The sequence below is a fragment of the Mobula birostris genome, chromosome 24 (genome assembly GCF_030028105.1).
Source record: "Mobula birostris isolate sMobBir1 chromosome 24, sMobBir1.hap1, whole genome shotgun sequence".
NCBI classification, from domain to species: domain Eukaryota; kingdom Metazoa; phylum Chordata; class Chondrichthyes; order Myliobatiformes; family Myliobatidae; genus Mobula; species Mobula birostris.
Genome location: NC_092393.1, coordinates 42584064 through 42827856, shown reverse-complemented (window position 1 = coordinate 42827856; position 243793 = coordinate 42584064). Strand labels below are relative to the sequence as shown.

The 243793-nt window shown below is 40.4% G+C and overlaps 2 protein-coding genes across 5 annotated transcripts; both read left to right on the top strand.

Annotated features, from left to right (window-relative positions):
- Positions 1–1100: 1100 nt before the first annotated feature.
- tbc1d16 (TBC1 domain family, member 16) lies at positions 1101–127297 on the top strand. 4 transcript variants are annotated; one of them, XM_072242706.1, is made up of 12 exons: positions 1101–1370; positions 41095–41303; positions 65376–66015; positions 72562–72771; positions 76341–76488; positions 82283–82447; positions 88272–88420; positions 96475–96609; positions 97233–97419; positions 98260–98439; positions 101228–101374; positions 113475–127297. In XM_072242706.1, the coding sequence occupies exons 2-12, from the start codon at positions 41132–41134 to the stop codon at positions 113712–113714; spliced, it is 2373 nt and encodes a 790-aa protein (XP_072098807.1). In that variant the 5' UTR covers positions 1101–1370; positions 41095–41131; the 3' UTR covers positions 113715–127297. The 4 variants fall into 4 exon arrangements, with proteins under 4 accessions (XP_072098807.1, XP_072098806.1, XP_072098808.1 ...); XM_072242705.1 differs by having other exon boundaries at positions 1101–1700; XM_072242707.1 differs by having other exon boundaries at positions 1101–1745; positions 65376–65481.
- A 41039-nt stretch (positions 127298–168336) lies between these two features.
- Positions 168337–175991, top strand: cbx4 (chromobox homolog 4 (Pc class homolog, Drosophila)). The gene is made up of 5 exons (XM_072242731.1): positions 168337–169205; positions 169317–169360; positions 169706–169771; positions 172316–172382; positions 173761–175991. Exons 1-5 carry the CDS (start codon positions 169137–169139, stop codon positions 175144–175146), a joined length of 1632 nt encoding a protein of 543 aa, XP_072098832.1. The 5' UTR covers positions 168337–169136; the 3' UTR covers positions 175147–175991.
- The last annotated feature ends 67802 nt before the right edge of the window (positions 175992–243793 follow it).

Sequence of the window (243793 nt, the reverse complement as noted above, 5' to 3'; positions counted from 1 at the left end):
AGATTGCTTAAGTTCTGTGTTTTCCAGATTCTGGATTTCTTTCCCTGAACCTAAGGTAATTTCTTGTTCATTATGACACTTCTTAGAGCCCACTGCTTTGTTCAACCCAGTTGTCATTTATTCTGATAAAATTGTGGCAGAGTGTCAGGTTTTTTTCCAAATAATTTCTCCCAAGAAGTGTGAAGTGCCATAATGGGCAAAAAATGTTAGATTTAGTTCAAGCTGAAATGGAAGTAATATACAAACTTTGTAAATCTGCATTTTCTGTTTTGCAAATGTCTACTTTTTTTGATAATAGCGTGAACATGAACATATGCAAGGAGATAAGGAGTGAGCAAGCCACACAAAATGCTGGAGAAACTCAGCAAAGCAGGCAGGATCTATGAAGGAAAGATTTTAGCCTTGAGTGCCAACTTTCTGCACTATTCCCATAGCTATTGTCCATTAATAGCCAAAATCTATATATTTGTTTCTTCCGTATACTCAGCAACTGAGGCTGCTTGGTAGAGATTTCTACAGATACATTCTCTGGTTGAAGAAGTGCTTTTGCATATTTGGAAAAGCAAACTAGACTGCATCACTAATCATATTCAACTTAGAAGAGTAAACATATATTACAAATGATAAAAATATCTCCAATGAGCTGACATAAAATTGATGCTTTTACATTTCCCAGTGCCAGTACTGAGTGTATGCCAAAATGTGACTGATTTCAACTTTCAAATGAGACGTTAATCTATGTTTACTGTTTTGAAGAAAAGCAGTTGTGTTATTCAAAATATTTTTACCAATATTTATTTGCTCAATTACCATCACAAGAAGCTGATCTTTCGGTCAATATCAGCAGCAGCTTGTGGGACCTTGTATGGACGAATTCACTACCATATTTTCTACTGTATGACACGTTAAAAAATTACTTCGTTAACTGTGAAGCACTTTTGGACGTCCTGATGTCGAAAAGCGCTTGGTTTATTATGCCTGATCCGAAACGAGTGCTTTGGACGTAGTGCAGACCACTCCGACATGTTCCCCGTTGCTAGGAGACGCAGGCAAGCGTCTTCGGCCGACCTGATCACGTGGTGTCTGGACTGTGCCACGATTTGGATATCGGGGTGGTGGTATTCGGTACACCGGCGGTGGAAGGAAGCGAGCGGCGTCTGGACGCCAGCTAAGTGGTCGACGGATATATAAACCTTCCTGCTTCGGAGGCTGATTGCACAGAGAGGAATGATACTCTGCACCTGCAGTACCGGCGATATGTGAGCGTTCGGTTTCCCCTCCTGTCATCGTGTCCGGGCCCGTCGCTGCAGGCTGGAGGGTTTTCCTGGCGTTGGCCCGTCGCCGTGGCTTTGCGCCCTCCCTGTCGGAAAGTGAGTTATGTTTCAGGCATGGCTGCACGGAGGCTGCTCTAATGCAGTCAAACAGCTGTGAAGTGGCGGTCGTTGCGGCTTCCAGCTAAGACACGGACTTTACGCTGAGCAGTCATAGGCCCTGAGTGGGGCCTGTGTTATTCCAAGTCTCAGTGGTGGGTTCGGTTCTCCTGCCTTTCGACCAAACAACGGCCTTTGGCGTACACTGAACCGGAACTTGTTCCTGCTCTGTCAGTGTTTCTTCAGGGATCAACGTGTCGTAGTATAGTAGGAACAGGTTGGAAAGCAGCAGAGTGTTGAGTGCGTTTGTGTGCAGTTTAGTCTTACAAGGTATGCCGAATCAGTGGGGCAAAGATCTCACTGGGCTTTAAGAGGGTAAGAACTTTTATTTCTTGTATTAATTTGTTTGCTTCATTTTAGTATTTACGATCCTTCCCGGCTGAGTACATTGGGCGGTGGACATTTAGGACACTGCTGTCACCTCAAGTAATGATATTGGCCAATAGGCTGGCAGACTGTAAATCTGGTTTTTCTAAGTCAGTGGGGAATAAAATTATGCATTTGAAAGAAAAAGGAGAACTGCTACTTTTGGAAGTCTACTGGGTATACTTTCTCATGGTTTCAATTTCCACCAAAATGCCATTCTGCCGTTGTTAGTTGACCGTAGTCTGAAGAATGGTGTCCTTGGGTTATGTGAATTATATATTGAGCGGCGGGGCAGTAAACTTTAGCAAGTGTGTATGTGATACGTGAATTGGAATTAGTCAGGTTCAAGATGGTCACACTTTGTGGAGTTGTGTGAGACATAACTTGAGTAAGTGGGAAGAAGACCATTGAGTTATGTTCTGGTGGTGAATACGCTAAATGTTTATGAGGATTTGGTATCTGAATATCACCTCAGGATAAATATGAAACACTGAGCATTTATAGAAAGTTACTTAATGAATAAAATCAAGATTCTTAAGGAAATAAGATCAGAAGTGCGGGTAAAGCTGGATATTGGCATCATAAAAATATGCCAGATTCGTGTATAAGGTAGTCATTAAGAGAAGAGATGAAGTTGAATGTGTCGTCTTTCTCTTGAAGAAAAATCAGTTAGCATAATTGATGGTCCTTTGTGAGGACTTCAGAACTAAGGGACAAAGTGTCTGAATTAGAGGTTCTGAATACAAGAATAAAATGAGAAAGTTCTTCTCTGAAGTCTGTAAATCACTGTTCCAGAGAAATGTGAATGCTTAGTCAAGGTCTCAAAATGAGATACGATTTGGAATGAAATTATAGATTTGTTCGCCTTGCAGGAAGTTGATTGATGGTGGAGGCTGTGGAGTTGATTGCATTCAAAACAGAAGTTTGTAGATTTCTGGGGACATGAAGAACCGAGGCAAGGGAGAAATAGGCAGGAAAATGCTAGAGAGTTAGAAATTCTGACATAACCTTGTTTAACAGCAGAGTGGACTCAAAGGGCTTCATGGCTTTTTATGTAGAATAGGTATATTGAATATGATGGTAAATATTTAGGACTATACAAGGGTCAAGCATTCTGGGCATCAGGGAGGAAAATTGAATTGAGGTCAAAGATCAGATTAGTCACAATAGTATGAAATGGTGGGGTTCAGGGCTTATATCAGCTCCCCTTGTGTTCTAGCAACAGGGTAAAGTTAATTTCATTGAAGTAAGTATGTATATGTTACCATATACTTCCTTGAGATTCATTTTCTTGCAGGTTTTTACAGAAAAGTAAAGAAATAAAATAGAATTTATGGAAAACTATACAAAAGTAAAGACTGACAAACAAGCAATGTGCAAAAGAAGACAACTTGTGCAAATAAAAAAATGAAAATAATACTGAGAAGATGAGTTGTAGAGTCCTTGAAAATGAGTCTATAGGTTGCAGAATCAGTTGGGAGTTTTGGTGAGTGAAGTTGTCCATGCTGGCTCGGGAGCCTGATGGTTGAAGGTTAAAACTGTACCTGAACCTGATTGTGTGGGAACCTCCTGACCAATGGTAGTAGCGAAGAGAGCATGGCCTGAGTGGTGGGGTCCTTGATGATGGATGCTGCTTTCTTGTATCAGCACTCCTAGTAAGTGTGCTATATGGTGGGGAGGGCTTTGCCTGTGATGGATTGTGCTGTGTTCATCAATCTCAGTAGACATTTACATTCCTGGAAATTGCTGTTTCCATACCAGGCCATAATGCAACCATTTAAGATGCCCTCCACGGTGCATCTATAGAAGTTTATCAAAGCTTTCTGTGACATGCCAAATCTATGCAAACTTCTAAGGAAATAAAGATGCTGTCATGTCCTCTTTTTGTTAATACTGACATGTTTGTCCCAGGACAGCTCCTCTGATATGATAACGCCAAGGTTTTTAAAGCTACCGACCCTCCCCACCTCTGATCCCCCGATGAGAACTGGCTTGTGGGCCTTCGGTTTCTTCCTCCTATAGTTAATCCTTACCCATTTTGTTTTTCTGTCACCGAGTGAGAGATTGTTGCTGTAGCACCATTCAACCAGATTTTCAATCTCCCTCCTAAATGCTGGTTTGTTAGCACCTTTGATTCAGCCAACAGCAATGGTGTCATCAGCAAACTTAAATATAACATAAGGTATAAACGGAGGGTATTTATTATGGGATGAAATGTGAAGCCATTGTCAAAACTGTAGTTGATGCTGGGCAGGACGATGTAAAATCAAAGGTTTGTAAACTCCACATGAAGAAACAATAGGCGAGATATCACAATGAAAGACTTCTTGCAGCCAATGAAGTAATAATACCTAATAACAATGATTACTTTATTTATAGATCTCTTTTCATACAAATGATGTAGTTTAAAGTGCTTTACAATGGTTTAAAAATACTAACATGAAAATAAAAGAGAAAGATTTTAGTTAAATGCAAGGTTAAAAAAACAGGTTTTAAGCTGGTATTTAAAAGTGTCTATATAGCTTTAGGTATTGAATTCCACAGTATAGGAGCATAGTTCAAAAAAGCTGACTTGTCAATTATCTTTTGAAGGAGATCATTTAAATTTAAGAGACCGGCTGAAGAATCATTGAGAGCTCAAACAGGATTATAAAACAAAAACGATTATGTGATGTATTCTGGTCCTAGACTGTTCAGAGCTTTAAAATCAAGCAAGGGAACTTTAAAATCTACAGGAAGCCAATGCTGTATAGCAGCATTGGGAGTGATATGTTCCTTCATCCTGGTTTTGGTTGAAAGTCAAGCAGTGGCGTTCTGAGTGAATTGAAGTTTGTCAATAGATTGCTTTGGAAGGCCATTTAAAAAGTGCATTTCAGTAATCTAGTCGATTCAAGTTAAAGGTCTGAATTTATTTTTCAGCATCATTACATGACAGAAACAGACATACTTTTGCAATATTTCATAAGTGTAGAAATGCTTTCAGTATGTGGAATTTAACATTCAAATCTGAATCAAAGATAATACCCAGTCATGTTACTTCTGATTTTACAAAGGGAGCCAAATTCCCAAGTTTATCAAAAAGTTTATCTCTTTTGGCTTTGGGACCAGCCAGAAGTATTTCAGTTTTATCTTTGTTTAGTTTTAGGAAATTATTGCTCATCTATTTGTTTATTGCAGCCAATCAGAAGTCAGAGAAGATGGGGTGTTATCATCATTAGATTCAGCCGAGATGGACAGTTGTGTGTCATCTGCATAACTGTGGGAATGAAGTTTATGCTCTTCAATGATGTCTCCTAAAGGGATATATATATAAAGAAGAAGAGTAGGTGACTTAGACAGTTTCCCTGAGCAACACCAAAAGGTACATCATATCTCTGAGAAAATTGGTCTCCAAGACAGACAAAAAGATCTCCAAGATATATAAACAAAACAAATTGAGAGCACTACCAGAGAGACCAACTCAGTTCTCAAGGCGATCTAGGAGAATATTATGGTCTATTCTGTTGAGGGAAGCATTTAGATTTAGAAGAATTACAACTGAGACGATGGTCACTGATAATTTTGGTAAGGGCCATCTCCATGTTGTGGTCTGCTCTAAAACCTGAGTGAAACTTTTCTAGTCACGAGGAATTCTGCAGATGCTGGAAGTTCAAGCAACACACATCAAATTTGCTGGTGAACACAGCAGGCCAGGCAGCATCTCTAGCAAGAGGTGCAGTCAACGTTTTGGGCTGAGACCCTTCGTCAGGACTAACTGAAGGAAGAGCTAGTAAGAGATTTGAAAGGGGGAGGGGGAGATCCAAAACGATAGGAGAAGAGAGGAGGGGGTGGGATGGAGCCAAGAGCTGGACAGGTGATTGGCAAAAGGGATATGAGAGGATCATGGGACAAGAGGCACAGGGAGAAAGAAAAGGGGGAGGGGGGAAAAACCCAGGGGATGGGCAAGGGGTATAGTGAGATGGTCAGAGGGAGAAAAAGGAGAGAGAGAGAAAGAATGTGTGTATATAAATAAATAACGGATGGGGTACGAGGGGGAGGTGGGGCATTAGCGGAAGTTAGAGAAGTCAATGTTCATGCCACCTGTTTGGAGGCTACCCAGACGGAATATAAGGTATTGTTCCTCCAACCTGAGTGTAGCTTCATCTTTACAGTAGAGGAGGCCGTGGATAGACATATCAGAATGGGAATGGGATGTGGAATTAAAATGTGTGGCCATTGGGAGATCCTGCTTTCTCTGGCGGACAGAGTGCAGGTGTTCAGGTGTTCGGCTGGGGTGATATACTGCGTCCGGTGCTCTCGATGTGGCCTTCTATACATTGGCAGTCCTTCCAGGTGAGGCGACACTTCACCTGTGAGTCAGCTGGGGTGATATACTGTGTCCGGTGGTCCTGATGTGGCCTTCTATATGTTGGCGAGACCCGATGCAGACTGGGAGATCGTTTTGCTGAACACCTACGCTCTGTCCGCCAGAGAAAGCAGGATCTCCCAGTGGCCACACATTTTAATTCCACATCCCATTCCCATTCTGATATGTCTATCCACAGCCTCCTCTAATGTAAAGATGAAGCCACACTCAGGTTGGAGAAACAACACTTTATATTCCGACTGGGTAGCCTCCAACCTGATGGCATGAACATTGACTTCTCTAACTTCCGCTAATGCCCCACCTCCCCCTCGTACCCCATCCGTTATTTATTTATATACACACATTCTTTCTCTCTCTCTCCTTTTCCTCCCTCTGTCTCTCTGACTATACTCCTTGCCCATCCTCTGGGTTTCCCCCTCCTCCCCCTTTTCCTTCTCCCTGAGCCTCCTGTCCCATGATCCTCTCATATCCCTTTTGCCAATCACCTGTCCAGATCTTGGCTCCATCCCTCCCCCTCCTGCCTTCTCCTATCATTTTGGATCTCCCCCTTCCCCTTCCACTTTCAAATCTCTTACTAGCTCTTCCTTCAGTTAGTCCTGAAGAAGGGTCTCAGCCCGAAACGTTGACTGCACCTCTTGCTAGAGATGCTGCCTGGCCTGCTGTGTTCACCAGCAAATTTGATGTGTGTTGCCTGAAACATTTCTAGAATGTTGTTCTCATTCAGTAAGTTTTGAGTTGGTTGAAAGTTACTTTCTCCAGAATCTTGTCCAGGAAGGGAAGATTTGATATAGGCCTATAGTTAGTTCGTACCTCACTGTCAAGATTTAGCTTTTCAAGTAGGGGTTTTGACAGCCACAGTTTTGAAGGCATCTGGGGGAAAAGCTGAAGTACTTTTGAAAAATGGGTTAATTTGTAATGTAGAAACATGAACAAAGTGCAATATTCCATGTTTTAAATGATTGGCTAAGGGATAAACTTTATTCCATTATCCTGGATAGTGCAAATTACCCTTCGTTGAATCATGCCAACGAACCATTTAAGCCTCTGAAACAGGAACTACAGTTGTAACATACTTAAAAGGGACAGCTGGAAGCAGTTAGCAGGTCAGGCAGCATTTATGGAAAGAGAAACAGGTCACATTTCAGGTCCAGGTTCGTTCAGAACCTCCAGCGTTTTCTATTTTTATTTTAGGTTTCCAGCAACTGTCATTTTATATTCTCAGTCTTATCATGTTATCTGAAAGGCAGACAGACTGTTGAAAGTTACAACTCCAAATCATAATTGTCACATATCACACATCTACAAGTGCAAGGATTTCAGCTAGGCCTTGCAATATTTTGTCCAGGCTAAAGAATGGAAGGATGTGGGTGAGGAGGACCGTTATTCACAAGCTAGTGAATACTCTCAAATCATCGTGGAGACTATGAATTCTGTATGTGTGTGTTTTTTTTGAATGAGAATATATTGCTTTAAGTTTTTCGTGGAGAGGGAAGAATTGAGATTGCTTTTCTAAAGAATGGTGCTTGGGTTGGTAGAACAGTAAGTCTAGGGAGGGAAAAGCTGTAGCTACATCCATGATTGGTAGCGGAAGAGGCTTGATTTCAGTTAGTACAGTGTCATACCATGTATTCAAATACATTTTTTTAAATCTTCGGCACTTCAACACAGCTTTTTTCTCCCCAGAGATTGTACCTTTATGGCTATTTCAAAAATTTTCAATTTTATTAACATTATCTTGTTTTGAGTCCTCTCCCCCCCCCCCCCCCCCTGCCCGGGGTGTGAGATATTTTTTTACTCCTTCAACCTGGCATTGACCTTGTGTGTGTAAGACAGGGTTTGGGAGTGTTTCAGGATGCAGAAGTTTTGCAGGATATTAAAAGTAAATAAACTTTATGAAGTGACTTTGGAAAAAAGGTGTGGTTAGGTTGAATCATATAAACCAGAGCATGAGCATCCACCTGTTCAGGTTGCCAAATCTAAAACATGGACATTGTCTTGGGATAAGAGGTCAACCATTTATAATGGACATAAAAGGAAATTCCTTCACTCAGATAAATACTCAATTTCTCAGAGCATTGGATACTTGTTGACCATCTTCAAGGCTATGATTAGTAAATTTTTAAACATCAAGGGCATCGTGAGTTTTGATTATTAGGCAGGGAGGCGAAATGGATACCAAGGATACTAAATAATAAACCAGTATAGTGATATTCAGTTTTATTTGCTTAAGAAGATAAATAACTAATTCATTAATTCCTCATTTGAAAATACAATTTTGCTTAAAACCAAAAATAATTTGGTGCTTTGTTTAATGTCGACAAATTTACTTCTGTTCTGAACAAGAAGGAAATACATCAATGACATTTCATACGCATGTCTATTGATCATATTGCAAATTCTGTAAATTGCAGAACAAAGTTAAGGAACCTCTTACATGGTATGTACAGAATGGTGGCATTTGGCTAGCTATAATTAAAGTTCAAAATTGCTTTTTTATTGTTTGCCTATGAATATGTAAGCTGCCTAATAAATTTTTGTTGATTTATGTGTTCTTGTTCTGTATACATTTGTGCTTTATGATTTTAGTAGTGTTAAAGAACTTATCATTGGTTCCAATGTATAAGCATGTGTAGTGGGCACCTGATGGTTTTACATTTTTGAGATCAGGGAGAAGAAGAATTTCAGAGTTGTGTATTTTGATAATAAATGAACCATTCAATAGATGAGGACTCCAGTTATTTGCAGAAAATGTACGTTACCTTCTAGAAACACTAAACTTTGGGAATATTATATGCTCTTACCTTTGGAGTGTTTGGTTTAGGATTTGAGAACCTGTGATGCACATGATGATTTATTCTATTCTAAAAGACCTTTGTTGCACTGTTTTTAATTTTTTTGTGGCATGTCCTGCAGTTTGAGATGCCACTTTAAACTTAAACGTGATTGAATGTATGTAGCAGACAATAACTGCAATTCTTACCTCAAATTTTAACACAGTAATTTTTTTACAATAAATGTTGATTATAATGCAGTTTGTAATGTCAGGTGTAGATTCTGCTTGCATTGCTGACCTATCATTTTTATCATTGTTGCTATAGCAGCAGCTGTCTGCTTAATCCTGTGAGGGCTGTATTGCTGGTTTTGCAAAATGGCAAATAGAACAAGGCTTGAAGTTATTTTGTATGTTTTTTTTGTAATTATTTGGTGCATGGTAACTTACTAAATGGGTTTTCAATTCAGTTTAAATGAAGCCCTATTCAACCCCTTGTGAACTCACTAAATGTGGGGACCATGAGGTAGGCTTGTTAAGTGAGGGGTATGTGACAAAGGAATATGTGAACCTCTACAGAGGGATAAACAAGCTATGATTAAATATAGTCATGACTCATTGTAACATATTTTAAGGGCGATATCATGAGGTTTATGAACATTAGATGACAGCAACAGCAGGACGCCAGAGAGCACAAATTAATATGCCCTCTCAATGGGAAGCTTTCTGTTTTGCTAGATTTTTCACTGCACTTAACAGACACCCCCTCCCCTTCACAATTGAATTTTGAGCCTCTGAAATGAAAACTTGTACGTTTTAGGATGGGTACAATGGTCCAGTGTTGGCGAGTAGTTGGATGAGAGCTTTTGTTTGCATAAGTCTCAGTCCTATGGTTCTTGGCAATAGAATTTTTCTCTTGGCAGCATCAAAGTTTTGGTGTCTAAAATCAGCATTATTTCTGCCAATGGCTGCTTTAACATGAGTTTACATTTACCCTGGGGCCACAAACGCAAGCTGTAAATCCATCTGTAATCCAATCTGTATCTTTTTAGCTTATTTTGGGGAGAACACAGTAATAGCCTTTTCATTAAACAGCAAAATAACCCTATTTCCTCCATACAGTCCATAGACCTGCGGAACCAAGCTCATGCTTATTTAGATTGTAAGCAGATAACACTTAGCTCTTTGCCATTACTTATTAGTCATAAGAGTAACTTGGTACAACTATGGCATGTGTTGTTACTATTGATGCACAGTTCTAAAATTTGACTGCAATTAAGTGCAACACATTTACAAATAATATAGTTTCCCCTTTAGTCCCCCTTACTAAAATCGAGGCAAGAAGACTGCAACTAGCGGGGCACTGTCTATGCCACCCTGAGCTACCTGCCAGCCTAGTCATCATACGGGAGGATGAACCCTGGGCGCCCTCCCAAGACTATAGTCAACACGCTCCTAGAAGACAGCGGCGTGGCTGATGTAGATGAACCGAACACACTGATGAGGGAGAGGGAGAAGTGGAGAGTCTGTCTTCATGCCCGACGCCGGCCTCCTAGGCCTGAGTCGACGTCGTAGTAGTAGTACTATGCTATTACATGTGTATATTTTAAGGAACCTTGTGCTGTCATGGAAATGTTACAGGAATGGCTTTGGTGGAAGTGGCTTAATGACAGTGTGGTTGCTTGGCACTAGTTTTTTTGATACTTTGTCAGAATGCAGACTAACTAGCCAGACCGGTATATATTGCCCAGCCATAACTGCTCTTGGGAGTGATTGTGAACCACTATATTGAACTGCTGCTGACCTCTGCTGAAGGCATATGTACATGGCTATTGTGTAGTGAAGTGTAGGATTTAAATCCAGCGACTGGGGAATGTCAGGTGCAGGTTTTGGCACAGAGAGTTGTCGGTGCGTGGAACATGCTGCCAGGGGTGGTGGTAGAGGCAGATACGTTAGGGACACTTAAAGAGACTCTAAGCAGGGAACATGAATGAAACAAAATTTGATGGCTTTGTGGGAGGCAAGTGACCTTGGAGTAGGTTAACAGGTTGGCATAACATTGTGGGCTGAAGGGCCTGTACTGTGCTGTGCTGTACAGTATGTTCTGTTCAACAAATTTTCTAGTGAAGAGGGAATATTGAGATGTTTGAATTCTCATGCCTCCATTACTCTTGCCTTACATTGTCTTCATTTGGCTTGAGAGGTACTGTCGAATAACTGCAATTTGTAGATAATACAAACTGCAGCCAGAAATATGTTAATAGTGGAGGAAGTTAAGTGGGCTTTCTCCTGGGTGATGTTGAGCTCTGTGAGTGTTGTTAGAGATGCATTTATGTAGGTTAGTGAAGAGCATTTAATCATGCTCCTGACTTCCACCTTTTGCGGAGTGAAAATCCCTGATGTGTGCTGGTGATTAACTTGCTAGAGGAAACCCAGCCTCTGACCTGCTTTTGAACTGGCAATATTTATGTGGCTCATCTAGGTAATGGTGATGCACGGAATGATCACAGGTCGAGAGTTGATGGTAGAATGCCAATGAAAGTCAAGTATAGATGGTTACCCTCTGTCTTGTTAGAAATGGTCATTGTGAAACTCCTTTGTGAGACAAATGTTATTTCCGTAAATATTTCCCAGTTGTTGGTGCACGTAGATATTTTCTGAGGAGTTGTGAATGAATTGAACATTATGCAGCGATTGGCAAGCATTCCCACTTTGATGAATGGTTATTGAGATGGGAAATTGGTTCCCTTTCCCTGCCCATGGATGTTGTGTGATTGTTAAATATTCCCAGCATTTTCCACAGGGATCATTCTCTACATGACTCCCTTGTCCACATGGTCCTTCCCACTTACTCCCTCCTGGCACTTATCCCTGCAAATAGGAAAAGTGCTCCACTTGACCCTACACCTCCACCATCACCACCATTCAGGACCCCAAACAGTCCTTCCAGGTGAGGCGACACTTCATCTGTGAATCTTTTGGGGTCATCCACTATATCCAGACCTCCTGGTGCAGCCTCCTCTACATCGATGAGACACAGTGTAAATTGGGGGACAGCTTCATCTGCCACAAAAAGCATAATTTCCCAGTGGCCCACACAAAATGCTGGAGGAGCTCAGCAGGCCAGGCAGCATCTATGGAAAAATTACAGCTGACATTTTGGGCTGAAACTCTTCAGCAGGACTGGAGGGAAAAAAAAAGCTGAGGAGAGAGAAACGCCAGGTGATAGTTGAAACCTGGAGGGGGAAGGATGAAGTAAAGAGCTGGGAAGTTGATTGAAAGAAAGAAAAAGTGGGGAGGAGCACCAGAGGGAAGTGATGGGCAGGCAAGGAGATGAGGTGAGAGAGGGAAATGGGGATTGGAAATGGTGGAGGAGTGGGGGGTGGTGGTGGGGGGGTGACATTACTGGAAGTTTGAGAAATCGATGTTCATGCCATCAGGTTGGAGGCTACCCAAAGGGAAATTAAGGTGTTGTTCCTCCAACCTCAGTGTGGCCTCATGGCCTCATCACGACAGTGGAGGAGGCCATGGATCGACATATTGGAATGAAACGGGAAGTGGAATTAAAATGTGTGGCTTGTGGGAGATCCGGCTTTTTCTGGCAGATGGAGCGTAGGTGCTCGGCAAAGCAGTCTCGCAGTCTACATCGGGTCTCACTGGTGTACAAGAGGCCACACCGGGAGTGCTGAACACAGTATATGGCCCCCAACAGACTTGCTGGTGAAGTGTCACCTCACCTGGAAGGACTGTTTGGGGCCCTGAATGGTAATGAGGGAGGTGGTGTAGGGGCAGGTATAGCACTTGTTCCGCTTGCAAGAATAAGTGCCAGGAGGGACAAATGGACAAGGGCGTCACGTAGAGAGCAATCCCTGTGGAAAGCAGAAAGTGGGCGGGAGGGAAAGATGTACTTGGTGGGGGGGATCCCGTTGGAGGTGGACTCCCTTGTCCATTCATCCCTCCCCACTGCTCTCCCTCCTGGCACTTATCCTTGCAAGTGGAACAAGTACTATACCTGCCCCTACACCAGCTCCCTCACCACCATTCAGGGCCCCAAATAGTCCTTCGCCTGTGAGTCTGTTGGGGTTATTTACTGTGTCTTGTGCTCCTGGTTTGGCCTCCTGTTTATTGGTGAGACTGAGTGTAAATTAAGAGACTGCTTCATGGAGCATCTACACGCTGTCTGCCAGTACAAGCGAATTTCCCGGTGGCCACACATTTTAATTCTATTTCCCGTTCCCATTCCGATATGACTATCCATGGCCTCCTCCACTGTCGGGATGAGGCCACACTTGGGTTGTAGGAACAACACCTTATATTCCATTTGGGTAGCCCCCAACCTGATGGCATGAACATCGATTTCTCAAACTTCCGGTAATGTTCTCCCCACCCCCCTCCTCACCATTTCCCATTCTCTCTTCTCCCTCTCACCTTATCTCCTTGCCTGCCCATCGCCTCCCTCTGGTACTCCCCCCTGCCCTTTTCTTTCTTCCACGACCTTCTGTCTCTTTCACCAGTCGACTTCCCAGTGCTTTACTCTTTACTCCTCCCCTATCAGAATCCTCCTCCTTCATCCCGCTTTACCATTTCCGCCTAAGACCTTCCAGCTTCTCACTTCATCTCCTTTTCTCCACCCATCCCATTTCATCTGCCACCTTGTGCTCCTTTCCTAGTCCCCACCTTATTCTGGCCTTTGTCCCCTTCTTTTCCAGTCCTATTTAGGGTCTTGGCCCAAAACGTCAGTTATTTGTTTCTCTCCGTAGATGCTGATTGCCCTGCTGAGTTACTCCAGCATTTGTGTGGTGCCAAGCATTCTCTGTTTGTTTTTCCCCATTTCTAATCCAATGATGGAAGGAGGTTCATTGAAGTAGCTGAAAATTGTTGGGTAGAGAACACTTCTTTGGAAGAGGCATGTTGAAATCTTGGGATGATTGGTTGTCAACAATAACTGTTTATTCTTTGCAAGATGTGATTTCACAAAAATTGACATATCTGCCCTTTGCTCATTGACTCACTTTAACTAAGGTTGTTTAGTAGAGGACTGGGTCAAAAATGCACTGATGTCAATAAATGATTTTTCACTTCTTCAGCATTTTGTAATGTGGTTTGGAGTCAGGCTGTTCTGATGAGACCGAAACTGAGCGGGGAGAACATGTTATTAACCAAAGTGTCACTTAATGATACTACATCTTCTCTCTGTTTGCTCAGGATTATGAGTAGACTGTGCAATAATTAACTTAATTTGATTTTTATGAACAAGACATACGATTTTTCATATTGCTCATTGACGCTAGTATTCAAATTGTTTTGGAGCAGCTTGGTTTGAGGTGTAGCTAATTCTGAAGTGGAAGTCCTTAGTTCAGTTACTAAGGTATTGTCAGGTACCATAGCCTTTTCTGTTTTCAGTACTCATAGCTGTTTCTTGATATCACATTATAGTGAATCAGATTGGCTGAAGGCTGACCTTTGTGGAAATTTCAGGAAGAAGTCAAGATGGATCAGCCAGTCATCATTTCTGGCAAAACACGGTTGCAAATGCTTCAGTCTTGTCTTTGATGTTCATTTGTTGAGATGTGCAATTGTTGAGAATGGAAAATATACTTCTGTTATCTGTCCAACCAGATTTGATAGCTGTGCAGAGTTTGACTTGATCCATTGGATGAGAGGTCAATAGGGTCAATTTATTGCATGTTGTTTTTGCTGTTTAGCATATGTACCCACATTAACACCCTACTTTTAGATTTGCTGACTGCTGTTCCCGGCATACTCTGATGGAGCTAGGTTTGATTTCCTGACTTGATTGTGCTGAAAGATTAACCCCATGTTCCGCTTGATAAACCACTCTGATGTCATTCTGATGAATAAGCCCTTGATCTTGGAACTAACCTGCATTTTTTTCCCGGAAAGTACTTTGCAGTCCTTTGTAGGTCTACATACTGATATTTGCATTTGAGGATTCTACTCTGGACTGGAGGATATTGAATGAATTCTACAGGAATTATCCCACCTGTGATGCAATAAGAATTTGGAGTAAGATAGCATTGTGATTAAGTTATTGAACTATCGTCCAGATCTCTCTAGGTTTGTTATCAATCCAGGTACATGAACTCAAATCCTATCTTGGAAACTCGGAATTTAGATTCATTAGTCAACAAATTTTAGAAAGAAAAGTATTCTGCCTCAGTAATGTTATGAAAGTAATCATGTAGCTATCTGATTGTTGTACAAAATGGTCTTCATTAATGGCCTTTAGGGAAAGAAGTGTGCTGTAGTTAACTGATCTGGAATATTTACGTACAGTATTTGCACCAGCGTGGCTGTGTTTCGGCACTTTTAAGGATGGTCTATAAATGGCAGCAATACCAACGATGTATATTTCAAGAATAACTAAATAAGAAAGAATCTATTGCTGTGAAAATACTTCTTTTAAGCCCTCTTCCCTCTCCCCTTTATGCATGCATACTGCTTCTTTGTTGTCATCATTAGTTAGTACATTTTTCTTCCGACATCTATTTGAATTAATTTGGAAAGAAGGCATTGTATTAAACTTTGAATGAATTTATTTTTTTATTTTCAGAGATTATTTATTCAATGTTGGCATAGTAATGCTATGCCTTCTGCTTTGCTGGTGCATATTTAAATGTCTAGCTGAGAAGAAGGTGAGAGAATGGCCATTGTTCTGAAGTGCTTTATAAGGCTAAATTTCGTAATCTGTGATTAATAATTTTACAGACTGAATTTTGACTTTTTAAAGACTTCTGTGCCACGAATATGTTTTACGAATATGTAAATAATGCTATTACAAATAACATAATCACATAACTACATGGTTATCAGGTGTCATTGTGTATCCTTTGTGTTCTTTACCTCTTCTGAATGGACTGGAACAGATTCCTCTTTGCTCAGCTGAAACAAATTTCATGGGCAGGTCACCAATAACAGAAGGTATAGTGCAGGTTGTTCTGTATTGTTGGACACAGAGGAAAGATGTAAACAATTATTCACATGGTAATTAATGGAGTTACTCCGCAGGTCTGACGGTATCATGTGCGAGAGGGAGAGACCTTTTATCAAACTTTAATTCTCTTTTTTTTTCTCTCCACAGATGCTGCTTGACCTGCTGACTATCCCCAGAATTTTCTTTCTTTACTTCTGACTTCCAGCATTAAAATTCTTTGCTTGACAATTCTTCATATCCAGACCCACTAATTAATCTTTACAGGGAAGATGGGAGCATTGGAATATTTAGTTGCAGTGGTCCTGTGTCATTCAACAAGTGTAGTAAATAGACTATATAAACTGGCTGAAAAGTAATGTCCAGTGAGCAGATTGGTATTGACTTAAATTCCACTCTTGCTATCTGTCTAGTTTGGACAATAGAGATTCAAGAGATTGCAGATGCCGTAATCTGGAGCAAAAAAAAAACAAAATGTTAGAACAACTCATTGGGTTGGGCAGCTTCTATGCAGGTAAAGAAATAGTTTAAAAATTCAAAAGTCAAAGTAAGTTTATTATCAAAGTACATCTATGTCACCATATACAACCCTGAGATTCATTTGTCTTGTCATTTACAGTAAATACAAGAAACTCTAAAATCAATAAAAGACTGCACCCAATGTGATGGACAAACAATCAATCTGCAAATGATGACAAACCGTGCAAATACAAAAAGAAAGAAAAAAATGAACTGCTGCAGGTGTTTCTCAGAGGAGCAGGCTATTTACAACTGAGACCATTCAAGTAGTTAAGAGGAGAAAGACATGCATGAAATGGTCATTAGAAGTAAACACATTCATAATGTGTGTATGTTATCGAATAATAGAACTTGAGACTGCCATGACAGCACACGGGGACAAATTTCATCAACAGTTTATAGTGCAACATTCTTTCATGCAAGTAAATGCATAATGAATAGCAGATCAATGTAGTGATAATAAAAAAGCTTAATCCCTCTAGAGATGTAAAACCAAATAAAGCAAAGTAGCACAAGAGCTAGAAAGAGGCCAATGTAAAGACCACAATAATGCTATACAAGGAAATAATGAAAATGTCATCCCCTGAAATACTGATGAAAATAAATTACTTCAAAAACTGCTTCACAACCTGACCCTAATAGCAACAACACAGGTGTTGAGTCTTGGCAGAATGAGCTTACAGACAAAATTATCCTAACATTTAACACCACACTCTAAGAATACATGGGCTCTGACCCAACAAAAAGACCCTACATATCAAAACAAAGCACATCATTAAAATTTGTAAAAATTGTTAATTATTTGGAATATGTAGGAAAGCTTGAAACATTTGAAGAACGGCACGCAATAACATACTATGTGGCATTAACGGCAGTGCAGTGCAATGGCTCCAAAATAGAGGCGCTCATTAATAGAAACCCCAAACTGAGTAATGAACTGAGAACACACTGAAATGGCAGAAAAGATTAAGAAACAAAATTGAAACCTTTAGAACAGAAATAATGGAGTATAAAATCGATAACCCGAGCAAGAAAGTTAAAAGAAAATCTAATGAAATATAAGGTCCACACAAGATATGATCAACCTAACAAAAGCATTGTAGAATTTATGGATACACTAAAACAAAATGTCACCAACCCGAACACAGAATTACCAACAGACATAATGAACTTTTCGTGTAATATCTGGTCAAACAGGGAGCAAGTTGGATTAGAGAGGAAAAAAGTGCACTCACAAATTGAAGTCATACAAGCACCTGAAGTAAAGCTAAAACAATTAATTCAAATAGTAGAACTATTTTCTGAAAATGTAAACATGAACTTTGGACTAGATAAGTGCAGAAGATTAAGCATAAAGAAAGGTGCAGTAGAGCTAGTAGAATATGAAACAGAGCAGCAGCATACAATACAATCGGTGGATAAATAAGAAAGGTAAGTACGTGGGATATCAGTGAGCAAAGAAAATAGATCATTGTGTGATAAAGGGAAAATGTTTGACAGAATTTACTTCAAGGCTTAAGAAAATCTGCCAAACAGCACGAGAGTAAAAATATAACAATGGCAATAACACTTTTGCTGTACCCATATTAATGTACTCTTCTGGCATAATATCTTGGTCTGAAATTCATCTGGAAAATTTACTAAGAAAAATAACTGAAATGACAAATTTTAGAAAGCACTATGTACACTCAGACGGATTTAGATTAGCACTATCTAGGACAGAAGAAAGAAGAGGAACAACAGACATAAAAAAAATTACACAGCAGTCAGATAAAACTTCCAAGGATATATTTTCATCAATGAAGACAGGATTCAACACTCCTTGTGAGTACATGCAATTCTGTTGAGTGCCATCAAGTTGCTGTCGACTCATGTAGTTGTCCATACGGTTTCCATGAGAAGATTATGAAGTAGATTGCCACGCCTTTCTTCCGTGCAGATATTGCCACTACACCATTAGCCGGCCCTGTTAAGGAAGTGCACACCACTAAACTTAAATGAAAGCACGACCCAGAAAAATGAAGAAATTAGCACTACAAAAAGAAAGCTAACCAATGGATGACATCCCCATGATCTGAAAAGACTAGATGTTGACAATGAAGTGTTGAATTCTTGGCTCAGAGTTGGAGCCTCTTACCTGAAACAGGTTGCTTGTGGCAATACAGGACTGGGTGATTAGTACAAAAGATGCCAAACATGCACAATAAAAGACAGGCAAATTCAAAATGATAAATGCAGAATGCAGAAAATGCCAAGAGAACCCAGAAACAATCCAACACGTTACAGAATCCTGTAACAGTTTAACTCAATCTGATTACTTATACAGGCACAATTAAGTGGCAAACATCATTCGCCAAAATCTTGCTATAAAATGCAAACTAATAAAAGACACCATACCTTACTATAAATACAAGCCTGATCCAGTTTTAGTCCTACAAATTATATTACAACTGATCCATTATTATATACAGGACAATCAGTAACAACTGTCAGGATATAAGATAATACTACAAGATAAATAATCAAGAACAATATACATATAGTCATTCCAAATACATCTAACATACAGAAATCAATATTAGATTATGAGAACACTCAGTCCTCTTTTTATTGTCATTTAGAAATGTATACATGCATTAAGAAATGATACAATGTTTCTCCGGAGTGATATCACAGAAAACAGGACAAACCAAAGACTAACACTGACAGAACCACACAATTATATCATATAGTTACAGCAGTGCAAGGCAATACGATAATTTGATGAAGAACAAACCATGGCCAACCACAGCCGACACTGAGTCCATCAGTCTGAAAACTTTGAGCTTCCGACCAGCCTCTCCGATACAGCCTCCCGAGTAAAGTAAAAACACCAGAAATGTGCTGAGTTAAAAGAGGAAATTAAAAGACTATGAAGCATGTCCCAATAGTAATATCTACAACTGGTATCATCTCAAGCTGACTATACAATAGCATTAAATAATTAGGCCTACAAAGCAATATTTATGCAAATTTCCAGAAAGCCACAACAGTAAATGCCGCTAGAATAGTTCTAAAGCTCCTGGTAATTGAGAAGTGTGTGTGTGCTTGGGTCTGCCTGTACCTGAGGTTTTACCAGATAGGGCTGAGGAAAAATATAATTTAAAAAAAGTAATTAATAAATATTCAGAACATGAGGTGAAAAATCCTTGAAGATGAGTCTATAGGTTGTGGGAACAGTTCAATGATGGAGTGAATGAAGTTATCCCCTCTGGATCAAGAGCTTGATGTTGAGGGGTAACAACTTCCTGAACCTGGTTTTGTGGTCCTGAGACTCCTGAATCTCCTTCCTGATGGAAGCAGCGAGAAGGGAGCATAGCCTGGATGGTGGGGGTCATTGATAATGGATGCTGCTTTCCTCCGGCAGCATTCCGTGTAGGTGTGCTTGGTGGTGTGGAGGCCTCATCATTGATGGACTGGGCCATAGCCACAACTTTTTATAGGGTTTTCCGTCCAAGGGCATTGAAGTTTCCATACCAGGCCATGATGTAGTTAGTCAATGTGCTCTCCACCACACATCTATAGATGTTTGTAAAAGTATTAGATGAAACACTGAATTTTCACAAACTTCTAAAAAAGTAGAGGTGCTGCCATGCTTTCTTTGTAATGGCACTTGTGTGCTGGACCCAGGAAATTATAACACAGAGGAATTTAAAGTTGTTGACCATCCCCACCTCTGATTCCCCCAATAAGGACTGTGGTTTTCTCCTCCTGAAGTCAATAATCAGCTCCTTGGTCTTGCTGACATTGAGTAAGAGGTTGTTGTGGCATCACTCAATCATATTTACAATCTCCCTCCTACGTGCTGATTTGTCACCACCCTTGATTTGGCTGGCTAACACCAATGGTGTCTTCAGCAAACTTAAATATGGCATTGGAGCTGCGCTTAGCCTCACACTCATAAGCATAAAGCAAGTAGAGCAGGGGGCTCAACACATAGCCTTATGTTGCAACTGTGCTGTTGGAGTTTGTAGAAGAAATGTGCCAGTCCGAACTGACTGGGATCTGCAAGTGAGAAAATTGAGGATCCATTTGCACTAAGAGGTATTGAGGCTTATGTCTTGAAGCTTATTGATTAGTTTTGAAGGGATGATAGTATTGAATGCTGAGCTGCAGTCAGCGAAAAGCTTCCGAATCTATGCACCTTTGCAGTCCAGATGTTCTAAGGTTGAGTGAAGAGCCAATGAAATGGCATCTGCTGTTGACCTGTTGCAACGGTAGGCAGATTGGAGTAATCAAAGTCACTTTTCAGGCAAGAGTTGATATGTTTCATCTCCAACCTCTCAAAGCACTGCAGATGTATTACTGGATGATAGTCATTGAGACAGGTTGCCATGTTCTACTTACGCAGCAGAATAATTGAAGTCTAAGTGAAGCAGGTGGGTACCTCAGATTGCCACAGTGAGAAGTTAAAGATATCGGTGAACACTTAGCTAGTTGATCAGCACAGGGCAGGTCTTTACTACTTGACCAGCTATCCTGTCTGGGCTGAATGCTTTCCCTGGATTCATCAGAGGCTGTGGGAATTCATGAAAGGGTCTCCATGTTTTGATGGTCAAAGTGAGCATAAAAGGCATTGAGTTAATCTGGGTGCGAAGCCTTGTCACCTATGTTGCTTGCTTTAACTTTGTAGTAGGTGATAATATTCAAGCCCTGTCACTGCTGTTGAGCATCATTCAGTAATTCAAGTTTGATCCAGAATTTTACACATGAGATGGCTTTCCGGAGATTGTATCTCTTGAATTTAACTTGGTTACCAGACCTGTATGCCACTAATCTGGCCTTCAGCAGATTGCCAATTTCTTGGTTCATCCAGGGCTTCTGGTTAGGGATGACTCTGAATGATTTTGTGAAGACCCACTCGTCTACAACTGTTTTTATAAAGACCATGACAGCTGTGGTGTATTTGTTCAGATCCTCTAAATCCTTGAATATGGTCCAGTCCACTGACTCGAAGCTATCCCATATCTGCTCCTCTGACTCCTGCAATCACCTCTTTGTTGTCCTTATCTTTGGAGCCTTACTCTTTGACCTCTGTATTCAGGTAGGAGGAGGATAGCTAAGTGATCAGATTTCCCAAAATGTGGTCTATGCATGCAATGGTAGGTATTCTTAATTGTAGTATAGCAGTGTCGAATGTGTTTGGACCCCTGGTGCTGCAGGTGATATGTTAAGATAATTAAGCAGGGATTTCTTCAAACAAGCCTGATTTAAGTCCTGGCATTGGTTTGAATAGTGCTGGGGGTAGGCAGTTTCTTTTTTTGCTGATGGTGGCAATCAGTACCTTGAGTACCTGCTTAATGTTGGCCTTTGGAAGTCTCTAAACTGCAGTCAGGATCACAGAGGAGGACTCTCTTGGTAAATGGAATGGTTGGCACTTAATCATTAGATGTTCCAGGTTGGGGGAACAAGAGTACAACAAGACTGCTGCATCTGAGCACCACAAAGAGTTTATCATGAAACACAGTCCTCCACCTTTTCCTTATCCAAATCAGCAGTCTGGTCCATCCTGTGTATCAAGAAGTCCTTGTGGCTGATTGTTGAATCTGGCGTGTCCAGAATGAGTCATGTCTCTGTGAAACACAGGAAGCAGCAAATCCTCACTTCCCTCCAAGACAGCTCTAGATCTTGCCCTTAGGTCCTCAATCTAGTTCTTCGGTGACTGTACGTTTGCTTACAAGATGCCGGGTAGAGGAAGTTTCATACCCTGGCATTTTAGACTGGCTTGAAGTGCTCCTCTCTTTTGGCCATGGCGATATCCCTTTGTTTGCTTAAAGGTGACATAATTATATGCTCGAGAATTAAATCTGCAGAGTCTTCCAGAAGATTGTGAAATCGCTGGTTTGTTAATTCAAAAATACATTACTTAAAAGGAAATTACAGACCGTAGATTGCTGTAAGAATAGTTCAGAACAAGAATATTTTGAAGTATAGTAAATTGCTTGCAACACGTCGCTGTATTTCACCACATCCATCTTTCAGGTTAAGACCTACATTAGGACTGTTCTGGTAAATTCTTGGCCCAAAATGTTAACTAGCCCTTTGCCTCCACATATACTGCCTGACCTGCTATGTCCCTCTAGCAGCTTGGTTTTTGTTTTATGTTCCAGAATTGCAGTGACGGCTCAAGTGCCTCAATGCATGTCTGTACTTGCATTGAGAGTACTGAAAAATCAACAACAAAAGGTTTGTCAGTTAGTCAATGGGACTCTAGTTTGTGCTCGAACAACTGGTTCTGTTCTGGACATCGGAGCTACCCAAAGGTTTCATGTTAACGAAGATTCTGTATCTGATTGATGCCGAGATGTGAACTAAACTTTGCTTCCACAATCAAGCAGTCAAAAGGTGATTGATAAGGTACATTTTTGAAGAATGTGGAGCCTGACATGGTGGTGGGGTAATCCTATAAAAGTATGCTGGAGTTCATCATTTCTCATAAAACAGGTGAAAATGAGAAAGTGTTTGGGCTAGGGTCCAGTTTGGTTTTTACATTTGTTTTTTTTTTCATGGTAGTTTGGTTTTCTTTATGCTTGCTTATACTGTATGTTTGTCTGTAAAATGTTAGTAACTTGTGGTTTATTTGGTTCTTCCCCTCTGCCATCTGATTTCTAAATAGATATTGAACCCGTGAACCCTACCTCCCTTTTTTTTATTATTTCTGTTTTGGCACCGCTATTTTTAATTTAAGTATTTAATGTGCATATATACTTACTGTAATACATTTATTTTTTCTCTATATTTATCATGTATTGCATTATACTGCTGCTGCTAAGTTAACAAATTTCACGACATATGCCGGTGATATTAAACCTGATTCTGATTCCAGTTCTATACTTTAGTAGTTTGTTTGTCTGTATTGTTGAAGTGTGACTCAGTCAGTATCTGCTAACAGGTTTCTTATCTAGACTAGATCGGACTGGTTTGTAGTATGAAAGAAAAGTATGTCCTCCAGTTCCTTTGTTACTTCTTGTCTTGCTTGCTGGTACAGGCTGACCCTATCTGACCAGTACTCTGATGAGGGTCATGGCCTGACACACAACTGTTTATTCCCCTTCATAGATGCTGCCTGGACTTCTGAGTTCCTCCAGCATATTGTGGGTCTTGCTCTTAAAAAAAGTGGCTGTAACCATAAGATCTGCACATCATTCTTGACTTCTGAAGAACCATCTGAATAACATCATCTCCAGATTGAACAAAAGGATAGATGGAAATTGAACAAATGGGATAAGGATCTTTCAGACTGTGTCATATTGAGGTGAATTTGAGGGTCTGAAAATTGAGCTTAAACTCAATAGCTAGTATGATTTCAATGAAGTAATGTAATATGTTGAAGAGATTCACTTGCTACATACAGAATTTATATCTGAAAACATGCTTTATTTAAAGTACAATTTGAATTCAGTCTTTGAAGTATTTCCTTGGTAGTTCTTTGCTTACCTTAATTTAATAATAAATAGCATTACATTTAAATCAAGCTAATTATTTTCTTAATAGCCACTTAGTATAACAGGCACTAGCCACACTGGTCACGCATCTCAAAAACAGTAGTGCAGTTTTAAAAATTATTAGTTAGGTTGTTGTTTCGGAGGAATGAGTTGCCTAAAATGCAATAAAGCCTTCTTTCTAATTGATGTAAGTTGGCATATCTAGTTACTTTTGATGAGAACTACAGTAAAGCAGCTGAGCTTATCATAATACTTGGGTTAACATTGTGTACAATCCCTCCCCCTCCTGACTTCTCCTATCATTTCGGATCTCCCCCTCCCCCTCCCACTTTCAAATCTCTCACTAGCTCTTCTTTCAGTTAGTCCTGATGAAGGGTCTCGGCCCGAAACGTCGACTGTACCTCTTCCTAGAGATGCTGCCTGGCCTGCTGCGTTCACCAGCAACTTTTATGGGTGTTGCCAAAAACAGCTTATTGGTATCATGAGGACATTTGATTGTCTTCAGTTAATATAGAATCTATTTCCTTATGCATGAGCTCCCCATCAATAATCATTTCACTGATAAGGTTGCGTGCTTAGTCCCATTCTCATTTTACTACACACACATTGCTGTGTGGCTAAGCACAGTTCCAGTACTATGTACAAGTTTGACGACAGCAGTGTTGTTGAATGTATTGCAATTGATAGAAACGTGGAAATCTACAGCATATTACAGCCCTTTGGCCCACAGTGTTGTGCCGACCATGTAACCTACTCTAGAAACTGCCTAGAATTTCCCTACTGCATAGCCCTCTATTTTTCTAAGCTCCATGTACCTATCTAAGAGTCTCTTAAAAGACCCTATTGTATCTACAAAGACCCTATCGGACTCTATTGATGATAGGATACTTGGGCGAGTGGTGCAACAACAACTTCTTGCTCAACATTAGTAAAACTAAAGAGCTGATTGTTGACTTCAGGAAAGAGAAGGAGGGTGAAAGTATTATGCAAAATTACTAATTGATTGAGTAGAGGATCAATGAGCAATTCTTTTAAAAAGTCTAAAAACTTCTGGCATTTTGAGTTTGGTAATTGATTATACAGTGCCTTAAAAAAGTATTCAGCCCCCAATCCTTTGTTCACATAAATGAGTATTACAACCAGGGTTTTTGATCAATTTAACTGAAGTTTTATTTGTAAACCACATGCTCATTTTTTCATGGTTCAGCCCAAAAAATGGGAAATTGTAAAGCATGAAAAACTAAAAATTCAAAACCTGAAATGTCAGCAGTTCAAAAGTATTCATCCTTTTGCTCAGTACTTAGTTGAACCGTCTCTCACAGCTATTACAGCCAGTAGTCTTTTTAGATAAATCTCTATTAGCTCTGCACAATGTGATGGAGCAAGACTTTCCCATTTCTTCTTTCAAAATTGCTTGAACTGTGCCAGGTTAGTTGGGGAGCATTCACCTTCCCATCAATCCTGACCTGATTTCCAGTCCTGCTGCTGAAAAGCATCTGCATAACATGATGCTACTTCCACCACACTTTACAAGAGGTAATGTGTTACCTGGCTGATGTGCAGTATTAGATTTACTCCACACCTACTGCTTAGTGTTGAGGCCAAAAAGTTACACTTTAGTCTCATCGGATCGCAAGATCTTCTTCCACATCTTTACATTATCTTCAGAGTGATGCTTTGCAAAGTTTGTACAGGAGAGGATATGATTTTTTTAGTGGTATATGTGACATAAATCTAATCTGCACATCAGCCAGATAACACCATCCCTACTGTAAAGCATTATGGGGGTTGCTTTTACTGGCCATGGCCAAGGCCAAGGTAGCAGAAGATGTCAGAATGTCTTTTCCCACTGATTCGTTCAAAACATTTGTACATGAATCCTGGGAATAATATTCAAAAGTTTGAGCACCAGTAGGTAATTCAACTCATCTGCAAAGATATATGGAATTGTGAGTAATATTGCAATACAGGTGAATCAGAATCAGGGTCATTTTCACTGACGTATGTCATGAAGTTTGTTGTTTGTCTTGCAGGACAGTGCAAAACATAAAAATTATTACAAGTTCCAATAAGAAATAACTAAATGAAGAGTGCAAAAGAGGAATGGTGAATTAATGTTCATGGTTCGTGGATCATTCAGAATTTGATGGCAGATGGGAAGAAGCTGTTCCTAAAGCATTGAGTGTGCTGAGGCTTTCAATGGTAGCAATGAGAAGAGGGCATGTCCTGGGTGATGAAGGTCCTTAATGATGGATGCTGCTTTTCTGAGGTGCCGCCTTTTGAAGATGTCCTCATTGGTGGGGAGACCCGCGCTGATTGAACTTCCCTCTGCAGCCTCTTTCAGTGCTGTGCCTTGGAACATGCATACCAGTCTATAATGTAACTAGTCAAAATGGGGAAAAAAACATGCATTTGAGAACTAGGCAGTATTGATTTCCAGGGAATGCAAAAAGGCAATTGTTTAAGTGGTTATTCAAGTTTCCTTTAGACATACAAGTTAGCAAGACAAGGGGTCAGTTAATAAACTTCATTTCATTAAAATTGTGGTTTTCCAAGATTTTCAGTCTAAAACAGTTTTCAAAGTTTCTTTAAATTATTTTTTTGTCTGATTTAAAAAAAATCTGAATCTTTAGTAACGCATTGGAGATCTGTCACGATGTGTTAATCTGCTGACTAATGCAGCATGTCTTGCAGCATGTCTTGCAGCGTCAGTTCATTCTTCTTTGTTTCAAATGAAAGAACTCTTTATTGAGACAAAGATGTCAGATTGTTAGTATTTCTTCTACCCTGTCTCCATGGTATTATTTATTTCCTGTGGGGTTCTTATACAAAGATGGAAAGCTATTTAACCTGTTTATAATATCCTAGTCAAGTTGGCTATTATCCTCTGAACATACTGTATGCTTGCCACATGTTACTCCCCTTTTAAGATTCATTTAATTTCTTTATGTCAAGCTGTAATCTCCTTGTTTCTGTTCTGCAGGCTTTTACTTTGTTATTGTCTTCTTTCCTACTGTAAACTATTGCTGCAAATATTCATGCCTCGCCTATACTGTATAATCTTTATTGCTGGATCAACTTGTTAGACAATGCTACTGGCCTCAAGTAAATATGTTGGGACTTGTACAATAGGGAAGTTATAGTATAATGTTGGGATTTTTTTGTGGTTGGTTTACAACTCCTAAAGAATCTTCTGTTTTAGCCAGCATTGGCTCCTTTGCTGTTGAAGCTATGTTCTCAGTTCTGTATGAGTTTGCACTGAATGCATGGAAAAAAAAGAAACATTATTTCTAAGCTAACTGAATAGTGTTATTGCTGCAGGTCGCCCTTTTTGTTTGAGAAATTATGATAGTTGAGCAAACTGGTCATAAGTAAGGGGTAACTCGAACGGGAAACTAGAGATTGTGGAAATCTAAAACAAAATGTTCAGCAGGCTAAGCAGCATGACTAGGGAAGGAAGCTGAGATGTTTTCCACGTCATTAAGCATTAATTGGTACCAAACAATGTCAGAAAGTCTCCAGGTTGTGATAGGGTTCACTTTCTGAGAACTGCTCATGAACTGTTCAGAAGTCAGAAATGTTCAAAAACGGTTGTGATGGGAGAATAAACAAGCTCAGGTGAGTAGCTGAGCTGACTTCACAGACACAGTGACTGAGTCTGCATTGCATTCCCAATTTACTTGACTCCCTCCGGCACAAGATCAGAGTTGGGAGGAGGGTGGTGTCGGGAGATATGGTGTGTGGAAGTGCCCTGTTCCCACTCAGTAGAAGATACCTCAAACAGCCAGCAAATCTATCCTCATCTGCCCCACTGGTCTCCCAAATGCTTGTTTGTGTGTATGGAATGTCCATTAGTCAGGTGTTTGTAACCTGGGGAGGAGCTGTTAAGTGCTTTAAATTGCAGGGAGAGGCAGGGGTGGAGAGAATTCAGGGATTGTCTTTGACAGACAATCCCTCAGTCCTCTGCAGACAAAGGTTGCCAAGGTAACATTTTCTTTTTTAAAAAAGAACTAGCATTTGGAGACAAAGTAATGAAACAAAATGAAAAAAGAGAGGTAGCACATTTTGTGGAGAGAAAAGAGTGGATTTCTGAAATTGTCGTATTTAGTATTAAGTGCTGAGGCCTTCAACATACCTAGACCAATGATGGGGTACTGTTCCTCAAACCTGTGATAGGCATTGTTGGAGTAATGTAGGCTGTAGGTCAGAGTCAGTTGGCAATTTAAAGTGGCAAGTGAATGCAAATAATGTCTGTGGCAAGTTTACAAACAGCTTTTGTCAGCAGATTTGAGGACTCAGGATCCATAGGCTCTACCTTCCAGTTGAGGCTGTGCTCTCATGGTCATAGATAGTCGTACTGTGTAGAAGAAACAGGATCTCAGCCACCATGTTCATGCTAATCTTTTTGCCCGTCCACACTAATCCCATTTGCCTGTATTTGGATCCTCTCTGCTATGCTTTATCTTTTAAATATCTGTTTAAAGACTTTTTAATTGTAGTAATTGTATCTGATTCTTCTACCATCTCTGGCAATGTATTGTCTGTAGCCAATTGAACCAATGACCATGGACAAAGCTGTCCAATCCAAGCAGTATTCTTGTGAATCTCCTCTGCACTCTCTGGCATAATTGCATCCTTTCTATAAAGTGCCAACCAGAACTACACACAATGTTCACAATGTGGTCTCTAACCAGTTATTTCGTAAGGTTGCAGTGTTATGTTCCAACTTTTATATTTCTATGCCCTGTACCATGAAAGCAAGCATGTCAAACACCACCCTTCACCAGCTTTAGATCTGTATTGCCACTTTCACAGAACTGTAGACTTTGATCCCAAGGTCTGTCTTTTCATCCCTATTCCTTAGTGCCCTACCATTTATGATTTCTGTCCCACCCCGACCTAGAATCATCTCATACTACTTGGGATTAAATTACTTTTCGTCTGATCTAAATCAAGCTTCCGCAATTTGTTTCTTTTTTTACTTTTGAATTCAGCAGCTAGTTTGTTACCTCAGTAGCTCTGATCTCTGTATTACAATTGTTCCTTTTGTTCTCATCACACTTCCCTCTCTGCAATTTAACATGCTTGCTTTTTTAAGTTATCAGTTCTACTGAAGGGTTTGTGACCCAAAATGTCAACTGTTGCTCTTTGTTGTTTCACTGGTTGAGTGCTTTCATAATTTTCCTTTTCTATTATTATAAGTGAGAAATGTACTCTCTGTGGAGGATGTTTCATTTGGTGCAAAAGGAAGGACAGGCTAAATCAGAAAGAACATGAGAAACTTAAATGATGTCGAAGTGCATGGATTGCTATTCTTAAATATGGGTTAAAGTTGTACTTGTGTTTATTGCACTTTATAATTTGAAAGGTACTATCATCCTATTGAGAAATTTCTCTTCGGTGATGTCCATATCCCTAAATTTTGCCATGTCCTGTATAGAATATTAAAGGGCATATTGCTCTTTGCCTTATTACAAAAAAAATCTTATCTTTAGCATCTTAACTATCTCTCATTTGTTCCTATGTTTACTTCACAAAATATTTAGCTTTTAACTTTTCCCTGTCAACCAATTGGGAAAATATATGAATTTATACTTTGTGATGTGCAACCATGGTATAATTTTGTCTCCCAATTGTAAGTTTTTTTTTCTAAATCTCATTTACCTTTCCTGCTGACCATTGTGATATTTTCAGATTGCATTTCTTGTACTTAAATTTTATTCTTTTCTTCAGGATCTGCACTTTTCAGTGTACCTACATAGCCATTCCAATTTACTGAGTAGTGCTACTCCAGCCTGCTGAATGATAAATGCCAAGATTTGGTTATATGCTGTATACTTTGTGGATATTATCTCTTAAAACACACATTCCGTTGTCTAAGTCAGTTGATTACTGTAACTTGATTCGTTTTTATAGAATCTTTTGATACTTCTATGAAAGGAACACACACTTGTGCATTTGCTGTTATGATCCTGAAATCTCAAGGTATTAATTAAGCAATTATTTTTGTTGGTGTTATTTTTATACAGGCCAAAAGAGCATCATAGAATACAACAAAATCCAGAAATTTGATTTGGTGATCATAGCTGATTTAAAATGTTGTCTAAAACATCCAGAAACATTTCCTGCATTTTGAAGTTTAATGGTACCTTTACACTTATCAGAAAAAAACACTTGCAATATTTCAAGTGTTAGTACTTAAAATTGCATCTATTAATTTAGCCACCGGAAAAATTTCTATTGTCTTGTTCAAAGCAAATTTATTATCAAACTGTATATATGTCATCATATACAACCATGAGATGCATTTTCTTGCTGGCATACTCAGTAAATCTGAGAATTATAATAGAATCAATGAAAGACCGCACCAACAGGACGGACAAACACCCAATGTGCACGAGACAACAAACTGCAAAAACAAATAGAAAGAAAAAATGAAATAATAATATTAATCAAAACTAGGTAATAAGTGCTGAGGGCATGAGTGAAAGAATCCTTGAAAGTGAGTCCATAGGTTGTGGGAACAGTTCAGTGATGGGATGAATGAAATTGAGTAAAGTCTTTGTCTCGCCTAGTTAATAGGCCACATTATTGACCAGCGATAAATGTTAGCTAATTACTGTACCAGTTTATTAGCAAGATGAGTTGGTTGATCTCACTTCAAATATGAGGTTAATATTATGCAGCCACCTTAAATTGTAATTTTAAATGGAAAAATTCAATATGCTTAAACTGTTATTCAGACTTTGTCATTTTTTAAATTGAGGCTCTTAAGACAATACGATCATACATTTCACAAGCTCCTGCTTTGTTGTTCTCAACAAATAACACTATTTTACGTTTAAAGAATTAAACATTCATACATTAAGAGATTAGTTTTATTTATCACATGAACTTTGAAATGTGTTGATCACATCAATGGCCAACACTGTCTGAGGATGTCCTGGGGGCAGCCCGGAAGTGTCACCATGCTTCCAGCATCAGTGTAGCACGTCACCAACTTACTAACCTGTACGCCTTTGAAATGTGGGAGGAAACCAGTGTTTCCAGAGGAAACTCACGGTCATGGGGAGAATGTACAAACTCCTTACAGACACACTGGGAATTGAACCTAATTACTGGTGCTATAAAGCTAACTGCTATTTTAGTTGATGCAGGCTTGTCATGTAAACTATATTCTCCTGCCATAATAGATGATCAACCCTTCAGGGCTCCAGGAATTCAGGGCATCCTGTTACTGGTACACGCCTAAACTTTATTACCATCAAGGGTGAGGAAATTTTCATTGGTGCATGTTATTACACAGAGTAGTTTTATTTTATTATTGGGTTTTTTTTGAATTACAGAACAGATGCTGTATTTTAATGTGTATCTTATATTTAAACCTTGCAATTTTATCTTTTGTGCAAAGAAGCTTTACCCCTGCAAATAGATTCTCATGTGAAGAGTAGATTCCAGAGGTTCTTCAATTGGCAATATTTAGGATTTGTATGCAAGGTCTTTGACCTCCCAATTTTCTCTATTAGAACAACTCCAGCTTCTCTATGCTATCTACATAGTTAAGATTACTGTTGAAAAATTCTGCAATGCTGAAAGTCTCAAACTAAAATAAAATGGTCCAAGTATTAAGGACGGCAAACAGCAGCTGTTGAAAGAGAAACTGTCAACATTTCAGGTGGAAGACCCTTTGGTAGGACTAGGAAAGAAAGAAAACAAACTAGTTTTAAATTGCAGAGTGCACAGAGGACGAAGGAAATATCTTTCTTGGGTTATAGCTAAGGTTGTTTAAGAGATAAGATGTTGTTGAATTTATTAGTCTGATAGCTTTCCAAGGAGAAAGAGCAAGAGAGATTGAATGCTGACAAAAGGAAAGCTATTTGAAAGACTCAACCCCAGGATCATACTGCTAAATCTTCCCTGCACTCTCCATGCCTTCACATTCTTCCCAAAATTCATTGCCGAGAACTATAATCCTCTTACAAGCTTATTCCCTGAGCCCATGTGCAGTTTGATATAGAGTCAATAATGAACAGTTGTGGGGGAAATTAGTTCTGAATTATGTAACATTCGTACCAGCACTGGGGAAAGAGGGAACTATTTCACTGAGACTGGCACATCGTACTGATATCAGTGTGCCAAAAAAAACAATAACTTGGGCTGTAAATAACACTTTCAACAAATTTATAAATTTAGTAGTTGAAAATAAAGGACAAAGCAGTCTTTCTTGCAAGTAGTAACTTGGGTCATGATGTTCAGAGTCTGTCAAGGAGGAACAGTCCATACAAACTAAACCTAGACATTGATTCAGAGAAAAATAAGGTTCAAAACTCAGAATCAGAATCAGGTTTATTATCACCGGCACGTAATGTGAAATTTGTTAACTTAGCAGCAGCAGCAGCAGTTCAATGCAATACATAATATAGAAGAGAAAAAAAACACCAATAATAATAAATATATTGCAGTATACATATATTGAATAAATTTTTAAAACGTTCAAAAAACTGAAATACTGCATATTAAAAAAAGTGAGGTGGTGTCCAAGGGTTCAATGTCCATTTAGGAATCAGATAGCGGAGGGGAAGAAGCTGTTCCTGAATTGTTGAGTGGTGCATTCAGGCGTCTGTACCTCCTACCTGATGGTAACAGTGAGAAAAGGGCATGTCCTGGGTCCTGGAGATCCTTAATAATGGACGCTGCCTTTCTGAGACACTTCTCCCTAAAGATGTCCTGGGTACTTTGTAGGCTAGTATCCAAGATGGAGCTGACTAGAATTACAACCCTCTGCAGCTTCTTTCAGTCCTATACAATAGGCCCCCACCTCCATACCAAACAGTGATGCAGCCTGTCAGAATGCTCTCCACGGTACATCTATAGAAGTTTTTGAGTGTATTTGTTGACATGCCAAATCTCTTCAAACTCCTAATAAAGTATAGCTGCTGACTTGCCTTCTTTATAACTATATTGATATGTTGGGACCAGGTTAGATCCTCAGAGATCTTGACACCCAGGAACTTGAAACTGCTCACCCTCTCCACTTCTGATTCCTCTATGAGGATTGGTATGTGTTCCTTCATCATACCCTGTGGATTGTGAAGTCCACAATCAGCTCTTTCATCTTACTGACGTTGAGTGCCAGGTTGTTGCTGAGGCACACTCCACTAGATTATGATCTTCTAGTTAGGAAGTCGAGAATCCAGTTGCAGATGGAGGTACAGAGACCTGAAGCTTCTTTTGCTGAATGCAGGTGGAAGTAGTGAACAGGTTTAATGAAGTAATGGCCCTGATAAATAGGTATCATCTCATCATTACAAAGTCATATTTGCAAATATTTCTGGATATTTTAAGAAAAGATAGGCAAAATTGCCGATGGAATAACTGATTTAAGATATGGGGTGAAAGTGGTGATGAAAGATCTTGGCTCAGAAAGTCAAAAAGAAGAATCAATTTAGATGGAGCTTCGGAAAATGGTGGTTGGATTTTCTTTAGGGAGTCTTCTCAGGACAGCAGGCTGACTTTGTGGAATACTGCTGGGACCCCGGTTATTTATAATCCAGGTTCACAGTTTTGGCCAGGGAACAAAATATCATCAACAAACTTTAGAAGTATGATACTGAACAGCAAAGAATGTGAAGGGGCTTTAGGGGGCCATCGTCATTCTGAATGGCTGAAGGGTGGAGGAGTCAGGTGGAATCCTGGAAGATGGAATATTACATGGAAAATTGTGAGATCATTCACTTTTCTGCACAAAATAGAAAAGCAAAATGTTTTTTAAATGATGAGGAATTGCATAATCACAAACGAGAAAATCTGCAGATGCTGGAAATCCGAGCAAAACACAGAAAATGCTAGAGGATCTCAGCAGGCTAGGCAGCATCTGTGGAAAGAAGTACAGTTGACGCTTCGGGCCGAAACCCTTCAGCAGAACTGGAGAAAAACAAATAGATGCTGCCTGGCCTGCTGAGTTCCACCAGCATTTTGTAGGAATTATCTAATGTTGATGTTCAGGAGTCCAGCGTGCATATATGCAAGCCGTTCAAAGTCAGCATTTAGTTGAAAAATGTAAATTAGAAAGATGCTGCCTTTTATCAGTGGATTTGTATACAGGAGTAAGGAAGTCATTCACATTTATGTCAAGTCTTGATGAAACCACAGCTGGAGTACTGCACACAGATTTAGCTTCTTTGCCTACGAAAAGTTGTACTTACCATAGAGGAAGTTTAGAAAAGACTCACTGGAGTAGTTCCAGGAGTGGTCCATTTACTCAGTGAGGAGAGATTGAATAGATTAGGTCTGTATTCATTTGAGTTTAGAAACCAAGAGATTTAATTAACTTAATTAACTTAAGTTTTGTGGTGGTTGACAGATTGGAGGAGCTCAGAATATTTTTAGAATAAAGAGTAGTATATTAGTTGAAAATTTTCTTTAAACAGGAAGTGGTGTAACTTTGGAAATCTCATCCCAGAAGGACTGTAGGAGTTCAGTCATTGAGTTCATTCTGAACAGAAATTGATAAATTTCTGAATGCATTTGGTACTGGAATGCGTGGCAACACTTGCAGGCTGCCTCCAGCACATCGTTGGGTGTACTGGTTGTTATCACAAATGATACGTTTCACTGTATATTTCTATGTACATGCAATAAATAAATCGGAATCTGAATGTAAGTTACACAGAGGTAAAAGATCAGCTAAGATCTTAGTGCATGGCTGAGCAGCTACAAGTGGTTGGATACTGTTTAGAGTAAGTGAGAAATAAGGAGAAAATAGATTAAAAGATTAGTGGGTCACAAATCCACGACCTATTGCACCGCACACAAAATACTGGAGGAGCTCAGCAGGCCAGGCAGCAACTATGGTAAAGAGTAAACAGTCGACGTTTGGGGCCGAGAGCCTTCTCCAGTTCTGAAGAAGGGTGTCAGCACAAAATGTTGACTGTTACTCTTTTCCTTAGATGTTGTCTGACTTGCTGAGTTCCTTTAGCATTTTGTGTGTGTTGCTTTGGATTTCCAGCATCTGCAGACTTTCTCATGTCCATGTTCTATTGATCTGTTTCTGAGCATTTAGATGGAGATGGTTATAGACAGTGGATGTGCTGATTGTCATTGTTTAAAATTCTGCAAATTCTGGTAAAATTATCACATACACTGGAATTTCAGAAAAGTGAGAAAGAGAAAACTAGCCCTTAACCTGTCATCGGCTTTAGGGCTGGAGTTTGTTAAACTATAAGACAAGGGAGCAGAATTAGGTCATTTGGCCCTTTGAGTCTGCTCTGCCATTCCATCATGGCTGACTTATTATCCTTCTCAACCCAGTTTTCCTGCCTTCTCCTCATAAACTTTGACACGCTTACTAATCAAGAACCTATGAACCTCCACTTTAAATACAGCCAGTGTTATTAAGGAAATGATGAAATGACAGTCAGAAAGTAATAATAGGATTGGGCAGAATTAACATGAATTTCTGGAAAGGAAATTATATTTGACAGATCTTTTGAAATTTTTTTTTGAGATTTTGGTTAGCAGAATATATAGGATGAACTGGTTGATGTGATATATTTGGATTTTCTGAAGGCCTTTTAGGTGCCATGTGAGATTTCTAAATAAAATTAGATCATGTGCCAACCATTGTAAAACAGTGGTATTATCGGTTAACAGGCAGCAAACAACGTAGGGATCATTGCTCATTTTGAGGTTGAGATGTTTGGTGACCAGTGGTCTGCTGCAGGGATCTATGTAGAAAGCAAAACTGCTCACATGTACTATCAATGCTTTGGATAATAGGAACAAGTGCAATATATCCAAGTCTCTAACAAGAACTAAACCCGTGTAGGCTATGAAGACAAGCATTGAGGTACTAACAACTTAGATGAATAGGCAAAGGCATGCCAAATGGAATATCATGTGGAAATCATAGTTCAAAGTAAATGTATTATCAAAGTACAATATATAGCAGCATATAATACAATGAGATTTGTTTTCTTATGGGCATTCACAGTAAATACAAAGGAACATTGGAAGAGCAAAGGAGAATTGGAGCAGATTTGTAAGGAGATAGCAGATGTTTGTAGTATGCACAAGGTTGTGATTGTGAGAGATTTTAATTTTCCACACATAGACTGGGAAGCCCGTTCTGTAAAAGGGCTGGATGGTTTGGAGTTTGTAAAATGTGTGCAGGATAGTTTTTTGCAGCAATACATAACAGGTACGAACTAGAGAAGGGGCAAGGTAGGTCAGGTGATGGAGGTATGTGTTGGGGAGCACTTCGGGTCCAGTGATCACAATGTCATTAGTTTCAATATAATTATGGAGAAGGATAGGACTGGACCCAGGGTTGAGATTTTTGATTGGAGAAAGGCTAACTTTGAGGAGATGTGAAAGGATTTAGAAGGAGTGGATTGGGACAATTTGTTTTATGGGAAGGATGTAATACAGAAATGGAGGTCATTCAAAGTTGAAATTTTGAGGGTACAGAATCTTTATTGTCCTGTTAGGTTGAAAGGAAAGGTTAAAAGTTTGAGAGAGCCATGGTTTTCAAGGGATATTGGAAACTTGGTTCAGAAAAAGAGAGATATCTACAATAAATATAGAAAGCATGGAGTAAATGAGGTGCTCAAGGAATATAAAGAATGTAAAAAGAATCTTAAAGAGATTAGAAAAGCTAAAAGAAGATATGAGGTTGCTTTGGCAAGTAAGGTGAAAATAAATCCAAAGGGTTTCTACAGTTATATTAATAGCAAAAGGATAGTGAGGGGTAAAATTGGTCCCTTAGAGAATCAGAGTGGATGGCTATGTGCGGAGCCAAAAGAGATGGGGGAGATTTTGAACAATTTCTTTTCTTCGTTATTCACTAAGGAGAAGGATATTGAATTGTGTAAGGTAAGGGAAACAAGTAGGGTAGTTATGGAAACTATGATGGTTAAAGAAGAGAAAGTACTGGTGCTTTTAAGGAATATAAAAGTGGATAAGTCTCCGGGTCCTGACAGGAAATTCCCTAGGACCTTGAGGGAAGTTAGTGTAGAAATAGCAAGGCCTCTGACAGAAATATTTCAAATGTCATTAGAAACGGGGATGGTGCTAGAGGATTGGCGTATTGCTCATGTGGTTCCATTGTTTAAAAAGTGTTCTGAGAGTAAACCAAGCAGTTATCAGCTTGTGAGTTTGACGTCAGTGGTGGGTAAATTGATGGAAAGTATTCTTAGAGATGGTATGAATAATTATCTGGATAGACAGGGTCTGATTAGGAACGGTCAACATGGATTTGTGCGTGGAAGGTCATGTTTGACAAATCTTATTGAATTTTTTGAAGAGGTTACTAGGAAAATTGACGAGGGTAAAGCGGTGGATGTTGTCTGTATGGACTTCAGTAAGGCCTTTGACAAGGTTCCACACAGAAGGTTAGTTAGGAAGGTTCAATCATTAGGTATTAATATTGAAGTAGTAAAATGGATTCAACAGTGGCTGATGGGAGATGCCAGAGAGTAGTGGTGGATAACTGTTCGTCAGGTTGGAGGCCGGTGACCAGTTGTGAGCCTCAGGGATCTGTACTAGGTCCAATGTTGTTTGTCATATACATTAATGATCTGGATGATGGGTTGGTAAATTGGATTAGTAAATATGCAGATGATACTAAGATAGGTAAACACAAACAGGTGCTCCCAGGCCTCCTCTACATCGGTGAAGCTCAACGCAGATTGGGGGACCGCTTCGTCGAGCACCTCCGCTCCGTCCGCCAAAACAGACAGGATCTCCCAGTAGCCACCCACTTCAACTCTGCCTCCCACTCCGATTCAGATATGTCCATACATGGCCTCCTCTACTGCCATGATGAGGCTAAACTCAGGTTGGAGGAGCAACACCTCGTATATCGTCTAGGTAGTCTCCAGCCCCTTGGTATGAACATAGAATTCTCCAACTTCTGGTAATTCCCTCCCCCTCCCTTCCCCTATCCCTATGTCACTCTGCCCCCTCCCCCAGCTGCCTATCGCCTCCCTCATGGTTCCGCCTCCTACTACCCATTGTGTTTCCCCTATTCTTTCTTCACCTTTCCTGCCTATCACCTCCCTGCCTCCCCTCACCCACCCCTTTATCTTTCCTCTTACTGGTTTTTCACCTGGAACCTACCAGCCTTCTCCTTCCCACCCTCCCCCACCTTCTTTATAGGGCCTCTGCCCCTTCCCTCTTCAGTCCTGTTGAAGGATTCCGGCCCGAAACATCGACCGACCTTTTCCACGGATGCTGCCCAACCTGCTGAGTTCCTCCAGCGTGTTGTGAGTGATAGTAACAACACGCGGTGGCATTGTGGATAATGAAGTAGGTTTTCAAAGCTTGCAGAGAGATTTGGGCCAGTTAGAAGAGTGGGCTGAAAGATGGCAGATGGAGTTTAATGCTGATGAGTGTGAGGTGCTACATTTTGGTAGGTCTAATCAAAATAGGACATACATGGTAAGTGGTAGGGCGGCATTGAGGAATGCAGTAGAACAGAGAGATCTAGGAATAATGGTGCATAGTTCCCTGAAGGTGGAATCTCATGTGGATAGGGTGGTGAAGAAAGCTTTTGGTATGCTGGCCTTTATAAATCAGAGCATTGAGTATAGGAGTTGGGATGTAATGTTAAAATTGTACAAGGCATTGGTGAGGCCAAATTTGGAGTATTGTGTACAGTTCTGGTCTCTGAATTATAGGAAAGATGTCAATAAAATAGAGAGAGTACAGAGGAGATTTACTAGAATGTTACCTGGGTTTCAGCACCTAAGTTACAGAGAAAGGTTGAACAAGTTAGGTCTTTATTCTTTGGAGCGTAGAAGGTTGAGGGGGGACTTGATAGAGGTATTTAAAATTATGAGGGGGATAGATAGAGTTGACGTGGATAGGCTTTTTTCCATTGAGAGTAGGGGAGATTCAAACAAGAGGACATGAGTTGAGAGTTAAGGGGCAAAAGTTTAGGGGTAACATGAAGGGGAACTTCTTTACTCGGAGAGCGGTAGCTGTGTGGAACGAGCTTCCAGTAAAAGTGGTAGAGGCAGCTTCGATTTTGTCATTTAAAAAAAAATTGGATAGGTATATGGACAGGAAAGGAATGGAGGGTTATGGGCTGAGTGCAGATAGATGGGACTAGGTGAGAGTAAGCATTCGGCACGGACTAGGAGGGCTGAGATGGCCTGTTTCCGTGCTGTAATTCTTATATGGTTATATAACATGATAGAATCAATGAAAAAGCACACACAACAAAGATGGACAAACAACCAAAGTGCAAAAGAACAACCAATATATTTCAACTAAATACCAATAGCGGAAGGGTTTTCAAAGGGACCTGGATGTCTGCAGAAGAGTCAGTGAAAAGTAATACTCAGTTCTACAAGCATTTAGGAAGGAAAATTTATATTTTTGCCTTGACAGTAAGATGAACTGAGTTGAAGAGTAGAGATATCTTAGTCCAATTATATATGACCTTGGTCAGAATGCTTTTGGAAGATCATATACAGGTCTTATCTCCCTACCAGTAATAAAGCTGTGCAGTGAAGGTCCTCCAGATCTAATCTTGGAGTTGCAGGTTTGTCATATGATGAAAGATTAAACAAGTTCTTAAGCTTAGAAGGAAGGGCAATGTATAAACTTCTTAACTGGCTGGTGTTGATGTTGTCCTGGATGAAATATGTAAAATTAGAGATCACCGGCTGAAAATAGGGAGATATTCCTTTAGGACACAAGTGAGTAGTAATTACTTCTTCCAGATGCTAGAGAATCCTTGGGTGAAATGGGATGAGTACAAGAATGTGGTGCTGAGGTAAAAGTTCAGTTACACTTTTATTAAATTCCAAAGCATATATGAGTGTCCAGATGATGACCATCTGTTGTTTCTGAAGTTCATATGTTCTAAGTTGCAGTAAATCCATTGTTCTTAATGGCTTGGTACAACTTCTTTATTTGTTTATTTAAAAAAACAGGAGGCTATTCCCCTTTATAACTTCTTTGCAACCTCCCATCACCTTCAGAAACTTCAGCATAGTTCCTCCAGATAAATGTTTTTATACCACTTTTGAAGTTTTGCCCAGCACAACCATGTCAATGGTTATGTTAAAGAAGTGGTCATAAGCCTGGAAAACACTGCTGTCTACATTCCACTTCCCTGAAAAAAAAACCTTATTGCATCAATTCTGTTTTATCTATAAGAGTCAACTCCATTTCTATTCTGCTACTACAGTGCAGACTTTAGTTCTGATAATGCCTTTATGTTACATTTTTTTACGCATCAGCCATTTGTTATCACAGAATTGACAGTTAAATAAGTTAAGCATGAGTTGCCATTAACAAGTCTTTTCTGACTTTGACTTTTCACAATGAAGGGATATTTAATTTTGCATTTTTTTTTTACCAGTCTCCTCGCTACCCAGGTTAAACTGTATGGTGAATTTATCCATAATACTTTGGGGAAAAGAATGAATGTAACATTGCAGTTCTGTGGGGCTATGCCACCAACACTTGTACCTTAACAAGAACATTATGGTCTTCTCTCAGCAATCAGCTAGGTTGCTTTTCATATGGACTTGAAGACTTATCCACTTGCAGATGATTTTTGTGATAGTTCCCCCTTAATCAAGTTTTAGCATAAAAAATCTCAACTGCTTTTTCTTTTCTGACTTTACTCCTCCTTCCTTGGTAGAGTGTAGTTCAAAATATTCATTCAGAATGCCTGGCATTGAATATGTGTCCTTTTGGTCTCAACTGGGCGCTCTGTTACCACCCATTTCCCTTAGGTATGCATGTAGAAGTCTTTTGGATTCTCTTTAGTGCTAGATCTGAAACTCTTTTGGCACGTCCTTTTTTTTTGGTTACTCTCTGATCTCTTTGCTCAGCATGATTTTAACTTTATTATCATCTGGCAAACATAACATTCCCACTTCCTCTGTTATACCTTACTGTTTCTTGTTCGGGGGGGCTTTGGCCTTGGCTGACCTTTCATTCTCCCTCTTGGGCTCTGCCTTGGGAATGTGCCTGCACTGTACCTGAACCATCTTCACTTGGAATGATCTTGATGAGAGACGAGGGTTGAGAATGTACGGGAGAAGTAGTGGGACAAGGGGCGATCTGATTGCAAGGGCTGTGCAGGTACTTACAGAATGCAAAAGGTGGAAGAATCGACTTAATAGTGGATTCATTGGGAGACAAGTTTTCATAAGCATATTTTTAAAGTTGAATTTGTTTTATTCTAGAGTGAAGAAATCAGATGATGGAAAGATATTCCTGGAGATGTCTCTGGGTCAGCTACTACGACGGGCTTCCTCCAAAGCCTCTGATCTCCTGACCTTTAATCAGACAAGTGGATCTTCCAGAATTCTTGATGGTGAAATTATTTACTCCAAGAACAATGTCTGTGTTCATCCTTCAGACGTGCTGCGAGTTCTTGGAGAACATCACCCAGGTATGGAGCTCAACTTTCTGTGCTTCTGTTTTGAGATGTATTTGATGTTTCTAAGTTTCAATCAAATTGGAATGTAGAACTATAAATGATAACATTTGCTATTAATCCAGTCGATGTACAAGTTATGCTTGTGTTGGATAGTACAGTTTGTTTTTGTTTGATTTTAGAGGCTAATTGGCAACCATATATTGTAATTCTTCAAAACCTGAATAAACCCAGGCAAGATGTAGAAAGATGCATAATTATTGATTTTAAAAACCGGAGGCTACCATTATGCCCCTCTTATGTATCTTTCCTGCTGTCATCTCAAAATCCGCACTAACAGAGCATTCTGTTCTGATAACCCTGAAGAGGTTCTGACCTAGAGGGGGATTCAAAGAAGAATAGGTCATCTTGGATATCGATTTCTTTGTAAATGAAAATTGCTTAAATCAAACTTCATTCTAATATAAACATTTGTTCAATATTACCAGTTGCACAAACTTTCATGTTAAATTCTGTGCATTTTTGCAAATAATGTTGTTAATAACCATTAATCTCACTTCCAGATCATTGGTTTACAAAAAAGTGTAATTTTTTTCACTGATCAGTTAAGAGCAAGAAGAAATAAAGTTTAATTCAAGCATTATAAAATATTGATTTTTCAGCTTCCACTATTTTAAGCTGAATTATATTGAGCATTTTCTGTCAGTTTACTTTGCTAACTTTAAACCAATTTAAAGAAGTTCAAATGGTGATACTAGACTGCAGGTACTGAAATCTGGAGCAAAACCAAGCAAAGGAATGGTGGAGGCAAAGGGATAGTTGAAGATTTGTGTCAGGATCTAGTATCAGGACTGAAAGTGTAGAGGAAGATGAACAGTTTATAGAAATGAGAAGGAAGGTTGAATGAGTTGAGGGTGTATGACGGATGCTGGAACCAGAGTAGGGGTGGGGAAAGGAGCTGGGAAAGCTGAACAAGGGACAAAAAAGACAAAAAACAGGTAGATAGGTATGTGGATAACAAGCAGATGGAACCATCGGGGGGGGGAGAGTCAAGAATCTTGGTAACTAGGTGGCTGTGGGTAATACAAAAGGTAAACAGTAAGAGAGAGAAACTGGGTGGATTAGTGGGAGCAGGAAAAGTACAGGCGAGGTATGAAAAATTTATACCTTTTGGGCTGTAGGCTACCCAAGCGAAATAAGAGTGTTGTTCTTGAAGTTTGCATTAGGCTTCACTTTGGCAGCTTGTATCATCTCATATTCCTTGTAGATAATCTAACTGCTCTGTCTGCAATGACCAGTTTGAGATTTTAGTTCCACATCATTTGACTCCCATTCCCATTCCCACAGTGACTTATCTATCCTCAGCCTTCTCCATAGGTGTGGTGAGGCCAAATGCAAACTAGAAGAACAGTACCACATTTTTTTCCTTTATTATTTCCACCTATCACTTTCAAGCTTGAACAATATCCCATTCCTCTCATTTCACAACCATCCTTCCTTCTCTTGCATCCCACCCATCACCCACCAGCTTCTGTCTCACACTTCCTCTCAATTTTGTATATTGGCTATTTTCTCTTTACACTCCTCAGTGCTGATGCAGGGTCTCAATCTGCTGAGTTCTCCCAGAATTTTTCATTTGTTTTAAACTACATCATTGTCCACTAAGAGATGTTTCTCCTTGTGCTACAATTTTTTTTTAGTTTTGTTTCTGAGAACTTACAGCAGACCTTGTCTATTTATAGTCATGGTATGTATTAAATCTATACTGTATGTTTTTAATAATGGATGCTTCCATATCATTTTTAACTTCTGCGTTTTCTTGCTGCAGATGTAAAATCTCAGATAAGCTGTGTAATGAAATTGTATTTCATGTAATTTAATATTTAGTATCATTTCATTGGAGTATTTTAAAGCATTTGGCACTTTTGGCCAGTTCTTTAAAAGCAGACTGTTGTGTGGTTATAAGGGAGGTGACTATTAGGGAATAAAACATTTCATAATTCCTGAAAATTCCATAGATGTGCTAATTTATTGGATTTTGAATTATCTCTACATCAACATCTATTTAAGATCCCTCACTTTCACTCTTTTCTATTAGTTAATGTGCCACTTTTTTCAGAAAACTGCATAATGGCTTATGTGTGTTTGTAACTTTATAATTTGGAAAGATAAAGTTGCTTGTAAGGAAAGCAGGGAAAGGTTTGTAGTGACCATTAGAATCTATTATATATTTGAATTATTGCAGTAAGTCATAGACTTCTATTTTATTTGAGCATATTATATAAAGTTTAAATATATTGATGAAAATAGCCTTTGCATATTGATAACGTCCCTTTGCTTCTGAACTTGTTGGTTTACTTTTGATAATGGAAATTGCAGTGCCCTCTAGTGTTAAAGCCATTAAATGTGGTTTGCTGAAATAAAAGGATGAGCAAGATAATGAGTTAAAACTGCACATGATATCTATCCATCAGAACTAGGAAGATAGACAAATAAATTGATCACTGGCATAAAATATTTAATAAGTATCTTATTTTTGAAAATAATTTTGAAGATGTCAGAATTGCTTTTGATTCAATCTTTGTAATTTTTTGGTATCTCCTAACAATAAATATGTTAGCAACTGTTACATGGATTTTTATTGAAATGTTACATTAGTATTTACTGCAACTGTGTATTTTATAAGGTTGCAGATTCCTTTGAAAGAGAGATAAATTAAGTTCTACAATGGACATTACCACATCCCTTTTCCAGTTCTAACAAGAAAAGGGATATAGTAATCCCTTTGACCTGAAATTCTGTCTCTCTAGAGATTTTGGCAGAGCTGCTGATTGTTTAAAGCAATTTCTGTTTTTATTTCAGATTACTATTTTCTGCAGTGGGTTATGCAAATTAATGATGTAAGGAAGTGATTGGAAATGGCCAAGATCTCAGAAATAGAATGTATGAGCTAGAAAAGCTGAAGAGTAGTATGAATGTATATTAAAGTTTATATGAATAACTTTATACATAAAGGACGAACGTGCTACAAAATTTAGGATATATTCTATGCTTGGTGTGTCAAAAAGCTTGTTCTTAATTTTACACTATTTCTGACTATGAAGTTCCAATTGTTTAAAATTTTGCTTGTGTATGTAAATCAGTAATATAAAATTATTAAACTCCTAATCATATTAGGAATCAAAGATTTTGACTAGACTCCTATTCCATTGGATAAAGTTCTGTTGGCCCTTGCAATCAAGAAAACAGTACACAGGAGAGCCTTAAGTACAAGACTGTTGACTGAAACAAATTTAATAAATGAATTTAACAGTTTAATTGCTGAATTAAAGATTTCTCATTTTGAAGAAGGCTATCCCATGAATAAAGCTAAGGACAAATAAATACAGAATGCAAGATTCTCCCACAAGACCCCCATAGATGACTTTAATATTTGTGGTCACAAGGCTCACAATGAACTTGGAGTTTTGTTACCAAGGCCATTTCATGAAGTGGAACAGTCTTCAGATTGTGGCTGTGCCAGGGGCAACATAAGTAGGATGATTTAGCAGATGAATACATGGATGAGGAATTGGTACAGGAGGCAGGGTTTCAGATTTCTAGATCATTGGGATTTCTTCTGGAGCACGTATGACTTGTACGAAAAGGGTTACACCCAGAACCTGAGAAGGACAAGTATCCTTGTGGGTAGCTTTACTAGAGCTGTTAGGGAGAGTTTAAACTAAATTGCAAGAGATAGGAACCAGAGTAAGAGGGCTGAGGATGAGGCAGTTGGTATACAAATATATGCAGTGTGTCGTGAGACTGAGGAGGGCCAGACAGATGATAGGGCAAAATTGCAATCAGTGGGATGAGTTGAAGTGGGAGTAACATGGGAGCAGAATTGAAAAGGGTGATGAATACAAGACTGACGGTGTTATATGTGAATGTACACAATATATGGAATAAGGTAGCTGATATTTTTGTGCAGTTAGAAATTGGCAGGTATGACATTGTGGACATCACTGAGTAGTGGCTAAAAGAAGATCATAGTTGGGAGCTTAACATCCAAAGGTAAATATTGTATCAATAAGATAGGTATTGTATCAATAAGATAGGTGGTGTGGTTCTGTTGGTACAAAGTTAAATCAAATCCTTAGAAAGAAGTGATGGAGAATCAGAAGATGTAGAATCCTTGTGGGTAGAGTTAAGAAACTTCAAGGGTAAAAGGATCCTGATGGAAGTTGATGTGGGGTACAAATTACAACAGAAGATAGAAAAGGCATATAAAAAGGGCAATGTTACAATAGTCATGGGGGATTCCAATATGCAAGTAGATTGCGAAAATCAGGTTGGTGCTGGATCCCAAGAGAGGGAATTTGTAGAATGCCTATGAGATGGCTTTTTAGAGCAACTTGTGATTGAGCCCAAGGAGAAAATAACTTCTGGCTTGGGTGTTGAGTAATGAACCAGATTTAAATGTCTGTCTTTACTCTGGAGTACATCTTCAGTATGCCATAAATTTGTGAGTGCCAGGGCAGAAGTGAATGTAGTTGATTTTACTAAGGAGAAGGTGCTTGAGAAGCTGAAAGTTCTGAAGGTAGGTAAGTCACCTGGACCAGATGTATTGCACCCCAGGTTTCTGAAAGAGGTAGCTGAAGAGATTGTGGAAGTATTAGTAATGACCTTTCAAAAGTAAGTAGATACTGGAATGGTTCTGGAGGACTGGAAAATTGCAAATGGCACTCCACTTTTTAAGAAGGGAGGGAGGCGGAAAGAAGGAAATTATAGGCTGTTTGCCTGACCTCTGTGTTTGTGAAAATGTTGGAGTCCATTATTAACAATGAGGTTTCAGGGTACTTGAAGGCCAAAGTCAGCATGCTGTCCTTAAGGGAAAATTTTGCCTGACAAATATATTGGAATTCTTTGAGGAAATAAAAAGCAGGATAGACAAAGTAGAGTCAGTGGACGTTGTTTACTTGAATTCTCAGAAGATACCGCCCATGAAGCTGCTGAACAAGATGAGAGCCTATGGTATTACTGGAAAGATACTGTCATGGATAGAAGATTAGCTGACTGGCAGGAGGCAAAGAATGAGAATAAAGGGGTCCTTTTCTGGTTGATGTTCTACAAGGGTTGGTGTTGGGACATTTTCTTTTCATGTCGTAGGAAATTATTTTGGATGATGGAATTGATGGCTTTGTGGCCAAGTTTAAGAGTGATGCTGAGATCAGTGGAGGGGCAGGTAGTTTTGAGGAAGCAGGTATTTGGCAGAAGGACTTAGACTTGGAGAATGGACAAAGAAGTGGCAGATGGAATATAGTGTAAGAAATTGTATGGTCGTGCACTTTGGTGGAAGGAATAAAGGCATAGAGTATTTTCAAAATGGCGAGCAAATTCAGAAATCAGTGGTGCAAAGGGACTTGGGAATCCTCAAGCAGGATTCCCTAAAAGTTAACTTGCAGGTTGAATCAGTGATAAGGAAGGCAAGTGCAATGTTAGCTTTCATTTTGAAAGAGCTAGAATATAAAAGCAAGGATATAGTGCTGAGGCTTTAAAGTATTTGTTGGCCCACACTTGGAATATTGTGAGCAGTTTTGGGCCTCTTATCTAAGAAAAGATATGTTGGCATTGGAAAGAGTCCAGTGGAAGTTCACAAGAATGATTCCAGGAATGAAAGGGTTTATATGTGAGAATCGTTTGATGGCTCTGGGCCAGTACTTGCTGGAGTTTAGAAAAATGAGGAGGGATTTTACTGAAACCTGTCAAATATTGAAAGATCTAGATAGAGTGGATGCTTCCTATACTGGGGAGCTCTTGCTATCAAAAAGATGTTTGGAAAAGTAGTCAATAATATGTTATACAAGAGACTGTAGATGCTGCAATCTAAAGCGTCAAACAATTTGCTGGAGGAGCTCAGCAGGTTAATCAGTGTGTATTTGGGGGGGTGGGGGGGAGCAAAGAATTGATTGTGATGCTGGGTCTTGACCCAAATGTTTATAATTCCTTTCCCACACAGATGCTGCTTGACCTACTAAGGTCCTTCAGTAGATTAATAATGATATCAATAATATCACTAGTGTAGAGCCAAAAGGACCTGATTTTAAGTGTATTTATGACCTCAGTTCAGTATCTTGGAGAACTTAGTGTTAAGTCAGGGCACAGCCAGAGAACAGTTTGAAATATCATCAGTGAAATCCAGCCAGTTTTTATAAACAGTCTTTGGCATACTCTCTAAGATCCTGTTATGCATTGGCCTTGAAATTTTGCTTGTTGATATTGTATGAAATTCCTTCATTTTTTAAAGAAATTCACTTATTTGAATAGTTTAAATTTTTAAAATGCACATAAAATTGAAGTGTGAAAATATTCAAGGTGGATAATTTCAGTGTTTTTTGGTAACTGCGTTTTTTTCCTAAATTGCATGGTGAATTGTGCAAATGTATTGGATGAGCTGCCTTTTATGATGGGTATATTCAAAATGCTTAAAATTTATTAACCAAAATAGATTACCCATGTTGAAAAATTTCATTTGAATACACACAAATCAACAACCACTGCATTTGACCAGAGGTGCTTTCTGTTGTATTAAAAAAAAGCGTTTTCATATTTCTGTCCCTTTTCATGTGTTAACCTTGGACACAACCCATTCTAAATAAAATAAAGTTTTTTCACGTTATGTTTTGGCTTATTAGAAATTCATCAAAGATAGCTGAATTGGCAAAAACTAACACACCAAACAGTGGAAATTTGAATATTTCAAACAGTTTAACATTGATAAAACATTAAAGATTTGAAGTCTGTGGTTGGAATAGTCACATTGAGGATGAAGTGAATTGAGTTATTTGAATTCACTTCTATTTCATGTTCTTACCAGGGTTTTGCTATTTTAAGTTTCATGATATATTTTTTAAAATACTTGTTTAAAAAATTGAAACTACAGTTTTCACAGTTCATTCTTTATAGTTGCATTTTGTCAATTATCATTTGTTATGAATGGTTCATGCAGGTTTTAACACAAATTTAAATTAAAATGTTTACAATAACAGACAGGCCCTCTACTGTGATTCTTCTCAGTAGGGCCCTTATAATGTCTCCAGAACAACCCAATAATCTTCGCTAGGAGATAGACAGGGGTGGAATTTCATCTGTCAAAGGTGGAAGGCTTTTTACAGACAGTTTTTAAATATCTCTGATATTTGGAAACGTTTTCAAACTATCTTAGTTTTTTTTAAAATACAAATTTAAAAAGTGAAGCTGAGTTAACTTTTCACTTCTAACCTTCTAGGGCCACAGTGATGCTCACTCAAAGGAATGGGTTACTGTTTCCATGCCATATTGATTGGCATAAGATAGAGAAGCAGATTTCCCAACATCATTGACTCCACTAACGAAGCAAAATGACAAATTATAGAATCAAAGAGCATTTCATGATGCAAATGGAGGCCATTTGCTTCATCGTGTTAATGCTGATTGAAAAAAAGCCTTCCTACCTAATTCGGCAGCTGGTTATTAACCAAACTGGTTATGGCTCTTCCAAGTAAATCCAAATACATAACTCTGAGAAGGGTTTCTTCCTCTGCCATTGTTTCAGGCAATATGTTGCAGACCTCTCCCCTACTGCCACCTGAGTCAATACAATTTTCCTCATCTCCCGTCCAGTCCTTAAACTGAATACTTGAAATCTCAGCATGCTGGTTTTGAACCCTTTGCTGAAGGAACTATGTCCATTCTGCTTTTATCTAAACCCCTCACACTTGTGTATATTTCAATTAAGTCTCCCCTCAATCCTTCCTATTTTAAATTAAACAGCCCTATTTTTCATATTTCATATTCAGCGTTACCTGATTGTAATATTTCAGCTGTCCCAGATTTTGTAAATTTGTGCACCCTCTTCAGACCAGTTATGTTCATCCTCTTATGTGATGTCAGAACTGCATTCAGTACTCAAGTTGTGGTCTCACAAATTTTATGTACACTTCTAGCATAACGTCCTTGCACTTAGCTTCAGTTAGGAAAGGAAATGCCTTCAACCATCCATTTTACTTACTATTAAGGATCTTTGCATATACACTTCCAGATCCTTCTTCCTTGGCACCACACAATATTCTCCTGTTTATATATTTATGTTCCTATGTCTTGTAGCACCTCTCAAAATGTATTACCTGCAAGATTATATTTCATTAGACAAATTTCTGCCCAATTGACCAGGCCATCTATATTTTCTTGCAGTCTAAAGTTTTTCTCCTGTGCTGCTCATATTTCAGCACCTGTCATTATTCACTATGCACATCCTGGAAAGATATGGGATAGTGTTGGTTGGATGCCCATGAGTGAAGTGATCACAGCAGAGCTTGTGTAGCAGTGCTTTGATAAGAATGAGCTGTCATTATAACCAGCTGCGTTGAGAAAGGGTTTTGGAGCGATGACCATACATGAGGGTTTGTCAATAGCAAATGCAAGTGCAAGATTGACAAACACATTAAGCACAAATTGTAAAGGAGCTAGTTGTGATCTTCATTGAGGACAAGTTTACCATTGTATTTTGGAGAACTATAACTCATAGTATCATTCATGATAAAGCTATCCTTTCAAAAGCACAAAAAGTACTCCAGAGAATGCTTGTGAAGATTAAGTAGACAACATAATGCTTCAGTGCTATCCAGGAGTTGATAGTCATAGTCATAGCCATAGCCATAGTCATACTTTATTGATCCCGGGGGAAATTGGTTTTCGTTACAGTTGCACCATAAATAATTAAATAGTAATAAAACTATAAATAGTTAAATAGTAATATGTAAATTATGCCAGGAAATAAGTCCAGGACCAGCCTATTGGCTCAGGGTGTCTGACCCTCCAAGGGAGGAGTTGTAAAGTTTGATGGCCACAGGCAGGAATGACTTCCTATGACGCTCTGTGTTACATTTCGGTGGAATGAGTCTCTGACTGAATGTACTGCTGTGCCCAACCAGTACATTATGTAGTGGATGGGAGGCATTGTCCAAGATGGCATGCAACTTGGACAGCATCCTCTTTTCAGACACCACCGTCAGAGAGTCCAGTTCCATCCCCACAACATCACTGACTTTACGAATGAGTTTGTTGATTCTGTTGGTGTCTGCTACGCTCAGCCTGCTGCCCCAGCACACAATAGCAAACATGATCGCACTGGCCACCACAGACTCGTAGAACATCCTCAGCATCGTCCGGCAGATGTTAAAGGACCTCAGTCTCCTCAGGAAATAGAGATGGCCTCAGTGTTCTTTGACCAGTCCAGTTTATTGTCAATTCGTATCCCCAGGTATTTGTAATTCTCCACCATGTCCACACTGACCCCCTGGATGGAAACAGGGGTCGCCGGTACCTTAGCTCTCCTCAGGCCTACCACAGGCTCCTTAGTCTTTTTCACATTAAGCTGCAGATAATTCTGCTCACACTACGTGACAAAGTTTCCTCCCATAGCCCTGTACTCAGCCTCATCTCCCTTGCTGATGCATCCAACTATGACAGAGTCATCAGAAAACTTCTGAAGATGACAAGATTCTGTGCAATAGTTGAAGTCCGAGGTGTAAATGGTGAAGAGAAAGGGAGACAAGACAGTCCCCTGTGGAGCCCCAGTGCTGCTGATCACTCTGTCGGACACACAGTGTTGCAAGTACACGTACTGTGGTCTGCCGGTCAGGTAATCAAGAATCCATGACACCAGGAAAGCATCCACCTGCATTGCTGTCAGCTTCTCCCCCAGCAGAGCAGGGCGGATGGTGTTGAACGCACTGGAAAAGTCAAAAAACATGACCCTCACAGTGCTCGCTGGCCTGGATAGGAGGAATTGATGTAAATAAGTCTGGCTGGAGATGAGATGCTGAAGATTCTAAGTTGGAAGTGATCATTGTGGTGAGATTCATTCCATTCTCTTAGTTATTCATACAGGCAATTGAGGATGCTACTAGAGAGGAAAACTCTGTGAATAAAGCAAGTGAGTCAGAAAGGATGGGAGGAGCCATAGTGTGAGGTTAAACTTGTACTCAGACCATATTTCCATATGAAATATGGATTGTGATTCGATTCTTCCAAACTTGTGAATGAATTGTGTGATTTTAAAAAAAAGCATCAATATGTTACATCTGTGTGTCCATGGTGTGAAATATTGATCAGCAACAATGGGGAGATTAGGGACAATTAGGGACAGCAGAGAAACAGGCCCTTTGTCCTATTTTCTCCATTACTTATTACCCATTACGCCACTGGCGTTGAGTGTAGCAATGAGGTCCTCCATCTCTGGGGTGGTGTTCACGGCTTCCTTCATCATGTCAGTCTTGGTTTACACTGTTGGTAGTCATGCAGGGCCCAGGTGGAGACTCTGGAATACCATCGCACTCAGATGTAGAAGGAATCTTCATTGCTGTTTTCTGTAAGAATTTTGTTTTACCAGTCAGGGTTGTTAGCCCTGAGCTGAACCCCCAAACCTGGAGGACCGGTGGATCACTATTAGTCTGGGCTCTACCTTTTGACCTGTTTGGCGTGGGTGACCCTTTCAAGAGCCAAAGAATAAAGCTCTGACTCCGGCTAACATAGCTCTCCAATTCATTGAGGCACACGAGCCTCCAAATCCCACAACAATGTTGTGCCCTCTTGGAGGATCTAGTCCATTCTGAACTATTAACCTGCCAAGTCCCATTGACCTGCACCTGGACCATAGCCCTCAATGCCCATCTCATCCATGTACCTTTCCAAATTTCTCTTACACGTTGAAACTGAGCCCAAATCCATCACTTCTGCTGGCAGCGTGTTCCACACTCTCACTACCCTGAGTGAATAAGTTCCCCCTCGTGTACCCCTTAAATAGTTTACCTTTCACCCTTAACCCATGACCTCTAGTTCTAGTCTCGCCCAACCTCGGAGAAAAAAGCCCACTTGCATTTACCTAACCTATACTCCTCGTATATGTAGTATACCTCTATCAAATCCCCCCTTCATTCTCCTACACTCCAGGCAAAAAAAAGTCCTAAACTATTCAACCTTTTTATATAACTCAGGTTCTCAAGTCCTGGCAATGTTGTTGTAAATGTTCTCCGCAATCTTTCAATCTTGTTGATATCTTTCCTGTAGGTAGGTGACGAGAACTGTAAACAATACTCCAAATTAAGCCTCAGCAACATTTTATATAATTTCTACGGTACTTCTCAGTGCCCTACTGCTCACTGTGTAAGTCCTACCCTCTTTTGTCCTTCCAAAATGTAACACCTCATTCTTGTCTGCATTAAATTCTATTTGCCATTTCATCCTGGCAGTCTACTACACCCCTAATCTTGGTGTCATCCGGAAGTTTGCTGGTCCAGTTTACCACATTATCATCCAGATCATTGATACAGATGTCAAACAGTGCTGATCCCTGCGGCATACCACTAGTCACAGGCCTCCAGTTAGAGAGGCAACCGTGTACTACCGCTCTCTGGCTTCTCCAGCAGAGCCAATGTCTAATTTAATTTACTACCCGATCCTGAATGCCAAGCAACTGAACCTTCTTGACCAACGTCCCATGAGGAATCTTGTCAAAGGCCTTGCTAAAGACCATGTAGACAACAATCACTGCCCTGCCTTCATCAACTTTCATGATAACATCAGCACAAAGCCATATTAACAATCCCTAAGCAGCCTCTTTCTATACAAATATTTATATAACTGATCCCTTAGAATACCTACAAAAGACTTACCCACTACTGGTGTCAGGCTTACTGCCCTATAATTTCCTGACTTATTTTTAGAGCTTTCTTAAACAACAGAACAACATTACCTCTACTCCAATTCTCTGACACCTCACCCATTGCTAAAGATGTTTTAAAAGTCTTTTCTCGGGCTCCTGCAGTCAGGCCTTGAGGATTTATTCACCCTAATTTGCCTCAAGACAGCAAACACCTTCTCGTCTATAATCTCTATATGGTTAATGATCTCAGTGCTGTTTTGCCTAACTTCTATAGATTCTGTCTGTCTCCTGAGTAAATACAGATGCAAAAAATCCATTTGTGTTCTCCCACATTTCTTTTGGCTCCATGCATAGATCACCGCTCTGATCTTCAAAAGGACCAAATTTTCCCCTTGCAGTCATTTTGCTCTTAATATATCTGTAGAAGCTCTTGAGATTCTCCTTCACCTTGTCTGCTAGAGCAATCTCATTACTTCCTTCAGCCCTCATTTCCTCCTTAAGTGTTCTCTTGCATTTCTTAGGAGAGCATAAGGCATAGAAGCAGAAATAGGCCATTCAGTGCATTGAATCTGCTCTGCCGTGCCATCATGGTTGATTTATTATCCCAATGAATCCCATTCCCCTGCCTCCTTCCTGTAACCTTTGACACCCTGACTATCCAAGAACCTATAAGCCTCTGCTTTAAGTACACTCAATGACTTGGCCTTCACAGTCATTTGTGGCAGTGAATTCCACAGATTCACTACACCATACCTTAAGGAATTCCTCCTCATCTATGTTCTAAATAGATGTCCCTCTATTCTGAAGCTGTCCCCTCTGGTCCTAGACTCTCCCACTATCCTCTCCACATCCAGTCTATCTGAACCCTTTAATATTCGCTGGCTTTCAATGAGGTCCTCCGTCATTCTTCTAAACTCTAGCGATCAAATGCTGCCCATATGTTAACCCTTTCATTCCCGAGTTCATTCTTGTGAACCTCCTCTGGACCCTCTCCAGTGCCAGCCCACTTTTTTTTAAATTGTTCGTTTGTTATGTGCCATGTCATATGATGACCATGATTGTTCACGGCAAATTTTTCTACAGAAGTGATTTGGCATTGCTGCCTTCTGGGCAGTGTCTTCACAAGGTAGTTGATCCCAGCCATTATCAATACTCTTCAGAGATTGTCTGCCTGGTGTCAGTGGGTCGCATAACCAGGACTTGTAATGTGCACCAGTTGCTCATACGACCATCCATCACTTGCTCCCATGGCTTTGTATTACCCTGATTGGGAGGGCTAAGCAGGTGGTACACCTTGCCCATGGGTGACCTGCAGGCTAGTGGAGGGAAGGAGCTCCCTACACCTCCTTTGGGAGAGACGTGCCTCTACCTCTCCGCCCCTTTTATTAAATAATGGGTCTAAAACTGCTTAAGATGCTCCGTGCAGTCTGACTAATGACTTATAAAGACTCAGCAGTACATCCTTGCTCTTATATTCTAGTCCTCTCAGAATGAATGCTAACATTGCATTTACCTTGGTTACCACAGATTCAAACTACAAGTTAAACTTTAAGGAATCTTGCACAAGGACTCCTCGTTCAGAAAATAGTCTGACTTTTTTTCCTTCTACCAAAATGCATGATCATACACTTTCCTGCGCTATATTCCATCTACATTTCTTTGCCCATTCTCCCAATCTGTCTCGGTCCTTCTGCAGACTCCCTGCTTTCCGAGCATTACCTGCCTCTCCATCTGTCTTCATATTGTCCGCAAACTTGACCACAAAGCCATTGTCCAAATTGTAGATATATAACATGAAAAGAAGTTCTCCCAACACCAACCCCTATGGAACATCACTAGTCACCAGCTGCCAACCAGAAAAGGCCCCCTTTATTCCCATTTTTTGCCTCCTGCCAGTCATCTAATCTTCCATACATGCTAGTACTTTTCCTGTAATGCCATAGACTGTTATCTTGTTAAGCAGCCTCATGTGCTTGTCAAGGGATTTCTGAAAATCGAAGTAAACAACATCCACTGACTCTTTGTCTATCCTGCTTGATAATTCCTCAAATAATTCTAACAGATTTGTCAGGGAAGATTTCCCTTTAAGGAACCCATGCTGACTGTGGCCTGTTTTATCATGTGCCTCCAAATACCCTGAAACCTCATCCTTAATAATGGACTCCAACATCTTCCCAACCACTGGCCTATAATTTCCTTTCTTCTGCCTCCCTCTTTTCTTAGAGAGTGGATTGCAATTTTCTAGTCCTCTGGAACCATTCCAGAATCTAGTTATTCTTGAAAGATCATAGCTAATGTCTCCACAATTTTGTCAGCTACCTCTTTCAGAACACTGGGGTGTAGTACATTTGGTCCAGGTGACTTATCTACCTTCAGACCTTTCAGATTCCCAAATACTTTCTTCTTAGTAACAGCAACAACACTCACTTCTGCCCCCTGACATTATCTAATTTTGTTCGTACTGCTAGTGCCTTCCACAGAGAAGACTGACACAAAATATTTATTAAGTTAGTCTGTCATTTCTTTGTCCCCCTTACTACTTCTCCAGTGTCATTTTCCAACCGTCCAATATCCACTCTGACCTCTCTTTTATTTTTTATATTTTTGAAAAAATCTTTTGACATCATATTTTATATTATTAGCTGGTATAACTTCATATTTCATGGTTTTTCTCATGGCCTTTTTAGTTGCCTCATGTTGGTTTGTAAGAGAGGGCATATAATACAGTAAAAATGAGTAGAAATCCTCGAACCTTCCACTCTTTTTTACTATATTACATGCCCTCTCTTTTATGCTGTTTTTGACTTCCCTTGTCAGCCACGGTTGCCTCATCTTCCCTTTAGAATACTACTTCATCTTTAGGATATATCTATTCTGTGCCTTCCATATTTCTCCCAGAAACTCTAGCTGTTGCTGTTCTGCTGTTACACCTGCTAGTGACCCCTTCTAATCAACTCTAGCCAGTTCCTCTCTGGTGTCTCTGTAATTCCCTTTACTCCACTGTAATACTGATACACCTGATCTTAGCATCTCCCTCACAAACTGCAGGATGAATTCTATCATACGATGATCAGTGTCTCCTAAGGGTTCCTTTACCTTAAGCTCCCTAATCAAATCTGATTTATTTCACAGCACTCAATCCAGAATTGCCATTCAGCTCAACCATAAGCTGTTCTAAAGAGCCATCTCGTATGCATTTTACCAATTCTCTCTCCTGAGATCCAGCACTAACCTGATTTTACCATTCTACCTGCATGTTGAAATCTTCATCACTATCATAGCAATGCCGTTTATCTCTTGTTGTAATTTGTATCCCACATCCCGGCTACTATTTGGAGGCCTGTATAAAACTCCTATCAGCGTCTATTTACTCTTACAATTTCTTGACTCTACTACAAGGATTCTACATCTTGAGATCTTATGTCACCTCTTTCTAAGGATTTGATTTCATTTTTTTTACCAGCAGAGCTACCCCACTCCCTCGCGTATCTGCTTGTCCTTTCCATATCCTTGGATGTTAAGCTCCCAACTATGATATTCTTTCAGCCACAACTCCGTGATGCTCACTCCATACCTGACTGACAATCTCTAGTTGCACTACAAGGTCATCTAACTTATTCCATATAATTTATGCATTGAAATATAACACCTACAGTCCTGTATTCATTAGCTTTTCACTTTTGCTCCAATATTACACTTCAACTCATCCCACTGATCAATTTTGCCCTATATTCTGCCTGTCTTTCCTCACTACACACTACATCTTCTTATACACCAACTGCCCATCCTTAGCCCTATCCTAGTTTCCATTCCCCTGCCAAATTAGTTTAAACCCTCCCCCACAACTGTAGCGAGCCTACCCATAAGGATAGTGGTTCCCCCTTGGGTTCAGGTGTAACTTGTCCTTTTTGTATACAGCATACCTTCTGAAGAAGAAACCCCAATAATCCATACATCTGAAACTCTGCCTCTACACAATTCCTCAGCCATGTATTGTACAGTGCCAATGTTCACCCCTGCAGTTTTTTTCATTGCCGCAGATCAGTGGTCAGATGCATGATCATTTCCTGGCTAGCTGACCAGGCTGTGCTTGCTCCCCTTGGAGATTGATTATTAAAAGTACTATCTGTACTATATTTTTCATTGTTAGGCTGTTAGTTTCTATGAAAAGTTTTGACTTTGATATATTCATGAAGCCGGATTTATCAGTATCTGTTTCCTTGTGTAAACTGTCCTTGAGCAGATTCCACAATGTTTATGAGCAGTAAACTTTACCTCAATCATTTTTCTTCTCTTTAACCATTTGGAGTCTGGGAGTGTAACACCAGAAGTGCAGAAGAGTGTTGAAGAACAGTTGCCAAATGTATAAATAGACATTTATGATACCAAATACCTACGACTGCAGTGAATTAAAAGAACAGTGAAGGTGATACCAGTATTAAACGTCATAGAAGGATGAGGTGATTCATCTGCATGATACCCCAGGTTAAAGGAATGATTAAGGAGGGAGGGAATCCCATTATGAGAAGAATCTGAGAGGGGAAACCTACCAGGTGTTTCATTGCAGTAGATTTGGAGGAGTATGTATCCAGATTTGCAAGGTGACGATGCTATGGTATTACAGTAAGAATTGAGGGGATTTAGTTAGTTCAAACAAATTTGGAAAGAACATTGCCAAAAGAATCTCAAGGACCTTTTGCTCAATTACATCATTTAGAGAAAGTTTTGTTTCTTTTTTTCTGCCTTTCAATTTTTAAGGATGGATATACTGTAACTTGTGTGCAGTGTTTCGTGAGCAATGATTGTGCCTTTAATCCTACCATCACTGAAAGGATTGTTTCAATTAGCCAACAGGATTTAGGGTTTGTAAAGTTGCAGAACAAGACTGTTTGAAAGAAAGCAACTGTAAGGGCTCTGACTGGCTTAACCAGCTGTTTCATGAATAAAAATCAATTTAAAATGCTGATTATTTCTAATACCTTGGGGAATGTATTAGAGCAATACTAAGACCAGTAGATCTCCCCAGCAGATGTGATAAGGCAATTGAGGGACAGCGCATATCTTATTTAAGTGCAGGTACAACACTGCACTCAACAAGTTGCAGTCCAACAATATGGAGTACTTTTAAAATTTAACATTCTTTGTTTCTGAATGACTTACTTGCTAATCAATCAAAAATAATGAAAAGTAATGAGCCTCTTCACAAAACAACTAATTTTAGGTTCTTTGCCACATTCAATGGTGAATGTAGATATGTTTAAGAATTACTAATGAGATAGGATTTTAATTTTTCTTTCTTGAAAATCCTTGATAAATTCAAATTCTGGAATAAGATATAAAAGTTTTGACAGATTGAGAAACAAAAACCAAGATGGATTTTAAGAGGATAAGTATCAATTTCAAATTGGCACTGCTCTCTTTGAGTAGGCTGACCATAACAGTGGGCTAGTTTCTGTATATTTCATCAGACTGTTGATGTTCTTTTTAAATAAGGTCATCAAAATTTTCTTGCTGACAAGTTAGTGATAAAAGATGATGAATTTACAAAACACTCTAACATGCCTTTCTTTTAGCCCAAAAGGGATTTACTGCAGTGTCATATAACTAATAACTGTCAGCTGCAATTCTTTTGGCAGCCATCTCACTTCTAGATCAAAAGTTAATCTGGAGGTTTTATGTACAAAACTATGAGCTGAATATTTCTGTGTAATACTGAAGAAGTGTTGCTATCAATGCAACACTTCTTTCAAAGATGGGACAAGCCTTTTCGGCTCTTGATTAAAGGACATAATTGAGTATGTGACACTCCGCAGATTACAGATGGTATACTTGTAGGCTCCCTGTGCTTACTGGCTGTTGCATGGTCATAAGGATCTTCTGTCTGGTGGGAACAAGATATGTCTGTATACCTTTAACTACCTCCACACTCTTCCCCCACCACCCTGTCGAGCTACAGCCAGGTTGGGTTGAGCTGAGCAGACTTACTCACTCACTGAGTCGGTAAGGCTGGTTGTTGGCTGTTCTTCCCGTGCCTGTCTTCTGTCTCATCTCAGCCGTTTCTGTAATCCTCTACCACACATTGGTTTTTATTCATTTCTGGCATGTGAGCAGTTTGGGTGATGGTCAGTTCTCAGGAACTGTGCCCTAGTCGCAACCGAGTGATTGAATTTTGAATAGCCGTGGAAATATCTTTGGTGTATTGGCTAAAATCTTTCCATCAATGAACTTAACCAAAACTAATTATCAGTATTTATCATTGGAGGAATCTCACTTTGTGCATACTAGCTCCTGTATTTCCAACATTAAAACAGTGACAATACATTAGAAATGTTTACTTTCACTTGCTAATCTAGTAAAAGTAATGAAAATCCTTTTGAAACATTTCATTCAAAAATAATTAAATTTGGATTTATTGTACTTGTTCTCTGGTCAGTGTGGACACCTTATGAGCTATTTAAGAGAGAGAAGTAATAGAAGACTCTATAAAGGCATGTTTTTTTCCATTATAATGGAACTCGGCATGGTAGCATTGGCAAAAGCTCAGTGTTTGCATGGGTCATTAAACTATATGGAGCAATCTTCTAGAATGCTGTTGTACACCAATGCATTGTTTATGTTATGAATAACTCCCTTCTTGGATATTGTTTTCATCTGTACTATTTCCCATACCTCCCCCACCTTTCCCATTTCTGAAGTGACTCCACTGGCACAAATTGATTTACATTTTGAAAACTTCTAGACAGCACTACAGAACTGTCTATACTGTTGCACTAACTGCCAGTACTGTATAAACTGTTATTTATAGATTTTTTTATTTTTTAGTTTGCATTCAGCCTGGATTTTTTCCTGCTTTTATTAGTGTTCGTCAAGATTGGTTGACTTGTCATTAAACTTCTCATCTTGTATAGTGTGTAGTCAAAGTAAATTTATTATCAAAGTATGTATATGTCACCTTTTACAACCCTGAGATTCATTTTCTTGTAGGCATTTACAGGAAAATAAAGATATAAAATTTATGGAACTCTTTGTAAACAAAGACTGACAAAAAAAATGCACAAACAAAGACAATTTGTGCAAATAAAGAACAAATAAATAATACAGAGAACATGAGTTGTAGAGTCCTTGACAGTAAGCCTGAAGATTGTGGAACCCTGGAACCCATTGGGGATGCACTACATCAATTAAACAACTAATTCATCCACTGATGTGATATATCCATCCACTGATTCATACAGCTCTACAGCTTTTCTGTTATTTGCAATCAACAAATTGCTTATTTTAGAGGAATGTTGCAGAGCTAATGCCACTTGTTAGCCAAATCTTAAAAGTGTATCTTTTAAAGAGGTAGATGATTTTGTTATTCCCTCTCAAACTGTAATCAACCATGGACTGTAGCTGTAATGAGTCTGCTTTGCTATCTGCCAGAAAATGGGTTTAACACTGAAATTGATCCCATCAGTTAAGGTTGTTAGCTGCTTGGCTAACTTCTGGAAACTCCACAAAATACTTGCTGGATGCCACAAACCGTGGAGCAGAGACTGTACAGTTGAAGCAAAGTATTGATTTTTCTGAAGTTCAGGTTGAAATTTATTGTCATCTGACTGGACATATAACAACCAAATGAAACAACATTCCTCCAGACCACGGTGTACCCACAAAACATATATCAAACACAGCACATAAACCAAGATATTACCACAAATAAGTTAACAAACTACAATTCAGGCTGTTGTTCTTGCACCATTTGACAAGCCTCTCTACTACTACTCTGGATGCCAAATCATCATTGTTGCTGATGAGCAAATGGTTGGTTTGCAGGTGCAGCAGGCTATCAAGAAGGCAAATGGAATGTTGACCTTCATTGCTAGAGTCATTGATTTTAAGAGCAGGGTGGTAATGCAACTGTACAGGGTACTGGTGTGGCCACACCTCAATAGGTTTCGATATGTACATTTAATGTCAGAGAAATGTATACAATATACATCCTGAAATTCTTTTTCTTTGCAAATATCCACGAAAACAGGAGTGCCCCAAAGAATGAATGACAGTTAAATGTTAGAACTCCAAAGCCCCCCGGTTCCTCCTCCCACGCATAAGCAATGACCCCCCCCCAACACCCAACCAGCAAAAAAACATCAGCACCCTCCACCAAGCACTCAAGCATGCAGCAAAACATCAATAAAGACACATACTTGCAGTACCCCAAAGACTACTCATTCACCCAGTATTCGACGTTACAGGCTCTCTCTCACCCTAATAAGAGAAAAAGAGATGTCTCCATTTCACAGCAAGAGGAGAGAAAAAAAAAACAACTCGCTGATTTATGGTGTTAAAAGTCTGTTGTGTCGCTTTTTCTGAGCTCTGTGCCCCAAAGAACTCAGGTCTCTGGGCACACAGCCAGCAGCCAGCTGGCTGCTTACGATCTTCTGTCTCCCACAATGCATCAGATGGCAGCACTGGCCTCGAGTCTGCCGGCCTCCAGAGTCATGAAAATCCAGCACCCCAAAGGCACGCTCGTCTTCCAGGCCGCATCCTTGGCATATCGAAAAGCAGCCAGTCGTAAGGCCCAGAGAGTGGATCCCATTTCCGCAAAGAAGCAAAGTCAGTGTGTAACTCCAGGTCAGGGTCTTCAAAAGAACCTTGAAAAGGAAAAAAAAAAGAGAAATCAAAGCTAGAAATAGAGCTGTTTCTGAAGATGCAAGCGAAGGAGCCGATTTTAGCTGCCACGTCCTCTGAAGCTCAGCTGGAGTACTGTGTGCAGTTCGGGTCTCCTTTCTTTGCTTTGGAGACGGTGCAGAGGAGGTTCACCAGGTGATGAGGGGGTTAGACTATGATGAGAGATTGAGTCGCCTAGGACTGTACTCGCCGGAATTCAGAAGAATGAGAGGCGATCTTATAGAAACATATAAAATTATGAAAGGGATAGATAAGATAGAGGCAAGAAAGTTGTTTCCACTGGTAGGTGAGACTAGAACTAGATGACATAGCCTGAAGGTTCAGGGGAGTAGATTTAGGACAGAGGTGAGGAGGAACTGCTTTTCCCAGAGTGTGCTGAACCTGTGGAATTCTCTGCCCAATGAAGCAGTGGAGGTTACCTCAGTAAATGCATTTAAGACCAAGTTTGGATAGATTTTTGCATGGTAGGGGAATTGAGGGTTATGGGGAAAAGGCAGGTAGGTGGAGATGAGTCCATGGCCAGATCAGCCATGATCTTACTGAATGGTGGAACGGGCTCAGCAGGCCAGATGGCGGACTCCTGCTCCTATTTTTTATGTTCTTATGAGGCCAACCACTGGAATATCATCAATGAACTTGCTGATGTGGTTTGAGGTGAATCTGGCAATGGAGTCATGAGTCAGTAGTGTGAACTGAGCACGTAGCCCTGGGAGGCACTGATGCTCATTGTGATGAAGCTTGAGATATGCCGGCCAGCTTTTATTGATTGGGGTCTTTCTGTTTAAAAAGTCCAAGATCCAGTTACAGAGAGGGGTGCTGAGTCCCATTGAGGACAGTTTAACACCATTACGCACCGAGCTGAATTTGATGAACAACATCCTTGTGTATGAGGCTTTATTTTCTAGGTGGGACAGGACAGAGTGGGGGCCAAGCCTATAGCATCATCCGTGGACCAGGACAGGAGAACAGTGTAAGACATAAATAAATTACTATACGTTAAATAAGAAATACGATCAAAACTGCAAAAGAGGAATAATGAGGTTGTGTTCATGGACCATTCAGAAATCATCAGATTTCTGAACAGTAACTCAAAGTTCAAAATAAAATTTATCATTAGAGTACATACATGTCAGCACATGCAACCCTGAGATGCTTTTTCCTGCAGGCATAATTAGCAAATCTATAAAACAGTAACTGTAAACAGGATCAACAACAAACTGTGCAAATACAAATATAAATAAATAGCAATAAATAATAAGAGCATGAAATAACAAGATAAAGAGTCCTTAAAGTGAGACTATTGGTCATGGGAACACCAGAAATAGAGTAAGTGTAGTTCAGAATCAGGTTTATTATCACCGGCAAGTGTTGTGAAATTTCTTAACTTAGCAGCAACAGTTCAATGCAATACATAATATAGAATGAATGAATAAATAAATAAATAACAGTATATGTATATTGAATAGATTAAAAATCGTGCAAAAACAAATAATATATATTTTAAAAGTGAGCTTGTGCTCATAGGCTCAATGTCAATTTAGTAATCGGATGGCAGAGGGGAAGAAGCTGTTCCTGAATCACTGAGTGTGTGGCTCCAGGCTTCTGTACCCTCCTACCTTATGGTAATAGTGAGAAAAGGGCACGTGCTGGAGGTCCTTAATAATGGACGCTGCCTTTCTGAGACACCGCTCCCTGAAGATGTCCTGGGTACTTAGTCGGCTCCATCTTGGGTACCAGCTTAGAAAACTTATGACCCTCTGCAGCTTCTTTTGGTCCTGTACAGTAGTTCCCCCATACCAGACAGTGATGCAGCCTGTCAGAATGGTACATCGATAGAAGTTTTTGAGTGTTTTTGTTGACATACCAAAACTCTTCAAACTCCTAATGACGTATAGTCACCGTCTTGACTTCTTTAGAGCTGCATCAATATGTTGGGACCAGGTTAGATCCTCAGAGATCTTGGCACCCAGAAATTTGAAACTGTTCACTGCCTCCACTTCTGATCCCTCTATGAGGATTGGTATGTGTTCCTTTGTCTTACCCTTCCTGAAGTCCACAATCAGCTCTTTCATTTTACTGATGTTGAGTGCCAGGTTGTTGCTACGGCACCACTCCACTAGTTGGCATATCTCATTCCTGTACGCCCTCTCGTCACCATCTGAAATTCTACCAACAATGGTTGTATCATCAGCAAATTTATAGATGGTATTTGAGCTATGCCTAGTCACACAGTCATGGGTATAGAGAGAGTAGAACAGTGGGCTAAGCACATACCCCTGAGGTGCACCAGTGTTGATCGTCAGCGAGGAGGAGTTATTATCACCAATCCATACAGATTGTGGTCGTCTGGTTAGGAAGTCGAGGATCCAATTGCAGAGGGAGGTACAGAGGCCCAGGTTCTGTAACTTCTCAATCAGGATTGTGGAAACAATGGTGTTAAATGCTGAACAGCATAGTCGATGAACAGCATCCTGTGTTTGTTTTGTCCATGTGGTCTAAGGCTGTGTGGAGAGCCATTGAGATTGTGTCTGCCGTTGACCTACTGTGGTGATAGGCAAATTGCAGTGGGTCCAGGTCCTTGCTGAGGCAGGAGTTCAGTCTAGTCATGACCAAGCTCTCAAAGCTTTTCATCACTGTAGATGTGAGTGCTACTGGGTGATAGTCATCCAGGCAGCTCACATTATTCGCCTTTTAACCCCTTTTGTTCAAGAGTCTGATGGTTGAGGGGTAGTAACTGTTCTTGAACCTGGTGGTGTGAGCCCTATTGCACTTGTACCTTCTACCTGATGGCAGAAGTGGGAAAAGAGCATGGCCTGGGTGGTGACAATTTTTGATGATGGATGCTGCTTTTCTACAGCAATGTTTCACATAGATATGCTCAATGGAAGAGAGGGCTTTACCTGTGATGTATTGGGCCGAATCCACTACCTTTTGTAAAAGTTATCAGTTAAAACCAAATAAAATCAATCATTGATTTAATAATGTTTTTTCAGGTTGGTATAGATTTTAGAATACTTCCATATTATTAAGGAGTTGCTAGAGAGAGTATAGTCAAGGTATACAGTGATGATTCCATCAGTTGGGATATTATGGTCATGAAAATGGTGGGCAAATTAACATGGTAGATCTGTGACAGGGATCAGGATCAGAATCGGGGACTATAAATATAAGATGGTCATTAATAAATCCAAATAGGATTTTGGGAATAGCTTCTCTACCTAGAAAATGATCATATAGGTAAGTGTACTGCAAGAAGGAACAGATGAGTTTAATAACTTAAATACATTTATGGAAAGCTAATTAAGTATGTGACAATTATAAGAACAAATGATTATGTGATTAGCTAAGATGAAAATTTGTTGTAAAAGGTTTTTTATGGAAAATAAACAGTGATGTGGCCCAATTCTGTGTTACAGAGTATGTATTTTTTAATATATCATGGGGAGAGAATTGGGAAGATTGTATCTTGTACAGAACAGAGTATTAAATGTTATATAAAAACATCTGTTTTTCTTTACTTCTGAGATATGGATATTAATTTTAAAGTTTGCATATGATTCATCTTCCTTTACTTGACAAGACAAATGTTATAGCTAAGTTAGGTTTGTTAATGCAGTACATATGGAAAGAATTTATTATAGATCAATAGCTTATGTCTTTGCATTTATAATTTCATTTAAAATATTTTATTTAGCTTCTCTTCTTCTTGTCCCCATCTTCATATCCAGGATACTTATGCATACACTTGGAAAAAGATGAATTACTGGGAACTACTCTTATTGTCACCTGGATCCCAAACACTCGTATCCAACGACAAGATGAGGAGGCTTTAAGGTATATCACTCCTGAGAGTTCTCCAGTACGAAAAGTACATCGTAGGAGATGCCGGCATGCACGTTCCACTGTTGTGCACCAACCTCAAAACAATATAACACAAAAACAAGCTTCGACTTCGCCAGAGGATGATGAGATTATAACTGTGTCACAGAACATAACTAACTCCATGTACATTGGTTCACCAGAGACACAGCAGAATGAATCACAGCATTCCCTCAGTTTGCACAGCACTCATGGACCATTGCTGCAAGTTCACAATGATTCGGAAAATACTTCAGAAATTGCTTCATCATTAACTTGCCGTGATGACCGAAAAGATCTGGAGGTTCCAGCACAATATCAGGATGAGGCTAATAATAAGTGGGAACAAGAACAGCATGAGGCAACGTATGATCTTACTGCCGATGATGTCAGCAGGGACAGCGTGATTGGGTCGGACTCTGACTCTTTCTCCTCTCCATTATGCCTCTCTCCAATTGCTGACCCATTGGCAGAGAGTAACAGATCTGTGTTTCTTGATGCAGAAAGCAGGTACTGTCACCAGGAATATCAAGTAACATTATTATAACAGCTTTAAATATCTTACTGAAGATTTTGTCTCAAGAAATAATGTCAAAGACATATTTCTTGATTCCAAAACAACTGAACTTACTTTTGGTCTATCTACTAGATGACACATGATTGAAGCAGGGCACAACATCATATATAATAAGTAAAAAGGATTGTATAAAGTGGTATAAAATCACAGTATTATTTCTGAAAGATATAATCAGATGGTTTCAATATTACCTTATCTGAAGATTAAGGAATAGCAGCATGTTTGGGGAAAACCAGGAAACTTAACAGTTAGGCCTTTGGATTGGTGCTTATAAGCAGAGAGAATATAAAGAAAATGGTTACACACAACTTTGCTTTGGGGTGAAAACATTTTGCTGAAAACCAGCTATCATTGGCTACCTTCCATTTCTTACCTACTTGCTGCCCCTCAATGTCAATTTCAATTTCACATGTTTGCTAAAACTACTCAGCTCTACCTTGACTAAACCTTTCGGTTCAATTCAGTTGTGACACTAATTTTCCTATATCCAGTCTTGGAAGAGATATAATTTAAGGGTACATGGACTGGGAGAATCGTAAGACATTACAGGAATGGGTGGAAATGGAAAATTGGTAGCCAAGTGGACCATACAAAGGATAATCCATGATCTTAGCTGAATGCCATAGAAGGCTGTAGGGATCATAGGGTCAGCTATTCTTAGAACACAAGAGTGAAAGCAGGAGTAGACCTTCTGGCCTGTCAGGCTTACTCCACCATTTAATAAGATCATGACTGATATTTCACCTTGGCACCACCTTCTATCACCAACCCAGATCTCTTTAAATCCCTTGAATCTAAAATCTATTGACCTTTGTCTTAAGTATACTTTGCAGTTACTCTGAAGTTACACACAAGCTGAACAGTCTACTTGGTCTTGAGCTGAGATTGCAGTCCCATTTCCACTCTGTTATCAGGTCTCTTGATAGTGTCTATTTCATAATGTTTACACCCTGTTCAATCCTTTTCACGCAGAAGTACCACTGTTATTTGTTCTCAAACTCCCCTTACCAGTCTGCTGTGCTTCAGCCCGTATACACTGGCCCTAATCATAAACTTACTGCTGTGCAGTTAAATGGCAAATGGGAATAGGAAGCTGCAAGAACTCCTGCATCCTCAGTGATGACGGGGCAAAGCACGTGAGTGCCAAAATGAAGCTGAAGCATTTGTGGCCACGTTGACCCAGAAGTGATCAGCAGACGATCCCACTGTTACAGAAGCCAGTCTTTGGCCAGTTTGATTTATTGCATGCTGAGAGTACCTGAAACTGCAAAAGCCATAGGACCAGGTAACATTCTAGCTGCAGTACTGGAGGCCCTTGTTCCAGAACTAGGTGTGTCTCTATTGAAGCTGTTCCAGTACAGCAACAACACCTGCATTTACCCAACAATATGAAAACATTCCCCATGAACATCATGTTCACAAATAGTCATAGTCATACTTTATTGATCCCAAGGGAAATTGGTTTTCATTACAGTTGCACCATAAATAATAAATAGTAATAGAACCATAAATAGTTAAATAATAATATGTAAATTATGCCAGTAAATTATGAAATAAGTCCAGGACCAGCCTATCGGCTCAGGGTGTCTGACCCTCCAAGGGAGGAGTTGTAAAGTTTGATGGCCACAGGCAGGAATGACTTCCTATGATGCCCTGTGTTGCATCTGGGAGGAATGAGTCTCTGGCTGAATGTACTCCTGTGCCCACCCAGTACATTATGTAGTGGATGGGAGACATTGACCAAGATGGCATGCAACTTAGACAGCATCCTCTTTTCAGACACCACCGTCAGAGAGTCCAGTTCCATCCCCACAACATCACTGGCCTTACAAATGAGTTTGTTGATTCTGTTGGTGTCTGCTACCCTCAGCCTGCTGCCCCAGCACACAACAGCAAACATGATAGCACTGGCCACCACAGACTCGTAAAGAGTAATTACTTCCAAAGTAATCTTCTCTCAGTCATCAGCTGATGATGGATTACCTGCTTGTTAATACCTAGCGTAGGTTTTGCCAGGACCACTTGGCTCCAGAACTCATCTCAGCCTTGGTTCAAATGTGGATCAAAGTGTTGCATTCCTAGAATAAATGTGAGAGAGACCAGCCATCTCTCTAGGACAGAATTTGATTGTATATTACATCAAGATTCCCTGATAAAACTCAAGTGAGATTGTATCAAGGCGCAACCCTTGAATGGGAGGTCACTTTCACACAATGGAAAATGGTTGTGGTTGCTGCTAGTAATTATCCCAGAGTCAATACATTAGGGACGGAATTCTTCAGGGCTACAGACTCAATGTGTTCAACTACTTCATCAATGATCTTCCTTCCATTACAAGGCCAGAGGTACAGGTGCTCACTGATGATTGTGCAATGTTCAATTCTATTCAAGCCTCCTTAACAAATGAAGCAATCTACTACTATATATAGCAAAATCCACAAAGCATTCAGGGATGGGCTGCTAAATGACAGGCAAAATAGACTCCACAAAGTACAGTGCATGAACAAGCCCTTTGTTTAATACAGCTCCAAGGTTCCTGGGACACCAGGATTGATTCTAACTTTGGGTCAGTCTGTGTGAAATTTGTACTTACTCCTCAGGACGAATTTTTTTTCTGGTTGCCCTCCTACATCTCAATGTGCTGGTAGACTAATTGGTGAATGTAAATTGTTCCCTGGTGCAATTAATTGGCAAAAGGAAAATCAGAAGGGGAAATTGCTGAGCATTTTGAGAGTGAATAAATTGCCAAGCTGCAGAGGGGAATTAGACTGATGCTCTGCTTGACCTGGCATGGACTTCGTAGGCTAAGTGGTACTGTAGTAAGTAAGTGATTATCAACAGATGGAGGTAAATAAAAATCCTTGACCATGGAATGATTGCTGGTACCAGAGGGGGTGGTTTGAGTATCTCAGAAACTGCTATCTCCTGGGATTTTCACACTTGACAGTCTCTAGAGTTTATACAAATGGTGTGAGACACAAATAAACATCCAGTGATTGGCTGTTTTGTGGATGAAAATGCCTTGTTAATGAGAGAGATCGGAAAATAATGGCTAGACTGGTTCAAACTGACAAGACGGTGACAGTAACTCAAATAACCAAGAATTACAACAGTGATGTGCTGAAAAGCATCTCAAAGTACAACACATCAAACCTTGAAGTGGATGGGCTACAGCAGAAGACCATGACATCCACTCAGCGGCCATTTTATTAGGTATAGAAGGTACCTAATAAAGTGGCCACTTGGTGTTTATTCAAGTATCTTTTTTCACTGGAAGCTTACAAAGCATATATTTCATTACTTGTCAACAGCATACTTAAAGAAATATTCCCAAGGTATCAAGAGAGAACTACTGAGGAAACTTCTCTGCTGTATGATTCCATCTGTTTATTAACAAGCTATTATGGGTTTTCTCATCACATGTGAAGGAAACTGTTATGTTGCACAACATACCCTTACTATTATTGAATTACCCTAAGGCAAAATTCTGGTGACAAAGCTTCCAATCTCAGATTGTGACTTTACAATGATAAACTGACAAGGCAATGTTGAAATTAGTGTACATCCTGGTTTCTGCAAATTTGTTTACAATAATTTAAACAATGAATACTGCTCTGAATATAGGAGGGAAATACCTTTTATATCTATATTATGTGATTGCCTAATGGTTGACAATTACTGAATTATAGTTTGAGAACTCTTAATCTTTCAGTTTCTCCCCCTTCCTATTCCCCCTTCCAAGTTATCTAGTAACCAATATGCACAAATTTTTCCAGAGTGACTTTGCTTGATTTTGTACTTGGCTTGTAAGAGCTATGTGGGGGCGGGGAGGAGAAAAAAGCCTTTTGTATAATATCCTGTAACTTCCATTCTGTATCTTTCACTTGTGATGACTCATGATCAGGAACTAGGCATGTGGCATTGTGTCGGTGAGCCAGTGTTGCAGTAAAATACAAAAAGTCGCAAGTTATCTGAAAATCAGCATATGTTTTTTACAGTAACCCATACTCTTGCTGATATTCTTTCATTTCATTGAATACTCATCCACACACTAGCCATATTTATACTAATTGAATATATACAGTATCCAGTCATGAATGAATACCATGAAATATTAAGCTGCTCATGCTCACTGCAGTCATGCATGGTAAACACTAACTTCTGTGGGTACTCCATTCTCAGTTTACTGTTGTATCAGTTTAATGTCCTTGGCAAAGCTTTGCATGCATAAATGTCTAGAACAAGCCTGCCCACATGGGCAAAAGAAAAAGTGCTTAACACTGGTTCTAAACAGCACCCAGTGTTCAGAAATAGACATTCAAAAGCTATTTAAAGAAAATTAGTTAAACTCTTTCAATTTCTTAGGATCTACTGTTTATTAACATTTGACTCAAAGTACTTTTTAAAATTGTAAAATGCTTAATATTTTTACCTGGTTGGCAAACATTATTTCCCATTGAAATGAATGGATTCATTGTTCCTGTGTCAGTTCTAGTACTTAGTCCTAAGGAATTGTAATGGGTTTTCAGAAGATCGCACTTGAGCAGCTCAATGTTCTTTTTAAGATTTGATTTGTGCCAAATGCAATCACTGCACCTTTTTTAGGTTAGAAATCTAGCTCCTATTAATACAAGGAATGTCATGATGAGTCTATGTTATTAAAATAGGTGGTGGTGTGGATGTTGAAGTTTAATTAAAACTTACAGAGAGCTGTTGATCAGCTAGATGTAGGCCAAGGATTGGCAAGTGGATTTCAATTCAGATAAATGTGAGGTATTGCATTTTGTGAGGTTAGACCAGGGTGGGACTTACACAGTGAATGGTAGGGCCCTTGAGACAGGGGAACAGAGGGTGCCTTCATCAGTCAGGACATTGAATATAGGAGTTGCGAAGTTATGCTGCAGTTAAATAAGATATTGGTGAGGAGTATTGTGTACAGTTTTGGTTACCTTGTTATAGGAAAGATTTTATTAAACTTGAAAGAATATAGAAAAGATTTCCCAGATGTTCCCTGGACCTTGGAGCCTGAGTTACATTGGGAGACGACATAGACTAGGACTTTATCCCCTGGAAGATTGAGGTACATAAGTTCATGAAGGGCATAGACAAGGTGAAGGCACATAGTCTTTTTCCCACGGTGAGGGTGCTGAAAACAAGAGGGCATATGTTTAAAATCAGAGGTGAGAAATTTCAAGGGCCATCATGGGCAACCTTTTCATGTAAAGGGTGGTGTGAATTTGTACTGAGCACTAGAAACCGTGGTTGAGCACGTTGGCAACATTTAAAAACCATCTAGATAAGTACATGGATAGGAGAGATTTAGAGGGCTATGAGCCAAACACAGGCAGATGGGACTAGCATGCTGGGCAACACAATCAGCATGGACATGCTGAGCTAAAGAATCTGTTTCAATGCTGTTTGACTCTATGACTCCTGTGTTAGAGCAGTCATGAAATGGCTGATGAAGAACAGCCAGTGAACTCCTGAACCAGAGTTTGTAGGGGAATTACAAACTCTGGCATTTAGAGCAAGAAAATTGCCACTCTGAAATTCCAAGATTTCTCAAAGTTCTAGTCCAATGAGAAAAGCTATGCAGATGCCCAAATATGTGAATCTTTCCTGCAGGAAGCTCAATTGCTGATCTCTTCTCTTCATTAGTGACCATATCAATGTAAGGAACTTAACGCATGATTTGCAGCAATGAGTAATTGCAGCAGCAGTCTTAAATTCTGTTTGCAAATTCTTTGACTTTATTTTCTTTACTAATTTTAAGGTAACCTATTGGAGCTTTGGGAGGGTGGTGGTGGGTGTTGGAGAGGCGGTTCACGTATTTATTATTATTCATTTTTTTTGCACCATATTTTAATAAACTTACTAATGTGTTGCACTGGAATGTTTTAGTGTGGAATATGAATGTTGGGTGTAACCTCTGATTCTACAATTCTACTTATAAACATGTCTTCAGATCAAACATAATTTTGTTTTGTTAGGGAAAAAATATTTTTGAGTGCATGTTCCTATAGGTTTTGGAGGTTTCATCTGTTTTAAGCTGCAAGTTATTAATAACTTGGTAAAGAGTTTTTACTAAATAGGACTGCTGCACCCATCATTGAAAGGGGTGATATTCATTTGAACCTGAGGAATGATGCTAGTCATCTAATAATATTCAATCTGTTTTGTTGAGATATAATATCTTTCAATGTACTCACTCTGGATGATTGAGATCTTCTTGGATTATTTTTTAATGAGGTTTGACCATAATAAGAATAACTGTTGAAATTATTAATTTTAATTAGTAGTATATAGATTACTGATAGCTAACTTGACTATTAGTTAAAATGCTTTGCATAAAGTAATTTTTGAATAGTAAATTTACAATAATTATTTTGCCTGTTGCTGTTTCTCAACTAAACACTGCAATTTTACTGAAGAAAATATTCTTTAATAATCACTTTTTCCCCTTTTTCCTCATTATACAGAGAGATGTGCGAAGAACATATGGCTCATTTGGCGAGCTCCATCTCAGACCACTCCTCTGATGCAGGGTACACTTTGCAGTTTTCTGAGAATTGCACACAACCGCATAACACAAAATGGGAAGAGCAGCAGAAGGTGTTGGCACTTGAGCAACTCTATGGTGTTTTTAGAGTTGATTTGAGCCAAATGCGATCACTGCGCCTTTTTTTCAGGTTAGAAATCTAGCTCCCATTAATATAAGGAATTTCTCCATTTATTATTTTTTTCTCTCTTTTTCTCCCATATGAATATTTCATCTCTAAAGAGAAGCTCAAAACAGTTTAACCAAAAGATGCTCTCTATAATCCTGTTTGGATTGTTACCTGGAATAACTCCAACATGCTCTGTGGGCCTAATTGGCAGTTCTGATAAGGAAGATACTACTGCCTGTGCTGCATGAAGGTGTGGTAAAGCCTGCATTTTGAAACCTATTGTAATGTATGTGTTATCATGTCATTAATAGATGCTGCTTGCTTAATCCTTCAGCTGTTGAAGTAGTACTAGGAGAATTGTTATGTTTGTTCCTTCATGTTAAATTGATCCAGAACTCATGCTGGCAGTTGATTCTTAATTCTTCTTTTGGAATAGATTGTATTCTTGTCAGTATTTATATTTAGAGATGCTTCCTTGAGATTAACAATAATGATAAATAATGACTTGGAATTTATTTTTTTCCATTGGAATAGATGCACTATATATGATTAGCTTTGTTTTGGAAATGGACCGCATCAGGAACAAAGAGTATTGTTTACTAAATACATGAATAAAAATCATTATCTTTTACTTAATGATTTCCCCTTCGATTGAACTCATTATATATGGAACCCTGTGACAGAACTCTGAAGACTTCCTTGTATGTGGGACAGACTTACTGGAATAACAATAATATAATTATTTAATTATTGTTTCATTTATATTTGTTAATGTCTTTATTTCCTATCATAAAAGAGAATCAGAATCTGATGCAATATGTGATACAAATGAATAATAAGTAAATAATTTTCACATTCTAAATTTTTATGACTGCACTTCGGGATTCATCAATTTCTTCTCTTTTATGTTTTCTAAAAAGAAAGGATAATTGACCTTCACTGGGCCTATTTTGGCTAAACAACAATTAAAAACAGATAATAATAATCAAAAGCAGACAGAGGCTATTTTATAACAATTTGTAACAGATGAATAAAGCCTGTACTCATTGAGAAGGGCTTCACTAAAGTTAGTAAAGTAGTTAATATACTTTCAATTTCTCATCTCTTTGAAGACCCAAAACAATATTGAAATTCATACAATGATATGCATTCTATTTAGCTGATAAATTCTGGGAGTTACCTGCCATTGAAAGTTAAGTTTTGCAGATACTACTTAGTAATTCATTACCACTTTAGAGTATTTTGTTGATGTATAAATTAAATCGGGCCATGTCCACATAGTTTACTACTTTTTGCCTAATGCATGAACTAAAAACAAGTAATTTTGAGTTTGTGATATCAGTGGAAATGAACCAACAGGATGCAGTTATTATCACTAAGGAGGCAGGGTGAAGGGTGTCACCCAAACTTGAGTGATTCACTGGTAATCTTTAGTAGAAACAGTTGCTCAGTTGGATACAGCTTATTTTCTACCATAACAAATTGAAATATCTTTGAGATGAAAATAATTAGAGTAATTGAAGTATTAATTCTTGTAATTATTTAATCATTTTAGGTGGAGTTAAATAAATCATTTAACCCAGAAATTGGGTATTGTAATACTAAAATATATATATTGATATGAATTTGACAATTGAATGATTTGGAAAAGGTTACTTTATGCAATTTTGATGTATTAAATGCCAGCTTGAGGAAATGTCAACTCTGGCTTTGAAGGAAAGCATTGATGTGTTTTTTTTAATTGCTTTCTTCCTTTATTCTTGTTTTGCTTACTTTGCATACCCCTTGTGACACTGGAATGCATTAACATCTAATTATAATGGTCTTCCTGCTGATGCACAAGATGATAAGAATATGAAAGTGGCCTTCTGATAACACCATAGTTCTATGGAATTACTGTCATGCTGTTTTATGAATTAATGCCATTCAGCACCTAGTGTTCTTTGTAGTTTTTAAAATGTACAAGTTCTGTATTTTCACAGTAAATAGTTTAGTTTATCTTTTCTGACCATGAGTGCTAAAAATAGTCTTCAGTTCCCCAAAGAACTTGCAGGAGTCCCAGTTATCTAGCAGCTTTGGCATTATGTTATTAGATGATGTACATTTCCTGCTTCATGTTAAATTCATACTTTTGGTTCATTGTGATTGCAAGTGATACTGCTTTCACTCTCTATTTTGGGGGATGGAAAAAGAAAGCATTTAAAATACAGCTTTTTATAGGAGAATTGAAAATCATAGTAAAATAGAGAATGAATAAGAAACAACCAAATACTTTATTCTAAAAATAAAGCATTTAATTATTCATTTAGTATAGTTACTATTTCAGTCTATGAGGGCTAAAAAATCGCAAAACAAAAGTGAATTCCTGAGATTTTATCTCCAACATAATACAAAAGTGACACCCATGTACGTTAATGAAACTGAAAGATCATATTTCATTTAAAGGAATATACTTAACTAAAATGCATAATGCACCATTTCAAATATTTCAAAGTCTCTGCAAATATCATCAACACTTTGCTTTAAATGTTCAGTAATTGTAGGAAAATGCATTTAAATGCTTTTTCATTTTAAAGTAGAAGTTTGGATTGCAACAGTCTCTGTAATTGCCTCTAGAGTGCAAATTTCATTTCTTCAAGTACATCATTAGTCTACTTGGTTTCATGTGACTGTGTTATAAAGAAAGTAAAGATTACATAGTATGCTTCTCAATCAATAAACACTTTCACTGCTCTGTCACTTTGTAGTTGGTACTTCAGAGTAGTTACCTATCTGAATACTGTAGAAGTAATGAAAGGAAAGGTTAGATTTCCTCTTAAGTATAGGAGTACCTGAATAACAAGACACTCTTAATGGATTGCAAAAACATTTTCCTGTAAAAGTGTTTCTTGAATAGTACAGCATTTTGCTAAGCTACTTATAATCCATTTGACAAAAACTGCATGTCAAACATTCTTCTCGCCCCGTTCGAGCTTTTCTTTGTATTATGTGTGATTATCTGAATTTCTTATGCACGACATTGTAGCAGTGTTGCCGATTTGGTTTATATCTTTGCACATTCAAATTCATTTTGTTCTGTATGAGATAGTATATTGAATATTATGATGCATAAGTAGTACATTTAAAAGCAGAAATACCTAGAAGCCTTCGGTCTTTAGGTCTTTGTAGATTGCACTTCTATAAAGTTTATAAGCCCAAATATTCGTGTTCAGCTTTCACCACCAGCATTCAGTGATATGCTGCACATTTCCAAGTTATTATACCGTATTTTGTTTTTCCAATAAATACAGAATTTTGTTTTATATCATACAATGTATTCTGCCAGTAGGACATTGGTTATCCAGCATAGAATTATACTTGAAAATATTATTTTGTTCTTAATGGATCTAAAGGCAATTCCCCTCCATAAATTTCCATCTTGTAAATTGTGAAGTCCGACTAGCTTCCACATCAGGTTTTGACATCTCAGTCCATTCAAATGATCATCTCTTAACTTAAAAATGAATGCACACACGTAGCTGAAGAGAAATCTAATAGAGGGAGTTACAGAAACTACGTAATATTATGTATCTTAAATGTATTTTTCTTAGTGATGAAGCATGCACGTGCGGACAACTTGTCATCGCGAGCCGAGAAAGCCAGTACAAGATCTTCCACTTCCACCGTGGTGGACTTGATAAACTCAGTGAAGTTTTTCAACAATGGAAATATTGCACTGAGACTCATCAAAAGGACCAGGTACATTATTAAATACAGCAGATTGAGCTTAGCACCATCCGAGACAGTCTGAGATAGTTTTGATACTTTTCCGGCTTCACAAGTTATTTACCACGTGTCACATTGTAATGTAAAAATGTGAAAATAGGTTCCAAACTAATTGTATTTAGATTACCATGATGCTTTCATAGTCAAGGATATTTTGCTATGGGAAAAAGTGCTTTTAAAGTTGCAAGAAAGGTTCTTTTATTTTCTTCTGTTTTAAATGTTTTTTTGATCTTTTAGAAATATTAGAAAGTCAGTTTTGTTAAGCTGAATTGCAGTACATTTTGGGATGCATGAGCATTTGGAAAAAATCAATTAGCAGTTTCTTTACAGCCAGCTTTTACACAAATTGGTAACAGACCATGATCAGTCAGTATATCTCTGGCAGTAATTGTTTTCAGAGCAGTTTGTCCTATACACAGTGACCCTTGTGAATGGACTGTGGGTGAAAAGGGGTCTGGTTTGTAAGGACAATGGGGATATTGTTGGCATTGAGATTCTTCCGAACTCAATTTCCCAGCCCCCACTCATTGTCCATTTTGAAACTGGAATGTGAAAATATAAATTAAGTATATTTATATTTGAGATACTTCCCAAGTCTCCTGTTCTGCAGATCATTCTTGAGACTCAGATATAGGTAATTAGATGTGAGTATTGACTTGCGATTTGCAACACAACAGAGAAAATTATAAAATTATCAATTCATGAAAATGTTCAACTGGTCAAACGGCATCCATTGAGGGAGGTTAATAATCTTTTATCAGAACTTGGGAAAGTTAGAAATCTAGTATGTAGGAGCAGGTAGGGAATGCAGAGATATAGACTGTGTGCTAGCAAATTGGATTAGTTACCATTAGCATCATGCTTGGCACAGACACTATGGCCTATTCATTTGCTATACAGTCTGTTTTCTAAATTTAGAGATTATTTTAATTTGTATTGTTACTAAAACCCTATGCACAATCCCATGCTTTTCACAGATTATTTTTTGATTAAATCATTTAATTTAACTTGGCTCATTTTAAAAAGGAAGATCTCCAAAGAGAAGATTCTTTTCAACATGAGCAGCAACAGCAAGGATCAATGCATAGGACAGATCATTATTTTAAACTCTGGGAATCTTGAAAATACTGACTTAATTTCCAACATATTGTGCACTTCTCCCTATTTTCATCATCCAGAGAAATGTAGTTACAGTGGGGGAGGATCATCAACCGGCAAGGGAGAAGCAAGAAGGAAATAATTTACTAGATGCTATTTTTTGCAGAAATAAGAGAGATACAATGCTCCTTCTGTTAAGAAAACCTCTGATTATTACTGAATGGAAATAAAAACTGAATAATGTGTTGGGCCCGTGTTTAAATGGTCTTTAATAGCCTGTGCTGTTAAAACTATTTGAAAACTGACTGCATCCATTCGACAAATTGATACTCATTTCTGATTTGAGAAGCTCTGTTATATTCACGTCTTTAATGCTCTCAAAATGTCCACGGGTCTGCAAGATAGTAATAGGATGCTTGAATTCTAATTAATTTCTTTTCAGCGCAGTTGGAATCCTAAACCTCTGCATCATTAGCATAAGTAACCACTAGATAGAATACAACTGCATTTAAGATCTGTCACTGGGGGCTCTGCTGCAGAGAGTCCTGAATAGGTCACAGCACAACTCAAACAGGCTCTACTTTCCTACACGGATGACATCAAACTGCATAGAATGCTTTACAGCCCAAAGACTACTTTTGGTTAACCTTTGAGTAGCATTCTTTTATACCCAGCCTCTGTGAAGTCCCTGTCAGAAAATATTGGAAATACTCAACAGGATTAAGCATATCAAGTGGTTAGAAAAAATATTCTAGATCTAGGCCAATGACATTTATTCAGAATTGGTAATAGTAACAAATATAACAATTGGAAATAATTAAGAAGATGTGTAGCTCGGGTGGTTGATGGCTGGGTTGAGTTGACCTCCAATCTTGGCAATTTACTTGCAAACATTTCATCACCATGCGAAGAGACATCGTCAGGTCGCTGTTGATTGTGATGTGTGCTGTGAATGCTTGGCCTTGATATAATTTTCCATTCAACTGATTCGATGTCATTTTGGAAACTCAATTGTGTTGTGGGGAAGAAATCTGGATCACTGATTGCCTGTGTGGTGAACTTCATGTGTTGTGGTCAGGAATTTTGCCTGCATTAGCTCATAAATGGGATGGAGATCAGCAGTTCAAATGACATCGAATCAGCTGATTGAAGAGTATATGAGAGTATATAAAAGGACACACCACAATCAACAGCGCACTGGCTGTATCTCCTTGCATGGTGACAAAATGTTTGCAATTAAATTGCCGAGATCAGAGAACAACTCAACCCAAGTATACAGCAACAGTATTTAAGTGCTGCAGAGGAAGGGAAGGAGAGCAAAAGAGGGAAAGATCTGATGGTGGAAGACAGCGTAGATGCCTGGCAAAAGGATAACATTGGTAGGAAAAAGACAATGGCAATGAGACCAATAAAGAACATAAGTTCAGGGTGTGTAAATGGATAGAAAAGAATGATTATTAACTGTTGTCATTAAATAGTTACTACTTACAATTATTGACCGTGTTGTTTGCAAGCTGACTTAATTGAAAAATCAGATCCTTTTTGCCCAGGCTCATGTTGGCACCGTTTGTAATGGTCTCGGTAACAAGACAGAAAGGTGCAGGCGAGATGGAGAGCTGAAGTGACAGATCACTCGAAAAATGGGGTTGTGTTTGTAGACTGAAGGGGATATTAAACGATGTGATCGCCCAAACTGTGCTTAGTCTCCCCATATGTTTTTGTGTACACTCCTGACTATAGAGTATAATGACATTATTTCTGCCCACCCTCTTGTGAGGATTCTCATCCGTTTTCCTAATTTTCCTTTGTCATCTGTTCTGACAAGATCATTTTTCTTACCGGTGCCTCTTAATTGAGGATTTGCTTCTACTGTGGTTTACTTTGAAGACAAGCATGTAAATATTTGAGGGTATTTTAAAGTTAACTGCATCATTTTGTATGTGGACCCCAGTCAAACAGGACATTTCAGAGGAAATGGTTTTGGAATAAATGCTTGTTTAGTTTGGCTAAAATGCTTAGCCGAAAACTGGATTGTTTTCCTGATGCTGATAAATCCTAGAGTCATTTTCACATTTTTGTAAGTGTAGGAAAGAAAATTTGGCTTTTTAGTCCCAAACACTGAATGAACGTGTTAGGCTCTTCAGTCAGGTTGGTAGGATTCACATTCACTACACAAGTGACAATCAGAAAACTTAGATTTAAAATTAGAACTTGCAGATATGGTGAAACAAAATAGCAATCACTTTCAAGGGGGCAAAGAAATTGGCGGGGAAGGTAGAAAAAAAGTTGTTTAACAAATTGAGAAACTTTTTATTGTCCCTATTTGTTAGTGTTTTATAGGTTGAAGTATATTTGTTGTGCTCATAGTCTGAATACAACATTCATACCAGAATAAGTTGAGGCATTTTATCAACACCAGGTCAAGGTATCTTGTTGACTTATCTATTCAAGAGTTTTCAAATTTTGCAGGAAATCCAGAATGTTTTCTTTAAAGAAAATGGAGTAAATATTGGAGCCAACAAATTCACCCATTAAATGTCAGTCCATATTGGCTTGTAGAAGGTGTACTTTTACACTGGAATTGATTAAAACAGTTTTTCTTTCCTTCCTTTCTCCACCTCTTTAAGCTGTTCTATCAAACAGCTTTAACAAACTGTGAAACCTCACCAAATGCCGATAACTAAGTTCACATTATTTAAGGCAGAGAGTTAGACTTGGGGCATCTTGGTTAGCTGTCTGATGCTATTGCTCTCTAATTTAATTTGCATTTTGCTAATTGATTTTAGGAGTGCAATCACTGAGTGTTAAAACACACCATATTAATTTAGTGTTTTGTGAAATCCCTTTGGCCTGAATTATAGCCTGGACCATCTGTGGCTTTATGGAGACCTATTTAAATACATTCTGTAAAAGTGTTTCCCTATTCCATTCCAGTTAAATGTATTAATGTTTGGACATTATGCTTTTTGTTAATCATGTATTAATTTCTAATTTGCCAGATCATTTGCTATGGTAGCCATGTTTTTTTTTGTTTGGTTCGAAGTAGCTGAGTGTACTTTAGGTTGGCAAGAGTTTGTAAATGGTGAATTCTCACCATCTCAGCTGTGCAGTTTATAGCTGAGGCCAAGTAGAGCCCTGGCATTTACTAGCAGGAAGGAAATGTGGGAACACCACCATACGAGACATTTCTACGCATCTTTCTTTTGAAAAATAGTGTGCAAATCAAGGCAATCTGCATCTTTTCAGTATCTTTTATGGTCAATTTGCTTGACCACTCCAGATTGCCAAAAAGCAGATATCTTACACGTGGAGCTCCAAGGGAGTACATGGAATTAGGGAGTCTGTGCTTTATATCAGTGACTGTCATAAAACTCAAGAAACAATGGAATGATCAGAGCATGGGTGGGTGCTAACTCTACCACTTTGCGCTGCAATCCGCAGGAATTAAAAATTAGTCTCCTAGATTATGCCGTGAACACCCCAGGAGATAAACTGTAAGATAATTAAATAAAAACTGATATATTTTCATTCTTTGAAATCTTTGATCAGCCAAAAATTTTGAGGAGTGAAAGGTCAATTGGAAGTAACATGATGAACTCTCATGACCATCACTTACCATGACCAACCAGAGTAAACAACACAAAAGTATCTATCCCTTCATCAGTCAAAGCTCACAGTACATTGTTAAAACAAGAAAGGAAGTGTGCTTTCTTTTGATCTAAATTCTCAGCTCCTTAATGCCCTTCCTTGTCGTGATGCCATGATTTGCCTGGAGGGACCAAAAGGAGTGATTGCTAAAATACTCAGTTATTGCATATTGTAAAGGATATTTAATAGATGTTCATAACAGAGCTTATCAGTATGAACTACATAGTTTGAATCCAGCAGACCAGGAAAGAAGTTAGTAAATTTGCTTGGCTGGTTGACTACCAAATGTACAACATGGAATTGATGATGCAAAAGTCAAACTAAGCTGATATGTTTCACAGATTTTTGATCTTTGAAGTGAAATTAACCTACTATTGAGAGCAAGGCTATCTTTGAGAATATTACATTGAAGGTTATATATAACTAAATCAGCTTGTTGATTTACCATTGACCTTATCTATTGGTGTTACCTTTAAGCCTTTAGGAGGGTGGGGAAAAAAGACACACTAATAGATAGCAACTTTTGCACATAGTTGTGACAGGTTTCACTGTGCTCATCAATCCTTACCATGTGATTGTATAGGGGCATTAAGAATCAGCTGCTTTACTGGAATCAAATTTGTTTGAACTGGTTGAAATTAGTACTGACTTAAAATAATTAACTTCCCAAATAAGGAATAAAATTAATTCACTCACCATAGAATTTGAATTGGAGCCTCAGAATCCACTAGTCAGTAGACCAGCTAAGAGCAGCAGCTTCTAACCTGATTGAATTTGTTAATGAAAGTAATATTTCTGATTTGTGCATCTTACTCTTATAGAGTAGTTCTATTGCAGTTTTGTTTAGTGTTGCGCACTTGCGGGCTGTCCCCAGCACATCCTTGGGTTGCGTTGATTGACGCGAATGACACATTTCACTGTATGTTTCAATGCACATCTGATAAATAAATGAATCTAGATATGCTTGTTGCAGAATGAAAACATTTTTTACACCTGTACACTAAACTCATATCGCCTCCAGGTGTCTGATGTAAAGGCTTGTATGCAGTTCTCAATAAAGCGCCCAAACCTTCCGTCAACTGAAACTCATCCTGAGGAAAACATGTATAAACGGTTGGATGTCACTATTTGGCTGAACCACCTGAATGAAATTGGCCAGATGGAAGAGGAATACAAACTCCGCAAGGTTTGTGAAAAGCTTAATAATTAAGTTTACTCATTGGGAAACACCTTTGGGCTATTAACGATGTCCCTGAAGTGCCTGTGTGATTTTGTTGGGATATCAACAAAGAAGCTGGATATGACCATCTTATTTCACACAGGAAAGGAGGAGGGAAAAACCCAAGCTGCTTATTACTTTCATAGAAATCAATTCTGTGGAAGCTTGGGCAGAGGCCAAGAGTTAATTTGAAAATGAATTGTAAAATGAGCTTAGACATCTCAACAAGATGAATTCAATACTAATCACAAGAAAACAAAATGCCTAGACAGTGTCAAATAGCTACTAGAAGTCCCTTAGAATGACATTTAGTGTTTTTCTGTACCTTTTGATTGATCTTTTGCCATTCCTTGTTCTATCCATGTTTGCTGGCTCTGCTCCTCCCCTCACCTTTTCCTTCCTCAATGGCACACTCCCTCCCGCTCTCTTTCTGCCTGCTCACTTCTGTCCCTGTTTCCAGCAGATTTTCTTCTGTCCTTGTTTTACCTGCCATGGGAAGAGCAAGGTATATACTGTAATCCAGGTGGCGAAGGGTAAAAATTCTGTCAAGTGAGAATGGGAAATCGAGGCTTACTGAGTTTGGACTTCCTGAGATGAGTCCCAGTGAGTTTATGGGGAGTGTGGGAAATGAAACCCCAGTGAGGTTAAAGGGGGTGCTTGTGATGGGTCCTGGTTAGTAAACGGTAAGAGAGCAGGACCCTAGCTTAACTTGTAACATTCACTGAAAACTAACTTACAGGTGTAACAGGCCCTTTCAAAGTCACATGGTATGTTAGCCATGGTTGTTGGAGTAGCTGACAATGAAGATCATATAGGGCCTATAGCGTGACTAGGAATATTCTGCATAAAAGCTTCTTCTTACCTTTTCACATTTGTTTTCTGTACACCTGAAGTCCAGATCATTAATGTATGTTCAGAAAATGGCCCTAGCACTGACCCTACCTCCCTTGGGACTCCTCTGTGCTCTTCCCAGTAGTCTGACAAATAACTTTCCACTATTACTCTTATTTCCTATTGCAAAGTCATACTTTAATTTTGACGTCAGGCCTATTTGCTCACTTCAGATGTAACTTTACCTTTTGCAAATCCATATGAACTTCATTTTCCTCATCAACAATCTGTTTCTCTTTAGTTATTTAAAAAAATTATTTCCAGTTAGTTGGACACAATTTGCCGTTAACAAAACTGGCTGTCTCAAACTGAAGCCAGACTTGTCAAGTGACTGCTAATTCCTTCCCTGTTATGGTTCAAAAACTTTCCACGCAATTAAAGTTAAACTGACAGATCTGTAGTAGCTGAGTTTATCCCTGTATTTTTTATATATAGGAGTGTAACATTTTCAATTTTCCAGACATGAAACATCACTACTGAATTTGGTATTCCGAAGATTACAATCAGGGCATCTGCACTTTCTTCCTTTCCTTAGAAATTTAGAGGGCATCCCATTTGGAAATATGGGATTCTTGAAATTTATTTTATTTGGCCTTTGTTAAAATACCTCATCTGGGCTGCTGATGAATGCATGAACATTGCAGCAAAATGATTATAATTTTTAATGCTAAAACTAAACAAGCAAATCACTTAGGGAATAATGGAGCAACCCATCAGTCTAACGTGTTTAGCACATTGTGTCCATGATTTAGAAAAAAAAATTGAATCTGAGCCATGAGTTGTATTTCTTCAGGCAGCTAACTGCTGAACTTGGCTTCAACATTGGACACAGTACTGAATGAGGTGCCTTGTCAAAAGGAAGCATGAAAATTTGGCTGTGTCTTATATCACAATCTAGCTCTAGCATATCGTACCAGCTGGCCACAGATGAGGATTGGCAGAGAAACCATGAAAAAGTCTGCAGTTTCCTACCCATCCTCTCACCCTGGGTCTGCTGAAGAGAATATTAAGTAGTTGAGGATCTTTTTTTAGAGAAAAAATGTACATCCTTTTTTTAATGTATCTGCATTTATTTTTGCTCTGTGCCATTTGGCTTTCTGTTGTCTTTTGAATGACTACCCCAGACAGGGAATGTGTTCCCTCAGATGCATTCAGCTGTAATTGCACCTTTTAATGTCAGTTTTATTGCAGTGAAGTTAGCATAAATCCACACCTGAATATTGGCAGTCAGTGATTCGTAATCTTAGCATTTATATGGAATAAGAATCAGAATACTGAAGAACATTTGTCAGTCTTATTATCATTGTTTTGCTATTGCAATTTCCAGTGTTCATATTTAACATCAGATTTGCCTATGCTATACTACCGTACTGAGCTCGCACTGCTATTATCCCAGCAGCATGTCTTCTATCCTGCTGGTCAGCAGAGTGGCTTACAGTGAGTTTGTTACACCTATCTCTGATTTCTAGCTGCAAAATGCCCCGGGATCATCCTCTAAATGAACCAGTAGTCATCCATGCAGAGAAAAAATATATTCTCTGAAAAGTCTGTGGTATTCGGAGCTCTGTTTTAAAATGTGTTTATTAATATGGGCCAGTTTATAGCAGGTATATAATACACACACACACATACTTTGTATTTATAATGGCTAGATTCTGAGATGTATGATTTTAAAATATAGTATTAATATTTGTTTATTTTCTGCTCATCCTTTATTTATTTTGGCTTTATTTAATCAATGCCTCAGTTAGAGATTTCTTTGCTCAAAGCCTAGTTTTTATCCCAGTTGCTAGTCCCTGCCCAGCTTCATTCACATGTGATAGTCATGATTCTGATTGGAATTTGAGAAGCAGTAAGTTTTCACAACTAGAGTTGGGGAGATTCTACACCAGCAGGAAGCAGATTAGTGATGACCTGCAGAAAATGTGTGGCCTGTGGAGTCTTGACAACAACACAGTGATGCTCTTGGCACAGCTGATAACCCAGCCAAGATTAGCAGGAAGAAGTGTATGTCCCATTTCTGAAGAAGGCAATATTTATCTGAAGAAATTCTTAAATGTAAATACAAATATTCACTGACAGCTGCAGTGTACTAATTTAGACATTGAATACCTTAGTATCTTTCTCAACTGTAGCTCTGACCAATTATTATGTATTGTAAAGATCAAATAACAGTAAAATAGTACTCTGCTTTATATTAGGCTGATTTTTAAAAGATTCTGTTAGTTTGGAACATATTTTTCTAAGAGGTGTAACTTGTGTTTTTAAATACTACACAAATTCTCCAATTGTTTCTGGCATGGTGGTATGATGGGGGGGGGTTGTTAATAAACGGGAAAATGTGTCTTAGTGGGAAATTTATTTAGTAATTAGATTATTTATTTAAAACAATTTTATTTCTGGGTTACTAATAGAGTTGCAGAAGTCAGTTGCATTAAGGGTGCAATCTGTTTTACCTCCTCAAATTGACCTCAAGTCCCCGCTGTGGTTGACTATTTCATGAACCTCAATGCCCTATACGATCATCCAACTAGATGAAAGTGCGTTTGCCAATTTAGTCTTTATTTATTTATGTCAAGAATTGCTACAATTACTTCCCATTCCACTTCTATATTGATATTCCTCATGTCCTTTGAGAAATAATTCTTGATCTCTTTTATTTCTTATTTCTATGCTATTGCCTTCAACTTTATCCAAAAAGAAGGGTTACATTTATGATTCTGGTATCTTCACTCCGACCATTCCTACCTTACCGAATGAGCTTTCCATAAGCTTTCTCTGTTTTTTGAAAATCCATGTGAATGGATGGAAAATTTGTGAGGACCAAAGCCACGGTCTTGTGCCTCGGTTACAAATTAAATTTCCTTGCCTGTGACGCAAATTCTCTTCATGGTATCTGAAACTGAATCAAACTATTCACAATCTTGAGTTCAATTTCATACTTTCTTCCAGTGCCTTCACTAAGCCCACCTCTTTTCAGAATTGACCAAATACTCTCCTGCCTCAGTTGATCTGTTACTAACATCCATATCCTTGTTACAGCAACTCTTGTCTAATTCAATGCACTTTTATCTGACCTTCCTCGTTCTTCATTCCATGAACTTGCTATCCAAAATTCCACTACCTGTGTCTTCACCAATCACATCTGTGCTTACTGACCTGTTTTGATCCTGGTTAAATGGAACCTCTATTTCGTTTCATTAAAATTCTGACTCTCATTGTCTAATTTCCCTGGTAGTTTTGTCCTTCTGTTTTACTGGAGCCTTGTACTCTTAGATCAATATAGATTTGGTGGGCCAAAGGATCCATTTTTGTGCTCTATATTTCTCTGTCCATCTATATCAATCCCATTTAGTCCATATCTTTCTAAGCCTTATCTACTTGTATGTCTCTCTAAATGTCTTTTAAATATAGTAATTGTAACTGTTTTCACTCTCTCCTCTGGTAGTGTGTTGCAGTGTAGTTTAAAAAAAACTTGCCCCTCAGATCACCTTTAATACTCCTTCCACTCACCTTAAACATGTGTTCTTTTGTTTTTGGTACTTAGATATTAGCCCATCTTCATTTACAGTCTCTTGAGAAACCCCAAATTTAATCCCTCTTCAGCTAGTGATTGTTTCTTCAGCTGCCAGCATTACATTCTCAAATTCTGTCCCTGAACATCTTCTCGTTTCCCTGTTTATTTATTTATTTCTCTAACCACGGTTTGATTATCTGCCTTAATACTTCCTCATAGCTCAATGTCAATATGTTGTTTGGTAGCACTCCTGTGAAGTGTTTGGGATGTTTTGCTGCATTAAAAGCATTATGTAAATGGAAGCTGTTAATCTAGGCTGACACTTGAGTGTAGTATTGAGCAAGTTATGCATAGCCATTTGGATGAGATGTTATTAGTCTGTTCAGGTATATGTAAAAGATCCATTAATTGAATTCTCACACAACTTATCAAGAGAGTTCATGAAGTGACTGGATATTTACCCCTTATCAGAGTGCATATTTAACTCATTGCTCTATTTAAATTAGCTGTATTGTTGAGATTCATAAGTGACCACACTTCAGTACTTGATTGTGACCTTTGAGATACTTCAATTATATATATTTTATTTATTCAGTTTTGTTTCCAGAATCTAGGTAGTTTGCAATATGATATCAAATGTGATGCGTAAAAACATATAGACAAGTACACCAGCTATTTTTCATACAAAACTCCTGCAACTAATGATAGGAATATAAAGTAAACAATAGAAATAAGAGTAGACCATACAGCCTTTGATCCTGTTTCACCATTCAATGTAATGCTGATACTCATTCACCACCTACCTAGTGTACAATTATACCAATTCTCTACTGTCGAAAAGGATAAACTTTCTCAAATGCCCTTCAAAGGACACCATCATCTTAAAAGCCAACCTTAGAAATCTCCATTAACTCCAAAGCCTGTAAATCCTTCTAAACAAAGAGATGGAATTTGCTTGCTGTTGTTGAAAACTAAATTCTGCCTGCCAGGAAATTTTGATTCCTATCAGCATGGTTGATTGGAATGCTCTAAGTTTGGTTGGTAAAATTCATGCTTGTAAGATTCCTTCAAAAACGATATTTCAACTGTGGGACACTATTGTCACATTCTTGATTAAAAAAAAATTGTCATGTGAACTTTAAAGATTTTCAGACTAAATGATTTTGTTAGTCATGGAAACTACTTTTAGGCTACATACAAAAATAATTAGAGTTGCATGCCTTTGCTACTGCTAATAGTCTATTGTTTGGGAAGAAGGTATTCTTGCTTATTCCTCCACAACAAATGTTAGTTCGTTATTTTAATGAAGGACTATTTGGTAAATAAAAATAGCTTATAGGTGTGGAAAGGAATCATGAGGACTTCTGTGTCTTTTTTTTAAAGGCAATATTTTTTGGTGGTATTGACCCTGCAATCCGTGGGGAGGTCTGGCCATTTCTGTTACAGTTTTACAGCTGTGAGTCAACGTCAGAAGAACGAGAAGCTCTCCGTATTCAGAAGCGTTTGGAATATGAGGAACTCGAGCAAAAGAGGTAATACTTCTTCAGAGCTTAAGAATTTTTTATTCCACTGCCATTACTTAAAATTCAGCTGTAATTTCCTGATATGTGGTAAATTTAAGAGTGGAGCCAGCAAGATGATGTTTAATTAGAGTAGTCAGTGCCTAAGTCGAACTTGTTTTAAGAACTTTGAAGAAAGAATAAATAGAATTTTAGAAAAGTATTTCAATGCAAAAGGGTAATTGGGAAGAAATAGTAATGGCCAAAAAGTAAGGAAACAATAAGTTTAGAGAATAGGTCAGAACAAAAAGAGAAAAAATGAACAACATAGGAAGTAATAACAAAATGCCTTTATAAAACGAAAGCCAGATTAATGAAAAGTAAGAGCATACTAGATTGACAATACTGTACAGCTATCTATGGACCATTAGCAATGTAATAATTTGGTAGTAACTAGTTGTGAAGAACAGCTGCAATAAAAATGATGGTAGAAAGGACAAGAATGCAAGTTCCATATAGTGGCCTTGCATACAGTTAATTAAGATTGAGGAAGCCAAGGTAAGCAAAATAGAGGAGCACAAGAGCAAGAAAGTTATTACAAAGCTTTATAAATTACTGGTTTGGAAACATCTGGATCATTATGCCTATTCCTACCCCCACATTTTATGAGAGATGTCAAAGCTTTGGAGAGGGTTTATTTGAGTGGAACTAAATTGATTCTAGGGATGGGGACGTCAGTTATATGGATAAACAGGAGAAACTGAGGTGGGGGTTGGAGTTCTTTTGGAACACTTGATTGAATCAGAATCAGGTTTATTATCACCAGCATGTGACATGAAATTTGCTAACAGCAGCAGTTCAGTACAATACATAATATAGAAGAGAAAATAAAATAAAAATAATAATATTAGTAATAAATAAATCAATTACAGTATGCGTATATTGAATAGATTAAAAATGTGCAAAAAACAGAAATACTGTATATTTAAAAAAGAGTGAGGTACTGTCCAAGGGTTCAATGTTCATTTAGGAATCGGATGGCAGAGGAGAAGAAGCTGTTCCTGAATCGCTGAGTTTATGCCTTCAGGCTTCTGTGCCTTCTACCTGATAGTATCTGTGAGAAAAGGGTGTGCCCTGGGTGCTGGAGGTCCTTAATAATGGATGCTGCCTTTCTGAGACACTGCTCCCTAAAGATGTCCTGGGTACTTTGTAGGCTAGTACCCAAGATGGAGCTGACTAGATTTACAACCCTCTGCAGCTTCTTTCAGTCCTTTGCAGTAGCCCCTCATACCAGACAGTGATGCAGCCTGTCAGAATGCTCTCCACAGTACATTTATAGAAGTATTTGAGTGTATCTGTTGACATGCCAAATCTCTTCAAACTCCTAATGAAGTATATTCGCTGTCTTGCCTTCTTTATAACTACATCGATATGTTGGGACAAGGTTAGATCCTCAGAGATCTTGACACCCAAGAACTTGAAGCTGCTCACTCTCTCCAATTCTGATCCCTCTATGAAGATTGGTATGTGTTCCTTTGTCTTACCCTTCCTGAAGTCCACAGTCAGCTCTTTCGTCTTACTGACACTGAGTGCCAGGATGTTGCTGCGGCACCACTCCACTAGTTAGCATATCTCATTCCTGTACGCCCTCTCATCAGCAGATCAGATTCTATCAACAATGGTTGTATTGTCAGCAAACTTATAGCTGGTATTTGAGCTATGTCTAGCCACACAGTCATGTGTATATAGAGAGTAGAGCAATGGGCTAAGCACACACTCCTGAGGTGCGCCAGTGTTGATCGTCAGCGAGGAGGATATGTTATCACCAATCCGCACAGGTTGTGGTCTTCTACTTAGGAAGTCAAGGATCCAGTTGCAGTGGGAGGTACAGAGGCCGAGGTTCTGCAGTTTCTCAGTCAGGATTGTGGGAATGATAGTATTAAATGCTGAGCTATAGTCGATGAACAACATCCTGACATGGGTGTTTGTGTTGTCCAGATGGTCTAAAGTCGTGTGAAGAGCCATTGAAATTGTGTCTGCCGTTGATCTATTGTGGCGATAGGCGTATTGCAGTGGGTGTTTAAGATCATGAAAGTTGTAGACAGAATTGATAGATAAAAACTGTTCTAGTGGCAAAAGCACCAAGGATTAGGGAACATAGAATAAAGGCAATTGAATGGAAGAAAATGACATGAAGCAGGCAACACACATGAAATGCTGGAGTAACTCAGCAAGCCAGGTAGCATCTGTGGAGAAGAGTACAGTCGATGTTTTGGGCCGAGACCCTTCAGCAAAACTGGAGAAAAATAGAAGGCCTGCTTAAAGGGTCTCGGCCCGAAACGTTGACTGTATTCTTTTCCATAAATGCAGCCTGGCCTGCTGAGTTCATCCAGCATTTTGTGTGTGTTGTTTGGATTTTCAGCATCTGCAGATCTTCTCTTGTGAATGACCTGAAGCATTTTTTTTACCTCAGTAATTGGAGTCTGAATTGCATGAGAGGGCACAGTAGAAGCATATTCGATTGTGGCTAGATAGAGCTGGATAATTATATGATTGTGATTGCAAGACCCTGTCGGACATTGGTAATGTAAAATACTGCAAGTCCGGTTCACTCGTTCATTGGAGAGACCAACGGTGGGGAATTGCATTGCCCTTTTTGTGGCAAGGACTAGATCTAGGCTAAGGCCCTTGGGTCGTCTGTGTCAGCTGACCAGGGGAGGAGATGCCAAACGGTGTGGGAGAGCCTCTGTGGGGCATACTGGAATCTGTACTAGGTTAGGCCTGTTCTCTCCCATCAGTGCTGCCCTCCAGTGTTCACACTGTGGAAAGGCAACTTAATTCTACAATTTTACAGGGACTTGGGCTATATATATTTTTTTTCTCTTTGAGAATGTATGCTTTTCTGAAATTGTAACTATATGTGCTATTTGTGCTCTGCACTGTGTGCTGTTGGTAATGTGTTTTGCACCTTGGCCCTGTTTCATTTGGCTGTATTCATGAGTGAATGATAATTAAACTTGAACTTGAAAGAATTTACACTGTTATGAGGAGGAAGTGGACTAGCTGGATTGTCCTTCCAGTGGGCTAATGTTGGCTTGTTGGGACAAATGGCATCCTTCCATGCAATAGCCATGAAGTAATGTGAATATCAGGAAATAAAATTAACAAGAATAAAAGGACACAAAACAATAAAAGAATTGAGATAATAAGGGATTGGACACTTAATAGCATATCACTAATTATCAATTAATGAAAATTAAAAGGGAAAAGCAACCTGACAAATTCCTGAAATGAGAGGTAAGGAGACATTACTGATGAGTCTTCAATCACAAACCTGGTGGAAATCATGTACAATAATTGGACAGTCTAAATCAAGAAGTTAATAGTGATCTGCAGAGCAAGTACTGTAATCATCGTGGTACTCTAATAATTAATATGTAGAACAAATCAGATTGGCAAAGATTGCATTCGGATGAGTTCATGGACAGTAGTCAGGACAATTTCTCAAAATAATATAATGTAGAACCAATTAAGGAACCACTTTTTAAACTCTGGTCACGTGTATTGATTCACAATTAAGTTATCACGGTAAGAGGATCTTCTGGAAAGAGCAATCATAACATGACAGTTACTTAGCCCTGAGAGCTTAGCTAGTTCTTACGAAAGCAGAGTTGCCTAAAGTAGACTAGCAAATGTTGCAAGATGAGTGGCTAATGAACATTGGATTGAATGACATGTCCCTTGAGCGGCAAAGTAGCAGCATGAAGCACATTTAAGAGATGAGCAGGAATTCCTTCTTTTGGAACATCATAATTATTTCAAATTCTTCATCCCAAAGACCTGATACGTTGAACAAAATTAATGCCAGAAGAGATAGACCTTTGTTCTTCATGGGGAACAGGTGGAAAAGTAAAGCTGATTGAAGATCAGATCAACCATGAACTATTTGAATGGTGGAATAAGCTGCAGTAGCAAATTGGTGAGCAGCCCAATCCTGTACCTATTTCACGTGATTTTGTAGCTTGCTCTTATGAAGGCAGAGTTGACCAAAGGAGACCAGCAAATATTGCAGGATGAGTGGCTGTTGGACATTGGATCAAATAATCTAACAGAAATAACATCTCTACCTTGCTGACAATCAGCATTAATGCACCTTAGTGATATGTGCTTAACCCACTGCTCTACTCTACACCCACGACTGTGCCATCTATAAATTTTGCTGACAACACAACTACTGTTGGCAAAATTTAAGATGGTGACGAGAGGGTGTACAGGAACAAGATGTATCAGCTAGTTAAGTGGTGTCGCAGCAACAATCTTGTACTCAATAAGACCAAAGAACTGAATGTGGACTTCAGAAAGGGTAAGATGAGGAAATACACACAGTCCTCATAGAGGGATCAGAAGTGGAAATAGTGAGCAATTTCAAGTTCATGCCTGTGAGGACCTAACCTGGATCCAACATATCGATGCAGCTATAAAGAATGCATGACAGTGGCTATAATTCATTAGGAGTTTATTTGGTATGTCACCAAAGACACTCAAGTTTCTACAGATGTAGCATGAAGAGCATTCTAACTGGCTGCATCACCATCTGGTATGGGGGTAGAGGGGATGCTACTGCACAGGATTGAGAGAACCTGTGGAGAGTTGTAAACTTAGTCAGCTCCACCATAGGCACTAGTCTCCATAGTATCCAGGACATCTTCAAGGAGCGATGCTTCAAAAAGGTGGTGTTCATCATTAAAGACCACCTTCACCCAGGTCATGCCTTGTTCTCATTGGCACAGAAACCTGAAGCCACACGCTCAATGATTCAGGAACAGCTTTTTCCTCTCTGCCATCTGATTACTGAATGGACACTTAACCCTTGGAACAATATCTCGCTTCTTTTTTAATTTCTATTTTTGCACTACTTAACCATAAGACATAGGAGTAGAAATTAGGCCATTTGACCCATTGAGTCTGCTCCACCACTCAAACATGGCTGATCCTTTTTTATTCTCCTCCTCAACTCTATTTCCCGATCTTCTCCCCATAATTCTGATGCCATGTCCAATCAAGAGCCTATCAATCTCTGCCTTAAATACATCCAACGACCTGGCCTCCACAGCTGCATGTGGTAACAAATTCATCACCCTCTGGCTAAAGAAATTTCTCTGCATCTCTGTTTTGAATGGACACCCCTCTATCCTGAGGCTGTGCTGTCTTGTCCTAGATTCTCCCACCATGGGAATCATCCTTTCCATATCTACTGTGTCTCACCAGTGCTTTATGAAGCCTCAACATCACGTCCCTGCTCTTGTATTCTAGACCTCGAAATGAATGCTAACATTGCATTTGCCTTCCTCACTACTGACTCAACCTGCAAGTTAACCTTTAGGGTGTTCTGCACATGGACTCCAAAGTCCCTTTGCATCTCAGATTTTGGACTTTCTCCCTGTTTAGAAAGTAGTCCTCACATTTATTTCTACTACCAAAGTGCATGACCATGCATTTTCCAACATTATATTTCATTTGCCACTTTCTTGCCCATTCTCCTAATCTGGCGAAGTCCTTCTGCATCCTACCTGTTTCCTCAACACTATCTGCCCCTCCACCAATCTTGGTATCGTCTGCAAATTTGGCAACAAAGCCATCCATTTCATCATCTAAATCAGTTATATACAGCATGAAAAGAAGTGGTCCCAACATCAACCCCTGCAGAACACCACTCGTCTCTGGCAGCCAACCAGACAAGGATGCTTTTATTCCCACTCGCTGCCTCCTTCCAATCAGCCAATACTCTTAACCATGTTGGTAACTTTCCTGTACTGTAATACCACAGGCTCTTAACTTGGTATGCAGTCTCATATGTGGCATCTTGTCAAAGGCTTATTTTAACTATTTTTTTAAAATTATATATAATATATTTCTGTGTGTGTGTGTAGGCATACTGTAATTCACAGTTTTTTCTATCATTATGTATTGCATTGTACTGCTGCCGCAAAGACAAATTTCATGACATATGCCGGTGATATTTAACTTGATTCTGATTTTATTGGAATAGAAGTGGGTATAAATGAACAAGAGAATGTTGGAATAAATAGTGTCAGAGGAAGAGAGGATGGTGAAGAAAACTTGGTATGCTGGCCTTCATCATCAGAGCACTGAGTCTAGAAGTTGAGACATTGCAGCCTTGCATGGAGTATCGGTCTGGTTTTGGTCCCCTGCTTTAGGAAAGCTGGCATTAAGCTGGAAAAAGTGCAGAAAAGATTTACAAGGATGTTGCCAGAGTTTGCAGGGATGTGTTATATGGAGAGATTGGGCAGCTAGGACTTTATTTCTTAGAGTACAGGAGACTGAGGGGTGACCTTATAGAGGTGTATAAAATCATAGGGGAAAGCAATAGGGTGAATGTACACATTCTGTGTCCTTGGGATGGGAAATCAAGAGAGCATAGGTTTTAAGCTGAGAGGGCTGACAATTTAGTAGGAACACAAGAGGGATGTTTTTCACACAGAAGGTGGTGTGTGTGTGTATGTGTATATATATATAGAAGAGAGAGAGTGACTGCCAGAGGAAGTGGTTGCAGCAGATAAAATAACAACATTTAGAAGATATTTGGATCAGTACATGGATGGCAAAGATTTCGAGGTCAAGCATGGGCTAATAGGACTAGCTTTGATGACATCTTGGTCAGCATGAAGAAGTTGAGCTAAGGGTCCTGTGCTGTATGACGGTATGACTACAAGATTACATTGAAAGAGAAAAAGGGGATATAAGGTCAAGGAAACAATAGTACATTAAAAAATGTTAACAATTCTGACATTTTCAACCCTTGTCCTGCATTGCAAATTTCAAAAAAATTTCCACTTTTATAACTTTTAATGCCAGTTAGAATGATTAACAGACTAACAATGATCAAACTATCAAAGGACATACATTGCTGCTTATTCATGCAAAATATCTGTATTGTGTCACTTAGATAATTATTATCAGTGGAAGAAAGAATCAGGGTCAGAGTAAATCCTAATAAATTTTACTAGTGTAACTAAGTGTAACCATGAGTGTTTTAGGAAATCAAAGTCATTAGAGAGTGAATGCTTGCTTTCATGTTGTTAGTAATCTTTAGAATAGTGCAAATATACTTTGCAGCTTGCATAAAACTGATAGTTTTTGCCATTATTTTTTTCTTTCTGCTGTACTTGATTTATTCTGTTTTTTTGGGATAGCCTTGTTAGAGCTTAAGAGAAGTGTGCCACATTGTGGTAAAGCTGGTTAGTCATCTGAAATTCATCTAAATTACAATGTCGTATACGTCATGAGGTTAAGAGTTTATATCCAAAGAGGAAATAAAAGGCAAATTAAAATAGATCTCCCAGTCGTCAGAGAAACCACAATGTTTATGCAAAGATATGATTCAAGATCATCTATAAGTGAGAGACCAAGAATAATTAAAAATTACAAAGAATAAATAAAAAATGTTTTTCATCCGTAGTTTTAAAATTAGCTTGAGCTTGATCTGAATCATTGTGTATACATGTTATTTTCAGTGTCTGCATTGAGTGTACTGTATGTGTGTTCTTCAGACAGTATACAGAAGGACACTTAATGACTTATAAGAAATATTTCAATTCAGGAAATGTTATCAACTGGAAAACATTTGCTGAAGATATTTAAAATTAATATTTGACAATTATAAATGTGCAAAATATCAAGCAGTAAAATACTGCTGGAGTAGTGTGGGGTTTCAAAGTGCAGTATTTAAGTAAGATTCACCTGCATGGCATAATTACCAATTTAAAAAAGAAAATTATTTGTTTTTACAATTAGCATGTATTAACCACATCAGTGCAAATCAAAACACAAGTAAAAACTGTTTTACTTATGGGTATTTAAAAAATTATTTTGACATATTAATTGAAAGACAGTGACAATTGTGATGCAGATATCTGCAGACCTGTTTGGTGATGGTTAGAGGTGGTCTAACAAATCATTCCAAATCTTGCTGCCAAATGGCAGTAGTTGGAGAACTGGATGATGAGGGAAAATGGGATGATGGCTGAATGTCATAAATTGAGATTTAAATTACTCCCCTGTTGCAGATTGTCGATGACTCCTGAAGAGCAGGAGGAATTTTGGCGAAAAGTTCAGTTTACTGTTGATAAAGATGTGGTTCGAACTGATCGATCCAAACAGTTCTTCAAAGGGGAAAACAACCCCAATGTGGAATTAATGAGGTAATTGTCTGTGTTTATGTATCTTGGCCAGACCGGAGAAAGGTGGCATTTTCATACAGGGAAACTCTAAAAAAGGAAATATTAAATATTCTCAAATTTAAAACTTGATGAACAATAGTTTTACAGGATGACAATTTTTAGCTCTGTTGCACATACTTTTAATTTAACATACTTTAATTTAGTGCTCTCTTTGTTGGCATAATGTTAACTGTTTTCAAAAAGTGTATTCACATGAAGTGGGTTGCAATGTTTCTGAAAAAGTTAATTTTTAAAAAGACCTGCTTCTGGTGAAGGGTATGCTCAACTATGAAGTCCTTAATCCTGCATATTTCCTTCCTTATGAAAATTGCTGACCAAAGAAAGCTACAACAGTTCGAGAGCAATGCCCCATCCCCTCCTCCACTGCCCTCCCCATCCCCTTGAAATTACCTTCATGCAAGGCTGAACAAGAAGAGCATTCCAATTTCAAAACAGTTTCTGTGTCTGGCATAGCTGGCAGCACTTGTCTTTGTGTTTTAAAGATTAAGGATTTTCAATTTTTAAACATACCAGAATTCTGGGATTCTTTTCCCTGAATAAACTCCTGAAATGAATCATGTCTATGCAACTGAATTTCTTCACAGGAGAATTTTGCTGAACTATGCAGTTTACAGCCCTGAGGTAGGGTACTCTCAGGGAATGTCAGATCTGGTGGCTCCAATCTTGTCAGAAGTCAGGGATGAATCCGACACATTTTGGTGTTTTGTTGGACTGATGCAAAATACAATTTTCATCAGCTCTCCGCGGGATGATGATATGGAGAAACAGTTGGTAAGTGCTGAATCAGATGGGAAAAGTGATTGGACTGGCAGTAAAGATGATTGATGAAGCTGAAGTAATTTTTGGAGGCATTTCTATTTCTTATCTAATCCATCAAATTCTGTTTAATACTTTACAGGATAATTAGCTGCAGCCTTAAAAATCATTTCCAATGCAGCACAGTTGGGAATAAGTCATATTTCAGTAAATACTGTTTTTATAAGTATTTACAGCCTACAGCCTGAGCAGGTTTTGTGATTTTCACAGCTGGGTTTGGCTGTATGCAGTAGAAAAACTTGAACAGCTAAATGGGCACAGTCATTGAAATTTAACTTTGTAATATTTACACCAGTAGTTTGGAAAGTATTTCAGTGATTCGTAAGAAACCATCCCCTTGTGTTGGTGTTCCTGTTGGCATGGAATCAACGAATCCTTCATGTAGCGCGCAAAATTTATCCAATTTAGAATACCAATGCACCCATTGCATTGTGTAGCGTAAATAGAGCATACTTCACAAGGCCATAAGACATAGGAGCAGAATCAGGCCATTCAGGCCATTGAGTCTCCTTCACTATTCCATCATGGCTTATATATTATTCCTCTCAACACCATTCTCCTGCCTTCTCTCTGTAATCTTTAATGCCCCGATTAATCAAGTAAATTATTATAAAGGTGTTCAATATGTATAAAAGATATCCTTAAGAATTTTCTTTCCTTAAGTCAAATATTCTTCCTTAACCTATTGATTATTTTAAACTTATCTTTAAGTTTAATATTATTAACTCTTATATGCATGCATGTAATTGATTTTTCTAAAAATATGGAGTTTTCATGGTACTTTTTGTTTTAAAGTTGTACCTAAGAGAGTTGCTGAGGTTGATGCACCCTCGTTTTTACCACCACTTGGTGTCCTTGGGTGAAGATGGGCTCCAGATGCTATTCTGTCATCGGTGGATTCTCCTCTGCTTTAAACGCGAGTTTCCTGAAACGGAGGCACTCCGCATTTGGGAGGCGTGCTGGGCTCATTATCAGGTTGGCATCCATTTTTTCTTAGGCCTATGTAAAGCCTAATAAGTCTGAAAAATACTGATTACAGGAAATTTAAAGAAATATCTATCCCAGCTGTAACATGCTAAGTTTTCATAACCCCAAGTCACCCCCAAATCCCTCTATTCTTCATATCACATCACATCACATAATATCCCCGCTTCAATATAATAATATCACAGTATATGTATTAGCAGTGATGGTGAAACTTGCCATTACAGCAAGAAGCTGATCATTTCTGAAATATGCAGAACATACATGGCAGCACAACAGTTGTTTTCCTCAGTTCCTTATTTGTTCACTGTTTAGATTGTCTTGCAATCATTTCCAGGGTTATCCTTCTAAAGCATTAATCTGTCAAGAGTTTAAGTTTGAGTTCTGGAGAGGGTGCAGACAGATTTACTAGGATGCCGGCTGAATTAGGGGGCATTATCTAGAATGAGAAATTGGACAAACTAAGTTTGGGTTTTGGAGAGCGTGCAGAACAGATTTACCAGGATGCTGCCTGGATTAGGGGGCATTATCTAGAATGAGAAATTGGACAAACTAAGTTTGGGTTTTGGAGAGAGTGCAGAACAGATTTACCAGGATGCTGCCTGGATTAGGGAGCATTATCTAGAAGGAGAGGTTTGACAGACTTGGATTGTTTTCTCTGGAGAGTCAGAGACTGAGGAGAAAACTGATGGTAACAAGATTATGGGAAACATGGAAAGGGTAGATAGTCTTATTTTCTGAAGATAGAAATGTCAAATACTAGAGGTCGTAGGTTTAAGATAAGAGAGCAAAGGTTTAAAGAAAATTTGAGAGGCAATGTTTTTTTATTTACTGACAGGAAGTGGCAAAAGCTGATACAATAGCAACATTTAAAAGGTATTTAGAAAGACACATGAACAGTGAATAGAGAGATGTGTTCCATGTGTAGGCAGATGTGATGAGTTTAATTTGAAATCATGGTTGGCTCAAACTTGATGGACCAAAGGGCCTGTTCCTGTGCTGTACTTTTCTGTGTTACAGAATATTCAAGAACTGTTTTCATTGCCCTTTAAGAGAGTTTCAGATTCCTGTAACCATCTGGGAGAAAGGTTAAAAGCATCAATTACTGCTTAACGATCTCTCTAGACATAAAAAAAATCTTATTTTTGGGATTCATACTTTACTCATTTTAATGATTTATCATTTTTAAATGTGTTTATTTGTGGTTCTTTGTGGAATGTGGATATTATTGGTAAGGGTGTCATTAATGTCTATTCCTAACTGCCCAAACTAGAGGCAATTCTAAATCACTTTTTGCTGTACAAGTGACACATCTGAAGTTACATGCAGAGCAAACTGAGTAATGATGACAGATTTCCTTCCTATAAAAACTATTGAACCAGATTGTTTTTTATGATGGTCCCTTAGTTTTGTGATTACTTGTGTTCCTGGGTCAGTACTTCAGGCCTCCAGGAAACAGAATACTATTGAACCCTCAAACAGAAACTGGTATTGGAAGAGGTGGAAGTAAATGCCAGAGATTTCTCAGAGTCACTAGATATTGTCATAAAAAGCAACCAACCACAATGCCCAGTCCCTACTTTTTAATCAAAAGATTACTGCTCAAAATGACTTGTGTTGTGAATTCTATCCACTGTTTTTCCATTCCTTTTTTTAATTAATGGGTTGACCAGAGTCCAAGGTACAGCAGCCAGAACAATTCTGACTTCAATCCCTGCTTTATCCTGTGATTTCTAATTTAAGTTTCCTTTTGGTGTTAAACCCATCTTGCTAGAACACCTCCTTCACAGCCACTGTGGCTATTCACTAAAGAGACTAAGTTCATTGAAGGTGCAATAGGACCTAGTCCTACAGCAGATGTTCTTGCTGTGCTGCTGGAATGATCGAATGCTGTATCAGCATGAGGTACTGGAAAACAAGACAGTGGATAGACTTCAGTTTGATTAAAAAAAATCTTGTTCAGAAAGTGTTCCAAAAAATGTGTGTGTACCCAAAGATATTAAAAGAGATGGTATAGTTTTACAAATAATATTTTTTCAGAGGTTTATATTGCTTGCCTTAGTATTCACTGATCTGCATCTGCAGTTCAATAAGTGTAACCCGACTAGCCTGTTTTTCTTATCATTGATCAATTCTGAGCTTCACAATCAAAAGTATGTCTATTTATTGAATTTAAATTAAAAATCTGAAGACTGCTAAGCATTCCCTGTAACATCTCTTGCACAGAGGTGGAGATATGAAATTTAAAATCTATCTTGATTAGAAAAACTGACTCTGTTCCACAGCCGGTGTTTTATTGATTATTTTAATATTATTCATAATATTCTTAAATATTATTTGTAGCTATATGTGTTGTGAGTTGTGTGTGAATTTTGGCACTGTGTTGTGCACCTTAGCCCCAGAGGAACTCAGTTTCATTTAGCTGCATTCATGTGTATGGTTGAATGACAGTTAAACTTGAATTTGAACTTGAAGTAAGCAGATAAAAGATATGCAACACAAAATCAAAAGAGAGAACAAGTATAAGCCTTATTATTTGTCAGTTTTATTCAAAGCCTAATGCTATCCCTAATTTCAGTCCTGAATGAATTTGGATTTTCATTTGGAGAACTGTAATGGGTGGAGGGGATGAAATGTAAGGAAGTGCTGTGAGAATTTCAGTTATTGCAGAGTCACTGCATATTGGTCCTGTTGATTTGATGTTTGAATTTCTGAATGATAACATCCATCCACAGTTTCTGTATGCTAGTAATATCATTTATGCATATGTGTTTCGCAGACTGACTACTTCCACCTGTTTGTTTGTGTGGCTATTGTTGTGATTTACGGGGATGATGTAATTGAACAACAGTTAGCGACAGACCAGATGCTGCTCCATTTTAGCAACCTGGCCATGCATATGAGTGGGGAGATCGTCCTAAGGAAGGTAGGAACTGGGAAAAATTCTTTTGTTCATAAATGTTAATAAATATTAATGTACAAAATGATAAATGTAGCAGATCTTAGTTAACTGTGACATATTGTTTAAAAATACATAAATTATTTCCATTTAATAAAAGGTGGTCATTAAGGGACTGATCAAAAATATTCTTAATACAGTGATGCACTGCTTGTTTGGTTTACTTTACAATGTAAATTCTTACCATCATCTGGTTTTGTGCAAAGAAATAACGTGACATTGCTTTGTTGGTAGTTCCCTATAATTGTTACCAAAATTCACAAGAATCTTTTTAATAATAGAATTCTTTATTTTAAGTCGGGCTTTCAGGCATTGCATCAATATGAACATAAGTGACATCTTGACATCTTGCCAAATTCTAGTATTCTGCTCCTTTATTGTGTGCAGAGATGTTGAATCAGAGAAGGACACCCTGCTTTAATTTTAAAATAACTTAAAAGCTAAATGAGCTTTTATTTGTAAGGTAATTTCGGCAGTGAAGAAAGTAACAGTTATTGAATTGGAATAATCAGATTTTAGTAAATTGAAGTGTTGTGGGCCGTCTGTTGAAATGGTTTGTTTATCTCTTTTTGATATAGTTACAGTATTCACAATGCATCCAAAGTGTAACTGTGTGTAACAACAGTAGTACTCTTAATACGGTCATGTGTTGCATCCATTCAAAGTCCATAAAATAAGTAAAACCAAAAGCATGCAATGCCACAAATTCCATTTTAACAAAAACGTTGATTTAGAGACACATTATCGAAACATCACGGAATCAGAATCTAAGACCTATACAGAATAAAAATGGACCCAGTGTCTCATCTTATCCATATTGATTATGATGCCTATCTATGCTAATCCCTTTTGTTTGCATTTAGCCCATATCCATCCACTCCTCTCCTATCCAAGTACCTGTTTGATTGTCTTTAAAGCATTCTCACTATTTCTCCTTCTACCACCTCCTCTAGTTCATTTGTGTATAACCAAAAAAAATCTTTTTTTTCTTATATATGAAATTGGGGGAAAAAGCTCCCACAGAAGAAAATGTGTGGAAAAACTTGCCCCTTAGATCTGTTTTAAATTTCCCTCATCTGGCTTAAACCCTCTGCCCTCTAGTTTTACATTCTCCTACCGTGAGAAAAAGTCTCTGACAACCTCAGCTATCTGTGCTGCTCATATATAAGGTTAACCCTCAGCCTCTGTTTTACTACAATGTAGCTTCTATTAATTATTCAAATTTTAAAAAAATAAAAGCTTTTCACTATTGCCAATCATCATCTTTTACCAATGTTGGAATCACTATAATGGTCAGCCAGTAACAGCATGGCTGTTTGTCTGTCAATGGTTAAAATGGGGTTTTCTTCTCATTGTGAAATATAAGCATTATTTTGGTCACTGAGGATTCTGGATAAGGAGAGGAGGAACTATAAAAGGGGAAAAATAATAAATTTTAAATTGTGAAGATAAAGTAATTCAGATAACAGGCTATTTTGTTTCATCATCACTTGATTCCCATATCCTTTGATTCCTTAAATATCTGAAAATTAATTTATCATGGCTTTTAATATACTACCTAGTTGAACATTCATAACTGTCTGGAGTTGAGTATTCACAGCCCACAGAGTAAAATGAAAGAATATTTTCCTTTTAGTCTTAAATGGGCAATTCATGTCTAGAGACTGGGACAAAAATATGTGGTTAGTGCTAAAGGTAGATCCATTGGCTCTTTTTGGGACCGCATTTCAGAACAAGAGTCTAATGCTCAGCTTCTATAGTGTCATGCATGAACAACAAGCTGCAAGGATAAACTTCTACCCCTGCGCCCTTTTCATGTGGAATCATACCTTAGACCTAGAGTCTATGATTTTGCCAGTGACATGTTTGCTGAAAGATGTATATTGTCGGAATGGAAGTAAATTGTTTAGCCCTTAAAGCCGGCCCTGTCACCCATTCAGGCCTGGTGGATCTGGACCGCAATTACATTTATTCATCTTTGTTGTATCTGTTGATGTTAATGCCTCACCAAAAAACACTCATCGACTTCCACTTTTGAAAGATTTAGTTCACTCAAAATCTACAGGCTTTTAGAGAAAGTGTTCCAGATTTCCACTGCCCTTACTCTGAGGAGGAGCAGTGGGAGTGGGAATATCCTGGGCTCAATTTTTAGTTTGCACTGTTTAGAATTCTGATACAAATTAAATTTAAATGAAATAAACTTAAAGAAGTGATTAAGACATTTCTTCCCATTTAGATGTGACATTTTTTCTACTTTGGCATTGGCAGTTTGAATGAAACAAACTTACATCAGCCCCGTATATTTCTATAAACCTTGAGGAACAAGAAAGTTGATAAATAAAGTTAAATCAAATGGGATTTCTTGTTTCTGTCACTAAGATAAAATAAAATAATAATTGTTGTTCTGGAGACATCCTTGATTGACGGTAAGGTGATGGGGTCCTAAGATTCAATTAGAGCTTTGTATCTAGGCATTGTTTTTGTAGCAGCCTGGATTTTCCACTCTTGTGCTTGCCAACCCCTCATTTGTCTCACATTTAAAGTGTGGAAAACTGCATACTGCCAAGTGCAAACGCAGAAAACCTCCAGCCAGCAATTTTATGATTGCTTTAGCTATTCATAGTAATAGTTTTGAACTGGATGTGGTTGCTCTGAAGAAATAGCTTTTTTTTAAATTACTAAAATATATACTGGCATATAAAATATAAGTAAAACTCTGCTTTATTGAAAACATGACATTTTTGGAGCAAAAGAGTTTTGTTTGTCAATGTTGTTTCATCATTAGAAAATCAAAATTAATCTTAGTACAGGGTTATTAATCTATTATATTGCCATATTGAATTTGTTTATCAGTTTTATCAGTAGATGACCATGAGATGCATCATTATGAAAAGGGAAAAATTTATAAAATTCTGTTGACTTGCACCACTGGTCATTGTTTTCTGTTGTCATACATCATAGTGGATGGTATTTGTTTACCTATTATGTTAAATAACTTAGAATTTTTCCTAGCAATTCTTATTCTTTCACCATGACAGTGCTGTTTAATAGTTCATCCAACCTAAAACTTTAAATTTGTCACAATCTATTTTTCCTACTTTAAGCGAGATTATGAGTTGTAGCAAAAGTGAATCAATATGTAACTCAAATTGTATAATTTGTTTTAATTTATTACAAATAAAAGTTCATTCATAGTGATTTGGTCAATGTGGGTAGCAAAAAAAATATAGCCAGGTGGGAGTACGGTAGTCAGGTCAATACTGTCATTCTTAAACACGAGGTTCTACAGATGCTGGAAATCTAGAGTAACACGCACAAAGTGCTGGAGGAATTCAGTAGGTCAGACAGCATCTATGGAAAGAAATGAACAATTGAAGTTTTGGACCAAGGCCCTTCATCAGAACTGGAAAGGATTGGGAAGAAGCCATAATAAAAAGATGGGGAAGGGGAAGAAGTACAAACTAGAAGGGCATCGGTAAAGCTAGATGGGTGGGGAAGGGGGGGGGGATGAATGGAGAAGCTAGGAGGTGGTGGGTAGAAAAGGTAAAGGGCTGGAAAAGAAGGAATTTGATAGAAATGAGAGTGGATCATAGGAGAACAGGAAGGAGAAGGGGCACCGGGGGAGATAATAGGTGAGGAGAAGAGGAGAGGTAAAAGGGGAACTAGAGTATGGGAATGGAAGAAGAGAGAAGGGGAAAGAAGGAAAATTTATCAGAAGCTAGAGAAATTGATGTTAATGCCAGCAGATGGAATAAGAAATATGCTTCTCCAACTTGACAGTGGCCTCATCATGACAGAAGAGGAGCCCATGAATTGACATGTCAGAACTTAAGAGTGTTTGTCATTCTTAAGCCCAGATACTTTACACATCTGGTTTCACATAACAAGGGGCATTTTGCAAGAGAATACACAAACTGAAGAAGAATTTTTAGAAGAGTAAAAATTCTTTATCCACTGGCAGTGTCCAAGAAGCCACAGATGGTAACAATGAGCTGGAAGGGAAGGAAATCAGTAAGGTCAACTTCCTGTTGAAGTATGGTATCAGACAGGGAGTTGGTGAATAAGATGGGCAGTTTTGGTTAATGATGACATTCCTCACACACTGATCATAATCTGAATGCATCCTTTGTGGCATCCCAAGGAAAAGAAAGGGATTTATCCAAGAAGGAATATAACTGGTTTAACAGGAAAAAAACAAGGCAGGAAAGAGGATTTGGGTAAATATTTGGTGAAGCTAAGAACTTGAGAAGACTTGTCCAGCTGGAGTACAAAAAGCTGAGGGTTCAGATGATAAAGGTCCCATTGATGTTACAGTGAATGAGCTAGTAGAACAATTGCCTTGCAGCTCCAACAACCCAGTTTGATACAGGTTTCCAGTGTTGTCTGTATGGAACTTGCTTATTCTCGCTATGACCAAATGGAATTCCTTGCAGTGTTCCGATTTCATTCCACAGTAAAAAATTAGCATTTTCATTGCTGAGCTGATCACCATAACTTGCCTCTAGTGTGTAGCTGAGTGGTAGAATCCCATCATGGGGTGATTTAAATAAAAGTAGTATCGGAGTAGTATAAATGGGTGCTTGATAACTGACAGAACTTGGTGGGCCAGAAGTCCTCTTTCTGTGCTCTATGACTATGATTAGTATGTGATCCTATGGTGAGAGGGAAAAGTACAGATTACAACAATGATTGGACATGGTGGAGATTGGTTAAAACAGGCGAGTAGACAGACACAGAATAAATCTTTCTTTCAAATAAACCTTGGAGTTGACAGTTTCATTCACTCAGTTTTTCCAAAATTCAAAACTTGCAGTAGTATGCAAAAATTTAAAGTTCAAAGCACATTTATTATCAAAGTATGTATACATTATACAATCTTAATATTCGTCTCCTTATAGCCACAAAACAAGAAACCCCAAAAAAAGCGAAGAATAAAGACTGACAAACACCCAATGTGCAGAGAGAGAGAAAAACAAATTGTACAACCAATAAAAGTAAGCAAATAGCATTTAGATTGAAAGTGAGTCCTCAGACACGAAGCCAGGAGCAGCCAGAGCAGGCCCACAGTCTCAGTTTAGCACGTTGCGGAGTGAACGCAGACATGAAGCCCGGAGCAGACCTACGGCCTCGGCCTCAGTGCAGTGAAGAGCGGAGTAAATGTTGCTGAGCAGCGAGCAGAACTGGCCCGACCCTGGCCTCTGGTCCTGACACACTGCCCTTTCAATCCACTTGGCCTGGTGTTTAAATCGCCCAAACATCAGGTTGTTCCTCACTCTTTAGATCTGGGCCCTGTTGCTCTGGACCTGGACCTCGCAGCCACGTTTCAGCCTGTCCCCAACCTTTCCAAATTGGCCCAGTGCTTAGATTGATCAAACCTCACTCTCGGTTGAGGTGGACAGGGCCCGAATCTGCCTCTCCTCCACTCTGACCCTTCTTCGCTCCACTCGCCCCAACTTCATCTCAAATATGCCTCAGCCTTGCACCGACTTCTCCTCAAGCATACCTCGACTTCGCACCTGCACACATTGACCCTCAGCTCAGCTCTACATTGTTTGCAGTGATAGTTCACCATAATTTTTTTCAGAAAAAGTGTTATTAATAAAGTATTTAGTTGTATTTCTTGTTTCGTTAACTTCCAGTAAGTTGTCTCTCATCCTCAGCAGTGCCATTTTAAACCAGCACACATAAAACACATCTTAAACTTAGGTACATATATATATATATAGCCTGGGTAACTTAAGAGTTTTGCATGGTACTGTATTTGTCAATATGGAGCAGAAAGCAAGCTTGTAAATCGGGCGAGAGCAGAGGATGTTAGGAATGGTAAGGGTTGAGCACCGTGGGAAGGGCATGGGACGGGTGGCAGGTTGCCAGGTGTGGGGGTTTAGTGCTGGTGCAGACACACCCAGCCCTCAGACACCAAGCAAGCTAATTTGATTCCAAACAATTGGTTTATTGATCATTATAGAATATCTCTCTGGTGCTTCCCTTTCCCTCCCTTCTCCCTTTCCCTTTTCCCGGCGATGATTCCCCTCTCCCTGCCTATGACTTTTGCACCATACTGTATTAATTTTAAATACTGCACTGTACTGCTGCTGCACAGTTCTAAATTCCCACAGGTATTTGAACCATGCCCTTTGCCAGTGTGTCATTCAATTATAATCATCAAAATCTACAGCATAGAAACAGACCTTCATCCTATCGAGTCCATTCCGACCGGATTTTCTGGTTAGTCCCCTCTACTTGCACCCAGATCAGAGTCCTCCAACACCAGACAACACCAGCTTACCTGCCATCACGGATATATATGAGGAAAAGTGCCAGAGAAAGGCCAGCAATATAATGATGAACCCTACCCCCCTGCTCACGGACTGTTTGTCCCACTTCCATCAGGGAGAAGGCTATATAGCATCTGTGCCAGGGGCAACAGACTCAAAAACAGTTACTCTCCCCAAGCGGTAAGGCTAATCAACAGCTTCACACCTACAACCACCACTGCTTTATCATTCCCTGTCATTCACCTTACAATACAGACACTCCTCTGCCCAGCGTCACCTTATGGACATACAATCAATCTCTACATATAGATAGATACCTTATGTATTTATATTTATTGTGGTTTTTTAATTATCATTGTGTTCTTGATCTTACTGAGTTTTTGTTTTGCTGCATCGAAGCTGGAGTAACAATTATCTAGCTCTTTACACTTGTGTACTAGAAATGATATTAACAATCTTAAATCTTGAAATTTCATCGAGAATCTTGAATCGCATCTACTAATTCTGCTCATTGCACATTCACAGCACCTACTGAGTGAAGAAGTTTCCCCTCAGATTCCTCTTAAATGTCCCACCTTTTACCCTTAACCTATGACCTCTAGTTCTAGTCTCATCAAACCTGAAGGAGGAAAAGCCTGCATACATTTTCCCTGTCTATACCCCTCATAATTTTAAATATCTCGATATATCCCTCATTTTCCTGTGGTCCAGGGAATAAAGTCCCAACCAATTCAGCCTTTCCCTACAACTCAGGTTCTCAAGTCCTGACAACATCCTTGTAAATTTTCTCTGCACTCTTTCTAGCTTATTGGTATCTTTCTTGTAGGTAGGTGACCAGAACTGCACACAATACTATAAATTCAGCTTCACCAACATCTTGTACAATTTAAACGTAATATCCCAACTCCTGTAATCAATAAAACAACAAATTCAGCAGATGCTAGAAATCCAGATTAACACACACAGACTTCTGGAGAAACACAGCAGGTCAGGCAGCATCTATGGAGAGAAATAAATGGTGGACATTTCGGGCTGAGATCTTTCATCTCTCCATAGATGCTGCGTGACCTGCTGAGTTTCACCAGCAGTTCATGTGTATCCTGTAATCAATGCCCTGATTTATGAAGACCAATTGCCAAAAGCTCTTTTTATAACCCTATCTACCTGTAATGCCGCTTTCATGGAATTATGGACCTTTACTCCCAGATCCTTTTGTTTTACAGCACACCTCAGAACTCTGCCGTTCACTGTGCAAGTCTTACCCTGGTTTGTCCTCTCAAAGTTAACAGCAACTGCTAAAATTTTAATTTAACTGTTCAACGTAATAATATTTTTAAATACCTAAATAATTAATTTACTTAAAATAATTATTAAACAAATAGTATTCTTATAGCAACAAATTGCCTTGAAATATTTTGTTTCAATTGTGCTAGAAGAGAGATATCAATCTAATGGTGAGGTGCAGCTGTCGGTAGATTGTTATTTCCTGCTGATTTCTCTACATGAGGAAGTAGCTCTTTGTGGTATTTCTGTATTTTTTTTTTGTTTACAATGTTTTGACTTACTCTTGTGTGGCAAGAATAAAAATAGTAAATGTACAAGCACCATGCTACTTCTTCTGTCATTTAATTTGTCCTGAATCATATTTAATGTAATAACAGCAGATAATGTAAGAATTATTGGTAACACTTGAACTAGTCAAACCAAATAAATGCACAATTTCTGAAGTATTATCTGACTTAGCTACTCAAGCACTTGTGAGTGTTTAAACAAATCTCATTCATCTCCGTTACTTGAACATTTCATATGCATTATTACAATCTTGGATAATACAATAATATTACAGGTGCCAGAGTTTGGTTGAGGGCTGTTGAACTTGTACTTGTCTCTCATGAAACAGGTTATTGGTTATGACAAGTTTGTTCACTATATTTTTACTACTCCTTCCTTGCCAGAGAAATGCATCTCTTTTTCTCCAGCAATGAAGTTGCCCAGGAGGATCAGTTTTTCACCCACTGGATTGCAGACTATGTTGTTTTCTTCTCAAGATTAGAGCAGAAGCTCTTGACCACATCAATAGGTTGCATGGTTGAAGTGTATGCACTGACAATAGTAGACTGTGTTATATTGAGGCAGGGATTATGAGACATTCACTGATCTCAATGAGATGCCAAAATAGCTCATTCTAAGTGGTAAATTTGGTTCCATAATGATAGCAGTTCATTTCGAGTTTGTCGCTCCAGAAAAGGGTGCACCACTACCCTGTTCCTCTTTTGCTCATTGTGCTACTCCAAGATGGCAATATCATTGTCAAAGCATCCAAGTTGTCTTACTTTGATGGAACATTGTTCAGATCTGTTACTGCTAGAGCTGTTCATGAGCATCCTAATGTTCCAGACCCCTAAAATTCACAATGAGGATTGAAAAAATGTCTTTAAGTCTAAGTGGTGGGACTCCGAAGACTTCTATGCTGCACAGTGAGTAAAACAAACAAACAAACACACACACAAACACACACACACACACACACACACACACACACACACACGCACACACACACGTAGACATGCCTATAAGCAAAACCACCCAACACATGCACACAAAACACACGTGCTTGCTCCATGTAATCAATCACAAATTCGAGAAAATCTGCTGGAAATCCAAAGGGGGGCACACAAAACACTGGAGGAACTCAGCATAAATATATATAGCATGTATAGAAAAGGGTAAACAGTCGATGTTTCGGGCCAAGACCCTCCTTTGGGACTCTATGTAATTTCCCTTATCTGCTGGCATTTGACTTGTTTCTCCTCCCGACTTTGTCCAACCCAGAATCTTCTGTCCTTCAGCTTCCCTCGCTTACGTACTTTTACCCATCCTTCCACAACTCTCCTCTACCCAACACTTACACTTCCTTCCTTTTCTCTGACACCCAGCGGTTTAAATTCCTTCTTCCTTCCTTTACTAGGCACCCATTTCCATCTTTTATTCTCTCTGAACAACAGGAATTCTGCAGATGCTGGAAATTCAAGCAACACACATCAAAGTTGCTGGTGAACGCAGCAGGCCAGGCAGCATCTCTAGGAAGAGGTACAGTCGACGTTACAGGCCGAGACCCTTCATCAGAACGTCGACTGCACCTCTTCCTAGAGATGCTGCCTGGCCTGCTGCGTTCACCAGCAACTTTGATGTGTGTTGCTTTTATTCTCTCTGTCCTACTCTCCATCCTCTAGGCATCTCCCTAGCCCATAGCCTGTGGCAGAAGTCATCTCAAGCCTGAGGAAAAAGCCCTGCACTATCACTGGTGACTTTCCCTCAGCAACTGTTGACGTGACATTGCTAGCATCTCAGCAGGCTTTGGGTACAGAACACAGCCTACCTAGTAATGTCCTAAAATGCTGCTATCACCATCGATGATTGTTGGACAGATAGTTGCTAAATTTCCACCATCATCTCCACCATCTCCACCAGGAATGTTGCTGCATAAAAACCAATGTTGAAGATATCAATGACACCATAACAAATGTTTTTCTCACAGTCTGGTGACCCTCACCCATCAAGATCTGCATAGTGTCCCAGTATCTTTGCAGCCCTGACGTTCATTTTAGTTGGTACTTTTGAAGTGACTCTTGGATTTTCTAGAGGAAAAAGTCCAGAACTAGTTTGGTGAAAGTGACAGGGAGTTCCAAGAACTAAATAACAAGAACTTGTAACAAGAAATTAACAACCTCCCCCCTTAGCTGACCTCACCTATCAACTGATGAAACATCTCAGCCCGAAACATTAACTGTTTATTTATTTTCATAAATGTTGCTGAGTTCCTCGGTATTTTGTACGTGTTGCTGTGGATTTTCAGCATCTACAGAATCTCATCTTTACCTATCACTTTCTAGCTTGTACTCCTTTCCCTCAACTTCTTATTCTGGATTCTTCCTCCTTCTTTTTCAATCCTGATGAAGAGTCCTGGTTTGAAATGTCATCTCTTTATTCCATTCCATAGATGCTGCCTGACCTGCTGAGTTCCTCCAGCATTTTGTGCGTGTTACAAATAACATGATGTTCTTGAATTAGAAACTGCACCACACTTTGAAAAACAAAGCATTCTATAGGCAACTGAAAGCCAAAGTCTGACAAAAAGAAAATTGTTCAAAGAATTGATGGGTGGAAAGAAAGTAGGAGGTCCAGCAGCTTGTTAATAACCGTATCATGCATAGAATCAAACTGCAGGCAAAATTCTGAATGCTTCCCCCCCCCATACCACAAAGAGACAAGAATACCATCTTTCAAGCTAACATCAGCATTGAGGGCCTAATTACACTCAGTTCGCTCAGATGGGCAAGCCACATCATTTACATACCCACACAAAAATTCCCAAACAATCAGCATGTCGCCTTCATGACACAGTCCATTATGGTACAATATTTTGTGTGACTAATATCTGCCAATACTTCTAACCATTTATGTTCTGTGCACATTTACAAAGCAAAAGATTAACTTCAGCTACATGTTTCATTTGGATCTAATATCATTTTAAGTATTTCTTAAAACAGTTCCAGGAGTTGGCAAACAAAATTAAAAGTAATTATGAGAAAGGCCTTTGGACAGTTTTCATTGTATGGCTTTAACTATGACAATGGACACCCTAGACACAGAACCAAATGACTTGTATTTTAATAATTTTTAATTAGGAGTGGGAAGAACATGAGTGCAAAGGAGATAAGGAGAAGTAAAGTGGGTGGCACTTAAAAGTCTAAAGTGAGTACTAGCTGTAGATTGAGGAAGATCTGGAGGCCAATTTTATATTCAAAACATTTGCAATTGACAATTGATCCTCAAGCTATTACCAGTTGCAGCCTGTTCATAAGGAATGATTTTTCAACCAATGCCTTTTTTTGTTTCTTGAATGATCCATTAATTTCAATGCACTGTATACAGGCTCTCTGTTGACTTTCATTGGAGATGGAAAATGTAACACTTTGGTGGTTTAATGAAGAAGCTTAAAAAAGAGAAACACAGCAATTTATGTAAATTTCCAATGCTACCTGTGAACGGCCATTAGTGAATTAACATCAGGGTTTTTTTCTATGCCAGTTTTAGTTTAGGCTCAATTTTAAACAAAATCAGGGAGAATACTATTTTTAGCTTGGCCACCAGGTGAATGCTATTTTAATAAAGATTCTCAGTGGCAGGCCACTGTGAAATGATCATAATCAAGATACCAAGCTCTTGACATCCTTGTGTAAACAGCAAAAAGAAAAAGAACATACTTTTTATTTATCTTAATAGCAAGGAGCTAAGCAGCTTGGCATATTTTAATGTTATCATGTGTTTACATTATTTTCCTTTATGAACTGGTTTAAATCTAAAATGCCTATATATTTGTAGAAACTGATGCTGCAAATATGTGAACAGTACAATCAGAGGTCAGTTAAATGACTTGTGTGCTGATGAAAGTGGGGGAATGTGGGATTCATCAAAGAGTAATGAATTCTATCGGGTTTAGCTTTGAGGGCAATCAGTTGATGAGGTGAATGAGTGGTGGTCGGGATGATTTGGGTTTAAACCATTCTCCTGTACCTCTATGGTCTAGCAAATTAGTTCCATTTTTGCAAATGTGTACAGGTTTTCTCCGGCCACTAGATGTACAAAGGGCCCAAGAGCAAGTGCTTAACAACTTTTGTATCAAAGTGGAATATATTTTAAAGTTATTTAATGAAATATTTAAGTGAGTGAAGTGTCATTCAAGCTTGTTGAGTTAATTTGAGATTGTTTTTTTTCCTTCTCTACAGGCTCGGAGTCTTTTGTACCAGTTTCGCCTCTTGCCCAGAATCCCCTGCAGCCTACATGATCTTTGTAAGCTGTGTGGCACAGGAATGTGGGACAGTGGATACATCCCAGCTGTGGAGTGCACATTGAATCACTTAGATTTTGACAGTTGTCCATATGGCGGGACATCTGCTACTCCATCTCCAAGATCAGCACAAGAAGGCAAAAAAGGAGCTAAAGATGTTTTCACATTCCTGAGATAATCATATTTTGTGCTGAAAACTCTAGTATGTTTTGAAGGATTGTTCAGGAAGTGGTTTACCTGAGAGAGGCTGAACCTGTGGTCTTAGTAACTGTAGTTTTTTGATAGCTGAGGGCTAGTGTTGGTATGCACCCTGATTGCAGGTAAGACTTGGGCATGTCTAGACTGATACCATTGAAAAGAAGGAGAGGTTTGCGTTTATGCAACACCTTTCCAGGAGCCTCAAAGTGCGTTACAGCCAGTGAAGTACTTCTGAATTGTAACGACTGCAGTAATGTAGAAAATGTAACAGGCAATTTTGGCGCTTGATAAAGGTAGATGAACTAGTTTGGTAAGATTTGTTGAAGGACAAAAATTGGCCAAGAAGGAGCATATGCCTGCTGGAAATTGTGCCACAGGATTTTCTGTGTCTACCTGAGAGTGTAGGTGAGGCTTTGGTTTCATCTGAAAGGTGAAACCTCCAACAGTACAGTATTTCCCATATACTGCGCTGTAATGTCACCATAAATTCTAATGTTCAATTCACTGAAGTGGGATCTAATCCCACAGTTGTTCCAGAAGACAGAATACTTAAAACTGTTTTACTAACTCCAGCTGCCTTGAAGTAGAGAAGCATTTCAGGGAAAGGGAGCTTGTTATAGCCCAATCACTTAAACATGTGAAGATACAGATGTCTTTATTGGGAATTCTTCTGTAGCCCCAAAGTACTATCCAAGTTGAATGATTGGGGAAGCATACTCTGGAACATTTATAATGTAATGCAGAATATACATCTGATTTTTGGAAGAAGATGTGAAGGTAAAAACATGAAATTTAATGGATGATTTGTATTAAGTGTAAGAATTCAGTGCTGATTTTAAACATTTTTTGAATTGTTGGCACCCAATTATCTGCAGTATTGAAAATAAATCTCAGTTAATCACATCCCTATCAATTAACTGTTCTATCTTAAAATATATTCCCAATTTCAGATATATAGCTAAATGCATTGCCTTTTCACATCTGCTTTTAAGCACATGTATAGTACTTTTGTGAAAAGCTGTGGATTGGTGAGTGCTGTGGGATTTCAGATTTTTATTGGCAAGATAAAGTTTCAATTGGGTTGCCATTGGGGAAAAGTAAAATAGTTCATTTATCAGTTTCTTCCTACTATTATGAAAACTAAATTAATGTTTTCAAGAAAGTTAATGTATAAATTAATGTTAAATTGCTGCACTTTCTTTTAACTATCAATAATTGTAAAAGAAATGTTAAGATCCGTTCTGGGCAATGGTTTACATCTTATGCAATAATCTTAGATGTGTTGGGGTTCTCTTAAATTATGGTCAGTACACTTAAGTGTCGTACTTTGATATACATACCATATAAAACTGGTTGTCAGTGAAACAGTAAGTGTAACTTGACAACTGTGGTCGTGTAACTTTCTGGTATCATTTTAGGGTTTTAAGATTACCTTCTAATTTATTTATTCATTCATTTTGATCTTTAAGCAGCATCAGCAATATATTTGCTTCATTAGAGATGAAATTGTACCCCCTTTGTAGCAACTTGTCTGAAGTAGCAACTTCAGACAAGCTTAATCCCATCACAGTAAATGATGGGGAGTACCAAGAACCCAATCAGGATTTTACCATTCTAGTAAATTTTGGCTGAGTGCTAGTTTTTTGTCACAAATGAAAACCCATTGAGGCAGCTGTCTTATGGCCAATTGTACAATTAGACAATGATAGAATGACAGCTATTTCTGAAGGTGGAAATTGTAGATTACTTGTCTTTGAAAGCACAATTTCTTCAATTTACTCTCTACTTTCAGTGGTATAAACTGTGAAATCCTCCTTAATCACTATTCTCTATATCTATGTTATTTTGCCCAACATTCAAAAGAAAATACAAATTATTTGCTAAATCCAGTAACCATAAATCATTGTTAGGTTAATTTATCTAAGCAAAAGCAATGTAGTGTATGAAAATGGGAAGGAATACAGAAAAAAATCTCCAAATAACATTCAAAGTTTTTTGTATATTCTTTAAATTTTTGGAAATTTTAGGCAAAATATTCAACTTGACTATTAACAATCAGTGGATGAAAGTGATAGAATATGGTACAGTTTAAAAGTCAGATGGCAGATAACTGGTTATCATGGAAATCTCAGAATTTTAATATATTTGTGCTCACCAATGTAGGTGAAGTTAATGTTTTAACCCTTTGGCTACATCCTAGATATCAGAAACCTTTTCTGAAGCACAGTGTATTTTCTTGTTCTCAAATAAAAAGACAGGAAATATTTAAGGGTTTCATGTATTAAGTTCAGAAAATTTGCATATTCCAAATAACAGATATCTCAAAAATACAAATTCGTACAGATCCTCCCAGTATTATGTTTTGGTGTTTTGGAGGTACTTTAAGTTCTTCAAGTTTAAGATGTGTCTGTGATTGCTGGTAATATAGTGTGGCTCAAAATAATAATAGGACGTATGGAAAGCTGGTCATAATAAATACCGTGAAGTGAACAATTTGTTGATTTTCCACCAACTTTTTCAGTTTGGATATAGCAGTCACATGATGTGTTGCAAAGCAGACATTGCTCCTAATTTCTGAACTGGTTTCTAAACCTGAAGATATAGTCTAGTTTTTTTTCAGGAATACAATATTGTGCTCCTGATGTTTTGTTTTCAGACGTAGCCATGCACTTCTCTATTTGTTGCCAAAATACGATTTCCTCACCAACAATGCTTTGAAGTTTGTTTTTCTTCATTTTGATTCCTATTTGATTAAATTGATAGTCTAAAGCATTTCTTTTGTATTCTAATGATTGACCACAGAACTGTAAAGCTGGTGTTAATTTCTCAAAATACGCAATTGAGTCATAGAGATTTACAACATGGAAACAGGACTCCCGCCCACCACTTCTATGCCAACCATCTTGCCTATCTACATTAATCCAATTTACCTGCATTAATTCTATATCCATATCTTGCTCATTCAAACACTTGTCAAAGTGCTGTCAAACATTGTTACTGTTCTTGCTTCCAGCACCTCCTTTGGCAGATACCAATTTCTCTTTGTGTGGAAAAGTTTACCCCTCAAAGCCATTTAAACTTCCTGTTTCTCACATTAAGCCTGTAGATTTTTTTTTGCAAAATACTCATTTTGATTATTAACAATCAGAGGATGGAAGAGATGGTGTATGGTACATTTTAAAGGTCATTCCAGATAATTGGAAATCTCAGAATTTTAATATATTTATGCTCACCAATGTGGGTGAAAGTAATGTTTTAGCCCTCTGACTACATCCTAAATGTCAGAAACTTTTCATGTCCAATCATGTCATTCATTGGCCTTCTTCACTGCAGGAAAATCAGACCTACCTCAAGCCCCTCAATTCAGCCAACACTTTGTGAATTTTCTGTACACACTCTCTAGGTTAATCATATCTTTCCTAGTTGTCACTTTCCCAGTTGTATCCTTGGACTACATTCTTCAAACCATCAATTTTGGTGTTATCTGCAAACATAGTGGTCATTAGTACACATGACAAACAACAGAGGATCCAGCATCAATACCAGCAGCACACCATTAGTCACAGGTCTCCAACCTGAAGAACATTCCTCTGCATTCTACCATTAGGACAATTTTGTAACTATTTAGCTAACTAACCTTGGATTGCATGGGTTCTAACATTCCAAGCCAGCCTATCACACAGGATCTTGTCAAAAGCCTTACGAAAGTCCAATAGACAATGTCTATCACCCTGTCTGTGTAGTCTGTGATGTGAGAGACGTGTTTTTCCCTCAGGCAAACCCATGCTGACCATCTCTAATCAGTCGTTGTCTTTCGAAATACAAATGCAGCCTGTCTGTCAGAATCCCTTTCACTAACTTTTCCACCACTAATATAAGGCTTATCAGCCTGTAGACTTCTTGAGGTTCAGTGCAATGTAGAAAATAGGTGATTGTCTATTGGCCAGGAAATGGAGACCAAGAATAAATGGGTTATTTTCAAGTTAACAGGTTTTTATGAATGGAATGCAACAAGAATCAATGGTTTCCATTGTATGTGATCTATTTTAATAGTTTAGCAAAGGAATAAAATATCATGTTTATAGGTTCGCTTAAAATAAAACATTTAAAAAACAATACTGAGTTATGAAAATGATGCAAAAGTTTGCAAAAGGGTATACTGTAGGTTAAGTGAGTGCACAAGAAGGAAGCAGATGAAATAAATATCAAAGGTTCTGCATAATGTTTGTACACAAAATGTACAATGTGCAGGTGGAGCTAACAATTAGTATATTGGGACTTTATCACAGAGATGTTGCAGACCATAAATTAGGAAATCTTGGTGCAATTGTACCGGATGTTGGTGAAACCTTATCTGATGAACCATGTGCAATTTTTCTTTCTATATCAGAGGCTAGATGTATTTGTTTAGAGGCAACACAGCAGAAATTCACCAGATTGTTTCACGGAAGCAGGTTATGCCCTATTTTGAGAACTTTGTGCAGGGTAATCCTACGCTCACTCGAGATAAAGCTAAGAGGTAATTTCACCGAGGTGGATTGACAAGATGGATGATGAGAAGCTGTTTCCTCTAAGAGTGAAAAGTGTCTTTTAAACCTAATATTCGAAATTCTGTATTCCGAGGAGATATGGATGCTCAGTCAATGATTCAGGGTTCAGGTTAAAATATTTCTGTATATCAGAATAATCAGGGTATATGTAAATAAAACGGGGCAATGGACTTGAGAAGTGATCCATTTAAGTGGCAGAATAGACTCAAGAAATTATACGGCTCCACTATTTCCTATATTCTTTGCACAGTTGTGCAGTGACCAGAACTGCACACAATACTTGAAGTGTGGCCTAACCAAAGTTTTATACAGCTGTAACAGGACCTTCCAATATTTACAGTCCTTGCTCTAAACAATGCAGGCAACCATGCCATATGCCTGCTTTACCGCCCTGTCCATTTGTGTTGCCTCTATCTGGAAGCCATGGACTTGCACACATTGACATGATGAGTTACAGACGTACTGATTCATTATGCCCTGATCTGGAATAAGGAAATTTTAAATAAATGTTCTCTAGTACTGACTTTTGAGGCCTCCAATTGACTGTTCTGATTTGTTTCCAATTTTAAAAAATGAGTGTTATGTAGCTGCAGAGATAAAAGCAATGATTAGTAATGGAAAGTAAAAGAGGAATAGAAACATTAATGTGCAGGCATTATATAAAATTATTCTGATTTCGAAAGGTCTACAGATGTACAGCTTTTAAACTGATGTATTCAAGAATCTTAATACCATTTTTATGATAATGTTTAAAAGCTGTTTTTGATCTACAAATTGTAGTCATTTTACGTTACATTACAATTCTTTTAATCACTAAGATCTTGCCTGGCAATTTAAACATTCCAAAGTGAAAATAACTTTACAAACTTCTTACATTTTGGCAAGAAGCTGATAGCAAATTATGTACAGAATTACAGCTTTACATCTTGTGGTTATTGTGTTGATAATCTTTCCCTATTACAGTGATGAACGAAGTGTCATGTCACATTCCATTCCTTAATTATTTTTGTTACCTGGCTTCATAATGAAATTTCAATAGTGTACAAAATATCCTCCAGCATCATATATTTTGAAGTCAGATAAAATGCACTTGTAAAGAGGAAGAAGTAGTAGAGAAAGTGTTTTATGGGACACTAATTAGGGAACTAAAAATAATTGTTTCTATTAATAATCATTGTGGATTTCTCAAAAGGAAAATGTATGGACCCCACCCAGTTATATTCTGTGCATTCTTTCAGTTGTCATACTCCTATCCAAATTGCTGTTCACACCCACTAATCTAAATAGCTCTCAGTGATCTCAGGAGGGAGATGGTGTTACAGAGCTGCTGTTTAATTCACCCAAGTCTCAGATTGTGTTTTTTTTTCCCCTCTCCCACTGGCATGAGCACAACTCTGAGTTAATTGTTGGTAAAATTTGGGATTAAATTTGATTTGCATTTACAGGAAAAGCATTATTTATTAGGTGGATATCCAAGTTATTAATTGTTAAGCGAGAATCCCACACACACTTTTGGATCATAATGGGCCTCTTGGAGAGAGTATTGAAGTGTACAACGTTACTGGATTTAAAGAGACTACCATGTCTCCATTTTCAAATATGTTTTTCAGGCAATGCAGCAGAACTAAATATTCATAGAAATTATGGTTCCTGACAGAAAAAGCAGGATTTGAATTTGAAATGTTCAACTCCTGTTTTGCCCACATCCACGATGTGTTTTACTCAATTTTATCACGTTCAAGTGGCAGCTCCAGATTTATTTCTCTAGGATGTTGGGGGGGGGGGCATTACATCAACACGGACACTGTCAGGGACAGGAACTTTGTTATATATGGAGACCGGCAAGAAATGAAGAAGGGCGAGGGATGGAGCTTTCTGGTGATGCATTGTTCTCCATGGATTTTGCCAGTGTTCTTAAAACACTAACGTATATTTTTAATTGCTTATCAGCAGAGCTTGCACACATTAGTGAAAGGATTTGTATTGCAGAAATGCATTTTGATCAAATCAAGTTGACTTTATTGCTTTGAATTGATCCAGGAACATGTTTAAGTAGTAGCTAATCATTTTGAAAGGTCACTGTTGGAATTGCAAAATAAGTAGTGATATACAATACTGTGTGAAAGTCTTAAGCACATCTGTATAGCTAGCGTGCTTAAGACTGTGGACAATATTGTATTTGACAACGTGGTGCGGAGAGTGAGTTTGTAAATCTGGCAGGAGCAAAGGATGTTGAGAATGGTGAGGGTGTAGCACCACGGGAGGGTTTTGGACAGGTGGCAGAGAAGAAATGCCGGGGCTGGGGTGGTGCGGGTACAGACATACCCGGCCCTGAGATACCAGCCAAGGCAATTTGATTCCAAATAATTGGTTTATTCATCATTTCAGAATTACTCTTTGGTGCTTCCTGCTCTCTCTCCTCTTGCTTCTCCTTTTCGCAACCATGATTCTCCTCTCCCTGCCCCCTTCCCGCCCTCATTCCACAAAGGAGACCCATATCAGAATCAATCTGACCCTCACTCACATATGTCATGATTTTTTTTGCTGCAGCAGTGCAGTGCAAAACAAAAAATTACTACAATACTGCACAAACATCTTCGGCACTCTAGCTATATATATAAAAAACTTTTGCACAGTACTGTAGATGTAGAAAATTATTTTTATTAAAGAAAAATGTTGTTCACATAAACCATAATGTGCAATCCTGCTCACTGGCTCGAAATATTTCATTTTGCTGCCTGTATTTATTTGCTTGATAGAAAAGTGTGGTCAATTATTTGTTTGCCAAATGCATTAGAGTGGACTGCAAGGAAGCTGGTGGTTTCACAAGTGGACACTGAAAATTTAGGGAAATGTGGCTGTTGATTCACAACATGTGTTGAGTTCGAACTATAAACAAAAGCAATTTTTTTATGCTCTAGACCATTTCTCAAACACCATTTTAATTACAGTAGGCGTGAGTTTCACTTCTCTAAAATTTCTTCTGATAATTTCTTTTAGGGCAAAGAATAATGTTTTTAAAATGATTTCCACACCAGCCACAGCACCTGTCCTCATATTAAAATCTAAGAAATGAAAATTGCAAACTATTATTTTAAATTCAATGTCTGTGCCCCTATATCTATCAGTTTTTAGGTTAGTGCACTGTAGTAATCTCATGAGAGACCCTCTTAAATTTGCTTGTTCTCGTGTATTTATTTTATGTCAGCTTAGCGTTAGTGGGGATAAATATTACCAACATGTTTTTGATAGTTTACCTACAATGATAAATGATTCTGCTATGATTATTTAATATGGAATTAATTAGCTCCACCAGTATGGTAAACACATTATCTCAGTACATTTTCCATTGAAGTTTAGTGCTTCAATCAACTACACACATTAAAATCATTACAATTTTTAAAGTTCTAAAAAAATTCTTATCAATCTGGCTTTAACTATTTCACTTTTTAATGCTTATTCAGCAATAGCTTGCCTACGGCTATCGGGATCAAATTGCCTTTTGGGCTTTATGAACAATTGTAACTTTTATGTTAGAAGTTGCACTATTTTACTAATTGTAATGTTCAAGATATGTTGCCTGCTTTGACAGCACTTTACTCTCTGTATAACTGCCTGTTGCTATTTTGATCAATATTACCAATGTTTTGAAATACTACAAAGGATAGTGATATAAATGAGTGAAGGATCTATTGGGCTTCTGTTTATTTAGTTTATCCTCCTTTTTCTAGAAATAAGCAGGGAGAACTTAGTTTTTGGATAATATTACTAAACGGTTGTGAGAATATCAGTCATCATAGTATTCACTGCAAATGGATGTCCAGTTACCATTGCACATGTCTAGTGCTGGTAGCCAAAGTTGAATTTCTCTCTTTTTAAGAAACTCTATATCTATAGTGCATGCCGTTCAGTTTTATTTCTGGTTCTGAAAACAATAAAAGGCAAAACAACAATTCCATATATCAGCTGATATGAAGCACAATAATTGAGGCTATGAAGAGAATCCAGAGAGGCCAGTGAATAGAGTTGTGTTAGAGATGTCTTGCTTCAATTATGTTGTGATCATCATCTTCGATAGTCCCTTGGGATCAGGGATAACTTAGTTCTGCTATTTTTTTTTTGTATTCTGTTGTGGCTAATGAGGCCAATGTGGAAACAGCTGAGTTTTCCTGAACCATGGCATCCACTCTTCCATGATGAACAGATCTCTAAACTGCATCATATCTATTACCTGCATCTCAGCTCTCAGTCCTTCTCCTGTATGGAATTCTCCTGGTCCATATCTTCCAACCCACCAACTTCTGCAATCAATCATTTCTGCCAGCTTCAACAAGGGTCCACAATTGGACACACATTTCCCTTCAATTCCATTTAATCGTTTTGAAGGGATCACTCAGTTCATGCCTCCCTGTCCCTTCCCCCACTCCTTACCATATGGCAGTTACTTTCCATGCAACCATAGGAAGTGCAAAGCCTGTCCCTTCACCTCTTCTTACCATTCAATTTTCCAAACAGGCGTTCTAGGTAAAGCAGTGATACACTTGCACTAACTCTGGTAGGGTAGTTGGGCATTTTAAGTTGATTAGGCTAGGGTTAAATCAGGGAAATTGCTGGGCAGTGTGGCTCAAAGAGCTGGAAGGGCCTATTCTGCACTGTATCTCAATAAATAAAATCCAATATACTGTATTTGCTGTTCACAATGTGGCCTTGTCAATATAGGGAGATCACTTTGCGGCGTCCCTGTACCTAATCCGCAGGAGTGATCCTGAGCTTCTGAGCCTCTGGCCATTTTAATAGCCCTCTCCGCTCTGAGCTTCCTCCCTCCAGCCTTCTGCACTGTCATTGCTGGGCCCGCCACAGGCTTAAAGTCAACACCTCATGGAACAGAACAGTACAGCTCAGTACAGCCCCTTCGGCCTATGATGCTGTGCTGACCTGTATCAACTTAGCTCTCTCTTTTGTCTGGCACATTGTAGATTGCGGGATTCAATATCAAATGCCAAATGTTAGATAATTCACTCCTTCTGTTTGTATCAGAATTGGTCATTATCTGCTATCATTTTACCTCCGGTTATCTTTTTTACACCACAAGAACATAAGACATAGGAGCCAAATTAGGCCATTCAGCCCATTGAGCCTGCTGTGTCATTCCATTATAGCTGATATATTTTCCCTCTCAACCCCCTTCTTCTGCCTCTGACGCCCTTACTAATCAAGAACTTATCAACCTGTGCTTTAAATATATCTAATGACTTGGCCTCGACAGCCATCTGTGGCAGTGAATTCTACAGAGTCACCATCCTCTGGTTAAAGAAATTCCTCATTTCTTTTCTAAAGAGACACCCTTCTATTCTGAGGCTATGCCCTCTAGCCCTGGACTTTCCCACTATTAGAAACATCTTCTCATCCACTCTACCCAATATTTGGTAGGCTTTAATTGGGTCACCCTCACTTTTCTTCCTTTACAATGCATGCCCTCATCTCATGATCTTACCATTGGAAACACCTCATACAGATAAAGAAGCTGAATCTTATCTTAACTCCCACATTAGATCAACAGACATACGTCAGAGATATTACCTCCTTCCACCCATCCCCTGCCCCATTTTTCCTGTTGTTTCTTCACTTTCAATGTTCTGATGAAGGGTCTGTGATCTGAAGCATTAACAGTTTTTCTTTTGTTTTGGTGTTGGTTTTGATTTATCATTGTCACATGTACCAAGATACAGTGAAAAGCTTATCTTACGTGTTGTTCATACAGATCAAATCATTACACAGTGCATTGAGCTAGATTAAGGTAAGACAATAACAATGCAGAACAAAATGTAAAAGCTATCAAAAGAGTGCAGTGCTGGTAAACAAAGTGCAAGATCATAACATGGTAGATTGTGAGGCAGGGTCCACCTTATCATGCAAGAGTCTGATAACAATGGGATAGAATCTGTCATTAAGTCCGGTGGTACATGCTTTTGTAAACTGCAGGATTTTTTAAAACATTCTTCAACAAATGGGTCAGGCAGGTAAGCAGGTTGTTTGTGAGGCACTCCTGCCACATCTCTGAGTGTTTCTGATGAGCTTGGAAGGATTTCAGTACCATTTCAGGTGCTGCTTCTCCAGTTTGACCGGTCATGGGCCAAGAGATTTACATGGCTCTGTGGGGATGTTCCATTTCTTCAAGCAAGCCATGAGCTGATCCTTCAGTCTATGTCCACTTGTTAATTTCTTTCCATGATAGCTAGGAAGAGACTATCTCTTTCTGGCATCTGATGCTGAGCATGCAAATAATGCAGCATGTGTACTCTAGCTATTTGACTGTAACTAGGTCCTCAGTATGGAATGTTGACGAGGTAGGGCATTGACATTGTCCTTGCAGTTAATTTAGAGGATTGTTCAAAGGAATGCTACTGATATTTTTCCAGGGCCATTAAATGTCTGCTATTCATTGTCTGGATCTCAGAACAGGCTTAGGTCGACTGAGGAAAAAGGAATTTTGAAGATTGAGACCTCAAACCTGCCACAAAACCCATGGTCCAGTTATAGAAGGTACTCGTGAGACCATCTCTGTAATATTGTGCACAAGTCTGGTCTAAACACCCAAGGAAGGGATATATGTAAGAGAATGCAGTTAACTGGATTGATTTTGGGATGGCGGGGAGGTTGTTGCTGAGCAAAGAGCAATTAGACATACTGTACTTCATCTGTATTCTCGTTAGAAGAGTGAGAGATGTTCATTTTGAAATATCTGTTTTCTGGGACTTTGTGGCTTAGATTCAGTGTGGATGGTATCTTGGCTGAAATTTTGACCAAGCATCTACAGTTTCAAGGTTAAAGATTGGCTTGTTGGTAGAACAATGGGTATTTATTTAACCAGATGTTGGTAAGTCTTTGGAATTTTCCAGTCAAGAGGACAATGCATGCTTGATCTCTCCACATATACATACTGAGAAGAGATTTGCAGATTTGAAGGGAATCAAGGGTTATGGGGCAGTCATGATACTAAATGGCTGAACAGGCACAAGGTTTCTATTAACACACATCAAAGTTGCTGGTGAACGCAGCAGGCCAGGCAGCATCTCTAGGAAGAGGTACAGGCGACGTTTCAGGCGCAGACCCTTCGTCAGGACTAACTGTTTCTACTTTTTGTTTCTATTTCTATTTCCTATATGGTCAAAATCTCAAGTGTTATTAAGATGAATTAATCTGAGTATCTTCATTTTGATTCAATCTAGGAGTATCGGTTGCTTATGCTTAAGCAAACTTGGCCTGTTTGTGGCTCAGTTTATTCTATTTTGTTTGCCCTGGAGATTCTTATTGTAAAAATAGAAAAATGAAACAGATTCTGCAGTGGGTGCTTCTTTCTGGCTGAATTGCAGAGTCAAAGCAAGATCTCAGGAGCAGTAAGTTTATGCTGAGAACAATTATGTTAGTTTCAACTCAAACTGGTTTGTTTGGTTCTCAAGCAACTGTATTATATAGTAAAGGAATTTCTGCTTACAACAGCAGAATATAGTGCAAAACACTGGTTAACCCAGCCTTTGTTCTGTGGTAAGCCAAGCCACATATTCTCAATAGTTTTCAGCACTGAATAGTTAGCAAAACTGTACTGAAACCTTTTTCACTGCATCTCTCCCAGCTTGCCTTTCTTGTATGATGAGGTGAATCAATGTAGCCAAATAAGGTGGTGTTTTTCTGCTCCTCCTCTGAGTCCTTTGTTGCCATACAAGGAATTGTTTCTCTCCATCTCTGCTCACATGTCGGTTCCCTTAGTTTACAACATTGTGCTTTTGTGATTATTGTGAAAACTGCCAGTTCCGCTGTGATACTGCTTCAGTTGTGACACACAGGTCATTATCATCATTAATCCTTATTCTTACAGTTTTTCTACCAACACGTGATGCACCAAATCTGGGAAAGTGGCATAGGGTGTATAATGGGGAAGTGTACTATTTTCAGAACTGTCATTCCTTAATATTGAGGAAAAACATGCATTATTCTTCATGGAATGCATTTGTAAATGCAATTGTCTGAGGGGAAACGGCAGATTAAAAGGAAAATGCAATATTTGAATATTGTGATGTGTTTAAATAGCTTAATAAAACCAATCAAAAATCTGCTGGTCTAGTTTTGCATACAATTATGCCAATCAGAGCGTTTGTGTGCTGAAATTTTGTGAACATTAGTTCTGCAGAAGTTTATATTCTGTTGAAAAAAGGAATGTTATCTGCGCAGTTTGTACATTTTTATTAATGTTCATTTGGATCTTAATGGAAAGCACAATTATGAAGCATTCTTACTAAGGTCACTAGTTTTTATTTGACTTAAGTTGAAAGCTGACAGATCATGAATATTTATTTCTGTAACATAGTTCAAGGAGTTCTGTAATTGCATTTTTAAATCCGAGGGAAGATTTTGCAGCTTTTTTACTATTCATATTTTATCCTATTTTTATCTCTACCAAGGATAAAACCTAAACAATGAAGATTTTTGTCAGCTTTCAGAAGTAGTTTTGTTCTCAACTGAAAATGTATACAAGTCCTCCCTACATTTAACATATTGAAGCAAATTGTGTTATACTGATTATGTTCTTTGATTTACACACAGGTGGGTTGCTCCTCAATGGTGGAGAGAGGGGAGTTATAAATCCTGAAATCTGGCAGTTTACCATATGCTTCCAATCATTTCAACCCCTTGGTTTCGCAAAGCTCTTAATTTCAAAGTGAAGGCATTTCTTTTCTACCACCCTTAATTAGATCATAACCAATTTCAATTATTTGGTAGTTTTGATTATTTTAATTTGTGTTAATTTGGAATGTGATGGCCAGCAGTAAGATTCTGGTTTGAGAAACACCTTTTAACCAAATCAGGGTTACTTTTAGGATTTTTAGAAAAATGTGTAGAAGCTTGCTCTTCAATCTCTTTAAACATGAAAAATTTCTTGTCTGATCTCAGGCGTTTTCATCTGAAGAACAAATGTGAATCTTAAATTGTTTGCTTTGGAAAATAAAGTTCAGAAAAATTCTGCTATCTGTTGGTGAGTTTTTTATTGTTCTGGTTAGTTCATTTATACTCCATTTAAAACATGTTTTAAAATCTTTTATTCAAGTTATAGTCATTTGTACAGATGTGTCAGGTTGTTCAACCTGATTAGGTCAATTTTTCAGAGAAATTTATGCCACACATAACCGCTTATTGTTCAGGCCAAAAAGTTCCACTTTACTCTCATCTGACCATAAGACCTACTTCCACATCTTTACACTATCTTCTAAATGATGCTCTGTAAGGTCTTTACAGGCAAGGATTTTTTTTTTTTTTTTAGCAGTATGTGTGGCGTAAATCTAATACTGAACGTCAGCCAGGTAACACCATCCCTACTGTAATCTATGGTGGAGGTAGCACCATGCTGTGGAGATGCTTTTCAGCAGCAGGGACTGGAAATCTGGTCAGGATTGATGGGAAGACGAATGCTGTTAAGTACAGAGAGATCCTGGATAAATATATGCTAGTCTGCTAGAAAGTTTAAAGTGGGGAAGAAGCTTGTTTTTCAGCAGGACAGTGACCCAAAGCACAATGCCAGAGCAACCATGGAGTGGCTTCAAATCAAGAAAACTGATGTCCTTGAGTGGCCCAGTCAGAGTCCTGACCTTAACCCGATCAAACAGCTCTGGAAAAACCTCAAGCTTGCTGTCCACCACTACTTCCCAATTAACCTGGCACAACTTGAGCAATTTTGCAAGGAGGAAGGAGCAAATCTTGCTCCATCATGTTGGGCAAAGCTAATAGACACTTATCCAAAAAGACTAATGGCTACAAAAGGTTGTTCAACTAAGTACTGAGTAAAGGGGGATGAATACTTCTAAACTGCTGATATTTCAGTTTTTCATGATTTAAAATTGTCCCTGTTTTGAAGACTCTACTTTGAAAATAGGACGATGTGATTAACAAATAAAGAAACCTCAGTTAAATTGATTGAAATCCCAGGTTGTAATACTCATTTCTGTGAACAAAGAGTTGGGGGCTGAATACTTTTTCAAGGCACTGTAATTGTGCATCTTGCAGTTCTCTTTTTCAGGTCCGTCACTTCATTCAGAGTTGAAGTTCTAAACAGTTTCCAGTCAGTCCTCTTGATTTCATTTGAGATCTGCTTTGTCAGGGTGAGGTGTGCAGCAGGTAGGTTTGTGAAGAGGTTGATCATCCTCTGCCATCTGATAACTTTGAACTGCAAAGTTCTGAAGCTGTGACCCAAGCACTGTACACTGTAAGGCCGACTGCCTTTGATTTGTTTTCCGGTAACATGATGCCACTGGTGCCCTGACTGGATTAGCGTCCTCCATAATTTAAATGTTTCCCATTCTTCCAGGGTGTACTGTTTGAACTAAATGTAACCTATTTTACTCAGGCAATATTGCCTGGCTTCTACTTTAGCTCTTTGAATTTGACCCCCATGTTGTTGTTTTGTATTTTGCTGAATCAGTTTTCATTCGGAAGCCCCAAGCAATGCTGATTGATTGGGATATTCCATTCAGCTCAATTTTTTCCCTAAATAACCATTCCCCACTAAGACTCTTTAACTAGATCCATAAGTGCACTTAGGGTGTCGATTTCTTAAACAATATGTTTGAAAACTTTTGGGATGCATAAAAAGACAATTGCCATTCTGTTAATTTGTGTGATGATAAGATGAGGGTTGGTCAGTCAGGACCTCTCCTCTAAAGTATGTTGACTGCAAATCATCAAGGTCATTTCCATTCTGTTAACACTCGAGAATAGGAAGTTTATTGCAATTCTTTTCGTCAGTTTTTGAAGCAGTTCTGGCACAATGTATACATGCACAAATGTGTTTTGTGTCGATACTAAACAATCGAATATCCCTGCCATCCACATTTACAGTTATGGTTAATTGTATATACTGTATACTTAAGCTCTTAAGTAAATTTACAATTTACACACTTTAACATTGCTTTTAATTACTGTGTTCTTTCTGGCGTTGTCATTTCCAGTTATCTACCTCACTGGAAGGTAACCCTCAATGACTTGTTCCTAAGTACATGGTAAAGACCAGAAAATTGTGTCAATTTTTCATAGGTTACAGCAGTGACCACACTTCTATCTTAAGTGTATTTAAAGATGTCGCCTGCACAGCTGCCTCTGGCTGAAGAAATTCCTCCTCACCTCCATTCTAAAATGAAACCCTTCTATTCTAAGTCTGTGTCCTCTGGTCTTAGACTCTCCCATCATAGGAAGCATCCTCTCCACATCAACTCTTATCAGGGCCTTTCACCAGTTGGTATGTTTCAATGAGGTCACCCCTCTTTCTTCTGAATTCTAGTGAATACAAGCCCAGAGCCATCAAATGCTTTTCATACGACAAGCCATTCAATCCTGGAATCGATTTTCTAAACCTCCTTTGAACCCTCTCTAGTTTCAGCACATCCTTTCTAAGATAAGGGGCCCAAACCTTCTCACAATACTCCAAGTGAGGCCTCACCAGTGCTTTATAAAGTTTCAACCCTACATCCTTGCTTTTATATCCTAGTCCTCTTCAAATGAATGCTAACATTGCATTTGCCTTCCTCACCACAGACTCAACCGGTAAATTAACCTTCAGGGAATCCTGCACAAGGACTCCAAAATCACTTTACGTCTCAGTTTTTTGTATTTTCTCTCCATTTAGAAAATAGTTAACCCTTTCATTTCATCTACCAAAGTGCATGACCATACACTTTCTGACACTATTCCATCTGCCATTTCTTTGCCCATTCTAATATGTCTTAGTACTTCTGTAGCCTCTCTACTTCCTCAAAAACTACCTGCCCCTCCACCTATCTTCATATCATCTGCAAACTTTACAACAAAGCCATCAATTCCATCATCCAAATCATTGACATATAATGTAAAAAGAATCAGTCCCAACGTAGACTCCTGTGGAAAACCACTAGTAGTCATTGGCAGCCAGTCAGAGAAGGTTCCCTTTATTCTCACTCTTTGCCTCCTGCCAATCAGCTATTGCTTTATCCATGCTCAAAACTTTTCTAATACCATGGGCTCATACCTTGTTAAGTGACCTCGTGTGGCATCTTTTCAAAGGCCTTCTGAAAATCCAAATACATGACATCAACCAATTCCCCTTTGTTTATCTTGCTTGTTACTTCAAAGAATTCCAGCAGATTAATGGTATCTTCACACATTTCATGCCCCCTGACACCTGGAACTTCCACCCTACTGCTAGTGTCTTCTACAGTGAAGACTGATGCAAAATACTTATTCATTTTGTCCATTATTTTGTTGTCCCCCATTATACTTCTCCTGCATCATTTTCCAGTGGTCCAATAAACACTCTCAACTCTCTTTTACATTTTATGTATCTGAAGAAATTTTTGGTATCCTCCTTAATATTACTGGCTAGCTTACTTTTGTATTCCATCTTTACCTTCTTAATGACTTCTCAGTCACCTTCTGGTGGTTTTTAATAGTTCCCAATCCTCTAACTTCCTACTGACCTTTGATCTATTATATGCCCTTTCTTTGGCTTTTATGTTGGCTTTGACTTCTCTTGTTAGCCACGATTGAGTCACCTTGCCTTTAGAATTCTCTCCCTAGTTCAGCCTCTCAAATTGCTTCCAGAAAGTCCAGCCATTGCTCCTCTGCAGTCAGCCCTGCCAGTGTTCTTTTCCAATCAGTTCCAGCCATATCCTCTCTCATGCCTCTTTAATTCCCTTTACTCCACTGTAATACTGATACATCTGACTTTAGCTTCTCCTTCTCAAACTTAAGGGTAAATAACCTTATTCCGTATATTGTGCACATCCACATACAATACCTTCAGTCCTGTATTCACCCTTTTCAATTTTGTTGCTTCCATGCTCAACCTTTTGATTCCTAACTTGCCAATATCTGCTTCCCCAACCTCTCCACTAACTGTTCTGGCACTCTGCTTCCCATTCCCTGCAGCTCTAGTCTAAACCCCACTGTGCAACATTAACAAACCTTCCTGCTAGGATATTTGTCCCCCTCCAGTTTAGGAGAAAACCATCCCTTCTGTACAGGTCCTTCCTCCCCTGGAAGAAAGACCAATGATCCAAAAATCTTATGCCCTCCCTATTACACCAACTCCTTAGCCGCGTATTAAACTGTATAATCTTCCTAGGTCTAGTCTCACTAGCATGTGGCACAGGTAGCAATCCTGAGATCACAACCCTGGAGGTGCTGGCTGATCCATTTTCCTCTCAGCCCCATTCTCCTGCCTTCACCCTGTAACCTTGCATGCCCTACCTAATCAAGAGCATATCAATCTCCACCTTAAATACACCCAATGACCTGACCTCCAGAGCTGCCTGTGGCACAGATTCACCACATTCTGGCTAAGGAAATTCCTTCTCATCTCCGTTCTAAATGGACATCTCTTCTGAGGTTGTACCCTCTGGTCCTAGACTCCCTCATCATAAGAAACATCCTCTCCACATCCGCTCTATCTAGGCCTTTCAACATTCAATGGGTTTCAATGAGATTCCCTCCTCATACTTGTAAATTCCAGCAAGTACAGGCCCATAGCCATCAATTGCTCCTCATACAATAAGCCTTTCATTCCTGGAATCATTCTCGAGAATCTCCTCTGAACCCCCTCCAATGTCAGCACATCCTTTCTTAAATAAGGGGCCCAGAACTGCTCACAATACTCCAAATGAGGCCTCACCGGTGCCTTATAAAGTCTCAACATTACATCCTTGCTTTTATATTATAGTTCTCTTGAAATGAATGCCATCATTGCATTTGCCTTCTTCACAATCTGCAAACGAGCCTTTAGGGAATCCTGCACCAGAGCTCCCAGGTCCCTCTGCTACTCGAATTTTTGAAATTTTTTGCTATTTAGAAAATAGTCTCTGCTTTTATTCCCCCACCAAAGTGCATGATAATACACATCCTGACATTATATTCCTCTTGCTACTCCTTTGCCCATTCTCTTAATCTCCAAGTCCTCCTCCAGCCTCCCTGCTTCCTCAACACTACCTACCTCATCCACCTATCTTCGTATCTTCTGCAAATTTGGCCACAAAGCCATCAATTGCATCATTCAAATCATTGACGTACAACATAAAAGGAAGCAATCCCAACATCGATCACTCCAGAACACCACTAGTCACTGGCAGCCAATGAGAAAAGGCTCTCCTTATTCCCACTCTTTGCCTCCTGCCAACCAGCCAATGCTCTATCCATGCTAGAATCTATCCTGTAATACCATGGGCTCTTGTTAAGCTGCCTTGTGCACGGCATCTTGTCAAAGGCCTTCTGAAAATCCAAGTACACAACATCCACAAATTCTTCTTTGTCGATCCTGCTTGTTATTTCTTCAGAGTTCCAACAGATTTGTCAGACAAGATTTTCCCATGCCATCTTGCTACTTTATCATGAGCCTCAAGATCTGAGAAACCACATCCTAAACAATCGACTCCAACATCTTCCCAACCACTGAGATCAGGCTAACTGACCTATAATTTCCTGTCTTCTGCCTCCTTCCCTTCTTGAAGAGTGGAGTGACATTTGCAATTTTCCAGTCCTCCGGTACTTCATCAGCATTGGAAATAATTTGGTTACATTTCCTAACAACCCAAGCTCTCTTGATCGCCAATAAAATCTTTTTAGAACATTTTATAACTTTAACTTTCATTTATTTATTTCCTTTAATGCATTTCATGAATTTGCATCATAAGTTATTGAACTAGTAAATAAGTAGGTGTTAGTGTGCTATAATGCTATGTCATGAATATGACACAAAGGATTTACCCTGACATTCTTGCTTCTGATTATACATAATGCTGGTTTGCCAGTTAGGGAATGTGTGCAAATTGTATGGTTTATGATGCCAACTGAACACCTGGGTTATATTGTAATAGTGAAAAACATCAGTTATAAACAATGATTTTTCAGTAAACCACTGTTTTCTTTCAACTGTTACTATTAATAAATAGGATTCTTCTAAACCCCTTTTCATGGTGCCCACCTTAATTTTACGTGGATGTTTCACTAATTGAGTTGCTAACCTCGCCATTAAGATTTAAGCATAAGCCCATAGAGTTCAGTACATTGTTCATACATGTTAATCTTTGTGGGCCAAAATTGTTGCAGGGAACTAATCTCCTTTCATGATTAGTAACAATATCCTTCATATGCGAAGTATTCAATTTGCATTTTAATGTGCATACTTTAAATGCAGATAGCCACAGATATTGTCAATCATGCAGTTTCCATGATGATGAACAGCATTTTGAGGACTGACCGGAACTGACCATGATCAGGCACTTAATTACTTTGGCTACAAGATCACCGGGGACAGTATTAAGCAATCCACTTCATTGCTACCCTAAACTTTCATTGCAGTCCAATGTCGCTCCATCATCTGTCGTGTGTGTGATGGTAGTAATGCTGAAGTTTTCACCCCCTTTCAAGTACAGTTTTGACTTGTAGCAGACAGAAAGACAGACTGTTTAGAGACAGGCTACTGTACTACCTGCCCACGATCTGCTCTTAGTATCACACATGACCTTTCATATTTTCCATTATCAGAAAGGTAGATCCTTACCATCATCAATTGTAATTAGAAAAAGAAATAAATGAAGAGCTTCCAGCAACAACTACCACCCGTGATTGATGTATTGACTCATAAACTTAATTACTTTGGCTGCATGATTATTGGAAGTTGTGCATGCTAGCTAATGGGATTCAGTTCCCTCTTTTCACAAAGCCAGGTGCAGTTAAAAAAAAATAGGCACATTTCCAAATGTATAGGAGAATCTCCATTTAGCAAAACCTATCTGCTTTATTTGCCTCTCAGAAGTTTACTGTAGTATGTTTTTGCAGCATTATCACCACCTCTCCCACATTTTCCTTTACTGTCAGATATGGGGTTAGTGTGGGCAAGTGGTACTGATGTCAGCCAGGATCTTATTGAACAGGAGCCAATTGACTTCAATCTGCTCTGATGAACAAAGAAAGAGAAACTGGGATCCTGATGGTAATACAGTTCTCATTGCCACACCTTTCGCTGATGATCCCCTTCTTTAACAATCAAAAAAGGTCAAGCAAATCAAATTGCAAAGTAAATTTTATTAACAAAGTTCACATATATCACCATTCACAAACCTGAGATTCATTTTCCTGTGTGCATACTCAGCAAATCTATAGAATTGTAGCTATTATCAGGATCAATGAAAGATCGACCAGAGTGCAGATGGCATCAAACTGTGCAAATGCAAATATAAATAAATAGTAATAAGTAACAAGAGCATGAGATAAGGAGTCTTTAAAAGTGAGATAATTTGTTGTGGGAACATTTTAATGATGGGGCAATGAGTGTGGTTATCCCCTTTTATTCAAGAGCCTGATGGTTGTATCTGTCCTTGAACGTGGTAGTACAATTGGATGTCTGCAAAGAAAAAGAATTTCAGGATGTATATTGTATACATTTCTCTGCTATTAAATCGAACTATTGAATGAGTCCTGAGGCCCCTGTATCTTCTACCTGATGGTAGCAGTGAGAAGAGAGCATGACCTGGTTGATGGGGAATCTCTGATGACCCCAGATATTAATATGCCAAGCAATATTATATATCCATTCAAGGCCAGCTACACTATCTAATAATATATACAAATCCCACAGTGGGGGTCTATGCCAGCATCCTCTGTTTAATGCAGCTAAGCCTTAGGGAACAGGACACCATCAACTTCGAGGTTGATTACACGATCTTCTCCTGCAAGAGAGGAAAGGGCGTTGGTGATTCTTGTGTAACATCAACGTGATCTGCCTCACATGGTTGAATAGCTAGAAGTGTGTGAAAGGGATGAAACATGTATGTGAAGGATGTAATGGTTTCTGTTACTAATGAGGTACAAGAACACCAGGTAGTCATGCCAATTACTGAGGCCTGTGGTGATGTGATCAAGTGGATACTGTGTGTGTGAGGTTCTGCCTTTGTTGTCGGAAGGCATTCTAGCTGCTAATGCTGTTATGAACCTTACATGTGCTGACGTTAAATTTGCAGCATGTCTTAATGGTGCAGAGCTGCACTTCCTGTCTGAATCTTCGGAAAGCTGCTTCATTTCTACTCAGGGCGACTTCTAATGAGCTTGGGGAAGAAGTGATGAGCTGCTCCTGGTCTGTGCCACAGTCCTTCCACAAATTTCTCTTAAGCAGCACTGTGACTTTTGGTGATAGCTGATCACCTTGTCAGGCGGTGCATGGAGGATGTGACGTAGTGATGGCTGATTTCACCTGACGTATGTGACTCCTGAAATAAAATGTGGTCAGGAATTTTAAATAGGAAAAAGATCAGGATTGATGGCTCCTAATGTTTGAATCCTTGTACAAGATGAATATAGAAACATAGAAATCTACAGTACGTTAAAAGCCCTTCGGCCCACAATGTTGTGCTGGCCATGTAACCTACTCCAGAAACTGCCTAGGATTTCCCTACAGCATAGCCCTCTATTTTTCTAAGCTCCATGTACTGTACCTATCTAAGAGTCTCTTAAAAGACCCTATTGTATCCACCTCTACCACCTTCGCTGGCAGTGTATTCCACGCACCCACCACTCTCTGTGTGGAAAAAACCTACCTCTGACATCCCCCTTGTACCTACTTCCAAGCACCTTAAAACTATGCCCCCTCATGTTAGCCTTTTCAGCCCTGGGGGAAAGCCTTTGACTATCCACACAATCAATGTCTCTCATCATCTTATACACCTCCATCAGCTCACCTCTCATCCTCTGTCGCTCCAAGGAGAAAAGGCCAAGTTCACTCAACCTATTCTCATAAGGCATGCTCTCCAATCCAACATCCTTGTAAATCTCCTCTGCACTCTCTCTATAGTATCCACATCCTTCCTGTAGTGAGGTGACCGGAATGAACACAGTACTCCAAGAGGGGTCTAACTAAGGTCTTATATAGATGTAACATTACCTCAATAGTGCCAAAAAATCAAGTGTACTAATCAACATTATTTGACATTGCATACCTGGAACTGATTACATTTCTGTCCCATAATGTCTAGTTATTTTGGTTATGGAATTTAAAATCTCATGTCTAGAAGCCAGATCAGTTCATAATTAGTGCACCACATTGGTTATTTAAGCATCTTGCAACACACATTGGATAGGTTATTAAACACTATAAAGAGTGTTACTTTTAAAAAAGGCATATAAGCTAGCATCTGAGATTCCAAAGCCATTGGAAAATTTGAAGAAAGCTACTTCAGCTATAAAATAGCTATGTTCACTCTGTGTCCACTTTATTAGGTATTAGGTAGAACCTGGTTTGGTCTTCTGCTGCTGTTGCCCATTACCTCAAGGTTCAAGTGTTGTGCGTTCAGAGATGCTCTTCTGCACACCACTGTTGTAATGCATTGTTATTTGAGTTACTGTTGCCTTTCTGTCAGCTTGAACCAGTCTGGCTATTCTCCTCTGACCTCTCTCATTAACAAGTCGTTTTCACTAACAGAACTACTGCTCACTGAATGTTTAGTTTTTGGTTTCTCACGCTATTCTCTGTAAACTCTGGAGACAGTTGTGAGTGAAAATCCCAGGAGATCAGTAGTTTCTGAGATAGTCAAACCACCCCATCTGGCACCAACAGTCATTTGAAGGTCAAATGGGGAACTTCTTCCCTATTCTTCCCCATTCTGATGTTTGGACTGAACAACAACTGAACTTCGTAATTGTGCCTGCATGGCTTCATGCATTGAGTCGCTGCTACATGATTCACTGATTAGATATTTGCATTAATGTGCAGGTGTACAGCTATAACTAATAAAATGGCCACTAAGTATATGTAATGAATAAATCATGTCTGATGATCGTGAATGAATATTCCTGAAGAGGTGATGAACATTGTTCAGAGCAATGTCTTGCTTTACTAATTATAGGGGCTTTCAAAAGGCATTTGATAAAATCCCTTAGATAAAACTGTTAGCTGAAATTGGAGCTGTTGCAAAACAAATTATTGATTTGTTTGTCAAAAAAACAAAAGTAAGAACAGTAAAAGGGTATGAAATTGGCAGAATATAATTTGTGGAAGCTTCAGCTACTCACTTTATTTCCAAATAATTTAGATAAGAGAACAGAAAGAAACGTATCCAAGAATTTGATGACTTAAAAGGAGTTGAAAACATTAAATTAGAAAGGGGTATCAATAAACTGAAAAGGAAAACAAAACTTTAGATTATAACTTTTAGCACAGGTAATTAATTGTGAGATCATCTGCTTTGGAACGAAAAAGGATAAGAGAAATTAATTTTGAAACTTAAGAATCCTCATATATAGATAGTTGAAATGTTGAACGTTATTAATAGTACTCATGATAATGGATACACTCATTTATATATAAACAATTGATGTACAAGGAGTTAGAAGTTTTCCAGCTACTGTCCTGGTTAGACCACACTTATGGGCCCCATGAAGAAGGAAGGTTGCATTGGCCCTGGAGGAAGTGTAATGTAGACTTAATGTAGTGTTACATGGAAAAGTCTTGGAAACTGGGATTATTTTTACAGGAATTTAAAGGGTTGTGAATTGACTCGATTGAAAATTTCAAGATACTACCTGGAACTATCTCCCAAATCTTAGTTTCCCTAATCACTTCAACAATGATTAATGAATAAAAGACTGTGGGAGGGGTGTGGTGTAGTCTATGACAATAGTAAACACAAAGATGATTGAAGTTTGGTACTGCCTCCTGCAAATTATAGTCATTGCTAGATCTCAGGTTAATTTTAAATCATTGCTAACATTTTGGTAATCAAAGGGAGTTAGGGAAAAAGTAGGTTGGTGTTTGGACGAGATACAGATCAAACAAGATTGAATGATTGTGAAGTATAGGAGGAAAAATAGTTTATCCTTGGCCCTATGTTCATCTTGCACACATTGATATCAAAATCAGATTTATTATCACTGAATTATGTACAGTGTGAACATTATTGTTATGTGGCAACACTATGTTGCAATACAAAAAAAAACTATGTTACAATAACAAATATATTTTAAACCCTTAAATTACTTACAATTCTTTCACCTTACTGGAGAAAATTTATCTCTGGAAATCTGCTGAGCTAATTATTACAGCTTGCTACCTACACTTTAATTGTTTCAAAACTACAATTAGACATGATGCTATTCAGAACATTTGGTGACCTAGGAGAATAATTAGTGGCTTAAAATGTGCAGTTTCATGCAAGCTAAAAGAAAAGTATTACTAAGGGTGAGGCAATCGGCATGCTACAACTTCCCCAACAGCGACATCAGCATAGTCACTATTATTTACCCATTGCTCATTGTTATCTGAGTTACATTGCCTGCAGGTAGCGATATAAATCTGCAGGCATGAGTTTGTGAAAATATTCTCTCAGTTGTACATCAAAAATGCAAATTACCCATCAGTGCTACTTTTAGTGACCTAGATATCTATTAATTTCTAGCCTTGTGTTCTTCAGGGGATTTCCAAGAGAGTGAAGTCATTGAGAAGTAATGGCATTCTGGGCGTAATGACACTTCGAGTTCTGTAAATTAAAAATTACTTTTGAAATCACTTGTACTGTGTTGAGTTTTACATTGTTAACTGCTGAATACATGTTTCTGAGTCTATTTTTGTTTAAACAGCAATTACTGTGTGGATTTGCAAGTAACCTAGAGAAGCTGGCCTGAATTCCTGAAGCTGAAAGCATTAGTACCTGCTATTCCTTCATCCAACACCTTCCACCACCGTACACCACATCTAGTAAAGCATTAGTCCTTAAAGCCTGGAAGGAGCTTAAAATGCCTCATTTTAAAGTAGCCAAGAGGGCTAACCCATAATTTTTGGCTTCAAGTAGTTGCAGGCAGTACTCAAAGTGTCTGTGGCAACTACAGGGAAAAATGAGGTACCACCTTGAGGAATGACTAATTTTACAGGATACCCTCAGTTCCAAACCCCACCTGGCAACTTTCTCAAACAGCAAAGCTGTCTTTCTCTCAGGTCCAAAGGTTTAACAACCATTGCTCCTTTCTTATTGTCCTATTTGTAAAATGAAGGTATTTCTTTTGATCGGACCACATATAATCTCATATGTACTAGTTCTGGTGTAACTCGTGTCAGATGCTATGCTACTTAAGATCTAATTTAAGGCTGTGCCACTTGAATGACTGTGCCAGGTGACTATCTGCAGTTCCAGCACTGATAAATGGCAGAAGTTCCAGAATCCGTGTATCACTAAGAAGAAAGCCACTGTAAGAAGCTCAGCTTTTCTCGCTAAAGAATGTGGTAAATAGGAACAGAAGATGGCCTTTCAAACCCTTAGTCTTTCACTGCCACTTCATAAGATTATACCTGATCTTCCATTGCAAGCTGCTTTTGCCTGCTGTATTGCTGTATCTCTTTAATCATTACAAATATATAAATTTCCATTTTCAATGACTGAGCCCTCACAGGCCTCTGGGGTGGAGAGAATTTCAAAGATTCACCACACTTCGATGTACAGATTTGACCTAATTTCAGTCCAAATTTGGCTACCTTTAATTTTAACCAACAGTTATCTGGAGAAACATCCTTGCTGTTAACTGTTGAGACCATTCAGAATAGCGACCTGGCTTATTTAATCTCCTCTTCCACTCCTGTTCCTTTGCTAGACCAATTTAAACTCTTCATTGGTCTGAGTTCCTGGTAATCTTTTCATATTATTAGAATTACAAGCTATTTTTCTAGTACCATAGAGAAAGTGGCTGAAGTATGAAGTATGGTGACAGCATTGAACATTCTTGGGGATGTGGCTTCAGCAAACCGGGAAAGACATACTGCATGGATAGAAACCAAGTCCAAAACAAAACTGTTAGCATGGAATGTCTTAGGCATTCTTAAATCCTGCATAAACCTGCAACACTGCCCATTAAACATATCAAAAATGATAACATAACAGTGTTTATATTATATTGCATTGTGGAAAGAACATAATGGCATCAGAAATCATGGCAGGAGTCGGGTACCTGGACCCTACTCATTAGTATCACAGTTTTTTCCATTAAAAGTTCTAAGGTTCACTTATTTATTTTTATCTTGTTTATGGCATGTTGGCATTGCCAGCCAAGCCAGCATTTGTTGCCCATCCCTAGTTGTTAAGGTAGAGGGATAGGTATAACTAAATATGGGTTTAGACTAATCGAAGAAGCATTTTGAGGTATAACTAAATATGGGAAGGATGGCATAGGGAACAGAATGTTCTAAAGAAAGGGGAGGGTGTCCACATAAGGAACTGATGGGCTAGCTTTGGTAGAAAATAATTATAACTAACCAATGATGATTTTGTAGCCAATAGTATCTTAGCATGTGATCGAAACTATTCTAAAACTGCCTTAACTCGTGTAATTGTAAGATTTCCTGTGTACACGATGGTTAATGTATAAATTGTGTGACTTGGGGGAGTGTAGTGTCTGGACTGGCTCTGTGGGAGATCAGTCTGGAACTTCCCCCATAGCATGCTAGGAATAAAGAATGAAGTTTAAGAAAGTATTGCATGTGTTATTGCGCTTGTGGTACTTGTGTTCTTGCATCGGGCCGATCCGCGCTGACGTAGTGGCCCTTGAGAAGGTGGTGATGAGCTGCCTTCTTGAACCGCTGCAGTCCCCAAGGTGAAGGTACGCCCACAGTATTTATTATCAAAGCATGTGTCCATATACAACTCTGAAATTTGTCTTCTCCAGATAGCCACGAAACAAAGAACATGAACGTCATTCAGAGTGAAACATCAAACCCACACAAAAAAAGAACCACGTCCTGACCAGCAATCCCCAAACCACCCCCCGAACAAAATGGAAAAAGAACATTGACCCCCACACAAATAACTAACAGAACACAACAGAATATCAGCCCCCAGACTCCACTCCCTCGCACAACAAAAGGGAAGAGGATTGGGGGATTAGAAAAAACACAGAATATAAATACTATAATTTTGAAAATGTCCACAGTCTATAAACGCAATAGTCCAATTTATAAGTGTAGAAATGCAGAACCACAGTAACATCCTCCAACATCACCGATATTATCGAAAGAGAAGGACACCACGCGAGTGTAGAGAGGCCTACCCGCCTGCATAGCGGGACATGCAGTAATAGGCCATTCACAGACTCCTTCTTGGCAGCGATCAAAACGAAGGCAGTTGACGCTGAACTATCGCTCACCTTCCGTGTTCGCCTGAATGTCTCAATCTTCCTCGATGCATTCATCGGCGATTAATGAATGCTTTAACTGGTGAAATGGAGTCACTATATCCCTTGGCTCCTTTAACACCCATAAATTGATCACTCTCTGTAGAACATGAAGCTTAAGCTTCCACAACCCTCTAGGGAAGACAACTTTTAAAGGTTTGAATGAAGAATTAATTCCTCAGTTGAATCTTAAATGGCCCCTGGTCCTTGACGGAAAGGATTATCTCTGCATGAAGCCTGTGAAGAACTGATGAAGTTTCCTCAGATTACTTTAAATTCTGTGGAATTTATTTCTCCTCATACAGCAAAGTTGTCATCCTGAAACTAATCTGGTGAATCTTTGCTGTACACATTGCATGGCAGGTATATCATTTTTTGGGTGGGAAGTCCAATACTCCACGAACAGCTCAAGGTGCAGTTTCACTAAGATTTATGCAAGTGCAACAGGACTTCCTTACGTCTGTAATTGAACTCTCTCATAATAAAGCTAACAGATGAATCGATTGCCTAAGTCCATGTTGGACCTGTATGTTTGTCTTCAGTTAATTAGTTAGTTACTGCCTGTTATGCTGCTGGTGTTTACAGCAACAATAAATGTCCTCCATCTGCATCAGTCCTTGGCCATCCTCTCTATTGTGCCCCAGGTGTGATTCAGGGTCCTCATTTCTGCCTCGAGGGTACAGTGCCAAGTTGTCTTTGATCTCCTGTGTTTCCTCCACCCCTCAGGGGTCCACTGAAGTGCTGCCTTGATGATGGAGTTCACATGCCCATTCCATCTCCTTTTCCTCATGATGATTGTGGCCATGTCCTCTTGGTGACACTGAAGGAGTAGGGCGTGGTTGGAGATCTTTCTTTGCCAGAGTATAGGGAGGATCTTCTGGAGGTTCACAGTGTGAAATGACAATGGCTTGGCAAAAGTTGGTCTTTGGCATACACCAGCATACTGCCCCAGTATGGAGTGTGGACAGAAAACAGCTCTGATACAGCTTCACCTTGGTGTGGACACTGGACTTGGTCGATCTCCGTATGTTGCTCATTGATCTGAAGACATTTCTAGCTGTGCTGAGTCTGCAGTGGATGTTGTGCTGGTCCCACCATCCTGCCGAAAGATGCTGCCCAGGTAGATGAATCTGCTGGTGCTGGGCAAGTCGATACCATATGCCTTGTTGAGAGGAGGAGACTCTACATTGAGGGTTATGGTCTCAGTCTTCCTCTGGCTGACTCTAAGCCCAACCTGTCCAGCACAGGTACACAGGTGCTGAGTTCTCTCTTACGTGTGCTGGTGTGTATGTGATAGTTATGCAAGGTCATCCACAAAATCAAGGTCTTCTAAACTAGACAGTAGAGTCCACCTAATGCCTCCCAACTGGTTATCTCTCATTGTTTGTCTCATAACCCAATCACCAGGTTAATTAATAATGTCGACATCACACAGCCTTGCCTGCCTCCTGTCTTGACTTCAAAGCTCAAATTGCAGTCCCCGGCCGTGCAGATGAAATTAGCATAGGAACTTTGGATAAGATGGACAATTTTAGAAGGGGTCACATCTAATCTGAGAACTGGCCAAAGACTGTCCCTGGGGATGCTAACAAAAGTCTTTTCAAAGTCCAAACTCCAGAAAATTCACATACAGTCACCTCTCCCACTCCTGTGTACTGTTCTGTGATGTTAGGTAGTGTGAAGATCTGGTCGACACAGCCTCTGTTTCGCCTGCAGCCAGCTAGCTCTTTCCTTAAGCACACACATCGACAGCATCTGCAATCCATTGGTCAATGACTTTGGTGAGAATCTTGCTGGGCACTGACAAAAGTGTGATGCCACACCAGTTGTTGCAATCACTTAGTGCTCCTTTCTTGGGGATCCTCACAATAACTCCCTTTGTCCAGTTCTTGAGTACTTGTTCCTGTTCCCAGATTATAATAAACAGTGGTTTGCAGGATGGCTGCTGAAACTTTTAGTTTAGCATTGCCTTCAGGTATAAATCTCGCTGTTTTCCACATTATATTCCATCTGCCAAATTCCTGCCTGTTCACTCAGCTTATCCATTTTCCCTTGAAGTCCTTACAACCCCCTCCAAGGGAACAGAGCCCTTTATGTTATTGAAATTTACTTCATTTATCATGCCAAGTTTTATTTATTGTGCTCCTAAAATTCCATTTGCCAGATCTGCCCATTGCACTGTTTTGTATGTAACCTCCTGACAATAATCATTAAGCTCCTCGCACGTTCCCATTTGTTCAAGTGTTCAATTGTATGCAGCTTTTGACATTATGTTCCGAGCACCCATGCCCATTCACTGGGATGGTACAGAAGATAGAGCTGCTGCCTCAGAGCTCCAGAGACCCAGCTCCAATCTTGACCTCCACTGTTGTCTGTGTGAGGTTTTAACATTCTCCCCATGACTGCACGGGTTTCATATTCAGATTCATTTGTTTATCACACGTACATCGAAACATACAGTGAAATGCATCATTTGCATTAGCAACAAACACTACCTCAGGATGTGCTTGGTTGCCATTCATTCTGGCACCAACATAGCATGCCCACTGTGTTCTCAGAACAACACAAGCAATAAATACAACAAGAACTAAACAAGCCCCTTACCTTCCTCCCAACCTCACCCACACAGATAGTCTAACCCCAGGACATGCCATCTCCAGCCTCCAGCAGACTTGGACTCCTAGACTTCCTCATCCTATTACTGAAATTTTTGGTTTACCAGTGATGGAACACAGTTCTCTATCCTCGTCAGCCCGTTGGAGGATTGCATTCGTTACATTAATGGCTAGAAGATCCATTCTATTGAATTGGAAGGAGAAAAATCCCCCTACTACATTTCAATGGTTTTCCCAAACTATATCATGTTCGAATCTAGAAAAAATCAGAAGTGCTACTTTTGATCCTTCGGTTAAATTCGAAGAAACTTGGAGGCCATTTATTCAATATTTTCATATCATGTAGTCTGACCTTTTCCGAATCCTTTTTATTAACCTGGGATATATGGATGGAGGAGCGGAGTTAACGACATTAATGATGTAACATATCAGCCTAGCCTTGATTTGTTTTGTTTAGATTAGTTCTTTGTTTTGGTTCAGTTTAGTTTTTTTTGATATTTTTTCTTTTTCTTCTCTACCATGTTCAATCATACTAAGAGTTTGGGAGGTCGAATATACTTGTATTATCTGTAGTTTTTAATTGTGTATGTCAATTATTAACAATGTAATCCCAATCTCTCTGTATTAATACTGTTGTTATGTCTGTACATCTGAAAATCAATAAAAAGATTATGAAAGAAAGACTTTGACTTTCCCAGTGGGCACACAGAAGCTCGCAGACCCAGGCATCATCCGTCGAGCTTCAGCTTCCAGACTTCCAATCGACCTTCTGGCGTGATTTCCATCCCACATTCCGAAGAGGTGCAGGTAGATAAATGGCTAACTTAAATATCCCTTAGAGTAGCTGAATGTCAAAGACTCAAAGAGACCTGATGGGCATGTGAGGGAGAATGAGTTGCAAGGGCGTGCAGAAATAAGGAGAGGGAAAATGATTCTGATGAGACTGCTTTGCAGAATGATAACAAAAGCCCGATTGTAACATAGTCCTCTACTTATCTTTATAAGCAGGAATGTCCCACAAACTGAACTGAATGAGAAGTGATAACTATAAACAGACTATCCATTGAAACTTGAACATTTTCGAAACAACTAACATTAAAATACACAGTTCTGAAAATATACCACTACATCTGCACTACATGTAATTAAAAACCATACAATATTAAATAATGTTGAAGGCAATGAGAATAATTTTGTCATATGAATAGTAATTAATCTATTACATTCATTAATTGCAACAATTAAACTAGTTATTCTCAAGTCAGCGCCATAAATATTTTTAACAAAAGAATGCTTTCTTTAAGAAGGTGGTGCAGAACAAAATGATTTATGTTTTTAATATAATGACTGGAATTACCATAGGTATCTTGAAATCCACAGCTATCATGACCTACCCACTAAATTCCGTCCCAAAACAAGATGCAATACTTACATCAAACTGCTGTTTATTTGTTTATTACAGCTCAGTGTTCAACAACATCAGTAGTAATCAGCAAGCGCCAAAACCTGGGCCTCTGTACCTCCCTCTGCAACTTACCTTAAGACATTGGCATTCAGCCCATCACATCTGCTCCGCCATTTCATTGTGACTGATCCATTCCCCCTCATTCTTCTAAATTCCAGCGAGTACTGGCCCACAACCATTAATAATTCCTCACACGATAAGCCTTTCATTCCCCCTCCAGTGTCAGCGCATCCTTTCTTAAATAAGGGGCCCAAAACTGCTCAGAATACTCCATTAGATCTCTCTAATGCCTTATAAAGCCTTAGCATCACATCCTTGCTTTTATATTCTAGCCCTCTCGAAATGAATGAAAACATTGCATTTGCCTTCTTTATCACTGACTGTACCTGCAAATGAACCCTTAGGGAATCCAACATGACAGGTTCCCAACCCCTTTTGAATTTTCTCCCCATTTAAAAAATAGTCTACACTTTTATTCCTTTTACCAAAGTGCACGATCATACGCTTCCTGACACCGTACTCCATCTGCCACTTCTTTGCCCATTCTCCTAATCTGTCTAGGTTCTTCTGGAGCCTCTCTGCTTCCTCAACACTACTTGCCCCTCCATCTATATTCATATTGTTTGCAAACTTGACCACAAGGCCGACAATTCCGTCATCTAATTTATTGACATACAGATTAAAAGAGATGCAGTTGTAACATTGATCCCTGCAGAACACCACTAATCACTGACAGCCATTCAGAAAAAGCTCCCTTTATTCTCACTCTTTACCTCCTGTCAATCAGCCAATGCTCTATCCACGCTGGTATCTTTCCTTTAATATCATGGGCTCTTATTTTGCTAAGCAGCCTCATTAGTGGAATCTCGTCAAAGGCCTTCTGGAAATCCAAGTACATAACATCCACCAATTCTCCTTTGTCTCTCTTTCTTGTTATTTCCTCAAAGAATTCCAACAAGTTTGTCAGGCAAGATTTTCCCTTAAGGAAACCATGCTGACTTGGCCTATTTTATCATGTGTCTCCAAGTACCCTGAAACCTCACCCCTAACAATCAATTCCAACATCTTCTCAACCACTGAGGTCAGACTAACTGTCCTATAGTTTCCTTTCTTCTGGCTCTCTCCCTTCTTGAAGAGTGAAGTGACATTTGCAAATTTCCAGTCCTCTGACACCATTTCAGAATCTACTGATTCTTGAAAAATTATTACTAATGCCTGCACACTTTCTTTAGCTACCTCATTCATAATTCTGGAGTGCAGTCCATCTGGTCCAGGTGACTTATCTACCTTCAAACCTTCCAGTTTTCCAAGAACCTTCTCCCTAGTAATAGCAACCGCACTCCTTCCTGCCCCTGACACTCTTGAACTTCCCACATACTACGAGTGTTTTCCACAGTAAAGACTGATGCAAAATACACATTCAGTTAACCTGCTATTTCCTTCTTTTCCACTACTACCTCTAGTGTAATTTTCCAGGAGTCCAATATCTACTTTCACTTTTCTTTTGCTCGTTATATATCTGAAAAAAACTTTTGGCATCCTCTTTGATATTATTAGCTAGCTTACCTTCATATTTCATCTTTTTGCCTCTTACCCTTTTTAGCTGCCTTCTGTTGGGTTTTAAAGACTTCCCAATCCTTCAACTTCCCACTAATTTTTGTTCTAATATATGTCATCTCTTTTGCTTTTACGTTGGCTTTGGCTTCCTTGTTGTATCATCCTGCCTGTAGAATACTTCTTATTGGGGATGTATCTATCCTGCACCTTTCAAATTGCTACCAGAAACTCCAGCCATTGCTGCTCTGCCATCATCCCTTCCAGTCAACTTTGGCCAGCTCCTCTCATGCCTCTGTAATTCCCTTTACTCTACTGTAATACTGATATATCTGACTTTAGCTTCTCCCTTTCAAATTGCAGGGTGAGTTCTATCATATTATGATCACTGCCTCTGAACTGGATCCTTGATTTTCTCAGTGGATCAGAAATAACATCTCCTTCTCACTGACAATCAACACTGGTGCACTACAAGAATATATGCTTAGCCCACTGCTCTACTTTCCCTACACCCACAACTGTATGGATAGGCATAGCTCAGATGCCATCTACACATTTCCCGATGACAGAACTATCATCGGCAGAATTTCAGATGGTGTTGAGGAGATGTACAGGAGTGAGGTAGATCAGCTGGTTGGTGGTGTCACAACAAAACCTTGCACTCACGTCAGCAAGACCAAGAAATTGATTGTGGACTTAAGGAAGAGGAAATCGAGAGAACACACACCAATCCTCCTCAATGGATCAGCAGTGGAATGGGTGAGCAGTTTCCTCTTCCTGGAGAACTGAAGATCTATCCTGGACTGAACATATTGGTGCAATTCCGAAGAAGGCGGGACAGTGGCTATATTTCATTAGGAATTCGAGAAGACTTGATTTGTCAGCAAAGACTCACAAATTTCTCCAGATGTATGGGGAGAGCATTCTAATTTGTTGCATCACCGTCTGGTCTGGAGAGGCCACTGCACAGGATCGGAAAAAGTTGCAAACTCAGCCAGCTCCATTGTGGGCACTAGCCTCTCCAGCATCAAGGACATCTTCAAAAGATGATGCCTCAGAAATGCAGCATCCATCATTAAGAATCCCAACACCCAGGACATGCCCTCTTCTCATGGCTACCATCAAGGAGCAGGTACAGGAGGCTGAAAACACACACTCAATGTTTTAGGAACAGCTTCTTCCATTCCACCATCAGATTGCTGAATGGACAATGAACCCAGGTACACTACCTCACTATTTTTCTTTTTTTTTTGCTTCCTTTTTGCATTACTTGTTTAATTTAATTTATATTGTATATACAGGGGATTCTACTTAATGGGCCATAGGTTAATCGGGGCAGCCAGTTATTTGCCAGCTCATTAAGGAATGAAAATTAATCAATAGCTGGGATTCCCTTCATTTACTTGGGACACTAAGCTGCTTAATTGGGATAGAAGACTGTTGCTGAACCGTTTGTAACTAGTGTCAATTGTGTGTACTTGTGTGGCCATTAGACACCACACAATGCTCAGATCAAACGGTTTTTAAATAGTATCAGTTGCATGTGCTTATGTTCAAAAATCAGTGATTTTTGTCACCGATTGCTGGTGAAAAATATGCATTAAGATAATTCAGAACTCTTTTGCTCACTGCAGTTTCACGCATTCGCGCTTGAAGGTGCTAGAAACGGCCAGGAGTGAAAATGGGACGATTTCACTACTTCAACAAGTTAAGAAACATCAGGAATTTGACGATGTTGACAACCATCTTGAATGCTACAATGAAAATGAAGAGTTGGAGGATGCAATCATTGAAAGTATGGTATGAAGGTGTTGTTGAAAGTATCGGGTGTCTGCGCGATTGAGTTCATTTACAGTCAATCAAAAAACACGGCAGCGTGTACTGGACAAAGTCCTCTGTTGGTGACTGTTATGAAATAAAGCACAGTTTTATAGTGCAGTATTAGTATTTATAGCATTCTAATTTGTCTTTATTTCATTTAAATACATAATTTGTTAATTCAATACATGTTTGTCTTTATTATACCTGTTCAGCTATTTCCATGTAAAAATGCAGCAATTTGGGGCAACTGCCAAATTAGGCCCAAAAGTACTAGTCCTGCTGTGTCCCAATTAACCAGAATTCACTGTGTGTATGTATATATACGACTTTTTTTCTCACCCGTTATGGGCGGTGTGTCTGTGTATTTCCCCTCAATCTCAGGTCCTCTACCAGAGGCCTGAGAGCTTGAGGACTCAGTGCAATGTCCTTGCTGTTCCTAGTAGTGCGCTCTTCTGGACCGAGATCTCAGATGCTGTTCCCAGGATTTGGTGGAGCCACTTTCCCAGTCCAGGTGTCACCACTCCTATCACCACAGGGATCACTCTGGCTTAAACCTTCCACATCCTTTCTATCTGCTTTTTCAGCCCTGGGATTTCTCCAGCTTTTCATATTCTTTCTTCCTGATATTACTGTCATTTTACTACAATTGCTTTCTTCTGTTCCTTGTCCAGTATTACTTTGTCTGGTTGGTTGGTCAGTACCTGCTTATCAGTCTGTATTTGGAAGTCCCACAGGATCTTAGCTCAGTCATTCTCCATTATCTTCTCCGGTGTTTCCCATTCTGGATCTGGGAGTGTCCAATCCACATTCAGCATAGATGTTCTTGTACACAATTCCTGCAGCTTAGTTGTGCCACTCAGTGCATGCTGACCCTGCCTGCATCTTGCACCCTGCTACTATGTGCTGGACAGATACAGCGGATTCCTTGCACAGTCTGCATCTTGGGTCTTGTCCGGTGTAATAGACTCCTGCTTCTATTGCTCTTGTGCTCAGCGCCTGTCCTTGTGCAGCCATGAGCAGTGCCCTTGTGCTGTCCCTCAGCCCTGTCATTTCCAGCTATTGGTAGGACCTTATGTCAGCCATCCCGGATATCTGGTGACAGTCCATCCCATGCAGTGGCTTGTCCTGCTGTGGCCTCTGGTCCTCTGGTTCTACTCACCTGTTTCCATTTCCATATCTCCTGCCTGCTGTCTGAGGTATTCTCCTAGCAGCTCACCCTTAGGGACCGTCTTCCTGACATATTCATGGATGTTTCACATTTCTTCCAGGACTGTAGCCTTGACACTTCTAAGTCCCTGTCGTCCTTTATTCCTGCGGGTGTACAGTCACTTGATGTTGGACTTTGGATGGAATCATCCATGTATTGTTCATAGTTCCCAGGTCTTGATGTCATTGGCTTCCAGTTCATTCCTTGGCCAGCACTCTATTGTGGCTGGGTATCTGATGACTGGAAGGACGGATGTGTCGATAACTCTGATCTTGTTCTTCCCATTCTGCCAGCTATTTAGGATCTGTTTGACCCTTCGGAGGTACTCGAATGTTGCAGCCTTCCTTGCGTCCTCATTGTGGCTTCCATGCACCTGCAGGATCCCCAGGTATTTGTAGCTGTCCTATACATCTGGTATGTGGCCTTCAGGTAACTTGACTCCTTCAGTCTTGATGAGTTTGGTTCTTTTCTCTACCATCTGGCTGCACTTTTCAAGTTCAACTGACATCTCGATGTCTCTGCTGTACACCCTTGTCAGGTGGATTAGAGAGTCAATGTCTCTTTCATTTCTGGCATGCAGCTTGATGTCATCCATGTACAGGAGGTGGCTGATGGTCACTCCACTCTTGAACCTGTACCCATATCCACTCTTTGGGACCAAGCCTATGCAGAACAGCAGTGGGGATAGTACATCACCCTGGTATACTCCACATCTGATGCTCACTTGTGTTACTGGCTTTGAGTTAACTTCTAACATTGTCCTCCAATGGCCCACTGAGTTGTTGACGAAGGTCCTTTGTGTCTTGTTGACCTTGTACGGAGACAGGCATTCCAGGATCCTTGGGTGGGACACGGAGTCAAATGCTTTCTGGTAGTCAATCCAGGCGGTGCTTAGGTTGATCTGTCTGGTCTTGGAGTCTCGCATGACTGCTTTGTCTACCAGTAGTTGGTATTTGGAACCTCTGGTTCCATTACCAATCGCCTTCTGAGCAGCTCTCAGGAATTTACACATATGTTCTTCAGCTTGGAGGCAATGACATCTGACAGGAGATTCCATGTTGTTGACAGGCAGGTTATAGGCTGGTAGTTTGATGGTGCTGCTCCTTCTTTATGAGCACTGTCCTTCTTTGAGTTAGCTAGTCAGGGTAGGAGTCTGGTTCATTTGAGTTCCCAGGTGTGTACGTAATGCTGTTAGTTTCTTCAACCAAAAGGTGGGGATCATGTCAGGTCCTGGCGATGTCCAGTTCTTCATACTTGCTACACATTACTGGACATCTACTGCTGTGATGGTGACTGGCTCTTCCTCAGGGAGGTTGTAGAGGCTTGGTTGTAGATCTGTCGGCCACTGGGCACTGGTGTTATGTGATGTTCCTTTCTCCCATATACTCTTCCAGTACTCAGTTGCTGTTTTGGCTGGTGCGGGTACTGGCATGTTGTTACTCTGGAGCTGTGCGAATACCTTTCCTGATTCTTTGGAGAAGAGTGCATTTATTTGTGTGGCCTCTGCATTCTTAGTGTACCTCTGTAGTCTGCTAGTCAGAGCTGTTAACCATTGCTCGGCAGTCTCCAGGGCTTTGGTTATGGACATGCCTCTGTACTTATTTTGTAACCATAATGAGTCTTTGATCTTCACATCTTTCTGCAGTTCAGTTAGTCTACTGACCTCCGTCCTTGTGGTTTTCATCTTGGCTTTCATTTGTCTTCTCCAGGGGGTTATAACTGTACTCTCCACTGTATTTCATTTTGTAGCCCAGCATTTCTGGGACTGCTGCTGCCAATGCATACATCAGGTTATTGGTGTCAGTTATATTGGAGGTTGCAGTTGTGAGTAATGCTTCATTGGCTGCTTTAGCATGCTGATGGTACTTTTTCAATAAGTCTGGGAAGCCTACTTTGTTGATTGACAGTTGCCAGTTCAGCCATGATCTTCTCTCTGATTGCAGCCGCCAGTGTCGATGTGGCCCGAGGTGAAGTGTGAACTTGCATTTCCCGTGTATAAAGTAATGAACCAACTGTGAATTGTGGAGGTGGGGTTTGAACTCGTATTTCCTGATCGACTGATGTTGCTGTGGTGCCTCATGACTGTATGTCTCCCAGTTCAAGGTGTGATAGCAACCCTCTGTTGACCATGTTTGATCGCTGGGTAACCAGTTGTTTTTCCGTGAATGTGGATGGCGGTCTTCATTGTTGCCGGAGTCCCCACATGCGCTTGATGTATCCTCTTTCATGTGGGTTGTCTTGAACTGGAAGATATATATGTGCGTGCGTGTGTGTGTGTCTGTGTGTGTGTGTTTTTTATTGTAATTTATCATTTTTTATTATTATTATGTATTGCAATGGATTGCTGCCACAAAACAACAAGTTTCACGCTATATGCCAGTGATATTAAACCTGACTCTGGTTCTAGTGGGGAGTGATATTTAGGACAACACAGTTGTGGAAGTAGTGGAGCTGCGGCCTTGCAGGTCCAGTGACGTGGTTCAGTCCTGACCTTCTGTGTTGTCTGTGTGGAGCAGCACATTGTTATTGTGAGTACATGGGATTCCTCCATGTGCTGCAGTTTCCTCCCATGTCCCAAAGACATGCAGGCCAGTAGGTTAATTGGCCATTGTAAATCCCCCTCCTACTATGTAAGTGAATGGTAGAAATTGGGGAGAGTTAATGGGAATGTGGGATATTATTGTAGGATTGATATAAATTGGCAAATAACGAATGTTGCAAACATTGTGGGCAGAGATGCCTGTTCCTGCAGTTCTTCTCTCTATACATTGCATGTGGAGCCTGATTAAAAGAGAGGACAAAGAATAATGTGCTGTGTGAGAAATGGAATGGATGGTGAAGGGTACTATTCACCTTGGTGCTGGAAAGGTTGAGGAGAAAGATACTATAGTATATCAGAAGCACTACTCTAGATGGTGAGATCACAAAGAATTGGTGTTACAAAACTAAAGAGGTCCTCTCGCAAAGTGGGATGGGAAAAGTGAACCCTAGAAATGAAGAACAATAGAGCAGAAGTCAAGTATGACCAGTTAAATGTCACAGAAATTTTAAAAAATGAATTCAAAGCCTTTCCTGAAAAGTTGATGTGCCCATTTTAAACATATCCTTAAAACCATTATCTTTTCAGTAGATTATTTATGCTTCAAATTTCAATTAATGAAACTATTCAGAAAGAACCTCCTTAAAGAATTGAAAGTTTGTACTTTTCTCAATTTAACTGTGTCTGAATTTTATACACTTCTATTTTACTGAATCTCATTTTTGTTCTCTTCCCACATTCCCATCAGATCTACCCAGATTCTACTACTCATTGAAACACTTTGCAGTGGCTAATTAACCTAGTAACCCGTGCATTTGCGGGGCGTGGGAGAAATCCACCTGATCATGTTGAGTACATGCAGACTCCACATAGGCAGCACCCAAGATTACGATCAAGCCCAGATCCATGGAGCTATGAGGCAGAAGCTCTACTACCTGCAACAATGTACCATCCTATTTTTTTTTTGTCTGTTGATACTCTCCTACATACATGTCTATGAGTGTTTGGAGGTTTAAGCATATTCATTGTATTTTCTTGTGCTGTCTGAATTTATTGCATCATTTCCTCAGTTAGAAAGATACATTAATTAGCATTACATGTAATACTTTTTGATTATGCTGTGAATTGGATTGATGCTCAAAGAAATTAAAGTATCAGAGAACTATATGACAAAATGCCAACATAGCTTATGGCACCTTGACGAGCAACATTTTCAGCCAAGGAAGACCAAGCCAGGATGTCATAACAGAAAGAGAAGCAACACAAACCAAGAATAGCTCTTGTAACTCTTTTCCGTCAGTACATTACTCTTCACGTTGACACCTGCCTCCCTTTCTTCCATTCCTCTGCCAATTATTCCCAAGTCTCCAAACATGAGCAGCAACACTGAAGGTCTAACCATGTGTCTTTCCTTCATCTGCCATTGATAAAGGAACGAATTTCATGCCTGTTTCTTTTTGAAATATTGTTTGGCTTTTCAACACATCAACACCTCAGTATTTATCAGCCAGATACTTGAAGTCTGTCAAGAAAATTAAACTGTCGGGATAATTTCTATATAATTTATGTATATGTTATCTTTTTATGTTGGAATTTGGCCACTTAATTCAAGTATGTTGTACTTCAATTGAATTGAATTGACTTTATTACTTACATCCTTCATGTACATGAGGAGTAAAAATCCTTACGTTATGTCTCCGTCAAAATGTGCAATGTGCAATTATAGTAATTTATAATATATGTACAACAGGATAGTCAATACAACATAGAAATACAGTTGCATCAGCATGAATTAATCAGTCTGATGGCCTGGTGGAAGAGGCTGTCCCAGAGCCTGCTGGTCCTGGCTTTTATGCTACGGTACCGTTTCCCGGATGGTAGCAGCTGGAACAGTTTGTGGTTGGGGTGACTCAGGTCCCCATTGATCCTTTGGGCACTCTTTACACACCTGTCTTTGTAAATGTCCTGAATCATGGTAAGTTCACATCTACAGATGCATTGTCTGTCCACACCACTCTCTGCAGAGTCCTGCGATTGAGAGAAGTACAGTTCCCATACCAGGCAGTGATGCAGCCAGTCAGGATGCTCTCAATTGTGCCCCTGTAGAAAGTTCTTAGAATTTGGGGAACCCATACCAAACTTCCTCAACAGTCTGAGGTGAAGGAGGTGCTGTGGTGCCTTTTTCACCGCACAGACCCTTTCTTTTCACTGTAACATTCCCTTTCTTTTAGGGTAATACTCATCTTTTCAATTTTTGTGTTATGGCTGAGGCCTCTGATATTGACTGCTTTTCAGAATCAGTAGATAATAGATCTTACAGAGGGAATACCAGGTTACAACATACTTTACACAAAGGCTCAACATGTGAAAGTGTATCAGAGCTAAGCAACCCACATACTCAATCACAACTTCCAATACAGTGACTAATCACTTTTGGCATCAGCCAAATAAATATGAAAACGATCCTAGATATTTTAAAAAGTAGACAACATCTATGAGCTATGCATATAGGCTGTCACTTACAACTCAATATATGGTAATACTTAAGCAGCTTGCGGACTAACCCACAACATGCATCTTTAGTTTTATGTGCTCTTGTGTTATGTGGTTAGTGCCTTTGCTGTCATATGAACCTTCTGTTAGCACCTCATGCACAGGAAGAGGTGAGTTATGCACAGATATGCACAGAAGGGAGAATGTTACAAATGCAGTGTGTTTGCTACTCTGTGCAAACAACTGCTACATACATATATGGATGTGCAAATAAATTTGCCCTTCTTGTATTCATCCACCAATCATGTACCTATCCATTAATGTATGCTCCATTGGTGAGTTGGACCAAAGTATCAAACTAGAATAGGCACTAGAACTGTCCGCACTGAGAAAACCAAAAGGAGCTATGGGTTTTGCCCCTCACTGTGCTGTCTCAGATCTCAGGTATCACATTGCTCTATTTCAGTACTCAACTCGGGTAAAAACCCAATTTACAGCCTTCCAGATTGTTCATTTCTAACAAGATTTACGGACTTCAGGTATTTAAATTTATGGACCCCTGGAGAAAAGATTTCATCTGTACAATGTCTGGATAATGTTGATTCCTTTTCCTTCATTTTTATTAAGAATGCCCATGATGACAAATATAACCATATAACAATTACAGCACGGAAACAGGCCATCTCGGCCCTTCTAGTCTGTGCCGAACTCTTACTCTCACCTAGTCCCACCGACCTGCACTCAGCCCATAACCCTCCATTCCTTTCCTGTCCATATATCTATCCAAATTAACTTTAAATGACATTGAACCTGCCTCAACCACTTCTGCTGGAAGCTCATTCCACACAGCTACCACTCTCTGAGTAAAGAAGTTCCCCCTCATGTTACCCCTAAACTTTTGCCCTTTAACTCTCAACTCATGTCCTTTTGTTTGAATCTCCCCCACTCTCAATGTAAAAAGCCTATCCATGTCAGCTCTATCTATCCCCCTCGTAATTTTAAATACCTCTATCAAGTCCCCCCTCAACCTTCTACGCTCCAAAAAAATAAAGACCTAACTTGTTCAACCTTCTGTGTAACTTAGGAGATGAAACCCAGGCAACATTTTAGTAAATCTCCTCTGTATTCTCTCAGTTTTATTGACATCTTTCCTATAATATAAATCCAACAGAACAAATACATTTCCTAATGTTGAAAATGATGAAAATACTCAGCACACACATAGTGGGAGAGAAAGAATCAGTATTCCATGCCCATTATCATTCAGCTTCACCTTCCAACATTTGTTTTATTTCAGATATATAGCGTCTGCAGGACTTTGCTTTCAGTTATCTCCGATTATTTTTAAGTTGTAATGTTTTGATTCTTTATCTTATCGTGCTGCAACCTTCATGAGGACAAAAGGTTCACATTCAAGAATTCATTTTCCCCTGAAAACATTAACGTGTATGCTAATGTTACATTTAAAGTGCATTAACCTTAGCCCCGCCATTGCTAAAGGTCTTTAAATCCTAATAAGGGTTTGCTTCATATCATCTAGTGTGTTGGGAATTGGACCCATTCCGTCCCTGATCGCGGATCAGTGACAATTCCATAGGTGCTGTCGTGTACATGGGGAAGGTGTTTGACAAAATGGAAGGGGCTTCGGGACCACGACAGTCTATCGTTGTGCTGAAAATGCTGCCGTTCCGAGCCCCCGGGGTAACAGCGGACAATACCTTAGTCAACTGTTGCTCCAGAAACCGTGGCAGTGCTTTTAAGGTCAGCGGCGATGAAATGATGCTGTGCCTTTGTGCGGTGGATTTGACCGCTGTGCCGGAGAGAGACGGTGCGCTCACCTCGAAAACAGCATCAGCCACAGGAACAAGATGCAGGTCCCCAAGCGGCTGCACCGGGGCCAGTGTAAGGAGCTGACGCAAACGGAAAGTGGCTCCAGAGCGTCGGCACAAATAATGTGCGTCAACAGTTGACCTCGACAAACCAAATGCGAGGCGGTAGTGTAGGTACGCGGTCTTACAGCGACCGCAAGTTCCTGGTGAATTTAAACAATGCCTGAAGTAAAATAGCTAACATGGAACGACGAGAATATATTCGACAGTTCGAATGGGCAATAGATAGAGGGCATGTTAGAGACACCCATATCTAGGAAAACGAATAATTAAATAAAGGATAGAATGAAAGATCGAGAATAACACCAATTATACCTAAATCAGATGTTTTTTTCGTCAATGCTTCAGCTAAAGGAATTGTCGAAGTAGTTGCGTAACTAGATGAGTATTTCAGGCATCTTGTTTATGTTTTCATTGGCCTTTCTAGACGCTTTGATAATGTGTTCGCTAATCGCCCTTCCCCATAATGAAAAGTGGAGGTATTTGACCTGGTTTTGAGCTCTTTACCGTGCAGCGCGTGGTAAAGCCTAGAGCAAAACCATCACCCGCACGGATTGCCTAGCAACTAGTTTTAGGTGTGTGCACGAGCGGTATAGGTGTGCACTTGGCGCAGCACACCAGCTCCCGCCACCCTGCCAGACGAGCAGGGAGACTGTTATCTGCACGGCGCTCTTGTTACTATAAATAAACCACATTGTAGCAATTGCGTCAGTAAATACTGCGGCTAGTCGGCCAATGACAAACTTCCACGGTCTACAAATATATAACAGCCACATCTGGATAGGGGGCTGTTTAGGAGTTTTAGAGAGAACGTCGTTCTTCTAGCAGCACCACCACCCCTCCTCCCCCACCCGAGGTGATATTTTAATTGTAGCGAGGTGCGCCGTTACAGGTGTGGAACAGTACTCCCGCCGGCACCTGTCCTTTGCTTTTCTGTGCCCGGGGCTCCTGCCTCTTCGGATTTCCCCGCCGCCCTGCTTCGCTTTCCCCAATAAACCGATTAGTCGCTAAAAATACAGCCTCTTCTCTCTGCAATCTCGGAGGCCGTCTCGGTGAAAAGGCTTCGCCAACCTGCTGACTTCAGTGATTTAATTTCTAAGTGTGGGGGGGGGCAGGGTGTGTGTGTGCGTTGGCTGGGAGATAAAATTCTTCAACTGGGGTGAAAGAAGACCCACATGCCTTCATACTGGGATCCTTATTTCGAGTTAATATTTGACGGTGGACCTGGAACCAAACCCCAAGTCGACCGCTTTATTTAAATAATTTGAGTGTGTGCAGAGCTACCAAAGCCCCGCGGCTGCGGTGACACCGGTCAGTGGCAAGTCGGGGTGTTCATCGACACTATTCTCGGTGTATTCCAGCATGACCGGCGTCTACGGGGGTTTCCAACCAGCTTCGATAGACACTGCATGAAACGTTACAAACCGTTGAATCGGTTTGTGGAAAACCTAAAGGCTCGCGATGTCGCAATAACAGCCTTAAATTAGAAGGGAAAGACGCCGTGGCCGCGCCGACGGGTCCAGATGTGTTCAAATCATAGGGCTGTGTCCCCTGTAGTATCATGCAGGGCGCCTCCAAACACCCCTATTGATTTGGGCACGGTCTCTTATCGCTCCCATTTTCCCCTGGTGACTGAATTTTATCTCAAACATATAACAGGCAGGGAGTCAATTTGAAAATCCGTACAAGCTTTTAATTGTTCGGAAGGGAAACAAAGCTAAGTTACAAATCGATAATTTAAGACTACTGATAGGATTACAACATTTGAACAAATATCATTGAACTTTTATCGTGTTAAAATATCTTACAAATTAATGTCGTTGTAGAAAGGACCTATGCGATTAAGGGCTCACAATAAAACAGTGCTGTAGGCGTAATCCGAGGTACACAATTACCGTAAAGGTCAAAGCTATTTTAAACTCTTAAGGGATTAGCCAACATTAGTTTTAAGGTTTTACTTTCGAAAAGTATTTCATGCATAGTAATAAAAGATACGGCCACGTCAAGAAAAGAGACTCAAATGAGTGTTTGACTTGGGGGAACCAGTTGCTGTCCAGATGGTTTTGGGGAGGTCCCGAGACCTGCCGGGTTTCCGGAGCAGGAACATCTCGACCCAAAGCGCTGTCGGACTGTGACTGGGAACCGGTGGGGCACGTCAATGCTAAACCAGGGAGTGTCTGAAATGTTAAAAACGAATAATGAAATACCCGCATTTCAAACGCAAGCACAAAATATGAGGTTTCTTCAGAGCTGCAGATAAGCATTCAGCTCCCACTGGCCAGCCGCTTAGCCTGAAAAGCTTGAAAATATTTATCAGCGCAGTAAAATGTCTCAACGTGTTAGCGTGACATTAAATCAAAATGGCGGATAGTGCTAAGCAAAATACTCGGTGCTGGTAACATCAGAGATAACATCAGTGCTTTGTTCAAGATTTCACACACATTGGGGTAGAATACAAGTGCATCTGACTGTATTCTTTTCATATTCTGAAGGTGCCCTTAACGGTAAATGAACGGTAACCCTCAACACCAGAAGTTTCGTAATCAGATACCATTGGTAAATGCCAGAGAGTAGAAAATATTCTGGTGAAAGATCAACCGAATGAAACAATAACTGTGTCTCCGCAGGTGCTGTTTAACCCACGGTGTATTTCCAACATTGCCTGTTTTTATTTCAGGTCTCCAGCATGTGCCGTATTGTACTTTTGGCTTCGAGTCATTTATTGCAGTAACTATCCCGCCAGACGTTTGGAACCAATACTTCCCACTATTGGTTCACATTGGGCGTCATGAATGTACCCATGTGCATTGAAATAGTGTTAAAAAAAAAACGACAGGCAAATTAATCTGAACACGCTACAGAAATCATTTGTTGAAGAAATTCGGGATCGCATCAATGCCCAATTTGTTCTGCGTCTCATTATCTTTACGATCTCAACTTGGACGTATATTGATTAGTAATCAATATCCTTTAAATCCTAATTATGGTATTTATTCCATATGATGTGAAATTAATTTACGTTTAAATACGGGTGACAGTACAGAGGCATCTCTTTCTCTCGGGTCAGCTTCCCGTTCTAACTGCAACCCATGTGTTTTTTATCCAGCCATTTGATGTTGACAACTGTCAAATTGTACACCTTACCAACAATCGCATTGTGTACCTATAAACAATGATTTGAAAAGCAGCGATTTGAAAGAGAGGGAGAGAAAAATGCCTGCCAGGAAATTATTGTTGATTGCAAGTGGAGGGAGTTTCGTTTTTAAGTTCAAACCGCTCAACCACAGCAAGGGACAAGCAGGTGGCTCGCAAAATGAACAGCGCTGGCAATAACAGACAACGTGTACATAAAGTGCTCGAAAATGACAAAAAAAAAGAGCTGATATATTAAACACGATGGCAGGAGCCTCTGAAAAGAAGTGTACGCTGAATTTAATGCATAGATTCATAAGGCATTGTCAGAAGAGTTCGCTACACTATCGATTAACCGCAAAAATGGCAATGAACACAAATAACTCCGGGTAGGTTGCTATAGCACCTATCTCTCATTGATTTATTGAATACCGCCTCTCTCTTGTCGATGCTAATAAAATGACGCTACTTTCCTGAACAAAGGCGTAATTCTTCACAAAAAAGATAAAAGCCGGGAGAAATTCCCAATCATCTTGGGATTCCGTGTCGTCCGAAAATTGACGTCGGACTTCTGAACAAAAGTGATTTCTACTTGTCGCAAAGAAGTCCTCATTAACGTCATATTCATTTAGTTTTAAATACTGGGCAGTGATACGTGCCGATGTGTGGCTGCCCACGTGTTGGTTAGAGCTTACATGACCCGGGCGAGGACGCTTTTGATAAGTGAGTTACTCACGGTCTGGTTAGAACTAGATGCCTTTGAGTTTCCAAGTCACCAGAGGCATAATGCAAGCAAACGGGTTCAAGCCAAGCATCTAGTTTTCTTAAAGACAATATTACTCTACCACCCCTCGTTTATAAGAATGTTTATCGATATTAGTTGCCGGCTTGACTCATTTGCGATACACTTCCACCTGGGTCAGAAGTTGTGAGTCATGAGGTTCCTGAGCTATCTGGGATGACACTCGAGAGCAGGGCTGATGAGGTGTTGCGAGGACAGAGGCGGACTCTTCCGAAGGGACATTTAAAGAGTCTCCCATCTGTTCAAAAACAGGGGAAATTCTGCAGATGTTGGAAATCCAAGGCAAGACACCCAAAATGCTGGAGGAACGCAGCAGATCAGGCAGCATCGGATGCTGCCTGACCTGTTGAGTTCCTCCAGCATTCTTTTGTGTGTGTGTGTGTGTTTGCCTATCATCTGTTCTCTCACATGGGGATTCTCCTATGACCCTACGAAGTAAGATTGAAGTTCTTTTTCATAGTTGTTCTGGTCAACATTTCTCTCGCACACAAACCGGTAAACAGATTGGTGATAAGCGCCTTGCTCTCTGCGGCAGCTTGCAGTTGCTAAATTGCCCTGTTTCCGACATCAACGCAAGAACCAGATTTCAATAAAGTGCTTCATTGGCTGTAGAATGTTTTGTGCTTGTCCCGACATCGCGATCAGCCAAACTGAAGGTTCAAGGACTAAAATGTGATTTGCATATACAGTAATTATAAAGACCCGTGTTACAAAGTTCTTTCAAAACCAGATTATGCTGACGTAGCAGAACGTAGATAAGATCAACGCAAGTAATAAAGCTAATCATTAATATGAAATTAACAGATCTTTGAAGTGTTTACGAGACCGATCCTATTACAAGTGCAAGGAAGGAGTCATAAAAAGACCACGAATTCACTTCAGTTTGGTCACGGTCACTATTTACTCTGAAAATTGCTTTCCCCAAGAGCCAAAGAAAGACTTTGGTTGATATAAGAAGGGGGAAGAAATTCTTCATCTGTTATTAAGACTATGAAGAAACGTCCCGCAGGTCGCATTAGCCCACGGCTAACGCTTGGTATAATCAAACCACTTTAAAGAACGGGAAACGCCCTTTTGCAATATATCATTAGATTTATAGTTCATTTGCCTAATAAGGAATGGACATTTTACTCGTGTAATAGTGTGAGCAAAAGTTATTATTCGACTCGAACGTGAAAGCGTCGTAATTTTGTTGCATAATACAAAAAGGGCAGGTCAGCGGGAGAAGTGTCGTGCCTGTTCCACGTGAAACACACAGGAGGGGCGAAACAGGCGCTTTATGTCTCATCATTTGAATTTTCGGAATAAACGCCACAAATTGCTCATTCACAATTCACATGCGTTGGCTGAAAATCACCAATGTACGCACGGAGAGTGACCAAGTGCTCAGAAAATGGCGGTCTCTGTCTTGCCTGCTTTGCCGTCTATCTTGCTGATGGAGTCCGCATTCGGCTTGCACGGGGGGAGTCCAGAGACCGTATTTTGATAGGGGCATTTGGTTTTGTTGAAAATGTTCCCAACTAGATTCCTGTCTCCGTACCAATACACCAACCCCAGCAATCGTCTCCTTCTTTCGGGTTACGCGGTACGTTGCTGATTTATCCCAATCCAGAAAACAAAGGCTGTTTTATAGGTTTAGAGAGGACTTGACATTAGAAACAATATTGTAAACCTGATTCCATCAGCTTTTTATATTTGTAAATAATTGAATGTCAAGCAATAGAACAATGCGTTCACTGCAACATGCCCTACATCCTGAAAATCCTCGTGCGTCGTCGGAATTGGTAAAGTGACCCGAATAGGATGGTACCGAATCTGCTTCCAACATGAACTGCTATACAACGTTCCTTTTATTTGTATTATTTAAAGCTGATTAATTCAACCCAAATGTCGCCTGACCCGGCGAATGGTCGACGGTCCTGCAATATTGATGACTGAACTCCAGTAATAACATGGCTGTGAAAAAAATGTTAATAAAGTCATACCTTTTGGCAATGAAATTTAAGGTAAGCTCTACATTCATCAAGGTATTGGTCACAAAAAAACGCACGTCAATTAACAGCTCTCAACTAATACATATTAATAGGTGATTGCACGTTTTCCAGTCAATTCACATGCGATTTTTAGTTATAATCTACACCTTCTGTTAGACCAAAGTTACATTGTATGATATAGCCCTGACCCTGAATTTGGCATCTGTAGCCTCATTTACCTTTATTGGATCGGTTTCTATGGTGGTTTCTATACAAAGAACCAAATGGTGATACTGAAGAGTTTTGAATTGTTGTAATGGCCAGACCTCTAGGTGTGGCAAGGAAGAGCCAGGAAAGTCCTTTTCCACACATAATCCCTCTGCTTAGTCATTGGTTAACTCATTGGTATCATGTGCAAGAAAAGACGGGAGAAAGTTGAATTGTGACCTCTAGCTGAGATGACGTTCCTGCCCCCGCCGCAATTCGAGATTTGCGGTTTGTTGATTGGTTGACCAACTGATTAACTTCATAAGTAGCAAGTCCGACATAACTCATTCTGATGGATGATGAGCAAAGCGGCTCGGGCATCTGGAATATTGGTCATATTCTGGTCTGCCTCGTTTAAACATCAACCGTGTTGTTGGCGTTTAGTTTTACGACCATGTGCATCAGCAATTGATTTTTACATTCGATTTCTGCTTTAACCGTTGAGGGAGTATCCACACGAATCCTTTACACTGGCTTTATACAGGAAGAGAATCTGAGGAGATCCCAACAACTTCAAGAAAATGCATGATAGAAACCTTGCGCCAAGAAAAGAATTAAAGCTAACCGCTGGGCATTGCACCTGGAGGTGAAGTGAGAGAACCAGAGATCCAATCACCCCATACATCATCCATCCAGATTTAGCTTCCAGCAAGACCTACTGAATTTCACCCCGAGGAAAGATGGTGTTTTCATTAACAGAACAGAAGCCATGTACTTTTATGCAAAATTACAGTTGTAACGTTGATTGGAAAAGTTTGGAAATAATTGGAGTATCCAGCAGATTTCTGAGTTTGCTATGGATTATAAAATAGCCATTATTTTAGACAATCTGGTTACAGAGGGGTTGAATTTTGTGCAGAATGCAATGGAAATGGTATAATTAAAAAAAAGAATGCCACCTAAATACTTGATTAGTTTGCAACTCAGATCAGTTTAATTCTTAAATATAGCAAAAGATCAATCCATTGTCACCAGTTGCAACTTGAAGCATGGCAGTTCTTTACTACAGGAAAGATTTCCATAATCAAATTAGAGCTTTATAATCTGCATTAGTTATAACCATATTAAGCAATGTTATGAAAATCCTGAGATACTCCTTTACTGACTGCAATATATATTTGGTTTTCCTAGAACTCTCAAATTTTTTTTATATTTCATTTACCAAAAGACTGATGGATCAGCCAGAACATATAATGTGGGATTTAATGGTATTTGGTTCCTCAAAAATTCCTGAAGAAACGTGCACACCCCATGCCAAAGCAGTTGCACCTCAGGGCATTGCTAATGCAGATGGAAAAACATACCATCTGTTTTATCATAATGACTGAAACTGGGCAACTGCTTAATTCCCATTTTACAAAGCCTTCTTTAACAGTTCTAGTTCTGCATGTATAAAAGTGATAGCTGTATCATCACATAATGATAAGAGCACTAATGATCTCTGGAAAGCATTTAATAGCTCTATCTATGTAAATGAAAATCACTGCTTAGAAAAAAATGTTTACTATGTAGATGAAATGTACAAATTAATTGGTGTTAAACATGGGTGGAGGTGTATGCTGCACTCTAACTTAAGCCAGTAGGTTTCTTTGAGTAGAGGGAAAATATAAAAATTCCATGAAATGCTTAATGAATTTTGGGACATGAAAATGCCAGTATCCACTGGCTACATGGAGTATGCAGAATAATTGTGCTATTTTCCAATTAGTTTATCTGTGTGCATTAGTATATCTCTGTGCTTAGCAATGATCTGCCAGATGCCATTATCTTTGCTATTATCACAGTTGTACCATCTTCTTGCAGGTGTAATTTTGAGCTTGGTATACTTATGTGCTGAACAAGGAAATCATAATTTTCTTTTGTTCAGTAGGAATTTATCAGAAATTACCTTCTAAATGAAGCAAAAAAGCAAATGGCTTGAAAAGTCTCAGTGTTGGAAATCTGAGTTAATTGTACAATTCTTTCAAAATAAACGGTTATAGTTTGTGGTAATCTAAGCACTGAGATTTAAAGAAAAGTCTTTAGAAAGGACAAATCTAGTAAAATCATGGATTTGTTTGTGCACTAATGGTTTAATAAGGCAGGTTTCTATAAGTACTTTAGAAGGATACTCTCAAGTCCATATATCATTTGATTATCCAAACTTAGGCATTCAAGCTTGCCATGTTAAAACAAACCAGATCACCCTTTGAAGAGGAAATTCTACATAGTTCAAAGTGTTTTATAATAACATTGCAATTCAAAAGTACAAATGCAAGACACTAAGGCCAACATGATAAAGCTGGCTCAGGTCATTTTCTAATTGCAATCAAAAGCAAATATTCATAATAATAACAAATCAAGCAAGCAGATCCAATGATGATGGCAGTTTAGTATTTAATGACCAATATGCAATACAGTCACCAAAACTGTTGAAATTCCAATAAATTAGCAGATTGTAACTCTAAAACTTCTCATTAACTTACAGCAGAAATGATAAATTATCATTGTGTATTATCATGTTCAATTGGTATGCGCCTGTTTGAATATTTTTCCCAATCCACTGAATATATTTTAGAATGTAACCATGTCTTGTTTCATTGCCAATGAGTATGATTTATTTAAAAAATATATGCATTTCTTATCAGCAGTTTTAGGTTATGGCGGTAACAGCCCAATTATTATTTTAAATGAATTTAAATAATCTGACATGATCTGGCTTCTCACTTTCCTTCATGCTAGATTCCTCATGAATTAATTGATTTTAGCATGTAAGAGGAAAGTCAAGAGAAGACAGGATGGAAAGTTAATTACATCAATGGACAAGATGTCAATTTGGAAGACCCACAGTATTTAACATGATATATGACATTTGTGGTTGTTTATAAGGAGATAGCCTAAAATTAATATATGGAACATATTGCAACTTTGAAACAATATCATTTAACCCAATGAGCTATGTTTGAATTGTACGCATCTAGGTTGAAATTATGCACACTTGTTTTGCCAGTTATAAATATCTTGATTTCAAATACCATAAGTAATATTTCTATTTGTCTAATTACAGTGTAACAAACTAATGCAGACCATGTTATTGTTCCTGAACTTTCTAGTTCTGTAATGTGTTCTAATGTATTGTGTTAAGGTATACAGACACTTTCTGAAAGATTGCAAGGGCTAATATGCAAAGTTGCCTCTAATCACAATGTTTTAGATGAACTCCCATATCCAATGTTCCCATTTCAAACATGTTGAATGTAAATATTCCCAATGGAATCCTTGTTTATGAACCTGAAATATCAAATTCAGTAGCATTCCAGAATGGTGCATCCAGCCAATATGTGTACATTAATTCTCAGAAGGAAAAAAACATCTTTGTTCCTTCTCTTCTATTGTTAAGATATATGCACCTAAAACAAAGTTATGCTATTGTCAGAGTTCTGTCGACAAACTGCTCCCTCGCTGTTGCTAATAACTTAAAAATGACCGAGGATGGTTTGTATTTACACCAACACAGGTATTTACCTACATCATGTAACTGCCTTGAGAAAAACTGGACTGTCTGTTTTGAAATGAATCTACATTTATTTATGAATAGTCAGGCTATGTTTACAATACCTCTGCCAAGTTTGACATGCTGAGTATTTTATAATAGATTCAGCAAACTAAATTGCTCTGTTACTCTGCTGCAATGTGCTCTTGCTCAATTCTTTATGTAAGGCAGAGAAATATAAAATGTCATGAATACCATTTAACCCATTTATATTTGAACAGGAACACCTGTAATCAATGGTAAAAGATTGATTTTGTGGTACATTTTTGGGCCCCTATACTGCTCTGATGCCAAGAGTTGCTGACCATTAGTGGTAATCTACTTGTACTGGATATGTTTGGGGATTTTTGACATTGTATTCGTTTTTATAATTGTATTGAAACCCAGCGTTTTAGTTCCAACGCTCCCAGACTTATGATCCATACACCCCCTGAAGGCCAACAGTAACAGGCTACAAGAAACTGAGTATTTTTTTAGTCGAAGCTCCGCCTGGGGTTTCTGACGGTTCAAGTGGAATACCAATATTCTCAAATCGTGTGCAATGTCAGTGGAATGATTGCAGGACATGGACACTGCGTAGCTTAGATAAGTACTATCAAAATCGCACGGTTCAACCTACTCGGAGCCAAATAACAACGTGTCAACCGTGCTGACAACTGCCATTTCCCTTCATCACGTAGCAATCTTGGCATTTTCTTCCGAATGTAATAATCCATTGCTAATAAAAGCGTCATATTCGGTTGAGATGTGGACGCCAGAAATAAAGATTTGTTACATGCATGCACTCTCTGTTTTGATACACAAATAATATTGCTGTTTCATTCAATATTTTAAAGTATTTTAATCAATAAGCTGTGTCGAGCATATGCAACAGTAGTTGTACATTTCGTCCGTGACCAGTTATCCTAATATGGGCATCCTGTGTCAGGAGCATTTTGAGCGTTGATAATCTCGAGTGGAGAGCGAGGGTAAAGGGGGGGGGGAGGGAGGGAGGATGGGTTGTGCTGCGCTCTTTTTGCATCGACTTGGACGTCATTTTCACACGTCCTGTTTCATCTTCTTCCATTTCTAATTGTAATCAATTGATTTTTTTCTCTTAGTTTTCAATTTTAAAATTAACCACCCAGATAGATGAACATCTTGGAAGTTGCGAGATTATCAGTTGTCTTAGGTCATCTGTTCCAACTGAATTCCCACAGAATTCCCACAGAAAGCTTCCATCTCTCTTTTGTGACCGATTGTAGGGCAATTGCGTAGACAATTGATGTACCGTGATGCTATCTCTACATCTTACCTACACTAGTTGGAAATACAAGCCCGTGGACATCAAAGGAAACATATCACCGCGGTATTGTGTTCTGAGGGCTCTCCTATTTTGAGCACCGAGTGTTGGCTGAGTTACAGCTGGAAATTGGCATTGGGCAACCAGGAGCCATGGTTGCTCTTTGAGCAAGAGTATTGTATAACCGTTTCGAAGCTCCCATTATGTAACTCTTCACCATAACACTACAGTGAGGCATTAGATTATTGGCCAACAGGACAGCACGATGCCATAAACATTATGTTGCCATGATAGTGCATCGCCCGTGCTCAATGTGGAGAGGGGGAGGGCGGTGATCAAGCTGGTTAGCGGTAATGCGTAGTTGGCAGATTGTAAGCACAATAAAGGACATTTGAATCACTGTTATTAATCTGCTGGTAGATGGAATGAAATAAAACAGCGAGGCGCTTTGATGCATGTCATAAATGAAGCAGGTTTCTCGAAGAACGCAAGACATTACTAGCTCGATGCAGAGCCAATTAGAAGAGGACACGAAAGGCATTTGCACCTCGCAGTGGAACGAAACTGCGAACCCGGGGAATTACATTGTTTAGATGCGATGGAATAGTCACAATTGGAAGAGAAAGAGGGTGGGGGAGAAAAGCACGGTCTTCTGGCGTTCATTTTCGTGTCATTCTTTCTGAATTTGGGGGAAAATAATTTATCTTTCTGCTATTACCATACAAGGCTGCGTCTTGCCCGTATTTGGTGCTGTAGTTAGATTCTCCGACCTCAGGCGGGGCTGCATTGATTGACAGCTCCAGCTCCTGACGCCACAGCGTTGTGTTGCTGCGTTTTTTTGCGTTGCCGGCTCTGCAGCAGAGAGAGAGGGAGAGGGATAGAGCAGAGAGATCTCTGACTGCCGAGTCAGGATCCAAGAGGACGGAAAAGCCCGTTCGGAAAGCGAGGCAAAGGCACAGCAGGGAAAGTGAAGCGGGGGTTGTCGACAGGCGGAGAGCGCCCCGGAGCAGCGAAACACAGCGCACTGAAGGTCGAGCGGCGTCCGTCCAGCTCCTCGCATCGATATGGAGTTGCCAGCCGCAGGGGAGCACGTATTTGCCGTGGAGAGCATCGAGAAAAAGCGCATCAGGAAGGTAAATTTGACCAGCTCTAGTTTACCCCTCCGCTAATTCCGCCACGTTATTGATCAGTAATAGGGCTGTCTCTCCTTCCCTATGACGAACACTGTCTTTATTTCGCCACAGGGTAGAGTCGAATACCTGGTGAAATGGAGGGGATGGTCTCCCAAGTGAGTCCCATTTTGCATGTTTTTTTAACAGATAAACTACAGCGTGTGCGCGTTCGGGTGGGTGGGTGTGGATGGTGGAAGAATTTTGTAGATCACAGACATTTCCCTCCTTACTAATGCCAACTGTGAGTTGTTAGTAGATAACCAATGTAACAAAAAAAATGGCCAATGAGAGTCCTGGAATGTCTTAATGGACTGTGAAACAGATATGATAGTGTGTGAATGGAGTGAAAATGGCCTCTCTTATACACTGCTTGAATAGCAGCAATAGGTGGCTTTATTTTTTTTTCCCGCTTGTGAAATTGTGAGAGGTTTTGACTTGACCTACTGGTGTCTTCTCTGCAGATACAACACGTGGGAGCCAGAAGAGAATATCCTGGATCCTCGGCTGCTCCTGGCTTTTCAGCACAGGTAAATAAATGAGGAGGGAAGGACGCACAACTAGTACTCGGCCGCAAGAAATACTGTATATATTTTTTTTAAAGAAGGCCGGAGAATAAAGGGGGTCAGAAACGAGAGCTTTCGAAATTAGAGGGCCTAGGGAAACCAGAGTGGTCAGCTTCAGTCTTGCGGTGTAGGATGTGAGCGGAACAGCTGGAAAGTCTGGGAGGTTAGCGAAACCCCGAAACTAAATATTCCAAGTTAGGATGGCCCTTCTAAAGTGGGGAGTGCGTAGAGCGGGATCCAGTGTCAGCGGGTGACATTACTATTTCTTGCCATTAATAAAGGCACGATTGTGACTGAAAAAAAATAATAACAGTCAAACTCGGGAATACATTTAAAATTTTTTTTAAAACTCTCAGTAACTACTGCAATAGTGATGTAACTGCTGGTGCGATGTTGCAGATCGAAGCTAGATGGTGCATTTACCTCCTAAGTGAGTCTGGTGTAGGGGACTGTGCTGTCAGATCTCGAAACGTCGTTCCAACGATTATCTGCGATGTTCCTATTTCAGAGGCTCCTCTGCACGTCTCTCTCTCTCTCTCTCGTGCACCTGCTGGCACACAAGTGTGGTTTTAAAGGGGCAACGCTAAATTAACCATCCTAGTAACCTCAAAAAATAGCAAGGGCGCGCAGAGTTGCATATCCTTTTTAATTAGGTACACGATAATCGATCCGAGTGGTTAGTGGCTCACGGGGTTGCCATAGCTGCCTGCAATCATGTGAATAAATACAGTGGACTCATGCTGCGTGTAACTGGGTGGGAGGGACGGAAAGTTGCTTACAAACAGGCCAGGATTAATTGGGCAGTCAATAACGATTTGCTTTAAAAATAATGTATTCTTGCATTTAGTAGAAGCTGAGTGCATTATTTTTCTTTTACATGCAATTAGAAAGACCACCGCAAAACGGGGCAAGACAGTATCCCATTTCTACCTGCTGTCAGTTGTCAATTGATGACTATTAGTGGATCTGTGACCTTTTGCAGCTTTTGACTGCTGCAAGAACACACCAGTAGACACATAACTCCAGATACAGTAAATCCTGTGCTTGGTCTGTAAAATAAAAGTAGAATGATAAGTTTATACTTTGAAGCAATGATTACTAAAGTTCTTAAGCAGTGGTCTTTGATTAGTTGCATTATAGGAAATATGCTTTGATTAACAAAGATTTAAATTAATTCAGAACTCCACTTTTTAAATTAATTCAAAACTATTTAAATTAAATTAATTCAGAACTCCACTTTGATGTAATACAAAGCATTCCATTCATATACAACAGGAATACAGTTATAAAAATCAATTGATGCATGTTAATTTGGGTAATTATCTACCCACTTAATAGCAAGTAGAAATGCTATTTGCTGTACATGCTTCAGACAAAATGCTTGTAAACAATAAGATGAGCCAAAGGGTAAGGAGGAAACAGTTTCCTTGTGCTATGGATGACATTTTTGTATGTGTACATGTCATTAAAGTAGAAAAACAAGCATTAACAATGCATAAAATATTTTAGGGATCATTTTGCTCACTTTTTGACTGGGCATGTTTTCCACTTAGAGCTATATAAACTCTGCTGACTAGACTCTGGCACTTTCGAGGGGAAGTTACCATTGGTATTCTATTTATATATAAAGTTTGGAAAATGGGAATATAATAAATCAGAACATAAACAGTAAATTGGTTTATATTCCCAGTCTGGATAGGTATTGGAACATGTAAAACTGATCTGCATGTGGTATTCCATTGGGATGGTCATTTTAGGACCTAGTCTGGCCATAAAATCGTGCTTCTTCTTCAAACCTTGAGCTGGTGTTTGTTGAGAAGGGAAGCAGGTTGAAACCGTGTTGAACAAAGTTAGTGCCAGTCGTGCTCAAAGTCACATGTTAATGGAGTCTAAGTACTCTAAAATTATCCTCTGCCCTAAATCTTGATAATTGATTCCCAAGTATGTAATAGACTATTTGGAACATGTGTGCACCAGAATAACTTTTCCCTGTGAAGTTAGATTTACTGGACCTTGCTTCAAAGGCCATTGCTTCTGAAATTGGAAGCAATTTTTCTTTAGATTTTCCAAATATTTCAGATCACAACTGGAAATGGAAATGACGGTCATTGAAAAGGTTTCAACACTAATGGGGTTTCAAAGTATTGAAACTGTTTTGTGCAGCTACTTGTTTAAGTTGAAAATGTTGTTTAATAGAGAAGATTGCATTCATCCAAGTATAAATTTAAACTACCCATTCACCAAGAAAATCCAAAACCTTATTGCTAATAACATATCCTTGACGTTTAGGCTTTCAGTAGGGAGGGAGATGTCAACACCTGTAGTGGCTATTTTTGTTTTTCTTTTAGTTAAAGAGATTGTTGGTCATATCATAATGTTTCAGGTTAAACTCTGTGTATAATGCATCCAAGGGTATAAAATCTGTTCAGAAGTGTGGATAGAAATTACTTCTAAAACTGATTAGTAAATGATTTTCATGCTTACCATGTCTTTAATCATTGATTGCAGAGAAAGACAAGAGCAGACAATGGGTTATCGTAAACGAGGACCCAAGCCCAAACACCTACTGGTTCAGGTAATGTTACCTGTCAAGTATAGACCTGATTAGATAAATACAGGATGAGCAGTCAAATGCCATCTGTTTCTGAATTGTTCTGTTGGACACAGTTCGATTAATATTTAATATATGTCAAACTGCAGTATGCACACCTGCTTAGAATAGGTTTCCTCCCGTGTTCCAAAGACATGTGGGTTAGTAGATTAATTGGTCACATGGCTGTAATTGGGCAGCATGGATTTGCTGAGCTGGAAGGGCCTGTAAGCATTCTGTATCTCTGAATAAGATAAATAATAGTCAGATGTGTTAGTTCAGAGTAAAAGTTATTAGCAGTACATACATGTTCAGTGTCAGTGTAATGTTGTAAAATAACACTAACATGGAGCCTGGAGCTTGTTGTTGATACAAAAATGGATCCAAGAAAATAGACGGTAAATTTGAGTATAAAATCATTTAGTTTCCTATTTCTTTGATAATATGATTAACTCTAAAGGTGAAGTGAGGCAAATGTTTTTGAATACTTCTTGGATATACTTCTATATAATTTCTAAATGGATTAGCAATAGGTAATTGTGTAATATAATGTAATACACTTCAAAGTAATAAAGAATATATCCAGACTGTATAGATTGATTTAAATCAATATGCATGCCGCAAGCAAAGCTTGCAGAGTTTACCTACTCTAATTACTGCTGGTAATGAGCTTCATTCTTGAGCAGCTGTACTGCTGGGTGTGGCTTTGCAGGATTAGATGTAATTATGATGATAGTTTGGTGATGTACACTGAGGCAAGATAAAGTGCAGTTTGGAGGGGGGCCTTCAGATGGTGGCGACTACATGTGTCTACCATACTTGTCTGTCTGGTCATGGCAGCTGAGGGATTGTCGAGCAAAACCGAAGGAGAAGAGTTGTTGCTGTCCAAAGCAATATTTGTAATAAATAACCAAACCTCCATTCATACTCTGGCATGAACCTCTAAGATTTGGTGATAATCTATGGTTATCAGTTCTCAGAAATTGATTAATTTGTGAGAATTGTTGGGATTTTGAGGAGACGAATGAGTGCCTAAAGCATTGACTAGAAGTGATCCAGTAATACATTATTCATGAGCCACCATTGGGTTCCTCCCACTGTATAGATTAGATTGAAAATGGATTAGAAGCATGTTCCATTGTGCTGCAGATGGAACATGAGTAGTGAGAGGCAAGTCGAATGATTAGAGAGACAAAACCATATGCCTGTATTAGGTGGACCTTGATGGAAAGATACAACTTCACACTTTTCAGCATAGAAGGAGCCAGTCTACAGATTTAAGTCATTACCTTGCCTTATAATTCATGGATTATAGATTTTTGAAATCTAAATAATACTGATGTATTTATTCCCTTATTTTCAGCTACCAGCCTTTGCTCGACGTTCAAATGTCCCTTCAGAGTTACAGGATACTTATGTGGAAGATGAACGATCAAAGAGTGAGATTCAGCAACAGCCTATCAAACGTCAATATCAATTGAACAGTAAAAAGCTTCATCAGTACAAGCCCTGTAACACGGAGGAGCAACGTCAACATCAAGTTACTAAACATTATTACCAACTCAACAGCAAGAAACATCATCATTATCAACCAGATATTATGTACCCCAGTCAGCAAGCTGACTGTCACAGGAGTGAAACTGAACTAAACCAGGAGCAGCACCAGCCCATTCAGGAACAAGAAACACTACATAGTTTTATTAAGAGTGGAAGTCATACTCGTGTTGGAGGCATGGAGAAGCCAGTGATCAAGGAAATGGATTCGAAGTCGGGAAGTGGGCCAGAAATAGCCAAGGAAAGTGTAAAACACAATGGCATCAATGGGAGAATGAAGATAGTGAAAAATAAAAATAAAAATGGTAGAATTGTAATAGTTATGAGCAAGTATATGGATAGCGGGATACAGTCAGCGAAAGATAAACATGGTAAGAATGGGGATGGAGGGAATGAGTCAGTGGCAAGCAAAACTGGAGAGCGAGAACTATGGATAGTCAAAAATGGCCATGGCAAAACTGCCGTGGCAGAGGAGAAAGTAGAGAAGGTTAAGGATAATATTGCAAATGGGAGGGAAGAGGTAACAAAGACTCCCAATGTAAACAAAAAGGCAGAGAATGAAAAAGATGGTTGTGTTTCATCGGTGGTGGTGAAAGAGACAGCAGTTTCAGCTCAAGGTAAAAGTTTGAATGGGGAGGTATGTGGCACAGAAAGAAATGAAACAGCGAGTAAGAAAGAGGGGAGAATGCAAAAGGATCAGTACCCCTTGGAGCAGGAGCAGTGTAACAAACCAAATACAATGCGATGGTCCTGTGATTCAGAAGTCCCTAATAGGGATAGGCTTTACTCCAATCTACCCCATTCTAGAAAGCGGTATCTGTCAGAACCCATCGTGGACAATGAGGCCAAAAAACCAATGACATGTAGAAGCATCAGTGTCCCGGGCAGTGCAGTCCAGCTGGAGCAAGAAGACCTAATGGAGGCAGATGCAGTCGATTGCTATCGAAATGTGGGAATTGATGGCATTTTGGACTCAAATCCTGAACAGCCCATTGATCTGAGCTGTGTCAAGTCCAGGCCAGTGCCTGAGAAGGCAACAGCACAGCAGGTGGAGGTTGGGGAGAAAGAAGAATCAGTGAAAGGTGATCAGCAATATCCTTGGACTGGACTCAAACCTTATCTTGGAAATCTGATTATCACAGATGTCACAGCAAACTGCCTCACAGTTACATTTAAGGAATATGTAACTGTGTGAAGGAGACTTAATGCAGTCCAAGAATTCATGTAGAATAAAGCATAAATCATTAGAGTCAATGCACTCTTTATCCCAAATTTTCATTCTTTAAACTGAACAGCTTATATGTATGAAAATGTATTTATAAATAGGCACATTTAATAAGTAGAAATATGTTTCTGAAGCCAGACTGGAAGACTGGCAATAAAGGGCACTCGAACCTGCTTTCTTAAATTTGGATTTTTAATTTTTTTAAGCAAAAATTTATGATCTAACACTTATTTACTAAAACCATATTAAAAATGTTTGATACTTTATTTCTTTTTTTAATTATCAATGATTAATATTTGTGATAATATGTGTGCTATTTAAATGTGCAGATGCCTTGTACTTCCTGTCTGATATTTCCAAGGCTAATGAGCTTGTGCTGCTATTATAAATTTGTATTTTTTTTGTGCTTGAATGTAAATATGTGAAAACGCTTTTAAGGAAACGTATTCACTGTTGCAATAGGGCGACAGTTAGTAATATAAAGGATGAATGTTGATGTTTTGTATCCAAGGCACGCCATTTTTGATCTGGCGTTTATTACTACCAGCTGAACAGTGAATAGAAATTCTAAGAAACGAACTTGAGTCATATTACTAATTTGTGGCGCTCATTGTAAAATTAATATGCAGTCGTTGTGAAGTTACTCTCCCCAAGTACATTGGTACTGTTTTTAAGTGAGTAAAATGATGAATCTCTGGAGCTGCCTTTGAAATCTTACTGCACATTTCAGAGTCACATTCTATTCTATGTGTAGCTGTGGTTACCAGCTGGCGTCATTTCACGGAAACCACAGTTTTATTTGTGTCACATTGACAAACGGTGCAGATTAAAATAGTCAAGGAGGCAACATCCTGTGACTTGATTGAAATAACTGTACTTCAAAGTATCGTTGGTCTTCAGATATCTGACCCAGAAATGCTTCTTCACGGAGTCAGTCATCAAAGTGATTGTAACTCTCTGAGCCGACCTTTCAAAGTATTTATCTGGAAATGCAATCACGAACGAGACTTGACTTCCATAATACGACACAAGCTAGTCGTTTATCTCGCCGATCGTGAAACAAAATGATCCAGAATAACTACAAATCCAGGTGTAGAAGGGGTTTGGTTAGCTTCCTGGAGTAAGCATTTGGTTTTACGATTTTAATTTTAAACTGTCATGATGCATACTGCAATTAAGATCATTGTCATAGTTGGAATCTGAAGAATGCGGCGATCTGCAGTTACTGGACGGATTTAGGAACTGAAATGCGAAACAAAATTCAGGCGCCATCTCAAAAAGACTTAAAAAAGTAATTGACTTCTCCAGCTTGGGAAGAAAGATGGTGATTTGTAACGGATGCTGTATAACCCTTACAGATAAACGTGGATAGTTGCCTTCAAATGAATAGACTTTGGCTAGATGTTCTAAAATCCGCCGAAAACAGAGATGCATGCTAGTTATTCGAGTTAATGGCTGATTTGGCAATTCCATAGAAAAGTTCATTGTGCAGTCGTCCAGTATATGGATGATAACTGACCCCTGAAGCAACAAGTACGATTTGTTTTTCGTCACTTGTCTCCAATTAATTGTCAGCTCGTCCTTTCTTTGATGAGTAGGGGGTAGAGGTCGGATGTTGGTGACGCGAATACCGAGCGTGTCTTCAACAATATGTAACTACACGTGCTTGGAAGTTCCCTAGTCCGGCTGTAGCCAACTTGTGTCGAGATCTTCTGCTCTTGGAAGGCGAGCGTGCTTTCCCTATTGCGCAGTTGGAAGATACCTGGATTTTGGAATTTTAGTCTGGGGAGACGGTGTTGGGGTTACTATACCGAAAACTGGACCAACGTATAGAGTTTTCAGCCAGCACCATTGCCTAGCAAAACACACTTCAAATAAATTTATAGCGACTATACTGTACACAGACCCAAGGAAGCAGGGCAAGAAGATTTCCAAACCCCGACAGGCGCCACCAATACATTTACGATGTAGGCCCTATTTTCAAATTGTCTTTCGTGAATCCTTGGAAGTGTGCTGAGGGGGTGTGATGGCAACCGTTATAAATCCTAACTCTACGCACCTGTTAGTTGGTCGAGACAAATGAATGTAGTCCGGGAGGATAACAATTGCGATGACACCACCAGCCTCAATTGAGATAATCATCTACTGGACTGGAGTACTGGAGATCCGACACAATCAAAACTGCTGGAGATTCCCGTCAGGCCTTATTTCTGATGAAAGGACGACCTCAACGTTTCACACATCATCGGCTATGCTCGATCCTTCTTTGGGCAGCCAGAGAAAACATTTGATGACATATCTCTAAATCCCGTCTTTCTGAGCAATACGTCCAGTACTTTCTGTAGGAGATTTGAATAGGCTTCCGATTGTAAAACAGCAGCCCCGCTAATCCATTGTACGCAGATCAAAAGACTTTGAACAATTGACTCCTGTATCTAACACGATCCGCACTACATACTAATAATGATGCTTACAATAGACACTACACACATGTGCATCTCCAAATCACGGACGAGTTTGCAACAACTACCATTATTAGGGAATTTGCATATCAGCGCCGTAACCTTTGGTTATCTAATTATAGTAGATCTCAAATAAATCCGTCCGGGATTTTGTCTGATTTCAATAGTTTGGCCAAGAATCCCAGCAAGTGGCGTAGTACAGATCTGGCAAGAACAATATCATCCAGTCATCTTGTTGGTTATGCACTGTGTTTCATAAGCACAAAGCCTCTCTGTTCTAACGCAGAAACCAAATCGGTGCGAAACCAGCTTCAGTTCAGCCAGTGTTCCGTAAAGATAAACACGGGGAAACAGTAAACAGGGATAAACAGTAAACATGAATCACAGTCTCCCTCACGTTCCGGGAAATACAGAATATCTTTCCAGCAACGTATGACTAACCCAGACTGGGTACAGACAATGTAACAGCAAGCCTACACATATTTCATGAGGTCACCCTTCAAGCCAGTGACTTCGAAAGAACCTCTTAGTTTATGTATCCCTCAATGGAGTTTATGTTTCGCTATACACGTTTGTACTGCACCGTGATAGTTTTTGGAAGTTCTGACGCAAAGTAAACGAGCACAATAGGATTTTTGGTAGTGGGGATGCAATTTTATAGTTTCTAACGCTCTTAGAATACTTATTGTCTACGTCTGGGTATCAATTTTATAAAAAGGCATGCTTCATAGAGTCTTTAGAATACTGCTCGCAACATTTTTCAAGTCTGCTCACGAAAAATGCAATTTATTTTTGCTGAATCATCTTCGTTAAATCACTGCGGTCGCCAGCTCGTATTTTCATTAATAAGGTAGAAAGAGCGTGCATTAACAATCAAAATCTTGAATTTGGCCAACTACAGTATAAACCCCGGGATTAAATTAGAACGGTATCTCGTGCTAGTCAAGCGAGTGGTGAAACAACTTCTGGTTTTAACTTGAACGTATCATGTGGTCAGTCTAAAAATTAAAAATGCCATATCTGCGGTATAATGTGTCCGACTCCCGAAGGCGCTTTAGCCTCCCGGAGGTCAAGTGTGGCTGTGCCTTCGGACACGCTATATCACAGATGAGGGATTCAGATAATCCGAACACGTTGAGGGAAGAGTGTTTTTCAGATGTCTGGCTCGGTTCTGGGTTTTGTGATATCCTTCTGAACCCGGGAAAGGGACGTGTGCTCACACACTGGTGTCAAGAACGGCACCAGGGAACGGTTACCGTTCGGGATTCATCGCCAATAACCCAGATCTATAAAGTCTCATTCTCTCGGGATTGACTGGTGAATTCAGTGTAACTCACGGCCGAACCAATGTGTTATCAGTATCGATAACCTGTGCTGGGTGCGTATGTGGGGTTTTGTTTTCCCTGAAGAAAATGAAGTGGAATAAAAACTGCAAACATACGCCAAACATTACGGCAATTGCGTGACATTGTTTCAGGCGCCATTTGCAGCAAAGGAGCCAAACACAAGCTAAGATCTTATTGATGTGAAGCCATTGGGCATTAGATGAGGAAGACGAAACGAAAATCTAAGTCCTGCGATTTCTGGGCGGCGGCGGCTCGCTGTAGGTCCGCCCTTCCCCCCAAAACGTCCGGGAAGTGTCCCCAATTCGCTAAGCACATGGAAGTGTAGGCTTCCACTCGCCATCGAGTGTAATCTTCGCGATCCCATACGACCCGCCATTTTAGAATTCACACTTCTAGAGGCATTGCAGGTTCAGAAGGCATTCTTACACCCTCCCACGGACTTCCAAGGAATTCACCGCCCAACCAGGGATGTAAACTCGCGTCTCTCTGTCAGCTCTTCATTATCTTTCACCTGAGGTAACGAGCAGAGTGATCATCGGCCCCGCGGATGATTAGTGTCCGAGCACCCAAACCCTAGTTTCTAGCCCAAAATTTACAGGTATCAATGTCATGTGTCTTTTACTGGACGAATTATTTCATAACCCCCCCTCCCCCGTTTCCCAATATAGCACGGACGCCCCTCTTCCCACAGCTTCATAAAAAAAACGCCGACTGTCCTCAGAATCCAACAGTCCAAATTTGAAGCCTCAGATTCTCTTCAGCCGGCGACCCGCCTAATCGATAATCGGAACCCGGATACGCCCCAGCTGTGGCACCAGCCAGTAAATTTTGTCATTTACAGACATGGCGATCGTTTAATGCATATGCCAGCGCCTGAAGGAACTTCCATGGAGATCTCCCTGTTGCTCAGGCACGGACTGCATTGGCCGCCATATTTCGGTCTGAACGTGTCCGTCTGCAACAGTGATCTAGAATATCAAAAGGCTTTTTGAAAACGGGACAGGCTGCCTGCCGTTTCATAGGTTGCGGCACATAGACGTACTTCACCTGTTTATTAGTATTAATGGTGGAATTTTTCCAGCAAAGGTCTCCTTTGGCAGGCGTGCTGCCTTTTGCTGCCTTCAAAGGAAACCGCTTACCAGAGCGAATTCCAGCACAGCAGACAATGGCCGGCTGCTGAGCCGCAGTTGTAGTTTTTTACCGATATCGTTAGCTATTCTGGGCGGGTTGTCGGTATTTTAAAAATAATCCTCCCCCGTAATTATCTGTTGGTGATACAGATCCTTCTCGTCTGAACGCTACTATTGCTTTGGTAGCGTTTTGAGGTGTCTGTTGACGAATCAGAATGAGTGACCGCGCGATTAACGTTGGATTGTTTAAAGTTAAAAAAAATGCCATTGTTTTAAAGCTTTGTTTAGCTTCTCAGCCAACTGTTCTCGATTCGTTTATGTTACATAAATGTTCTGCTCAAACGCAGTGGACGGCGATTATTTGCGTTAGTAATTAAATACGCATGTAAATAGCCCTGAAACGATCTCGGCAAACGTCTTAGAACAGAATTATTATCCTACCCCAAACTAGGATAACTCGAAACCTAGCAGTACCGACTCGAGATAACACACATGAAACGAAACGATTTTCACGCAATTACTAAGTTGAAACGTGAGATAATTGTTAGTTGACTACTCGGCTTTGTATGGAAACGACTGCATTCGCACAATATTTTAATACGAGAGACAATTTACTCGTACGTATTCGCAAATTCCGTTCCTATGGCTGGAAAAAAGACAGAAGAGCAAACGACCACACTGATATTTGTAAGGACCAGTGTTGCAACGATAGCCCAGTTAGCAGCAGATTCTCAAACATAAACTTAACCCATTTGGGGTTTTTACCCTATTGAATGTGATATATACGTCTATCTGAGAAATACTTATATGTTATATTGTATGTCTCGGGTATAAATTACATTTAGAAGAATCGTATTGAGTGTCCATGGTACACTCTGCAATCTTTAGTTAGATGTCCGTGATCCCTTTGCGGCGTTGTTCTATATGATAGGTGTATATATTCAGCTTAGGCATTGTATCTAGCTCGATAAGTTCTGTCAGTGCACTACACCTACTGGCAGGCTGAAGGATATCAATCCAACGTTACCTCCAGTCATTTTCCAAGACTCGCACGAAATGGCAATTGTGGCAAATCCTCTATCATCTCTCTGGCTCCATTGTCTTCAAGACGTGATTTCAATCAGCCCCTCTACCCTCCTTACTGAACATTTAATAATTTTAATCACAATCGATAATTTTAATGCTGATAGTACTTCAATAGGTATGATGGACACCCAAGTCACCCATTACCATAAATGTTCTGAGCTAAAGAAGGATCAGCAACGTGGACAATAGATCCACGATTCTCATTTCTTATACTACTTACCTGCCAAACTCTATGCTTAATGGCTTTGTTGAAAGAATACACTTTGCCCTAGACTTGCACAAAGGCTCTGACAGGAATAGTCGCTAAGCAAATTGCTGTCATATGTCTATTATTTGACTTACAACCAAAGCCATGTTTCCTCTTGGATCACACTGTCTCTGATATATTATGATGGTTTAGCTTGACTGCTTTTGATGGTGCCATCATTGCTTCCATTGTTTGCTCTTATCATCTTCTGACCTCCTTACCTGATGTACCCTCATCCACATGATTGCCACAACTGCTCTATAAACTCAATCCTTTTGGAAACACTCCTTGCTTATTCGAGCATTAAATACTTACCATCTTGTGGAGAAGACTTATTGATACCAAGGCTGGGTGCAATAAAGTGTTTTTTTAAAAAAAACTGGAACACTATTCATTCACTTGTCGTTTCCAAGCTCTTGGCTATTGAGCGTTTTCAATGTCATTCTGATCACCACGTCTCAAAATGTTATGCATGCTTTCTTCAAAGTACTACACATTTCTTTAAAGGGGCTGTTTTCATCCCCAAAGTCCAATGTGTTGCAATCCATAATCGTTATTTTATAAGTGCAAAATGGTTCACCTGCCCACAATATGATGAATCTAATTCATTCCATTCAGTAGGTCGATGTTGTGGCACTAATTATCTACTTGACCATCAAATGTTAAGACTTAAAATTTTGCAACGATGGCCAAATTAGGTAACATTTAAACCCTTAATTTACCTTTTTTAAAACTCCTTTCCCAATCGAGGTGACCTCTTACCCTTGACCTAACCGGGAGTTCTAATTTTGCTTAAAAATAACAGAAATGAGTCTGTATGTTGTAAATTTCAGTGTCATTGACTCAAGTAAAACGAGTTACTTCCTCTTGATGAGGAAGTTTTCCAAGAAGGTGGGTGGTATCCTTTGTACATCTACTGCGCCTGCAGTAAGCTAACCTGCCAATTAATCTCTTTTTGACGACTGTGATTAAGATAACCAACAGGTTATCCAACTATTTTTAGCGATAGTGATTCAGATAATCGATCAGTTGATGTTTTTTTGGTGATGATGATCTTCAGACTGCTTTAGGTGTCTTCAATGTGAACAAGAAACGTGGCTTCATTTGAAGTCTCAGCCAAAGGAACTTTCCATCAAGGGAATTCTTTAAAAAAAAAACTGCGAAATCAACGCAGGTTGTGTTTTTTTTTTCCCCTGGAGTGGGGCGTTGAACGATATCTTATGGTAAGGCACCATTTGATCAAGGTCACTTTGAGAGTCAGGTCGTACAGTATCTTTATTCCAGCTGCCACGCGCTGTGTGAATCTTCACTATTTAATATTTCTGTTGCACTGTTGCGTATCGGGCTGGGGTCGAGGTATGCCTAATTTTGCGTTTCACAACACTCCCTACCTGTACAGTTATTCCTTAGGAATGTGTCTCTACGTTGTTCTGGCGTAGCTGTACACCGCTCTTGCAAGTAGACACACCGATAAGATCAAAAGAACAATGTGAAACATCGGAGAGCGGAAAGAGAAAGATTTGAAAACAATGCTAATGCCATAATGTCAAGCATCAAATTTTAAGTTGATGCGCTTCTTCTCTGAATAAACTGGGTTGGTCCTCCGTTCACGTGTGGTATCTTCTGGGAATAGCCAGCCGCACATTACATCTTGGCAACACCGCCTCTGACCTCAGAAATAATCTCTGTGGCTTTAATATACTGCCGAATTTAAACTCAATCTGAACGGAACATTCACCTGAAAGGTTGGCATATCCCTCACAAGGGAACGGAGTTCGACTTCTAATAATATACATGCGATCTAAGATACCTCCGTGTTGGCATAATTTACCACCTGAGGGAAAGGGATGTTGTTAATGAAAAGGAATAAGAAAATACACGTAATATACATATCACCAAATAAAAAAAGGGAATATACAATGCGGTCTCGTGAATTTTATGTAGTTGGTTTCCATTGTAATCTTACACTTTCAGTCAATTTGATTTATTTATTTGGGCATTTCCACGTGGAACAAATAGAAAAAGGGACTGGTGAAAAACATTAAAATCCGTTTCTAAATGCTGGAAATCCAGCACGATTCAGGGAGATGTGGGGCTGGTTCTTTTTTTCTCTCTCTCTCTCTCCGGTGAATCCGTTCAACGGAACAGCTTCTACCCAGCGCGTCAATCCTCCTTTCTCGTTCAGAAACAAAACAAACCGTGATGTGTTTTCATCTTTCTCATTCTGAGGATTTGATTGAAACTCGTTTTGCTGTAAATTTACTCATTTAGGAGAAAGCTGGCTGATACGGCAGTGATTAAAGATGACGTTCCCTTTATTGCTTGGAAGTCGTCTTGCGGGCCAGAGGCGCTGCGCCACCTCTGGGCTGATGAAGGATTACAGCGACGAATTCAAGCAGCTTGTCAAGCACTTTTAGAAAGACCCGCTTTAACAGAACATCAGTGCTAATCTCGATTTTTTGCCAACAGTTCGTCACCACTTTCAGTTTCCGAGCGAATTTGCATAATTTCCACCATTCCCCTTATTCCTAACTGTAGACGATCACCGTCTGCCACACATAAAGTGAATGTTGTACAGTTAGATGGAAGTCGAGTCTTTGTGTTATGTGTCTCTGACTCCATGGTCCATTAAACACTATGTCTGAAGTTGCTATGATAACTTTTAAGTCGTTGTGCATATTGGCTATGCTCTAGGAATGTAAATCGTAATGAAAAGGCATCTGTTGACGGATTAACCAGCTGGCGTCAGGTGCTGAAAGGTTGGGAAACATTAACGATTTAGCGCTAACCTGGAAGGAGATGCTCTCTGATTAGTCATCCATTGAATGTCTAGCTCCCAACCACGGGGGGAAAGAATCTCCCTGTGATGAAAGTGGGTTGCAAGCTGAAAACTCGTGGCTCTGGATAAAGCGTTATAAAGATTATGCAGACTACTACGGCAGCAGCAGGGCTTGGACTGTGCTTTGATGCTGCAGCAGTGCGGAGTGTACCAGTACAATGGCGCTGACCTACCCGTGGTTCCCTGGTGTAATGGGCCGTGTCTTCAGTCCATTAAACATCAAAATCAAGCATTAAATTAACAGCTTAACAACGATAACCTTTCATTTTTCTCATTCGATTCAATTATTATTAATTCCTCCTCGTTTATCATGCTCTTTATTTGTCTCTCGCTTCGTTCTCCCATTTCCCTCTCAACGCCTACTCTTTATGCTATGCTCGCTCTGTTTACTGTATTTTGGTTCCCTTTTCCAGCAGAGTTGCAAAAATAGCACTGTTAACGACTCCAGAGCACAGACTGTGTATCGGCAGGGGCGGTTGGCTTCGGAATGATATGTCTTTCCGATATAATAACTCAACACAATCATTCGGAAAATGGCGTTTAGATTCTAAAGTTTAAGTTTCCTTCGTAGCTGAAGGCGGGGACGTTGGCGGGTCGGTTGCTCTATATGTTTTTTTTGTGTGGTTTTCTGTGTTCCATTTGTAAATATGCCTTATAATGGTCAGAGTCAACGCGACGTCTCCATGTGAAACCAAAAAACGCGCAGGCTCATTCTGATCCTTTCTCCCGCCCTTGAAAATAGGAAACCTTTCGGAAGGAATAGTAGAGCATTCTCTAACCACTCGAAGTGTCTTGAAATAGGATGCATTTACAAAGCTTTTCAAAAGCCAGCATTTATGCTACTGCCTCCATTTGAAAGCTGACCTCATCCATTACCTTACACATTATAGACCAGATTCAATATTACCTTTAAAAGAATGAAAATTGGAAAATTAAACTAATTGGACCTTAAGGTGAAGGCAATTCTATGTTTTTTTCCCCTCAAAATATTTCAAGATGTTTGATGCCATTTTGGGTAGTTAGGTAACATTAAACTCCCTTGTCATGAATCTTATGGGGAGCATAGATCCCAAATAAGGAAAAGGTCATACCTCATTACTCGGCCAATGTGTAATGTATCTGGAAGCGAATCCAAATTGTTTGTCAGTCTCTGTTTGTGTATAGCTTTCCACTGATTCTATTGTATTTCTTTGTTCTACTGTGAATGCCTGCATGGAAATGTGGGAAGTATGTGGTGACATATATACATAGTTTGATCACAAAAATACTTTGAACTTTGGCGATCAGCCCAACATAATGTTTAACTGAGAATGCCCCGTTATCATTCTGAAAATGCAGGGTAAGTGCATATGGAAAATTCTCAGACTGAGTTATTCTTCAAATTCTACATCCCACAGTACGGAAGCTGAAAAACAATGGTCCGTCACCAGTGTTTGAAAGCTGTTAATAGAATGGTCAAGTTATCAACATAACAATCAAAAACATGCAGCAGACCATTTAATCTGACCCAGAAAGTCACAGTGACCCACTTCATGACAGGGTTAAGAGATTTACTGGATATGAGCCAATGAACTTTAAATTAATACTGCTGTAATGTTATAGTCAGACAGAATATAAAATCAAAGATCTTATCCATTACCCACTGAAAAAAAATCAATTAAAATTGAAATTTAATTGGATTGCAAACTGACCAGGAGTGAAATGTTCACATCTGGTATTGTATTTAGAAAACTTAATAAAAACATATTCTGTCTCATTGAGATTCCTAATAGTGACACAACACACTCACTCTGCCATAGACGGGCCTAAGCCTGGCTGTGAGAAGAGGAGAGTACAGCATGGGGCAAGTAACCACATCCCAAAAAAACCCAGAGCTACAGAAGCTCCAAAGACCTCATTTCCAGGAGAGGAAGGATCTTTGATTAGAAGACACCTGGGGACAACTTGAAAGATTGGACTGGGACGGAGGACTCTGGTGGCCTATGTCACAGTAGAGGTGATGACCTTAAGTTAGTAAGTTACACACACTCTTATGAATGACCACATAGTCTGTCTTTGATGTTATTATGTAAGGGGATAAACCAAAAGAGTACCACCATACACATCCAATTCTTAAAAATGGTTATATGTGACCTTGAGTATCAGGTTGATGCAGTCCATTAAGTAGAGTGGGTCACTATAAAATCTCAGAAGAAGAATTACCTCTTATGCTTGAGCAGAGCTTGACACAACAAATGTTGTTGCTCAGTGCTGATATTAAGTTAAAGTACTGAGCGTGGCTGAGAAACAAGGGAGTCCAACTGATGAAATGCAAGGGTTAACATTCTTTCAGGTAAACTCAGGTTTTAAAGTGAAGGTGCTGGTGGAAAGCCACTCAGACATGCAGAAAACTGGCTGCGGGTAATTTTACAAGGTCAAATTTTTCTGCATAAGTGAGTTGCCTGTATAGCTTTGATTGGCAAGGGAGCAAGACCAGTGGGAGCAGCAGTCAATCACACGTTAGCTGAAATGTAAAGTCAGGAGGGAGTAGTGAGGTTGCCTCCAGTCCTTTTCAGTTTTTATAGCTGCAGAGAATCGCAAAAATTACTAAAACAATGAATGGCTTAAAATATATTACAATGCTCCATAGATTTTGACAAGTCTGCAGATGGAAAAGGGGAAGGAGCGAGAAAAATTAAGTGAAAGCAAAACAGGTAAAAAGATACTTGTGCTGTGAAACTGCAAAGGCTGCCCTTGTGTTCAACAAATGTATTATTTTATAAGGCTCAGAGTGAAGAAAGGGGACCTATCACTGTCCTTTGGGAAACACCAGCACAGGAGATGCCGGTGATGATCGACGTTGTGCATATCATGCCATCAGCTGGACCTGCAAATAGATCAAGAAGGCGGCAAAATTTTACAGAATTAAACAATGCAAAGTCTCACCAAGCTTGTCATTAACACAAGAGATTCTGCAGATGCTGGAAATCTTGAGCAGCTCACACAAATTGCTGGAGGAACTCCAAAGGTCAGGCAGCTAGTTCAAGGCCACTACTCACAGAACATTGCCTGCCAACGTGTTTCATGCCCAGGATCATACAAAAATCTACATGCCTCAGAATGTATTGGGGCAGCTGGTAGAGAAGCTGCGCCCAATGCTCCAGCGATCCTGGTTCAGTCCTGACTCCATGAAGTTTGTATGAATTTCCCTATGACCACTGGGATTTCCACTGGGTTGTCTACTTTCCTCCCATAATCTCAAAATGTATGCAGGTTGGAAGGTCAATTGGCCACTGTTAATTGCCCCCATTGTGTAGGTGAAGTGGTAGAATTTGTGGTAGATAGCTGTTTGGAATGTGGGGAGAATAAATAAAAATTAATGAAGAAGAGAACAGTGTTTGATAATCAATGTAGACTCTGTAGACTGAAAAGGTTGTTTCTAAGCTGTATCTCTGAGACTCCATCATAACAACTTCATAATATCTGTCATGATGCTGAGTGTTGGTTTATTGGCTTCTTATCATCTCAGGTTCCAAGTTACAGTGAAAAACCCGTCCTGCATACCGTTCCTACAGATCAAATCATTACATGATGCTTTGAGGTAGAACAAGGTAAAACAATAACAATGTAGAATGCGTAAGAGCCACAGAAAAAATTGCTGTGCAGGTAAACAATAATACGATCATAAGGAGGTAGATGGTGAGGTCAAGAGTCCATTTTATTGTACAAGAGGAATGTTTAATAACAGTGGGATCAAAGCCGCCCTTGAACCTGGTGGGTTGGCGGAGAGGAGAGAAGGGAGAATGTCCAGTGTAGACATAACCTTTGATTCTGCTGGCTGCTTCACTGAGGCAGTGAGAAGTATAGGCAGAGGTGAGAAGTGTAGACAATGAGTTACTTAATATAGCTTCCAGCTACTAAAATGTAACTTTATACTGTGTAGTCCATTTGCATGCAGTGAGGTCTCAAAAGAGCAATGTAATATCCATGTTTATTTGTTGGTTAAGAGATTAATATTTATCAGGACACTGAGAAGAGAGACACTGCAAAAAATATGCCATAAATCTGAAAGAAAAACATTAAAAATGCTGGAATTAGCAGGTCAAATGCAGATTTGGATTTTGCAGATGAAAACATAATGGTGAAATGCATCATTTGCATAACAACCAACACACCCAATGATGTGCTGGGGGCAGCCCGCAAGTGCTGCCACACCTTCTGGTGCCAACCGAGTATGCCCACTATGCTTGGCAGAACACAACAAAGCAGAGTACGCCAAGTGAGAAAGCAGCAACAGCAAAACAAGCCTTGTTCCTGCCTCCCACCCACACACATGCACTAACCTCTAAACCCAGTACAGGCCATCTTCAGCCTCCAGCGGACTTGCGGATTTGCAGACAGTGGGCTATCGGCATCCCCAGCGGATTTGCAGGGATTCGCAGATGCAGGGCTCTGGCCATCAGGCCTCAACTTCGGGCGTCGATCTGGACTTCTGCTTGAGTCTGCCAGACAACAGATTTAACATTGCAGGATGATAAACTGGGGGTACTGATGTAACTCAGGATTTCTCTCTCTCCAGATGCTGCCTGACCTACTGGGCCTTCCAATAATTCTTCTTTATTTTAAATTTCCTGTAGCTGCCGTGATCAGTCCTCACAGTTACAGAATGGTTTTAGTTACTCCCTCTATTTTCACCATTTTCTCCACATAGTCCAGCTGTCATAAATAAACCATCTCAGTCAACACCATTCTGTATCGTCCATTTTGTCTTTATCTCCACCCCTGTAGAGACATGCCTTTTTTTTGTCCTCACCCCTCCCTCATCTTTGCAACTGGAAATGCACCCCCCTTCCAAATTTTCCAGTTTTGACAACAGCGCGACAACTTGAGTTCTCTCTCCACACGCACTGCCTGATCTGCTGAGCATTTACCATGCTTTCTGATTTTATTTTATTGAGAGAATACCCCTGCTCCTCTGTGGACAGTGGGGTAGTATCTTTGTTACATTCACCTGAGAGAGCAGACCGATTTCAGGTCTCACGCAATAGACAATCAAATGTTTGCAAGAGATGCCATACGGACCCATTTCTAGGAGGGATTTTCTGTGGCGCACCAACTCATTTAGCATCTGTAGCGTGATCACTCAAGTTGAGTATGATGTTTTTTTGAAGAGGTTGTCTATTGGTGTGTCATCAGGCAGCCTCCGCATGGTCCTTGGCTGATTGCCGTCAGGGTCCAGCAGCATGGAATACCTGGGAACTGGGGACCCTTCACTGCTCCAGCCTTCCTCCGCCTTCACTGCTGCTCTGTTAACATCTTCTGCCAGCTCCACCAGAGACGCGTTGGTTGGATTGCTGTTTGTCTGGATCCTTGATGGTTGTTGACTTCAGGAGGACATGGAACGACCACTCTCCGCTGAACTTCGACAACTCCTCCGTAGAGATCGTTAAGAGCACCAAATTTCTTGGTGTTCACCTGGTGGAGAATCTCACCTGGTCCCTCAACACCAGCTCCATAGCAAAGAAAGCTCAGCAGTGTCGCTACTTTCTGCGAAGGCTGAGAAAAGTCCATCACCCCCATCCTCACCACATTCTACAGAGGTTGTATTGAGAGCATCCTGAGCAGCTGCATCACTGCCTGGTTCGGAAATTGCACCATTTTGGATCGCAAGACCCTGCAGCAAAGTCAGCTGAGAAGATCATCGGGGTCTCTCTTCCCAGCATTACAGACATTTACACCACACAGTGCATCTGTAAAGCAAACAGCATTATGAAGGACCCCACACATCCCTCATACAAACTCTTCTCCCTCCTGCCATCTGGCAAAAGGCACCGAAGTATTCAGGCTGTCACGACCAGACTATGTAACAATTTCTTCCCCCAAGTCATCAGACTCCTCAATACCCAGAGCCTGGACTGACACCAACCTACTGCCCTCTACTGTGCCTATTGTTTTGTTTATTATTTATTGTAATGCCTGCACTGTTTTGTGCACTTTATGCAGTCCTGGGTAGGTCTGTGGTCTAGTGTAGTTTTGAGTTGTTTTTACGTAGTTCAGCGTAGTTCTTGTATTGTTCCTGTAGCACCATGGTCCTGAAAAACGTCGTCTCATTTTTACTGTGTACTGTACCAGCAGTTATGGTCAAAATGACAATAAAAAGTGACTTGACTTAACTCGACCCTTCTTGACCTGACCGCCGTGGGTGATGCTATCAGGAGCCAAACTCCATATGACACCATTCACAGGATTTCCGGAACTCACAAGCCTTTCCACCATGACAAGGTGACGATCCTCGGAGAAGAGCCTCTGCTAGCCCTACAGAAAACCAGCAGATGTTCTTTGATCACACCCCCATTAACTGTAAGTGAATGTGGCTTTGTGAGCCTCGGTTTGCATCTTTGCTTTTACCACAAGTTTTTAAAAATCTATCAAACCATAAATTGTAATCCAGACCTATGAATTCATTAACATTAGTTTGGTGTGATAGGTTTCAGATTAATCGATATGTTAATGCCAGAACAGAAGCACTGTTCAAGAATGTGTTTTCAATTTGGAAAAGGAATCCCATAGGATCAAGATACAGGGCTAGAATACAAAGAGTGTATGTTTTGCCATGGTCATAGAAAAACACAGGTTAACCACAACGGGTGCATTATCTTCAGATCCATCCATTTTGGTTTAGGAAGGATATATTTGCTTGGGAAACAATTTGTGCTGATTTTCTAGACTAGTATCTGAACTCCAGGGGGTTAAATTACAACAAGTGATTAAATAGCCTGGGTTGAATTCCCTGCAGTCGAGAGTGAGTTGATGAATGATTTCAGGTATGAAGGAGAATTGGTATGTTAGAGAATAAAAGAAGTGACACTGCTTGGGGATTGTAGAATATAGGATCACAGTCTCATAATTATATAGATCCAGGCTTTACATCATCAAAAGTTTTTAAAAAGTTTCTACAAGTGAAAGACAATAAAAAATTAGGTTCACCTTGCACAGAAGGAAATCAATGCTTGGTAAAATGATTGTTTTCAATCTGAAACTGATAGATTATTTGTTAACAAAAAGGTAAAGACAGGTGTTTGGAATTGGACTGTGATATGACTGTATGGTGAATAGGTCAAAGGGGAGTAAACAGCCCATACTTCCTCAGCATTGAGGACATCTTCCAAAATGGGCATCTATCATTAAGGACCCCCATCTCCAGGCTGTTCCCTCTTCTCATTACCACAATCAGAGAGGAGATATAGGAACCTGAAAATACACACTCGACATTTTAGAAACTGTTCCTTCTCCACCATCAGGTTTCTGAATGGACACTGAAACAACCCATGAACACTACCTCACTATGTTTGCTCTCTTGCATTATTTGTTTAATTTAATTATATATTTCTTTTCTTATTGTAATTTATAGTATTTTCCATGTATTGCACTGTACTGCAGCCACAAAACAACAAATTTCACAACTCAGTGATATTAAGGTTGATTCTGATACCTGTCCATATATTCCTGTCTCTTCTAGTTAGCCTGTGTAACTCTGGTGGTCCTGCTGGCAAGTATAGAAAATAGGTGCAGGAGTAGGCCATTCGGCCCTTCGAGCCTGCACCGCCATTCAGTATGATCATGGCTGATCATCCAACTCAGAACCCTGTACCAGCCTTCCCTCCATACCCCCTGATCCCTTTAGCCACAAGGGCCATATCTAACTCCCTCTTAAATATAGCCAATGAACTGGCCTCAGCTGTTTCCTGTGGCAGAGAATTCAACAGATTCACCACTCTGTGTGAAGAAGTCTTTCCTAATCTCGGTCCTAAAAGGCTTCCCCTTTATCCTCAAACTGTGACCCCTCATTCTGGACTTCCCCAACATCAGGAACAATCTTCCTGCATGTAGCCTGTCCAATCCCTTTAGGATTTTATATGTTTCAATAAGATCCCCCCTCAATCTTCTAAATTCCAACGAGTATAAGCCTAGTCGATCCAGTCTTTCATCATATGAAAGTCCTGCCGTCCTAGGAATCAATCTGGTGAACCTTCTTTGTACTCCCTCTATGGCAAAATGTCTTTCCTCAGATTAGAGGACCAAAACTGCACACAATACTCCAGGTGTGGTCTCACCAAGGCCTTGAACAACTGCAGTAGTACCTCCCTGCTCCTGTACTCGAATCCTCTTGCTATGAATGCCAGCATACCATTCGCCTTTTTCACCGCCTGCTGTACCTGCATATCCACTTTCAATGACTGGTGTATAATGACACCCAGGTCTCTTTGCATCTCCCCTTTTCCTAATCAGCCACCATTCAGATAATAATCTGTTTTCCTGTTTTTGCCACCAAAGTGGATAACCTCACATTTATCCACATTAAATTGCATCTGCCATGAATTTGCCCACTCACCTAACCAATCCAAGTCACCCTGCATCCTCTTAGCATCCTCCTCACAGCTAACATTGCCACCCAGCTTCGTGTCATCCGCAAACTTGGAGATGCTGCATTTAATTCCCTCATCCAAGTCATTAATATATATTGTAAACAACTGGGGTCTCAGCACTGAGCCTTGCGGTACCCCACTAGTCACTGCCTGCCATCCTGAAAACGTCCCGTTTATTCCCACTCTTTGCTTCCTGTCTGCCAACCAATTCTCTATCCACATTAATACCTTACCCCCAATACCGTGTGCTTTAAGTTTGCACACTAATCTCCTGTGTGGGACCTTGTCAAAAGCCTTTTGAAAATCCAAATATACCACATCCACTGGTTCTCCCCTATGCACTCTACTAGTTACATCCTCAAAAAAATTCTATGAGTATGCTTTGGAGAATGTGTGCTGAATGTTTTAAGTGTTGGGGGTGTCCTCTCCTGTAGCTGATTGAGCTCCTTTCACAGGAAGGGAAATTTCCAGAGAAAGTTCTATTGAAATTGCAGACTAAAATCAATATTAAACTTCCTGAAAACCCTTGTTTGAAACCACCCACCGCTTCACAAAGCTAAAGACAAAGCAACAATTAAGTATAAAGGAGAAAAAGACTTGATATGAAATGCAAATATAAAAAAAATTGTAAATAATTTACAGAAAAATCCCTGAACATACATCAGACTACCTTAAAATTGAAATGAAAAATTAAAGGGCATTTTCTATTGAATATAAAAAAAAGCACAGGCTGTCTGAAGTTAAATAATTCTGGAAATCTTAATGAAACACTTGTGTACCATCACTGAGAGTTGGCTGTGAACTTAAAGCTGTCCAACTGTGAACTACAGGGTTGCATGACCCAGGCTTAGATTTGGAACAAAGTCTATTCCCAAGGTTTTCAGACCACCAACTACTCACTAATGTACAACCAGAACTTTCCATCGTTTGACTTCTGCTACAACCCCCCTGCTGTTCATATTATGTGTCTCTCTTTAGACCAATGCTTTTTGATCAAACAACAAACATTCTCCCTTTTTAAGTTCCTTTCTCTCCACTTTTGGAAAAACTGAGTGCTCTAGTTGCCACAGATGAAATCAGTCCCCCACTATGTCAATTGGAATAGCTTGAGCTGACAAGTTGCTCCTATTAAGGGCTGCTTAGCATGCTGCTGAGTTTGGGGACACTTCAGGTATTGAATGGTGCTATCATGGGTGACACTCTGAGACTGGTAGTGACTGAACTACCAGAAGGATATGACACTCACTGTGTCACTTTGCCAAGAAGAGACTAGCAATGACAATGAAGACAATGAGGACGATGATGAGGACTCTGAGATCTTACCTGCCTGATGAGAGCATGACCTGCTGGAGTGGAGCTGGGTCTTTATGTTCACCATGACCTACAGTACTTTCCAACAACCAAAACTTGCTCTGCTGTGTTGGTCACAGTAAGGAATCCCACAGGAGAACAAGGCGTGCACAGAGGAAGATCTGCATGGAATGTTCAGGCTCAGAGCCAAGGACACCTACTGCCTCTGGAATTTCCCGAGCAATATATGTTTTGATGTTATCTTCAAGTATGCTGCAGAATGGCAGAAAATACTGCAAGGTTTCTGGGAGAAGGGAAGTGACGACACACCTTCACTTACAGTGAATCTGCTCTTCACCTTCAGTATGAAGAAAGAATATATGATCACCACACGCTCATTCAACCTGCATGTCCTGTCAGAGGTGCGCTGACTTTCCTGTCCCGGCAGAAAGAAGGAGCAGGGAGTGGTGAATAATATTTTTGGGATCTAGACAAGGAAATGCCAAGTCATCGTCACACTGAGAAGCGGTGAAAATGGAGCCAACATCCATCTAATACAGAGAATTGTGGGTACGTGGTGCACACAGGACGGCTGAGAGAATGCCATACCTGCAAGAAACGTACTGACCCAGTGCAATGCAGTCATCCGCAAAATCTGCAGGAAGGAAGGCCACCAGTCCAAGGACAGCAAAGAGGATGAATACCACAAATGATGTGTGGTAGCAGCCCACTCCACAGAACCTGTCCCCAGTGCACCCATACTAACGCCCAGGCAATAAGAGGAAGAGCTGGCGACAACCAGCCCCTCCTTCCCAACCACCACAAGCAACATGAATATATTTCCAGCCGGAAATGAAAGCAGAACTGGGAAGACCTGATCACCCTCCTCAGGCCCAGCCATCTACCCACAGCCTCCTACCCAGGAAATGGAGGCAGGAACAAGAAGGAGAATGGCAGGTGGAGAAGAGGATTGGATTAGCCAAGGCTGAGGACCTAATGCTGGTAAATGGGGTTAGTATAGGTAATGGGCTGAATGGTCTATTTCTGAGACTCTATGACCTAGCAGTTGAAGCAAGTGCTGGCAGTTGAAACTGCGTGGTGAGAATGGAGATTGGTGCATCATAGCAGCAACATAGTTTTAAGGGGCAACCTTGGTTGGGATGGTGGAAAGGAGGAGATTTAACAGCTTTTTGACCATGAAATGCACATTACACAGATTGCTGATACTTATTGACATATTCTCCCATCTTTTGCGGGACAAAGCAGGACCTGAAGGCAAAAACATGGCTCTAGGAACAAACAGTACAAAGATGATGCAGGTTATCACTAGAATATCTGATACGGTGGCATTGGCTTATGTTGGTGCATGGCCAAGTGGTTAAGGCATTGGTCTAGTGATCTGAAGGTCACTAGTTCGAGCCTCAGCTGGTGCAGTGTGTTGTGTCCTTGAGCAAGGCACTTAACCACACATTGCTCTGTGACAACACCGGTGCCAAGCTTTATCAGCCCTAGTGCCCTTCCCTTGGACAATATTGGTGGCGTGGAGAGGGGAGACTTGCAGCATGGGCAACTGCTGGTCTTCCATACAACCTTGCCCAGGCCTGCGCCCTGGAAACCTTCCAAGGCACAAATCGTCTCGTGAGACTAACAGATGCCTATTATTGTGGAGGAGCTGAACCATTTAGAGATGATGGTATCACTGTATCTTCTCGCTTTCCTTGTATCCCACCTCACCAGTCAGTCATTACTTTCTATTTTTAGAATGTGATTATTCACCCCTTAATTCCCTCCACACTCACCCTCTTCATAAGTGCGGCCATATCACTTTGCCTTTGAATTTTTCACTTCAGATATCCACAAGACCATAGGACATGGGAGGAGAATTAGGCTATTCAGCCCATCGAGTCTGTGCCACCATTCCATCTGGCTGATCCCAGATCCCAGATCCCATTCAACCCCATGCACCTGCCTTCTCGCCATATCCAAGAACCACAGCCTGGCTAGGAATTGGATGAAGATGGAAGAATCTTTAATTGGAAGAAGGAGGATAAAGGGGCAAATAGTAATATCATGGTTGTCGTCACACTATTACAGCCGGAGGCATCGGAGTTTGGGGTTCAGCCCCAGCATTCTCAAGAAGGAGTTTGCCCATTCTCCCGGCAGAATGCATGGGTTTCCTCTGGGTGCTCCGCTTTCCTCCCACAGTCCAAAGACATGCCGGTTAGTAGGTTAATTGGTCATTGCAAATTCAAAGTTCAAAGATCAAAGTAAAATTTATTACCGGAGTGCATACATATCACCACATACAGCCCTGAGATTCTTTTTCTCATGATTGTCCCATGATTAGAGTGCGGTTAAATCTGGGGTTGCAGCTCGAAGAGGCAGAAGGGCCTATTCCATGCTGTATCTCTAAATAAATGGAGTAAATGTTAATTCTAGTCCAGCCTAAAAAGAGGCAAATACATAAAAATGTACTGTTGTGGTCACCTTGATGGTCAAGGGCAAAGCAACCTTTTCATGGTCAATGGATACAGTAGTTAACGTCATTGAAACCATTGTCAATGCCCTGATGTTTCCGTCTGGTCTCAGTATTGAGTATAACTCCATAAGCACCATGGGTGGGTATGTTTCTTTTCCTGTGAGCTTTCCTTCCCATTGTTCCTCCTCCCTCTTCCAGAGGTTTGTCCTCCCTTGCATGCCTTATGTTCATTCCTCTGGTCTCGCTGCATTCCAGGGGAAATGTGGCCTTGTACAAAATCTGTAAGCAATGTTTATGCAGAAATCTGAAGTCAGCAAAAAAAAAAAATCATTGAACATCTGCCACCAGTCTCTCCAGACTTTGCAGCTGAAACCAAATCAAGAAAGCAGCTCCCTTTTGAAGACCATAAATTCAGTCTTGAAAGCTTGAGCAAGGATGTTGGATGAATTGTTTTGAGATTCAAATCAATTTATTAACACAGTTTGCCTGCATCACATTTCCAGTGTTAGTCCATGTTACTGCTGGTATGAGGTCATATCTGGTTCAGCTTGCATTACAAATCAATATGCTTGCCACAAGCACGACTTTGAACTACTAATGTTCTTTCTAACATCTCTAAATTTCTCCAAGAGACAGTCAATGCCAAATTCAATTTTCTCTCCGTTAGTGTCATTGACTCCTCTGCCACTTCTGCTGAAGGTGTTAAGACTGGCAAATTTCTACATATAGGAATTAGGGATAGTCAGCATGGCTTTGTGCATGGTAGGTCATGTCTAACTAATCTTAGAGTTTTCCGAGGAAGTTACCAGAAAAGCTGATGTAGGCAAGGCAGTGGGTATTGTCTACATGGACCTGAGCAAGGCATTTGACAAGGTCTTGCAAGGGAGGTTGGTCAAGAAGGTTTAGTCACTTGACATTCAACATGAGATAGTAAATTGGATTAGACATTGGCTTTGCAGGGGAAACCAGAGAGTGTAAAAATGGACTGAGGGCCTGACTGGAGGCCTGTGACTAGTGAAGAACAGCAGGGATTTATGAAGGATCCGATGTTGTTTGTCATCTATATCAACGATCTAGGTGATAATGTGGTTCACTGGATAAGCAAGTTTGTGGATGACACGAAGACTGAGGTGCAGTGGACAGCGAGGAAGACTTTCAAAGCTTGCAGCAGGATCTGGACCAGCAGGAAAAATGGGCGGAAAAATGGGCTGAAAAATGGCAAATGGAATTCAATGCAAGCAAGTATGAGGTGTTGCACTTTGGGAGAACCAACGAGGGTAGGTCTTACATGGTGAGCCATCGGGCACTGCGAAATGTTGTAGAACAAAGGAATCTGAGAATGCAGGTCCTTAATTCATTGAAAGTGGCATCACAGATAGGGTTGTAAAGAAAGCTTTTGGCACATTGGCCTTCATAAATCAATATATAGAGTACAGGAGATGAGATGTTATGTTGAAGTTGTAAAAGACATTGGTGAGGCCTAATTTGGAGTACAGGTTTCCCCTGCCATCCGAAGGTAGAGCATTCCTATGAAACGGTTCGTAATCTGAAATGTCTTAAAGCGAAGAAGCAATTACCATTTATTTATATGGGAAAATTTTGTGAGCGTTCGCAGACCCAAAAATAACCTACCAAATCATGCCAAATAACACATAAAACCTAAAATAACAGTAACATATAGTAAAGGCAGGAATGATAGGATAAATACACAGCCTATATAAAGTAGAAATACTTCTCTACAATGATTGCCTGCACAGATCTCTGTAGTGAAAATCTCACGCAAGCGCTTTCGGCAGAAAATCTCGCGCAAGCACTGTTGGCATAAACGCGCTCTCCAGTAACCTTTAAACTATGAAGCTGCCAAATCTACCAAATAACATGTAAAAATACATGGCCTACTACATGTATGTACAGTGTAGTATCACTTATGGGAATTGGGAAGACATCGAGCACACTGTTGATGGTGTGTTAGGCTGAGTCGTCGCAGGCTGGGTGGTGCAGTGACCCCCACCCTCCAGGTCGCCGACCCGATACATTGCCACGAAGCACGCAGGGGTAGCCGGGAGGCACCCGGCACATCTTTAAGAAAAAAGCCGAAATAAACATGCTAATTAATTAGGTGCTGCCCGGCATGTAAATGTTGGCGCAGATCAGAGGCGATTGCGGATTGCATTGGCACTGATCTGGGCCGACAATTACGTGCTAGGCGGCACCTAATTAATTAGCATGTTTATTTCAGCTTTTTTCTTAAAGATGTGCTGTGTGCCTCCCGGCTACTGCTGCATTCTCCGTGAATCGGTACAGTATCTGTCTGGGGCCCGGGGATTGGGGTGGTGGGATACGGGGGTGTCATCTCATCGTTGATCAGGGCAGGCAGCTCATCTTCTGCTATGACTGCCTGCCTCGATGTCGAAGGTCACAGGTTCGTCGTCTGCTGTGGCTGATGTGGAAGGCTTGCTTGACTGCTGAGCCTTGAGCATTTTTCTATCACACAGTTCTTTGTAAGCACTCAAACCATCCTGCAAATATCCCCTAAACCTACGTACCCTTTCAAAATTAAAGTCATACTTTATCATTGCAGCGAAAATCTCACGCAGTTGCTTCACGTTCAGTTCCTGGACAACTTCACTTTTGCTACTGCATTCGGTTTTGATTGTTATCCTTTCCTCTTCCAATTGCATCAGCTCTTCATCTATCAGTTCTTGGTCATGGGATGTCAAAACCTCTTCAACATCATCTTCATCAGCTTCCACAAGCCAAACTCACTTTGTCCTTGCTTCGTTCACCATGATCAAAAAACTTAATTATGTCTAGTTTTACGCTAAGTGTAACACCCTTACTCTTTCAGGCTTTTCCGACACCTTAGAACTCACCTTGCTAATGGCTGCTCAATGCAACGTGCTTAAGCAATGCCGTTCTGAATCCGGGGGAGAGCAGCTGCTCGGGGTGCACGCTGCCTTTTATTGCGCGCTGCCTTTCTTCGTAACAGTGAAAACACTTTCTGAAAGCGAAAACAGGGTACTAATGTAGGTCTTTCGTAAGTGTGAGGTTTCGTAAAGCGAACGTTCGAAAAGTGGGGGAGACCTGTATTTTGTATAGTTTTGGTCCCTCCCTACAGGAAAGATGTAAATAAGATTGAAAGAGTACAGAGAAAATTTACAAGGATGTTGCTGGAACTAGAGGGCCTGATTATAAGGAAAAACTGAAGAGGTTGGAACTTTATTCTCTAGAACGAAGGAGATTGAGGGGAGATTTGATAGAGGTTTTCAAAATTCTGAGGGGTATAGATAGAGTAAATGCAAGCAGGCCTTTTCCACTGAGGTTGGGTGAGACTACAACTAGAGGTCATGGGCTAAGGGTGAAAGGTGAAACGTTTAAGGGGAACATGAGGGGAAACTTCTTCACTCAGAGGGTGATGAAAGTGTGGAATGAGCTGTCAGTGCAAGTGGTGCGTGCAATTTCAGTTTCAGTACTTAAGACACATCTGAACAGGTATGTGGATAGGAGGACTATAGAGGGTTATGATCTGGGTGCAGGTCGATGGGACTAGGCAGTTTAAATGGTTCTGAATGGACTAAATGGGCTGAAGGGCCTGTTTCTGTGTTATAGTTTTCTTTGACTCCATGACTCTAGCCGAACCCGCGGAGAGCATTCTGACTGACTGCATCATCGTCTGGTATGGAAAGGCCACTGCACAGGATCGGAAAAATCTCAGACCGCTCCATCACGGCCATTAGTCTCCCCACCATCGAGGGCATCTTCAAAAGGTGACACCACAAAAAGATGACCTCCATCGTTAAGGACCTCCCACCTGTGCCCCCTTCTCATTACTACCAATGTAGAGGTGGTCCAGGAGTCTGAAGATACACTGAACACTTTAAGAACAGCTTCTTCCCCTCTGCCATCAGATTTCTGAACAGGTAAGCTCATGAACACTACCTCACTATTTTTGCTCTCTTTTGTACTACTTATTTAATTTAAGAAATATATATTTATCATTATAATTGATAGTATATTTAATGTTTTGCACTGTACTGCTGCTGCAAAACATTTAATTTTATGATCTATGTCAGTGACAATAATCCTGATTCTAAGTTTCCAATTCCTTCGCCCATTGCACAACATGAAGCAAAAGTTATTGGAGAATTACTTGGAACCACAATAATAAAGGCCACGAACTTAACGAAATGCACAGTGATTGTCTGAATGGTAATAGGTTGATGTGGGCACGTGGCCAAGTGGTTAAGGCATTGGACTAGCGACCTGAAGGTCGTGAGTTTGAGCCCCAGCCGAGGGAACGTGTTGTGTCCTTGAGCAAGGCGCTTAACCACACATTGCTCTGCGACGACACAGGTGCCAAGCTGTATGGGTCCTAATGCCCTTCCCTTGGACAACATTGGTGTCATGGAGAGGGGAGGCTTGCAGCATGGGCAACTGCTGGCCGTCCATACAACCTTGCCCAGGCCTGCACCCTGGGGAGTGAAGACTTTCCAGGAGCAGATCCATGGTCTTGCAAGACTAATGGATGCCTTTACTTAATAGGTTGATAAAAAATATTTGCGATAAGGAAGGACTTTAGATTTAACAAAGAAAGTTCCAGAATCACGAACAATAGAAAATCTGCAGATGCTGGAAATCCAAGCAACACACACAAAATGCTGGAGGAATTCAGTAGGCCAGGCAGCATGTATGGAAATGAGTAGTCGACATCTTGGGCCGAGACTTTTCAGCAGGACAGGGGAGAAAAAGATGAGGAGTTGAGTTAAAAGGTGGGGGGGGGGTGGGGGAAGAGGAAACACAAGGTGAAAGGTGAAACTGGGACAGGGAAGGGTGAGGTAAAGAGCTGGGAAGTTGATTGATGAAAGAGATACAGGGCCAGAGAAGGGGGAATTGAATGGGAGAGGACAGAAGGCTATGGAAGAAATAAAAGGGGGAAGGAATACTAGAGGGAGGTGTTGGGCAGGCAAGGAAATAAGGCTAGTGAGGGAAAAGGGGATGGGAAATGGTGAGGGGGGTGGGAGAGCCATTACCAGAAGTTGGAGAAGTTCCAGAATCACTAATTCAGTATGTGGTATTTTTATTCATTTTATAGAGTTCCAGATGGCACTTCTAGAATGATTCAGGCAGCAAACAGAGCTGCAAAATTTTGAAATAATGATTGCCTAACCTCACTACATCTTGGAGAAGTCAGGCACTTCCTGGCATTGCTCTTATATTTGTATTTGCATAGGAGATAATTAACTTTCTCTATGTACTACCTTCTCAAAGCTGTTTCTGACCTCTAAATATCAGAGATTTAATGTTAGGTAAAATGTAAATGTACAGAAATGCAGCAGGCATTTAACGGTATGCAGGACTGTAAGAGAGAAAGGGGGCCTATACTTCCTTGAGATTATACAGTACACCATTATGCAAAAATAAAACCAACGAGAATATCTATAGAAGAGAAAATTCTCTTTAAAGCCTTCCCAGAAGCACACCTCACCTCCTAAGAACTCCTTTGAGTCATAGAGTAATTGAACACTACAGCACCATAGGCTAGATAGAACACTGTAGGCTTTTCAACCAAGTTTGTCCCTGCCAAACCATTAATCTGCCTAGTTCCATCAACCTGCACCCAGACATAGCCCTCCATTCCCCTCTCATCCATGTATCAATCCCAATTCCTCTCAAATGTTGAAATCTACAGGGAAAGGTTGAATCAGTTAGGCTGAAAGGTGAAATGTTTAAGGGGAACATGGGGGCAGCTCTCACCACCCTCTGAGTGAAGAAGTTCCCCCTCATGTTCCCCTTAGACATTTCACCCTTCACTCTAACGTATTCAACCCTTCCTATAACTCAGGTCAAGTCCCGCACATTCTCACACATTCTTTCAATCTTATTTACATCTTTCCAGTAGATAGGTGACCAAAACTGCAAACAATACTCCAAATCGGGCCTCACCAGAGCCTTATAAAATTTCAAAATAACACCCTAACTCACGTACTCAATGCACGATTTAGGAAGGCCAATGTGCAAGAGCTTTATTTACGACCCTCTCTACTGGAGCAGCAGAGATTTGGCGCCCATCCACCTGAAATGAAAGTGAGGTTTGATCGATCTTAGCCCCGGGCTGATTTGGAAAGTTTGAGTAAGTGGTGAGTGGGGTGGGGCGGGGGAGTTAGACAATAAGAGAAAGGAGCAGAAGTTGGCCATTCAGCCCATCGAGTCTGCTCCGCCATTTTATCATGAGCTGATCCATTCTCCCATTTAGTCCCACTCCCCCGCCTTCTCACCATAACCTTTGATGCCCTGGCTACTCAGATACCTATCAATCCTTGCCTTAAATACACCCAATGACTTGGCCTCCACTGCTGCCCGTGGCAACAAATTCCATAGATTCACCACCCTCTGGCTAAAAAAATTTCTTCGCATTTCTGTTCTGAATGGGCGCCCTTCAATCCTTAAGTCATGCCCTCTCGTACTAGACTCCCCCATCATGGGAAACAACTTTGCCACATCCACTATGTCCATGCCTTTCAACATTTGAAATGTTTCTATGAGGTCTCCCCTCATTCTTCTAAACTCCAAGGAATACAGTCCAAGAGCGGACAAGCCTATCAGTGTGACTGGGCCCGGATCTTAGAGCAAAGAATGACCTGATGTTTTGACAGAGTAAGCTGTGGGCCGATGGGTGGGTGTCAGACCCGGAGGCAAGGGTCGGTCTGATTCTGCTCTCTGCTCCGTTGTCCATTGCACTGAGGTTGAGGCTTCGGGCCTGCACTGGCTGCTCTGGGCTTCGTGTCTCTGGACTCACTTTTGTTCTGAATGCTGTTGCTTGTTTTTACTGTTTGCATGATCTTTTTTTTCTCTCTCTCTCTCTCTCTCTCTCTCTGCAACTTGGGTGTTGGAATTTTTTCAATGGGTCCTCTTGGGTTTCTTGTTTTGTGGCTGCCTGTAAGGAGACGAATTTCAAGGTTGTATAATGTGTACATATTTTTTAATAAACGGATCCAGCCCAATCCCTGTGGCATACCACTAGTCACAGGCCTCCAGTCAGGAAGTAACTATCTTCTATGACTTGCTGACTTTTCACCTGAAGGCGATGTCCAATTCAATTTACTAGCTTATCTTGAAAGCCAATCAACTGAACCTCCTTGACCAACCTCCCATGTGGGACCTTCTCAAAGCATTTGCTAAGTTCCATGCAGAGACAACATCCACTGTCTTGACTTCATCAACTTTCCTGGTAACTTCCTCGAAAAACTCTGTAAGATTGGTTAGACATGACCTACCACATGCAAAGCCATGCTGACTGTCCTTAATCAGTCCATGTCTATCCAAATACTCATATCTGGTCCCTTAGAATATTGTCCAATAACTTTTTCACTGCTGATTTCAGTAGTGTTTCCCAACACAAACTTCTATCATCTACCCTATCTCATTCCCTAATAGGAGATCTAGCAATGCACTCTCTCTAGCTGGGACTTTTATGTACTGATTAAGGAAACTTTTGGAACATATTTGACAAACTCTTTCCCATTTAGCCCTTTTACAGCATAAGAGTCCCAGTCAATATGTAGAAAGTTAAGATCACCTACTCTCACAACCTTACATTTCTTGCAGCAGTCTGCGATCTCTCCACAAATTTGCTCCTCTAAATCCTGCGGACTGTTAGCTGGTCTATAATATAATCCCAATAACGTTGTCATATTTTCTTACTCTGCACTTCTTCCCCTGGAGCCTCTGTAGATGAGCTCTTCAGTCTGTCCTGTCTAAGCATTGCCGTGATATTTTCCCTGCCTAGTAACGCCACCACTCCTCCTATAATCCCACCCACTCTATCATGTCTAAAACAATGGAACCCTAGAACACAGAGCTACCAGTACTCTCCCTCCTGCATCATTTCCCTAGCCATGCGTTAAACTGTATGATCTTCCTGTTTCTGGCCTGACTAGCATGTGGCATGGGTAGCAATCCTGAGATCACAACTCTGGAGTTCCTGACCTTTAACTTAGCACATAATTCTCTGAACTCACTTTATAGAACCTCATCACCCCTTCTTCCCATGACATTAGTACCAACGTAGACCATGACTTTTGGTAGTTCACCCTCCCTGTTAAGAATGCCAGGGACTCAAGATATTCCTGACACTGGCATCTGGGAGGCAACATTCCATCCAGGAGAACCTCTTTTCTGTTCCCCGAACCAACAAGTCCCCTATCACTACAGCTCGTCTCTTCTCCCCACCCTTCCGTTCTGAGTCGCAGAGGCTGACTCAGTGCCAGAGACCTGACTACTGTGGCTTTTCTCTGCCAGGTAATCCCCTCCTACAGTAACCAAAAAGGAATACCTGTTGTTGAGGGGGATGGCCACAGGGATACTCTGAATTGCTGGTCTATCCCCTCCCCCCCCTTCTGACAATCACTCAGTTACCTGTGTCCTGCACGTTGGGTGTTAACTACCTCCCTGTGGGTGTTATCTATCAATCCCTCAGCCTCCCGAATGATCCAATGTTCATCCAGTTCCAGCTCCAGCTCCTTAACGTGGCCTGTTAGAGGCTGCAGCTGGATGCACTTTCCTGTGGGTGTAGTCGTCAGGGACACTGGAGGTTTCCCTGCCTTCCCACATCCCGCAAGAAGAGCATTCCGTTACTCCGCCTGACATCCCCACTGCTCAAAATGTGCAATAAGAAAGAAAGAAAGAAAGAAAGAATAAAAATCTACCTACAGCCTATGCCTCTCCTCTCTGAAGCTTTAATGAGCCAGAGCCTCAATTTCCCACTCTTTTTCCACTGCCCAATCACACAATGGCTGCTCTGCTTAAACCAAACTTCTTTTTACAGGGCCTTGCCAAGTGCCTAATTATGAGCAATCGAATATCTCTTCGGGGACTGTGACACATAGGCTACCCCTGCTTGCTTCTTTTAAATTCTGTGCAATCCAATGTCTCCTTGGGAACAGTGGTGTGCAAAATAAGTGCCTTATTTGGTACTTTTTAAAGATATTTTTCCTCACCTCCCCCCTTCATTTTCCCTGCTCTGGCCTCTTACCTCTTCTCCTCACCTGCCTATCACCTCCCCCGGTGCCTATCCTCCCTCCTTTCCTCCCATGGTCCGCTCTCCTCTCCTGTCAGATTCATTCTTCTCCAGCTCTTTGCCTTTTCCACTTACCACCACCCAGCTTCCAACGTCACCCACCCGGCTTCACCCATCACCTTCCAGCTTGTCCCGCGTTTCCTCCCCCCACCTTATTCTGCCATCTCCCCCCTTCCCTTCTGGTCCCGATGAAAGGTCTCGGCCCGAAGTGTTGGCTGTTTATTCGTCTCCATATTTGCCGGGACTGCTGAGTTCCTCCCACAATTTATGTGCTACTTTTTAAAGCATGTCTTTGAGAAGCCTGTATAAGCCAACGACATATACGCAGAGAGGTGCCGAAGGAAGGCCGGCAATATCATGAAAGATCCCTGCTCGTGGACTGTTGGCCCCACTCACATCAGAGCAGGAACTACATAGCATCCATGCCCGGACGACTGGACTCAAAAACAGTTACTTTCCCCAAGCCATCAGGCTCATCACCACCTCCACCCATTAACAACAATCTATACAGCCAGAATCAAACAATTACTTGCACAATTTGTTTTATAGGATTGCTTTTATATTTAATATACTTTTAGGCATAATCGTTTTGTTCTTCACACTTATGTACTGAAGAATGGCAATAAACAGTCTTGAATCTTGAATAATATCTACACTGAATACCTTGAATGTTGTTATTATGTTCATTCAAGGCTAATATTCCTCTTCTGTATGGACAGTGCACAAAATGAAAGCTTATTGTTTTCCTTCGTATTTCTTCATGGGCCAAAGTGCAGTTTTACTCTTTGCAGAAGGTCATCGTCCTTCAGCGTATTACCCGACAGCACTGTGATAAAGGGGCAGGTCACAGTTCTGGGCTGTGAGAGAAAGAGGCCTTGTCAGCAGTCCCACAGAGGCAAGAAGTGGGTCACAGAGATTAGAGTGGGACATTGGAGCTTTGTGATAGGTTGCAGGACTTCGCAGCACCTCCTCTGCAATCCACAATCATCAGATGAAGGGGGTTGTGGATTGCCTAGAGGAGGTGGTGGGAAATGGGTGAAGGAGCAAGAACAGCCAAGATGAAGAATTGCATTACTTAATGTGGACCAGCCAAAATCAGATTCCACAGTCTACAACCTGCACAGGTAGTTGCCTTGAATCTGTGCCAAAGCAGCCTTAAATATTTTATGAAGACTTGTTTCATGCGACTGGACTGTAATATTCATAGCCCCATATGTGCCAATGTAAATCAGAGTAATGACGTTATGATCTATATCATATGCTGCTGGGCACCAGTGAAAATGATTCCAGGAATTGTTGTATGCTAATGCATTGCTGATACTAAGGTCCCTGAGAGATCACTGGTTTTATGGACTAAAGAATGAATCTTCAGTTGTGTTTTGTGACTAGCTTCCCAATAAGTCCAGAGTTTTGGAGTTTCAAAGCCACTGTTTCTTGACACATAACAGAGAAAGTCATTCAGTACAACTTCAGATTCAATGGTGATTGGTGTGGGGAGGTGTGGGATTAGGATTGATGTCTTTCTTTCAACTACTTCAATGCTTTTGTGTATTCTGTGGCTATATGGAGAAGACAAGTTTCAGAGTTGTATTCTGCATATATATTTTGATAATAAAATGAAACTTTGAATCTTTTACTGAGAGAAAAAAAAATACAGAAAGCCACCATAGTAACTTTTCACATAGATTCACTGCAAAAGACCTTCAACATGGGATGATTTAGCTGGAGGACTATTTCGGAGAACTGTGGGCAAATGCGTCAAATTCAGCAAGTACGGATTCTCATGAAGGTCAGATACATGTAGGAATCAGTATCTGAATTAAGAGTCCTGTTAAATTGTAAAAGCTAGGTAGAGTATGTACTGTAGATGGTTTGGCTATAGTCATCATAGGAGTTTAATGGGAGTAAATCAGACTGCCGATACAGAGACATACAAACGTAATAGTTAGGTGTGGGATGATGTGAGATTGGAATGTTAATTTTTGGAATAGTGCCAGGCCATCTGGAAATCAGGTCGGGAGTCTGAAAAGAGAATAAGATATTCAGTAATAAATGCCTAAAGAAGATAAGGAAGTAAAGGCTATCAAGGACAGGCACGATTACTCATGTGTGGAGAATGTCCAGAGTACAATAAATAGATAGTACGAACTCTAAACGTATGTAAATTGACAGATGATTCATGAGTCTATTGATGTGCTGATGTATTACCCACAAATACACTAACATACTGCCGGCACTTAGTAGAAACATACTTATATATTAGCCTTGCACTCATCTTACATAATTTAAAAAACGTACTGCACTCAAAACATTATGTCAGTTGGCAAGCACTCAGAAAAGACAGCCGGTCATTGCTCCTATTAATGGAGACAAAGCAGATTCTGCAAATGCTGGAAATCTGGAACAACAACACACACAAAATGCTGGAGGAAATCAGCACATCAGGCAGCATCTGTGGAGAGAAGTGAGCAGCTGACGAAGTCTTCCCTTCCCCACCTACTTACTTTCCCCCTTTCATCTGGATTCACCGATCACCTGCAAGCTCATGTTCCTCCCTATCTCCCTCACCCATGACCCTTTTATTCTGGGTTTCGCCTTCTTTCGTCCGAATCCTGACGAAACATCTCAGCCTGAAACATCCACTGTCCCTTTCCCTCTGTAGATGCTGCTTGACCTGTTGAGATTTTCTAGCATTTTGTGTGTGTTGCTTCTATTAATTCTTTGTTTCTGATTTATTTTGCTAACTGTCTCAAGGACAATGTGTAGATTTTGCTTTGTTAGCGAATTTGCTAACCTGATATCCATTTGTTGCAAACATGAGGAAATCTGCAGACGCTGGAAATTCAAGCAACACACATAAAAAATGCTGGTGAACGCAGCAGGCCAGGCAGCATCTCTAGGAAGGGGTACAGTCGACGTTTCAGGCCGAGACCCTTCGTCAGGACTAACTGAAAGAAGAGATAGTAAGAGATTTGAAAGTGGGAGGGGAAGGGAGAGATCCAAAATGATAGGGGAAGACAGGAGGGGGAGGGATGGAGCCAAGAGCTGGAAAGTTGATTGGCAAAAGGGATACAAGGCTGGAGAAGGGAGAGGATCATGGGACGGTAGGCCTAAGGAGAAAGAAAGGAGGGGGGAAGCCCAGAGGATGGGCAAGGAGTTATAGTGAGAGGGACAGAGAGAGAAAAAGAGAGAGGAAAAAAGGGAAAAGAAAATAAATAATTAATAAATAAGGGACTTTCGTCCCCCCCAACCCCCATCCCTTCCCGCCGATCTCCCTCCCGGCACTTATCCTTGTAAGCGGAACAAGTGCTACACATGCCCTTACACTTCCTTCCTCACCAACATTCAGGGCCCCAGACAGTCCTTCCAGGTGAGGCGACACTTCACCTGTGAGTCGGCTGGGGTGATATACTGAGTCCAGTGCTCCCAATGCGGCCTTCTATATATTGGCGAGACCCGACATAGGCTGGGAGACCGTTTCGCTGAACACCTGTGCTCTGTCCACCAGAGAAAGCAGGATCTCCCAGTGGCCACATATTTTAATTCCACGTCCCATTCCCATTCTATTATGTCTATCCACGGCCTCCTCTACTGTAAAGATGAAGCCACACTCAGATTGGAGGAACAACACCTTATATTCCGTCTGGGTAGCCTCCAACCTGATGGCATGAACATTGACTTCTCTAACTTTCGTTAATGCCACACCTCCCCCTCGTACCCCATCCCTTATTTATTTATTTTCTTTTCCTTTTTTTCCCCTCTCTTTTTTCTCCCTCTGTCCCTCTCACTATAACTCCTTGCCCATCCTCCCCCTTTCTTTCTTCCTAGGCCTCCTGTCCCATGATCCTCTCCACGCTGTCGGAGCAGTGCTGTCAGGATAATCAAGGACACGACCCACCCAGCCAACACACTTTTCGTCCCTCTTCCCTCCGGGAGAAGGCTCAGGAGCTTGAAGACTCGTACGGCCAGATTTGGGAACAGCTTCTTTCCAACTGTGATAAGACTGCTGAATGGATCCTGACCTGGATCTGGGCCGTACCCTCCAAATATAGGGACCTGCACCTCGTTTTTTTTTGCACTACCTTACTTTCCATTTTTCTATTTTCTATTTATGATTTATAATTTAAATTTTTAATATTTACTATTGATTTGTAATCCAGGTAGCTGGAAGTGCAGAATCAGATATCGCTATGATGATTGTACGTTCTAGTATCGATTGTTTGGTGACAATAAAGCATGAAGTATAAAGTATAAAATTTGGTCACGAATAATCTTCAAAAAAAGATTTTTTAAAAATCAGAATTTCTTCAAAATGGGGAAAATGTTATTTATTATTAATGAAACACTTTCTGCATGCATTACCAACATCCCCTTTTTAAGTATATGTTACATGGAGAGGTTTAGATGACCTCTAGTTTGTAGTGGATACCAGCCATGAATGAGTTGGGATTTAGCAGCAGGTGAACTGAAGTGGGATTAGGAAATGTTGCAGATTGATAAGGTAGTTTTTCATGAAGAAGCTGATACGTAATCCAAAGATCACCTCTGCAACAAGAAAGACAACAATTTTCAAATATTCTTGTTCCTCCTTTTCCCTGACAATTAAAACTCACTGCTTTTTCTAAACAATTATATATCTGCTATTATGAAACTACGGATGCCAATACAGACAAATTTTACATGTAAAGTGCCACTACTTTTATGCATGTAGTTGCTAACAACTGGGATGAACTTCTCGACCAATGAGTTCTAAACTCTGTTGTGATTTTCCTTCACAAAAATTGAATGCTTAACTAAATGTTACATATGTAACACTGTAAAACCATAAGACATAGGAGCAGAATTAGACTATGTGGCCTATTGATCCTGCTCCGCCATTCAATCAAGGCTGGTTTACTATCCTTCTCAATCCCAGTCACCTGCATCCTCCCTGTAGCCTTTGAAACCTTTACTAATCAAGAACCTATCAACTTCCACTTTACATATATCTAATGACTTAGCATCCTCTGCCATCTGTGGCCATGAATTCCACAGATTCACCACCCTCTGGATGAAGGAATTCCTCCTCATCTCTGATCTAAGGGGACATCCTTGTGTTCTGATGCTGTGCTCCCCAGTCCCAGACTCCCCTACAATAGGAACTACTCTCTTCACATCCACTCTAGGCCTTTCAATATTCAATAGATTTCAATGAGATCCCCCTTCATTCTTCTAAACTCCAGTGAGTACAGCCCCAGAGCCATCAGACACTCCTTATACATTAACCCTTTCACTCCCAGGGTCATCATCACAATATGAAGCAGAGTTGAAGCCAATGTACCTTCCACGAGGATCAAAGAAGCAGACATGGGCTAAGGCGTTTATCTTGGGTGGAAAGGGGTCTTGAGTGAAGTTTTAAGAAAAGCTAGGCATTGCTGCACAAAATTCCAACCTTGCTCTAGAATTATTTTGCCACCAGCATTTTCAGAGAACAGTTGGATGCATCACATATCTGCCTCATAGTAGAACTGAATGGAAACTGAGGTTGTCAAAGTTCCAAGCAGGTTATTGCATTGAGGGACTCCACTGAGCAATAGGCTAACAAGCAGATTCCGTCTGATTGCTGGATTAATTAAAGCCTTTCATGGTCAGAAATAATTTCCATACACATTATTTATGACCAAGTCTGAAGCAAGTCTGTCACCTGCAATAGGTTTTCCCACTATTTTATAGAATTCCCTTTCCCCACCCCATCCCTCCTCTCCTTTGGCCTGTTCTGCTGCTGACTCGGCTTTCCAATGTCTCTAAGAAAACGAAATTTGCCAATGAACCTAAGCTGTCGGGCGGACTGAAACATCAGAATTTTTCCCAGCAGTCTCTCTTTCTGTGCCACAGTTTTTGCAGTTCCCCTCTCCTTGTTGCCAACTTCACAGGGTGTAATTTTATGATGATACAATCTGGAAAGCAGCCTATATGTCTTGCAAAATAATGAAAAGAGTGACAATAATGCCTGTCATTTGAATCTGCCGTTTGTCTGTAGCAATCCTGTTTGTCTTTAATGAAGTATGTTTAATGGGTTTATTGTTAAAAGCATTATTATCCTCCTTTAGGTATCACTACTCACAGCCTTTCACTCTTCCACAGCACATGAAAGTTATGGTATGTTATAAATCACTACACAATATTACTTCATGGGCACGTTCTCTCTGCCACAGACAGCTTATGCCAAAGGTACCTATATCCTTGACGATGACCTCAGTCAGAGGATCGATTTCCAAAGCAAATAGGAGTGGCGACAGTCAGCAACTTGATAAGGTGCTTTTCCGATAGTAAAATAATCAATGCCTTTCTTTGGCTGCAATTATATGACATTTAAGCCTGAAGTATAATATCTCCCCTGGAACAGCAAACCTTGCTGAGCCGCAAACTATACCAACGCTGCAGATTAACTTACTTTATTTTCAAAGGCTTTCTGAAGCACTGTATCTCTTCCTCCATTCAGCATAAAAGTCGCCATCATTTCATTCAGTCAGCCAATTGGTGAAATACTTCTTTTAAAACATTTATTGTATAAAATGACTTAATCATTTAAATATATATTGACTAGGCTATGATCCCAAATGCAACCTGCTCCATATGGTCAGCTGTTCGATCTTTTACAACAAATACAAATAAAATAATATCAAAATTGATTAGTCGCGTTTCAGCTCTGAAAGTGAACTGTTAAACCCAGAATGAAGAAATGAACGTATGAAATATTAACCTGTCCATTCTCTTTACAGTTGTTAATATATTAACTGTTCTTATTCCACATTTCTATTTATAGGTATATCATTATCCATGACACTTTGTATTTGTATCTTAAGTTTAACTTGGTGATAATTTAACATTTATTGTGAATCAAAGAAAGGAGAAGACAGTAGTATTTTGACAGCGATATTAAAAGTCTGAGGAACAAATTATTATTTCTGTTAATGAATGCATAACTTAGCGAGTATATCAAAACAAGTGTTCCCAAGGGTGATCTCATTATGAAGCATACACTCTCTTATGTGGTTAGTATGTATTGTAATGTTTTGGTAATGTTTCACTGAATCCCAAAGAGATAACTAATGTTTCACAGTATGAACTTTATAGGAGCTTTATAAATCCTATTTATATTTAACTTTGAAAGGTTCTTTCCTCTTGCGATCTGCTTATTGCAGCTGGGCTTAGTCGTTCTGAGCAAGAGGATAGGAAGGATATTGGTCAGGCTTGCCTCAAAGTCCTGATATCATCTTTACCTGTTATCAGATGTTATTCCAAATCAAGCAGAACTGAATTACAGATTTGTAAGCATGTTCAAAATTGAATTTTGGAGCCTGTTTGAAGTATTCATTTGGTATTAAAATTTTGAATTAGGTAAAAGAATGAAAGCATGATATTGATTTTTGGAGGAAAGGGGTGTAGTATTTATTTCAAGGCTTCTATATATTTAGTTTAATTTTAATCCAAAAAGGATTATGAACAATTTACTTTCAAATTGAGAAATATGACCAGTGAATAATTCTGCTCTAATCTTTTACCACCAAGAACATCCAACAAGACTATTAACATACAGAAAATGCTGGAGGAACTCAGCAAGTCAGGCAGAATTAATGGAGAGGAATAAACAGTTAATGTTTCAGGTTGGGACCCTTCGACCTGAGATGTTGACTATTTATTCCTCTCCATAGATGCTGCCTGATCTGCTGAGTTCTTCCAGTATTTTCCGTGTGTATAACTCTGGATTTCCAGCACCTGCAGATCACTTATGTTTCCAACAAAACTACGAGGCTAGTTTGACAAAGAAAATAGGTCTAGATTTGAAATAGGCAGCCCAAGAATGGTTATACACTAAGCATGTTTTTCCTAATTCTGATAAAGGGTCTCCAATCTGAAATGTTAAGTATGTTTCCTGCTCCACATTGGTGCCTGACCTTCTGTTTTACTTCAGGTTTCTAGCATTTGTAGCCTTTTGCTTTTGAATCAATCTAATGTAAACAAAAACCTCGAGTAGCTTAATAAATAAAGCACAGTGCAAACAAGCACTAAAACAGTCTAGGAGAAATGGACAAATCCTAAACTGAATAGAAGAACATAGTGTATTTTAAAAGGGAGACAGAGAAATGGCATTCCACTGGTTAGGAATGAGCTGAACGAAGATTCTGCGACCAACTTTTGGTTAAAAGGAAGAGAAGATTTACCTAAGATCAGAATCAATGAATCCAGCATTCAGTAAGATACAAGTGCAGAAGAATATTGAAAAGGGATTTTGTAACTGAACTGAAAAGCTTCATGTACTTTGTGCAGATTGCAGAGGGCAGCTGGATGAACAGAGCTGTGGATGCTGGAGAGCACAGAATGAGAGGCACCAAGCAAGGAATTTGGAGTTAAACATTTGGAGATGACAGAAGTTGATGATATCAGCAGTACGGTGCCGGAGATGGGGCAGGATCTGAGCCTTGCAACAGTGGAATTTTGAGGTAGACGGAGTGGGAACTTTAAGGCTTGGACGAAGGTAGTGAGGGGTTGAAAAGAGCTTCAACCTGATGTTGAGCTGGAGCGTCTAGGAAACAGGTTCAGCAGAGTATTCTAATTGAGCAGAGGTTGTCAAGAAGACATCGCATTAATGTGATTAGAAACATGATCCGACACCAGTAAATAATATCTGAGTGCCATTTTCATAAGGACTTAGATTGAACCAACATCAAGCTGTAGGGAGCCTTAGAGACAGTAGCTGGGAAAAGGAAAGTATTACCATGTCACAACCTTCATTGCACCAAAAGCTGCCTGCACTGGATCAAAGGAAATTGGTGAATTGGTACGTCAGTCTATCATAGTCACGTGTACTGAGGTGCAGTGAAAAACTGTTCACGCAGATCATTTCATTACAGCAGTGCATTGAGGTTCTACAAGGTAAAACAATAACAGAAAGCAGATCAGGTGTAACAGATACAGAGAAGGTGTACAGCAGCTAGATAGTAAGGTGCAAAGCTATAGTGGGGTAGGTTGTGAGGTCAGGAGTCCATCTTATGGTACTAGGGGGTGGTTCAATAATCTTTCAATGGTGGAGCAGAAGCTAGTCTTAAGCCTGGTGGTATGCACTTCCAGACTTTTGTATCTTCTCCCTGACGGCAGGTGGGAGAAGTGAGAATGTCTGGGATGAGTAGAGTCTTTAATTACGTTGGTTGCTTTACCAAAGCAGTTGTAAAAGGAGAACTTGCAAAAGACCACAGTCAATGAAAGATCATCCAATGCCTGAACACGACACTGGAAGCTCAGACTAGTTTAGACTGTAGTGTGCAAAAGATAGTGTGGGCTCTACAACAATCCAGCCTTTTTTGTTCAAGAGATCACTAGGATTAGTAGGGTAGGTGGGAGAGCAGAAAAGGTTATAGGTGTTGTATTGAACTTCACACACAAAATACTGGAGGAACTCAGATCAGGAAGTATCTATGGAAATCAATAAACAGTCAATGCTTCGGGCTGAGACCCTTCTTCAGGATAGGTCCTGAAGAAGGGTCTGCAGACTTTCTTGTCTGTATCTAACTTGCTCTCTTCATTCAGGAAGACAACACTTGTTTCCCTACCACTCCCAGTCCTTATCAGCCCCAAGCCTTTGCCATCTAATCCAAGTTGCAAACATTCATGGTAAGAAGGAGCAGTATGATCCCAGCCCTTGTTTGCCATTAGTGCCAGGTTCACCTTCAATATTTCATTGACTGAGTTAAAAAAAACTCAATTTGACTGAGTAAATATTGCTCAGGATCATTTGGATAGATAAATAGAAGACACCCACTAAAGGGGATGTACAAGTGTTTTTAAAAATTTGTTTACAATACGTTAAGATTTTATTTCAATTTTAAGAATAATTTTAATCCCTATTGCTTCCATTTAGGGCCTGTTTGATGTTGTGACTATGATAGAGGGAAGGTAAGGTGTGGTGCTTTGAGTAATGGGGAGAGGAGTTAATGAGACTTTTAATGCCGGTCAGATGAACGCTTCACATACAGTTGATGCAGATAGGTTTCTTCCGGTTTACTCCTTCTTTCAGCCCCTTCCTTTCTTTTCGCTCTTCCCTGACCTCAACTGGTCACCATTTAGTAATTGGTAAGTAGACATGTTTACAACAGCAAGGCTGCCTAAAAACAATTCAGGCAGGGAGAGCATCGTTTCAAATAAAGTCTCAGAGCGATGATCTACCTAATGATATTTTATTTGGCATGATGGAATAAAATGTCTTTGCAATTATGCATTTGACTCATTGGCCATATTGTCAGTACAGGACTCTTGCTGCAATACACATAATCACAGTGGCAGTGGAAATGCAGCTGGAGCTGCAGACTGTTGCAGAGTGAAGAGATCATGACGCAGCCTAGAGACCAGGTATGCATCTGGATGATTTATTGTCCGTGGCTCCACAAGAGCTGGATGCTGCGAGAACAAAGACCCTTCCAGCTTCAGTACAGGACAACCCACAACACAATGTGCATGCAGTCATTTGGGGGGGGGGGGGTGTCTGCAATCCTCAAAAAGCTGCAACTGCACTGCTTAGTGTGTTCCAACAAGAGGGAATGAGTTGAAATATAGTCAGGTTTCTGGAACAGAGAGCTTCCGTAGACTGCCTTAAGTAATAATGGGTTCCAACTAACATTATACAAACATCTTCAACCCTAATGTGGAACGGTGAGTTTAGTAGAGGTGTTTACCAGCAGAGAGGCATTAAAGAGACATGGAAAATAACTGATACTAAATTGAGTGGAAAAGCAAATAGTGCAGCAGATATAGAGTCTCCAGAGGAATATAGATCAGTTATGTGAGTGGGCCAGAGTCTGGTAGATGGAGTACAATGTTGGTAAATGCAAGGTCATCCACTTTAGAAGGAAAAATGAAAGTCCAGATTATTATTTAAATGATAAAAATTTTGCAGAATGCTGCTGTGCAGAGGGATTGGGGAGTGCTTGTACATGAATGACAAAAGGTTGGTTTGCAGGTGCAGCAGGCTATCAAGAAAGCAAATGGAATGTTGGCCTTCATTGCTAGAGGGATTGAATTTAAGAGCAGGGAGCTTATGTTGCAACTGTACAGGGGACCATTGAGGCCGCACCTGAAGTACTGCGTGCAGTTCTGGTCTCCTTACTTGAGGAAGGATAGACTGGCTTTGGAGGCAGTGCAGAAGAGGTTCACCAGGTTGATTCCAGAGTTGCAGGGGTTAGACTATGAAGAGAGATTGAGTCGCCTGGGACTGTACACATTGGAATTCAGAAGAATGAGAGGAGATCTTATAGAAACAATTATGAAAGAGATAGATAAGATAGAGACAGGAAAGTTGTTTCCACTGGTAAGTGAGACTAGAAATAGGGGACATAGCCTCAAGATTTGGGAGAGTAGATTTGGGACAGAGGTGAGGAGAAACTGCTTTTGCCAGAGGGTGGTGAATCTGTGGAATTCTCTGCCCAATGAAGCAGTGGAGGCTACCTCAGTAGATATATTTAAGACAAGGTTGGATAGATTTTTGCATAATAGGGGAATTAAGGGTTATGGGGAAAAAGGCAGGTAGGTGGAGATGGCTAGATCAGCCACGATCTTATCGAATGGCGGAGCAGGGTCAACAGGCCAAATGGCTGACTCCTGCTTCTATTTCTAATGCTGTAAAATGGAAATGTGGAGAAGTTAATGGTCACACTGGTAATGTGCTCCTTGCACTCCTTTGAAGTTGCAGCTGTCACTGCACTTGGAGTCAGATCTCAGTGAGGGCATCCCTTCTTGAAACACCACTGCCTCAGTTGTTGCGCACTGAGGTTCAGGCTCTCTGTACACCCTCTGTGGCTAATAGCATTTGCTCATTCACACCGCACTTCTTGGGAAATGTTTGATAATGCACATATGTCTGGGATGGCAATTTGTTTGTGCAGAAGGATGAACTACTCCTTGCAGAGTTCTGAAGCTTGATCCATCAGCAAAACACTTGAAGTGAAGCACTCAGCCAGCAGCCAAGCTGTAAATAATGAAGCATCCTTTTAAATAGTACTGAAGGCTTGTCCAGCCATACATGTTTTAGAGGGAGGAAGGTAACTGGAGTGCAGAGCTGTATAATCGCGGTACCATCAGATTAATGATGCACACCATCTGAAATTCTGATCTCTGAACACCTAGAATCTGATGCCTTCATCAATGTGGTGCATAGTGAGACCACTACACAAAGTATGACAGTGCACAGTAACCACTGTGCTGGCCTGTTCAGGTCTCTGAAATTACTTGGAAAAGAATACTCCCAATTCTACCCTAATTTGTTCATTTCAAGAAAAGGAGCTGACAACTGATGGATGACATGGTAACAGTGGTTAGCACAACACTTTACTCTACCAGTGACTTACCACTGCGTGGAAGGAGTTTGTGTTCTTCCTTTGAACTGAGTGCGTCATAAGGAGGGCGCTGGGAGGACCCAAATGCAAGACTCAGACACTGAAGTACTAGGAACAGGACTAAGTTAGGGACATGACTGGATGCAGACTAGGAGCTGGGACAAGAACACAGACTTGGGCTAGGACTTTGGCTAGGAAAGCAGAACCAAGACAAGGAAATAGGAACCTGGACAAGGACTCTGAGCCAGAGACTGGGCAGGGACCCTGGGTCTTGACTCAGGCTCAGACTCCAGATCTAGGTGAGGGGGAGACAGGGACATGGCGCACAGAGCCTTGGCGGCCTGGGGAGACAGGGACGCGGCGCACAGAGCCTTGGCGGCCTGGGGAGACAGGGACGCGGCGCACAGAGCCTTGGCGGCCTGGGGAGACAGGGACGCGGCGCACAGAGCCTTGGCGGCCTGGGGAGACAGGGACGCGGCGCACAGAGCCTTGGCGGCCTGGGGAGACAGGGACGCGGCGCACAGAGCCTTGGCGGCCTGGGGAGACAGGGACGCGGCGCACAGAGCCTTGGCGGCCTGGGGAGACAGGGACGCGGCGCACAGAGCCTTGGCGGCCTGGGGAGACAGGGACGCGGCGCACAGAGCCTTGGCGGCCTGGGGAGACAGGGACGCGGCGCACAGAGCCTTGGCGGCCTGGGGAGACAGGGACGCGGCGCACAGAGCCTTGGCGGCCTGGGGAGACAGGGACGCGGCGCACAGAGCCTTGGCGGCCTGGGGAGACAGGGACGCGGCGCACAGAGCCTTGGCGGCCTGGGGAGACAGGGACGCGGCGCACAGAGCCTTGGCGGCCTGGGGAGACAGGGACGCGGCGCACAGAGCCTTGGCGGCCTGGGGAGACAGGGACGCGGCGCACAGAGCCTTGGCGGCCTGGGGAGACAGGGACGCGGAACACAGAGCTGGGATTACTCCTTGGGAAAAGGACATAGGGCCAGGACTCATACACAGAACACAGAGATAGTTCCCAACACAAGGTAGCAGCAAACAGCCAGACCTACCTAGCAAAGGCATAGATATAGAGAACAATTCCCAACACTAGGTAGCAACAAACAGCTGGACCTACCTAGCAAAGGCATGGACACAGACAGTTCAAAACAACAATAGACAGTTCCTTATCTTGCTTCCACAGTTGAACTTGACTGCAGTGCAGGCAAGGCTTCAGACACTGGTTGCAGAGCAAAGAAGGAATTCAAACAGGAACAATCCAGCAGTCAAGCCCTGCTCTCCAGAGGTATTTATGTGTCTGCCCAAATGAGAATCATGTGCCTTAATTAGAGCACCCAACAGAACAATGGAAAACTTGAATACCTGGACTGGACTGTGAACCGGAATGCGGACTTCACGGACTGGACCATGACAGAGTGGGTTTCCTCTGGGTGCTCCGGTTTCCTCCCACAGGCCAAAGACACATCGGTTGTTAGGTTAATGGTTCATTGTAAATTGTCCCATGATTGGGCTCGGGTTAAATTGGGTGATGCGGCTTAAAGGGCTGGAAGACCTGTTTTGCGCTGTACCTCAATTAGTAAAATTTTTAGATATCCCATCAGTGATGATGGAAATGCTGAGGGACAGCAGCTAAAAATGAATTAAATATAAAATCAAAGAAACCACAAGTGCTGAAAATCTGAAACAAATCTGAGAGTACTGGAAACACTTGCAGGTTGGACAGCCTTCTCAGAAGGAGACACAGAGATGATCCACCAAGTCTTTGTTTGAAGGAAAAGGCTTTGACTTGTTTCCCTTTTCAATGATGTTGCCTGACCTGCTCAGTGTATCCAACAGATTAGTTGCCCATTTTTGTAAAGAAATAAACTTTCTCTTCCATTACAACTGCTAAATTAAATTCTTCCCTGCTTATATCAGCTGCTGTCAGATGTAATCTTGGCTGGGTTTTTAAAAAAAAAATAAACTATATGAAGCTTTTTTGCAATCTAATTCACCAGTCTAAATTTAGGCGACGTAGAACAAGTTACTTGCTGTATAGCAATTTTACGAAACTGCCAACATATTTAATGTGAGAATTGTCACACCTGGAGAAAAATAAATAAAGAAAATGGCAAGTATTAACAGGAAAGACCTCTTTGATCTGTTGAATTTATTTTTTTAGTGAAACCCTTTCTACTATAATTTATTTGAATGTACTGTATATATTTTTAAGAAGCAGCACTTCAATGTGATTGACTTATGTTAACTCTGTACCAAAGCATACTGTATATTCTAATTCTTGCATTCATTTATCAAGAGGATTACATTCACTTCGTATGCTACCGTGCATTTTTTGGGATTGCCTGATGAATTCTTGGCTTACAACCCAAATAATCAATCTGAATTCAAGGCATTCAATTGCAGTAACCTGTTGTGTAGGAGTTTCGAAAGGAGACTGTTCTGACTAAAGCAGGGCAGTTCTTGTCGTTTATCTTCAGGAAAGATACGAGTAAGATAGAAACAGTACTGGGAAAATTTTACCAGCAATAGTGGACAGTAAGGAAGGCTATCAAAGTTTGCAGCAGGATCTGGATCAGCTAGAAAAATAGGCTGAAAAGCAGAAGATGGAAATTAATGCAGACAAGTGTGAGGTATTGCACTTTGGGAGGACTTACACAGCAAACAATGGGGCGTTGAGGACTGCAGTGGAAATGAGGGATCTGGAAATATAGATACATACATAATTCCTCGAAAGTGGCATCACAGTTGGAAATGTAGATCATAAAGAGATCTTTTGACACATTGGCTTTCAGAAATCAAAGTATTAAGTACAGGTGTTGGGAAGTTATGTAGAAAGCTTTATCGGATGTTGGTGAAGCCCAATTGGATTATTGTGTGCAGTTCTGGTATTCTACCAATAGGAAATATCTCAATATGATTAGAAGAGTACAGAGAAGATCTACAAGGATGTCACTGGGACTTGAGGAACTGAGTTACAGATAATGATTGGATAGGTTCAGACTTTATTCTATGCAGTGCAGGGGAATGAAGGGAGATTTGGAAGAGGTACACAAAGTTACGAGAAGTAAAGAGCTCAGCTGACACTAGAACCAGAGGTCATAGTTAAGTGTGAAAGGTGAAATGCTTAAGGGGGATCGTCTTCGATCAGAGTGTGGAACAAGCTGCCAATGGAAGTGGTGAAGACGGGTTTGATTTCAACATTTAAGAGAAGTTCAGACGAGTATGTGAGTGGGAGTGGTATGCAGGACTAACGTCTAGGTGCAGATCGATGGGACTAGGCAGAACACTGGTTCAACACAGACTAGATAGGCCGAATGGCCTGTTTCTGTGCTGTGGTAGTGCTCTATGACTCATTTTTTGGTGAAGTAGTTATGCTTGACACTAAGTTCCATCAACTGCAAATGACATTGTCTACACTCCAAGAGTAGATTCTTGGAAACCTAAGCTCAATGTGGAAAATCCCGAAATACTCAGGTAGGTTAGTCAACATCTGGAGGCAGAGAGCAAACTTCTTTTCCAAGAATGTATTTATGGGATGTGAACATTGTTGGCAAAAGCAGCACTTATTGTCTGTGGTTTGCTAAATCACTTCAGAAGGACAACACAATTTCTAAAGGATATTAGTCAATCAAATAGGTCATACCAACAATTCGGTAGTTCCATGGTCACTATTTCTGATGACATCTATATTAGATGACGTAATTAATTTAAATTCCTTAGCTTTTTTAATTGAATTCACTGAAGGCTCAGAATTATCAGAATAGGCATCTGAATGATTAGTAACTTATTTATTGTACTTGTATTTGGCAACCTAGTCACTATACTAGTAAGACCAGCATTTTAGTTCCATAGACTATCATCTAAAACCAGCATGTCTCCTTACAGAAGTAATTAATGCTTTTAGTATTTAATAGTTATCACTTTTGAAGTATATTTTTCCTATTTGGATTACAATTTGCTTTAATAAAAGATTTTTGGCAAAGTTTTTTTTATTTTGAAAAAAAACATTCTTTCTCTGCTTACCAGCAAATTTTGTTTGGTATTTTCCCGGTATGTAGGCTCCAATGCACAGGATCAGGAAAAGCTGCAGAGGCTTGTGGATTCTGCCAGCTCTGTCAATGGCACTCGCCTCCCCACCTTTGAGAGCAGCTTCAAAATGTGGCACCTCAAGAAGGCACCTTCCATCATTAAGGGTCCTCACCATCTGGGACATACCTTCTTCTCTTTACTGCCATCCAGGAGGAGGTAGAGGAGCCTGAGGACACATAATTGCTATTTTAGGAAAATAGACCATAGGGCAGTACAGACAGTTACAGGCCCCTTGGCCCACAATGTTGTGCAGACCTCTTAACTTGTAAGTCCATCTGCCATCGGGTTTTGAACAGTTCACGAACCCATGAACAATGCCTCACTACTTTTGCTCCTGGTTATTGAAACTTACAGTAAGTTTTCTGTATTGCTCCGCACTGCTGCTGCAAAACAACAAATTTCATGATATACAGTGTGTCAGTGATAATGGACGTGTTTTTATTCTGATCCTTCTCAATGTATCTGATTGAAGAAGAGATCAGGTTATGTGTTTTTGGTATGGGTTAGCATGTGGAACTGAGCAGAAAGGACACAAAGCTTGGTTGTTGAAATGGCTTGCAGAACTGATACCTTCAATTTCAGCTACCCTGAGTTAGTGTTATAGACAACGTGATTGCTGCCCATTGATAAATCCTGTGAAATTTATAATAACGGCTGTCAGACAAAGGGCATGAGTGAACTTTCTCAATGATGCAATTCATTTGACCAGCTGAGGAAAAGGATGCTTGGAGGTCAAAACTTCTCGTGAGCATCAGTGATCCCTGACTTTCTGTACGTTTCAGGGATTTGGAAAACCTACAGCTTCGAAACACTGAAGAGCTGCCACTAACTCTGTCCAGACCTCTAGCAGGATAAGTGAATGAACAACAGTGTGTTTCTTCCAGAATAGCATCCCCAGTATCAAGCCTTTAATTACTTTGGCAGCTTTAATGAGCAGGTACAAAATCAGACTCCTCAAACTCTACTCTAAGCTCTGTTGGTGCAAGAAATTGCCAAACAAGTCAAAGGAAATAATCTGAATATGTAATTAAAGCCTTTTTGGAAAAAAAAGTGACATCTTTTGTGTCCTCTGGGAATCCCAGCAGTGAATAATCAAATGAAGATAGTGCATCTAGTTAGGATCGAGACCCTTCAACCTTCTTATCAGAATAATATAACCCACAGAAAATGGCAGAACAGCTCCATTATCTATATTCTCAATACCTTGCTGTGGATCCCACTTTAGCCTAATCACCTGCCTCAGAAACCACAGAACTGAAACGGCCCTAAGAGACTGCTTAACAATGGAAAGATAGAAGAAAATCATTAAATTGTTGTGTTGTCCACTGAGATTTTGTCACTGCTACAGTGTGTTGGTCTGGAGAGAAAAGACAACCCGATTTCAGCTTAAAACCATCCCATCGGGATAAGATAGGTGAACTGAAATAGTTACAAAAGTTACTGAATGACTTCTCGGAAGAGTTCGCTGAGCAATGGAAGAAAAAGGGCCATCTCTGGCAAAGGGACAGCTCTTTGGACAAGAGTAAAATGTAGAAATAACCAGGAGGAGGACTATCGGTGACAAAAATACATAATGCTGACCTTGGAGGCACAAAATATACAAAGAGGAGTGGGAGAGAATGAAAACAACTTTTCAATGTTATAATTTCATGCAACTGGAAAAAAATGTGGTGGAATTGTTTTCACATCATAATAATTATGATTGCATTATTAATGTATGTATTAGAAGTTTGAAAAAAATGAGATTATGAGTGTCCTTCTCATAGCTAAACAGTCAAGCTGCAGTATTCAGGCAACACGTGCATTTGTAAACACTCAAGAGCCAGGTTCCAAGCCATTGTCAACCTATTCACTGAAGTGTATGAGGGAATGGGTCTTATACTCAACATCCACACTTGATGGCCCTCTACCAACTGCTACTCTCCAACCACAAGGGCTTTACAGTGAAACGTCAGGAAATGTAAACCACTTCCTTTATCTCGACAGCCAACTCTCAACAAAGGCAGGCATCAATGACAAGCATCACCACTTCCTCCGATGCTCCAGAGCAGCCTCGGAAAGGGTATTTAAAGATCGAGATCACACATCTGGCACGAAGCTCTTCTTCCTGTAAGGTGAAACATAACAGCATAAATGGCAGTGATGCTTCACCTCCGATGAGCTAAACACCTTTTACATGTGCTTTGAAAGGAGAATAAGACTACACATGTGTGAATGCCTACAACATCCAACAACCCTGTGATCTCTATCTTAGAGGCTGATGTCAGAACATCCTTGCAAACTCTCACAAGGCGTCAGGCACTGATAGCTTACCTGGCCATGCAGTGAAAATCTGTTTTGACCAATTCTCTGGACTGTTCAAGGATATCTTCAGCTTCTCAATGCTGTGCTCTAAGGTTCCCACATGCTTCAAAAGAGCAGCAATCATACCAGTGTCCAAGAACAGCAGGGTGGTCTGCCTCAATGACTATCGGTAGCACTCATATCTACTGCGATGAGGTGCTTTGAGCGTAGGTCATGGCTAAAATTAACTTAAAATGGGTCTGAACCTACTGTAATTTGCTTACCGTTACAGCGGGCATAGCCTCACAGGCTCTCTACTCTGCTTTGGAGGACCTAGACAACAGCAAAGCATAATATCGGGCTGGTACTTATTGATTACAGATTGGCGTTCAATACCAATATCCCCTTAGTATTAATCACCAATCTTCTAATCCTGGATATCTGCATCCTCGATTTCCTCGTCAGAGATCACCATCAGTACAGATCAGTGTTAATATGTTCTCCTCACTGACGATCAACGCAGGTGCTCCTCAAGGATGTGAGCTTAGCAAACTCTACAGTCATCACTGTATGGCCAAGCAAAGCTCGGATGCCATCTATAAATTTGCCGACGACACCACTGTTGTTGGTAAAACCTCAGATGGTGTTAGGGAGGCAAACAGAAGCCAGGTAGATCTGCAGGTTGAACAGCGTCGCAGCAACAAAATTGCACTCACCATCGGAAAGAGCAAGGAATTGATAATGTACTTCAGGAATGGGAATTCTGGAGAACACGCACAACACTTCTCATTAAAGGGTAGCAGTGGAAAGATTGAGCAGCTTCAAGTGCCTGAGTGTCAGCTTCTTGGAGAAACTGTCCTGGACAGTGGGGTAGCAGTAACCACTGCTCTCCTATATGCTTCTAAGGCTTACACATCCTGCAGCAACATCTCAAAGCACCGGAAAGATACTACAAAACCCTTCAAATTCAATGGAAGGGAAACATCACAAAAATATCACATTATCACTAACATAAATACTTTTTTTCCAAGCACAACTCTGTTGGCCACAGTTTGTGGACCATGTGGCTTGCAAATCCAACACCAGAGTCCCAAACCAGACACTCTGGCACAGAATCTGCCTCGGATTACCAAGTGGACAGAGGAAAGATTCCAGGATGGGCTCAAAACCTCACTGAAGAAGTGCCGAAAGCTCATTGATTCCAATGAGTTTCTGGTCCACAACTGGTCAAAATGGAGAAGATCTGGGATGGCGTTGAGAAACCAGAGTCTAAGCGACATAGAATGCCTGTGTACGTGGCAGGAGGAGAGGACCACTGCATAAACTAGCCCGTGTCTGCCCATCAGGCACCTCCTGCCCCACCTGAGTCTGCAGTAACCGTGTTGACCTCATTAGTCTCCTCAGAACTGAGAGAAATGGACTGGAAACAAAGGGAGTACAAAGAAGGTTCACCAGATTGATTCCTGGGATGGCAGGACTTTCATATGAATAAAGACTGGATGAACTAGGCTTGTACTCGTTGGAATTTAGAAGATTGAGGGGGGATCTGATTGAAACGTATAAAATCCTAAAGGGATTGGACAGGCTAGATGCAGGAAGATTGTTCCCGATGTTGGGGAAGTCCAGAACGAGGGGTCACAGTTTGAGGATAAGGGGGAAGCCTTTTAGGACCGAGATTAGGAAAAACTTCTTCACACAGAGAGTGGTGAATCTGTGGAATTCTCTGCCACAGGAAACAGTTGAGGCCAGTTCATTTAAGAGGGAGTTAGATATGGCCCTTGTGGCTACGGGGATCAGGGGGTATGGAGGGAAGGCTGGGGCGGGGTTCTGAGTTGGATGATCAGCCATGATCATAATAAATGGCGGTGCAGGCTCAAAGGGCCAAATGGCCTACTCCTGCACCTATTTTCTATGTTTCTATGTTTCTATCATCCTTGACCCTGAGGCACTGCTGAAGAAGAAAGTTATTTCTAGGGACTTGTTTCTAGAGATAAACAATCAGAATGACAGCATCAGCTAAAGAAATTCCCATTGGAAAATTACATTGGAACTCTCAGAAACTGGGTAATTTTTAAAACTTCCAAGTTAAAACTCGAAGGAGGACTCCTATCACAAAAGGGCTTTCTCTGGAATAACTCATTCAATTGGTTAACCACTGAATATCACATCGTCTTGAAAGCTTAATAAACTAACGGGAAGAAGAGGATAATAATAATGTTGCCAGTTCCCCAATAAAAATGTATTAAAGGCAGCAAAACAGACTGTGAAAGTCAAGAGATCTGCCCTTTGATGAAGAGATGCCTGGGTTGGCACGGTAGCATAGTGGTTCGCGTAACGCTATTACAGTGCCATTAAATCTGGTTCAATTCCCACCACAGTCTCTGAGGAGTTAGTTCCCTCTCCCTGTGACCACATGGGTGTCCTCCAGATGCTTTGGTTTACTCCCACATTCCAATGACGTTAAAGTCAGTATGTTAATTGGTCACGTGGGTGTAATTGGACAGTGTGGGCTCGTTGGGCTGGAAGAGTCTGTTACCATGCTGCTGCTCTAAGTACTAAAGTAATAAATAATATTAGTTACAAAACTCAGTTTCAATATGATCATTTCTAATACATGGAATAAGCAGCTGCTGAAACATTGTCAAGTACAGCTTTGAAAAGATTGGAAGAGATTAATGGCAGAATAATTCCCATTATTTTGTATGCCAAATATTATGATGTGAGTACAAAGCCTTTTTTTGGTTGCATGTTGTATGGAATCATTTCACACATATGATGCTAAGAGAAAAGTAACATACACATTCATTTATTAGGCACTCCGGTACCCAATAAAGTGGTCACTGAGCGTATGTTCTTGGTCCTTTGTTGATGTAGCCCGACCACTCCAAAGTTCGACACGTTCTGCATTTAGGAATGCTTGTCTGCACACCACTCGTAAAGCGTGGTTTCTTCAGTTACCGTCATCTTCTTGTCAACTTGGGTCTGTTTGGCCATTCTCCTCTGACCTCTCTCATTTTTGTCCACAGAACTGCGAATCACTGGATATTATTTTGTGTTTTTTTTCACACCATTCTCTGTAAACGCTAGAGAATGTTGCACATGAAAATCTCAGTTTCTGAGATGTCCAAACCACCCTGGCAGGGAAACCATAGTCAAAGTCACTTAGATCTCATTTTTCCCCCCGATTCTTTTGAAAAGAAATCTGGAAAAGTATGATGTTTGATGTAAAAGTATGATGTTTGGTCTGAACAACTGAACCTCTTGACCATGTCTGCATTGAGTTGCTTCCACATGATTGGCTGATCAGACATTAGCACTAACAAACTGAGGTACCGGTGTACCTACTAAGGTGGTCATTCAGTGTTGGTACTTTATTGTATTATGACCGATACAGAGATAATAGTGTTCAGAGGCATAGCATAAACTGAGGCTTATTAAAGGTTAAATTCAAGAACAGCTATTGAGGAAAGCAAGACTCTGTGTGAGCTCTGCTTTGAGGTCATGTCAACAGTAAGGGAGATATCATGGGGACTTTTGAAAAGAAATCTGAAAATACTTGCTGGTGTTAACTGGAAATGGAGCAGGAAAATCCACTGCAACTGAATGTGCTTCACTTCTATTCGTTGGTTTCTGCTTTTGAAAAAGAATCATACACAAAGATTCCGGAATCACTATCAGAATCAGATCAGGTTTAATATCACTGACTTATGTGGTGAAATTTGTTGTTTTGCAGCAGTGGTACAAAGCAATACATAAAAAAGCTATAAATTACAATAAGAAGTCCATATAAAAGAAATTAAATAAATAGAGCATGAAAAGAGCAAAAATAGTGAGGTAGTCCGTGGGTTGGTTCATTGTCCGTTTGTCTTCAGACTCCTGTACCTCCACTCTGATGGTAGTCACGAGAAGAAGGCATGTCTTGGGTGCCAGGGGTCCTTATTGACGGATGCTGCTTTTTGGAGCACCACCTTTTGAAGATGTCCTCAATTCTGAGGGGGCTAGTGCCCACGGTGGAGCTGGCCGAGTTTGCAGACCTTTTCCGATCCTGTGCAGTGACCCCTCCGCACCAGACGATGATGCAATCAGCTCGAACGCTCTGTAGGAATCTGCTCGAATCTTTAGCATCCATTGTTAGTAAGTATTTTGCTGTTAATGTGCATAAGGCAAAGACACTGCTAAATAAAAAGAAACTCAGACAGCAATATGATCAATGTTTTTTGAATGCAGATCTGAAAAAAAAACAACATAAGAATGCAGGAGAAGGTCAATTGGCCCTTGAGGTTCAATAAGATTGTGGCTGATCCAACTTTGGCCTCAACACCACTCCCTATTGCCTTGGTTCCCATGGTTTCAAATGTTTCTCAGTCCCCACTTTGAGAATATTCAATGACTGCTCCCACAGCTCTGAGGTAAAGAATTCCAAAGATTCGTGGCCCTGGGGAAAAGAACTTACCCCTCCTGAATTCTGTGATCTTAAAAACCTATGCTGAATGGCTGAAGTCTGATTGAAATTGAGTGGAATATTTCATTATTATAAAACTGTCGGTAGTAATGTGGGCGTTCTATGACCTTACATTCTGACTGGCTCTGTCTGGAAGAGCAGAGTAAGGGAGAAGTGAAGTCGACGGATCAGGAAGTCTGCAGCATATCTATGGGCCCAGAAAAGTCACTCCAGCTCCTTCTGTTCCCAATGAGTTTAAACTATTGAAACCTTACAATCAGCAATATAGAGAACGCAGATAAATAGAACAGGTGACTTTACCTGGTTAATGAGTAATTGCTGGACCCACTGCAATTTGTCTATTGCCACAATAGGTCAACAACAAATGCAGTCTCACTGGCTCTCTACCCGGCCTTGGATCACCTGGACAGTACCCATGTCAGGCTACACTCACAGTGCGCTGGAGGAACTCAGCAGGTCAGTCAGCATCAGTTGAAAAGATTAGTTGATGTTTCGGGCCGAAACCTTTCGTCAGAACTGAAGGAAGAACTTTGGGGAGGGTTTGAAGAATGCTGGTAGTTGAAAAAAACAGTAATTTTAAAGACAAAGGGGTGGGGAGGGGGAGGGAATTACCAGAAGTTGGAGAATTCTATGTTCATACCAAGGGGCTGGAGACTACCTGGATGGTATATGAGGTGTTGCTCCTCCAACCTGAGTTTAGCCTCATCATGGCAGTAGAGGAGGCCATGTATGGACATATCTGAATGGGAATGGGAAGCAGAGTTGAAGTGGGTAGCTACCGGGAGATCCTGTCTGTTCTCCATTTTGTCACCCATAGTTCAGTCCCTCCCCACCTACAACCGCGATACATCCCATGCCCTCCACCTCTTCAATAACTTCCAGTTCCCCGATCCCAACCGCTTCATTTTTACTGTGAATGTCCAATCCTTATACACCTCCATTCCCCATCAAGAAGGCCTCAAAGCCCTCCGCAACTTCCTGGATAACAGATCTCAGCAGTTCCCCACCACCACTACCCTCCTCCGGTTGGCGGAATTGGTTCTCACACTTAATAACTTCTCTTTTGGATCTTCCCACTTTCTTCAGACTATGGGTGTAGCTATGGGAACTCGCATGGGACCCAGCTACGCCTGCCTCTTTGTTGGTTATGTGGAACAGTCTGTGCTCCAAACCTATTCTTGTACTGCTCCCCAACTTTTCCTTCGATACATTGACGACTACATTGGTGCTTCTTCCTGCACCCATGCTGAGCTCATCAATTTCATCGACTTTACTTCAAACTTCTACCCAGCCCTCAAATTCACTTGGTCTATCTCTGACACTTCTCTCCCCTTTCTTGATGTCTCGGTCTCCATCTCTGGAGACAGACTGTCCACTGATACCTTCTACAAGCTCACTGACTCTCATAACTACCTCGACTATACCTCTTCCCACCCTGCCACATGCAAAAATGCCATTCCCTATTCCCAATTCCTCTGTCTCCACCGTATCTGCTCCCAGGAAGAGGCTTTCCGTTCCAGGACATCTCAAATGTCCTTTTTCTTTAAAGATCGTGGTTTCCCTTCTATGGTGATCAATGATGCCGTCACCCACATCTCCCCCATTTCCTGCACTTCGGCCCTCACCCCATCTTCCCGCCACCACAACAGGGACAGAGTTCCCCTTGTCCTCACCTACCACCCCACCAGCCTCCGGATCCAGCACATTATCCTCCACAACTTCTGTCACCTTCAACAGGACCCCACCACTAAGCACATCTTTCCATCTCCACCCCTCTCCGCTTTCCGCAGGGATTGATCCCTATGTGACTCACTTATCTGCACGTCCATCCCCAGGGATCTCCCACCCGGCACTTATCCCTGTAAGCATAAGTGCTACACCTGTCCCTACACTCCTCTCTTGCCACCATTCAGGGCCCCAAACAATCCTTCTAGGTGAGGCAACACTTCACTTGCGAATCTGTTGGGGTCATCTATTGCATCCGGTGCTCCCGGTGCAGCCTCCTCTACATCAGTGAAACCCGACGCAGATTGGGGCACCGCTTCGTCGAGCACCTCCACTCCGTCCGCCACAACAGACAGTATCTCCCGGTAGCCACCCACTTCAACTCTGCTTCCCATTCCCATTCAGATATGTCCATACATGGCCTCCTCTACTGCCATGATGAGGCTAAACTCAGGTTGGAGGAGCAACACCTCATATATCGTCTAGGTAGTCTCCAGTCCCTTGGAATGAATATAGAATTCTCCAACTTCCGCTAATTCCCTCCCCTTCCCTTCCACTACCCTATTTCGCATCACCTCCCTCATAGTTCCGCCTCCTTCTACTACTTCGCATTGTTCTCCTGCCAATTACCTCCCTGCTTCCCCTCCCCCTCCCCTTTGTCTTTAAAATTACTGTTTTTTTCAACTACCAGCATTCTTCAAACCCTCCCCAAAGTTCTTCTTTCAGTCCTGACGAAGGGTTTTGGCCCGAAACATCGACTAATCTTTTCAACTGATGCTGACTGACCTGCTGAGTTCCTCCAGCGCATTGTGAGTGTTCCTTTGACAACAGCATCTGCAGTTTATTTTGTGTTTACCCATGTCAGGCTGGTGTTTGTTGATTACCCATGACATAACTATTATTGGCAGCATTTCAAATGGTGACAAGGAGGAGTACAGAAGTGAGACAGATCAGCTGATTTTGTGGAGGTGCAACAACAACCTTGCACTCAACCTCAATAAGACCAAGGAATTGATTGTGGGCTTCAAGAAGGGAAGGTCAAGGGAAAACATACCAGTTCTCATCAAGGGATCAGTAATGGAAAGGGTGTGAAGTTTCTAGCTCCTGGGTGTCAGCATCTCTGAAGATCTATCCTGGGCCCAACATATTGATGCAGTTACAAGGAAAGGAGGAGAGTGGCTCTATTTCATTAGGGGTTTGAGAAGACTTGGTAAGGTACCAAGAACTGTTGCAAATTTCTATAGATCTACTGTGTAGAGCATTCTAACTGGTTGCATCACTGCCTAGTATGGAGTGGCCGCTGCACAGGATCGGAAAAAGCTCCAGGAAGTTGCATACTCTGCCAGCTCCATCATGGGCACTGGACTTCCCAGCAGTGAGGACACCTTCAAAAGATGATGCCTCAAAAAGTCACCATCCATCATTAAGGACCCTAATCACCAGGACATGCTCTCTTCTCTTTGCTGCAATTAAGGAGGAGGTACAGGAGGTACACTTGACATTTTAGGGACAGCTTCTTCCCCTCTGCCAATTGATTTCTGAATGGATAATGAACCCATGTACACTACCCCAATTATATCTGCCAGGGATATTAAATCTGATTTTGATTAGGGACACGTTAAGGCCCGAAGAACAGGAGGTCTCAAACAGACTGGGGAGTATACATGCCATGGAGTCCACACACTTGCAAAATCAATTTTGATTATGCTTTTAAAGCTGTCATTATGCCACTGATTTGATTGAGTAATCTGTCCAAAGCCTGTTTTATTTGGATAACCTACACACCCAAAGTTCAACGGGCACCACTTTTCGGGGTGATGGTTACCAGAAATCTTGGGAAATACGAGTGAATTTTTCCTCTTTTTTGGATTTCAAAAGATCTCCAGAACGTAGCTTCAGTTGGTTGAAAGGAGATGTGAAAGCACTTCGCAACAGAATCATTAATAATTCCCTTGCTAAGTCTTTCATCCTCTTTCTTTCAGCATACTGATGGGATTGTAGTAAAGATTAAGGAAAACACATGGCAAGCCATTTGTTCAAAATTAGTTTAAAAACAATATTTTACAATTCTTAGTCAGCGTTATATTTTTTAGCACTGATATTTATTTATTCTCCAAAGCAGCTTTCTTTATATATGTTCCTCTCCCCTGATATCTCTGTTATTCTTCAGCTGTTCATGCTGTTCATTCAGTTCTAGTCTGCAAGTTCTTTTGCTGGGTTGTTCTGTAAATGACTGAATAAATGCGGAGTCAGTGTCCTGTGTACAGAGCATTCCTGCACGCTGAGCCAAGGCACATACCAATGATTCCTCTCATAGCGAGTTCCCCTTCTCAACCTTGCCAAGTGGAGAAGTTGTAAGAGCTTGGGGAAGGGTAGAAGAGCAGAGGTTAAATTATATGAGCATCCCATGTAAATATTCTGATGCTGATCACAAAACCACGGTGAGGAGGTCTGGAGATTCCTTTGGGGGCTGTATTTTTGGTCTTAGCTGGGCAGAAACTTGTTTATATTGACTAGTTCCTGCCTAAGTTGGAGCTATAACTGTGCTGCTTGGCAGATAGGTGAAGACTTGCACGGGCCAAAAATGAACAATTATGAACAGACTGGAGAATGGAAGAGCTGGGAATAGAATACTGTAAACTCTACTTTTAAACATATAAATTAACAATGGATTCGCTTATGCAACATCCATGATATCACCCCTTTTGTATTCCACAAAGCTGAGCCAAAGTGGCAATGAGACAGCATGCTCCTGTTAGTGCCATGACTATGCTTGCCTTGTGGGATGTTCATGAAGAAATCCTGAGACTCTGAGGCGCTGATGTCACCCAATTAAAATCAGCTATTTAATTTATCTCCGTTCTCCAGTCAGGATTAATTTGTTGCAACTAGTCTCCCTCTATCTCAAAGTTCAAAGTAAATTTATTATCAAAGTATGTGTATGTTAACATATATTACCTTAAGATTAATTTTCTTGCAGAAGTCCAAAATGAATGTATTATTAATGTACGTATATATTAACTCGAGAGCCATTTTCTTGCATGTTTTTACAAGGGAAAAAGAAATGCAATAGAATTTATGAAAAACTAGAATGACAAACAACCAATGTGCAAATTAAAAAAACTAATACTGAGAACGTGAGTGGTAAAGAGCCTCTGCCTGGTCTGGAATTTTATTGAGGTGTCAGTTGAAATTTGCTCTTCCAGTCCTGTGCCAGCCTCAGCTGGAGCTTTCCTTGATGATACATAAACTAAGAGTGAACGTGCATGCAACGAATGATGTTCATACTCATATCCTAGTGATCTTCTTCTTAGACCATCCCTCAGGCTGAGGATCGATTTGCCTCCACTCCATGTCTGAGGAGCGAAGGATGCCTGTTTTTGGGTTCTTTTTGCCCAGGATAGTTTATTTATTATTTATTTAGAGATGTGGCGTGGGAACAGGTCCTTCCTGCTCAAGGAGCCCGCACCACCCTTTTACACCCATGTGACCAATTAACCCACTTATCCGCATATCTTCGGAATGTGAAAGAAAACCGGAGCACCTGGAGGAAACTCACATGGTCACAGGGTACAACCACCTTACAGATGGTGGTAGAGCTGAGCCTGGGTCACTGGTGCTGTAATGGCATTGCGCTAATGGTTAGGCCTACAGTACCGTTGTCACACACTAGCCACTGCAGAGCTCATTGTTAGATGCCAGCGCCAGGGTTCAGCTTGACATTGCCACAGAATTTTGCCGGAGGGAGTTCTTATTCACTTCTGAAACAAAATGGAACTTCATGTTGGAGAAACCCCCTCTGTTTAGCAGCAGTCCAGAGCAATACTAGTCTTGCACTGATGCCAACTTTGTGGAATGTGAAGAAGTTATAGTTTACTTTGCTGACTAACCATTCAGCTCTACATGCACAGTGCTGAAGGGTGAGCAATTGGAATGTGTCAGAACTACATTTCAAAGTACAATACAATAGAATAATACACTGACTCTAACCAGCTCCCTTTAATGATTTATCTCTGTCCTTTTACAGCACAGAGGTGAACATACCCTGCGATATTTAAGTGAAATAGGACGTGATTTAATTTGTGTTTTGGCAGGCATGGAAAACATAAATCAAGACGTTGAGCTTAAAATTGGTCTTCATCAGAGTAAAGTGTGCTTCAAAATGATAAATCAGAAGTCCTTTTACAACCACGTTTTCCTTCCATTAGTTTCAGTACAGAAATAAGTAAAAGAAACTACTGATTCATCACAAAACTGTTTTACAATGCTGAAAAGATGGAGTTATTTCGGAGTACAGTTTTAACTATCATCAGTAAATTCATTAATTTTTATTACTCCAAAACCTCAGTTAAAAATATGTCCTGACGAAGCATTGGTAATTGTGAAGATATTTTGAATTTTTTTTTCTCTTGTAACCACAAATCCATTCAGACAGTGAACGACTATAACAAGAACCTTGTGAGAAAACTGAATTTTATTAAATATATCAATTCTCATTTTGTCAGAATGAATGTAGTGCCATTAAATTGCCGTATATACTGAGCTTATTTCCTGGATTTCTGGAAAAAGGTACGAAAGCAAAATGCAGCAGTTGCTGTAAATATGAAATAAAATAGAAAATGCTTGAAATACTCAGTAGAATTGCTGAAAGACTTTTGACTTTGAAAGACTTGGAAAATTAACTCTGTTTTTTTCTCTCCACACATAATGTTGAGTACCAATATACAAACATATTGACACATGTGTGCAAATATGGAGCAGTAGATTGCTTGGTCCCTCAAGCTCACTCTGCCATTCAATAGAATCATAGCAAACCAGACTGCAACCACAGGTCTACCCATGGTAACTTTTCATCCTCACTCTAACAGATACATGCCCAAATGATCCAACCATTCCTCATAGATCAAAATACTAATCTGGAAAACATTCTCCAATCAGCTTCCACTGTAATAATGCAGTGAGACCATTGCTGCATTTTACAGATGGTTTGTTTATCTAGTGTCCTAAGTCATGGAAGCACACCTCCCAACTTCCATATTCGCTTTCACTGAAAGAAAAAATAATATGCTGTTCACTTCCCTGAAAACTTGCAGTGCCTGCTTGGCTGCTTTTTGAAAACCATACTTCAAGACACAAAGATTTTTCTGCATTTCAGAGCTATGTAGTTCTCTCAGCTTTTAGATAGTGTGCTTTTTCCCTGCTGAAGGGGAATTTTCACAGTTACCCACATCATCCTACATTGCCAGATTTTTGCCCTTTCAGCTAATCTATTTATATCTCGTTGTCACTGCCTCATTATACTTATCTTTATGCCGTTAGGAAACAAGTCAGCTATGCTTTCAGAGGCTTCATTTGAAACATTCATATACATTTTTTACTTTGTAGAGATGTTTTAGATAGAGCCGACAAATGGATGCTTTGATCCCTTCCGCATGTCACTCACATCTTACTCATCAGGAAGAGAGTCTCTGTTTCCCGTTGGCCAGGCACTCTTCTGTCTGTCATCATGAGCTTTCATTTTCAACGATAACCTTTGATAAGGCACTTTCTCAAATGCCTTTTGGTGTGGTACACTTAACCACTGCAGGTTGCTTTTTGGAAGAGGTTTAGCATTTCTCTGCTTGGATTTCTGGAATATAGAGAGTGGACTATCGCTGTCTAGCTCAGAGGTTCCCTACCTGGGGACCTCTCGGTTGATGGTAGGGGTCCATGGAATGTAAAGGTTGGGAACCGCTGCTCTCACTAAATAAATTCCTCCTCACGTCTAAAGGGGTGTCCTATTCTAAGGCTGTATGAAAATATGAAAGGTGGACAATCTGCAATTATGTTTCAGCCACAGATATTATCTGACTATTAGATGAGACCTAATGCCTTCTGTTCATATAAAGGATTCTGTTTTCTGTACATGTGGAATATGTGATACCAACATTGCAGGAAAACGCTATCAGCTGAAATTATTCTCCTGTGCCAGCTGATGCTTCCTTCCTGAAGAATGTGCTGATACCTTGCTTCTTGCAAATACTGATGGTCTCGCAAATTTCTACAGATGTACTGTGGAGAGCTCTCTGCCAGGCCTGCAAATGCAGGTGCCTCCCAATCTTTCTTTTACTTCTCGTAACTTTAAGTGATGGTTGGCAGACCAACATAGGCACCTCCCAGTCTCCACCGGCTAAGAGGATTCATCTGGCGCTCATTCCAGAATCAACACCTGCAGCATATTTAACCCCAATGGCTGTTTACTGTTCACTCATTGAACCAGCTGGACCCAACCGGTTGCACTCTCCTTGCCTGTTGTGTTTAGTTTCTGTTCCCTCTTGTTCTGTGGCTTGTTATTTTGTGGTCTATTATTAAAATTAACATTCACTGATGAATCGTCTCCGCTGCTCTGCACTTTTGGATCAAGCCTCCTCTGTATTTCCTGATGGGTGGGGTTGAACCCCCCCCCCCAATTGACCCAAGAGCAGGTCATCCTCTGACACAAGTACGTGATCCAGAAGCACAGCCAGCTATTGGACATCTCACCACTCTCTTCCAACTCTCCCTTTCAGCATAGCATATTGGCATCAGTCTGCCTCCTCCCTCAGAGCCACGGAAGTTGCAGCATCGGATTATTCAGCCCAGCGCTGCAACTTCCTGTCCCAATGCGTCTTACACTTCGAGTTCCAGCCGCCCCTGTTTTCTACAGACTGGGCCACGATTCCTTTCCACACTTCTCTCCTGACTGGGCGAACCCTGACCTGGGCCACCACTAACTGGGACAGTGAACCGCCATTTGCAACCAATATGAGGATTTCACTGCTGGGCTGCGCCGGGTTTTCGACCATCCGGGAAGAGGAAGGGAGGCAGCGGATCTGACCACCCGTCCGCGCCGATGCTCACGCTGTGCTGGATGGCACCATGGAATTCCAGGCCCTCGTGCTGGAATGCCGATGAAATGCAGAAGCACTACTGGCTTACTACCATCACATCCTTCCAGAGCGTTTGAAGGGATGAGCTACCTACTCGGGAGATACCCATCAACTTTGAAAGCCTCATCACTCTGGCCCTCTGTATTGACAAGTGTCTTATGTAACGACCCTCTAGATGTTCACCAATGCCCTCAGACCCCAGGCGTTTGGGGTGAACTTCCTTAGCTCCCCAGGACCGTGAGCATCAGTGAACAATCAATTTTGGCGGAGCAGCGAATGCCCGCTGTGTAGGGGAAGATGGCACATCCAGGTGGGGATGGGAACCCTCCCATCTGGCAAGCTCTCCCCAGCCCCTCCTTCAAGCACCATAGCCTCTCACTCTCTCTGTCCTTGTCCACACTTTGTCGGCCCGAACTGCACTGTGGGCACTGGTGGATTCCGGCTCAGCAGACAGCTTTCCGGATTGGATTCTGTGTACGCAGTTTGGACTCGAGGTCATCTTCCCCTCTCCTCCTGAGACCCAAGTCATGGATGACTTTGTCACCAAAGTACTGCAGCGTGACTTAATTTGACCATCCCAGTTCCCCAGTCGGATTCTTCTTTGTCAAAAAGGAAGATGGGGGGGGTCTTCATCCCAGCAAACCTGGTCTGCTGCTGCAGACACGCCTTTGAGGAGCTCGAGAGATGCTACACCACTTCTCCCATTCTCTGCCATCTGACCCTTCCGGACCACTGGTGGTAGAGATGGACGCATCTGATGTGGCACCAGGCCCGTCCTCTTCTAGCCAGGAGCAGACAGGAAGAGGACTTGTGTCTTCTTCTCACGCAAGTTCAATCCTACACAGCACCATTATTGAGTAGGAGACAGGGAGCTACTCACTATTAAATGGGCCCTGTAGGAAAGGAGACGTTGGCTGACTGGAAACACCGAGACCTTCATGATCTGGACTGACCACCAGAACTTCATATCCATTCAGCAGACCAACCAGCTCAACCCACATCAGGCTCACTGGGCCCACTTGAAACAATTCAACTTCACCATCTTCAGATGACCCAGTTCCACAACCCTGAGGTGGGTGACCTGCCACAACAATCTGACCCAGCTGAAACAGACACCGATCCTCAGCTCATCATTCTGATGCCTCAGGCCCTCTCCCTGATCGTCTGGGATCTTGAGAACCAGATCTACCAGGCCCTACAGCATGGGAGTGCTCCGGCTGACAAACCTAGCAACCGCTAGTACATGCCAGAAGCCACGTGCTCTAATGCGATCCAGTGGGCCTGTTCTTCACCCCTTTTGGCCATCCAGACACGCAATGGGCTCTGGATTTTCTGACACCAACTGGTGGCCCATCGTCACCTTCAGAAGGGGCCACGGCGATCATCACAGTGGTGGACTGATCCAGCGAGGCAGCCCGCTTTGTTGCCCTCCCCAAGCTTCGGAGGCGCGAACCGGGTTCTGCAACGCGCAGTTTGCCTCCGCGGCTTCCCCCGGGACATGGCGTTGGACTGAGGCCCACAATTCATCTCCCACTTCTGGTGAGCCTTCTGCTCCCTCGTCCGTGCCTCAGAGAGTTTGTCCTCTGGCTGTCATCCGCAGACCAGCGGTCAGTCAGAAAGAGCCAATTAGCAAATGGAGAAGTTTCTATGATGCTTTGCCACCTCTAACCTTTCTACCTGGAAGAAATATCTGCTCTGGCTGAGCTGTCCCACAACCTACACACCTCCTCTGCCGCAGGTGTGTCACCCTAAGTACTTCATGGCTACCGACTCCCGTTGTTCCCCACGGAGGAGCCCACAGTGAGGCCCCATAGGTCAGGGCCCTTGTTCACCACTGTAGGCAATGCTTGGCCGAGGACAGAGAGGGTTATCCATGCCGCCAACCTTGCCTACTGCCGCCAGGCCAACTGGCATTGGGCCCAGCCAGACTACTCTGGCCTGGGGGCCTTGTCTGGCTGTTCTCCTGTTCCCTTGACTCCAGCAAGCCCTCGCCCTGGTTAGATTATGAGAACACTCAGTCCTTCTTTTATTGACATTTAGAAATGCATACATGCATTAAGAAATGATACAATGTTTCTCCGGAGTGATATCACAGAAAACAGGACCGACTAAAGACTAACACTGACGGAACCACATAATTATAACATATAGTTATAGCAGTGCAAAACAATACCATAATTTGATGAAGAACAGACCATGGGCACAGTAAAAAAGAAGTCTCAAGGTCCTGAGTCGATCGACTCCCGAGTCCCCGATAGCAGGCGGCAAAAGGGAGAAACTCCCTGCCATAAACCTCCAGGCACCGTCAACTTGCCGATACCTTGGAAGCAGCCGACCCCAGCCAACACTGAGTCCGTCCGTTCGAAAGACTTTGAGCTTCTGACCAGCCTCTCCAATACAGCCTCCCGAGTGCTATCCTCTGCCGAGCGCCTTCAACCTCTCCCCGGCTGCTGAAACACGCAAAGCCGAGGATTTCAAGGTTTTCAGCTCTGGAGATTCCGGTTACCACACAGTAGCAGCAGCAGCGAAGCAGGCATTTCAGAAATTTTCCAGATGTTCCTCCGTGCTCTCACGTCTATCTCCATCAAATCAGAATTGTGCACGGTCCCCTACTTGACAGATAACAGATACCATCACCGAAGTGGCCGCGTGCGCTGCCGTCGCGCCGCCATCTTCTCCCCCCTCCCGGGGGAGGATGGTTCATCGGCCCCTTCAAGATCACCCCTCGCACCAATCCAGTCACTTACCGCCACCAGCTGCCACTGTCCTTCAGGATCACACCTACCTTCTACGTATGGCGCCTCATGCCCATTGTCTACTGATCACTCAACTCACCTGAGCCTGCACCAACGGAACCTAGGCTAGTGGAAGGTGATCCCGTGTACACGGTTTGCTAGTTGCTGGATTCGTGTCACCGCGCACAGGGTGTGCAGTACCTGGATGACTGAGAAGGGCACGGCCTGGAGGAGAGGTTTTGGGGCTGTTCTGCTATATTTTGGATCCATGGCTCATCAAAGAGGTCAACCAGACCCATCTGGGTTGTCCTGGACCATCAGGGACCGGTTGTAGGTGGGTGTGGTGGAGGGGGGTCATTCCCAGTCTCCACCCAGCTAATAGGATTCACCTTCCTCTCACCTGCAGCCTATTTAACCCCAGTCCTCGTTCATGCATTGAACCAGCCAGGTTCAACTCGTTGCTCTTGGCCTTCGCTCTCCCTGCTTAAGTGTTACCTGGCTGCCTGTTGTTTTTAGTTTCTGTTCCCTCTTGTTTTGTGGCTTGTTATTTTGTAATGCATTATTAAAGCTATCATTCACTGCTGGATCGTCTTTGTGGCTCCGCTTTCAAGTCAAGCCAAAACACATTCTGACTGGATGCATTCCAGCTTGGTGGGGAGTGTCTGATGCACAGGATCCTATTCAGGTCTCTGAGTAGTCTGTGAACCATTACTAATTCATAGTCATTTGTATATCTTAACACTAAACTGCTTCTGCAGTGATAGTAGACTTCATCCTGATTCTGATAAAAATGTGCTCTGGAAGTTAATTTACAAGGCAGCTGTTCCAGGATGGCATGGGATGAATGCAGCAACAAGAAACCTCCCTGTCCTCCATATATTTGTTGGCACAGAATGAATGATCTTGGTTGTGTAATCTACAGTAGATTGCACAACCACGTGTCAAACACATGGAGGTAATGCACACTGACAACCTAAATTTTCATTACTGGAGTCTGAAATTATTTTCTCAAACTTCACCAGGATATTAATGTATGAGGAGCATTTGATCACTCTAGGCATGAACTTGCTGGAGTTTAATGAAGAAAGGGGGATCTCATTGAAACCTGCCAAATATTGAGCAGCCTAGACAGAGTAGAGGTGGAGAGGATATTTCCAGGGGTGGTAGAGCCTAGGACCAGAGGGCACAGTCTCAGAATAGAAGGAGCTCGCTTTAGGGCAGAGGAGACGAGGAGTTTCTTTCGGCAGAGGGTGGTGAATCTGTGGAATTCATCGCCACAGAGAGCTGTGGAGGCCAAATCATTGGGTGTACTTAAAATGGAGGGTGACAGGATGTCAGAGGGAGAAGGCAGGAGAACGGGGTTGAGAGGGAAAATAAATCAGCCGGAATGGAATGGCGGGGCAGACTGAATGGGCCAAATGGCTCAATTAAACATAGAAACATAGAAAATAGGTGCAGGAGTAGGCCATTCGGCCCTTCAAGCCTGCACCGCCATTCAGTATGATCATGGCTGATCATCCAACTCAGAACCCCGTACCTGCCTTCTCTCCATACCCCCTGATTCCTTTAGCCACAAGGGCCATATCTAACTCCCTCTTAAATATAGCTAATGAAATGGCCTCAACTGTTTCCTGTGGCAGAGAATTCCACAGATTCACTACTCTCTGTGTGAAGAAGTTTTTCCTCATCTCGGTCCTAAAAGGCTTCCCCTTTATCCTTAAACTGTGACCCCTCGTTCTGGACTTCCCCAACATCGGGAACAATCTTCCTGCATCTAGCCTGTCCAATCCCTTTAGGATTTTATACGTTTAAATAAGATCCCCCCTCAATCTTCTAAATTCCAGCAAGTATAAGCCTAGTCGATCCAGTCTTTCATCATATGTAAGTCCTGCCATCCCAGGAATTAATCTGGTGAACCTTCTCTGTACTCCCTCTATGGCAAGAATGTCTTTCCTCAGATTAAGGGACCAAAACTGCACACAATACTCCAGGTGTGGTCTCACCAAGGCCTTGTACAACTGCAGTAGTACCTCCCTGCCCCTGTACTCGAATCCTCTTGCTATGAATGCCAGCATACCATTCGCCTTTTTCACCGCCTGCTGTACCTGCATGCCCACTTTCAATGACTGGTGTATAAGGACACCCAGGTCTTGTTGCACCTCCCCTTTTCCTAATCGGCCTCCATTCAGATAATAATCTGTTTTCCTGTTCTTGCCACCAAGGTGGATAACCTCACATTTATCCACATTAAATTGCATCTGCCATGAATTTGCCCACTCACCTAACCTATCCAAGACACCCTGCATCTGCTTAGCATCCTCCTCACAGCTAACACTGCCGCCCAGCTTCGTGTCATCCTCAAACTTGGAGATGCTACATTTAATTCCCTCATCTAAGTCATTAATATATATTGTAAACAACTGGGGTCTCAGCACTGAGCCTTGTGGTACCCCACTAGTCACTGCCTGCCATTCTGAAAAGATCTCATTTATTCCCACTCTTTGCTTCCTGTCTGCCAACCAATTCTCTATCCACATCAATACCATACCCCCAATACCGTGTGCTTTAAGTTTGCACACTAATCTCCTGTGTGGGACCTTGTCAAAAGCCTTTTGAAAATCCAAATATACCACATCCTCTAGTTCTCCCCTATCCACTCTACTTGTTACTTCCTCAAAAAATTCTATGAGATTCGTCAGACATGATTTTCCTTTCACAAATCCATGCTGACTTTGTCCCATGATTTCACCACTTTCCAAATATGCTGTTATCACATCTTTGATAACTGACTCTAGCATTTTCCCCACCACCGATGTTAGGCTAACCGGTCTATAATTCCCCAGTTTCTCTCTCCCTCCTTTTTTAAAAAGTGGGGTTCCATTAGCCACCCTCTAATCCTCAGGAGCTCGTCCAGAATCTAAAGAGTTTTGAAATATTATCACTAATGCATCCATTATTTCTTGGGCTACTTCCTTAAACACTCTGGGATGCAGACCATCTGGCTCTGGGGATTTATCTGTCTTTAATCCCTTCAATTTACCTAACACCACTTCCCTACTAACATGTATTTCCCTCAGTTCCTCCATCTCACTAGACCCTCGGTCCCCTACTATTTCCGGAATATTAATCATGTCCTCCTTACTGAAGACAGAACCAAAGTAGTTATTCAACTGGTCTGCCATGTCCTTGTTCCCCATGATCAATTCACCTGTTTCTGACTGTAAGGGATCTACATTTGTCTTAACCAATCTTTTTCTTTTCACATATCTGTAAAAGCTTTTACAGTCAGTTTTTATGTTCTCTGCCAGTTTTCTCTCATAATCTTTTTTCCCTTTCCTAATTAAGCCCTTTGTCCTCCTATGCTGGACTCTGAATTTCTCCCAGTCCTCAGGTGAGCCGCTTTTTCTGGCTAATTTGTATGTTTCTTCTTTGGAATTGATACTATCCCTAATTTCCCTTGTCAGTCATGGGTGCACTACCCTCCCTGGTTTATTCTTTTGCCAAACTGGGATGAACAATTGTTGTAGTTCATCCATGCGATCTTTAAATGCTTGCCATTGCATATCCACCGTCAACCCTTTAAGTATCATTTGCCAGTCTATCTTAGCTAATTCGTGTCTCATACCTTCAAGGTTACCCTTCTTTAAGTTCAGAACCTTTGTTTCTGAATTAACTATGTTACTCTCCA

Coding starts and splice junctions, on each gene's coding strand:
- tbc1d16 (XM_072242706.1), top strand. CDS start 41,132: ATGTCTCTGGGTCAGCTACTACGACGGGCTTCCTCCAAAGCCTCTGAT. Junction 82,448..88,271: donor AGGAATACAAACTCCGCAAG/GTTTGTGAAAAG, acceptor TTTTTTTTAAAG/GCAATATTTTTTGGTGGTAT. Junction 98,440..101,227: donor CGTGCTGGGCTCATTATCAG/GTTGGCATCCAT, acceptor TGTGTTTCGCAG/ACTGACTACTTCCACCTGTT.
- cbx4 (XM_072242731.1), top strand. CDS start 169,137: ATGGAGTTGCCAGCCGCAGGGGAGCACGTATTTGCCGTGGAGAGCATC. Junction 169,206..169,316: donor AGAAAAAGCGCATCAGGAAG/GTAAATTTGACC, acceptor ATTTCGCCACAG/GGTAGAGTCGAATACCTGGT. Junction 172,383..173,760: donor CCAAACACCTACTGGTTCAG/GTAATGTTACCT, acceptor CCTTATTTTCAG/CTACCAGCCTTTGCTCGACG.